This window comes from Molothrus aeneus, chromosome 6 (genome assembly GCF_037042795.1).
Source record: "Molothrus aeneus isolate 106 chromosome 6, BPBGC_Maene_1.0, whole genome shotgun sequence".
NCBI lineage: Eukaryota > Metazoa > Chordata > Aves > Passeriformes > Icteridae > Molothrus > Molothrus aeneus.
The window spans coordinates 11,550,314-11,838,671 of NC_089651.1; the positions used below are offsets into that span (position 1 = coordinate 11,550,314).

General features: G+C 40.9%; 3 protein-coding genes and 2 non-coding genes across 6 annotated transcripts; all 5 read left to right on the plus strand.

The window, feature by feature from the left end:
• The first annotated feature begins 27,877 nt into the window (after positions 1–27,877).
• DENND2B (DENN domain containing 2B) lies at positions 27,878–144,932 on the plus strand. 2 transcript variants are annotated; one of them, XR_010783881.1, is made up of 21 exons: positions 27,878–28,024; positions 56,937–57,041; positions 83,296–84,510; positions 88,666–88,802; positions 99,048–99,196; positions 102,428–102,643; positions 104,778–104,874; positions 105,788–105,832; positions 107,413–107,597; positions 108,167–108,276; positions 109,828–109,897; positions 115,917–115,994; positions 118,758–118,898; positions 122,226–122,374; positions 138,729–138,906; positions 139,948–139,989; positions 140,985–141,096; positions 142,095–142,334; positions 142,577–142,663; positions 143,066–143,507; positions 143,650–144,932. XR_010783881.1 is itself a non-coding variant. In XM_066552833.1 (20 exons), exons 2-20 carry the CDS (start codon positions 56,962–56,964, stop codon positions 143,098–143,100), a joined length of 3,366 nt encoding a protein of 1,121 aa, XP_066408930.1. In that variant the 5' UTR covers positions 27,878–28,024; positions 56,937–56,961; the 3' UTR covers positions 143,101–144,932. The 2 variants fall into 2 exon arrangements, 1 of the variants encoding a protein (XP_066408930.1); XM_066552833.1 differs by having other exon boundaries at positions 143,066–144,932.
• A 664-nt stretch (positions 144,933–145,596) lies between these two features.
• Positions 145,597–148,312, plus strand: RPL27A (ribosomal protein L27a). The gene is made up of 5 exons (XM_066552839.1): positions 145,597–145,661; positions 145,949–146,012; positions 146,425–146,500; positions 147,283–147,457; positions 148,136–148,312. Exons 1-5 carry the CDS (start codon positions 145,659–145,661, stop codon positions 148,262–148,264), a joined length of 447 nt encoding a protein of 148 aa, XP_066408936.1. The 5' UTR covers positions 145,597–145,658; the 3' UTR covers positions 148,265–148,312.
• LOC136558539 (small nucleolar RNA SNORA3/SNORA45 family) lies at positions 146,834–146,966 on the plus strand. The gene has a single exon (XR_010783909.1). It is a non-coding gene; the product is annotated as a small nucleolar RNA SNORA3/SNORA45 family (small nucleolar RNA).
• LOC136558540 (small nucleolar RNA SNORA3/SNORA45 family) lies at positions 147,779–147,910 on the plus strand. Its single transcript, XR_010783910.1, has one exon. It is a non-coding gene; the product is annotated as a small nucleolar RNA SNORA3/SNORA45 family (small nucleolar RNA).
• Positions 148,313–151,141: 2,829 nt separating the features above from the next.
• On the plus strand, positions 151,142–196,096 carry TRIM66 (tripartite motif containing 66). The gene is made up of 20 exons (XM_066552832.1): positions 151,142–151,718; positions 162,529–162,632; positions 166,320–166,467; positions 170,637–170,769; positions 171,044–171,160; positions 171,938–172,052; positions 172,833–172,979; positions 173,106–173,223; positions 174,187–175,040; positions 176,041–176,202; positions 184,717–184,989; positions 185,195–185,423; positions 188,543–188,603; positions 189,286–189,460; positions 190,299–190,591; positions 192,079–192,202; positions 193,497–193,571; positions 194,707–194,859; positions 195,504–195,722; positions 196,037–196,096. The coding sequence occupies exons 1-20, from the start codon at positions 151,499–151,501 to the stop codon at positions 196,094–196,096; spliced, it is 3,780 nt and encodes a 1,259-aa protein (XP_066408929.1). The 5' UTR covers positions 151,142–151,498.
• Positions 196,097–288,358: the final 92,262 nt, after the last annotated feature.

Genomic DNA, 288,358 nt, shown 5'->3' on the forward strand with positions numbered 1-288,358 from the left:
ACTTTTTTTTTTCTTGGAAAGGATGAGTTCTTCTTTCTCTACTTATGTCTGATTTTTAAGTCTTAGTCATAACCATTATTTCTGGTTACAGGGAAGCAGTTTTGTGTCTACTATCCCCATCCTCCCCCTCTTTATAAACCTGTGCCGTGAGGCAAAGATACTTTCTGGTACATCAGTGTGCAGCTCAGGTTTACATCTTATGTAGAGTATATTTATCATGGCTATTCAAAATATATTAATTTACCCATTTCTTTTCACAAATATTTCAAACAGTGCTTTCTGTATGTGGATTAAATTAGCCCTTTTTAAGGGATGGAAATAGAGATTTGCTTTGACACACAAGTTATCACAGCAGAAGTTTCATTTATTGCTAAACTTCATTTTGACCAGGGAATGGAGGCCAAAAGACCCGTTCTACCTTCACAATTTCTGATCTTGATTAGTAAGTCCTCAGCTCTCTATAAAGCCTTGACTAGGTTAGATTCAAATAGAACAAAAAATTCTCTGGCTTTTTATACAACCCTGCTGAGGTTTTCTAAGTCACTTATGATAATTAGAGGCTCATTTTCCATTAAAGTCAGTTGGAACCAAGTACAAAAATCCTCAGTGTGGCTTTGGCCTAATTGTTTAACAATAAAACATCCACATGCTCCTCTTAGAGGGAACTTGGGACCTTCACATTAGGAATGTGCAAGCAAAAGGCAGCAACATATTGTTTCAGTGTTTTCCTTGTATTAAAGATACTTCTATGTGTCTGTATATATCTCTGTTGAAACAGAGGAATACCTCTTTCTTAAAACAATTTGGCCCAAAAATACCTGCTTTTCTTCTGTTCCCACACTTGGAAGAACACAGGTTTGCTCTGTAATGTTGGTATTTCTGTACTTTTCTTCCTTTGATTTTTAACCACTCTGGGAATAATCACCCATGAGGAGGAACATGTTGATCTTTTTCCAAAAGAGAATAATTTATTTTTCATAACAACTAAGTACAATCTCTGTGGAAAGAAAGAAAGAAATAAATAAATCTGGGTAAAGAGTTACTACCTAGCAAATCTCTTGTCCAGTTGCTGCTTTTTTGCTCACTCATTCAGAAATCCTCTAAGTCATTCCATTACCTGGAATCTTAGTTTCCCTGTGTGTTCAATAGTAAGGCACAATTTAATAATAATAATAATAATAACTGATATCTCCCCATGTGCTCCTGAGATCTGCGCATTAAAGAAGCAAAAGCAACCAGATGTTTATATTTAGCTGTTTTTTATGACACGTACCTTTGCAGTTTGCTGCATTTCTTTTGGAACCTGGAAAGGTTGTGATGGGCTGAAATTGCCCTCTGAAGGGTGGTGGCAATTTTCCTGCAGAGTTTCAGTGAGCCTGAGCAGTGCATGTGGCTCGGGGAGCTCTGAACCTGTGAAGGCTGAAACTCGTGTTTGTTCTGCGCCGACACCTCTGGTGAGCAAAGAGAAGGTGTTGATGTTGGAAGGAGCTGCAGCCCTGCTCCCTTGCCAAGTATGGGGTGAAGCCCTGAAAGAAGGAATAGCAATGATGTGTGACCCAGCAGAGGGTATTCAAGACTGCTCCCTCCGAGTAGCTGGACCCTCTGAGGCATGTGAGGACTCACCATCTGCCAGCCAGGCACTCTTGTGAGAGGCTCAAACATCCAGGTTTTATAGGCTTGTTAAAGAAGCACTGTGCAAGTTGCTATTTTTCTGTGATGCAGCAGGATTTCTGACTTTTCTTTTTCTCCTCATATTTCCCATTGTCCAGGAACTGTAGCATCTATCAGGTTACACTTTCATTTAAACAGAATGCTACCAATATGCTTACAGTTAAACATGCTACATAAATACCTTATTTTACTGCTTTATTAAATGGGTAACAAATCTGTTTGGCAGCCACCTAATAGGAAATGGTGTATAGGTCTCTCTTGCACATTAACTGAGCTCTAAAGTTTTCAGGTTCAGGTTAAATTGGGTTTTGGATATCTCTTTCTTGGAAAAAACTTTTCAAATAACCTTATTTCTTTCTCAGTCCTCTGGATTCTGTAGGAACTCTGCTAGTTTTTTATATGTGCTGCCTGTTTGAATTGACTTGAGTCCTCTGAAGCAAACCTTGCTGCAACTTTTTCAAATTTCACTTTTGTGTAAATGGATTGCATTTGGTCAAATATTTTTAAGTTACATACATAAAATACAAAAGGGGGAAGAATAAGCAGGTAACAGGAGATTTGTTTACATCCTTAGCTGTGCTTTGGTTTTGCTGTATCTTTTTACAGATGTTTGGTACCACAGCCATAGTTTTTTTCCTGTACCCTCTCTTGTGGAGGGGATGCAGGTTGGAGAAATGAACTGTTCTCTTTTCCTCCCCCAGTATTTTTTCTGGTCTTTTTCTACATTCATGTAGACATTTCCAGAGCTTGGATCACAAGCTGGGTTAGCTGATCTTTCATGACAGTGCTTTATTTTATTTACCAGAAGTTTCTTTCGCTATTATACTAGATTTGTTGCTACTCTGGAAACTCTTCTTTCCTTGTAAACTGATGGTGGGAGATAGTTTCATCAGGAGACCAGGCTGGCTGGCAATTTCTGGCTCAGATGGAGGAAGAAGGAACATTAAAGGGACATGAAGTGCTTTCAACTTGTATGAGAGTGAATGGAGGTGATTTAGTATACTGGCTGCTTGTTTTCCTCAGAGCTCTCCTCTGTCCTAAGGGAGTCCCTCCTGCAGAGTCTCCTTGGTTTAGGCAGTTTGTGACCTACCCCTGGTCCCACAGCTGCTCCATCCTCGGGCAGTTTGGGCATGTCTTTACAGTGGGCCAAATGCCAATTGCATATTTGGGATTGAAACCCCATGTGGGTTTCTTTTTTTTTTTTTCTTTTTTTTTTTTTAAGCCAGAAAAGGGCATCATGAAAATGTGTCTGTTTTTTGTATTTTGCAAAGGATGTTGCTCACAGTAAGGGCAATGGAAGTCTAAGCCTTGAACTGCATTAACACACTGTGTTTTGCTGAGGTAACGCAAGTATTTGAGTGCATGCAAACAGCATGATACTGTGTTTCTTAGAAGAGGATTGTGAGTAATCATAAAAACTCCCAACAAGGTGAAAGTGGACTTAGGCCTTTCCAGTGGTTTTGTTTCCCATTTGGAAACCTGATCCCTTGACTGTTTTCTCTACTGTGCTTAGTGCAACAGCAAGTGAACTGTAAGCAGGGGCAAGTATCTGTTTTTCCCTAGCTGATCCTGAACAAGATCAGATTCTATATCCTCTGTAAGGCTGAGTGATGCCCAGTTTGTGCCACCTGGGACTGTAGTTGTAAAGAAATCAATGCCTTTAATACACTGGATTTCTGCTCCATTTGTTTAGAAAGCTGCTCCTGGGGGCTGGCTGCACAGTGAGGATTGTGCTCCTGGCTGGAATTTGCCATGCCCACATACAGTGCTCTTCCTTACTCTTAGACTGAATGTCAGTCTTTTCTGCAATGTTGTTTGAAAGACTAGTGAAGGAAAATAGCCTGCACCCTGCTTCTCAGGGTATTTCCTACTCCACCTAATGTAAAAGGATGAAAATATCCCAGTATGGTAGTGTGTTATCCTTGATTGGAGAAGCAGGATGACATTTTCCAGCAGCCCTGGAAGCAGAGTGGAATCTGCCTTTGAATAGGACTGTGGCTTTGGCAAAGCAAAGTGTGTGATATGAGACTGGGTTTTGTCTCTAAAGTCCTCTAAAACATTCTGACTAAACAGTTTCTCCTAGGCTAGACAGACTGGGAAAGGCTCAGTCTGTGGGCAGGAGACCTCCCCAGAGCCTGCTTGGTTCTGTGATTCAGTTCATGGTATCTGTCCCCTGACCAGAGAAGATGTGTGCCAGTGGTCCAGCAAGGAGCTGAGGGCACAATGCTCTTGGACATTGTGGTTTTCAAATGAGATCTGGATCAGGTGCTGGGCTTAACACTTGTGCCTGTCTGCCTGAGGAGTTATTGCATCTCTTGCATCTAAGCAGTTGTTCAAGGCACCCTGAGCTCACCAAAGTGTAATAATGATTGCCCTGCAACATTAAAGTGTCCTCTAAAGATAACACAAGACCAGCCTACCAACACTGTTAAACAATCACAAACAGAACAGATTAAGTTGGGCACTAAATCAAATCAGGAAAACCCTCCCTTCTACCCTTACCAACTCCTACAAAGATTTGTTGCTTTTGACTCCTCCTTGGAAGATTACCAAATTTGGAAATGTGAGCTATTTCTGACCAGTTTGGCATCAAGAATAGGGTGCTATTTAAGTACTTTTATTTTATTTTGCTTTACTGTACTTCTGCCTCCACAAACTTCCCCTCTTGCTCTAAATGGATACAGCAATATTTTGTCCTTTGTGCCCTCTATGCTTCTGTGGCTTTGCACTGTTAAATGAGTATCATGTTTTGCTCCAGAAACAGCTGTATTCTAGATGAAGCAATTTGTATGAGTGCCCAATTTTCACTATTTATTTTTCAAAGGTGTTGCAAGGTTACTAATTGTTTAATGACTTGAAATTCTTCCTTGAGAAATAGCCTATGACTTGAAGCAATGTTTAAGTCAATGAAGGCGTAAAGATGTTGCCTATATGTATTTTGAAGTCTTAAGCACATATTTGTGTTGGTAATAATACCTAGCTCTGATACAGCACTTTCAGTGCAATTCTCCAAAGTGCTTTGCAAAGCTGGAGGGAGCCATTACTAGGGCTAATTAAAAGGTTTTGATTCAATGAAACATTATTAAAATATGCTGTTTTGCTTGTGCTGAACGCTTTCTGGAATTCATTTGATGCTAGGAGATCTTCCTGAGGAGCCAGAGTGGGCTAAATACCTAACTGAAACAGAGACAAACTCTGCAACTGCTTTCTATGGGAGAATGTACATATCAGCACAATTGGCTGACTGTGCAATATCAAGTTTTTTGGTTTCATTCAAACATGAGATAAAAGCAAGGAATGACACTGTGGATATTGTAATGTCCTTGAATAATTTTAGGCAGTATCTCCATTTTGTAGGTTAAGAAATCAAAGTGGAGGAAAACAAAATTACTTGCATGACTTGAATTCCCCAATATGCCAAAGATGGAACTGGGGCTTTGAGTCTTCTGGCCACAAAGCTGCTTCTGATGCTTCACCATAGTTTAACAAGGCACTTGCTTTACCACTTTTGCATAAAACCCATTATTTCCAGAAATTAAAATTCCAAGCAAAGTGGAATGTGTAGATAAGTAGTAACAGTGAATTTCTCCTGGTCAAAGAAAAGGGAAGCTAGGTCTACCTTTAGTGTTAAGTGCTTATGCTGCAAATGAGAACAAAGCATTCAGTGTTTCACTGCTGATATATTGCAGTGTGCATGGAGCTTCTTGGAGTTTGGGAGTGGAAATGGAACTGGAATTGATTTCCTCAGAGTTATAGAAAAATAAAATGAATTCCTGCTGCTTATCAGTGTCTCCAACAACATACCTGTTATGACATCATAGAATAGATGACAAAAGAATAGTGAGATATATACCTGTGGCAAGGTGGATTTCAGCTAGAAATTTTTGAAGGTAATAGATCCAGACAAGTACTGTTGTGCTGCCTCACTCTTTGAGGTCATCCTGAAGACAATGCTTACTCTGCATCACTTTGCTGTTGGGAAGTGAAAGGAAGGTACTGCCCTCAAGTCAGAAAAGGCCGTCCTCCAGCAGAAGGGAGAGATTCAATGCCCCATTTATTGTCTTGACATTTTGTTTTATTGTTCCAGTTTGCAGAGCAGTCTCCAGAGGTTTCTAAAGTATGCATGAATAAGAGCGAGAAATGAACTCTTAGTTTCTCTTGGGAATTTTAGCTTGGAGACAGGCTTGTCTATTTAAACGCATCTCTTGCTCCTATTGGCTTTGACAAGAATCTGGGTGGCACAGTACCCTCCTACTTCATCTTCTAATTTTTCTCTATACCTACCTTTATTGTTCATGCTATGTTGTTTGTTAACAGGTTTTAGTTCTCCTCAGATTTTTTTTTCATTGAATGTCCTTTATTACCTTTATTCATATTCCAGTGTAGTCTACAACCACCAGCTCGTGATTGAAGCCAGATTTTTCAGTCTTTCTACATGCATGAACTGTGTCTGTAAGCAGTATCAAAGATCCCTTTTTGATGTAAAAAAAGCAGATATAAGAAGTGGACAAGAAGCAGAGAAATATGTTAGCTTTGATTCATTTATTGGTAGTATACTAAAAAGAGGTCAAAGATGTCACCCACAAAAAATTCTCAGAGGTTGTAGGGTGACTGGGGTATAAGTAGATTTATGCAGCATTGGTCTTGAAAAATTATGTATGGGAATCTTCATCACATATGGGAGAGAAGTTATGTTTATATCCCAGAATATAAATGAGATGCTAACTGGAACAGCTTTGTAGTGTGGAATGCCTCTCTTTCCTTCACAGCTTTACATAGTTCAGTGCTTCCCCTTCTTCATGTCCTCATGCCTAAGGAATGCAGACAAATAGCTGGAAAAGGTTTGTCTTAGTGCTGTTGGGTCTTTAAGGTTCTTGGCCAAAACGTATCCCTGACCTCCCTGGTCAGAGGAAATGTCATCAATGGCAATGGTTTCACTGAGACTTTAGCTGGAGTGTCTCAGCTGTTGCGGATGAGGCCTGAGGGTGCTGAAGGGGATAGATCAAAACCTGCTATAACTCTTGGTAAGTGTGTGTCTGGTGAAAACCTTTATGCCTCATTTCATGCAAGGAGAATGCCTGCAGACAGTACAGAGAGGCATTCCTCAGGTGTCCATGTTTTTGTAAAACTTCAGGACACTTCTCATCAAAATCCCAGTAACAGAGGGTCTGTTGGCGTCTCCAGCTGCAGAAATTCAGCTTTTAGAAGGATCTGGGCATCAATTCATAATTGGTGTGTAATTAACACTGAATTGATTGCATCACAAATTTGAAAGCAAACTGCTTCCAACAAATCCATGTGCATGGACGTGAGGCATTTTCATTTTTTTCCATAGAGGAGCAATCAGCACAGCTTTCTGCTGCACAGCTCATGCCTCCAGCAAGCTTTCTCTGAACTGGAGCTGCCTGCAGCCTTGCAGCACAAATGGATCTGAGCAGTGGGGTCTGAGAAAATGCTTATGCAAAACACTGGAAATGTTGTCAGGCTGGCATCAGGAGGAATGGTAATACCTGAGCAAGGAGAAGCAAGAGCCAAATTCTAGGATCTTGAAATCCAGCCAGCAAATTGGAATTTTGTAGGAAGCAATACTAAAATATTGTGGAATATTCTATATTTTTCTTGCAGTACAGACAGCTGTTTCTATATATCTGAATATAATCAAATACTCTCAATAGACCCTAGAATAGTTTAGGTTGGAAAAGGCCTCTAAGATCAGTGACTCCAACTGTTAACCCAGCACTGCCAAGCCCACCATTAAACTGTGTCCCTAGTGCCACATCCTTATGGCTTTTAAAATACCTCCAGGAATGGTGATTCAACCACTTCCCTGGCAAGCCTGGTCTAGTGCTTGACACCCTTTTGGTGGAGAAGTTTTTCCTTATACCCAAACTTAACCTCTCTTGGTGCAAGTTGAGGTTGTTTTCTCTCATCCTGTCTGTTCTTTCCTGGGAGAAGAAACCCACCCCCACCTTGCTACAACCTCCTTTCAGGTGGCTGTAGAGGAGTGGACCTTGTACATCTTCATTAAGAAAGGTCACATCAAAGCACTTGATCATGTGGAAAATGGAATATCCTGACTGTATATAACCTGAGCCCTCAGTAGATATTCCTGTGATGCTGGGAATCCTTTCCCATTGTCCCTCTGAGGAACATGAGTAATTGAAGAACATGCACCTTAAATGCAGATCAATGTGCAAATCACATCTGTTATTTGACAGTGCAGTGCTTTGCCCTTTCTGATAAAGAGCCATACATGGGGAGTTGACATAATCTTCCTCAAATCATTAGTAACTGATTAGTTTCAGATAAAGTTTATTTTCTTGCCATTATTGTTGTTCTTAGTCCCAGCCTTTCCTGTTTTGTGACCCTTGTGGGAAGGTTAGGTCTCGTGATGGGGCCAGGCAAATTTTGCCACATCCAGAAACCTAATGATTTAAACTTCTGGATTCAGTTCCAAATGACCTGTGTTCCCATAAGGCTTGTGCTCATTGCTGAGCATTGTTTTATGCATTTTCTTTATTATATTAAAATTTTTTATGTAGTCACTGTTATGTACAAGTACCTGCAGAACTGAATGTCTTTTGGGGAAGCTGAATTTTGGTTTTTTGAGCAAGCATGCAGTATTGAAACAGAGCAATGCAGACAATGTTAGAGCCCTAAAGTTGTCCTTAGGGAGAGAACATACAGGATCTCTCTTCTTCCTCCAGGTTTCCCTCCTGGAAACCTGGACTACCTGTGGGACTCCCAGGACATACATTGCAGCCCACTTTTGCTCTTTATTATCTCATACTGTCCTTGCACATGTTCTCAGATATGAGTGTGACTTTTGTAGGCATCTGTACCTGAATAACCACCAAAGGCTGAAGGGCAAAGCCCCCTTTTTAACTTCAGGGGAGTAAAAACCCCAAACACAATCTCTCCCTGCCAAACCCCTAGTCCTCCCTGCAAAAAAAAAAAAAATTCCAGAATATATAGGCAGTGATACTTCAAGAGCTTTTGGTTGGTTATTTAAAGACAACACTGTTTGTGGTGGGGTGTGGGTGAAATCATACAATGCAGGTAGATGATTTAGAAATTAGACAGCTGTATGTAAAATGGCATCTCTCCCAAAATGAAATAATCTGTCTCCAGAAATTCTATCTTGGTTTGCTGGTAGCATATAGCATAGGATGTCACCTATGAAGATGCCTATAGATTTGTTACTATTTTGAAAAAAAGCCCAGATTTGAAACTTGCCTGTGTAATTTCTCTGTTGATCATACACTTCATTTTTGGTTGTATTAGTTTTACACATCACTGTGCCACTTTGCAGAACCTGCAATAACTTCTAAAGTTCATACAGTGCGGCTGTTCTTGGTGTCTGTCCTTAGTGGAGATCAGCTCTCTTGATTTCTGTCTCTACCTATGAACAGGAAAGAGAGAAAAAGGTTTGTTTATTTGTTTTGTTTGAAAGGATGATATGCAAAGAGGAGGAGTGACTCTCCAAGACCAAAAATAAAACAGTACCAAAACTGGACTCCAGTTTTCTTCCAGTGCCTCCAGCCTGTGCTCCCAACAGGCAGAGAGTAAGGTGAGGCCAGAGTACTCACAAGGATTGCTGCATATCCTGAGGAAAACTCTCTGGTGCAGTTCTAGTTTTGCTGTGGGGCTGTAAGGATGCTCCCTGCCACATTGCATTTAATGCAAATGGCAGAAGCTTTTGAAATTTTGTTTCTGTGGGAATAAAAAACTTATTTTAAGGTTTTGTTTTTACCTCGGGCTAGCTAGGAAAGTCTGGATAGCTGAGAACCTTGCTGTGTGTGAATAATTGAATTTATCCATCAGCCCTTTTTGTGAGCAGGAAATAGTGTGTTTCTGTGATGCATTATTTCTGTTTGAAGAGAGATGATTGCTTGCAAAGGTGCCTTTCCTGTTCATGCATCTGATTGTATAAGCAGGGATGTTTTGAACTCTGTCTGAACCAGATCAGTATCTTACCCTGGAATTAATCACCAGGAAAACCAGTGACCCAGTTTCCCAAACCTGCTTTGATACAGGTTAGCTGCTACTTCTTCAGATTTTCCATGGGTCAAAACCAAGGTGTTGAATCCCTCTGAAAAGGTGTTCTGATATTTCTCCTTCCTCCAAAATTCCCCTTTAATGCCAGCCCCTGGCTATCATGTGTTGCTTGTCCTAATCATGCTCCAGGGTCTGTCAAGCCAGAGAGGGTGACCAGCAAAGGGGAATGGTAAATAACATGTGCCATGGGGTGCATGTCACTGTCAGGGAGCAGAGAGCAAAGGCTGAACCATGAGAAAGGATGAGCCAGGAGCTGAGGGTGACCCCTGCACAGGTAGGACAATGCTCTCACTGACCTCAGCTAAGTCCCATGGTCCCAATTGGGACAGCTTGGTGACAGTGACAGATGTTACTGATGGCCCAGTGCTCACTGTGTAGATGAAGAGGGCAGAGCTGGGACCAAGCTAAATCCATGCAGCAAGTCAGGTCCAGCAAGGACGGGGCTGGGGGTGGTCAAACCTGCAGCATGGCTGAGCCTGAGCTTATCCCAGGCTTCTGGTCCCTTGGGCAGTGGCTTTGGGGGTGCAAGTCCCAGGTCTGGCTGGACAGGGCATTTTAGGGTTGTTGGTGCACTTGGGGCCCTGACAACTGCTCTGATGTGGGCCAAGCACTGACATAATGAATGGCACATGTTATTTACTATGTAGGAATTTCTTCTGGGCTCTGTGAGACAGCTCAGTGACTAAAGTGCTACTGAGCATGAGTAAGGATCAGTAGGGCTTCCTTTCTGGAGGCCAAATGGTGAGTTATGAGTATACCCCAGGGCAAAGCAAGGAAGGGTCTAACATTTCACTTCCTGAAGAACAGACTGAGAAAGTGGTTGAATCTTGATGGGCTGGGGCTCCTGCTTGTTGATGTCCCAGGGTAAAGCTGAGGTGGGCAGTTGTGTGCTGAAGAGAGGGACATTTTTGTGTTCATTAAGAATTTGGGTGAATGTAATTTTCTCCATATTTCTAGCCTAAGACTCTCATGGCCAGTTTGTGTCTAATTTTTCTCTATGTTGGTGAGAAGAAAACGAACACGGTGAGTGCAGCAAATAAGGTCTGCCTTGAGGGCTTGTGGAAAAAGCTGGCTGGGCAGGTCACTCTCCTGGCCTTGCAGCAGTAGGGTGGTGACTCAGCACTTGCCCGAAAATACTCAGTGCGGTTCTGATGTCCTTTAAAATGAAGGAATGTGAGTCTGGCCTCAAGCTTGAGAAGCCTGTGGAAAGGCCCATGTTGACTTGAGTGGTCTCGAGAATGAGAGTGCAAGGTTTGCAGAGAGCTGGCGCCAGATGCGCCTCCCACCCACAGCTCCAGCAATGAACATGTGTGCGCAAGGTCGCTGCAATTATGAGAGAGTTCAAAGGGAGATCTGCATCCAAGGAGAAACATTCACAGGCTGATCTGTGCCTCAACAATGCACTTCCACACAGCAGCCATCCATAGCAAGGGGCCTCCCCACAGAAGGGAACATCAGACTCATCCTGTCCCCCGGACTGAGCTGTACATGTGCTCTCTGGGAGATGAAGCTACTGCATGTGAGGTTCACAAAATAAACATGCAGAAAAGTCCTGCAGCTTGCTTGCTTGCAGTTTGATCTGTAAGAAAGGTCTGTGGCAGCATATGTTTTTGCTGTCAACACAGGTATTTTTGGGGAGTGAGGCTGAAGTGTAGGCAGTATGTAATGATTCATGTGGAAACAGTAATTGCAGGAGTTGCTGTGGAGGGGGTTACAAGAAGAGCTAGTGAATGAGAAGATGATGTTCTTAACTATCATGGCCTCTTGAGATAAGCCTGATGTGCAGATGAATGTGCTGATAATGTGCACATGAATATGCTGATATTCGCTCCAGGAAAATACTGGAAAGTTTGATGGTGTGAAACCTCCTACCCTGAGTGGATCTCATCTAAGTTCTTGTTTTCCACCTCCAGAAGTGCCATTTTTTTGGGTATGAATCCCTCTGGTGAAGCAGGGAAGAGTTGACCTTCGTTAGGTAGGATGTGGTGGGTTTGTCACATCCTTGAATCCCTGTAGGGACACTAGAGCTCTGTCAAACATGGTGGCTGCATCCTGCAAGAAGCAACAATCAGCTTTCACATAGAGAGACAGAGCTATAATTGAAACATCAGATGGTTATCAAATATCTCTTGTTTGTGTCATCAGAGGTAGCATTGCTCACGTTGGGCCGGGGTGTGCTGATCTGACCCTCCAGTATTCAATTTCCAGACTCGTTTATTTCTCTCTTCATCTTTACACATCCTGTAAGGCTGCCATGTTGTGGTCCAGGTGCTGCTGTGTTTTGCTGGCAGGTGAAGCAGATCTTGTTTGCTCTGTCTACAGTTACAGTGACTAAGGAATTTTAAAGTAAGACCTAGAAGTATTGTCACCAAAGTGCTCTTACCCAATGTTATTGTGTGGAAGACAGTGGGTGGCAAATGCAAAAGAAAAAAATCAATTGTTTTTCTTCCTTACTCTTGTCAATTCTGCCAATTTTAATGTAGGATTTTTTTTCCTACCTTCTTTTAAGGCCAGAGTTCCTGGAGCTAAGTGACTATCAGAAATCTTTACCCTCTCTGGCTTTTGTAGCTACACAGGAAAGCTTTAAAACATGAGTCCCAGAGGCTTGAGATCTGTAATTCTAATGGGAGGAGTACCACTTTTATTTATTCCTAAAATTCTGAGATTTGTTTAGGTTATCTCACAGCATCTAAGTGATTTATTTCAAGGCATAAAGTACTTAAACCCAGTAAAGTGAATTTTTGTCTTATTTTCACTCTCCACTTGTTGTGTAGTGTCGGAGGGAGAGCAGGAGATGGGTCTGTGACTCAGTCCCTCTGCCAGCCAGCTGAGAGGTGTGACAGGAGAAAATTGTGTCTACCTGGAGTGGTCAGAGATTTTGTTCCCTGAAGGGAAAGGAACTGGCACTTTGCTCAGGGCTGGGGTGAAGAGAGAACTTCCATTATTATCTTTTAGACTGCGGAGTATTGGTAAGGGATGGACAAAACCACACTTTTTTCTTATTATTTACAGCACTGTTAATTCCCTCCTGATGTCACTGGAAATATTTTTAATTGCTGTAACCTCCAAGCATGACCAGAGGTCAATGAGAAGAGAATCTGGGACTCCAGAATTCCAGCTTTGTGTAAATAAACAAATATTTTGGTAAATCCCTGAGAATGGAAGCTGGGGGCCATGACACGACAAGCAAACCCATCAAAAATATGCTTCTTGTTGCTTGTTTTGTATTTGGTTTTATTAGCAGACTGAATTTTCCAAGCAGGAGGATTGCACATACTCTATGCAATTTGTCTGAAAAAGACTTTCTCTAGAAAGCTGGGAGAAAGGGAAGAGGATGAAAGGAATAACTTTTTAGAGGCGTTCTCCTACTGCTTTTTTCTTTCATTTAAAAAGAGATGCTGACTCACAAGCTAGAAGCTTTCTCCTGCATCAGGATACTACAGTCTTACGGCCATGCTCTCTGTTTTGCTCCCATTTCAGGAACTGCACTGAAGGTGAGCAGGGCTTTTTTCAACCCAGGCACTCTTCTCCTGTAACATCTGCATTTCAGAGCAGAGCTTTGCAGGAAATCAGATGTGATTGTGCATTGAAATTTTTTATCTTCCTGCCAGCCACACAGATGAGGCTAATTTGCTTCCAAAGGTTTTAATTGGGAAGAAAGCATTTTGAGGTTTGATTGGTCCTTGGCACCTTTCACTGCCTGTCCAGTTCTATCAGGCATAATGCAAACAGGTTGAAAACACCGAACCATTAAAAAAATTAATTGATCCAATCCTCCACCAACCCTTCTAGGATTTGAAGTTCCACAGAAACTCACCTGTTGATTCTGACAGCATGGCATGTGGGAGGAAGGTCTCCTTAGCATCAATGATAACCAAATTGAGTGGGGAGCAGCTAGTCACTCTGCTGTATGATTTTTGGGTGTCCTATGATTTGACTGCACTGTTGCAGCTTTAAAACTGGGCAGAGTCCCAGGCTCCTGTATATATTTAAATAGCTGTATGCTCCTGATCAGCTTGGGAGCCCAGTGCTGGTGTGGTGTCTGTGTTTTTGTGGACACATTAAGGACAGGAGCAATCATTCACCTTCAAGTGTCTGTGGATGGAGTTTCTTATCAGTTATTTCAGCTCCTGACTAGCAGGTGCAAGCAGGTACTTGTTCATCTAAAACTGTGGCTAAATGAACTGTGCCTTGAAAGCTACATACCCTGCTTAGTGAAGCAGCCTCTGTTGGGTAGATGCTGTGCTTTTGTAGGACTAGCCCAATTTACCTTGTACTACCTTAAATTTACAATCTTAAACCTATAATTGCCTAATATGTGTTTGCTTTGTTTTAAAAAGGTTTTACAGGGCATAATTTGTTTCCTTGATGATCTCAGTGTGAAGGTAGTGGTTACAACTCTATAAGGCATCAGAGGAGCATTAATCATCTGCAAATGGTAACAATCTGGTTATTCTAACCTGTATCTTTATGATAACCTACATATTAGGTAAACACGTGTTATAACCCTGCACTGAGGCATTGAGATGCTCATGTGACTTTGGGTAAGTCAGTGGTACTAGGATAAAATGAAACTTAGGGTTTGGAAGGTCTTAATCTGTCCATGCTGTCACTGGCTGACCCCTGGCTCTGAGCTTGCCTCCAGGTGACCTTTCTAACTGAGGATTGCAGAATCTTTTTCTTCTGACATCTACCAGTTTTTATTTTGAGGAAAAGAGGCAGAAAATCGGGACAGTTAAAAATAAGTTAAATAAAGCATTGTCAGGAACCAGAATGGCTTTACTTTGCCAGAGGAGAGTCATACTTCACATGTGAATGATCTTCTTTTGACCTAAACTTAAACCATGAGTTTGGGGAACTGCCATTTATAGAACTGGTTAGGCCTGTAATTCACTGTGTGAATAACAGGATGGTCTGAAAGAGAAAACAAAGATCCTTACTTCTCAACAATGAACAGAATAAAGACTATCAAATTCTCTTGGGTTTTCTTGTTGTTACTTGTGCTTTTTTGGCTTGTTTTTTTTTTCATGAAGAAGAATTGGTGGGGTTTCAGAAATACATTCAATCAGTGCAAACCATTTCCTATTGTGGCTGACAGCTGTTCTGTGTTTCAGATGACAGGCACAGCAACACTTCTTAAGAAACAATTGCTTGCAAAGAACAGATGAGTCTGAGATTATGGTTAAGGGAGAATGCACCCCCATAAATTACTGCATTATTATATATCAAGAATACTTTTGTAATCTGTCAATGAAGCAACCGTTGAGTGGGACTGTGCATCCCACACTTGAAAATGGTCCCAGCTCAGCCAAATACTTGAGCATGTGCTTGAAAACTGAGCATTAACTTCAGCAGCTTGCCTAAGGGCTGACTCAGGTTCTGTGCTGGTCTGGAAGGCTGATGGAATTCTCACAACAGCTCTCATGTGGTGCTTCTTCTGGTGAGACGGGACAGCAATATTTGTGCTTCCTGTGCTTGTGAAGTACAATGATCACACCTTCTTTTGCAAAGTTTATTAGCTGGCTGGATCACTGGGGAGGTGGGTGGGTGACATCCACTGGGGTGGTGTTGATCTGGGGTGGGTTGGGCTGTGAGCTGCTCAAAGCTCACCTGTTGTGAGATACAGAGTTTCATGACACAGGGAGCAAAGTTGACATGGAGCAAGCAACTGATGTTAATTGGTGTAGCTGCCTCCCATTAAGGAAGGAAAGCCAAATCAAAAGATTTGGTTGGTCAGATTTGAAGATGATTGCTCAGGGTTGACTAATGCTCTTGGTTTTCTGTGCCACCATCCTGACTTCTGTAGCATGTGGCTATGCCTTAGTCATGATGTCTCACCCTGAATAGGACAAGATGTGGTATTACTGTGCTGGGTATGGATATTCCCATAATGATGTTATTTTTTCCCTTCACAATAATTTTTATAGTTTCCTTTTTTTTTTTAAAGACAGCACTAATTCAGTCTCAGGACACTGATGATGAATTGATGTATCAGAAAGTTACTGTGTCAGGTAAGCAGCTGGTCAAGTGCAGTTGTAGGGTAGGGGATGGGCTGTAACCTCTTGAGCATATCCTAGCTCAGTTTTTGTACAGATTGCTGGAAGATCAAATTCACCATATTCGTTTATTCCTTCTGTATTGATTCAGATTTCTAAAGTGAAGATAGTTCAATGCAGAGATAATAACGAGAAAAAAAGTCTGACAGACATTTTGTCATTTTTGGCAAAAGTAAATACCGAGTTTGCAGAGCTGTGCAGCCCTGCCTTTGTGTTTGGAGAGTGCACATGATTTACTGCAGGAATCAGTTTGGCGCAGCATAGCTGTGCCGATTCAGCAGGACCTACCATTATCTTGTCATGTTTTTTAGCAAATTGACTTTTACAAGGCAGCAATTCAAAAACATGAAAGAGAAATGTGCTGAGCAACCCATCCCTTCTTGTCCCCCCATCCAGTGTGTGCTGGCAAATCTGCCACAGTTGTGCCCAGGGGCACGATGATGCTCGGCTCCTCACTCGCTCGCAGGCTTTGGGTGTTCCATGTACGTGAGCTGGTGTGGGTCTTGATTTTATTATTGTGTTCTCAAGCTCCCAAGTTGCCGACTTTTCAGCTAAGTGCAACAGTTCACACATGGCTCTCTGTTGTGCTTCGCTTTACACTTAATAGGATTTTAGTGGTACAGCAGGAGTAACAAAAGCACCGTTAGCAACATTTTGTAAATCTCACTGCTTTTCAGCTCTGCTCACCCACAGCTTGCAGTCTCCCATGGACAGGGAGAAATGGGCAGAAAGCAGCAAGGTTCCCGGGCTTGTCCTGACTAGCACTGCCTTTCACTGCCCCTGAAGATCGTGTTGAACTAGAGGCATTGCTGGTCTCACCCTGAAGGATATTTTTGGTGTTTTTAAAGCACCTCTCTATTCTAGTCTTAACACCGAAGTAGCTGTAGACACAGTATTTCTGCATTCTTATATGACTGGCAAAGGTGTATGGATTGTGTTTATTTTTAAGGTGTTAATTTAAAATCTGTAAAACTTTCCTACCTTCTGGGAATTTGGGATGTTCAGCTCCATCTATGCCTCAGCAAATTTAATAACATCTTTGTATATTACGATTGGGAGATGGCTATCTTGGAGACCTAATCTGTGGATGTGCCCAAGGGTGAAAAAAGAGCAAAAAAGCAAGATTGAGAGGAGGGGAGATGGGAGAAGGAGCATTCTTTGTTTGTGCAGGTTTTTTGAATGGATAATGTGTGGGATGAGTAGGGGCAGAGATGCTCCAAGAGCACTCTGAGATAACAAAACAGCTTGTTTAGCTAACCAGGATGGAAATGACAACCCATCCTTTTGTCTTGCTCTCCTGTGAACTAACTAGTGCTCAAGCAGCACTCTTCATGCTTGGGGCAGGACTGTGCACAGTTCCTTTTCTGTTCCTTTGAGTTTTGAGATGACACTGCAGAGCTAGTGGGGTTTTCCCTCCACCTCCTGAGCGTAGCAGCTTCTGTCTGGAGGCTGATGACACTGCCAGCTCCTCGTGTTTGGACAGGTCCTCTGGCACCAGTGTGTGCCTGTGTGTCACCACACTCCATGAACCTGCTCCACAAACCCTGTCTCAAGCCACAGTGCTCTTTTTCTTGAAGGCATGACTATTTCCTCAATAGAGCTTTCCTCTATAGTAAGTTCTTGTTTCCTTTCCTTTCCTCTGCAGAAAATATTTGTTACTCAAAAGGTTCTGAGGATTAGCCAGGCACACCAGAGATGCCAGTGAGGGAGACCCATTCTGAAGCAGCAGGTTTTGGATCATGTTTTGGAGCCCGTCACTTTTGTAGGTTTCCCTTCCTCTCTCAAGAAAGGTCTTAAAATCTTTTGAATGACTCACTCAATAGGAAAAAACTCTACTCTGTACTAATGGTTAATGGGTCTTTCTTGCAGATGTAAAATCCAGTGAAACATATACAGTTTCTTTAGTTTTAAGAGGAACAGATGATTTAATAAGCAGCTATAAATCTCTTGGGAATGTACAGACATAGTCCAACAGCAAACTTCTGCCAGATTTTTCACTGACTAGACTTATAGCCTATGAGTCATTGCAGTCTGCTCCACTCTCCACCTCAATTGCCTGTTGTTGTTTTGGCTTTTAGGGGTGCTCTGTGCTGCATATGGATTTTTTATCACCTTCTCCTGTTAATGGGCTTGCTCTTTCATCCAGGAGACAGCCTCCAAGCAGTTGACTCTTATTCTCTGTTTCTGCATGACAGTGCATGATGTTTCTTTTCCATTCCCTAGCTCACCGTGTGACTTTAAAATTGTATAAGGAAAATGTTTCTGAGGAATGTATTAATACAGCCTCCTAAATGGGCTTAACAGTGGAAATCCAGTTAAATTAAAAGAGATATAACCAGTTTCTTCTAAATATAGTAATGCTTTTCTTCCAGCAGTCTGTGGCCAACTTAGGGAGGTTGATAAGTCTATTGTAAGAGTATTTCCAATAGATTCAGTTATTATCAGCTCTTTAGTGATAAGGGAACAGGCAGAAAGTTGTTTCAGTTGCCTGTGTCTCATGCTGAATTGCAGGGGATGGTTGTATTTTCTAAAGTATTCAGCTGCTGTTCCAAAAGGATGTAAAATGACACACAGTGTTTTACAAACATCTACATTTGCTGGCCTGCTGGCTCTCTGTGAGTGTCTGGGATATCTGGGAAGGGGGGCTGCAAGCTCTTGTTTTATTTTACAGCTGGTTCACCAGCCCTGTGAATTATACTTGGGAGCCACTCTAGAGGAGGTGAGGAATTAAAACTACTAAGACTTGCTGCAGGTCACACCCAGGTAAACTAGAGATAAAACTAGTGATAAGACAAGACTTTGTGAGGAATATTTAACCATTGTAGAGGCTTTTACAAGACAGGTGCATTGCAGTTTGTTTTAAATGCAGCTGGATGGAGGGGATTTTAAAAATGACCCACAGCATAGGTTTTTTTTGTTTGTTTTAAATCTCACAAGGTAACTACAAAAATCTAAGAAAAATTGTGCAAAATTCTCACTTTGCCAGAATAAACAGTTGGCAGTAAAAATCAGGTTCTAATTTTTCAGTGGCTCAGGACAACATTTGCATTAGTTGCTCTCTGGGACCATGTAAATGGTGAGGGAAAATTCTTTTTTCAGGGGTAAGGATGATGAGGAAACCCTGTTCATGCTTGACCTTTTTCAGGCTGGAGTGAGTATCAAAAATGCATAGATGTGAAGCAGGTTAAGAAATTGGAAACAGCTTGGAGGCTGTTTAATGTACAGAATTGCATAATGTGACCAAAAATAGATAATGTTTGAAGTTCATAGTGGAATTACAATTTACTGCATTGTTCCAACACCTTCAGAAAGCCAAACAGGCCTCGTGTTACTAGGCAAAGAAAGCAATCCAAGGTCATATACCTGCATGGTGTCAAAAGCAAGAACAACATTTGACTCTTGTGACTCCTTGTTAGGCTTCTCCACACAGTGCAGGAGGAAGCACAGAGGTTTTCAGCACCATGCTTATGGGCAAAAACAGCCCTTTCAGCTCTTTCTGGCAAACTGAGAGTGTTGTTTTATGCTTTCAGTAAGCACAGAGCTCTCATGTTTACTGATGGGACTTTCACACATCAGGAAATCAGAAAACTGGAGACGTAACCAGCGTGTCTGTTCTTGAATGAGGAATTTTCCCCAGAGCGAGTTGTGATGTGTGCTCCTAATGATTTGCATCTTACAGTTCAGATTTTCCATGAGCTGCTTCCAGCACTGTAGGCACTAACTTGTGTTTGAGTGCACACACACACCCCCAGCTGCAAGGGTAACAGGCATAGCTCCCATGTTTAGATCTTGGCATAACTCTGACTGGGGATGTCCAGTTCCTTTGGCAGTCTGGCCCACCTGTGGGGTTTAGGTGGAGATGTCAGTGCAGCATTCAGTGCTACCCCAGGTTAGAGGTTAGCTAGAAACTGAGGCTTTTAAGAAAGGTTTTTCTTGCCCTTCTTCACTGGCAGCAAGATCTTTTGCAAACTTTCTGGTGTGTGGTCTGTGCACACTGAATGGCTGACACTGAGCCTGTGTTGTGGGATTTCACCACTTCCATAGTATGAACAGCAAGCAGCAGCAGTTCCAGGGAGGGAGTTTTGTCCCTTTCCTTAAAACAATGTGCATAGCAATGGGGAACATCATGTGACTGCATGGACCTTATCCAGTGTTTTAAAGGGAAAATATCTCTAACAGTGTCCTGGCCTATGTAAACTGTATAGTTTTCCCAGACTTGGAAGAAAAGCACTGGTACTTTCCCAAGTTCCGCCCTTTTCAGCTTGATGTGAAAAAAAAGGGTTGATTCTTGCTTTCCTTCTGTATCTGAAATGGGAAGTACATTAATGAAAATAAGAAATTATGCTTTTTCATGTCAAGAGGCAAAATCTTATCTCTGAACCATCTGTTTTGATGAGAATGAAGCAGAATATGTACTTTTTTTTTTTCCTTAAGTAATAACCTCTACTCTTAGTGGTGAAGAAAAGATACATAGGCGTGTGATTCTCCAGCAGCCTAAATGTAGATGTTGGGATAGTCCACCCCTGGATATGGGACTATTTTCAGAGATATCTCCTAGCTTTGTTTGGAAGAATGCACAGAATTGAAGGAGGAAGGATGACCTTGCTTTTAAAGCATTCATCTGGACCTTGGGTGCTGGGAGCTGAATTTCCAGCACTGGGACTGGCTTCCTCTGTGGTCTGCAATGTGTTGCTCTGGGAATGTGTGTGCCACACAATGGATGTCAGCACAAAGGGCCCTGGGGCTGACTCCAGGAGGTCTGCACTGCCCTGCACTGCAGTGGGGCACTGTGTGGTGCCAGGGCCCCCTTCCCAGAAAAGGCAGCTGCACCAGTTCAAGCCCTGCTTCGTGCTGTTGGAGCTGTGCTGCTTCCAGTTCTGGCATTAAAGTGGTTGTGGCTCATTTGGACGTCCCTGTACCACACTCCCATTGTAAACCCAGGAAGCACTGAGGTACTGAGAAACAAACACAGAGTTCATAAAATGTTTTTGAACTGTCTGCATGGTCTGGTTTTGGATTTCTTTTGTTTTGCACAAGCTCATCCTAGTCCATCCAATGTCACTGACTTTCATTCCCTCTGTGGCACTGGAAACCAGCTAGGAAAAAAGCCTCATTTTGGCTCTTTCCCATGCCCAAACTGTTTTCCAGAAAACTCCAATTTTGACTGACCCCAGCTGCCTTCCAGGTTCTAGCTCTGGCCTCGGGGCAAGCAGCAGAGCCTGGTGTTTAAACACTGTTGGTCACTCAGAGTTTCCAGAGGGCCAGTGTGCAGACTTGCACACAAAGCCATTGAGCTCGCTTTTCTGAGCAGCCACACTGGAGCAACATTTATGTGGCTTTGCAAAGCACCCTGAGGGCCTTGAATGAAAGGATCTCTGCATATTCAAAGCAATATTATGTTTATCTGCTCTATCCAAAGTAGAGAAGAAAATGCTTTATTGTCTGTGGCTTGAGATCTGCCTGCTATGATGTTTATGACAGTACAAAAGACAAACTCTTTGTCTCCCTGAGAAAACATGCACTGCCAGTGGCTTTGATTTCCATGGGGTGAAGGTGGTGGGGAGTAGTGCTGGGCCAGTGCTTGTGCTCTCCATCCTCCCCAGAGATGAGAAGTGGGGCTCACAGGCATCCCCCTATCACGTTAGCAGCAGTTCACAGGGTCTCCAGGCCAGCTTGGAAGTTCAAGTCATGACTAAAATAAAGGAAACTAACTGTGATAGCACACAGAGAAGTCATTGCCTTTTGTCCAAAGGAACATCAGGCTGACACTTTCTTCTTGGAGTCTCTTGGCTCCTAGCATTTGGAAGATAAGATCTGTCCAGTCAGAGGGGGCTGTATAAACTTCCTGTGAACTTTCATAGTTGATGATCAAAAGGAATCACAAAACATGTTGTCATTATTTATCTATTTATTTATCTATTTAGAAGTTCAAAGACTGTACAGTGCTATTGGTTGTGATTTTTTTTTCCCCTCATGTAAACAAGGTGATATCATACTGGCTGCACATCCTTAGGCCCACATTTTCCATTTTGAGTTTAACTTAAGAGCTGTTTTGCTCTGGAAAGCATCTTTGCAGGGGGAAAAATGTGAAAAATGCAACCACCACCCATATTCTGCTTCAGAAGTCATCCCTGCAATGTTTTCTGTCCTTGGGTCCCTTGCTTTGCTAATAGATTCTCTTCCCTTTGTTAGCTTCATATAGTCAGTATAACAATAGAGATGGCTGCCAACAGCATCTTTTTCTTTGTCCCACTACCTGGGACAAAGTACAGGTAGTGGGATACCTTGACAAGAATTTGAAGAGTTCCCCTCCAGCCAGAGATTTGGCTTATATGACCTGAAAAACTGTAATTCACGTGCTCTAAGAAGGATTCTGCCCCTCTGTTCCCATTAAGTCAAAGCTTTGCAGTACTTGCTCAGATTCACACAAGATTTAGTCCTCCCAAAGTGATATTCTTGTGTGTTCTGCTTCAGTACAATTCCAGGTGTGAGGGGATCTGTTTTTTGAATTGTCTTCTTGTCCCATGTGGAGCATCTTGTGTCACAGGATGTGTTCTGTGAACAGGGGCAACAGAAACTTGTCCTTTCACTTCTACTTGAAAGAAACAGTGGTGAAATGAGACAAACGGAGACCTTGCATTCATGTGGGGTCAAATCAGAAATCCTGTGGACTTTCAAGCGACTCATTGACATCTCTCCTGATATGGCTGGCTCCCAGAGGAGGCCCGCTTGTCTCATTTGCCCTTCTGCTTGGGGCATAAATCCACTCTTGATGGGGATATACAGACAGGACAAATAACCTCTCCTGGGGGGCTTCACCCCCTCCATCAGTTTTGAACCTACAGCTTCCTCTCTCTCTCTCCCTTTTGGGCATGCCTGGGATGCAGCAGAGCCATGCAAGGAAGGTGTTGACTGGAAGGAAGATGGGTTGCAGACAGGGCTGGCTCTGGAGAGTTAAGGAGCAGAAGGACTTATTTACATGAGATTCCCACCTTTTGGTTATCCCTCTGGCTTGGCTTGTGCCTTGGCCTGGTGCCATCTGACACAGTTTGCAGCGCTGGGATGTTGAGGGCTGGCTGAATTGGCTGGCTGGGCCCAGAGCCAGTTTGTATGGCTTGTTTGGCTTTGCACTGCTTTTCTAGCAGGGTGAGCTGTAATATGTGTCTCCTGTCATGAATCAGAGCATAGGTATGGATAATTCTCAAACCAGGCGTTCACATGAATTAATTCCATGCTGTTCACGTTTAAAGTTGTTTTATTAAGGAATTATTCAGCTTATTGCTCAGCAAATTTTCAGCATCATTAGTAGGTTTAGAATGAGGGTTGTGTCTCAGTATGATCAAAAAGTGTCTTAAAGCTTTAATTGCCAAATAAAAACACTTTCCACCTCTCTTTTCTAAAATATATGACATTACTAAACCTCCACTTTGGTAAAATATTGTAGCACGTATATTTAAGTGTATTTTAAAGTTCTTTTGAAGTCAATGTTTAAGTGCTTTGCTGAATCAGGGCGTAAAATAATAATTGTCACGAAGTTAAGCCACTTTATTTTTGAATGAGTGTTTGCATAGCAACTGAGCGCATGTCAGCTTCTTGTCATGACCCCCAGGTGCAGATCTCCCCTTAGTTTCAGTGAATTAGAAACTTTTTCAAATTGCTGTCTTGTACACAGTTGCAGTGTTAGGGTCAGACCCAAGTATGGCAGGCTCCCATTTGCAGAATGAGATCAAACTGAAATGGGATATAGGGCCATAAAGGGATTGGCAGCATCTCAAAGAGAGCACAGCTATCATTAGTCATTTCCTATATACATACTATATAAATACTGGGGATATACACACACAATGTTTTTTTCTTTTCTGGGTTAGTGAAACCAGTACTGTGCTGCAAACCTGATCCTTGCTAGATCATTGAGGAGGTCATGGAAAATGAATTCTCCTGTTAGAAGGGAATGGATCTGATATAAGTAATGGATATGAAATGGGGGAAGAAAACAAGTCTGTAGCTAAATGATCTTAGTTTTTCACCTCTGCATCCCCCTTGCAGCTGGGGAGCTCCTATGTTGAGTCAGCTCCTTTGCTATTGTTTGCAAGGCTACAATCTGCTTTTGTGCTGCTTACTTGGATACCACAATCCTACCAAAACATGTACTGGGGCAAAATGGAAGTTAACATGCCACTCACTGAAAGCAGTGGAAGGTTTAATCACTTTGGTAGAACGATACCTTTGGGGTCAGAGGTGTTATCTTGTGCCACTTGCTTTGTTGTTGTTTCATGTTCTTACACCATCATGTTGGAGTGTTTCCAATAAGGGCCGGTGCTGTGCGCTGTTAATTTAGAGAACTCAGTGGTGCTATGGGACTGCTTCAGAGTGTGTGGTGGCTGCTGCCCTGCCTGTCATCACTTTGCCCCACCTGGTAGTCCACAGAATTCCTTATGCAAAAGTATTGAGTGCTGGCTCTCTATAAAAAGAGCAAAGAACACAGTTTTTGTAGTGCATGTGTGCTTTACATTAAGAGCTGGCTCGGGCTTTTTCCCTTATTTCCATACCTCTGCAAGTCACTGCCTGGTGATGAGGAAGTGCTGCTCCTGAGCTCCCTGCCTCTCCCAGGGTGAGGTCAGCAGGAGCTGCAGGCACTTTAAGCAGTATTGGGTTAAAACCATACTGGAACAGCAGACTAATTAAATTTCACTTTTGCTGTTGAGTCTTAAACAAATACATGTTTGTTGAAGTCACTGGAAAGATGGTGAGTAAATGTGTGGGGATGACACAAGGAAGAGCAATAAGGTGGCTGTCTTCAATGGGAAAGGGGCAAAAGCCCTTGTGAAGGGCAGAAAGTTATTTGAGGAGGAGAAAAATCTTAAGTAACTTTGCAGGAGTGTTTTTATCAAAAAAATGCAAAGGAAAATGTTACTGAGGTTGAAGCAATGAATAATTTGAATTTATGTCTACCAGAGATTTGTGCTGCTGTTGTGGCTGGCTTAGTCTGGAGCTCACCTCTGATGTTGTGTTTTCACCTACTGAAAGCGATAAAATTTCATGAGGAGCAAGTCTGATTTTTGTTTCCTCTCCTGTTGCTGCTGATGGCTGCTTGGAAAGCATTCAGTAAAGGATCTCAGACTGGGCATCTCATGTTTCCCTTTCAGGCAGAGCCTCCAGGTGTGCCTGGTGAGGGCTCCTGCTGTGCACTCACCGTGCTCAGTGCATGTCTGCTCCTGTGCCTCACGTGGCTGCTCCATCCTGGGGCCAGGCGTGTAGGAAGGAGCGTGCTCAGCCAGTCAGAAAGGGGAAATGTATCTGAAATAAGGAACTCAGCATCAGCTGCCTGTGAGTAATGGGCTGTCTGTCTCCTGCAGGGAGCTGAGGGTACACACTCTGATGCCTTTTGATGGCAGGGTGGCTGTGATGTTGTAATTAATGCAAAACCAGCTGTTCACCATGTCCTCTGTTTATGATTTCAGAACCTAAATTGTGTTCTGATGTATTGATGTGCTCAAATGAAAGCTCAGTGAGAAAAAAGTAAGATGTGGGAATGGCTCTTGTTTCACTGGGATCAATCTGAGCTACAGATGTCCCTTTTTGGCAAGGAACTCATCGGGGTGTATTCATGGGGCTTAGAATAGAAATGTGCTTGTCTGAAGGCTTCTGTGGTAGTCACCTGCCCAAGGCTAAAGCTTGGGTCATAGTTTTACTACTGTGCCTTGTTCCTACATATTTGTGTATGCGTGATATATTTTAACAACTTTACTTGCTTTGCCTGGAATTTTAAACTGTAACAGAGTGTGTATGTAATGCACACAGCATTTTCCATGATTTATGAATGCCAGCTTGCCTGCTGCCCCAGATCCTTGCCATATATGCAGATGTGGTCACAGAATGAAGTGCCACAGAGCCTTGCCATGAACACTGGAGTGGGATGTGATGCAGATGGTTGGTACATACTCCCATGCTACCAGTAATGGGCTCTACAGAAGAGCTGAGCATGATCAGCCATTTCACTTGTGTTTTGTCACTCCCATTCCTAGGGTGTTTTTTTATTACTTCTGTGTCTTTGAACACTCCCCCTGCAATGATGCAGTGTAAAACATTACTTTCCTGTGAGGAGTTAGCAGTTTCCCTCTTTTCCCAGTCACACTGCTGAAATTGTGCCCACTGGCAGCATGTGATGAATTTACCTTAGTTGCACACCAAAGGATCTTTTCAGGACAAAACCAAGTAATAATTCCTTTATATTTGGCTCTCATGGCTCTGGCTGGGCATCACTGGTGCATTCTTAGAGGAGCTTAGTGTGAAATTGCAAACTTAGCATATGGTGCTTTCATATCTCGGAACTATTTGTTGTGATGTCATTTCAGTGTCTTCTGGACCCCTGACAGCTTAAGTAGCTGTTTTGTTATGTACATCTACCTGTGAGTGGTCTGCATGCAGTTTTTGTAGCAGTGTAAAATATGCCTCATGCATATGCTTTTGTGTGATGTTCTTGTTAGAGAGAGAGTGGAGGTTTCAGTGTGCATTCTGCTGGGATTCCCTGTCACTCACAAAATTCAGAGTTTTCCAAAGTACAGGCAATATTATGCTCTGGTGTAGTCTATATGTAAGAATGGCTATATGGAGACGGGCGTTTCCCTGAAACATCTTGGCTATCTCACACAACCAGAAGAGTAATATATTGGAACTCTTTAATTTCCTCATATAGAAACATAGTTATGCTGATCATATGTACATTTTCTTGTGTTCAACACCCAAAATAACATATAAAGGATTTCATATGCTAGTGTTGAGTTTTAAATGCAGGGGTGGAGCATCATAACAGCACAATGAAGTGGTTAATAGATACAGAAGAAGTTGATTTCCTATTTAGCTTGGCATAGGCAGCTTTGCAATCTTCTGTCCACTAGAGGGACTGCTGCTTATACTGCTCATTGCAGAACACACACTCATGAAGTCCCTTCAGTATCTTTTACAAAGTTTTAAAACTTTGAATGACTGACTCCGATTAAACCCTCTCAAGAGTAAGTCTCCAAGGTACCTCTCAAAGTGTAAAAACTTTGGGCACAGTACTCTTATTCGGAGTCCAAATATTTTTAAACTGAATTTTCTTAATAAATGTTCTTTCTTTTTTATAAAGTATTTTCTGTTCTCTTGATTTATCAGTCCAGACTTTCCTATATGACGTTGGTGGGGATTAATTTGGATTCTTTTTGTCAAGGAAAAAATGTTGTATGTCTTTATTTATGTTTGGTGTAAGTTTTGTTTTGCAACCATGGTGCCAGTGAATATGGTAAACTAATCAGTTCTTGTATTCTCAAATGTCAGTGAAATGGGTTTCTCCTTTAACTGGGAGATAGCAAGCTTTGGGTAAGCAGCAATTAAACTTATAGTCAGTATGAGAAAACTTCCAGATGTATCTCTGTGTTCTTGTTTAGCTGGGGGATTTTTTTCTGTTGGTTTGTTTGTTTGAGCTGCATGCTTCTGACCTCCCCAATTTTCTTCTTAATTACAGAAACATGAAAGAATACAGGAAGTCCTGCATGACCTTATGAATACCTGTGCTAATTAAGTCACTGTCTTGGTACTGGGAGAACAGCAAGGTAAGCAGTCAGGCCATGCCAGCAGAATTTCTTGTAATCTGCATGATTGTATTTCAACAAAGCTTCAGTGCTTTCACATATCAAATTCATAAGTAGTCAGGCAAAGACAAATAGCCTGCAGATCTGAATGTGATAGATTCACTTTTAGTTCAAAGCTTTGGTGAGTAAACATCTCTTTTTTTCCTTCTGGGAAAAAAAGTACAAGTTTTGTGGTCGTTTTCTCTTTTTTAGAAGGCAATATCTCTAATTTCCACAATCAATTCCTGCCCAAATCTCAGCTTCCTGGGCTGACTCTGGGGAGGGGCTGGAGGAGGGGTGGAATGTTTCAAAACTTAGCTGATGAAAAGGCATGCTGTTTTGTGGATGCGTCCCAGAATTGTTTAAATCTGTGTGTGTGTGTGCGCGCGCTTATGAAAGGGGGGGGGAGAGAGATCTCCATGACAACTGGCCTGGCCAGTCTGTGTTCTCTGCAATCATTGTAGCTGGAATCAGTGCTGAGAGAGGTCATATGAAGGAGTTATGGGAAGCACAGCAGGTATTAGACACTAAACGACTGGTTTTCTGATTGCCTCAGATAATAACACAGAGTTTTGTCTGGGAAATACAAATCTGAGAATGGAGTGGAAAGGGAAATGCTCCAAATTTCAGGTAACAAAAATTGCCTTTTTAATGTTATGTCCTCCCATTGTAAAGTTTGATGATTTTTAATTTTTTTTTAAATTGGTGGTGGTGTTTACTCCCAGCCGAGAGTGCTGGAGTGAGCTTGGATTCCCGAACTCTGGGGAATGATGTCATGCAGCAACAGTTGGATTCTATTAGCCAGGGAAAGAGGAAACATCCTGCGTTTTTTGTTTTTGGGGTGGGAGGGGGGGAAGGGAGTTACTTTGGCTCTTTGTTGAATCTTGTGCAAAGGCTACAAGAAGTGTTTTAAAAAGTTTGTAACAAATTAATTCCCAGAAAATACCATTTAGGACTCAGACAGCACCAAAGCTTAAACTCACTGCAATGATTACTCCTATATGCAAGAAAACTATTATGGAAATGTTACAGAAATCAGAGGACTTTTATTTCATCTTGAATGCTCCTATGTTAATCTTTAATGAGAAAATTAATTAAACCATAATTAAGCAGAGGATTTGGAGCCTCCCTGCACTTGGGATCCTTTAGTAATTGTTTGGAGAATGTGCTGCTATAGAGTTTCTTCTGGGTTGGGCCCTCTCTCAAGCGGCTGCTCATGAATAGATGATGCTGGCAGCATTGTTCTTAATAAGGTTTTCAGTCCTAGACTGTGTATTTCATAGCTTTAGATCAGCCTTTTAGGGAGAAGATAGTGAGGAAAGAGAGCAGAAAACTCATAATTTCAGCAATTTGAGAGGGACTTTCCTTCCCAGCTTTCCTTTTGCTATTAAATGCTGTATTAAATACTCAGTGCTAGGACATAATTTTAAGCATTTTAAATGAAAATTTTAAATTTTAAGCAGAAAAATACCTAATGGGTGTACAACTGTTGTATCCTAATGAAAAGACTTAAAATCTTAATATAATCCTACTTTGCCAAACATCACAAAACCACATTGTATCAGCAGCCATGATGAATATATTAGGTCACCATTGTGCTGTTTAAATTCCCCTTTGGAGATGCTCATTTCTACTTTTATGCTGCTTTGTTCCCTTCAGTGCATTTCAGGCATGATCCAATGCTTGAAGGAGTCCATGGGAGTTTTCCCGTCAACTTCAAAGGGCTTGGGATCAGCCTCTGCCTGAGAACTTCCCAGCCTCTGTGTCAGTCTTTTGACTGCAGGACCAGGCCACAGGCTCTGCCTTTTCTTTCTTGAACTTTCCAAACAGAAGGTCTTTTGTGTTTCTCCAAACAATGCCAGACGCTGCTGACTGGCTTCAGCGTGGCTGCTAATAACACATGCTGGAGATGATGGTGATGCTGATCTCCACTTTCTCCTCAAACCTTCCTAGAGGGGAAAGAATGGAAATTGGATCCTTCTATCCCACCTCCCTCCCCACAAATGGCTATTGTTTACAAGTATGTGTGTGTGTGTGTGTGTGTGTGTGTGCAAATAGTTCCTCGATGATAGGGCTGTGCTTCAGAGAGGAGTGCCAGGAAGACTTTAGGGAAAAAATGCTGTCATTGTTGTGACCTACCCCAGAGCGCTCATTCAGGAGGAGCAGGCTGTGTTGGAGCAGAACTGACAGCTGTCATCTGCAAACTGAGGGCTTATCAGCACTGCCTAACACTTTGTGTCCATCTCTTGCCTACCAGCTTGATTCCATAAATAAATACTGCTGTTAGCAAATTTCAATAGCCTGGTTTGGGAAAAAAAAAATCTCTTTGATGGTTGGGACCAGTTTAATGAGAAATCCTTGTGCTATTTTTGAATAGAAATTAAATATCTGTGGAGCTGGTGTGCTGATTTGAACTATCTCCCTCCTTAAGAAGGAACACTTGTGATTATTTCCCAGTTTTAAGGTTAATTTGAGGGAAAAATGCTATTAGTCCCTGAAATTTCTAAGACAGGCAAATCTAATGATTTTCAGTGTTGGAACTGGTGGTTTTAAGTGCTTACATTTTACAGATGATCATGCTGGCAATCCTGAGAGATCTCTGCCAGGTGTTCCAAGCTGGGTATTCCAAAGGCAGCAGTGGGTTTTTGGTGTGTATCTGTTTGCTGTGATGCAGCAGGAAGCCTGGTGAATTCTCTCCTAGAGCTTCTGGCTGAGTGGCATTTCCCTTAATGGTCTGTGCTGTAGCATTTGCAAGTTAGTTTGAAAAGTGATACAAGGCATCATTCTCTTGGTCCTTTAAGATAATTTCCATATGTTCTAGCATTCTGAATAGTTTCAAATGAAGTTTTCATATGTTATGCCTTGTATACCTTACAAGTAGGAGATAATAAAAATTATAATATATTTGTAACTACAATTGCAACAAGATTGACCCATTGTTTTTTGATCTATTGAGGGAGTGAGCAATTCAGGAATGCTGCTGCTATAGCTGGTAAGGCAGGTGGAGTCCTTGCAGGAGTCTGTGCAGGTGTAACAGCTCTGTGTTCAACACAGCACCTCTGGACTGTGCTGTGGTCCTTAGCTCAGCATTTACAGCTTTCTGTAGTTGTCACTTTATAAGTGCATTCATGTCTGTATTTCAAAGACAGTTGCTTTGTGTTGTCCTGACATAAATCTCCTCACTGGTCCCAGGTGTCCACCATTTTTCTGCCAGTGACTGAATGTCCATATTCTGTCTGGATAGTCAGTGGCTCTGAGTTTTCCAGAGACATTGGTGAGGTTCTTTGGTGGGATTAATTGCTTTCTGTCTCACTGTACTTAGAAAGAAAGTGAAGGGACACAGAAGATTTTTTTTTTTGTTCTCTGTTCTTGACTGTCTACAGAGTAATTTTTATATTCTGAGGGAAGTGTTTTAATTGCTTGTTTCATCTTGCATAGATCCTGTCCTCTAACTCCTTGTACACCCTCTATCCATAGGCTGACAGCAGATGTTTGTGTTGTCTATTGAGGTCAATCCCAAATTAACTGCTACCCTGATGTATTTGTCTTTATTACTTAGAAGTACACTGCTTTGCAAATCAGCTGAGGATAGCTAGAAGCCTAGGACTGACTTTGTACAATTCAGTATCAGTTTCTGCTCTTAGTCCTTTCTATTTTTCTTCTTAGGGAAAGTCTGTGAGACATTGGAAAAACTCTGTAGTTTTCTTAGTTTCTGCTGTTTCTGTTGAAGGTTGATCTTCAGAGCACCTGGTTGTGGACAGATGTACCATTAAATTCTTGAACACGAGACCAGTATTCTTCATCTGTAACCTTTTGCCCATTATAGGTAGAATTAATTGATTGAAAACAATGATGCTGCGTATTTGGTAGAGTTGCTCATGCTGATGCTCAAATCTTTCCTGATTTTTCTATAAGTTAATTTCAATTCCAGCAGTATGAACAATGAGTTCTCAGTTGTTTCCTCTCACATTCTGTTTTCTGGTCATGAGTGTTTCTGGTCATGAGTGACTTCCCAAGGTGACACACAAAAAGATCTGTTCTGTGCAGCTCACACTGGAGATGGGTATGGCTGCCTTTAATTACAGCAAGAGCCTCGACAGGATGGCACTGTCATTCTGCTCTGCAGTGCAGGCTCTCATTAGTGCTAATCAGTGATCTCTCTTCTGGCTGTGCATCTTTGACCCAGTTACTTTGCTGAACTTAGCACAGTTGCTAGTGTGACACAAAGCAGACTCTTGGCACAGGCCTGATCACAGAGCAGGGCAAGATCTGGCAACTTTCACACAAATCCATTATAATTAAGGCTTCCGGTCTGGGATTTAAACTGTTTCTTTCTCTTAAAAGCCTGAGAGGCTTTTAAAAGTATTTTTTCAGGCTGACTCACTGCTGGTAGAAGCAAGTCCCCAGGTGGTACTAGCTTTAGGCAGACCTGGAAGAAGCAGGTGCTGCTCTTGTTCCTTCATCAGGCTTTGCAAACCTGAGTGCTTTTTCAACAGAGCATCCCAGTTGTTCCTCAGTTTCTTGTGACAACAGAGTCCCCTAAGCAGTTACAGGAGTTTTGCACAGTTGGCTTTCCTCCAGTGCCAGCTCTTATTCTGAGTTCAAGCCTCATGTAACATTAATCTTCTCTGCCCACTTGGAGCCAAACTGCTGTAGTCAAGGGGCTGTTCAAAGGAGTCCTGTTTCCCGACCCTCTCAGAGGCAGTGGTTCCTCCTGGAACCCTTTTTGTTCATCCTGTTGCAGTTTGATGACAAGAAGATGAATTGGAGGCTAAAACTTCTGCCAATGGCAAGAGCATAGTCTGGCATCCCCTGTGCAGCTGGCCTCCAAAGGATACAAGCCATCAAATTATCTGTGCTCCTGGGCCAGCTGAGCCTGTTGGTTTATGACCATCTCTCCTGTCTTTAAAGCTTCCTTGAAAGCTTAAAAGGTGTCACTAAACATTTACCACATTTATGGGACATGCTGAGGACAGCTGGGCAATTTTGACAGTCCAGAACCTGTTCCCTACAATGCTGTTTCATGACTTCTGGGTAGAGAGCAAAAAGCAATTTGAGCTGCAGCAGTATAGGAACATTTGCAGCTGCACAACTCACATTCCTGTGTTTCAGTCTCTCACAGGCTCATGCAGACCTTCTATTATTAGTTTTAAAAGAATAGCTGACAGCTGATTAATTTGAATGGCGTATTCCAGAGAGAGCTGTTTTATGACTGTCAAGAGTAGCAAGCCAAGAAAATATTGACTGAAGTTAAAAAGAGATTTCTGATGTAGAGCACAATCTTGTTTATCCAAAAGATTTGTAGGGGACAAAACCATCTTCATAGCACCCTGCTGTCAACATGTTCAAGCCCATACTGGGGGAGGTGAGAAGCTGAACAGCTCAGCCTGTTTTGCATTCATTCCCTCACAGTTTCCTGGGAGAGTTCCCAGGGGTTTCCTGGCATGCTGTCCCAGGGCAGGGGCTGTATTGCAACTCAGCCTTTAAAAACCCACCTAAAAAATAATTTCAAGTGACTCATTCTGGTGTTGGGTTTTGGAGAAGAGTCAAGTTGGTTTCAGAGGGGAAGAGTGAAAATAAAACTACTTTGGACAATGGCTATGCTCTGTGTAATCAGCTGATGCTCTGGATTAGAGCTGCTCTCCTGTGCATCAGACTGGGTTTCACTGTTGTACTGACCCTGCTGCACTCAGGCTCAGGGCAGCAGATGGGCTTTGGGAAGGGAATGACGATCTAAGAGCAGACATTGGTTTTTCAGCGGTGTCTGGTCACCCCTTTCATTTCCTGTGGAAAGCACTGCCCTTGTGTGCCACTTGTAAGCAAGACACTGCTCACAGGCTGGACAGCTGAGGCACAGTTACAATACTCTTGCCCTGACCTTAGGCTTCAGTGGAGAAGGAGAGCCAGTCCTGTCCCTGGAAATGATCCATTTAGGCCTTCTGCCTCCTTCAGCATCAAGCCTCTGCTATAATGTTGAAATGTCACTTCCTTTCATGGGCCTGTTCCCCCTGACCTTCCTGTGGGAGACTCCAGTAGGGCAGGAGTCACAAAAGGTCAGAGTGAAGAGAGGCACTGCACAAAAAGGCAAAATCGTGCCCTAGTAATGAGATTTGTTTCATGTAAAGGCTGGATGAAGGCAGAGATTGAACTAACTGCATTTAGAAACATTGATTTTGTGCCCACACTTTTGGAGCTCTTTTCATGGTGAGGGGGCTGCCTATCCAAGCTGGTTGAGCAGAGAACCCATCAGCCAGTTGTACCCTTTTCTGCTCCAATCTCAGTGCACAGCAGAATGTGCTGTCAGATTTTACATGCTCTCCTCTCCTATGAACACATTATCCAGGTTTCTGCTGAAACACATCATGAGCTGAGGTCCCTGCTGTGATTTATTTACTATTGGCTGATGTGTATGACAGCAGAAAACAAATGCAGGCATGACTCAGTACACAACTGTCAGCCTGACTTGGTGCTGTGTACTGCAGTAGCACAGGATGCCTCCTGGGGTCAATAACCATCTGCAAGAGCTGGGCATTCAAAAAGCAGCCCAAGGTCATCAGCCTGCAGCACCTTATCAGCAGTTCCCAGTGCTTGTGACTCTGATAATGGGTGTGCTACCTGTTCTAAATGTGTGGTGAGATCCTCAGGTAGAGGAAGGCAGTGGAGTTATGCTAAAGGTGTTCATGATTTTTCTGGAAAATCTGTGTTGCTCTTGTTCTAGGTAGGGCAGGCTGATTGAAAAGTGGCCATCTACCCAGAGATTTCAGGAATTAGGGAATGGCTGCTCCAGTTAGGCTGCGAGATGTCCTGAAATCCTGAAAAAATTCCTCTTTCTCCACCTCAGTATTTCCATGCGCAAAACCAGGCTGCATTAGGTGAATTCTCTCAGCCTCTTCCTGAGCTCTATCAGGTGTGTAATGTCATTTTGGCAGCTGCATTTCTGGTGAGATCTTGGCTACAGCAGCAGTGCCCCTGGGCTAACTTGTCTTCCAACATCTGGGATCGAGAGTCCCTCAAGGTCACAGTGACAGGACAGATTCCAAAGTGAACTGCCACTGGTTCCTGAGAAGGGTGAGATTTTACCACCTGTATTGGTGCCAAATGATGTGCTGGCTTCTGGAAGCACCAAAGTGTTTACTATTAAAAAATGATTTGTCATGAGAAAAGGAGAAACCTGTTGCTTGCAGTGAGGGAACAGTCAACTTCTCCTGAGTCTGAGTGGAAAAGGGAAATGCTAGGAAATAGCTGGAGGAACAGGGCAGGAAAAAGCCAGCTGATATTGTGAAGGAGTTGAGAGAACATTGTTAAAATATAATTATTCTTCTGGCTTTTCTGTGAGGTGGGCAAAGTCAAAACCCAGGCTTCTGGTTCAGCTTATCATTTCAACACTTATCATTGCAATATTTGCTTATAATCTGATTTAATAGCAAACTTTGTAGACAGGGAATCCTGTAAAAGATTTTTTCACTATCATGGACATTTTGGTGTCCCCAAAACAAAACAGTCCAGGACACTTGTGGCAGTGGGGTGATACTGGGACCTGCTGGGCTATTTCACTGCTGAACTGGAGCAGCAGCTCTTGCCTTGGACAGATTGCCCTTGTGACAGTGGCTCATTAAAGATTGTCCCATCAGTTATGTTTCCATGACAGCCTCAGGTCTGACAAATGTGACAAAGTTGTGCTTTATCAGCAAATCCCCTGTGGGCCCTAGTCAGGAAAGCATATGGATAAGGAGAGAAAGTTATTCTTCCTGCTCTTTGTTACTGACTGACTGCTCTTTGTGTGTGAAGCAGCCAGCCATGACTGGCTACATTTCTCTGTAATTTGCAGTACCTCCTGTGTGGGGCTGAACCAGTGCTGGCTCAATACATTTTCCATTTGTTAAGAAGTTTTATTTGTTGTTTTGGGGACCAAGTAAGCTCTAAAGGTCAGATTAAAGTTCTGGAGATCAAAGCACCAGTGGAGGTGCTACAGGGAGTCTTGGGCACCATTGAATCAAACTGACTCCTTTGCAAAATAGTTACAGAAATTCAGATAGCTATGTTGGCAGGGTTGAACCTGGGAGGGTGAGCAGTTAGACTTGTTCTCTTGCAGTTACTTTAAAAAAATAGCAAGACCATGTCATTTATGTTCAGCTAATATCTCCCTTTGAAATTACTCAGTGAACACTACAAGATGCAGCAGTCTGCAACCACTTGTTATCTGTAGGTTAACTATTAATATGTTGTATGACAAATTACACTCATACATAAAAAACATGGAGAAAACAAAAAGATAAAATTATAGACATGGAGAGCTCTCTTTCTATCATGTACCTATCAATCTTGATTCCTAGAAGTATCTGTAATACCAGTATTTATCCCTCTCTATGCAGGGAAGAAAAAAGAAGGGAAATAATAGTTGTGTAATAAGATAATATGACATAACTTATAAAAAGGAGGAGGGCTTTTTGAAGTAGAACATAATTGTAGGCACACAGTTTGTGGGAATTGGGAGTGGGGCTGTGGCCGAGCCCCATCCCCAATGGGCTGCAGCTGTGAGAAGCAGGTGAGCAGTGTTGGAGGTGATGAGCCATGGAGTGCTGAGGTGTTACTGACCAATCCCCAAAGGGAACAGAGGGCTCACAGGTGCAGTGCATCAACACGAGGGGTATGAAAGGTTGGGCTAAAGAACAAGAAGGGCAGAGACTTGCAGCCTTCTGAGGTGAGATGATGTTACTCTGTGTGGGCAGACACCTGAAGCCTTCTGGTACGGTCAGGTGTTACTCTGTGTGAGTTGAAGCTTTCTGGTATTGTATAATTACACTCTGTGTATGGTGGCCCTCTCAACTGCAGCCTGTGCTGTGACACATAATTGCCCTTTCCTGAATAGAATCAGATCTGCTTAGTAGCATTCAGTTCATCTCTGAGGGGAATTGCAGACAGGATGCAGCTTTGCGAATATTGGCAGGTATTGGAGCTTTTTTTAACTGAAGTGGTAGAACCTAGGTCTCTCTATCAGATCATGAGTTGAATCCTGGTGCTACACTCAGGATGCCAAAGAAAAAGGAAGCAGGATGTCTCTCAGACAAAATTTTGTCACGTACAAATAGCAGTTTCTGGTTTCTGAGAGAGTGGTGAGACACTGGAGCAGGTTGCCCAGTGAAGATGTGGGTGCCCCATCCCTGGAAGTGTTGCAGGCCAGGTTGGATGGGACTTTGAGGAACCTGGGATAGTGGAAGCAATCCCTATCCATGGCAAGGGAGTTGGAACTAAATGATCTTTAAAGGTCCCTTCTAATCCATACAATTTGATAATTCCATAAACTTTTTGACACACCAAGCACAGTCAGTAGGAAGATGAAACACCAGGGATGCAAATGGGTTTGTTCTCAAAGGATGCTATGCACCTCAGCACAGCTGGGTATTTGGTGAGGTAACACCTTTGTTTTATATTTTAAACAAATTCAAATCTCTTTTTTGAGGAAGAAGAAAAAGACTTCTTAAGGACAGGGTGTTGCTTAATGAATGAAGTATTTCTATGCAAGATTGAAATTCTGTTGTGTTTTTTGGCATTGAAAGTAGAAAAGGCAACATTTGAGGACAGTCAATCAAAAGCAGCTGACAACCATTTTATAAGGCACGACCTGTGCATGTAGGCTCTGCTGGCAGCAGTGGTGTGCAGCATTACCAATCATGTTGTATATTCTTTTGCAAAACTACAGCAAAATGAAGCATTAGGTGACTCATGAAGTTTACTGCAAAGTTTTCTTTGTCTCCTGGTAACAGCCAGTCCCAGCAATGTACCTCTTCCATTGCACCTTTGCAGGAATGGTGTAAGAAACTGTGTGGGTGACATCACAGCAAACCCCAATTGCCACAGTGTTTGAAGAGAAACTACTCAAGTGAGACCAACATTTTGAGTTTTGTTTGTATAGTGTTCACTATGCTAAGCCTTTCTGTGTTTCTGAGGTAGTGGGTGTAATAAAAACTGGGCTAGTAAAGTTCAGGCCTGATAATCACCACTGTTAAACTGAGTAGAATATTGCCTTTTTCTAGCTGTAGCTCTTCTAGGGATACACACATTTTGATTCTCAAGAGCCATTAACTACCTTTTGGTTAAAAGGAAAGGTGAATGAGTCAATGCACATCAATTTGCTCACTGCTTTCTCCCAGTCCTGTTACAAATCTGTGGCTAAAAAATGCAATACTTACAAAATCTCTCCATCCTGTATCTCAATGGGAAGTTTGCATTTCTGTTGTTTTTCTACAACCCGCACGTTCTTTTTGGCAGTTCAGGTGGGGAAAGGGAAAACCAGAAATCTATTTGTGAAAAAGTGCTTTGTTTCTCAGCTGGTTGCACCCTAGCTTGCAGTTTTCATTCTACCTTGAAAATCTTCTTCCAGAAAAATGAGTCTGAGCCCTAGACAGTATTCCTGTAAAAGCAACTGAGTCATTGCAACTGTCAAGCAACTGCCTTAGTGACTGAGAGGAACAGATAGCTAGGAATTTGCTGTAAATCTTTGTTACACCATTCATTATTGTTTCTTTTGTGTGTAGTTATACAGGGAGAAAGCAGACAGCATTGCTCTGAAACAGGTTTTTTTTGTGTGTTTTTTTTTTGTATTAATGTAGTAGCAGGCAAAGCAAAAAATAGTGTGACTCATAAGGAGTAAGGTGGAGAACTAAGACATTTTTCTCTCTTTTTTTCTCTTTCTTCATCATCAAAGCCTTCCAACAATACACTTTTTGAAGCAGTTCATGTTTCACAGCTAAGTGTTGTTTCCCCCACTTAGACTAGCTAGGTGGATCATCTATTTGCATTTTCATAGCTGAGGCTTTATTAATAATCTTAAGCTTTCAGGTGAATAAACATGACAAATATCTCTGTGAGGGAGTTAACTTGCAATAAATCTGTGGTGTACACAAAGTAGCAGATCAGGTCTCAGCAAAGTGTGTCTGTGAATAGGTGATTATACAGATTTTTAGATTTTTATTCTTCCTCTCTCCCTAGGTAAAAAGGACTATATTCAAAGGGGATGTGCAGGATGCTGTATTCAGTTCTCTTCTTAAGCTGAAAGCTGTTATGGGTGGGAAGGAAATGGCCTGCATCTCCAATTGTGGGAAAGACATGTGGACAAATGCCCTGAAGGGCAAGAGGTGTGTAAGGCTGTCAAGAAACAAGGAAAAGAAAGGCATTAAAACTAATTGAATAATTAGGTCTCATTCAAGCAGTGATTCATAGAACTTGGTTTTGGCTGTCTTTGGACAGAAACTTTGGAAGAAGCAGTAGCCAAGAGATGATTGAAAATGCACCACAGCTCTCTTGGCATATTGCCTTCCAAAATAGATGGTGAAGCATCTCATTGGGACTGTTAGCTGCTGTGTTAAAAATGTTTCTTAGTCACAAAGAGAGCTACCCAGAGATGAGTTTGAAAAAGATATTCTACAGCAGCTCTAGTCAAAGCAGGATTCATTCTAAATTGTCATCCATGCTGTCAAATGACTGCTCAGTGTCAGTCAAAGAGAGGTGGAAGGTTTGAAGGGATCTAGACTGTTTTATTAGGTGACCAGGTAGATAAAATATGTGAATGCAATGCAAAGGACATGTGGTAGTGGCTCTGACTTATCAAATGGAAAGCTTTTTACTGGAATGAAAAAATTTGGTTAATAGTTAACAGATTAATAAATTTTACTGTATAAGAATTCTGTACCTGATGGCTGTGATAATTTCCTTTGTCTTCATTTAAAGGTTTATGTTAACTGAAGTCTAGTTTCTACTTCTCTATGTACTGTGAAAATCTGATTTGTGGTGTGGTATGAGTATATAATGATCAACCTAGAGATTTCTGGTGCAAAAAGATCTGTAAGAAAAACTAGTATTTAAAAATGACATGTTAAATCACAGATTTGATTGCTGGATCACATTCTTGGGCTGAAGGACCATGTCACCAATTTCCCTTCCCTTTTTCCAGAAGAGAAAATTGTTCTAGCCCAGAAGCTGATGGGATGTTTTTTGTAATTTTTTAAATTGCTTTTACCTGGTTGTATACTGGCAGCAGATACTGCTTTCATCTTGCTGTATTTGGAGAAGTATCAATGAAAATGTATTCAGCTCTGCTGCAATTTTTGGAGTGGTCTTTTTGCCAGAGAAATATTTTAAGATGCTGGAAAACTGTAGATAATTGCTGCAAAAAGCAATGACCCTATAGATTGAAATTGGTCATACCAGTGTTGCTGAATCCTAAATTCCTTTTAATTTGAATATCAGAGAGTAATGATTACCTAGAGAACCCTAAGGAGGCTCCTGAAACAGCTCAAAGTTTAACTGATGTAAATAAGCCTGTACCTCTGTGGTACATCTTAGCTGCAGAATATGCAAGGACTGGGAAGCACTGGCTATTTTTTGGGGGGTTTGAAGTTGTCAGGGAGCATTACTGTGATTTTACACAGGAGTAATAGAGCTGGGCTGCTGCACAGACAGTCTAGTGGTAATTTAAAGAGAGAGCCAAAGTCTGAGACCCCACTTATGCTGTTACTGAGCTAAAATTTGAGATACCACTTATGCTGTTACTAAGGAAAGGGCCTTTCTGATGCCTTTCCAGCTCAGACTGTTGAAGCTCTGTGTGCACAGCAGGTTTTCTTTTCTTTTAGCCATGTGGTACATAACTGGACTTGCTTCTTCATGTCTCTGGGTAGTTGGATTCTGCTGTATTTTCTCTTTATGGATGATCCTGGTTGAAAAGTCTGCTAATCTCCATTGGACTTGACAGAAAAAAATGTTAGGGATATGATTTTGAAACTGAAAAGTGCAGCACTGTAATAAATTGTGGCTCTCTGGTTGAACATGAGGATAAAATTCATTCCAGACCCTGTATTCAAATGGAACAGTTTATGAATGGAAGCACAGCCCCTGGATTGTATTTCAGCATTAGTCTCTGGTTTGGAATTGTGCTGTTTCCAACACAGACAAGGATATATATTTTATAAGCTTTCATTTTTTCACTCTTCAGATTGTTCTAGGACAAAATCTCTTGTACTGGAGTTGGCAGTGGATTATATGCCATAGGAAAAATACTTTAGTTTTTTGAAAATAGCTTTGTATTTGGCTGAAGGAGAACTGGCTAATACTTAAGAGATATCACATTTATATTTCTTCTGCTTTACCTTAATTTCTTACTAGCCATGTCTTCTGTTCATCATCTCTGTCCCAGCTCTGATGCCTGTCAGATGGGGACAACTCTGTCAAGTGACATCACAGCTGTGTGTGCTGTCGTGTGAACAATCAGTGTTCAATGATGCTGCAGTAAGTGTCAATTAGTACTGGTTGTATTCAGATGGGCAACATGGAATACAAGAATGGTGTAGTTATTAAAGAAACAACCAAATCAAGAAAAAAAACATGCTTAAGCAGCACCTAATAGGAAACCAGGAATCTTGGACTGAAGTCTGTGAATGTTCCAGCCCCTGCTGCAGAGAAACAGCAGCTGAGTAATAGATGCTTAAAGATGACGACCAAGCCAAAACCTCCTGTCAGTTAACATGCTGTGGTTTCACCCACTGCCTAGAATTGTTTAGTTTTAAACCTTTCAGATGGTTTATGTTACAACGTTGACAGAAACAAAAATGAGATGCAAAAAGAAAAGCTTAGGGAAAAAAGCTTGAGGTGTGATTTTACATATGTTAACTGCAAACTTAATTTTTAAAAAATGTGTTCCTTCTCACTGGGATATTTAAAGATGTTGAGCTCCTGTAACTTTGGCTGAGAAATGTTTATTGATGTCTAGCAATTTCTTCATCTCAACTGACAAGAGAGAGTGTTAATCTTGGTTTTACTGATTAATAAGGAGGTGAAAGACCTTTGTTCAAATAGGGTTTATTCAGTCTATCAAAACATTAGTTACTTTTTTTTAATAATTGGAAAGAATTAAAAGGGGGATTATAACCAGGCTTCTTATTTAAAGTAGAAAATTGTGACAGAGCTACAGCAGCTAGTTTGTAACATCAGATGAACTGAACTTTTCAGGTACCCAAGGACACATGAAAACAACTGTGTCAGCAAAAAAAGCCTCTGGAAATATTCATACCCCACCCTGGATGTGAGATCCTGTGGAACCTGCTCTAGGTGAACCTGCAGCAGAGGTTTTGAACTGGATGGTTTTCAGGGGTCCTTTCCAATTCCAGTTATTCTGTGACTTTTATAGCATGCTTGGAAATTGCAAATATAGTATGTTTTCCAGAAAAGGAAAATTCAGGTCACTGATTCTGATCATGATAAACCAGCTCGGAGGGAAAGGACATGTGGAGCCTTGGAGTTTAAAAGTAAAAGATTGTGCTGAGCAGTCTGATAACTTTGAATGCTCTATTGTAGACTCAGACAAGTGGCATGTTTATTCTTTTTGGACTTTTGCTCAGTAGGAGAACCACAGAGAGAAATTTAGAATCAGTAGAGCCACGGGAGAGTGACTTGATAAGGGTGTTAAGATAAGACTACTGCTGAGAGAAAAATATCATCTTGTACAGAGCTTATTAACGAACTACAAACTTGAGACCACTTTCATCCACTATGTCTATAAAAATGTTCATTAAAAGGAATATGCAGTTAGATTTTCTCCCTCTACACAGCTGAGTTGGTGATTTTTCAGACTGAAATAAAGGAAATGGCATGACAGTGTCATCACCTGAAGATGAAGACAGCCCAGGTGGGCTGAAGGCAAGCAAACACAAATTTTAACTGAAAACAATCTTGTCACAAGAACTGGGGACTATATGAAGTGGAGAGCAAGCCAAGATTGCTATTGGGGCAGATCCTTCAAGTCTCTTGTTTAGTATGTAGAAGAAGCACCCTTCCCTTCAACTGCTGATTATGATTTAAAATTTCTCTTGTTTTCAGTTTTAGTTCAGCTTCTTTTAATAGGCCTTACTGGTAAGAATATGTGTAGGCAACAAAGTGGGAACGGATGTTGCAAGTCTTTTACTGACTCTTTGAAAGCTGTCACACAATTGAGATAAATTAGTAGTACCAGCAGCCTGTGAACTCTTCTCAAGAATGTTCTCTTAAAACAGAGGGTAGCAATCTGGGTCAAATCCATTTGTTAAGTGATGTACTAAATATTTTTTTGTTGTTGTGGCCAAAGCGTTAGTTTAAGCAGTTATTTGTCTGCATGTTTCTATTTTTTATTTCTTAATGGAAGCATTAATGTGTATTTTTAAAATGCTTTTCTGCCCATAAACCATACCTTGAATATTTTCCAAAAGAATTCTTAATAATAGTTTTGGCTGAAATTAGTTATTGGGGGATCCATGTGCTGTTTGATAGAGGAAGCGTGGGTTTTCTTTGTTGTTTATAGTGCCCAAAAAGATCTGTAATTTTCACCCCCACAACACCCTCTAACAAAAACACCAAAATCCCGTGTTTTGCCCAGGTTCTCAGAGAGTAGTACTCAGTGAGACTCAAATTGCTTGCGTCTGAACAGGGCTGTTGGACCCCTTCAATCAAAGTCAACACTTCTTTTCCCTTTTCCAGTTCCTTACAGAGAAGAGTATTTCTAATTTACTCTTTGTTTCTCCTTAGATGGTTGAGTTTCCAGGCGACTGGGTAAGTCAGGCAATAGTAACAATAGAGGTTTTGCACTATGTAGTGCTAGATAAAATAAAATAACAATCAAAAGTGGATAAACTTCATGAGAAACAAGTAAAACTTTTGACTAAATTAGAACTGAGCAAATACTTTTTACCTTGATTTGCCTTGAACTTATCACTGAATTTTTCAGACAGTTTGCTGTCTTAAATCTTCTATATGATCTGTGGACATCAAAGCAATCTTGTCTAACAGCACAATGATTAATGGGGCTTGGCTGAAGCAGGGTAGCTTTGAGGGAAAATATTTAGCTGCCAAGTAGCTTTTACTTCTTTCAATAGAAAAAGAAAATTATTTTTTAAAATGTATTTGCTTCTCCTTAACATGGGCAAAGTACCTTGCTGAAGGTGTTTTGAAAGACTTCTGTAATACTTTTAATGATATTGTTACGGTGCTTCCTCATGTGGACTTTTGGCCCTGTTTTTTTGTCTATTTTCATTGGGCATTCTCTTGTGGAATTATTCTGAAAATGTGCTGTATTGAATGACATACACTTAAAGTCTCCCTCTTTTCTTGTAAGAAGCAAGATTCCTTTTGCAACCTGAAAGCCTCTTTGTGTGTGGCAGGAGTGAAATACCTTCTGAGAAACATGAAGCTCAGTAGATGCTCTCTTGAAGGTGCCTGTGCAGCCATCCCCTGGACTGACTGCTGAGTTTAATACTTTTGTGTTGAATGAATTGTCTGCTTAAAGCAGCACTGAAAATTAATGCTCGTTCTAGCACTTGTACAGCATCGTGAAATACACACGGTGCAGAAGAAACAACTCTTCCTTCCCCACAAATTATGCGTAGAGGAAGGCTGGATTGATTAAACTCAGTGCAGTGAAACAAAATGCTGGGTACATCACTGGGCATTGACTCACCTTTAGTTATAGATTTAAATGTTGTACTGTCATATAAGAGCATAGTCATAGTGGGCATCTGAAAGGACTCACTGTCGGCAGCCTGTTGAGTTTCAAATATGTTATTCATATGATTCTTTCCTCCCTCCAGCTGTTTCCACAAATTGGAAAGACTTTATTTCAGTTTATAAATGCCATTTCCCCATTGTTCATGCCCACAGATATTTTCCATGCCCAACTATCCATCCTCCCAAGAAAAGAAATCCTGACCCTATAAAAGAAGGCATGTGGAACGATCCTTTGAGGAGAAAGTCCAAAATGGCACAATATTGGACTTGCCATCTGCAAAGTTTCAACAGCTGGTATTCCTCTGTTGTCTATCTGTGGGTGGGGACATGGGGCACAGAGCAGAAAATGAGTGGGGCGTGGTTGCATTTCCAAAGAGCTCTCATTTTTTGTGTTGTGGCTCCAGCTTTCTCATTAAAACTGGAAGGGCCAAAACTCCCTTCTGTGAGAATTGAATGGAGTACTTGCTTGATGTTTTGCTACAGCATGAGGTGAATTGATCACACACATAGAGGCTCCAACCTCTTTGGCTTTTTGATGAAAAGTGTGGTCAAAGAGTTGAGAATATGCAGTTGTCTGAAAGAGCAGAGAAAACATAAAATTAAACTGCAGGTTGAAAAAAAGCCCTCAAACTTTAAACCACATTTTCTTTAGAGCCTCACCTAGAATACAACTACTGTAAAGAATCAGCCACAGTGAATTTCATGTTTGTCACACCTTTAGATTCCCTAGGATCAGAAAAAAGCTTCTTAACATGACTTTTGCATCTAAAACACAGGATAAAAAAACCTGTGGCACATGGATGTCCCACCATGCATTCTTCTTTAGGTTAACTGGGAGAATATTTGTCTGGGGAAAATGAGGTAGGAGTTCAGATGTTAAGTAATGGGCACACACTAGAAGAGAGAGGCAGTTTTTCCATCAGGAAGCTTCAGGAATTTATGCTCTGTAGGAACCTGTGAATCCTGGTGCATTTATAACCTACAAATTTTAACACAAATGATCAGTTAGAGCATCTTACCCCTAAATCGTCAGATGAGTAGCTAGTCACAAAAGGTATTTGAACTGGATTCATAATCTGATAAATCTTTACTTTTTGGAGTTGCAAAAGGCATTTTTTGCAGGGTGGAAAAAATGTAGCAGGATGGAATCTGCTGTCAGTCAGCTTTTGTCCACTGTGCACTGGGCACAGGTACAATTTTAGCTGCCTCTATAATACAAATCACCTTCCTGGCACCACAAAAATGTTCATAGATATTTATCTATCTTTTGGAGCACTAGGACTGAGTTTTCAATGAACTGTGGCCAAGTTCATGGTACCAACTAGAAACCACAGGAAATCTGGCAATGCAGACCTCATGCCAGACAAAACTGTTTAGTATCTGTCTTGAATGCTTTGATTTGTTCATCAATCAAACACAAGTGAAAATACATTCGCAGGAAGCTGATACTGAAGAGTTTCAGTGTAATAGTTTTTTTTAACCTTAAAAGACTTATTTCTTTTGTGATGATGGAATTTTTAGTAGGAAAGTGTTGTTTATGTACTCTGTGTGTATACTTCATTCTGCTCAATTTACTTACTGGAGAAGTTTTATCTGTGAAGTTTACTATCAGGTTGTGTGTGCAGTACCTCTATCTGTAAAATGTCTATTCATAGATTGACATTTTAAAATTCTCTGTTACCTGGTATTGGGAAGATGAGTGTGTGTGCACCTGAACTGAAGGAGGAACAGTGACAGGAGTAGGAAACAGCAGAGAAGTCTGAGCTGTAATTTGCTTTCTGCTATCACCCTCTATGAGCAGTAGCAAAGGAGTGTCTGGAACTAGAGTTAAGGTGAGATAAGCATAAACCCTATGAAAGCAGAATAGAATTTAGTGTTCCCTTTCACTAAATGAGCTGTATGTTATCAGAGAATAAGCTGAATTGGAAGGGTCCCATGAGGAGCATGGAGTCCAACTCCTGGCCCTGCACCAGGACACCACAAAAGTCACACCAGGTGCTTGAGGGCATTGGCCAAATGCTTCTTGAGCTCTGTCAGCTTGGTGCTGTGACCACTGCCCTGGGGAGCTGCTCCAGCACCCAAAGACCTCTTGAGTGAAGAACCTTTTCCAAATATCAAGCCTAAACTTCTCCTGACACAACTTCAGGCTGTTTCATAGTTGATCATAGCAAAATCTGCTTTGACATTTTTGCTGTGAGTAGACAGGTTCAATTCTGGAGGTCTGGTTGATGCAGAGTTATTGTCTACAGTAACCACACTTCAAAAGAAACAATAAAAATATTTTTGTATAGGGAGCAGATCCAAATTGGACTTCTGCTGCATTCAGCTTAAAACCATAGGAAAGAAGAAAAGAAAGATGAATTCCAGCTTTAGTGCCAGTGCCATTCTAAAGCTTGCTCAAATATGGACTCCCATGAGGTGGGGAAAGTTTGAGTCAAACACTGCTGTAGGCTCACTCATGTTCCAAGTAAGAGAGCAAGTGTGTTCAGATAATAGATTTTATACCCTGGCCTTGTTGTGTAGAAGATATTTCCGTATGGGTACTATACCAAATTTACCCTTGTGTGTGGAATGCTTTCTGCTTGGCAAAGGGCCAAAACATTCCCTGCAAGGGAGAAGGGGCTGAAATTTTATCTGATCAGAGTGTTAATCTGTGTCCCTTAGGCTTATCTTGTGGCTGTTTCTGTGTTGCAAGGGCAATGCTGCATATGCCTTTTCAATGAGATCATTGCAAAATCAAATTACTATTAAATTATTTTTTACTCACAGTTTTGAACTGAGCTAAAGTAGGAGCACCAGTGCTAAAACTTTGAGTAGGAATGCTGGTGCAACATTCCAAATGCTGTCTGGATAAAATGAATGATTTCACACAAATATTTCAAGTTAAGGTTACATGTTTCAATATTGTTAAACATAAGTGGTAGCACGTTATGGCACTGCAGCTAAACCGCAAACAAGAAATGGGACCCTATTCCTGCACACACTGGCTACTTGTTATTTCTGGACACATCCAGCTGACTGTAAGGGTGTGGGATCACATTTTCTACCTGACATGTTTCTGAGGCTGTGCTCTCCTGTGCCCTCTCTGGCATTACAGATGTTCAGACTTGGATTGCAAGCAGAGAAGTGGGATTTGGGAAGCTTGGGAGCATTCTTCACAGGCCTGTGTGATGAGGGCAGTGCTTGTCTGACAGCCCCTGTGGGTCTCTCTCTCTCTCCAATCTCAGAACAAAGCAGTTCAGGCTGTAATGCTCCTCTGTGTCAGGTTTACTCCTGCTCTGTGGGCTGTGAAGAAAGATTGTTCCCTCAGCAGAACTCTCCAGCACAGTGGGTCTATTCAGGCCTGCATCTGGGAAGATAGTTAGTGCCTTCATTTATGAAATTCCTATCATAGAAGTGTGAGTTCTTTGCAACAGCGGCTGGCCTCTTGAGAAGGCTCCAACATGTCATGTACACAGCTGCATGTAAATCATTTTCATAAAAGGAAAGAAGAGAAGCTCTTTCAAATCATCAAATACCATCTCCCAGCATGTGAAGGTTTAAAAGATATGTGATACATTCACAGTTTGTTTGTGGATTTGTTTCTGTTTGCCTCCTTCTAAACCCCTGCGGTTCCCTCCTGCCACTCTGGATGCAGCATGCATGGGAACAGAGCTAGAGTTTCTGTGGCTGCTGCTGGGTTTTCTATCTCTGCTGGGAAAGGCTGCTGCTGCAGAAATCCTCAATAGAAACTCCACTGGCAGGAACCACTGTCCAGAGTGGTTTGGTGGCTGCAATCAGCTCCAGTGGGTGGATGGGGAGGTGTTTCCCTGCCTCCTCCTACAAGGAATGTTAAAACAGGTTTAAGTGTTTCCAGTTGTTTCTTTGGCTAGTGGTTGGAGGCCTGATGAAAGGTGATTTATAACACTTTTGCTTGTGGTAGTTTGTTGAAACTTTCCTTTCATGCAGATGGCAAAGGTCAGAGCTGTGGGAGCTGAACCCTTTCCTTGGGAAAAGCGCCTCTGCTGATGGCTGTGGATACCTGTGGCTGAGCCATAGGTGGGAAGGCGCTCTTCAACTCACAATCAGCTTGTGATAGTAAGGGAAGAAATCTTATTTACATGGTTGTTATAAAGCCAGGGGATATCACTGAGGAGGACCATGATATCATGTAATTTTCGATACATCCAGTTCTTCATAATTTTATCTTATAAAAATGTCCTTTCTAGGAAGAAACAGTACCTTCTCTCTTGGATCTTACTGACATTTTTTACATTTGTGAAGGGCAGCTTTTGAAATGCCTTACGTTTCTTCTACTGGCTTTTCAGTGTGGAGTCACACTTTCCTTTTTTTTCTTTTTGGTTTTAGTGTGGAAGAGTGAAATTCCAGCAAGGCTGACTTAGTGAAAACTGAATTAGTGTTGATGGCTGGAGAGAAATGTAACTTGATCTTTTGTCTCCAGTGCTTGCATCAGGAACTGAAATAATTGTTCTAAGACTCTGGTCAAGCTGCCAGAAAATGGAGCAGTGCTTCTGCCAGATGGTCACCGCAGAAGTGCCAGACATTCCTTCCCTCTTTGAGCTTGCAAGTGTGTGTATTTGAGAAGGAAAATACACCCAGGCAGCAGGGAACTGAAATGCTTTTCTCCCTGAGATGCCTGCTGAGTGTGCAGGGCTGTGCTGTGGGCAGAACCCACAGGGATATCAGGGTGTCGTGGCTGGTGAAGGGATGCAGGCAGAAAGGCTGGGGCACAGGAGATGTCTCTGTTGAGCAGTGGCATTAGTCACTCTGTCACAGGGTTTGACAGACAATATGAGGTAAATCCACCAGAAATGGGGCTGCAGGGCCCATGATTCAGCAAGAGAAGTGAGTTCAGTGCCTGAAGGAATTGTGGCTCAGCAGTTGAGCCACCATCTCTTCACTGGAATAGATGATGTTGCCTGTCAACTGCTGAGCCCAGATGTACTGGTTCATGATTGGTACCTTTAATTGAAACCATGGTGCACTACTACAGCCCTGTCTTGTAGGAGCTGCTGGTGCCATAAATCTTGCTTTTTCCATATTAGAAAGCTGTGTTCTTTGGAGATATTGAAGTGTCTTGGACTTTTTTTCTCCCTGCCCCCTTTTTGTTGCTATAGCTACTATAATTTTCATTAACAAAGGGAATATGTAGTTTGCTGTGCTTAGTTTGTTATTGTCATTCTGCTATATTGTCATTCTGCCAATATTCTCTCAGTCATTTCTCTTCTGTTTTTCCTCCAATCTCCCTTAGAACCAATTCTATAAAGAAACTGCAGGAATCTGGGAACTGCAAGTCTCCTGCAATCACTGCAGGGGCTGTGTGTGTGGGAGGGAATGAGGCTTCCACCCATGAATCAGGGACTCAAAAACTTGAATATGGATTTGAGTTTGTGTATTGAATGAGTAGCTATGCACACCCTGAGCACTTCTCACTCTCATGAGTGCACCTGCTTTGCAGGACTGCAGCAATTTCTCTCTCTTTTTGTGAAGTCTCAAGTCAGTATTGCATATCCATTTTCCTTGAAGTATCTTCAGAAAAATTCCAAGTCTTCCACGAGGAAGATTTTAGCCATGGAATGAAAGCATCCTGGAGCATGAGGAGAGTTGGGCTGCTTTCTCTGGGGGACCCAGAGTGTGTTCCCAGCGTGGAGGGGAAGAAGGGGGCTGTATTTCTCTTCTCACCTGGGGTTTCTTATTGCCCTTTCATATTTCTAAAAAATCTCTTCACTTTCTTGTTTCCCATTTATGTTTTTCCCATAGTATCTTAGCTATCCTTCACCTCACCTTTGCTCAACCAGTCTTGAACTCTTCTGATGTTTGTCTGGACCTCGCCTCTCCTCTCTGCTTCTTCTTTTGGATACATCCTCTGTTTCAGCAGCTAAGAGGGAGGTTGGGATTCACTCATTTTTCTGGCTCCATGCTTCTCTTTGATAATCCTTTATTTAGTTGTCTGAGGTGGGAACTTAGGCAGGGCATGGACACACCTTTCAGTCAGGCTGCTCACACCTCATTGCAGTTTATCATATTGGGAGCACAGGGGACTTGGGTTTGTTTCTTTTGGCTTGGGACATATAGAGTTTGAAGGAGAGGGAGGTGGTAGCCAAGGTTCATGTTCATAGACATGAAGGGAATCTGAATAAGAAAGCCAATGTGCATGAGAGAGCTGCTCATTGCCTCAAATCAGGCCAGTTTTAAGCCTCTATCTCTGGTACAGCAGTGATATTTGGAGATTTGGATAGATTCCTGAGGTAGTAGGAAAAATAGGAGTACCTTGGAGAAAACGGGCCGTTCAGCCAAATGCCAGAATGTGGGTGGTGGGCTTTAATCTCTGGCACTGAATTTGCAGATCTTACCTCTAAACAGGTTTCCTAAGACTGGCTGAAATCCATGTCAGAGCTCCAACACAGCTCAGAGCTTCTGCATCCTGCAGATGTTGCTTTAAGTGCAAGAACATAATTTCTAAATGTAAACAGATACCTTCCTGAAAGGTTCCTGCACAAATCCCTAATACAAACAATGGACTTAGTTGCCATCCCATTTGTTGCTGCTAATGCCTGTGTCCAGGTTCACTTCTGGATGTACTTTGGATACAGGGGAATTAAGATCTTCTCTAGGGGAGTTAAAATCTTTTGTATGCCTTTCTACAGATTCCCTGGGTAACTGCCAAGAGCTAAAGAGACAGACCCAATGTTGTTCTCATAGCTTTGTACAAACCAAGACAACTTTGGCCAGTGTTTTCCACTTACATCCATGAGGTCTCCAGCCCATACATCATCCTCCCAGGGTGCTTTTATATCATCATATTGAGACAGTCCATGCAGATGAATATTTCCTTCACTGGAAGCATTAGCACTTCCAGCTTGGATATCATGGACAGGACCTGTTTCTGGGAGATAGTGACTGTTCTGAGCCAGTAACACACAGTGATCTAACCAGAAGGAGATTCATGTTATCACCACAGGTCAGCTCTTGGCCTTACTGAGGTATCCAAAGATGATTGCCCTTCCTCTCATCATGTATCATTACAACACTTTGCAAGGCCTATAACTGCTAATAATTTTACAATTCTTACTCTAGCAGGGCTCTGAGAGGGAGCCACATATGCCTGACAGGAAGGGAGGTCTGCTGAAACTCTGGGCACAGCAGCTTGCTCTGCAGGATGGCTGTGACCCATGTTTTGCCTCAGATGATGTTCTAACAAATCAAAACCTACAGCAGTTGCAAAGCCAGGATGCTTCTCAGCTGTCTGGCAGACTTTGTCAGTCAGCCTTGGTGTGAGGAGGGTTCAGTCATGGGTGTCAGCTCAACTGGGAAGTTTCTTCTAAGACTTACTAAGACTTTTGTCTTTGTTCACTCTGTGAATTGCATTGGGATGTTTTTAGAGACTGGTCACACCCTGTGGGAAATACCAAAGGACATTTTCTCATCTCTCTCTATTTTCTCATTTATTGTATCCTTTGTGACACAAGAGATATTAATGAAAAAAATCTTTGTTCCTCAAAGCTACCCAACTCTCATTCCTTAGCAAATTTATAATTTGGTTTTTGTGTCACAAGAAGCAATTCATTATTGTGCAAATGGTATTGATGTCATTATTAGAGCATTATGACTTCACTGAGGAGTAAGCAGCAGGAACAGGTGAGCTCCTGAGACTGAAATGGTTGTTTTTATGCAAAAATCCTGAGGATGAAGGGAAAGAACAAAGGAAGAATAATACCAAAGAATTGTGATATATGTTGGGCATAGTTTCTATGTAGACCCTTTCTACCCTGGTATCTCAAATCAAGATATTTAAGCTTGAAACCGTCAATGTATTTTTTTAAAACCCAACCCCTTTTTTTTTAGTTTACAGAGGGAAAGACTAATTTGTGGTTCAATAACAGACACGTTTTCTGTTCATGCCTCCTTCTCTAAATGTCTTCTTCCTTGATTTTCATGTTGTTTTCCTTCCATTTGGAAGCTGTGATTGCCCTAGGATTGCTAAGGGTAATGGAGGAGCTTAGCCCTGAGTTCTTACCTAGTTCAGATATTAGGTTTGGACTGCAGTGTATTTCAAGTGAGGTCTGTTCTCTCCACCAGGTATTGCCCATTTTCAATTAAGGAGGGGGGGAAGAATAGCTTGGGAGAAGATAAATTAAGTAATAAGAAGATCAAGTAGGGTGAGGAAGACAGATAAAGACAGGGTGAGGAATGAACAAGAATATCAGAAAAGGGAAAAACATTTTAGGTGGCAGAAAAACAGGAAAGGAGGGTGAAGGGTACATGGAGAGCTGTCTTTGCTTTAGGCAGACTGCCTGGGGGAGGTAACTTTCCCCTCCAGTAAGTGCTCTAACATGTTTCCTTGTAGTACCAATTCAGTTCAGTGGGGACTGAACTGCTCAGAGGGTGGTTTGGGCATTGCAAGGGTCAATGGCAGCCAAGTTCACCACTCCTGCTGGTTATAGTAGGAAGTTTGTGCTAGAATTAAAGTTGCCACCTAGCTGTGAAAGCATAGCAGAGAGACTGGTCACTGACTTGGCTGAAAACAGGTTGTGCATTATAGGGAGGGAAATTTTGGATGAGACTGTGGAGTTAATCCCAGTCCAGAGAGCAGGTATTCCTGATGGAGTCTGGTAACAATGCTCTCAGGAGTCTCTGCAGGCACTCTCTCAAGGCAGGAATCTTTAAACATTTTATTAGGCTTTCCAGTTCATCAGAACTGACGTGGCTCTGTAAGGACATAATTATCTGCTTTACTGGAAGGGAGTAGGCAAATTGCCACAAAGCAGGCTGTAACTCCTAAACAAAAGTTCAGCTGTACTATACCTCTTGACATGTGGGCAAGCTCCCTCAAAGCACTCAGAAAAGCAAATTAATGTGTTAAGCTAACTTATTAATGGCTAAAGTAATTCTGTTGCAGCTACTGTTAAGAGAAAAATAAGTAGACATGTCAATTATTATATTTATGAAAGCTTGTGTTTATTGTATTTTTTCAAAAACATGAGTTTGCTTTAGCTGCCTGTAGTTCTTCCCTGTTATGACTTCCTGTTATGCCTCCAGGTCTCTGCCTTGTGGAGCAGACCAAAGGAGTAGTATTTTCCAATATTTTCCAGATCCTAGATCAGTGGAATTTCAAGGGGAAGGTAATCTGCATGAAAAACTCAATCAGAACTCAAGATCTCAAGTAGATTACAAAGCATAGTGATAATGCCAGGAGAGGGCTTGGGAACCTACATTCAGAGGTTCCCTTCTCAAGTCATCAGACACCACATGTAAACTTTTCTTCTGGGTTCAATGATATTCACCTTCCACAGAAGGAGAGGAAGGCATCTGTTCTTGGAATGTGCTAACTGATGGACACTGTGTATTAGAAAGCAGGAGGTTTTCTTGAAGCTATAAAGCAATTAAAATGTTCTGTGTTGCCTTGACTTTTCAAGGGCTTGCTCCAAGCCTCACTCCTCAACCCACTCCCATTCACAGCTTTTAGTGAAAAAAACCAACTTCCACTTTTCAGTAGTGGGACTGAGAGTGGGTGCTTCCAAAGTGTTGGGATGCTTTAGGAAATTAAGAATAATTTTAAATTGCAGAGGGGAGGAGCAGAGGGTTTACCCTTCCCTTGCTAACACCTGTTAATGGAATTAGACATTCAGTGATGCTGTACTGTTCATTAGCCCACAGTGTGATGGCTTCCAGTGCCCCATTAAAATCTCCAAGGTACAGTTTAATTTAAAAAGTGTAAGTATGCCATATACAGGGGGGAAGATGGTCCATAAGGAATATTCTCTCATTGGAGCTTGCAATGATAAAGATCTCTTAGGAAACATCTACTTTGTAGCAGCCCTTTTTTAGTCAGGATGCTGAACCTTGCCTGGCACGAGCAGCAGATCCCATGTTGCCGTCACCTAATTTCTCATATTTGCCTGTCATCTTTAGTTTTTGATCCTGATAAATGGTTTGTGGAAGTTTCAGGCAAAATTGATACAATGATTCTACCATTTAGGCTCATTAAATTGCCAGTTTGAGGGCTATCCTAGTCAAATTAGTGAAACCAGTATGGAGCAAAGCACAAGTTATGGCTAAGTAAGGGTTTCAGAGGAATTCTTTACATTTACAAATAAAACAGAATTCTGCATTTTTAGACCAGGTTTGTTAGATGGTTTATGAGGCAATGCAGAATTTGTGCGACATGATTATTTTTGGATTTGTTTTTAACAGTACATCACAATACTTGAGAGATTTTGGTTTTCATTGCTTTGTGAAGAATAATTTGCAAATAGTGTAATGTGGAATGCTCTCACTCAAGCCCAAGGGATGTGATTCTGACCCTACAAAGGTTCAATAAACTTGCAGGCTGTCACACTCATTTGAAGGCTATAAAATAACTTTCTATATAACAATAACATTTACTTTAGGTTTTCTCTCCCTAGTTTAGGTTTTCTCTCTTGTTTCTTTGTCTCTGTTTTATTTTTTCCCTTTATTTTTGGGATGCAGTGGTACATGGGTGGGTGAGTTTTTTGGGGTGATAGAAGTCTTTTCTTACAGGCACCTCTGTAAATGACTGAACACTTTTCTGCCATGTTCACATTGTTTGCATTTTTTCTGCATATGCTGGGATGATACCAGCATCACCTGCTTTAAAATATTCATCCAAAATAAGCTTTAAAGGAAAATTGAAAAATAGAAAAGTCAGTTGATATCACCATATATATCATAGTCTCAGCGGCATGGGAAGGAGCACACTTATATCAGTAAATTTGACATATCTTGAGAAACTGTCTTTAGGAACTCAATTTATCTTTAGTTGAAAGCAAACCACTTTGTTCTACTTGACATTTAAGGAGGCTTTGAAATGTAACATTTAAATAATCACTCCTTTTAAATGTTGATGATGATGATTTTTATCAAGCTTTGACATACTTTTCTTTCCTTCCCCTCCTCCCCCTTTTCTGATTTTTGGGTTTCGGAAAAGTGGACTCTCAAAACCAGCAGCACAAAAGCACACTATATTTTTTTAATGTGTGAAATCAGTCTCCCATCTTTTTGAGGGTGTCTTCAGCTTATTTTTATGTTGAACAAAAAAGCAAGTCTTGGAAAATTAATGTTACACATGCATGCTAACAGCTACTGTTCTCCTTACACCGTGTTTATCTCTCTTATTTTTCTCACATTAAGTGTTAATAAGTGATTTAGATTGAACACAGTAAAAGTATTGAACTGGTGTGTGGAAAACATTAACAAAACTGCTTACTCTCTGTGGAATGTACAGTCCTAGAAAGCTTGGCCAGCATTAGCAGGCTGCCTTTTTTGTCCCAAGCAATCCCTTTTCCAGTCGGAACAGGCAGTTCTGTAACAGTCCTGTAATCTTGATAATGTAACGCTAACAATAACAATGAGACACTGGAGGAATTTAGGGAGCTTCAGTGTAGAAAAAATGTTACCAACCAGGGGGAAAAAGAATCTCTGCTTAATCTGGGAAAATTGATACAAGGCAGCAGAGAAGGACAAGTAGACCTGGAGTCTGTGGTCAGCATGATTTACTCTGCCTCTGGAGCTGCAGTCTGCAGATTTTCTGACTGTGTTTGTGGCAGAACTGCTTGGAATAAAGTGGTTTAGAGAATGTCCTTTGACTGTGATAGGTCAGTTAGTGTAGGGATTTTTGTGTGTTGTCAGCCCCCAGCTTGTTTTGCAGCATCACATTACAGCGCCTTCTCAAGCAGTCTGGACTTCCTGTGGGTTTGAGTAAACAAGAAGTTTCGTAACACTCCTTATTTTTGCATTAGCTGTGCTGTTAATGGTCGTAAAAGTTGGTAGCTCTGGTCAGACCCTGGGTGGCAGTGCTGTAAACCATGGTAGATATTTTAGTTTATAAACTGAGCAGCATCTCAGAAACCACTCAGACTGGTGCCAGCAGAGCCACAGAATCCTTCATAAATGACTCCTGTAGCATCAGGTGGAGTAAATACCGTTCCTTTTCTTTCTCAAGGGACTTTGCTGGCATTTTAGGAATCTTATCATGACATGAAAATACATTCCTCCCTCATTTTGCAAAATATTTCTCAAGGGATTACAATGACAGAAAAAATGGCCACTAAGAGCTGTGCTTTACACTGTGATATAGTCAATGAAGGGGCTAATGATATCCCAATTATATTAGAGATTCCTGCTTTTGCATCCCTTGGATGGCATCCTGGCCTTTACCCATATCATCATGTTCTCCCTTCAGTCACAGCATGACATGGCTGTTAAGACAGCAGAATGAAGGTAAAATAAATCATGGTACTGGGCTGTTTCTTTGCCAGTGAGCAGCAATGTCACAGAAGTGAGACTCATCTTTTGGGCACACAACTTTATACACAGGGCTGAAATTAAGTTCACTGCTTTTGGGATTACCAAATAGTTAAAAAAAATAACTAGGAATTGATAAAGATTCTTTATATTACCTGAGGTTTTAAAAGTGTCCTAAGACAGCTTTACTTAAAGAATCCTGAGGCCAACAGAGAAAACTGCTTGTGATATTTTCATATCACAAGCAGATTTGAAAATTATATTCAAAAATCCATCATTGAATAATTTTCACTGTTAGAAAATATTTCCATAATAGAGTTGCACTTTAAAGGTAAGAAAGCTTTTTTTTATTCCTTGGGACAGCTGTGGTGCGGTCAAACATCCAGTCACAGCTATGGTGTTTGCAAGTATCACACAGTGCTGTTGCTGGGATCTCCACATACTCTGATGGATGGAAGAACCACACCAAGCCTGTGAACTTGATATCAAGTTTGTTCATCAGACAGGCCAGCACCTGAAGCACACACCTACTTCTCATAAGTTACTTCCATTTATAGCACTGGGCTGCAATAAACTTGGCTGTGGATGTGCAATAGCAGCAGTAGAGGGTTTCGTTTTTCAGGATCATCACTACCCTGATTGCATTTTATAGAGTGAAAAGCAACCTGGAGTTGTGCCTTTACACAGAATAGTAGTTCAAGGAGTTAATTGTCATTTGGGCTTGCTGAAGCTTAATTGACTTTTCTTCTCACAGATATCCACATTTGTAGAAAGCAGAAATGACCATGACTGCCAACAAGAACAGCAGTGTCAGCAGCAGAGCTGGAGGGAGTAAAGTGCCTCAGGACACTCTGGATAGGTAAGTGGAGAACTGCAGGATTTGTAGATTTTGAGTAAGGTCTGTCTGTGTTTGGTACAAGATGTCTGTTCAAGGCTAAGCAACCTCTATTCTGACAGAAAGAGAGCTTTGCTGGGCTGAGGGAAGTTTTTTGTAGGGAGTGGAGGACCCAAGGTATGAAGAAAGGTTTCTTATTGAACAATTGCTGCTCATGGGCTGGTTATGATGGGAGCGATTGCAAGGAAGGAGCTGTGTGGAAGGTGCTGTATAGATCTCAGAAATTTTGGGCTGAATTCCTCAGCCATGTGATTGCATGCCAGCTCTCCTGCACTGCCAATGTCCAGTTGGTGTTTTGTGTTGGTTTGTGTCACTTTTCCTCTGCTGTTTCTGCCTTCACAAACCATGGTCAGACCATCTCCAGTTGCAGGTCAGGCAGCAGGTGGGAAAGGGCTGAGTGTAAGGTATAGAGCTCATCTCTGTTGCTTTGCTTATTTGTCCTTTCTGTAGCATTAAAATAATTTGCAAAGTAGATTACCTCTGTAATTCACAGTTAGGGGAAAGGCTACACTTTTAAAAATGTGCAGTCAAAGAAAGATGCAGACAACCAGCATAACATCTTAGCATAACATCCATTCTGGTTTTTTTTTTTAATTAGGTGTATTATGCTGTGGTAGAGCTCAGCAGTGGTGGGCTCCATATCCTTGTACACTTGCCAGTTTGTGTGTTTGCCATCTCCTAGTACAAAATAGTAAAAAGATAAAATAATGAGGGCTGGGGGGCTTAAGGAATTTCTAGAGAGATATTAATACATAGACATTAATAACAGTTCCCTAATGATTTCTGGAGCTCTCAAGTTGTTTATTGGCCTTCCACCAGTGCAGACAGATTGGTGCTGGGAACTTGGGTCTAGACTTGGGCAAACTTTGGACAAGTCTCTTATTTCAAAATAATTTCCATTCTGAATAGCTTAGAAAGTACTGTGGGATACTAAGTTATTGGATAGTAAATGTCAAATAAACTGTCTTTCCTTATCATCATCATCATCTGTTTCAATTAGAATTTTTCAGGAAGAGATTTTTCTAAGTACAAGTAAGAGCCTGAAGCTAAGGACAATCTTTAGGTGCACTTGCTCAAGAAGGGATGAGATGACTAGGCGGTCATGCACCATTTCTCCATCCATTATTTTGCCTTATGTAATCTTCACCTGTCTCTGAGAAACCCTGCAAGAGGATGTTATCTGAGCCAACCATGAGCATTCTTCCTTTGAGTCAGACTGAAAATCAGTGTTGGAAGTGCTGGCATCATAAAAGTTTAAAGCTTGCAAAACTTATTGTAAACATGTTCAAAGATTCTCTTAAACTGAACAGTCTCTGTCTCTATTGTGGGATATGACTGGGCATTTGGAAACCTGCAAATGCACTTTATGATCTGTGATAGCAGTTTCATCTAGTGCTGATACTGGCATAACACAGGTGTAGCAGTCTCTTGGTTGCTAAGATATATTTTCAAGAGTTATTTTCTTGTCAATCTCAGTTTTGGTGGGGTTTATTGTTTCAAGATTGTTCAGTTGATGGTCTTAGAGGTATTTCCCAACATCAATGATTCTGTGATTCTAAGATGCAAGGTGTGATTGAGGGATATGGTGACATCAGCTGGTTCAACATTTTCTGATTGCTTATAGATCAGAAGCAAAGGTCAGTAAAGTCTCTAGAAGTCCTTCTAGTTACTTTGGTTGTCATTCAGATCTCTATAGATCACAGATTTGAATTTTAATAATAAAAATCCTCAGTGGAAAGAAGGTGCCTCCACGTAAACATCCATCCAGCTGCATGGTTTGCAGGCATTAAGATTCTTGCAGTAACTAAAATTCCCTTGGTCCTCACCAGAGTGGGAATTAACTGTCATGAATCACCAGAGCCATTTTTCCACCAGAGTCATTTGAATGGCACTTCAGGAAATGAGGGAAAGACAGAGAACAGAGCAAGGACATTATTGGGGAAGATAACTGAATTTCACCTGAGAATCTGGCTGTGGGATTCATGGGTTTCTGCTGTGAGCACAGGAGGGGAAAAAGAACTCTTGGATCTGAAGAAAGTGAAGTGCTTTAAATAAAACCACTAATGCATTTTTTAAAGTTACCTGAAATTCATTCACCACTTGTTAAAAACTGAGATTTTTTTTTTTTTGTGTGTTGGGAGAGAAAACTTGACTGTGCTCTGAATGGGAAAATTGTAGAATGATGACAAGGGTAGTTGAAGGTAGAAAACATTTTCACTACAAGACAAGAGTAGATTTATTGTGACTCTTCATCCTAGAAGGGAAAGGATTGAAGGGAAAGAGGAGTATCTGAAATGATATATGGAACAGAGACGATAAATAGGGAAAAATACTCTTTCCATTTAAGAGCTAACACAAATCCAATGAAACCAGAAGACAACAGGTCAAGAATCAGTTGAAAAGAAGGCATTTTTCAGCAGCATGTTTTTAAACCATTAAACTTACTCTTATGTGATGCTTCAATCAGACAAATCCATGGAAGAAAAAATCTTCCAAAGCCTTTTAGTCACAGAAATAAAATCTCTGAGTCAACAGACTTAAGCTGGTTAAGTTGTGCTGCACATTCTTATTCTCTTCTCCAGGCACCTGTTAACTCTCATGGTCAGTGACTGAACCTTGGACCAGGAATGCTTTTTTGGTCCAAGCCAGAGGGAACATTCTGATGTTGTTTGGAACAAGAGTCAGTTACAGGAAGCAAATTGGAGAAATTGCAGAAGGCTTGTTATGCTTACAAAAGGAGACTCTGGCTTTCAGTGAGCTTCCAGAGTACAACTTTAATCCTTCCTTGTGAGTCACTGAGGTGAATGCCAAGGAATGGAAGGATAGGAAAGCACCTTGGTTGTAGCTGGAAGTGACTTCTTAGCAATTCTGGTAGGAAGCAGCTCTAGGAAATCTTCTTAATCCTTCAGCAGGGGACAAAGGAGCCCATAGCATGATTGCAGCTGGTGCACTACCATGACCTTGTTGCATCAAATGAGTTTGATTTCACCATAGTTATGAGGATCAGTGTAACTCTGAGGAAACCTTAGGAGAACAGAAGTCACAGGAAGGCATAGTGGTGTTTGTAGCTCTCTCTCCTTACAATGTGGCTTGGTTTTCCTCAGCAAATGATTTAATTTTTATCTGGAGTATTTGGGTTTTGTCAGAAACTCTATTATTAGTATTTGTCCAAAACTTGTGTTTTTTCCAGTGCAATCAAAGGTTCATGTAGAAATGGCACTACTGTCTTTGACTTAAAAATCACCTCTACACTGTACTGTATTAAAACAGGCCAATAGTTATGTCTATGAAGTCATAGTCTATGAAGTCATGCTCTAGATAGCAAAATGCAGCTTTCAAACTTGTAGGCTGTGTAGTATAACAGATACAAAAAGTAAAAAAAATCCTGAACAAAAGATTTACATATTATTATATATCATTATATCTTAAAATTGCAGCTCAGTTTGAGATGCTAGATGCAACAAGGACCAGTCCAGACCTGAAAAATATTTAGAGTTGTGTGGCTACATAACTTCTGTAAATAATTCTTAATTCTTAATTATTTATTAATAATAATTATTATTAATAATAACAATTATTAATTAATTATTAAGTAAAATTAATTAAAATTATTAATTAATTAAAAATGTCTTTGGCTAATATGCCATCTCTTAACTCTGCATCTCAAGGCATTTTATACACTTGAGCCTTCTCAAATGCTGCACATTTGTGTAGGATGTAACTGAAGAACAGGGAGGGTTCGTTTAGAGAGGACCCCATTGATTCAGTTTTTTATCTGAGTTTATTGTCTGAGGCATAAATAACATCAGATTTTGAAGATACAGACTTCTTCCAGTGTATTTGTAAATGGCAGAATTTCTCTTTGCCTGTAAAATTTTCTGTGGTGCTAGGTGTCCTTATGTATGGGTCCCAACTTGGAGAACAGAAGAGGGCTTTGGAAAGCTCAAAAACATTTTACAAAAACAATTACAGTGAACAAAAATTGTTTGCTGCAGATAAATGTTTTACTAGCATGGTGACTTTGGTAGAATATATAGAGGGACTGCTGTGATGAGCAAGAGCAAACATTCAAACAAACTTTCAAATGTAGTGTCTCTGAGTTTGATTTGGGAAGATAGCCAAGGCAGAAACCAACCCTGATTCCAGTTGTGGAAAAGGACTGTGTCTGAGAAAAACTGTTCTCAGAGGCTGTGTGTCCAAGGAAAGCTGTACCACTGGAATCACAGGTGTTTTGTCACAGTCTGGATTTTGTGCTGTGGACTGTTGTCTTTCCACCCAAGCTCCACAGGAAAGGTGGTGTCCTCACCAGAGGATGTTGGTGGAGGATGTTCTCCAGCTGAGCAATCATGATTATTGGCACAACAAACCGGGGGTGCTGATGTCAGGGGGTGCTATAGCAAGACACCAGAGATTTGTGCAAAGAAATGATTACATCTGCAATTTGCCACAAGCGCCAAGTTACAAAGTGTCTATTCAAATAAGGCTCATAAAACTTCTATCTAAATACTTTTAGTTGAATCTTTGGACCAAATACACTCTTACTTAGTTAAAACTGAAATCTGATATCATGAGTTGGATCTTCTTGCTTGGGAAGAACTGAGCTGAGTACCCACCAGCCTCTAAATATAGGCTTTGTTTTTTATCTCTCAGCAGCATGTGAGGACATTAATGTTGTCACTGAGAGTTTGTCACCCCCATTAGCCTAACCTGCTGAGATATGTTTGCACTGGCTTTGTGACTCAGAACTTTTTCCTTCTCCAGAATTTAAGTTAATAGGACAGAAATTTAATTGGTGGAGCTACCTTACCTCCAGTGAAGGCAATAGAGAAGCACCAGAAAGTCTGGACTAATGTAACTACAGACACCCCAGGAATGTTTCAGGTGGATTGTTTATAATTCTTTAAGTATCAAATGAAAGAATGACTTACATTTCTTAACCAAGTAAGCCCATGGGTTGGTTACTAGAAATATTGGTTTGGATTGGTTTCCTGTCTCCACCATGTACACAGGTCCATGCTCAGCCATTTCACATGCATGTCAAGGTCCTGTGTTTTATTACTGCATTTCTCTCAAGGCAGAAACAATCCTAGAAAAGTCTTAGAAACTAAGAAAACTTCTAGAAAAATCTTAGTTGAAGGAAGACTTTGTGCCTGTGCTTCAGCCTTAAAAACCTGAGCTGTGTGACCACTTCCAAAATCAGTCATACTCAAGCCAAGCTCATTCAGTTTTATATCAAATGTATTTATTTATTTTAAAGTGAAATTAATTCTTGGTCCACATTACTAAATCCAACTAAAATACTTTGTTTCCCTTTAAAGGATTATGTGGTTATGGGCTGGGCACAAGTCTAGAAATATTTTGCCTTAGGAATTGACACCTCCAGAATTCTTAAATAAAAGAATGTGTAGATATATCCAGTGCTGGAATTAAGCAGTGCTCTGCTGTCAGTGCTTGAGTAGGGCTGGCAGTCTTTTTGCTCTGCTGGCTTGTCCTCATAGTGCTTTATTCTCTTCCCTTTCTACAGTAAATTCTTCATTTCAAAGATAATCTCATGTCTTGAGGAAAACTCACCTGTTTAGGGAGAAGAGTCATCTTCAGAGAGGCAATGCCTGTGCAGGACTTGGCTCTCATTTAGAGACATCCCTTCATGGATGCAAATGTAGGGCCTTTTGTTTGTGTTATCAGATATGTAACAATATGCCTTTAATTCTTATTCATTCAATTATTCTGCTATTCCTAATTCAACAAAAAAAAAGAAAAAGCAAATTAACCAGTGCTCCTCAGCTCTGTGTTGGACTGTAGGGACTGCCCAAATTTGTCAGGTCATTCATGCAGATGTGATCCAGTCTGCCTGCACTGACAATGAATTATCCTGTGACTAATGCAGAAGAGCTGCGTTCACATCCAGGGTGGATGACTCCAGGGGCAGGAAGGGGAGGACAACCCTGAACAACTCCCTCACCACCAGTTACAGAGCCTTGGGAGGGAGATAACTCTGCATCCACCACAGAGGAGCCCTGGTCCTACTGTAAAAAAATATTACCAGCAAGATAAACAAAATGTAATTAATTGCATTCATGTATTTCCCATGAATAGAAATTTAAAGACTATGAGATTTATTTTTTTTACATACCCTGAGATTTCTGATTAGAGAGCATTGTGAAGACTGTAATAACTTGCAAATCAAAAGATGCATCTTCAGCTTTCTGTGTTGCTCTAAAGCAATGAGGTTTTGATCTTATTTGAAATTCTAATGCGTGCAATTTTCCCACTAATTTTTTGTGTGATTGCCATTGTCTTAGCACATTTATGGTAAAGTATTTTCTCATCTCTTACTCTTTCCTTGCTTAGCATGTGGAAGTATTGCTGTGAGTGATAGAAAGGCTGCTTGTTTCCCTTGTGGATGGCTCTATTTCAATTACAGGTGAAAGGCTCCATTTTAATTAAAGGTGAAAGGTGCTCTCTGCCTGGGCTTACACTTAGTACACAGGAACAGGGAAAGCAGCAGGTCTAGAAGTGGTTGCTGGCTCTTTACAACTTTTGACATTTGTGCATGGTTTGGAAGGTTAGTGGATGCTGTTTTGTGCATATTTGGGCATGCAAGTTTTATCTGAGGGCTCTGAGGAGGAAGGAGTGAGAGCAGCTTGAAAAAGAGAGTCAGTTATGTATGCCTAAAGCAGGAAGCCAAGGCTTTTCTGCATTTTTATTTTAAAATAAAAAATTCTGTTGCCCCATCAGTTTTGGGGTGGCCTGGACTAAAACATTTCCCAGTTTTTCCAGCCAGAGCAGCCATCAGGGACTTTGTTAGAGCAAGAGGCCAGTGGTGTGAGTTAAGCTCACGTGGTCTCAGCACGTCCCAGCCTCTCCCCACTGCCTGGGCTGGGACCTCTCCCTCTGCTGTGGGAGATCTCCTGGCAGCTGAGCAGGGCTCAAGGCAATGAGGCACTCCACACTGAACTGCTGAGATGGATTTTCCTGCCAAAAGTATTTGCCTACTGCTCAGAAGTACTAGTGAGAACATTCATGAGCTCTTTATGAATTTGTGAGAGAGAAAAAAACAAATCTCCTGTAGAAAATGTTTGTTAATTCAGAAGAGAACCAAGTTTTAATATTTTGACAATGAGCTTGAGAACAGGAAGAATAGTGATTTAATAAAATTCTAAGACTAAGCAATATGCTCAGTTATTGGAGATGTGATGAAACACAGCTTTGAAAAATTTTGTTTAAACCACTGAGATTTCGAAAACCATACAAATAAACTTCAGCCAAATAATGATGAAAACGGAATAACTGATATGAAATCTATTAGCAAATACTGTACCCTTTGCTTTACAAGCAGAAACAGCCTGAAACATGCAGCTGACAAATTTTCAGCAGCTCCATTCCCAGCAGTGCAGAGTTTCGTTTGGTTCAGAGGGGAATAAGAGCTGTTGTTTACCCTGTGAGACTGGAGGTGCATTTGGGACATGGAGCTCTGGCAGCACAGCTCTGAACTGGGCCATGGGAGGTGGGAGGGCCATCAGGAACAGAAACATTTGCAGTGGGAAGGAGTCACAGTGCCGGTTCAGATGACCCTGAGGCTGGGAAGGGTTTGAATACAGGCTTTGACTGTCCTGCTGATTTCCGATGGTCGGGGCGCAATGTTCCCCTCCCTTGCTGGGCACTGACCCCGGCCTGGCAGAGCTGAGCCTGCTGCAACCTCTGCAAGTCCCTCAGCAGGGCTGCAGAAACACTCTGATGAGCACAGTGCTCTACAGACACGAGAGGAATGGTTTGTGAGATGGGGTGACAGCTTCTAGTTAGATCACGAGATAGAATTGGAGAAGTGCACCCACTTCTGGATACATCCTTTGGGCTTCCTCAAAACAGTGGGGAATTTTGCTATTCCTTTTCTATTGCTGGCTGCTTTGTTTCACTTTAATTTTAAAAGTCCATTCAGGAAGAATGCACTTGTCAGTCAAACAAATGACTTTTTCTTAGATGGAAATTTTACTAATATCTCCCTCCCATTTGCATAGGTTCCTAGGAAAACACCCCAACAAATCCTAAAATTTTGATTTGATTTTGCTTCATAAAGCTTCAGATCAATTTGACTTTGTTATTACTTAAGAGGCTACAGGAATATTGTGAATTGCTTGTATAAGTTAATTCTCATGTCACTTGGAATTCTTTGTTTTTATATGAAGAAAATCATACCTTATCATTAAAATTACCTTTTCTATTAAGGTTTATATTTGTCAAAACCACTGGAAACTAAAAAAAAAAATTAGAAAGAGAAACTAACAAGTCTTATAAAAAGAGTTCTAGGTGAGAGGGTACACTAAAGAAGCATTTTAAATGCAACTATTGCAGTATGAAGACTACTTAGATTTCATCCTTATTTGCATCCTTAGACTGCAATCCTTATTTGTTTAATCACTATATTTTCAATAAGGTACTCATGGGTACTAAGATCTGAAATAAACTTAGATAATTTTACGGGAAATTATTACAAGAGCTTGATTTTGGAAATGTTTCTGATATCTTTCTAGTGCTTTTACTGCACTGAACTGTAGTGAATAGAAGCAATGAGGAAGACACATGTAAAACACCCACAGGAGTCCCCACCTGTGCAGTATCAGAGAATCAGCACAAGTTTTTTGTGAATTTGTTTTTTGGGTGACCATAAGAAGTGAGACTGAAGTCCTCAGGGAATAGAGCATAGTAGTCATGTGCATAACATTTTTACATTATAATGCTAATATTTCAGTTTTTCTGGAATGAAACTCTATTGCTTTCTGGGCCAGGAAGATGCTGACAATCTCACTGAAAAGACCATCAAAGATGCCAGTGATGAGCATTGCAAATGATTTTTCATGTTCTGTGAATATCTGTCCATTTAGGAGCTAAGACACTCATCTCTTTACACTTGAGCTCTTGAAAAGCCATGAGTGTGGGAGAACAATTTCCTTCTGTGCCCTGATCAGTCTGGATTTGAATCAGTGTCTTAGAAATGAAAGGGTCTGTGTTGTCTTATCAGTTTCCTACACTGTTTGGTTATCCTAAAAAGATATTTTCCACTTGTGCAGAGCACAACATTAAAAGAAGACATAGCAGAATTTTTGAAGATTGAATTTGAAAGGAAGATCTGAATGTAATAAGGTAGATAATATGTTTCTCCCCTGACTGGAAAAAAAAAACAACCAAAACCCAAAAACATTTGCCTGGGAAAACAAAGCAAGAAGTGCACAGACCTAGCACCCTCACAGGCTTCATTCTCTAAATAACATAGCCACTATTCATCAGGCAATATTGTGTGATGAAACTGGGAATTAGCTCAGTGATGAAACTGGGAATTAGTTCAGTGCTTGATTCAGTCTCCACACCGAGCATCACCTTCAGTCCTCACATTTGAGGAACAAACATTGACAGCAAATGGTCTTTACAAGCAAAAAAAGCTGTAAACATTTTTCTTCAAGCAGGAAAACAGGGCCTAATTGAAATACACAGCTGGCATCCATGTTATTAAAATATATAGCTGCAAAAATGCCCAATCTTCCTGGGAGACTTTTTTGAATTGTGACATTTGTCGCAATTCCCATCATGCACCCTGAAGTTATTTCCATTCTGGCCAGGTCCTGTGTATAGAACTGGCAGTGTGTCACAAGGCAATGTGTCACATTCCCTTGGCTCCAGGGATCCCTGGAGCTGTTGAGCAGCAGGCATCTGGTAGGATGGGCTTCAGTGCTGAAAGCACAACTAAATATAACCATTTTAACAGATATGATGTTCCCAATAACTAAATAACACTGAAAAAAATGATTTATTGAGTCAATCCATAAAATTCTATTGTAGTCAATGGGAATGTCAGTTCTTGTAAGAGCCTGACTGCTTTTTTTGAGAGCCTAAATATCCTGTTTGTTATTAACCAGAGAGGAAAATTTTGCCCGGAGTGTCCATATGTTGTTCCTGAAGCTCTTTGTTAAAGCACTATTTTCATAAAGGAAATATTTTATGATTATCATATTAATGATGAGCTTTATTGCCAATATGTGCTAGTATTTTATTGTGAGGGAGCTGTAGGAAATTGCTCAAGTATATGAGAAGTATTAATTTGTTTTCTTCTCTCTCCTTAGCTATAGAAAGAAAATGTTAGGTCTATAAAACAGGGTCACTTCAACATAGGTGATCCACAATACTGTGGCTGTAGAGCAAGTACTTTTTTGGCAAACAATTAACAGCAGCTAATAGATGGAAATGGTATTTTTCATTTTGGATTCCTAGGATAAATCCATCATGCATCACAATTTCCTAAAAACAAGCTTTTTCCAGGTAACAACATAACTATTTGGCTGTAAAAGCACAATTCATCGCAGTGGCAGCAGCACAGAAAGGCTTTGTGATTCAAATTCTGCCAGCTGGAAGCTCTGAAGGTCCTTTTAACAGCTAATGCAGGCAGGCAGATGAGCTGCTGGTACAGGGGACTTCAGTGCTGGGATGGGCAGTGTTGGTGACACTCAGGTGAGGGTTAATCCTCCTGTTGTCACAGTGTGGATGTCTCCAGCTGACTCACCCATTTTATTCTGCAGTGGCACACTCACCCTGACTCACCCTGGGAGCTGGGGCCAGAGGAGGAGCTGTCAGTGCACATAACCTAACAAATACCCAGTAATGAGACAGCAGACCTCTGCCCCCTCGATTTGTGCTGGGGTGGGAAGCCACTTTATGTCAACACAGGCAGAGGGGAGATGGCAGACAGCCTGTGGCCCTTTGTTGGCAGGGACCTGAAAGGGTTTGAATGTGGATTTTTAACCTCTCCCTTTCCTGTCAAACAGTACTGTCACCCATGTGGGCTTCAAGATAGGGGCTGAGCCTGGCAGGCTTGCTGTGTCTGTGTGTGTGTGGTTTGGTCCCTGACACAGCTTCTAGGATTTCTTTAGCATCAGGCAGCTGGATTGCCTCACTTCAGAGCTTCAGGAATGAACTGCAAACTGTTGCTTCCTGTAACTTTAAAATACAAACTCAATTTTTGTGGGCTACCAAGAGCAAACTTCTGGCTTGCCAGATTTCCCACACACCGGTGCCTTCAAAGCCAACACGTGAGACTGCAGAGAAAGGCTTTGCTCCTGTTTTGTTAAACATTAACAGCAGTTTCCTCCCCTTAAGCACACAAAGGGACAGAGGTTTGACAAACCCTCTCAGTGTGTCATTTGCTGCTTGACAAGTGAAGCAGGCAGTGCTCGGGGAGCACAGAGGCTATAGCAAAGTATGGACTGAGAATTCCTGCATCTCCATTCTGCATCTTTCCAGGAGGAAAGAGCTCCTGAGTAAGTCTGGGTGTGCTGAAGTGATGGCAGTGGTGGGCAGCTGTGTGCTTGTCAGAGGCACGAGGGGGGGAAACCAACACTGCAGAAGGGAAGAGCATGAAGTGCCATAGCACTGAATTCCTTAGTGTCCTTTCCCACAACCAATTTTGCAGGAGATGAACTGTCTACTCACAGACAGGAACTCAACAGCAACCTTCTGTTTACTGAGAGGAGCCATAGCAGTAGCTTTCATTCCCAGAGATTGCAGTTCTGGTGTAGGAGAAGTGACTTTGTAGGACTAAAACTCATTTTTAAAAACCTTCTCTTCCCATCCTCCCTCTACCTCTTTTGCTCTCAGGCAGAACCTCATGTCTCTAAGGCTAAATGCCTGTTTCTTGTCTTGAGATTCCTTTTTATCCCCTTTAATTCTTAAAGGTGATTATTAAGTTATGCAGCACTGTTCATACTCATGCTAAGCAGAACTTGCTTTTATTGTATAGAAAGTGCTGGTCCATTAGAGAGAGATCATAGTTGTTTATACTTAGGCTGAATAGGCTTTACAATGACTGTACTTTTCTAACTGCTGAGATGAAAACACAGGATTAAATGAGGTGCTGCTGGCACACTTTGTGTGTTGTCTTGGTTTTGATGCCTGGTTTCAGGTCTTGGGTTTTTGTGGCATCTTTTTTTTAATATACTTTCTGTGAAATGTGCTTTCTTGGCAATGAGACAACTTGCATTTTTTTTTTCCCCATTGAATAAAGAGCATAAGTCACAGGCTTGTGCTTTTCAGGAAAAAATCAGTATTATGGGTCCAACTCTGTGAGGTTCTGAGGGATGTAATTTAGGGTCAGAATCTGGACTTCAATTTACTGTTTCAAATATTCATTATCTGAGACCCCATGGGTTGCTGGAAGGAATTTGTTGTTTGTGTTGTAGTCTGTAGGGAGCAAATACTTTCAGAGCTGATGAGCTTATAAATGTTGCCTGTTGGTTTTTCTTGCTGAAACACAGATGCTGGTATTGCCTCACTTGCACCATAGCATTTTCATTTTCTGGATGCTTTGCCTGGTGCTACCTATGTGGCTTCCTGTAGGGACATGAAACTTAGTTTTGTCCTGGAAGTGAAAGGATGTATGACAGGAAAAATGTCTTGCTTTTAGTTGCTCTAAGTTAATGTTTACTTATCCTAAACTGAGGAAAACTTTCAGTTTTCTGTGCAGTATTTCTGTTGCAGGGCAGTGGCCACAAAATATTTTCATCCTTGGGTTACACTACATACAAATTCTTTCATAAGAAGTAAAAAGTGAAGTGAAATGTTAATATGTATTGGCCTGCTCCTTATAGAAGCCAGTGTAAAACTGAATCCACAGTTTTATAAGAAGCCAAAGTCTTGTGAGAATCAAAAGCTTATAAAGGATATATAAATCCCCCAGCTATTATTCTGATTCCAAATTTAGGCTTGAAATCCCACAGCTCTTGTAGGTGTGGTGCTGAAATCTGGTCTGGAAGGCTCATTTCAGCTGGATGAGTAATGGATGCATTTAAGTTACCCTTGATCACAGTGAACAAAGTCGTGGGGAGTGTCTTTCCCTGACCTAACTCTGCTCCTGTTGACAGTTATGGGCAGCAAAAGGCAGAGAGGAGCCAATGTCTGAATCTTTTGGAAAGTTTCCTTTAGATCATGTTTCTGAATGTTGGTGTGCACAGTGCTCCAGCACTGGCTGATTGTTCATTTGTTAATATGCAGTGAAACTGAATTAGGGCCAGATGTAGCCCTCAGTCAAGTTAAATTTGTCCTTGTCTGGACTCTTAGGTAAATAACTATGATAGCAACAAGTATTGCAAATCACGGCTTGGTTTTTTTCTTTTGCCTTTCTTCCCCTTTTTTCCTTCTTTTTTCAAATTTATTTTCAAGTTTATGTGTCTATGCCAACAGATTGGGAAATAAATAGATCAAAGAGTTTTTCAAAGTTCTGTTCAACTAAGGAAGAACCCCAACAACTTTTGGCTGGCCAATTTTTTCATATGATGCTCAGTTGTGGATATGCCCCACACATTTCCTCATTTTCCTGGCTTGTTTAGCTAAAAGTAGAGTGAAGCACACTGTAACCAGTCCGATGTAGTAGCCTGATTTACTTTTCAGTACAGATGTTATTCGAACATTTCAATGTATTTAAACAGAAACTTTATTTTTCATAAGTGTGCACTTGCACCAGATCAATGCCTTAAATCTTCCTGCACTAACTTTTGCATCAGTTTGGATCTTTAGCAACTTCTTCTTAGCAACACTTGATTTGTGCTATAGCATAAGGCAGAAAAAAAAAAAAATCAAACACTGGTTAACAGATTTTTAAAGGAAGTGAATGAAAAGAAATTCCCTCATAAATTCAAGTCAAGTATATAACTTCTTAATCAGTACAAAGCCATTGTATGGGCCAAGGCCGAGCCCATCGGCGACGATGGCAGCGCCTCCGGGATGACGTATTTAAGAAGTGAAAAAAGTTACTGTGCAGGAGGTGTTGCAGCCAAAGAGGAGAGGAGTGAGACTGTGTGAGAGGAACAGCCCTGCATGCACCAAGGTCAGTGCAGAAGGAGGGGCAGGAGGTGTTCCAGGCACTGGAGCTGAGACACCCCTGCAGCCCATGGTGAGGCAGCTGTGCCCCTGCAGCCCATGGAGGACCACGGGGATGCAGAGATCCACCTGCAGCCTGTGGAGGAGCCCATGCCAGAGCAGGTGGATGCCTGAAGGAGGCTGTGACCCCATGGGAAGCCCATGCTGGAGCAGGCTCCTGGCAGGACCCGTGGACCCGTGGAAAGAGGAGCCCACTCTGGAGAAGGGTTGCTGGCAGGACCTGTGATCTTGGGGTGGACTCACACTGGACCAGCACCCTGTGGAAGGGTGAACTGAAGGACTGCACCCTGTGGAAGGGACCCACCCAGAGCAGTTAATGAAGAGCTGCAGCCATGGGAAGGACCCACCTTGGAGAATTCTCTGGAGAACTCTCTCCCGCGGGAGACACCAAGCGCCGGAGCAAAGGAAGACTGTAACTGTCTCCCATGGGACAGACCCTGTGCCGGAGCCGGGGAGAAGTGTGACTGTCTCCAGTGGGAGCAACCCCATTCCAGAGCAGGGGAAAAATGCTCCTGTCTCCAGTGGGAGCAACCCCATTCCAGAGCAGGGGAAAAATGCTCCTGTCTCCAGTGGGAGCAACCCCATTCCAGAGCAGGGGAAAAATGCTCCTGTCTCCAGTGGGAGCAACCCCATTCCAGAGCAGGGGAAAAATGCTCCTGTCTCCAGTGGGAGCAACCCCATTCCGGAGCAGGGGAAAAATGCTCCTGTCTGCATTGGGAGCAACCCCATTCCGGAGCAGGGGAAAAATCCTCCTGTCTCCAGTGGGAGCAATTCCATTCTGGAGCAGGGGAAAAATGCTCCTGTCTGCATTGGGAGCAACCCCATTCTGGAGCAAGGGAAAAATGTTCCTGTCTGCATTGGGAGCAACCCCATTCTGGAGCAAGGGAAAAATGTTCCTGTCTGCATTGGGAGCAACCCCATTCTGGAGCAAGGGAAACATGTTCCTGTCTGCATTGGGAGCAACCCCATTCTGGAGCAAGGGAAACATGTTCCTGTCTGCATTGGGAGCAACCCCATTCTGGAGCAAGGGAAAAATGTTTCTGTCTCCAGTGGGAGCAACCCCATTCTGGAGCAAGGGAAAAATGTTTCTGTCTCCAGTGGGAGCAACCCCATTCCAGAGCAAGGGAAAAGTGTAACTGTCTCCATTGGGAGTGATCCCATGCCAGAGCAAGGGAAGATAACTGTCTCCAGTGGGAACGACCCCATTCCAGAGCAGGCGAAAGGTGGGAGTGTCTCCAGTGGGAGCGACCCCAGCCTGGAGCAAGGGAAGAGTGCAGTAAGTGTTTCCAGTGAGAGTGATCCCATTGTGGAGCAGGGGAAAAGTGTGACTGTCTCCAGTGGGAATGACCCCATTCTGGTGCAGGGGGAGAGTCTGAATGTCTCCAGTGGGAGCGACCCCCTGCCAGAACAAGGGAAGAGTGTAATAACAGTCTCCAGTGGGAGTGATCCCATTCCAGAGCAGGGGAAGAGTGGGACTGTCTCTAGTGGGATCGACCCCATTCCAGAACAAGGGAAGAGTGTAACAACTGTCTCCAGTGAGAGTGACCCCATTCCAGAGCAAGGAAAGAGTGTGAAGAGTCCCCTCCAGAAGGAAGAAGGAGCAGCAGAAGCGCTGTATGATGACCCGACCCCAGCCCCTGTTCCCAGTAGCTCTGTGCTGCTGCGGCAAAAGAGGTAGAGAAAATGGGGAGCAAAGTTGAGCTCAGGAAGAAAAGGGAGGGGTGGGGGAAAGGTGTTTTTAAGATTTGGGTATATTTCTCATGATGATACTCACATTTGATTGATAATTAACTTTTTTTCCCCCAAATGGTGTGATGGTAATTGGTAAGGGATATCTTCCTGTCCTTATCTCAACCCATGAGCTTTTTGTTACATTTTCTGTCCAGCTCCGGAAAGGGAGTGACAGAGCAGCTTTGGTGGCCACCTGGCATCCAGCCACATTTATGAACACTGGCAAGTGTACCAAGGGTCATGTTTGTCATCTTAGCTGCAATGTATTTTGCGTTCCATAAGGTCAGAGTGACTGAAGAAAATTATGATAAGAGAGGCCAGGGGTATAAACTTTGAAATCTTTCCTCCTTCAGATACAGGATGCAACTTCTGCAGATGAGACTTGTTGTATACTCAATTAATAGGTTTCCTTCTCTCTTCCTTGCTTTGCCACTTCCATGAGTCATCCTTCACTTATCAACTGCTCCCTTGACCTTCTGCTTCTCCAGGTGCCAAAAAAAACCAACTCCTGCATCTGATTTCTTTCTTTTTCTTTCTTTCATTTATATAAGAGAGAGATATTGTGTATGTGTGAGAGATATTACTACTGCTCCTGTCCAGAGTCTGTTATGAATGTTGGGCTACTTAGAAAACAAAAAAAAGTGTAACTTTTGGTAGGAAAACTGTTTTGCCTATCCTCAAAGGTTGCAATTAATGTCAGTGTATGTGTGAGTGACAGATGAGTTTAGAGGTGCAATTGTGTAACTCAATGACTGGAAAGTTCACAGAGGATGGTAATAGCATTTATTATGTTGGAAAAATAGTCCAAGTTTGAGCCCCAGGCATCTTTGGTGATTGAAGCAAGTGGAAATCCACTCTAAGGGCAAAAGAGAGAGGGCAAAGCTTATAAAATGAAGTTAAAGATGAAGAACAAGGGTACATTTCTCAGCTGTGTCATTCTTTGTACAAAAAATGTCCTTCAGGGAGGAGATAAGCTTTCCTGCCATGGAGTGTGCTGGTTTTATGACAGTACTTCAGGTTTTTGCTTACAGAGGAAGGTTGTAGCAAGTTGAACTGAGTTGTTAAATGTGTCTTGCCAACAGGATGGCACCCAGGTCAAGGATGAGTCAGACCTCAGAGGCCTGAGCACTCTTTGGGCAGAGTTTGAGATCAGAATGAGCTCTTCTTTTCCCCTGCCTCAGATGGTCCATATGACTTGTGACCTCCCTTCCCAGTGCATGAGCTCCAAGTGCACAGCAGTGAGACAGGCTGGGGCTGACAGGCTGTGTTTAGACAGGGTGATGCTGAGCTTCTTCTGCATTCACAGAGACAGTGCAGGACATTCTAGTCTAATGGTATTTTAAATTTTATTTTGTTTTGCTTTGCTTTTTATTTCCTCTGCAGTTCAGTAACTCCAGAAGCAACACAGATATTCTCAGATCGTTTCAATCCCTTTAGTATTATCCTGTGTGCCATATTGTATTTTCTCCAGATATTTCAGGCCTCGGACTTGATGGACTGTGATAGTGGTAGTTGAAATGAAGACAGAAATTAAGAATCCTGTTTCATAGCAGACAGATGGACAATGGCTTTTGGTTTTATAACCTGCTCTTCTGGGATGCTTTCTCACTGTGTTAAATAATCTAATTTGCAAAACTGGACAAAAGAAAATCTACAGAAAGATCTCACTGGACACTGGCAGCACATTGGGGACCACAGCTAAGCTGGTGGAACTGGAAGGAAAATGTGGATACTGGTAGGAAAGGCAAATAAAATATTTTATATTTATTCTGAAACAAACTCCTCAGAGTAGATGAGGTTAAGAAAGTTTGTAGAAGATGGGAGTTCTGAATTCTTATTATTTTTCTGTCCCTGTTGGATAGTTATACTTGAGTCTATTTGATGAGGTTTTGCATTACCTAGAAGCTGATTTATATGTGAAGCAGGGAAAGCAGATTTGTCTCTATTCTGGATTAGTGAGCAGCCAGGATTTAGGACTTTTTGAGTTCCTGTTCAGATCTTTTCTCTGTGGATATAGAGTATTTCAGAAAAGTATAGAGTGACCTTGTGAGGTTTTCTGACTTGTCAGGGCAGAAGAGGGATGAGCCTATTTCCCAACAACTTTCAAAACCCAAATTTCAGATTTGGAGGTTGCCAAACCCAGAATGCCCTCAGATATCTTGAAAACTGAGCGTCACAATTAATAAAAATAATTTTTAATGCTTCCCAAATTGCATTTGCGTGAGCATAGAAAACTTGGAAAGCTTTGTCAGAATTAGTTCCACGGAGTTTATTGCTTTGATATTGCGGGACAGATGAGCAAGCCTCTTGAAAAATCACCTGTGCTTTGAAAAAGCAAAGTTGAGAGCCTCTATGTGCACTGGGATTTTTAATAGTCAGCATGTTCAGACATGCTGCTAAAGAACAAGTTTCAAGGAAAGGCAGTTCTTAAATAGACAAATGAAGGTTTGTGCTTTCTGCCTGGTTTAAGAAAATAATGCCATCACTTGCTGCATTGCCACTCCCTCTCCTGCAAAACTCCCAAGATCTAAAGATATCAGGTAAGACTAAAACATACTGAGCCAATTCCAGAAGAATAACTATAGTGGAGCTGTAACAATGCAAATATCTCTTGCATAAATTATTATTCAGAACATGTTATGGGAAAAGACTAACTCCAAGGGAGGCTTTCCTTTTTCAACTTTGAATCATATTTTTGGAGCAAAAAGTGAGAGATGGTCCCATGAAACCAGTGCAGTTTACTTTGGTGGAAAAGAGAGAATGGCTTACTCTAATACTTCTGTTCTTGCTTTTTGATTTTATCACAGTCAGCTTCTGATGCCTGTGATGGAAATACACACCCCAGGCTTGTTGGTATTCTTTGCCTTGGGTAGTTATTTATGTCTGAACAGAGGAGGTGAAAAAGGCTTAAAGGGGGAATTGTTTAAAGACCACCCTGCCCTTGCCTTGTAACAGGACACAAGACAGCCATAAATCTGGCGTGGCAGGGAATCTAACCCTCTCAGTCTAGATAATTTCACAATTTCCTGTTATCTTCTTCCCCCTCACTTGGCAAACACACCTAGTGCTTGCTGATTGATGGCATTTTATTTTAGTCATTCCTCATGGTCAGATTAGTCTTGCTGTCTTGTCTTTATGGATCCAGGCTAATTCAAGAATTTAGGATCTGACTCATCAACTTTGATTTCTTTGCCCTTGTTTTGTACAGTGGTAGAGCATAGTTGCCACTTCATGTAATTTACTTTGGCAGAATGACTCTTGCATTTCCCTGATGTAAATCAGATCTTTTTGCTTCTGAGCCATAAAAGTACAGTTGATCTGCAGTCAGCTGTGATTGTGTGTACTTTTCTTCATGAACCAACTGCAAAGGCCCACAGCTCTGGGGTGAGGGGCTGTTAAACACAGGAACCCTTCACCACAGCACCCCTGCAAATCCACCCCACAATTGTTAACATTGACTCAGTACTTGGGAGCACAGACACTGGGGCTTTTAAAAACCACACACAGAGCCTGGTCTTTTTTTTTTTTTTTGCCTGTTTCACAGTCCTATCATTCTGTAGCTAGTTCTGATATGGTTTCAGTTTTTATTTCAATGGAAAGTATCAGAACTCCTTGGGGGAAAAAAATTCAGAAGTACAAACAGGAAAATAATTGGTGATTCTAGTTTTGTTCTATCTTTAAACATACTGTGATTTGTTCTCCACTTTGATTTTACTGCCTATTCTCTCCAAATGCAGGGACTTTTCCATCCCAGCACAAGTTCATGAGAGTGACCCTATTTCAAACAATCTTATAATGCAGACTCACTGCTCAGTTTAGAAAGTACAAGTTTTTTGTCTTGTTTTTGTCACAATCCCAAAGTCAGCAATAACAGGGGGATATTATCTGGAATGCAGATTTTTGGGGATTTTAGGCAGACTCCTGGTGAGAGCTCAAAGATTATAAAGGGTCTGGTGTAAGAGGGTTTGTTCTGCTGTTACGTACCTCACTTTCTTTCCCAAGAGAGAGGCAAGATATGACAAGTTGCACCACTTGTTCCAGCACCAAGCTGAATCAGCTCAAAAATCACCTTACTGGTGTGTGCCCAGCATTTGAGTGTGAAAAGTTCATCTCCTTTATTTGTCATAAACTCTTATTTAGATTTAAGATAATTAAATACAATCTGTAATTATCTACTTGAGTTATGTAGAAAATGAAAATGCTGTGTGCTGTGAGAGTGCAGAATATATTATAATAGAAGGGTTTACTGCCAAATGAGAATGGATTTAAATTCAGTAGTGCAGGAGGTCTCTTTGGCCTTAATGTTCCCATAATCCCTGGTTACAAGAAGTAACAACAAAGGTTTTAAAGTCCTTTTCTGCTCCTGGAACAGTTAAGACATTAAAAGACTCAATTTATATTCTTTGGTGCAGTACAAGGCAGCAGTCCAAGCCTAGATGACTGTTTATATTTGAAAAGAAAAAGTCAGAACTCAAAGGATCATCAATACATGGGATTCTTGTGGGCCACCTCAACTAAGCAGCAAAGCTTAGATTCTTAGATTTCAGATCACCCGTTCTGGTGATGGTTGTACATTTTACCCTCATGCTAACCCAGTTAGAGCAGCCTGACTCCCTGCATTTGTCCCCTGCTGAGTCTTTGCAGCAGTCACTGCCTCTGCCTGTCTGTGCCCTCTGGTGAGGAAAGGAAATGGCACATTGTCACAAAGAGATAATGCTGAATCCACGCTGCTCTGTGAAATGACTCATTCTGTAACTCATTTCAAAGTGCAACCCCACCATTGACTGCTGTTGTTGGACAGCTAAAAGTGCTGTCACAGTCCTTTGGAGGAAAGCATAGAGGAATTTTATTACTAATTCTTGTATAGAGAGAGAAAGAAGGAATTTTTGGAGAAGTGTTCCTCATCATTGCTTCTATCAAAAAGTCCTTATGCTTTTTTGGTCTCCTTAAATTACTCTGCCTTTTTATACCTGAAGAGGCCTGGGAGATTGCTGTGCTGCAGTGGTGTGTTCAGTTTCTGTTTGTGCAAAAGTATTGATTTGTACTGGGAGCTTTCCCAAGAATGTCTGACAAAGGCAGAAGAGTTTATGTGCTCTGTTTGTTTGCGCTGTGATTTTCTGGCAGCACTGCCCTTGGTGGGGTGTGAAACTGTACTGGTTTCAAGGAGCTGTGGTTACTGAACCTCTGCAAAGGGCTTGTTCTGTGCAGGTCACAAAAGGAAGGGGACAAAACCACCGTTTCTAATTTGAGCTATCGGTCTCTACGTGTTTTCTCTCCTCTGCCTGCCTTGTCAAATCAGGTAGAAGTTTGATATAAATGAATATCACAGTGACCCCTTACATCTGTTTTCAGCAGCAGCACACGAAAATGTGCATGGTATAGCGAATGGTTCCAACTAGCAGGTGAGCAGGGTGTGCTTCCTTCTCACTTTGCCTGGCTCTGGGAAGGATGGATTCCAGGATCTGCACTCAGAGTGGCTGGCAGTTGGTGGCTGAATATTCCTTAGCATTCTCTCTTACAAATTTCCAGAAAATGTCCAAGTTAGATCCTCATTTACCTATCAGGGCAGCTTTAGTGCATGTGTTAAACATGAGTTTTGCTGCCCCTGCAAAGAGAAATTTCTGTTGCTTTTGCTTCAGATCTCCTTAAATATTGGCTAGAGCAACAAGAAGTTTCTAGTGCTGGCCAAATCTACACATTCCTAAACTCACAGTCCTATGGTCACAGCTGATTCTGATGTTACTGCTACCCTCAAGCAGGTTAGGTTGTCCTGATGAAATGGCACAATGCCCTGAGAAGAACCAGGAATGAGAAAAAAACCCTAAATAAAATATTTAGAAAGCAATATTTTTTCTAATAAAAGTGGGGAGAATGTCCTGAGGAGTAAAGCCAGTGCTGGGATTCTTTGCACCCAGCATCAGTGTCACTGGGAAATGATGGGACCTCATCAACAGGAGCCTGGAAAACCCAGTACCTTTTTGTCATCGTGTTCCTTGTTCTTCTTTCAGTAAATTGGGCTCCCATGCATGAGCATGTTAGAGTGGGAAATTCCCTGGATCAGAGAGCTAAAATCTCTCCTACTATTCTGTACATGTCAGTTTAAGAAGAGCAGATGGGATTTACAAAACTTAAAAATTGCTGAGTGGCTTCTTCCAGCTTGCCTTTCCTCAGGACAGGATGATCTGTGGGGTCACTCCTGACACTTCAGGAAAGCTAAAACGGTGCTGCAGAGTCTGAGCTGCTTAGCTCAGAGGTCAGAGCAGGGTAGTGAGAGTTGAGAGTCCTGTAACTCTTTCAAGGCAAGTCACTTAAGCACCCTCCAGTCACTGTTAAAGCCTGAAATGCAACCTAAGATTTTTCTTACTGTGTATATAAAGTGTATATATTGGATAAAGTGTATGCTGGATCTTGGATGCAAATGCCTCAATAAATGCACATTCTGATTATCCACCCATACTCTGATTCCCAAGGCACAAACCCAGCTCCAGAGCCACCCTTCTGGCTGCCTCCCATTGTTAAAAGTTACTCATGAAGTTGTGGGAATTTTCTGCTGCTCTTTCCTGGAGTTGATGTTTGGCATTGGAAGCAGGAAGGAGCTGTGCCTCTGCTCAACTGGATCAAAAGGCCAAGCCCCCTCTAGTTTTAAATACTAATTTTGTATTGCTCACTTTCAGAGTGGTTTCCAAGAATTAAAATTTTCCTCTTCTATAAACAGACAAATGTTATCACCCCATTTTGCAGGAAGAAGATTGGTGTCTTGTCCAAAATTGAAGACTCTTTGACTTTTAGGTCAGATGGAGGGTGAGAACTCGGGCACTTTTGGCACCAAGAATGAGCTCTTCTCCATCCCCATAGATTTTCAGTACAAGTTAGCCTTGCTAAAAGGCAGGAACTCAGTTTTTTCATCTTTTGCCTTGTGATGAGTAGGTTGCAAATTATCTTAAAGGAAGTGTGTCTGTTCTCTTCTTGGTGCAGCTGAGATGCAGCTCTACTGGTATCCACATGTGGTCACTGGACCTGGTGAAAGGAGATGCCTTTACTAGAGAAAACAATAGAATATGAATATTTGAGAGTAGCCCTCTAGAATTACAGTTTTTGTAAATTACGAGTTTTTTCTATGTTTGGGTGACCAAAAGAGAAACTGAAGAGAAGAGACTGAATCAGAATGTGAAGATCAGTTGTATCTACAGTTCAAAATCCTACAGGGCATGACTGATATTATCAGTTTCCTCCTACTGTGGGTAACTGCTCATTTCTCAAGGAAAAAAATCACAATACCAAAGCTGAGCATGATCTAGAGAGCTGGAAAGCACCTCTTGGATTCTGTCTGCTCTCCTTGGTGAGCAGCAATGAGTTCCAGCAGAAAGGTGCTTCCAGGATCTGTCACCTGTTTAGAGGACATTGTGGGCTGCTTGGCAGCCTTTGAGACTGCAGTGCATGCCTGACTTGCTTGGGGTTTGGGCACTGCACTCCTAGGGCTGTGTGTTGGAAGAATGCCCCTAGGGAATCAGAGCCACTTAGAATGGTGTCTTTTGTGAAATGCTTATATCCTCAAAGAAATAATCCTTGCCCAAAATGAAGGTCTTGGTCAAGGGAACTTGTTAAGAAAGCTAAACTTGATTCCATCATCTCTATTTATAGATGGCATTTGGAAAGTCTGTGTAATGATATGCATTGTGAGGGGCTGCACCATATTGTTCTGTGTGAAGAAAACTTCAATTAAAAGCATTTTGCTTAACAGTCTTTTTGAGGAAGGTTGCAAGTTTCCTAATTATCCAACTCTGTCCAGTAATACTAGTTTTAAAGTCTGTGGAACTATTGTGCCTTCAAGAGAACATTCTTCTAGTGGAAGTAAGTTTCTTAGGGAAGAACCATTTTATTATCTACTGATCAGCTTTTAGACTTGTTTTTCTCCTTCATTCTGTTACTTTCCAGCATCCTTTAGAGAATGTATGCTGAAACCTTTGAGACAAAGCTCTGTTTCTCCTTGTTGTGGAATAAGTCCTCTAGATTCTTTCTGAATTACTCAAATTTAGAGTGTAATACAGTGTAAAACCAGAATCTATTTCTTAACTGAGGTAACCCAAGTCTTTGAGGGCAAAGTCCTGCAGAAGGCCTGGGGCTCTGCAGCCCCAGTTTAGCACAGTGGAAGTGATTGGGAGTTTTGTAACTGAATTTGGGGGTTTCAATATGAGGCCTTAATTGCAGTTACCTTACTTGGAACCTGGGGTCTAAACGAATGGCTCATGCCTCTTAAGAAGAAATGTTTTACAACTTCTTCGGGTTATGCAAACCATAATTTTCCCCTTTTCCTCGTTCCCTGATGAATCACCAAACCTTTTCCTGACAGTGGAAATAGCTGAAAAGATATTTCTTAGATTATAAGGAGATGAAGGATTTTGCCTATGGTATTTTCTGTGCAGTGTGTCAAAGGCAGAGAGAGGTGTCTGATTATCTGATTGTCAGCATGTTCTTCACCTCCGCTGTCCAATTTTACTGACCTTATCCCTGTCATTTTATATTTTATTCTTGCTATTGCCAGTACAGATCAGAGTCTAATAAGCAAGTTGTAACATGCTAAACCATTCCACAGGGCCTCTTCTGTCCCTATCCAGTAGCTGAATCCTGACAGTGGATTTAGCCAACATGCACCTACTGAGGCTGTAGTGGAGGCGGTAGTCCTTTGACATAAAATACTGGAAAATACATATCACTGGGTAATGCCTGTTTCCTTGAGAGAAAGGTCAGTGCAGCTCTGGGATGGGTCTGCATGATATGAAAGAATTAGGAGAACATGATCTCAAATCTAAGTTAAGGCAGTGTTATGAATAATATAAAAATTTGGCTTTGTGGTATCAACCTGAAGAAACTGAGATGAGACAGGCTGAAATAATGAAGGATCAGGGTGCCCCACTAAGCCTGAGGAGGCTGATTTAGCTTTAATCTTCAGGCACTTTAAGGGTATGTTGGCCAAGGTAATGCCAGGTAATCTACTACAACAGCAGCAACAGCCAGCCAAAATCACTCATCATCTGTCACCTGCTTTTGATCTTCTCAGATCTCTTAAGACACCTGTCTGCAGCTATATAGAATGGCAGGAAATTCAACTTCTAGGATGCAAAGAGCATATTCTGGCATGCATCTTTTCTTGTCCTGCTTTAGGCAGTTGTTGTAGGAGTGTTCGCCATCATCTTTGGCATGAGATCTCTTCTCCTACAGGCATGTTTATCTTTCAAAACAGTAAAGAAATAAAAGTCACCAAGCAGTGTAACTTCTGTGACAAACAGACTTGCTTGTTCTCAGGCCTCTGAAAAAAGAAATCAGTTCCCTTTTGTCATAATTTGATTATTCTATTTTTCTGACTTTTTTGGTGATATTTTTGAGCTTTGATTGTGAAGTATCTGCTGTAGGAAACTGGGATGAAATCTGATAATTTGGTTTGAGGCTGCATTTGAAAGAAAAGAAAATATTTCCTGTGTCAAAGTAAATTTTTCAGAAACCACTCCAGTGCTCTAGATTTTTTGGATTAACGCACAGAAATTGGAACTTCTGCTGTAGGTATTGGCTGGCTGTTGGGAAGAAAACAATATAGCAGCAGAGATCTTCTGAATCTCTTCTCCCTTTGCGCTAGTACAGACATTTGCTCCCCTGATTTCTTTTGGGCAAGCAGTTCTTTTATTTGGATCTTGCCTGAGTACAGGTCAGTTGATAAAAAACAGCTTGTCCACAGTCTTCACACAGTAGAAACTTAATAGCATATGCAAGACATTACTTATGGGTTCTTGCTCTTTTTCCTGTACTGTCTGAAACAGAAAGGAGTTAACATTCAAGGAGTTGTGATTACTTCTCCTATGATTTGTATGTATGGATTTTGGCAGGGTGGCAAACCCCCTTTTTTGACACAGTTTTGGCTTAATTTCCTTACTGCTGGCTCGTCACTGATGAGCCAAATGATTAATGTGTTATTTAATGTCCTTGCGTCTTTTTGTTCTTAAAAGTCCTTGCAACAATGTACAGAACCCCAGTAACAATAGCTGATTTTGCAAACCATGGCTAGAATTTGTTCCAAGGGTTTTTTCCAGGGTAACACTGAGATCTTTCTATGTAGTTTATACTCTTCAACACATAGTGTGAGCAGATTAATGTGTTTTCTCAGTGTGTAATATTCTTTTGATAAGAAATTACTTCTGTTTGATAAGGGGAATTTAATCTGTTGGCCACAGCACCAGCTCCAAGACAAACCAGGTCTACTCATCTGCACGTGGTAGATGCTTTCAGGGCAGAGGTGTGCTATGAGAATCTCAGCTGGTTTTGAGTTCAGGAAACTTGGAAAAGCAGGAGGTCAAACACAGGTGAGAAAACTTGTTTTGGATGTGCCAAGTGTCCTGCTCATGGCCAGTTAAAGGCTGCCACCTCCCACCCCTGACTGTGGCCAAATGGTCACTGGTGTCTCAATGATGCTTTGGAGGGGTCTTGCAGTATGGAGACCTGCAGCCAGAAGAAAGTTGGCAAATAACTCCAGTTGTTTCCCCAAGGCCTTGATTTTTTTATTTCTTTTTGTTTCCAGGTGCCAGTCAGCCAGTCCGCCACCCCTGCTGTCCCCTCAAAGGAGCCCTGCCTACCCCCTCAGTGACAGTGAGGACTCCTCCCGCTCTGCTGGGCTCTCCAGAGTCTCCAGCTCCAGGCTGTGCCTCAAGGACTGGAACAGCCGCACATCTACGCTGCGCAGCACCTCCACGAGCCCCTCGGACACCGACTCGCTGAGCCGTCCCCTCAAAGCCATCAGCGTGGGTGCTCTGGATAAAAGGCTGTCCGTGTTCAAGGCTGACCAGAAGGAGAGTCCAAATGAGGGCCAAGATGGGGAAGCAGTAGGGAGCCATCCGCTCACCCGGAGCACTCTGTCCTTGGGCACTGCCACCAAACTGAGGACCCTCTCCAGCAGCAGGGTGAGCGTCCGCTCGCAGACGTTGGACATCAGGCAGAAGATCACAGAATGGGAGTGCCGCCGGGAGCTGTCCCCCAGGGCCAGCGTGTGCATGGACAAGAGGGATGCTGGGGAGAGGTCAGGCAGTGAGAGCTGCCCCAGTGTGCTGACCTCTCCCTGCAGCGACAAGACATTTGATTTCAAAGGGTTCAGAAGAATGAGCCGAACATTTTCCGAGTGCTCTTACCCGGAAACGGAGGAGGAGGAACTGCTGGATAGGGATTCCTGCCATCGGTTTGAGAAGAGACTGGGCAGGAGTGAACCTCCTTCTGCCACTTTCCTTAAGAGCCATGTGAGGAAAGAGTCCTCTGCTGTGCTCAACAGAATCCAGAAGATCGAGCAGGCACTGAAGGAGCAGTCGGGCAGAGGCCTCCCTCAGTTACCAAGCAGCTGCTACAGTGTTGACAAAGGGAGGAAAAAGTCTGGGACTCTGCCTACTGTGGAGGGACTGAGTGAAACCCCCAGCGATAGCAAAGGCGGGGGTGTTATTTTGGGGAGTGAACCAGAAAGCCCTCCTGAGGCTGAGAAAAGCAGTAAAACAAAACAGGGCGTTACTGCGAGCTCAGTGGGCCCCAGAGTGCTCCTGGAAAGCGCGCCCAACAGCGCCGTGAACCCTGTCCCCAAGCCCAAACGCACCTTTGAGTACGAGGCAGACAAGTCCCACAAGAGTAAACCAAGCAATGGCCTACCTCCATCTCCCACAGCTGCTGCTCCTCCTCCCCTCCCGTCCACGCCCGCGCCCCCCGTGACCAGAAGGCAGAAGAAGGAGTCGCGCTTTCACCGAAAATCCCAGAACAGGTAAAAGCCAAGGGAAATGTGTTGTGTTTGCAGGGAATGCCTCAACAAAGGCAGGAATGATGCATCTGACTCCATGTTCTCAGCAGGCTAATTTATTACTTTATAATACTATATTATATTAAAGAATACTATACTATACTAACTAAAGAATACAGAAAGGATATTTACTGAATGCCAAAAAGCCAATAATGAAAACTCGTGACTCTTTCCAGAGTCAGCTTGGCCCTGATTGGCCAATGAGTCAAAACAACTCACACCAGAATCCAATGAAACAATCACCGGTGGATAAACAATCTCCAAACACATTCCACGTGAACAAAACAGAGGAGAAGCAAATGAGATAAGAATTTTCTTTTTTCTCTGAGGCTTCTCAGCTTCCCAGGAGAAAAATCCTGGGCGAAGGGATTTTTTTCAGAGAATGTGAATGCCACAGAAATGTACTCAGTTCTCCAAATGGATAAATAAATGGGCTATATTTTTGCTGTAGCAATATTCTAAATTCTCCCTCTAATGCAGTGCTTTTGATGTAAGGAAATCTAGGAATTGCATGCAAGACAAGTGGGTTTTTTTCTGCTGGTCTGTGCTGATGGAATGCACTGGTACAATACCTTTGAATGCCTTCAGTTTTGGAGTTCTAAAATCTGCATCCCTCGATTCCCCAAAAAGCTCTAGGTTAGGTGTGCTAAAGGTTATCTAGTTAATTCTAGCACAAATGCCCTTGTTGGCGATTTTTAATGGACCATAATTTCATTATTGTCTGGTATGGGACTGTAGCTGCTCCCTCACAGCTTTTTCTTCCTGTAAAATGTACTTGCAGAGGTTTTCTATTTCCAAAGTTCATTACTATAGTAGTTGTGTCAGTTTTATGCAACGTGGGTGATTTTATTTAATTCAGTCCTGAGGAATATTATCCTAAATTATTATCAAAAAACTGTAGAGGATTAATGCTGAGAGAACTGTTTCATCACAGAAAGTCCTCTATGTTTTCCTGAGTTAATGATGGGGAGAGTGTATGGCTACATTTCCCCAGCAATTTGTGGAGCTTGGCTTATTTTAATCACGTGATTCCTCTTGAGTTTTAGACATGGTAAACCTCATTCTGCTCATTGCTTGGAAAATTGTAGGCACAGTTGTTGCTGAGCATTCAAATTGCAGCATTTTTAACGAGTTCACCTGCCTGTGCTTGTGTATGATTGACACCCTCCCTTGATATTTAGTAATGAGGTTTGCAAGGAACTGCTAAGCAGGAGCTCAGAAGCACACTATCCCTTCAGATTCTGCTGCTTGATGTTGGCTCAATTATTACAAGTTTTTAGCACAACCTCACCTGAATTATACTGGGACAAGAAGAGAAGAGGAGCCTTCAGCTTCTGTCCTTTTCTCTCAGGAGACACCTGCTCCTGAAAGATCAAACAGCTCTGCTGAGGCAGGTTGTTTCTTCCAGAAAGGCATGGAGGGGAGTGCAAAGTCAAGCTCTGATCAGCAGTGCTTATCTTTTAGTCCTGGCAATAATCTCAGAGGAAGTAAATCTAGTTTTTAAGGAAAATTTGTGAAGTAAAGCTGCCGTCAGTTTTTTCAGCACAGCATTTGCAATATGCAGAAGACAAACAACAATTTTTAAATGTTCTGGTATACATGCTAGTCTTTATCATCAGAAAATGGGCAAGTCATCTAAGAACCACAGTATATTATCACAGTGAGTTTCTGAGATGAAGTTTTGAAGCTCCTTTCCAGAAGAGGTATAATTCTGCTTGCACCTCCTTTTCTGCAGATTGAGTCTCCTGTCAGAGCAGAGTTAGATAACAGCACAGTTCAGCCAAGGAGCTTCAGGCCTGGGTTAGGGCTAGGGAGAACAAGCCTTTTAAAAAGCATTATTTATCAATTTAAGTTATAGAATATAAATTGTAGGATTAACAGGGTTGTCATGTGTATCTGATAATTCTTGCAAATCAGTTTGACATTTTACTGGGTAGGTATCCATTTCATTTTGTAACAGCTTTACCCACTGTACTTTAATGATTTCTCTGTTAATCATGATCTAAAGAAGTTCAAGTCAACCTCCTAAAAATCTCAGGTTTGCTGGCTGACTTCAACGCTGAGTGGAAATCCTTTATAAAAATTTTAATTTTATTGTCTTTACTACTGTTCTTCCTTCAGCTACAGAAAAGACGTACGAGATTTACAAAGCACCAAAGACCATACAAGTCATTTAAGAATGACAGTATTTGGTTGATAGTAATTACTGAAATCTCAGTACCTAAGCTGTTCTTATTTTGAGAACAGACAAAACTCATTGTAGCTGTGTGTTTCAAACTGAACATACACATGGTTTGCACTCCCTGCAATGCCATGAGAATGGACTGAGGGTATTTATTTTCCAAATACTTGGGTTGAAAGCACTGCTTTTAATTTTGGTGGCTAATTCAACACTCTAGTAATAGGGAGGAAGTCTCTCATGTTTGCCTGCTAGCAGAAAGCCAGGCTGGATCTGGAGAACCTGGTGTCAAGAGTAGCTTTAACATTTCAGAGTGGTGTGAGCTGGGTGTTCCCCCACAGCTGGAAATCCTCTGGCACACACACAGTGCAGCAGAGGAGTGTCACAGGATAGACTTGGGACATGTGGACCACAGCTGAGTGTTGGTCCACAAAGCCATTCCTGTCATCCTACACAGTGTCACCACATCATAGGGGTGCCTTGAAATCTATAGGAGCTGGGTATTTAACTACTTTAGAAAGTCTCATTTCATCCACAGCTGTGCCTTTGGTGTGTCAGCATCCTTTGTACTGTGAATAGCTGTGGAGGAGCAGGTGTCTGGATCTGACTTGCACAGATTGTTTCTGCCACAATCCTGATGTGAATAACTTTGATCTGGATATTCTGAAGATTAGGGAAAGGAGAGAAGAGAGCAGGCTCTTAAGCCTGATCCCAGCTGTAAGCCTGCTCCAGCAGACACACAGGAAATTCTCTTCTCAAGTGCAGTGTTCTGTGCCACAGTCACAGTGTTACCTGTAGGGATGCTCGAGCCAATTTACAGGCCAAAGTGTCACATGAGGCTCTGTCACTGCCACATGGACATCCTGTAACATATGCTGCACTCCAGCTGGGAAAAAGAAAAACAAGGGGGGTTGATGGCAGGGTGATTTATTGTTCTAGTTGGGGCTCAGTGAGTGGAGTATGGGCACCAGAACAGTCCACACAAGCCTTGCAGTACCATGGGATTATTTATGCTCTGACCTGAGCATGTTTTTCTTACTGCTTCATCCTCAGCAGTAAATCCATCCCATGAATGCCAGCCCCTGTGCTGCTGCCACTGCAAATCACGGGCCTCCCTCCCCGAGTGTAGTTTCTGCCCCAGAGAACAAGGCCTGGGTGAGCTGGAGATCAGGAAGACCTTGGGAGAAAAGCCCAAGAACTCTCTAGAACTGCTCAGCACCTTTGGGGCAGGTGTGGGTGGGAGACAAATTGTGTGGGTTCATCTGACCCAGCTGGTCCTCACCTTCCTGCCAGGAAGGCCCAACCTTCAGCCCCTGAGCCATCAGCCAAGCTGCTCATGCACCCCAGAGAGCACCAATTTCCTCAGGGCTTTCTCCTTTGCTGCCAGTGCTTGGCATGGGGCATGCAAAGGATGTGGGTGACAGGCACATGGGTCTCCCTTTGGCATTTGTGCTCTGAGCTCTGCACAGGAACATATCCAAAGGTTCAAGACATGTGAGTGGTGTCAGACTAAGGGCTACATCTCCCAGAGCAACCAGTGCAGGAATGCTTTTCAGAGACTGTCTTTCTTTAGGACAGAGGGCCATGTGTTTCTGGGGCCTCTGGAAAGAGCAAAGTAATTTCTAATCTGAGGACTGTGCTGCTAACTTATTCTGTAAACTTAGAAAAATAGAACATATTTTCTGGGTATTTTCTTCCTGTCTGCATAATGGGGATGACAAATACTTCCAACTTGATAAAATTGTTATAGATGGCTCTACTAGAGACTGCTGTGAGCACAGGATTTAGTGTCTGCTAAAAGCTAGCCCTTAAAGCATGATCTGAGTTTTTTTTTTAAATTATGGTTCATTTTATTTGTATTTCTTAACATGCAAATAATCATCTAAATGTTTGAATAAATTTGCATTCTTGTTACTAATTATTATTGTTTTAAACTTTAGAAAATCCTTTGAGTTTGAGGATGCCTCAAGCCTGCACTCCCTGTACCCTCCCTCTCCAACTGAAAATGGAACCGAGAGCCAGCATAAATTTGGATCCAAGAGCACTTTAGAAGAAAATGCCTATGAAGACATTGTAGGTAAGAAGCTGCTGCAGAACATGGGCTCACAGCAGGATGTTGAGTGGCTGTGGGCAGGCCACAGTATTGCTGAACACATGCCCTGTGCAGGAACGTTCAGTGCTGTCAGTAGAGAGAGATTAAATGGAGGCTAAATGGGTTTGATCCCTCAGTGCAAATGTAGCTCTTGGGCTGCATGCACGAAGTCTTGATTCTTTCAGACTTCACTGGGTAGGATTGGAAACAGACTGTTTGGTCAGCTTTTTGCCAATGCTTTTCAAGAACCAAATCGTTCTTTTTATCGAGGCCTTGGCTTGAAGCCTTGAGTGGTGTAAAAATGTAAAGAACAGGACTTGAGACAGTGTTTACAGAACTATCCAATAGCAAGATTAACCTCAGAGGCCTTGTGTGGTCAGCTGAGCTTTTCAGGACTCCGGTGTGTTCTGCCCCAAAGCAGTTGTTTGCAGCACAATTCCTGGTCTCCTCCAAGTCCCAGTTCCTGCTTAAAGAGGAATTAATTTCCTTTAGCTATACACCATCGGGAATGCACAACAAAAAACACTGTTTTCATTAAGCTTCATAAAAAAAACATGTTTCTTTTGGTCTTAGAAGGAAATGTATGGCCTATGCATACATTCTTTTAACATCTAAAAAAAAAGTTGTTATAATTACCGAAAATTGGGCAGCCCTTCAGAGCACAGATTTTCCACACAAGTGATGAATATCTGCATTGTTTTTAACTCTTTCAGGGTTAGATTATTACAACAGATACAAAGGGGAATTCATTTTACTTTGGACAATGAATCTTTACATAATGAAAGCTGGAGGGCTACCAAGACAGTCTGGGACCCTAGAGCACATGTCCTCTGAAGAGACACTGACAAGTTTGGCCTATTTAGTCTGGCAAAAAGGCACTCTAATAGTGCTTACAAATGTTTAAGAGGCAAACAAAGACAATAGAACAAAAGTATTCTTGGCCATATCAGTTGATATAGCAAAGAACAGTGGCTACAAATTGGAGCCTGGGACTCTTTGTCAGGCCCAAATTCTGTCTCTGGCGTGTCAGCCTCAGTGAAAACAAGAATTTACTCTTTCCATTTACTTCCTCTATGCCATTAAAGAAAATGCTTTCAGAACTGAAGCTTTCAGCTCCTGCTCAGTGTCTGTTAGTTAAAATGAAAACTTTGTAGATACTGAATAGTCTTTTTCTGTGTAGACATCCTTACATGATCATCATCCCTTTCTATGACTGACCACCATGCTATTCACACTTGAAAATGTATTGTGTGTTAGTTACAGTGCTCTTCTTTGTTCAGGACTTGTCCATGTGGCACCAGATTTTAGGTGGTAATGATTCTTTTCCTTGTCTGGTTTGTTAAATATCAAAATAAAATGCGCAGGACTGGTAAGAAGCTTTCTTCAAATGAGAAGAAATCTTGGGTTCAGTAAAACGAAATCATAATGGGCTTTTCCAACTCATGGGTACTATAAACCAGCTCCTTCAAGACTATAATTTGGGCATTTTGGCAGGGCAGTGGGAAGAGAATGCAAAATTTCAGATCTGTGGACAAACACAGAACTTCATTGTTTTGTACTGCTTTTTAACAACCTCCTTCCAAGCACTTCATTCAATACAGCAGTGCAGGGGGAATACCAAATCAGTGTAATTCTTATAAACTGTCAGGCATGATTAAAGACAAGCCAAAGTAGTTTGATCTCCAGCTTTAAAGAAATGATCGTAGCTTTGTCTATCACATCTGCATAATTTATACCAGTGGTGCTAGACCCCAGTCTCCAAGTACCACTTTTGTGCTTATGCAAGCCAGGTGTCTGCAAGAGTGAGTTTATTTTACAGATCTACATCTGCTCCAAAGCTATAAAGGGCTCTGTCACTGTGCTTTGAGTTTTCTTTGCAAACAGTTCTCCTAGAGGTGCTGGTGGGTCTTTTTTCCTGTACCTTGTTGAATCTCCTTGCCTGCCTAAAACTTGTAGGCAGTTAAACATTGTTGCTGTAGTAATAAACTTAGTTGTGTCATGTCCCCCCCATCCCTTAGAATTAATATTTGTAATGTAAGGAAGTTTTAAAATACAAGAAAAGGAAGCTGTGAATCGTGAGCTATGCTCTAAGCAGTCTAGTGGGAGACAGAAACATAAAAAAATTGGGTTGGAAGGGACTGTGGAGTCACTTGGTTCAGTCTCTGCTCAAAGCAGTGTTAATTTCCACTTGAGATGAGGTTGCTTAGGGCTTCATCTGGTTGAGTTTTCTAAATACCATGGGAGGATGGCTTCACTGCCTCCCTGTGCAGCCTTCTCCGCTGCTTAGCCTCCGTTGTAAAGAATGTTTTCTCGATGGCACAATGAACAAATTTTCTTTCCATCCAGTGTGAATTCTCCTTGTTGCTATTTGTGACTGTTGTCCTTCATCCTTTCACCTCCAGGAAGTGCCTGGTGCTGCCTTTTCCATTTGCCTTTCTGGGCAGTGGCAGGCAGCAGCTGGGTTATCCCCCAGCCTTTCCCAGGCTAAACAGCTTCTAGGCATGCAAGTGCTAGGTCTGCAGTCATTTTTTTTTGTTTTTTTTTCCTTGAGTCATGCCCCACATGGCCTCTTCTTGTAGGGCATATGCACACTCAGGCTTTGTCTTCCTCCTGCTGCCTTTGCAGTGCTTCTTCTTTAATAAGCAGGGCAGCAATGAACTGCTGTGTGTAGTTTATCTTATTTTGAGAACTCACTTTAAAAAAAAATAGTAAGTTTTAGGTATATTGAAATTGAAAAGGACTGTGCTTTGAAAGCCAGTGGCATAATGAACCAGACACTTTGTTCAATTTTGTAATATTTCTCATACAACATTTTTTGTAATATGTAGACTTTAATAGACGAAATACCTGCATGGTAAGTTCAGGACAGGTTTTGGATTGGAACATAATGATCCATTCTGCATCAATCAAGCAGACATTTTATAAAGGGGTGCACATTCCTAATATAAATCAGAGCTGTACTCCATGTGCAAGGAACCATGTGGACTTCATTCATCTTCTGTACTAGCACTCCCAGAAATGTGGCAGTCATAGTAAACTTAACATTGTTTTGCTTCTTGTGGTTTTGAATGAGCCTTTAATCAGACCAAAATTGATGTGGCTTTCTGAATCCGGTTGGGGAAACCACGCTTGGCTTTGTGTGAATTCAAGAAACTATCATAGTATTAAGAGATGGCTGAGATTGTTGCTTCTGCTGTGTTTGTGCACAACAGTATTTCCTGTCATATGGACCATAAGGTTCCAGTTTTCCAGTCTGCTCCCCTAAGTGCAGCTGAGGTGTTGGAATATTGTTATTTAAGGTCTTGTGTCTCTGAAACATTGTTGACCTGACATCTAGGACAAAGCACTCATTACTATCATCAAAAAAAAGTTGAATAAATAATGTGAAGGTCAAGGGCATAGTATTAAGTTTGAATTGAGAAAATCTAGTAAAACTAGGTGAAAGAAATAGCACTGCATTTAGAAATTAAATGTAGTGGAAGAAACCTCTGACAAGACAAGGCTTCTTACCCTGTAACTCCCCAGAGTGCTGTACGCAGCAGAACAGGTGGAGATTTCCTCTGAGAGGACATTGCAGATGTGCAGGAAACCCATTGCTCAACTGGGCTCTGTGTGCTGCCTCTTAGACTGAGAATGTTTAACAGAACATTGCATGACTCCATGTCTGCTTTGGCAGCTGGAGCTGAAGCAGTCTAGACAGAAAGGCAATGCCTCAAAAACGTTGCAGTGGAATCTCTAAATCCAGGATGAATTTCTAAATGGGATCTTGCTGGTGGGTTCCCATTGGGAGTGTCCTACAATTCACTGTCCCAGGGGCAGCTGGCCCTCTTGAGGAGGGTTTCTTATGCACCCTTCTGCTCTCTGGGCCTGTTCAGTGTCATGTTTAGAAGACTTTGAGCCCTTTCAGTAGCTAGACACTTTTACTGACAGATATTTTTTGTACCTTAAGATAACTTAATCACTGCTTCCTGTAGGGGCATATAATATAATTGAACCTTGTTAGAGCTGACACCAAAGGTGACTGAGAAGAGAAACAGTGGAGTCATACACAATTGCTTGGCTCTTTTTCTCTGTCAGTTTGAGATAATACTGCTTCAGTTTGGGATAACCAGCTTCTTGTTTACCTCTGCATTAAAACAGGACAAGTCACTCCCTTTATCCCTGCTGGTAAGGCAACTGATCTCTCCTAAATCAATGAGTTGGTTTGATTTCTTGTGTAAATTTGACACAGTGTATGTCATGTAACAAGATGGGATGATTTAGCTGTTCTACTGAACTGTCTGCTGTGTGTGATCAGAGCTGCAGCAATGATGACTGAGGTCAAGCTGGAAAATGTTCCAGCTTGACATTGCTTTCAAATTAGAACATTTGCAAAGTTCTTCCAGTAAATGTGGGAAAAGGTTAGAAAGAGAGCAAGCTGATCTTTCGAGTAAAATCCCATCCTCACACGCCACATTATTGCCTGTCGTGCTTTTGTAGCACATTTTAGTCTGTCATATTATCATCCTGTGACAAATCAGGGAGAAACTGGAATTTCTGGGCTGCTGTGAAGCTGAAGCAAACTTGGAGAGATTGCAACTCTGCCAGCAGTGCTGTGCTAGCTGCTTTTCTGAGGACATTTTGGGATTTCAGTCAGACACCAGCAGGTCTCTGGAGCTAGAATTGATGCAAAATGATGGTACAGGCAGTGATCACAGAATAATATATTCCTGTCTTATTCTGCACCCACAGTCTGCCTGTGACAGCCTAAAGAAAATGTGAGATTTTGGAAAATGTAATAGTGTCAAGTTTAATAATAGACACTGTAGGGTAATGGCAGCCAGAGCACATTAAATCAAACAGTGTTCATATGGGCCTGTCAAAGAAAGGCCAAATACTTCAGCTGATCCTGTTGACAATCAGCCTGTTGCATTGTTGTTACATGGATTTCAGTTATTTTTAGTAATCATCTCGTGCCCTATTTAGATCTCAGTTTTTCTCTGTGGAGTCTATCTCATCACTGTACCATCCACTACAGCTTCTCGTGACAGTCTCTGTCAGCTTTACTGCCTGGCTTTCTAGTCAATGCTGCAGTTAGAAAACAGAATAAAAGACCATGAGACTGCACTCCCAAATCCTCTCTCAAATTCAGAGACTGTGCTGAAGGCAGCAGCAGGGTGACACCCCTGAAGTGCAGGCAGTTCAGGCAAGCTGCTGCTGTACTGTGCTAACAGTTGCTTATCAGACCTTTTCATGCACATGATTTTGGACTGAGTGGTAAACAGGTGACTTCTGGGGTGAAATTTCTTCTTCATTTATCAACCATGTTAATTCTTTTCCCTTGTGCTTCATTATGATTGCACTCTTAGCAGTCCCTGCAGAGACAGCAGGGAGCTGGAAGCATCTGCAGTGTTTTTTCTGCTGATTGCAAGGGCTGGAGGAGTTCAGAAAGCACAGGTTGTTGCCTACAGACTCCATGGAGCAGGGCCCAAAAGGCTGACTGCATTTTAGACTTGCCACTCTGCTTGTTGTAGAGGCTGTACTGCTTTCCTGAGCTCGTGGTACTGAGTGGATACACTGACTGACAAGCAAGTAATGGTCTGTAACTTGGTGCTGCTCAGCAAGAGCTTTTCAAAGCAGCTGTAAATGTGTGTTAGCTGTAACTTGAGATGGAAATAGCTCCTCTTTCTGCAGATTCCTGGGGTAAATTCCCCAGCTGAGATGCACTGTTGCAGCATCTCTGACATTGAAAAAGCTCATCTATGCACCAAAGAGCTAAATTTGGATGCTTTATGGGAGTGTGGAGATTTACTGATTTTCATCCATGTGATTTGAACATGCTCATAACCATCCCAATGGCCCAGTTTTCCTCCAGCACTGGTGGTGTGGATCTGTGCTGGTGTAATTTTATGACTGAAATGAATGAACAGTGTGCATGCACCTCATTCGGGAGGTGATAACTGTCCTGGCCATGCAACTCAGGCTCCTGGGCTTTCAGAGCAGCCAGGAGGAAAGGCAGCAGGCTCTCAGCTTGGGCATCACCCTGTGGATTCAGCATCTCCTCTGTGAGTGCTGGTTTCCAATTTAGGCATCCAACTTCACACAAGTTTAGGAGCCCTTTCCTTTACTCTACACTTGCTGTTCCATTCTCCTCTCTTCCTGGCAGTGCAAAAGGCTGGAGTTATAACCAGCACTCTGTGAATCACTTAATTCCTTTGATAATAGCTTCTCCCATCTAGAAAGAAATGATGCGTTTCCCTGCTTTCTGCCATTTATAGAGAAGCGTCTGCCTGCTTCGTTTTTTTTTTTCCTCTCAGCCTTACTTTTCACTCCTTTCTCAGCATGAGACAGGCTTGCTGAGTCTGCCTCTGCTTCCCATTTGCCATGTGTGAGAGGCAGAGCAGAGCTGTGTGCTGCCTCAGGACTCAGTGGGGCTGGCTTGCACCCCGTGAGGAACTGCAGCCCCTGCAGGAAACTCATCCATGCCTTAAGCTCAAGGCACTGCATTCCTCAGGACTTTTCTAAATATCCGTGGTTCATCTTTTCTCTGTTGTTGTTTTTCTTTTCTTTCCCTGATGGACCATCCATTACATTGTCTGTGAGATCTTCTGGAGATAAATGTCGTGTAGATAAATGCCCTGTGTTAACTCAGCACTTTGGTACGTAGAATTTGAGAAAATGGGAAACTTGGAAAAAATGCTTAAAGAGGGAACTGATCTGGGAGTAGGGATGGTGGTTAGAGACAGTATTTGCCTAAGACTTACTGTTTGTGATCATATGCATTCTGGGGGTATGATTCAGCTTCCTTTGAAGTCAGTGATAATCTGCTGTTGTCTTGTGTGGCTGTTGGATCAGCCTCATTAAGACAAGCCTGGCCTCTATACCACATAATGTTTCTCCTTTTGGCTTCCAGTAGAGACATCCATATGGCAGGAACAAGGACGTTTCCCTGCTCTTTCATTGTCAATATGTTTCCCTTTTGCAGCAAATCCAAGCAGTGCAGCTTGCAAACATTCTTTGCCTGAGACTTGGGACTGGAGAAGTGGTGCTGCTGAGGAGAAAGCTGTAAACCTCTGAGCCAGCCAATTATATGGAAACATTTTTCTTCTTTTTGTGCTGCACCACAGCAGGAGCAGCCACCGCCACAGGTCTCCCCAAGACCTCACTCCCACGTGGGACGTGCACCTGGTGGTGACCACCACTTCCCATGGTTTCTCCCATGGAAGGAGTCACTGTGCAGTCAGATGCAGTTAAATGCTGCTTTAAGGCACTTCAGGGTATTTTTCAGCATTTTTAGTTTACTTGACACCTTTGATTCCTTGTCACTTGTACAGAAACTAGTCTGGCCTGCCTCTTTTTTGCATATCTGGATTTTTGTGTGTCTCCCAGGGACAGCAGATACTAAGAAACAGTGGTTGAAAATTGCTGAGGACATTGTTTGTCTCTTCCAGTTCACAACTTGAATCAAATACTTAATTCAAAACTCATGTCAGCTAAACCAGGTAGTTTCTGATGGATCAGACTATTTCATTATCAGAGATTTGGTGTAGAGGGAGGTTCTTAAAAAAAAAAAAAGTGGTGAGGTGTAATTGATTTCAAGGCATTATTTCAAAATGAAAAAATAAAACAACCCAAACTCTGAAATAATTTGGTTTCTTTTAAGCAAATGGGAGAAAGAATAGACACAAGAATTCTTGAACAGCAAACCAGTCATCTGCAGAAGCTCTAACAGCTTTAGGGGAAAGGGTTAAAATCCCTTTGGTGTCTCCTCCAACCTTCACATTACACTGAAGAGTAATTTGGCCCAAGCTCTCTCTTGGTAGAGACTCTGCCTCGGAAAAAAAGCCTCTGCTCATGGTTCCTTGCTCCTCCCTCTTCTCTCATCCAAGACTTCTCTGGGCCCGTTTCTATTCTTAATATGTCAGGTCAATGTTATTTATGCTGAGTCTAACTGGGTTCAAGCAATTCTGTTTTACATTCTGTTTTGGAAAGAGAATCCCTCTAACATTTAGAAATGCTTTACATTGTAAAAAGAGTTTTTTCACTGATGGGCTTGTTTCTTCCTGGGAGTTTGGATACTCTGTAGACCAACACAGTAACATTTGTTTTCACAAGGAAGCGCATGTTTGAGCCGTGTCTCATGTAGCTAGCTGGGTATTTTGAAATCTATTTATCCATTCCAAAATGCTTGCTTGACCTATACTTGACTTGGGCTTACAAGAAATTTTATGACACTACTAGAGCCCAATCAGCTGTAAGTAACAGCATTTTGCAAATTTTATTCTTTATCATTGCTATGATTATCATTTCTAGAGCTGTAGAGTCTACAAGTAACAGAATCAGGGTGTGAGATCTATTTTTTCTTCCCACAGGAAGACTCAACCACGTCTATAGTCCTCCATAGTATTACATTTTTTTAGGAATACACATTGCTTAATATTTACCCTGTTCATTGCATTAATCAAAAGGGCTTTTTTCATGTACCCCACACACCTGAGGGTGTTCTTTCCATGTGGCATAAGCATTGGCTACAAGGATAGTGCAGCCTCTAGAATCAGATTCCCTCTGGATGAAATAATAAGCTTTGATTGCCAAGTCAAACATTCTTCAAGAGCAGCAGTGATTCAGGCTTCTAATTAGAACAAAGCTAAAACATTCACTCTTGGGCTTATGTTTGACTAGAAATCTTACTATGATGCACTACTGAAGCAAAAGTGTATTTTTATTTGTATTGTGAATATGTGAACTTGCTCAGCAAAAGTTCTTGTGGCTGTAATTGATGAACCAAGCAGTCTCACGCTTCCTTCTCAGGCTCAACAATCAAGTAGAAAGCACAAACTGCTTTTGTTTTCTTTTGTACAATAAGGAAATTTAGTCTGCCTAGAACAACATAGCTGGTAGTCACTCAGACTGTGTTAACCCAGGCCTTGCTCTCCCTGAAAACACCTATGCTCCAGCTGTCATCTCCTTCTACACTGTGAATATTCACACTGCGAATATTTTCTGTAACACTGGGAAGAATGAACCATGCTGCAGCTTTCTGTCCTCAGTTCTCAACTGAACTTCTTATATTAGATAGCTTGTCTTGCAATACATATATTGTACTAAACCCACAGGTTTTAAAGTCATCTTTAGGTATAAAACCAAAAGCAATTTGCTTTAAAAGCCTTTAACTTCCTGCTTCTTTCTTGGCAGTTCAAATCTTGAGTTTGAGTAGATCAATATTTTTTGCGATGATTTTCTGTTCAAGACGGTTGGAAAACTGGAATGACTGTGTTTGAAAAACCTGGAGTTCTAAATCAGTTGCTGATTATCAACTGTCTGAAAAAATGCATACAAAATGTTAATTTTATTGATGGCACTCATTCATCTTCATACTACTTTGTGTAGTGAGAGGTCTGCTAAGTTCAGGAGTTCTGAGAACAGAGTGGGTATTGGATCTCAGTTAAATGTGGACTATAAATTTTGGTTCTGGTTTTCAAATGGTAAAAATTCATGGGGTCTGCTTTTTAATTTTTCATTTAAGTAATATTTAATGATTAATTGGTTAAGCCTCTATATATTCCTAGCAGGATGAGTTTCCTTCTGGGAGACAGGAATTTGACATAACTTGAAATGAATAGCCACCTAATTTGAAGACAGGATATATTTTAAAGAACACTGAGGATGTAGGATGGTTGGGACAGAAATTCTCCTTTTGCCTTTTCAATCTTGTCTCTTAGCACTGCTGAGCTGGAGCGTTCATTCTTTCTTTGCCATCTCTCAGGAGAAGAGAAAAATGAAGGTTGCATCAAATAAGAATTGTCTTATTGTGTGTTGAGCACAGTTATTTATTGGTCTTCATTTCACCCCCAGTGAGTGGCTGTTAGGGATTTATAAAATCTACTGATACACTTTCAAGAAGTTAAGTGCCTTAGCTTTTATACATCAATAAATTTTCCACAGCTGCGGATGCTCAGAAGCACGTCTTGTGAAATCTTCACATTTTAGTTAAAAAAAAAAAGGACAGTAAAAAAAATAACAAAAAACCTTGTCGAGCTCATAGCCAAATTCTTCTCCAAATACTTCCAGCTGCAGCTAGAGGGATGAGTCATGCTGAAAGCTGAGGAGATTTTCTAAAAGCCTTGGTTCACATGATTTTTATTTTTTTTTTCTAATTTTACATTCCTGTCTGTTTCTTTCCTTAAAAAAAAAAAAAAAAACAAACAAAAAACCAACAACCAACCAAAAAACCCAAACCCAAACGTGCAGGCGAGTCACCCAAGGAAAACCCGTACGAGGATGTGGAGCTGAAAGGCCGTCACGGGGGGCGAAAATCCCATCAGCTGTCCGAGAACTCCCTAGATTCCCTGCACAGGATGTGGACGCCGCAGAGCAGGAAATACACGGCACCTCCGCAGGTAAAGCAGCAGCAGCAGCAGCAGCGGGCGGGCTGCGCTCGGAGCCGCCTGCCAGGGCCGCTCCCGGCACGGCTCTGGGGCCACGGGCAGCGCTCCGGCAGCGCCGCTCCGCTCCCCGGGGCTGCCCCGGCCTCGCAGCGCCCTGCACAACCCTTCCTCTGCTTGTTTTGGAGCCCAGTCTGCGCCTGAATTAGCTCCGTGTGCGGCTGCACCTCTTAGGGAATTGCCTGTGCTGCCGGGCAGGGACAGGAGGGGAGAAGGCAGCTGCTGGTTTTGTCCCTGTGTTGTTACACGAGGCCCCTGCTCGTGGGGAGTCGGTAATGTGAAAAACGCCGTTCACTTGTTTTTAAAATTTTGAAAGTTTAATAGTAATAAAATGGTTATAAAAATAGTAATACAATTAGAGTAATAATAATTTGGACAATTTGAATTAGGACAATATGAGACAATAAAGACAAAGTGTTATGGACGTCCGGGTACCTTTTTCTGGGCAGCACGAGCCCGAAAAAGGACCCCCGTTAACAGAGGATTAACCTTTAAAAACAATAACCTGTTGCATAGTCATACACTTCATATATGATGCATAAATTCCATTCAAATACAGGATTCTGTCTGGTCATCACCAACTTCTTCCTCTGAATCCTAACAGCACCTTGGAGGCGGGAAGAAGTTCGTTTCTTCTGATAAGAGGGCAATAAATTCTTTTTCTCTGGAAGATTTAGGCGTCCTGTGGCTGCTATCTCGCTGCAAGTCCTTTCTTCACAAAAAAAAGTATCCTACGTAGCATAGTTTTTATTTTAACATTTTTTATAACCTAAAACTATATTTAACACACTACTTAAGAGAATTAATGCAGCATTACTTTCTAACACAACACCTATAATATTCATTTTAATATTTGCGAAAAGCCAATCATAAAATACATGCATTTTTCACAGTAGTGTGGCATGTTTAATGTAAGAATGCTGGGTAAAAGCCCTGACTAAATACATGAATAATAATATAGTCAGAAAAATCTGAGTGTCTGCAGTTAACAAGTGTGTATAAATTGTGTTTATAGCATAAAAAGAAAGATGAGGAACTTGTCAGACTCTTCCTTTTGTGGTGAATTATCCAAAGTAAGCCTGTTTTTTTGTGAACACCATGAAATACCAGGTTGCTTTGTTGTTTATGGGATCACTATGTTCATAAGGAAAAATATAAATCTCAACACATACTTAATTTTGAGATTCAAAGCACCCTTTTAAAGGAACTTCACTGTGCACTGAATTAACAGTAAATTCGCAGTTGAACAAAAGGTCACAACAATTTACATTTTTGTCCTGTAAAGAGACCTAGAAAGAAAACTGAATGCATTTTTTTCACTTGCTTTTGTGCATGCAAGCATCACAATCCAAAAGAAGCATCACCAGGATTCTTGGTGTGCTCCTAGCACATCCCCTGTAAACCAGGAGTGACTTCAGCAAGCTGCTGGAAAAGGAACAAGTGGAGAGTAGTAATCAGGCATAGAAAGGAGAAACAGGCACTGCAGTCATGAGGATAATAGGGAAATGTCCCTCATAGTGGGACATGGTGCATAACAACTATTTCTGGCTGTCTGTGTGTTATCAGGAGTTGTGTAGCATCCAGAGGATCCCTGAGGTTGTGTCTTTAGGCTGGGAACCATATAGATCCATAGGAAGATACTGGCCAGTGTTCTCTAACAGAGGGTTACCAAAGAATTTACAGATTTAAGTGCCTTCTGTAAAGTTTTTCAGTAAATAAGAACTCTCTGGTACCCTTTGCAATAGGGCTGGCTTTGTTCTGGCAGCTTCTTTTTGAAATGCTGCTGGGAGCCCTCTGGCAGGAGTCAGTCCTGCCATAATTGCACTGTCATTGTGCTGATAGTTAAAATGAAGAGACACTAAGAGCGGGTCAGCTTTGGGCTGGGTAATTCTCCAATGACCAGAAATAGAAAAGTCTGAATTTCCTGAAGAATGGTAGCTTTGGCAATGGTTTATCACCCAGTTTTTCCATCATAGCAACAAAGCTGGGTTAGCAACATGACTTTTCAGTCATGGATGAAGATAAACGAGATGGAAGAGATCAGGAGGTCAGCAAGCTTCCAACAATCATCTCCAAAAAGAATTCCTTTCAATAAAGGATAGACTGCCACCAGGTTTCCTGGAGTGCTAACCTGGGGTATGCAGAGACCTCTGAGACACTGGTGTTGTGGTCATTTTGAATCCCTGTCTCTTTTCTTTTCCCACTGATTATTTTCAGTTTTTCAAGTCATCAGGTATGAAAGGAATGTTTTATGATGACATTGTATTTGTGATGCAACCCCTCTCCACAGAAACACCTGTGCTTAATCCCAGGTGGGATGGCACTGCAATCAGTCAGCCAATAAATGGGACATTTATTGCTGCAGGTTTATAGCTTGTAACAGCGCTGATAGAATGTCAGTAAATGCCAAATGACAGATGCTTGACACAATAATACTTTTTCATGCTGGGGAAGCTTCTTTACAGTGTTTGTGTTTGAGAGGAGAAGGAGAGACCTGGAGCTGGGCAGAGCTGCTCCTAGGACTGCTCCAAAAGACCTCCAGTTTTTTAAAGACAGATGTTACCTGGTGCTTAATCCTTCAGTGAGATTTTCCCTTTGCCCTGTAGTGATAACAATTTCGTGTTTTAAAGGGAATTTTTTGGGAATGTATGGAGAGTTGTAGCTGCACCTCTGCTTATGGTCAGGTCTTAAAACTTCTTAACACCATGAAAATAGAACAAGCTTGATTTTTCTACATTATTTTTTCTTGGCTAAAAGAGCACGAATTTGCAATTGTAGTTATTACTTTTGCACTGAATTAATATTACAATAAATTGTGTAATTACTCATTATTTTCACTCCTGCAAGTCAGAGGAATGGACCAGGCCTGTTGGGATAGTGCTCTGCTGTCAGCCAAGCCTTCAAGTTAGATTTTGGGGCTCACAGACCTGAGGGGATGTGGGTGCCTGGAAATGTAGCAGGTCACAAATGGTGTTGCTCTTTTTGAACTTTACAGTCTTGGAGGTTGACCCCTGTCCCTTCGCTGTGACCTTGACACACACCCTGCGGAGTGGTGGCTCCCTTGGTGCTGGTGTCCCTGGCATGGTGCAGCCACCCCTGTGTCACAGGTGGCAGAGTGAGACACCGGGTGCCCTAGGTTGCTGGAATGTATTAGGGGAAGAGCTCAAGCTGTCCTTGTCCCTGCAGCTGCCCTCGAAGGTCAGCAGCCACTCCCTGCGCGTGGGGAACTGGTCGGAGAGGAAGAGCCACCGCCTGCCGCGGCTGCCCAAGCGGCACAGCCACGATGACATGCTGCTGCTGGCCCAGCTGGGCATCCCCTCGTCCCCCTCCAGCCTCACCGAGGACAGCCTGAGCACCGCCAGCGAGCTGCTGTCCACGCGCCGCGCCAGGAGGATCCCAAAGGTACCCGCGGGGTGGGCGCGGCCTGTGCTCAGCAGAGGTCACCTGGCTGCGAGAGCTGGGGCATTCCTGGGCACCTGCTGAGGCTTATCTTCTCTGTGCCAGGGCTGGAATGAAGTGCTTGAGGTGGTGTTTCTTGTTTTTTAGTTCTTATCCATATCACAGTCTCACAGAGTGTGAGTTCTACAGCACTTCACTCTAACAAAGTAAAAAATGGAGCCGTATCACTCTCTCTATGAGGCTTTTTAAGGATAAACTGTCCAATTAAGAAATGACACCTAAATTATTTTTACTTTTAACCAACCTAATTGTGGCCCATAATGAGGACTTTTTTATCCAATTACACAAAACCACCCAAACGCATGAGGAGGAAGGTGAAGAAGAAGGACCAGCCTCTGCCCTAAAACCTCCATTTTGCTTTATATATATTACGATATTCTAAAACTTTAAACTCTTAAGTTTTCCACCTTGTGATATTATACACTTCTATTCAAATCACACATCCATAATCCCAGTTCTATCAATCAATTTTGGAAGCCTTCTCTATGGCCTCAGGTCAATTGCAGTGTTCTCTTGGGGATCAGTGCCTGTCAGCACAGAAAGTCTAAAATTCTCAGTAACCAGGGTTCCAACAGCCAGCCTTCACAACAGCAATCACTGAGAGCTCTTTTTGTAACCTAGAGGAACATTTAGATCAAAATCCCTTCCCTAGAAGTGATAACTTCCAAATTCTCCAAGAGGAGCAAACATCTGATGGCCATCTTTGCACAGAATTGATTTTAAGACAGTTCTGTTTTTCACACTGTTCTTTAAGCTATGTGGACCAGAGCATTGCTGTGTATATAACTTTAAGATTTTGAATGGGTGATTGCCAAGCAATTATTATTTATAACGTGCAGCAACATCTGAAGTGGTTTATTTCCCCATCATTTCTTTCCAGGAAAATAACTAATTGGCCTAATAGGTTTCCCTTTGTTTAGTCACAACTGACCCCATCCTGATAACCATGCTGCTTGATGGATTTGAAGTAAAACTTAATTTTTCACTTTTTAAGGAATTTTTCAATTCAAAATGAAATGTGAAAAAAACCCTCAGCCACAAGACAACAACCAAAAAACCAACACTACAGCAACAGAGAGGGGGAGAACTGCCAATGCTTCATTTTGGCTTGTGAACAAAGTTGATTTTTACTGTGTATTCAACTCTTTCCTGTTCTTATTAAAGAGCATATTTTATAGTTCATGGCTATAAATACTGTGAGTAGAGGGAGATTTTTATGTTTCTGTGAATTTGTTGGAAATTCTGTTTAAGGAGGAAATTAATCCTGCATCCTTAATATTTACTGTATTTTTACTTTCTTGCAATATATTGTTATACTTCACCAATGGGCATACATCTCTGGAGGAAATCATAGGGTAGTAACCCTAACAGAGTAACTTGCTACCTGATTTTGAGTAAAACATGGAAAGGTTGGCTGTTAATTTTGCCCCCATTTTTTTAAATTGAAGGGACAGATATTCTCCCTATGTGAAATTCTGATTTCATCATATGAATGTTCACAATTTTATTGCAAATCTTGTGATAATTTCTGTTTTCTTACTACTTTACCTTTCAGGATCACGTATTCCTGGAGAATATAATTTTTTTAATTGAGCTAGTGTTAGTTATTAGAGGGAAAACCTAAAAAGGTTTTGTTTCAGTCTGTGCTCTGTTACTGCCCTTCGGCTGTGTCTATAGCAAATTGCATCCTTTCTCTCAGTTTATTTCTCTCTGGAAGCTGAGGTGAAACAGCTTTTGCAAACTGTATTATAATCCTATGAAGAAATCTACTGTGGAATTAAATATACTATTCCTGACTTATAAAACATCATGAAGATTAATTGCTACATATTTGTGACTCTCCCATAGTTATAATATCCTGTTAAATATTGAATTCTTAGTAATCCCAGTCTCTTGCTGAAGGCAATAAACACAAGTCATCTCATTAATATTTCCCATCATCTCAGATATTTTTGAGGCAAACAGTTATTATCTGTATTAGCTGGTCTATCATCCATGTTTTGTTTGAATACATTAAAAAAGTCTCCTGGCAGAAAAATGTTTAGTTCTACTGATTCCTCATTTTCTTATTTTGCAGCTTGTCCAAAGAATCAATTCCATCTACAGTGCAAAAAGAGGGAAAAAACGACTGAAGAAACTTTCTATGTCCAATATTGAGACAGCGTCTCTACGAGGTATGGTGCCAGTGTTAGGGTTCAGTGAATCCATTTGGATGCTACAGGATGAATCAATTTCCTTCTTTCCTCCACATCTACCCTGGACTCCACCTAGTTTAGAACTTTTTTCTGTGAACAATGATGATTTTCTCTCTGCAAGAGGAGAAAATGGGGATGAGCTAAAAAAAAGAGAGATTCTTAGTATTGTGTATCTTGTTAATCCTGTGGTCAGCTCAACTTACCCAGCTTCTTCTTTAGTCCACATTTACTGTAAGTTTTGACCAAAATTCACAGTTTTGACCCTGGAGTTCTCACATGCTTTTTCCTGGCACTCACAGTGTGTAACTCACCCTGTGCTTCAGAATGCTTCTGGAAAGGAAAATTCAGGCCCTGTTTGTAGTAAGAATACAATAGGGCTTTAATCAAGAACCCCTCACTAACACATCTTGTCATAAGGTTACTTTTGCCTATTAACTCTAACTCAGTTTGGTGACTTCTGGTGGTTGGGAATGTTACCCAGGCAGATAAAGTTCATAAAGCTTACTTTGACTTCTCAAGTGCTGCATAACTTAAAAATTGAAACCTGAAAACGAGAAGGGAAAGGGTTAAGACCTGTTTCCAAATGTCACTTTTGCAGCTCAGCATAGATGGGGATTCAGTGCAAACAGTTGCTGTAATGGAGAATGAATTTTGCCCTTTCATCAAAATGAAGTTCTTACTCTCAAGCAATATTGAAACTGAATCCAAGGAAAACACAATCCAGCGAGTCATTCAAACTGTTTACTTCAAGATATTTTAAGCCTGAGGAGAAGTGCATGTGTGTATGGCAAGGCTCAGAGATGTGAGATAGGATTTTTCCCAGTTGCAGCGCAGTGAGCTGAGTTTGTTTGCTCTGGTTTTGCATTAACTGATGCTTCTGTGTCCTCTGCAGATGAGAACAGCGAGAGTGAGAGTGACTCAGATGACAGGTTTAAAGGTAAGGGATCAGCCTCAGTGACTTCTTGTTAGCCCCTGTCCCTGACCCTATCAATGTATGTTCTCCTGTTGCTGCACATTGTTCCTGTCCATGGCCTATATTCTCTATAGTTTCCTAACTCCATTACTGCAGAGCTCCCAAAGTCCCAACACAGGAGCATGAACGTGGAAAGCAAGGACAAAATGGGCTGTGAAGATCTAACAAGGATTTGGCAACTGTGTCACTTAATGAAGAACAGGACCTTTGATAGATTGGCTTTGTCAGCCACTTCAGAGATGCTGATCTATTCCAGACTGACTACTGGGTGCAGGCTTAGAGGGATGGGACTGAATAAAGGTGCTCCTTTCTTATTCATATGCTGCTTTCAGTGTTTACTGCTCGCTGCTGTTGGAGGCAAGGATCTGGGTCTGATCCAACATTGTGGTTCTGAGACTCTTTTATAAGTCTGCAGTCTCCAAATTGTAGAAATTCCTTTATCAGCACCTGCACAAACTCTGCCTGAGCTAGGCCACTAAATTAGTCTCTCCTTTTCCTAAGTCCTCATACAGAAAGAGGTCTATAAAAATATTGAAGACAGCAGCAATGGATTTCATTACTAAAAACCTGTTATGTTGTTAGTAGGTGAGGGGTAAAAAAGACAAGGTTGTGGAGCTGTTTTGAGATAGGAGGCAATAATCCATGTCTACCTACTGCAGATGACACCTGCTTGCTGTACATGCAGCAAAACTTTCCAGAAGCATTGTCTTAGGGGAACGGATTTGTGCCAGACAGGTGGTGGTATGACCATCCAAAACAGGCTGTATGCAGCATTGTACAGTGATGTGGGGAAAATGACTCCTTTCTCCTTTGTCTACCTGTACTAACCCAAAAGCACTTGGAGTTCTGTTTCTCTTTGTGTCAGAAAATAGAGGGATTTATTTGGCATGCCAGAACTGGTAGTGATGTAATTGACCAGTCCTCCATAGGTATCAAGCAACAAGTCACTGGATCAAGGTACATCTTTGCCTTCATGAATGACATGAATTTAAAATCATCCCCCAACTGAATTAGCACTAACAAAGCAACCCATAGCAGGCAATTGGCACATCTTTCTTTTTCTCCCTGTTCCCCTTCCCTGGAGTTTACTCCATGGCTTGCCTTACGTGGTGTGTAGCAAAAAGCTGTGCTGTGTAGGGACAGGGCACAGAACTGTGTTTCACCAGGGTAAGCCAGGCCTCAGATGTGTCACCCTGGAGGCCCCAGTGCATTTGCACAACCACAGAAGGGTTTATAATCCAGTCTTATGTGTGAAGAAAAGCCAGACCTTTGCCAGGGTAGCAGTTAGGAACTGCAAATTATTTCAGTGACTGAGTGTTGCATAACTTCAGTACTTGGAGAGAGTTTTGATTTATGGGTGCAATTAGTGAGGGAGACTACAGGTTTGATAACTAGAAGGTTTGCTTTTGAAAGGAGAACATGCTTGGAATAATACTCTGGCAAGTTGAAAGTGCTTTGTGAATGGCTGTGGCTTACACAAACACGTTACAGTCTCAGGTAATGATCTGTCTCTTTTTTTATTCCTTTTTCTTTTTAAATGGCAGCTCACACCCAGCGCCTTGTGCACATCCAGTCAATGCTGAAGAGGGCTCCAAGCTATCGAACCCTGGAGCTGGAGCTGATTGAGTGGCAGGAGCGGGAATTATTTGAGTATTTTGTGGTAGTGTCCCTGAAAAAGAAGCCCTCTAAAAACACTTACCTCCCAGAAGTGACATACCAGTTTCCCAAGGTAAAAGAAAAATTCCTGTGTACAGCTCATTTTAAGATCAGTAAGGTGAATAAATGGAAAAATGAATAGAAATCTAGTTCTTAAATAGAGCTTTCAGAATTGTTCCAAACCAATCTGTTACAAAGCAAATGGCATAGAGAAGGTAACTGAAAGCTTTCCCTGTTTTCAAATTTATCTTTTCCGGAGCTGGAGAATTTGGCCTGATGGTGGATGCTTTAAACACTGTGTTTAAATTCAGTTTCTAAATATTTCACTTTTTGGCTATATTAGGATTTGTTCCAAAACACACTGAAGTCAATGGAAAGACTTTTGCTGATCTCTGGCATTTCTCTTGTGCTCTTGCAGCAGAAAGGTATTTGAGTCAGGGCTGTGTTGTAAGTGGCCATCGTACAACAAGGGAGTTTCAGACAATTAAAAAAATGTAAAGCCTGTCCTGGAGTCGTGCCTCCCTCTGCCAAGCACAACCACAGGACAATCTGATGGCTCTCAGAGCTGCTCAGTGACCCTGCCCCTGAGCAGAGCTGGAGGGGACACCCAGGGCTGGCTGACCCTCGCTGTTCTCCCGGCAGCTGGAGAGGCCGACCAAGCAGATGCGGGAAGCGGAGGAGCGCCTCAAGGCCATCCCACAGTTCTGCTTCCCTGATGCCAAGGACTGGCTCCCTGTCTCTGAGTACAACAGGTGAGTGCTCCAGAGCTGCTCTGCACCATGGACTGGTGCTGGAGTGCCCTGGAACAGCCTCAGCCTCGTCAATGCCCAATTAAGGAAGCAGCAGTTTGAGTCTTGGCCACTTTGTGATCAAGCAGCTGTATTTAATTTTTCTTTCTTTTGAAGTTCTGTGTTCTTTTTCTTCCCTATTCTGCCTGCCTCACAGGCCTGTGTGGCTGAGGGGAAGAGGCTTGAAGGTTCCTCTGAGTCCTAAACTCAAAAGAATAAATGACAGTATTTAAAATAAATCTTAAAAAGGATGGGGCCCTGCCTACCCCCTGCCCTAGTAATTCACCTCAGAGTGCTTGCCTAACATTGCAGGTTACCCCTTCATTTGGTTCAAAATGTTGCTGTCTGAGAACTTTCTTGGAACTGTGCTCTGTCCTAGCAGAGGAGCCCTCTCTTCCTTCCATTGGAGATCAATCACTGCAGGAGAAGGGCAAGGAAAAGGAGAGCCAGGCTTGCATTTTCTTTTTCCTTCAAAGTGACCTCGAAAAATGTATAATTTTTTCCCCTGCACTGATATGTGATAACTGGTTGTTTCAAAGATGTAGAGTAACAGGATAGGCAGAAGGGATGGAATTGTGGAATGATTTGGGCTGGAAGGGACCTTTAAAGGTCATTCAGTCCAACCTTTCTGCCATGAGCAGGGACATTTTCAACTTGATCAGAGCCCTGTCGAGCTTGACCTTGACTGCTTCCAGGGACAGGACATTCACCACCCCTCTGGACAACCTGTCCCAGTGTTTTATCACCCTCATTGTAAAACATTTCTTCCTTTTATCTAGTCCGAATCTACCCAGTTTTAGTTTAGAATCACTACCCCTTGTCTTATTGCTACAGACCTATTAAAAAGTCTATTCCCATCTTTCTTAGAAGCCCCTTTTATGTATTGAAAGGCCTCAATAAGGTCTCCCCAGAGACATCTGTAATTATACAAACCCTGGTGTTTCAGCACCAGGAATTGTTTTATATAATACCATTTAAAAGTTGCAAAGCATTCAGGAATGTTTCACAGCCCAGGCATGAATTCACAGATCACCCATCCCTTTACTTGTTCTGTTGTTTTACTGTAAAACTGTTGTTTTACTGCTCTGTCACAAATGGTATTTGTCCTAGGCAGAGACATAAAATGAGTTGGATTTTGGAAACCTGTGTTGTTTCTGGATTAGAAAATGATTACTCGCAGAGAATATCTAAGGTTCTTGTTTTAAGAACAAAGCTCAGTCCAAAGACAGGATTGAACTAAAGGTAAAGGAGCATTGGAATACTGCCCTCAAAATCTGATTCTCATATTTCTTCTACAGTCACTGACACTTTGCACCCATCTCTTCTGCTAAGACAGCTGGGTTGTCCCTAACTATACTGCTGCCAGCCTTTTTCCACAGAGTATGTCCTAATGACGAAGACCTTGCAGTGGGTAGCATCTCTCACTTGATGAGTGTCCCTTGCTAAGTGATCCACCTTGTAGCCATGCTGTAGTTGTGCTATAATCTCTGCAATGGGCAATTCCCTTTCTCCTAGTGAGACCTTCTCTTTCATGCTGACTGGGGAGGACGGGAGCCGGCGCTTCGGGTACTGCAGGAGGCTCTTGGTGAGTACATCACCCTCACTTCAAAGGGCAGAATCCTCTTGAAAAGGATCTCAAAACTGCAGTCTGAACTGAAGGTGTCTCTCATGGTTTTTAAAGGAAACAGGGTTTTCTCACTCTGAAATTTGGAAATGTAAGGAGATCAAGTTGAAATAAGAATTTGTAATGGCCATTTTAATCAGATAGATCCCAAGGTTTGTAGCAAATTCCTGAGAATGTGCATCCTGAGAATGTGGAAAGTTTCTTGTGTGAGCACTTACTTCATAAATTCTTTATGTTATGTACTTTCAAGCACAATCAGAAATACTACAACACTGGAAACAAAGGCAAAGCTGGTATTTCTAAACATTTGTGAGTAGTGTTTATCTCTTAGGCAGCTGCTTACATCTCAAATGACTCTGCCAGCACTGTGTCATCAGTCTGCAGCTCAGAGCCTTGCAACAGGCTGGTGCCAGCAGTGGGAAGTCTGGTGTCTCACACAACTTTCAATCCCCATGACCAGGGGTGGTCAATAGGTGAGGTGGAGAGCCTACAAACAGCGTTGTCCCACCACCTGAAAAATCCCTGGACACTTGATAAACTTGAGAGCACAGCAGTGTGTGTATCGAGGGGGAGGAATCTGCTGAGTGTGTTAAGGGAGGTGGAGCACAATGCAAAGAGGGATTCTGGTGTCCATCCTGCACACCTGATGGGATGGCAGCAAAGCAGAAAGCAGTTGGTTGTCCCTGCACTAGCCTTGCACCTCTTGGGTAGGTTTGGAGCTGTTTGTGAGTGACTGGGTGGGGAGCCATGGCTCCTGTCATGTTCTCATGGCTGTTGCCCACACTGGGCTGGGGAGCTTATATGGATATTGGATGCTGCAGGAGTCTTTGGCTGACTCTCTGTGCCAAATGAATGTCTGCAGCAGTTTGTAAGTATGTCCCCCCTCTCTAAGAGTAACTCACACTGGCACTTCCCCCCCTTCCCTTTCTGGCATCATTTCCCACCTTTTCAGGCAGGGATCACCTGCCTTCAGTAGCTTCCAGCAGAGCTCTCCCTGTCACTGGCACAGCACCCCCTGTCCTGCGCTGCTGCTTGTGCCTGACCCTGCTCTTCCCCTGCTCTCTGTCTGTGGCAGAGCCCCTGGCATGCAGACTGCAGATGCTGTCTGGGAGGTTTTCTGTGTGTGGTTCCTCTATTTGTGAGAAGTTTCATTAAGCAAACATAACAGAAAACTTGTTTATCAGTTCTGGAGGTGGTGTTTGCCATAGGTAGCATCACAGAGAGTCACTATGTATTAAACAGTGTGTCACAGTGGGCCACAACAAGGCTGATGTGTGGGCAGGAAATGTCACTGAAGGCTTGTGCTGCAGTAAATCTAGGACTGGTCAGGGGGTAACTCAGGGATGAGCAAGGAAAGCACCTAGAATTCATCCTTGCTGCTTTAAATAAGTATAACAAGATACAGGGCAGCAGTACAAATCAATTTTTTTAATGAGTTGTCATTTAAAAGGATAATAAGATCTTATTTGGGAAAAAAATAACAAAACCTCAGAAAATGTTGGTTAGAATAAAATTATGGATTGTTTTCACTCTACCAGGTAAAGGTGGTTTGAGACTTTTATTTTTCTGAGAATGTCAGTACATTTGTAATCATGCCCAGAACTTGCCTCTGTGAAATGCCAAATGGTTGATCCTGAACCATGCTGAGACTGAAATAACCAGTGGCAATAAAAGAGATTTATACACAGGAATATTGAATCAGTTTTTCAGTGAAACATTAACATGGGGGTTTTTTACTCATTAAAGCTCAGTGAAATTCACCCTACATTAAGGACAACCTAAAAATAGAACACTGACTTTCAGCTGGTGCAAAAGATGGCTGAGTATATTAGGAAATACCAGGAACAGAATTAAATCAATAGTGCATGCTTTTATATAATGGTGTTTTGAGACAGCATTGGAGATTTTTATCCTCCACTGGATAAGGCAAAACTCAATCAAATAGCAAAAAGAAAAAGGGAAAATAAGTAGTACTTTGCTAAATCTATCTAATAATTATAAAGCCAGTTATAAAGCAGATCTGCTGCTGCCACCTTGGGTGATCACTTAATTCAGGTTGCTTAATCTGGATTCCAAACAGAGAAGCCAGAAGATTCTGTCACAGAGAAGCTGAGATGTCTCATCCCACTGGTACAGCCTCCTCAGCCAAGGAAAGGGAGGAGTGATGCCACTGCACTTCACCAGCTGTGCCCTTCACGGGGCAAATCCAGCCATGCTCTTCTGAGAGCAAAACTGGGGCTTAGAAAGAGAGGGCATTTTGGAAACTGCAGAGAAACAGCTCAGCATTTCTTCTACCTGTGGAAAAGGCAAAAGTAGCACAAATCTTTTATTTTGGTGCTGCAACCTTCTCCTGTCCTGCTGGGAGAAATGTGGAATCTGGGTATTTACCTGAAGTGCCTTTTCCATAGGGTTTGGAAGTGTAACAATTTCATGTCTTCTGCAAAGGTTGGTGCATGGTGAGACAGCCTTACTAGTGTGTGCCATTAAACCCCCCTAAAATTCTTATAAACTGGTCCACTTTAAGCCAAGCCAACTGCTGTGAGGTTAATTCCTTAGAAAATTCCTTCCTCAGGTGTCCTGGTGGGGGATGCTCTTGTAATACCCAGCAAGAGGTGTCTCACACCTTCTGGTGCATTTGGCAGCCTCGTTGGCAAAAGCTCCATGGCTGGCTGATCCTGTGAGGGTGCCTGGCTGCTCTTCTGCAGGGTCTGCTGTGCAGATTCCTGCATTTAGGGAACAATTGTGTTTTGTCAGCCTTGCTCTCCTTTGGCGTGTTGTGATATGAACAAACTGTTCCACTTTTTTTTCCTTCAGATCTCAGATTCTTCCAGACCTTTTCTGGGGTCTGTGTGCCAAAACTACCTCAAGGGATACAGTGACAATTATGTTTTGTTTGTTCTACAAATCCTGTACAGTATCCCCTTTAAATGTATTTATATTGTTTTGTTTCATTTTGGAACAGGATTAGAATGGAATGTAACCTATTGTCCCACAGCAGACAATCTGCATTTCCATAGATAGCATGAAATTTTCCAGTTACATCTTGATACCTCCAAGGCAATTCTGCAACTGCTTTTCTAGTGAGTGCATGTGTCAGCAGCAGAGATGATCTGGACACCCTTGCAGGGGCTGTTTCATCCTATGCCTCCCTTCCCTCTCTCATAAAATTTGATCCTCCAGCAGTTTTCTAGGCTAAGACAAGCCAGCCCCAGGAGTCCATGGAGGAGCAGCTGCCTGAAGGTGAAGTGTGTACCTGAAAACATGGAAAGCAGGTGTTGGGTGGGACTAGCCTGATGTCCTGCATTTGCTGGGGACAGGAGAAGGGCATTCATTACAGGGTGAAAGCAACTTTTGTGGGATGCAGACTGTTTATGGAGCTGCAAAAAGCTCATTGGAAAACCCTTTTCCTCCTTGCTCCCTCCCATCCTGCCCTTGCCCAAGCAGTTTGACAGCCGTGTGTACACTGAGTACTCTGGCACCCAAAGTTCATGTTTTATAGAACAAGAAGTCTTTAAGAAGTGCTTTTGGATTTACAACACCCACAGTTTTCTCATGGTCACAATTTGGATTGGCCCTAACAAGGAATCAAGAGCCTCCACAGAAACTGATTTTAGCCTCCCAGTGTTGGAATTGTTCTGATTCCTGGCACCACTAAGGAATATCTCTGTTTCTGGATGTACTGGATAGTGCATGTGCTTTGCAAAGGCCACTTCCCTCACAGCACAGCTCAGTGCTATGGCAGACTGGGAGGAGATCTCTGAAGTCTCCATAGAATCCAAGCACATGGACAGGGAGGTGAGATTTGAAAGAGAAAAATGGCAGGCTTAGTTTTTGGAGCAGAAGCCTCTTGTTTTTCCTGCCAAAGATTTTGGAGTGGGCTTTAGTCAGTAATATTCAGATTAAACTCACTATAAATAGGGTGTCCTGAGCCACGTGTGGACCAGCCCTGATGCAGAGCTTGGCTTCTCCACCTCAGCCAAGTTCTTGTCAGTTGATGTTCATAATTTTGGGAAACTGTCTTGTTATCATCAAAACTCGTTAGCATTTTCATTTTGTGATACTGGACTAAGGCTGAAAGTATCCTGGGCCCCACAAGAACAAATTGAAAGGAAATCAAGCCCAAAGCATCATCTGCTCCATCTCTCTTCTTTCAGGAGCAGTGCAGTGCACAAGGACAGAGTCACTCAGGTGCCTCTCAGCTGGGCTACTTCAGCATTTTTGCTTTCCTGATCTGGACCTATTCTTTGTGTGCAGGAGTGAGTCCTGGATGGATAGCATGACTCCAAGACTGTGTAGCCACTTGGCAGAGCACAGCCTGCCACCTGGGAGAGCTCCCTTTTGGGAAGAGAGGAGGTTACACTGGTCCTGATGGGCAGACCCCAGTGTCCCCTAGGGAGGAGTCCAGGCAGGAGTGGCGTGTCCCATAGGATGGTCTTGCCCAGGAAAGAAGCAAACTAAAGCACAGTGGGTGTTTTAAATCAGTCTAAAGTGAGGTGTAAACTGGTGGCTGAGAGGGGAGGTTATCTGAAGGGTTGCCAGTGCTATAAATTTGTTAAGTTCTGCCCCTCACAATGGCTCTGCTCAAGGTTTTTGCTTGCTGCTCTTACAGCTGATGTGTGTGCATCTGTGAGGCTGTGCTGTTTGCAGGAAAAGCTCTCTGAAATAACAAAAAAGGATGTCCTACACAGTGAGAGCAGGGAGGGAAGAATCCCAGCTCCCACAGGCATGTAGCTTTTAAGACATTTGAAAGCAATGATATTTCATAAAGGAGAAACTTGGAGTAAGTGCTAAGCAGTTATTGTTTCTGGTCTTATAGATGACCCAGGAATGTGATGTTTTTACTGGCACTCAGTGAGACAGCTCTTGGCTGGGAGCTGTCCAAGGCTCCTGGCATGGCTTCGGCATTCCTGCAGATTTGACACAATGATTTTAACCAAAATCCCACATGCTTGATATAATCACTCAGTGCCTTTAGAAAGGATTTTATACCTAATATGGACAAAAAAGGGCTCTGCTTTTTCAGAGATGTGACGTGTAGTGAGCAGGTTTGGATCCAGAAATAGACTCATCTGTATTCACTTAGCTTTGGAATTTTTTTTTGTGATCTTTATTATAACAGGCAGGCACCTGCTGAGTGTCCAAGTCTAGAGTGCAATATTCAGGTTTAAAAAGCACAGCTAGCCCTCAGTTTCTCTTGATTGTCATCTCTGTGGCATGTGAATTTCAAACACTCCATGGGGAAGTTGAGTACCAGTAGAGTCCAACAAGAGACAAAGTGGAATAGGCAGGGTAGCAGAGTCCAGCATGCTGAGGAAGTACCATTTGCTTCTCCAGGATAAATCTTGTATGGGATGGTTATAGAGGATGGTCTCCACAGTTTCTCTTGGGAAGGGGGTAAGAGGGATGTGTATCATTGATTCATACTTGCCACAGTTTAAGTTATGTGAGTTTCATGTTTATCAGGAGTTGGTCTGAGGAAGTTAATGTTTTACTCATGCAGCCTGCTTTGTTTAGGTTGTGAGCTCCCTTTCTGTGGGCTGAGCTCTCTTTGAGCACCATGGAGTGAGGGAGTGGGGACCTAAAGCCATCGTGGCCTCCCTTAATGTTGCAGTTCTTCTCTTGCAGCACACAGCCCCAGGGTGGCCCCACTCCTTGTGCTGCAGCAGGAGCAGGGCACAGAGATAGCAGAGGCATGAGTTACAGCCCTGGTTCCATGTGCTTTTATGGCTGCATGCTGGAATGAGGCTGGGATGCAGCTCCAACAGGCTGTGATTTCCAAAGGGGATAAGCTCTATCTGTGCCTTTCAGTTTCCTGCCTTATGGTAGAAATATGATGCTTTTCCAAGAGCAGCTGTTTGTTGGAGAAGCAAATAGTGAGAGATGTCACATGATGGCCAACTGTGGGGTCAGAGAGAGAAGTGTATTTCCTCATGGCTCCACATGAATGTGTAATTCCCATCTCCTCTTTTGCTGTTATCAGCCCAATGGAAAAGGCCCACGCCTACCTGAAGTTTACTGTGTCATCAGCCGCCTGGGGTGCTTTGACTTATTTTCTAAGGTAAGGAGATATTTTTTAATATTGCTTTTTAATTTGATTGTTTACTGGGACACATCTGCAGTGATGAACCAGGCAGGAAGAATTCCTTCCTTTGATGGGAGATAACTATTTTACAGTTGCTGTTTTGGATATTCCATCCCTATTATTTGGTTCATCAAAGAATGTCTTATTACTTCTGTGACTGAGGCAGAAATTGATTCAGAAAACATCTGGGTGTCTGTATGATCTGGCTGACCAAAGTTTTTTCCGTTGTTTTCTACAGCCGTTCTGTGCTGAGCTGTAATTCTTGGCATCCATAGTTTGGATGATGGGCCAGTACCACTTTTACTCCAACACCCTGTGGAATGATGAGGTTGAGAAAAAAGATTATTTGATATGTGAATTCTATACACTTAAAACTAGTGACAATTTTATTTTTTTCACTCTAGGAGTCTAGGATAAAGCACAGATGATCTTTTCATTGACCCAATTTTAATTGATTGCATTTTAATTTGCCAGAGATTTTCACTTCAGATACGGGAAATCTCTCAGAACTTCCACAGATTTTACCTGCTAATTTTCATAGGAATAAAATGGAAAAGAGCATGTAAATCATTGATGTTAAATAAAAGCATAGCATTTCTATTGTTCATATGATCTAATATTTATACAGAATATTATCTTTAAAGCAGGTTTTGAGTTTTTCTAGATAAAACTTTAACACAAGGTTTTTGTGAAGAACAACAGTTGGGTTGCTATATAGTTAATTGCAATTTTGCTTCTGATGTCATTCATAAAGCTCTGAAATCGAGGGTTTATGACAGTGTCTCTTAGGTGTAATATGTATCTAAACCCAGATATCTGTGAGTGAAATGGAATACTTTGTTCTGGGAGGATCACCCAGCTCACCACACTCATAGTGTGCACAGAGCTCATAAGGCTTTTTGTTTGCTATTATGTTTTTATCTAATTTTGATAGTGCTCTATTTTACAAAGGAAGATTTGGGAGAAGGAAAAAAAAAATTAAGTATCTTCCTTACAACCAAGTATCACTGCAGCTGAGGTATAAGGTCAGACAGCTGGCCCTCAATACAATGAATAGCTGTCTCTGCCTTACACTGTGAATGATGAAAGACCGTGGGATATTAAATCTTGGATATTATTTATCACAAAAGAAAAAAGATTCCTCTGGTTTAAAATGTTTCTTTTCCTATTTCCGATAACTTTCATTATCTTTGTCTTCCACAAAGCCTTTCCCGCTCACTCACTGTTGTAATACCTATTGCCGAGACAGACTTGAGAACCACAGATATTTTAACTTCCAGCCAGTTCATTTGGTCATGGTTTCAACAGCTGTTTCTGACCATTTTATCTCTTGGGATCTCTGTTCAACTTTTATTTTGTTTAAATGCTCCTTTTATTTGCATTGTGAAGGTCTTTGGAGCCAGGCATATGACACACACATGACCCCAAGTCCAGCAACAAACTCATCAAATAGCCAATCCTGTGGCTGCAGGAACACAACTGAGTGCTGGCAGTGTGCAGGAGCAGCAAGGGACCTGGGGCACAGCCCTGCTTCATTGCTGCTTCCCACTGGTTTTGTTTGCTGAGGATGGCTGTGCTGCAAATTACATCAAGAGTGAAATTCATGGCCTCGTTTATGGTTATCTGCCACTTCCAAGGACTGGAATGCAAGTTATGTGCACAGGGCCAGCTTTGCTTTAGTTAGGCCTTCATTATGTCACAAGGAGAAAGGGGAAACTATGCACCAGTGAATGCCTCTGCTGGCATTTGGTGTCACCAGCTCTCCTTACAGGTCACCAGCTTGTGCTTAAGTTTAAGTTTTAATGTTTGCTTCAGTGAAAATCATTTCCAAGAGAAACAAGAGAAAATGTCTGGCTCAGGCCCACTAACTCTTGTATGGCCTTTTGCTCTGGAGTGGTGGTTAAAGGATCACCCTTGCAGGTCAAACCACCAACTGCTTTGAACCTCGCTTTCTGTCTTCTTTAGCTTTATCATCTATATGCTCAGTCTAATGTGGGAAAACTTAGCTGTGATCTAATTTATGTTGCCCCATGTGACCAAAGAGAGAAGAACATTATAGTCTCCTCTATCTTTAAGAAGTTCCATCTGCTTATTTCAAGACTAGATTGCCTGCTGTTTCATCGAGAGAAAATGACCTTAATGCAGGCACCAGTGTGAACAGCTGGGTGTGCTTCAGGGGCAGCTGAGGGTCTCCAGCTCAGCACAGACTCTGACTTGACAGCCACTGCTGGGACCATTTCAGGAGCTCTGTCCTGCTGTCATAGTGGCAGCATTGCTTTCTGACTTCTTCCTGCCCTCTCAGTTGAAATGGAAGAGATGCCCAGCGCAGAAGAAAGTTTTTCCTTGACACAAATTTCAAGATATACCACTGAGATGTGATGCTGACCTGGGCTGTGATCATGGGATTTGTCTTCATCTTTCTCTCCTTCAGCTCATCCTGTTGTTCAGGCATAATCCCAGCAATATATACATCCCTTTAGTCATGTTGAGTCTTCTTTGAGTCTTCTTCCTCTTTTTCACACTTGTTAATTCTTCCTTGTCTCTGTGTTAATAACATTCACAAACAAGCTTCATTTTGTAACAAAAAAACATGGATTGATGGTAATGAAGAAATACATGGCAGAGGAGACATAAATTTAGACCTGCCATGTGTTTAGGCACGTGTAGGTCAAAGGATGCTTCAAAAGTCTATGTGATGCTGATATGTTCTGTCTCATTTATGTCTTACTAATGGACCAGATCCTGGATGAGGTTGAAAGGAGAAGGGGAATATCTGCTGCCCTGGTTTATCCATTTATGAGAAGTCTGATGGAATCTCCTTTTCCTGCACCTGGAAAGACAATCAAAGTCAAAACCTTCCTGCCTGGAGCTGGAAATGAGGTAAGAAGCAACTGCAAACATTAAAAGCCAAAGCCTTACCCTTTACCACTTCAGTATCAAAACAGCAAAAGAAAAGCAGGAGGAGACAAACAGATCCTGCAGGGCTGTGGGGTGGCAAACCCTCAAAATAAGCAGAGTATGAGCTGCCCCACTGTGGACATGCTAATGCTAGTTCCCATTGATGATTGTAGGCCAATTTATGCTTATGTATTTATTATTTTATGTTTATTAATAAGTTGTGTGTAAGAAAAGCAGCCATCACAAATGTCCCAGTGTGCCAGGCCTAGTGCAGCTCAGAGACTGCAGCCTTGCTGGGCTTTATCACAGTGATAACAGGCCAGTGTGAGTTTCCCATGCTGTCTGTACCTGAGCACTTCAGCAGCTGCTTGTTATTTCAAACCTTGTTACTGCTGGTCCTGGCCATGGTAGGAGTGACCAGCAGCATTTAAGTGGCTCTCCTTGGTAATAAATACCTTTAAACTGGCTCTCAAAGGAAAGTATGTCATGTAAAACTCTTTTGTGTGTGTGTGCACACATATAATAGATGCCACTTCTTTTTATTCCTGACTCAAGTAGCTAGAAGCCTAGCATTAGACAACATGTGCCTTATTGGAAATGGCAGTATTGATTAAAAGGCTTTTTCAGCTTGGGGCTGGCCAGCCATTTACCATGTCAAATTTTGTTCTCTGCATGCCCCTATTTAAGAATAGAGTAGCTCCACTCAGATGGTCAAGCATATACAGGAGATTCATTACTGAAGACAGGAATAGAATTTGTCCCAGTTATTAAAAACAGAGAGAAGGAACTCCCCTTTAGGGTTATTTCACCCTCCTTAGGGTTTTTTACAGTGCCTTTGTTATTTTTGCATTAAATTGTATTTTCTCTAAATGTAACGCCAGTGACGTCAATGGAGTGGGCCCGTAATGTATGGTATGAAATGTACAGGGCTCCTTGTATCAGTGACTAGCAAGGCATTTTAAAATCACATGCATTTTCTTCTGGAGAGGCAACATCTGAAAGAGTGATTGGCATAACAGGGAAAAGAGCTGACAATGCTTTTTCTGTGTGAATGTAACTGGGAGCCATGATCTGCAGCTTCTCTATCCTCTGCTCAACTTCTAAACTCTCCCAGAGAAAAATATTGAGATAATTCCAACAAACAAACAATTCTCTTCTGGCTGAGCTTTGCTCTCTGTTGTGCTAGTACAAACTCGTTATTTAAATGGAATGCACTGGCTTAATTAGGAACAGAATCTTATCCTTCCATTGTGGCTCCTCTTGCCTAAACAAAGATGGTGATTAATTGGGAAGCAGACAGTGTATTTCTTTGTGATGAGCAGACTGAGGCAGCAGGCTTTGCCAGGCAGCAGAAAACATCCCTGGTATTTGTAAAAGCTGCCATAACTTGCATTGCATCCTACCCTGCAGCAAGATTTTCATGTTGGCAGGTTTGCAGTAGAATCAGCCCCTCCTGATTTGGCACATGCACTTGATTTGAGCTTGCAATCCCAGTGCTAAGGAATGGAAGTGGGCACCTTTGCTGATTGTGAGAAAGAGTTAGGCAGCATTTCCAAGGAGCCATTCCTGGTACAGTCACTCCACAATTTGTTTCTTGCTGTTGTTTGGGGCAGCAGCTAAGTGATGGGTGTCTATACATCACACTGTTCCTGTATTTCAGGCTTAAAAAAACCAAATCTATTTGATTTGATACATCCTGTTCTAAGAGTGGCTTTCTTTTTACAGTTGTTGTGTTGCTGATCACAAACAATATCACAACTAAACTGATATGAACTTATTTTGTTTACAGTATCCTGTGATCTTGAGCATATTCTTAAAACAGTGTTTGTGAGGAATTCTGTAAGGGCTACTCCAGTTAAAACCTGATCCAGTCTGCTTGTGGAATGTGCTGTCAGATGCATAAAAACATAAAACTAGTCTAAAGCAATAAAGTGATGGTGATTTTTGGACATATCGAAAGAAGATGCATGCATGTTCCTGTTGACATATATTCAGAGATTTCAACGTGGCTTCAAGTTGGCCACTTCTTCCCTTTCCCTTTTCTGTTTCCTCAAATTCCTCAATGGTCAATCATTTGCTCTCTTGTACTTCATATTTTTCTCCTTCTGTTACTCTCTTCTTCACATTATTTTTCCCTCTTCTTTTTTCTGTCCTCTGTCTTCAAGTTCCACATCTGAACATGTCAATTGCAGAGTAAAAGGAAGATCTAATAAAGGAATCAAGGAAAAGGCATTTGAGAAAAGGAAGGAGAGGGCCAGAGGTCATGGATGAAGTATGAAAATTAGACTGTAAAGGGATGTCACAACTCAGCTTCTAAGACCTTGTCCTGACTCCCCAGTTAAGTATATATATGTGTATGTATCTTTATATGAAAAGAGAAAGATTTTAAACATTATCTAGTGAATTACACATTACAGAAGAGTGGAAATAAAGTAAATTGGGTTCAAAGTCTTCCTGGCCTTTTAGTTGAGTCCCAGGCTCCTATCTAGATGTTAATATGAATTGTTAGCCAAGTTCAGAACCCAATTTACCTTGACTTTATGGCTGTTTCAACCCTGTAAGCTTCCATCTCCAGTGTTTGATTGTTTATTTGCTTCATACTCTCAACTCAGCCAAGCTTTACATCCCTTACAGAATGTTTGGAAGGGGGAATTATGCTTCCCTTGGAGATGACAGCAGACAGTGCACACTGCTGTATTCTGGGAAGAATGGCATGCAAGGAAGGAATTGTGCAATACACTGTTTTTCTGTGTGTGCACACGAGGGGCTGGGTCACTGTGTGTCCCCTCGGGCACGGGGCAGTGCTGCAGTATAGTAGAAATTTTCACCCCTGACAAAGGAGAGGAATGATGAGGAGGACTCCATCTTATCAGAAGGCTAATTAATTACTTCATTGTACTATATTATTCTATATTATATTACACTACATTACATCTAAACTGAATCTGCCAAGCACTCAGCTGCACTCTACTGCACAGAATCTCGTGACTGTCAGCTGGCAGTCCCCACACACACCCCTGGATTTGGGTGGTCAGTGAACACAACGCTCACACCAAATTCCAGTTATCAATTCCCTTCAGGTAAACAATCTTCCTCAATGCATTCCACTTGTGAGCAACACAGGAGCAGTAAATGAGATAAGAATTGTTTTTTCTTCCTCTGAGGTTCGGAGAATGCGAATCTCAGAAATATTCTTGGGAAGAATTGTGCCTTGCTTTTCTCTGTGAAGAGAAACGTGGCTACCCTGCAGGGCCAGGCCGTCTGCAGGCCCCTGGCAGTGCTGACCCTGCTGTTGTTGGCTGTGTGCAGGTCATCGAGCTGCGGAGGCCCATGGACTCCCGCCTGGAGCACGTGGACTTCGAGTGCCTCTTCAGGTGCCTGAGCGTGCGGCAGATCATCCGCATCTTCGCCTCGCTCCTGCTCGAGCGCCGCGTCATCTTTGTGGCCGACAAGCTCAGGTGAGTGCTGCAGGCACCTGGCGCACACGTGCAGGACAGTGCTGGCTCTGGATGCAAAAGGCTTTAGGAAATGTACTGCATGGTTTTCAGAGGTCAGGATCTTCTCACTGGAGGATTTAAATGTCTTTTTACATCCATGGGTGTTCTGTCTTTCTCACCTGTAAAACGGCGATACAACTTCTCACCTTCTTCACAGTCAGCAAATGTTTGCACAGCAATTTGACACAGTGTAGTGCCAGCAATGTTTCTCTCAGGTTTTGGACACAGAACACTCATAATGAGTAGCAGAGGCTGTCACTGAGGTGCTTTACCTTGTGCTTATGCAGTGCAGGCAGGGAAGTGAGGTGCTGAGAGCTCCCCTGATTTGCTCTGTGCAATTCTGAGACTTTATGTTGGGGCTGTTTCAATTCCTGCCCTATAAAACCCAGCCAGTGGGAGTGTTAAACTGCTATCACAGTGCTTCCCAACTATTTAGGATATTTTTCCTGGTGCTCATGTGACCTGAAAACATTTACTTTTGGAAGCTCCATCTTGGGCTCCTTGCTAGAACCTCTGAACACACCTTTTGCTTCCCTGCCCTTTGATTGCAATCTCCCCTCTTTGTTCCTCTGAAGCATGAACTCAGCCCAAGGTGTAAGGAGTGAGAGCAACAGGTCACATCTCCACATGGCCTTTCCCAAGGAAATGGGAGCTCTGTGTAAGCTGCACCCCTGCCCCACAGCAAAGAAACATCTTATTTTTAGATGCTTCTGTAATCCATACAGAAAAGTGTGGGTAATGTAAAGAAGACATTCTTTTTGTGGCATGATACATAATAAAAAAAGGCAAATAAAAGTAAAGCCTGTGATTTATTAGACTCAGGAACATCCAGCATCTTTTAAAAGGACACCAGAGGCTGTATGGGAGGTTAAAAACACAGATGGATCTACCCAAACAAACTCTGCTAAACATTTTATCAGTCCCGACCTCCTCTGAATGACTGCCAGAAACAATAGCTGCACTTAGTGGCCGCCAGTGTATATAATAGCAAAAATACTTTGCATAGTAAAAGCTTTACAACCTTTAGGGGAGAGTTTCTTAAAGCTGCAGACCCTTCTCAGGTTATAAAGTTACTTCCTTAGCAGTCTTTTTTGTGTCTAGAACAACAGGAACATTTTATTTTCGTCCCTTCTCTTGTCAGTAACCCTTGGTTTAAATGACCATTTGGGATGCCTTAATTTCACATAAACCTGTGATGAGAATTGTGTAACTAGTCCAGGGTTTCTGCAGTACTTTAGTAGATATATGAATCACACCATGAATATTGGAGCAGGTAGCTTTAGAAATACTGTTGGTGTGTTCCTTCTGACTTTTCTTACATCATGTTTATTCACTTTATTCTGTCTGTTTCTGTTTTGCCATTCTTTCAGCACCCACAAGTCTGACTGTAATTCAGATTGACACAGGTCTGCATTCCTTCCAATGGCACAGTGATCTGAGTGGAAACTCACAGAAGTGGTACAGCGAAAGTGAGGGCTCTGCTGTGCAGCTGCCAACTGCTGCTCTGCTCTGGAGTTCCCAGTTGCTCCTCTGTAGTGTTCTGTGGATCACAGGCACAGTCCTGCAGGGATGCCTTGCTGTGGGAAAGATCCTCAGCCATGAGGGATGAGACAGACAGCAGCCATTCCCTGGAATATTTCCCTGGCACAGCTGGCCTAGCCAATGTCATATAGTGCCCTGGGCACTGTCCAGGAAAAATCAACAATTAAACCTACTTTGACAGGCTCAAGGTAGCTTGGCATGGAAAACAGTTGTGTTGCTGATAGTGAGGGCTTGTGGTAACCCAGGACTTTATCGGGCAGCCAGGGTTTTATACATTGCAGCCCTGGCTGGGAGTTCAGGCTTGTCTGTGCAATTACCTTTCTCTCGGTAGCTGCCTAGTCCCACAGTTCTTGGAGCATGGAAAAAGAATTCTGCTTACAGACAGTGTGCTGCTCACCCTTTGGCACACAGAAATAGGGCACCAGGACCAACAGGAACCAGAAATTATAAAGATCCCTTTTGGTAAACACATATCCCTACACTGTGCTCTCCTGCAGAAACTGTTCTCCAGTGAGCTGTTGTGTTTGTGTCAGAGGGGGCCATGGGATAAGGGCCATAACACAGGAGAAAAGAGAGGATTCAGATGGATCTGAGAGGCTTGGGAGGTTTTGTGCTTGCTCCTGTAAGAAGGGACAGAACCTTTCTTACAAGAAGGGCTTATGTTCATGTGCTTTATTATATCCACATGTACCCTTTATTGTATGTATATACTTGGTTTCATTTGATAAGAGGATGACAAAATCTGATGTGGTAGATAAGGTTCTGCATGCAGACTTGTGGATCCTGAGCTATCCTTCTGACCCTCTGACCTGCTCAGTGTCACATGCTGGAAACATAGCACCTCTTTCTTATCCTTTGTCTGCTCTGTCTGGGATCCCAAACACTCTGGGATGGAAACCACTTCCTGCTCTGTGTGTGCAGCAGCTCTGCTTTGTGCACTGTGGTCCCTCTCAGCACGGGGATCTAGGAGGTACTGTAAACCAGAAACTAATAATGAGTCCTTTGACAAGAGCCTGGAGAAAGTGACAGTGGATTTAAATTCAATACTTACTGAGATTTGCATGGTTTAAATAAGGATGAAGTCTATAATGAAACACTCTGGCTTTGAGCTAGTAACTGTCTTCTTGGAACCTTTGCCTTGTCTAACATGAGATTTGTTTATGGGCATCCTGGCTGAAACTGGAGTTTACCAGTAATGTGGGAAAAAAAGAGAAGCTAAATATCTCACAGGTCCACTCTGTGCCCAAAGAATGAGAGCAGGAAATTAAAATGATTTTACAAGGGTTTGATTTCTGTATGTACCCAAAAACTAGCTTAGAAATAAATGATATTGAGGTTTAGGCTTCAAACAATAAGATGCAGTGGGCTTTTGTGGCTGCCTGTTTCCAGCAATAAATGATTTCACACATTATACAAGTCTGGGAAAGTCATGCCTGGTGAAGTGAGATTCATTCAGTAAGTTGTTATTTATGGTTCTTACAGTGCCCAGAATGTGCCAAAATTTAAAGTCCTTGATCTTTGCAGGAAGAGATTGTTAACACAGAGAGTGATGCTCCCAAGTAGTGAGGAAACAACAGCAAAGTTCTGAATGACAGCACTGTGAGGTTGCCCTAGTTAGATATGTGCAGTTAGGTTTGCGTATTTTTCCCCCAATACGTTGATTATGTATTTTTTCTGCTTGAATTTGGGTGAATAAATCCCTGCAGCTATTTGCTCACCTTCAAAAATGAATGTGAATCTGCCAGCGACCCTTCAGAATTTTGCTTTCTGTGAACAGTGGAGCAGACAACAGGGAAACAAAAATAATGATAAAGAAACTTGGATTAATAATAATAATAATAATAATATCACAGCTCTTAAAAAGGAAACTTAAGGCTCCAATTCCTTAAAAATCTGCTGAAAGCACAGCTGATGTGATATGCTTCAGGCCAGCTCTAATCCCTGTCCCACTGGGACCCCCTGTTTATGTTCCCAACATTCTGTCTGTTCACCCCAACTCTGGAATAGTCCTGTGCCTGCCAGCTGCAAAGGGGGGCTGCTCCTGTGCCATCCTCTGGGGTTTGAAAGGCAGCAGATGCAAAACCAGAGGGGCCTGGGGCTCAGGAACATTGACCTTGCTGCAGGCACAAAGGTAGCAACAGAAAATAAATAGAAAGCAAACATTGGAAGAAAAACATTTCTCTGCTTGTTTTAGTTTTATGCTGGGGAAACAAATTTGTGGACATGTTTGCTGAGGAGGTGATGTATCCATGTGTGGGAGAACAGCCTCTTTGCCTTTTCCCCTGAATGTTTGCAGAGGGAAGGGAAGGCCCTGGACATAGCAATGCCCTTTTGTTATAAACCAATTTTTTGTATATAAAACCCACTCTTGCTGTAATCCACTATATTGGGAAGGACTCTGAGGATATTTTGCTTACATTTCACATATGGGTCCAGTCCAATGCCAGCCACAGTCAGTGGGAGTGTTTGGATGAAGTTTGTTTTTTTGCTATGAATCGAAATCCTCCAATATTCTCCTTTTGAAAACTTTTGGGGCTGTGAAATGCTTCTATAGACCCCCTCCTCTTGTAAAAGACAAAACAACTTCTCATTGTTGTGAATTTTGGTTTTATATGTGGTATTTCAGCTACTTCTCAGTGAAGCAGGAGCATGGGTCTCAGGGAGAAAACCCTAACCGTGCTCCTCCCCACAGTATTTGGAACTGCAGGAGGAATCTCTCTTCCAGCACAACTGAAGAAAGTCCAGGCAGATCCCAGACCTGACCAAAGGTTACAGGCTGGAGACAGAAACACTGACTAATAGAGGACAGAGCAGAAATATGTAAATAGTGGGGAAGGCATCCCACAGGCATGTCTCTGTTAACTCTGGAGCAAAGGAGGAGCAGAGTGTTCTTGTGTTCAAGGGCAAAGGCTTTCAGAACACAGCAGTGTTTCCCTCTTCTCACGCACAGACACGGCTCAGGGCTGGCTCTGCTGTGCCCAGGATGTTCAGGGAGTGGTGATGCCTCTCCTCATGTTTGAATCTGTTGTTTTGGGGCCAGGCTAGAAGCTGGCAGCAAGAGCTGAGAGGTAGCCTGGTCCCCATTTCTTGGTGCCTACCTAATAAACATCCTTTAACCTAGCAGCCAAAATCATAGCATGATCTTGTAGCTCAAGTTAAAATATGCAAATTTAAATAAGAGATAAGTGGCAATGTTTTAGTAGTAAATCATTGCTCTTCAGTCCAGTAGCAAGGTCAAGTGGAAAAGCAAGAATAGCTAATCTCTGGGGCAAATTACTGAAGTGCAAGCTCATTCTCTATTTCCTTATTGTTCTTTTTTTATTAACAAAAGTAGGATTTAATTCTTACAAACCAGTCATGGCCATGACAGGTCTGAACAGCTTCACCAACTGCCTGGGAAAGCTCCTTTCCAGTAGCTGGCATCTTGTAACACTTGTAAAGTCTGCCAGCCTGCAGCTTGAAAGGTAAAACCACTTGTATTAGCACAGAGAGGTGGGCTAATAGAGAGGTAAACACATGTGAGCTTTGGCCAGCAATAAAGACTTCCTTTACTTTCCCCATCACAAAAACCTCCAGAAAAAGAAAGGTGAGAGAAACTTGACAAAAAATACATGCCAGAAAGCAGCTTGTGAGGGAGAATTTACTGCTGTCAGTCTCTGACTAGTCTGTACCATTTCTGAGCACAGGCTACAGCATCTTGGTATTCTTTTAATTATCAACTGTGCATTAAAGATGATGTTTGGAGATGCAGACTACTGCACCTGTGGAATGTGTATAGCTCACAGATCTTCTCTCTAAACCCAGGAGAAGTATGGATGGCTGATGTTTCTTCTGGTGTATTTTTATCCAAAGAACTTGAAGTGCTATCTTAATACTGTCAGGATTATTGTGCTTGGCTGGTTTGATATGAAAATAAGCTAGAGAATTTCACTAATTTCTGCAGTGGAAGGAAGGAGCCCTTGTATAATTATCCAACGTAGACAGAATTTATTCTACAGCAAAAACATCCATTTCTCATGTATGTAGCCAGAGAGTTTCTGTTTCCTCCAGTGAGAGCCAGACCAGCCCCTGTTCAGGGGGCTAGCAGAGCTGTCTCAAAGATTCTTGAGAGAAATTTTGCACTTCACTTGCACACCCTCTTCTCAAGAGGTAATTACATTTTGTACCACTTGGATTACTTCCTCCAGCACTTAGATTGTGTGATGGCTGATAGCAACAAAGCAGCTGTACATGGACAGTAGGAAAATGTGTGTCAGGCAAAAGGGACAGACCAAGAAACAAGCTGAACATTCAAAGTCTCTGGCTTGTTTAATATTCCACAGTCCCAGAGAAAACAACCTAATAGTGACATTTTTAATGTGCAGTAAACTCCAATGGCATTTTTAATATGCCATGTCCCAAGAAGGGTACAGCTTGTATAATTTTCCTTTTCTTCCTTCCCTCCTCCCCTGCTTTCCAGTGGTATTTATTTATGTCATTCCAGGCTTTGGCCAATGCTCTGCAGTGGGAAAACATAATTTTTCCACTTTCAATTTGTGAAAAAAAAATTTCTCTCCCTTCCCCATGAAAGGAAATGGGATACAAAGAAGACCCTGCTGCTTGGTAATTCCCTTCTGGATTGCTTAGTGGCACAATGTGACAGTAAACTGCAACATCTTCCCAACTTGACTTTTTTTCTCCTTGCAAGAGGATTTAGATTCCCTCTTTTCAGCTTTTAAATGAGATAGATTAGGGGGAGATTGTTGCTGTCCTCATTGGTTACTACCTAGAAAAATACTTCACCCTGCTTTACAGCTGTCCTGCTATTAACAGTGGAGTGATGGTCTGGGAATCTGAAACCCCCAGTGTGAGCAAGGGCTGGTGGGAGCAAAGTTCCCAGTGTGGAAAGAACAAGGAATTAACTCTTCTCTGGAGCACCTGCTCTGAGAGCCCCTTTCTTCTGGATTCATGTTAACAAATTGTCCTGCAGGAAAGGGATTGCAGAACTCTGTGGATACAAAGGAGAACTTCACACTTGGAAAGGTTTGGTTTGTTTTTTCTTGCAACCACCTGACAAAGCTTGGGCAGGTAGATGATGTGTCAAAGCAATGACTTTTTCCCCCAAATCCCATTTTCTTGAAAAGGCAAGTCCTCATTCCGTAGGGCACTTTGCATGTCTCTTTCTCCAGGGGCTTTCATGTGCCTTGCTTACACATAAGTATTACAGGAGTAAAAAATAATGCCTTTGTTAATACCACAATCCCCTTTAATCAACTGTTCTCTGCGTTCTTTTAAATTGAGTACTTCAAAGCTACTCTTTGAGAGAGGGAGAGCTCTCCTAGCAGTGTTCTCTGCTCTGCAGCTCTCAGCTCCATGGGATGCAGCCTCGGTCTTTGCCTGAGCCAGGGTTGTGCTCTGCAGGTTATCTGTGGGACCCCACACTGTCGCTTGGGTATTCCCAAAAGGGATGGAGAGCTGGTTCTGAAAATGCAGCTCTTACTGAACTAAAATCTTGGAGATTTTTGCAAAATTTGGATGAAAACCAAAAAGAAAGCCTCTTGTATAGTCAGCATGAACCTGCACTTCCTCTTCCTTTTATATGTACTAATGAGCTGTTTAATTATCAAACATTGAAAATCTGAATTAGTTTATGTGACTGAAAAATCCACTGGCTTTAAGAAAAGAACCTCTGAGGGCACATCATCTTCCATGGTGTCCATCTCTGTGAAGCTGAGGGAACACGTTCAGTGTCAGTGATGGATCCATGTTGGGAGGGTAAAACAGCCCAAACCAGGAGAGGATGTTGCACACTAAAGCTGAAGGAGATGTGGCCAGACAAGAGTTTATCAATGATGATGTTGCCCACTCAGTTTTCTGTCAAGTACAAGAAGGAGGGACTAGAAAAGGAACCCAGATGATGACACAAAATGTTGGGCAAGTCTGCTCCATGAACTGTGCTCGTTGACACTGCAGTGAGGCAAACCATGGCTCCATGAATCAAAGTCAGGGAAAACAATTGCAGAAACAGGGTTGTAACCTTTAGTTCATCACAAAAAAATCTCCTCCTAGGAATCATCAATAGCACAAAGGTATTGCTGCCTGTGCTCTCCATAACTCACTTTCAGTAGTCACTGGTCCTGTCCCAAAGTTAAGCGCGTCACTGGTGCCCCACTGATAAGGAACTGCAGCCCTGCTTGTGCCAGACAGGTGAGGACACACTGGGATTCCTTTCTGAGAGGTTTACAAGCTTGGCTGTTCTCCTGCTGCCCTGTAGGAAGCACCACATAAAACCTGAAGTGTGACTTGTTACTTGTAAGAGAAGGCTTGCGTTTGGGTTTAGCTCCTTTGCATGGGCCAAAAGTGCCATTTGAGTGGTGTGAAGGTTAGACAGCTTCACTCTTGGAGCCGTAAGCATAGTTAAAGGATTTTGGAAAGGAGAATAACTGATAATTGGCCTGATGTGATGTGGAAAATATGCATTTCCTCCTCAGTCTCAGTGCCCCCCTCTCCCTGCCAGTGTTATCACTTGTTTGCATTCCATGAGATATCACAGAGGTCACTAGCAGCAAATATATCAGCATTCAAATTAGGGAAGCCACTGTGGTTGGACTCTGCCCTTCACCTTGGCACAAGCAAAGTTTGGTTCTCACTTCTGCATCAGGCTGCTGCTTGCTGGGTGGGGGGAGTGTGGATGGACCTGGCGGCTGAGGGCACAGGTGCCAGGGCAGCGCTGCTGGCTTGGCAAAGCAATCACCCACCCTAGCAAGTGTTCACTTGTTGAGCAAGGTTCTTGTTTTGTCCAGCTCCTGTGCAGAGTGAGGGATTTTCACCTGCTTCTGGACTGAGCTGTCACCTCACTGCTGGTAGTACATGTGGATATTTGTTAGGTCTGGGTGAGAGATGTTCCAGCCCATAGCAGACAGGGAGATCTGCTGTTTGTGCTTTGGGGAGCTCTTTACCCTGTGCCAGAGGTTGACTGTAGCAATAATTCTTGCACTGTGTATGATGATTCAGTTGTGAAATGTTCAGAACTGGCTGCTGAATTTGAGATGGGCCAAATGGACCTGCCTCACCATGATCCTCATATGGATTGCATGTGTTCCCATCCAGCATCACATTTACACTGGAAAATTCCTAATTTTATTCAAACACTAGGAGCACAGCCTTCCATTAGTGGGTCTCCTGTGCCATCAAGAGAAAAAGCAGCCTAAAATATGCACAGATTTGTCTGTGTTTCCTGAAAAGAAGGATATTGGGTACTGATCAGAGATACAAATTAGCTGCATACTTTAGGCCAACTACTAAAGACCTCAGGTGGTGACTCTTAGTTCACCTCTTATTAAATATTTGCTGTATAAAATAAATGCAAAATATTACTTTGGCTTTTACAGTCCAAACTCATGCAATTTTCCATGTAATATGAACCCACTATTTTGATTTTAAACATCTTATTGATTAGTGTAGAGAAATCAGATTTAGTAACAGGAAATTCAGCAACTTCAGAGCTCTCTTTTAGGTCACACATGCAACCACTCCATCCTAAACTTCTTGCAGACACCCAGATTTTTACAGATTCACTTGAAGGTCAGGTGAGGAGAAGTGTTTGGCAGCAGCAGGGGAGTCCTCCTCCCTGTGTACCCCTACACAGAGCTGGACCCTTTACAGAAGGATTCTGCCACGGGGAATTCTCAATCCAGGACGTTAAAATCTAATTATTTGACTTTAAAAATAAATTATATTCTTAAAATTAAAAAATGTATTAATAATACATTAACATGAAACTACAATATTTATTAGCTTCAAAAATTACAGTCTCTAGTTCCAAACCACCTTAGAAAGGCTTGAAGGAACCTCTGTAGTTTGCCCAGCCCCTGAAGGGCTTCTAGAAAAGTAAAAAATTATTCAAATTTCCAAAGCTTCAACATGCCTTGCGGATGAGAGGCAGCCTTTGCAGCAGCCTCTCCCACAGCAGTGAGGGAACTTGTGGTTCAGAAGGTGTTATTATGTCTTGAGGGCTGGTCTGATTAAAACAGAAATGGGATAAGAAAGGTCTTTGAGGCTTTATTTCAGCAAAGTATTTCAGCACAGTGAAAGTAAATTAAAGCTGAAGCTTCTGCTGAAATACTGTGTTGAATCAAAGCCTAAAACAGTAATTTTCCTGTCCCCTCATGCTTTAATTGGTGAGGTGAGGCATGACCTGATTGTAACTCCTGCTGCTCTGTAGTCATTGGAAAGAATTATTTTATTAGTGCCCAGATAATTTACTGGATTAGAATTAATTTGGGTCAAACAAAAATATGTTAAGCCCAAATTCTGGTGTTTGTATTGGTCATAATCTTTTTCCTCTCAGGGACAGGTAAATGTATTTGTTGTGGAAGAAACTTTTCAATTTGAGAATTATTCCTGATAAAACTGTAGGTTTGTGTCTGTCTGCTTAGCAGCAGTGGCTGAAGTGTAGAGCACTGGTTGTATTTGATTTCCATTTGATTGCCACCAGTGGGCTTTGGGCTTCTGTCACCTTCAGCTGTCCTGGTGTGTGACCTTCCCTCCTGCAGCTGCTGCCCCTCTCAGCATCTCTGGTACTGACAGAGGAGGGGCAAGTGGCATCAGACAGCCCCACCTCCTTCCATCTGTCTATAGCAACAGGGAGGAACCAGTTTCACCTTGGGACCTTGTAATTTGGCATCACATGTGTGTGATAGCTTTAGTCATGTTCATATTAAATGGTTTTCCCTGGTCCTTGCATTGTTCAGCCCAGACAGTCACTGTCTTGTCCCTTAATTTTACATCCCAGCCCCTTTGCCCTCATTTTCCTTTTTACCTGCTCATCAGGCTCATTTTGTCTCCCTCCCCTCCCAGGTCTACCTCCCTGATCTTAAATATACCTCCTTGCATTTGTTCAGCCTCTTCCCTGCCTTCCTTTCCTTTCCTTTTCTGCTCTTCCCTCTCCTCAGGTTCTCTGCAGGAGGAAGAAGAACTCTTTCTCCCAGAGGAGCCTTCATTTCTCAGTGTAGCCCAAGGCTACAGAAGGAGGTTTTGCTTAGTGCTAACAATTTATTCTGAAGAAATTAGCAGCTAAATAAGGCTCTTTTCAGTATGCACAACAAAGATTTTTTAAGATGGCTTCTAACATAGCCAAATCAGAATGAGTTTAGACATCACTAGGTAGGAGTCCTTGGCACACCGGGCACTCCCTCCTTCACAAAAAAGTGCAGCTAAGATGTTTAATACAAAAAAATAATGTATAATTTCGTTTGGTTTTGGAAACAAACTAATCTGATGTCAAACAAGGGGGAAGTGGATCAGTTGATCTCCTGACGTTTCTTCCTACCTGAATTATTTTGATTCTATATATCTTTGCTTTAAATTGGAAACCAAAATGGTTATCCAGAGGTACACACACAAGCTCAAAAAGATCACTGAAAACAAGTCAAATTTTGAATCCATATAATGTGAAATTGAGCCTTACAAATGCAAGCAATCCTACAAATAGGGAGGTATCTCACAGCCATCAGGAATGGGAGGCCTTAAGGGTTAGTTCTTGTTCAAAAAGCTGCAAAAACATGCAATTTCTTTGATTTAAGTCAAAAGACAGGAATTGAAGATTTTTTCCCCAGTTAAACATCCTAGCAGTGGTAACAGAGAAACAGCGACAATTTTGTATAGGAAAAATTTGTATTTGTCATGTTTGATAGTTTTATACTGGCTGGAAAACTGGAGATGTCCTGCACCATTACAGCAAATGAAGTCTTGGATTCTTATTTTATTCCTCTCTGCCCTTTTTGATGAGTAGTTAGTGGATTAACAAAAAATGTATCCTCACAGCACAGAACCCGGAATGAAGGACAAACCATTGATGTGGGGGCTCAGGGGGCCTCAGGAGCAGAGCACCTGGGGATCAGGGGGAGTCCTGGAGCTGAGCACCCACACTCTGGAGCAGGGAGAAAGCAGTAACATGTCCCCACTGTCAGGCAGCTTTTCCAGGGCCAGGGATCCTCAAGGGCTCACTTCAAAAGCTGACCTGCAGGAATGCTGCAGGAGCTCACTGCAGCCCACTGGAGTTTGGAGACTGTCACTTCTGACACTTAGAAGTTTTCATTTATGTCTTGTCCCTGATGCTATTACTTAGTCTTATCAAGCTGATTAATAATGCTGCTCTTATTTATTCTTATGCACCCAGAGAAACCTTTATTTTGTCAGGGCCTTTATTTTGCCTATCTGGCACAGCACAGTACTGCCCTGAATTACTGTCAGCACAGCAACAGCAATGCTGCCTGCTCTCCATCTCCACCCAAAGTCTATCAGGCTGCCATGGTTTTTACTTCCACTTGCCCTTTACTTGATGCTTTTCAAGTTTTCTACTTTGTCCTTTCCACCTCTGCGGCCTGTATGTGCTGGAGGGGAGCTGGGCTGAGCACTTGGCCTGTAGCCTCTCCCCAGATTCCTTTAGAGTCCTCTGCAAACCTCTCAGACTGTTTTATCTTGCAGAGTTGTCACAGACCTCTGTGAGAGACTGGAGTTAATCCAGGATCAGGAGAGGCATGGAAGAGTTGACAAGGGAAGTGTCAGGGATCTGTTTTTGCTACACAGTTCATCAGTGGCTCAAGGGTAGGAGCTGTCCCAGAAAAGCAGGGCCATGGCCTGTGATGAGGAAATGTCAGGGTGTGTAATACCCAAGTGAGTCAAGGGATGGGAAGGACACCTGGGAAGGACAGAGCCTCCAGACTCCAGCCTCAAGTGGAAGGAAGCTCTCCTGAGCAGACAAGGGATGTGTGTCAGGGAGGTAGCTCAAAGTGCTTGTGGGCAGCAGCATGAATGTGTCAACAGGGCAGATGAAAGACTTCAGCAAATGTGGGCAGAGCAACATCATTTAATCAGCAGGGAGAGATGAGGAACATAAAAATGTTGTGGAAAAGTAAACAATGGAAACACTTTTTTTGTGAATTTACGTTTTTGGCTGTGTTTCTCAATGTGAGGAAGCAGGGAGCCCAGACTGGGTGAGTTGGTCCCAGTCCAGGGCACGGTCCAGAGCGCTGGCACCGCACAGAGCTGGCACCAGTCTGAGGTGACACAACTGCTGGGTGGCTTGGCCCTGCATGTGAGGGGTGCCTCCCTCTTCTCCTGGCTGAGGAAGTTTGTCTGTCCCTCAGGGGAAGTGGAGGAAGGAAAGGGATATTCCTGCTTTCTCCTTCAATGCAAATGCCAAACTGACTGCGGAGGTGCATATCAATAGTGAGGTGGGATCAGGGAGCTAAACCAGCAAATGGTTGTCTGTGCTAGAGGCTTAATCCTGGATTTGGGAGATGCTCAGTGTGTGAAGCTCCCTTGGGCCTGTGAGAAGTTCCAGGTGTGGAGGGAGAAGCAGGAAGGAATGACTGTTGGCTATTGTTAGAAAGAAACGAGACTTATCAAGGGTATTTGTGGAATATTTCCTTTGGGAGTAGAAATTGTAACTGAATATACCTTTAGCACTTTGAGAAAGTTGGTGACTTGCAGTGTGCAACAAGGCACAGTCCTTGAAACAAGCACAGCCAGCACTGACATCCCAGCCAGAGCAGTGTCCATCCCCTGCAGCAGCTTGTCCTTCTCAGAGCGTGCTAATTGTGCTGTGATAAGATATGGATACAGCCTAAGCTTGGGCTTATTTGTTGGTTGGCCAACCCAGAAATTGCTACCAGACATTCTCCCTATCTAAAGGACAGAAAAGGTTCTTGTTAAGTCACAGTGATTTGCTTTTTGATGTAGACCTAAACGGTGTTCATAAGCCGTCTTCAAAATTCAGCTGAGTAACAGCTGTGTCTGAAATTCTGTGCCTCAGCTCTTAGTCTGAGCTTGCATCTCCCCAACCAGCAACACAACAAGGAAAAGATTCTGTGTGCTATCATGAGAAAATGATTTGGGAAACAAAATAGCCCAGAGGAACATAAATCAACTCCGAGTGGGAAAGAAGCAATGTCATATTTTGCCTGTAACATGATAAAGGATCTCTTAAAGAGAAATTTGTCTTTAAGAAATGTCTCAATATACTTGTTTAATCTTGTATTACTGCCTTCACAGGGAGAAGATCAAACACTGAAGGTTTTTTTTAATCCAGTGAATAAAAAGGCATAGAGAAAACCAAAATGTTGGCAAATTCCAAATAATTTTTTTACAAGATGAAAAAAACCCATGGAAATCAAGAAGTGTCAACAACAGCTAGAACATTATGCAGCATTCCTGTAAAAATGCACAGGCCAAATGGAAGAGCCCACTCTCCAAACCAGCTCTCTGGAGCTGCCCTAGAGTATTAAAAGTGAAAATATTTTGAAAATCTAATTTTGATGATTCTGTTGCTCTACTTTGTGTGCTTCACACACCTTAAAGAAAATAAACCATCTGACCTTACTGCTTAATTCTCATAAACAAGAATAGTTGGATAATGTGTGGGTTGCACATTTTGAAAGGAAAAACTGGAGCACACTTGGTTTCCCAGGGTAGGCCTTTCTTTTTTTACTTTCCTAAACATGCTTCTCATCAGTAATATCCCTTTAAAAGGTTCTGAACTGTATTTTGAAGATTTAGGCTGGGGGTTCCTTTACACCCATCACCTCTGAATTTTACCTTACAAACTGTGAAATTTCACTGAAGTGAAAGGTGTGTATTCATTCTAAATACCAATCTTTCCAGCTAGAGCAGAGACACAGGCACTTTGTACAAGCGGGAGTTTGGTGACAGCTGTAGGAGTCCTGCAGAGGAGTGTCCAGCAGGGATGGCAGCAGGACATTCTGGGGGCTGGAAGCTTGGAGGGGATGTTTCATGGGGATGAGATGTTCCAGAAGGAAAGATTTTCTGAGGCTGAATTGAAGAGCTGTGTGCAGAATGCTGAAGTGCAGAGGCCGAGGTGCTGCCAGGGCAGTGGTGTGACTGTTGTGGGGTGCTGGCCTAGGGCACCCCTACTACAGCTGGGTGCTGCCACAGGACACCCCCAGCTCCCTGGGCTCTGCCCTGCCCTGCCTCAGCCAGCTCCCAGGAAAGCTCAGGAAGAGATTCCAGTGTCCTGGGCTGGAGGCTGAAGCCTCCCCAGCGTGGGAATAGCAGGCACAAGAGGCTGCAGGGGCTGATTTACGTCACAGCACTGCGTGTAACACAACATGTTACAAAAGGGCATTTTACAGAAAGGAAACAAATACTCACTGAAGAGCAGAAGAATGTTTGTCTTCCTGCTTTTAGCTTAACATGGCTCTTTTTTTAGTTGCTCAGCTAAGATGACTGAATTTGTTGTAGGTGAAAATGCCAGGGAGTCATTGAAGTGATCTTGAGGAAGTGCTGGGAGTCTGTACCATGTTCCACAGCTCTTCCAAAACACCACCAGTGTGCTTGCTGTGGTAAATGCTTGAGACCAAAATATGAGGCAATGGCAGCACCACATTGCTTGTTATATATAAAAATACAAATTAGAGAAATGCATAATTTTACAAGAGTCTTGTGTCAGGCAACATTTGTTATAAATCCATGCTAGGATTGTCAGATCTTAAAGGAAGTGTCAATTAAAACCAAGCCAGCAGATTATTTGCAGTAAAACACAAGGATTTGCTTTTCCCCAACGTTTTCTCTCTTTGTCCCCTATTCTCATTTTTCTCACGCAGCAAACTTTGAAGGTAAATCACTGATGGGAACAAACAGGTGAAACGTTTCCTCTGGCCTTGGAACAATTCACAACTGAAGTAAAAATGCTGATGAAGGTTATTCTGGTGGAGGTCTGATGCCACCTAAAGTCTCCACCAAGTCTTGCAGTAGAAGAAATGAGCATCTCTCCCCAGCATTTTGAAGCAGTAACCGCTCTGCATTTATTATTTATAGTTCTTTATGGCTACATTAAGCACAGCAGAAGTTTGCAATGCAAGAAAATTAGTTGTCATGTTGGAACCAAATTTCTGTCATCTCAGCCTGTGAGAGGCAGGCGTTGTAGCTGTGATATGGAGCGTTTGTCTTTATTCCCTGATGTGAAAACTCACTTGGTAATGATGTTCCTTAATTTTTAACATTTGGAAACCATGTGACTGTAAAAGGGAATTGGATTCAGTGATGGAAGGACATTTGCCATGATAATATCAAGCCTTAAATTTTAGGAGCTACCAACCTGTATTTTAGAGTACTCTGCTGAGCAGGAACAATACCTTTATCACTGAAGTTGGTTAATAAGTCCTTTAAAATGTATTATAATAAAAAGATGCTATTGTCAAAAAAATACACTATCTTTGAAAAATGTGTTGCTTTTACCAGCTTTCCTTTGGAGCAGGTATTGATTGTTGGGGGCTTTTTATATCTGATTTGGTAGAGTTCTTTGTGAGGATTTTTTTCCGCAATTATATTTTACTTTTCATTTTCCTTTGTTCCTGTAGTTAGGACCCTTACTATTATGCTATTATGCTTTTTTACTACTGATATGATCATAACAGCTAAGATCTGAAGTTGCTTTTGGGTTTTAAGAATTGTTCAAAGTGGCTGCTTTTGAGTGCTTTTGGGAACATTGAATCTTGACTTCTAGATCAAACCATCTCCTATGAAACAAATGGATTCTAGTCTGAAACAAACAGGTTCTAGTTTTGTACCTTTGGTCTGAGGTGTGCTGTGAACTGCCACACTGCACAGCACAGAGAGGGTAGGGACTGGAAGGGGACCAAGGCCTGTCTGAAGACACGAGTGCCAGAGAGGCAGCACCTTGGACACTTGTATTTCAACAGTTTCTCAGTGGGTGGAAGGTGTTGTGAACCAAGACAAGCCTTTGCTGACCTGGTTGTTGCTCTCTCCCCAGCACCCTGTCGAGCTGCTCCCATGCTGTAGTGGCCCTGCTGTACCCCTTCTCCTGGCAGCACACCTTCATTCCTGTCCTGCCCTCGTCCATGATTGACATCGTGTGCTGCCCTACCCCCTTCCTGGTGGGACTGCTCTCCAGCTCTCTGCCCAAACTCAAGGACCTGCCTGTAGAGGAGGTAGGAGCTGGCACCACAATTGTTTGCCTGGAGTAAAGCTGGCCTCTCCTAGGAGAGGGCTGCCACTGGGACATAAATCCTCACGTGTTTAATTTTTAATCTGCCTCTTTGTTTCTTCTCTGCCTGGTTCTCATTGGCAACTGCCTCTTGGCAAAGCTGCAGCAGTAGCTTTATTCTTCTCTTTTATTCTGCCTCTCTTCCACACCTGGCACCTTGTCAGAGACAAGTGAATGTTTACCTGGTCACCAGTATTTAGGGTGTAAATATGCTGATTTGTTCTGGAACAAGAGGAAGCCATCTGCTATGACATCTCTTAATCCTTATGGAAGTGGTGCATGAAGCCATAGCCCACACAGGAAACAAAACCTTTAACAATTTTGACTTCTAAGACTTTGTTGTTACTATATTGGAAATTAAATGAGAGTTGCACTTCATCAGCTCTTCCAGTAAAAAACCCCACAAAAATACTCAAGGACACACTCTTTTCTCTCTTGCTCCTATTAGTTTCCTATCATTTTTCTAAGGAATTTTCTTGTGCTTGCTTCCAAGGCCCTGTGTGCCTCTGGCCCAGGTAAATCTCTGCTCCATTTCCCTCTGCTTTCCTAACATTGCTCTTCCACATCTTCCCAGCTCCATCTCTCAGCTTTGGTGCTTTTTTATCATGAGTATTTCACACCCTTGCCCTTTGGAATCCCCGCTGCCTCCACATTGTTTTCTTTAAACCCCTTGAAACAGTTTTCAACTGCATGTTAACAAAATTATTAGTTATAACTTGCATAGATTTAAGAAAAAAACCCTTTTAGCTTCTTTTAATATATTAATCTAGTATGAGATCTGTTGTATCTATGTTAAATTAGACTTGTAGCTCTAAAGAAAACCTTCATGTTGTTTCATAAAGCACACAACCTCGTTTCACAGTAGGAATTCAATTCATGTTGAGGCTTGTTCAGCAGATGATCTTTTGCTATTAAAAACCAATGAACAAATGAATGTTTTCTGTGTCTTCAGATACATTTCACAGCAGTGTTTTCTTTTCTGTAGGCTTTGATGGTTAACCTGGGATCTGATCGATTCATCAGACAGGTAAAGTACAGCTCAGAATGCTGCCATGCAGTCTAGCAAGCTGTTTACCCCTATGCTGTGATTGGGTTTCTTTGATCAGAGGGATTTGGCAGGAATTGTCTGTGCAAAGGGAAAGCGATGAGGGGAAAAAAAGTTCTCATTTTCTGTTCCACCTGCAAATAAGAACTTCTCAGTAGGCAGAAGGGATTGAGGCTGTAACTGTCAGAAGGAATCAAGAACTGTATTCACAGTGGAAAGAAAACATCCACAGATAATAACATCGCTTTAGCAAGAAAACTCACACACTGTTGGAGGTGAAAAGGACAAAAATAGCAAAGAAAATTGGCGAGTGAGAGCACAGAGGTGGAGAATAGTTTAATGTGACAGGAAAAGCAGAAACCTTGTAAACAAGGAGATGAGGGATCACCATCTCCTGACAGTCATGTGGCACTAAATAATTTCAAACCAACAGTCTGCAAGTTGCATGGGGAAACTTTTGTGTCAGATTCCTTGGCTGGTGAACAGTGGCTGCAGAGCTAAGGCTCCTGTGCTTACCTGGCTTCTGGTGAACAAGCATAAAGTAAGATGAAGAGAGCAACAGGGGCAAGACCCAGAAAACAAGACAGACTAGAAAACAGTAAAAACAACTGTCAAGGACCACAGGAGCTGCCTACAACCAACTACAGCAGCTGTGTGTACACTGAGAAGGGCTTCATGTGATGTGTATTTAGTTAAACAGAACTATTTGGACTCTTTGTCATGTGAAGAGCTGGTTCCACATTTCTGTGTTTACCTGCTCTTTGGATTATCATTCTTGACTTAAATCTTATTAAGAGTGACAAGTAATTTTTACAAGTATTTGTTAGTTGCACATAGATTCTCATTCTTTTATTTATGTAGCCATGACACTAGCAGATGAAAATACTTTTCATCTGAATTCTAAACCTGCTGAAAGCATTTGCTGGAGTTCCTGAATAGTTTATTGTGGATTAAGGATTTTTTTTTCCCTCCATCAGATGGATGATGAAGATACACTATTGCCTAGAAAATTGCAAGCTGCTCTGGAGCAGGCTCTAGAGAGAAAGAATGAACTGATAAATCAGGATTCAGATAGTGATTCAGATGATGGTAAGTTCCATTGGAAACAGGGACTTGTGTAATAGACAAATGTAGGTAGAATTGTCATTTTCCATGCAGGAGAAACAAAGATGGGACTTGAGGTCTCAAGTACCTTTGGTGGCATCAAAGGCTGTGTCTGAGCACACAGAGAGTATGAGACTGACGGCATCAACAGACAGTGATACTTCACCTGTGGTTTATTTTAATTTCATTGCAAATGACAAGGACTCCTGTGGGTCCCTCTGAACCTTTGCTCAAACACAGGTTTGCAGTTAACTTGGCCCTAACTCAATCCAGATAATTCTCCAGGCTTAGGGGTGTGTCTGAGTTTGGAGTTGCTCTTGGCACTCGGTATTTTCAGGGGAGAAGCAGGTAGCACCAGAAAAGAATTTTAGTCCAAGATGGGTTGGGCTGTCTCTGAAGGTTCATATTTCTCTTCAGCAGTGATAAAAACAGCCCAGGGTGAATTGAATGCCTGTGGTTAAATGGTATGAAACAGGCCCTTATTCAGTTTTTGGAATTTATTTCTAATCATATGTATTATATATATAAGACTGTTTAAACATCTCAGAAGCAATGAAAGCCCAAATTCTACAACAGACTATTTTTGATCAGTTTTCGGTACAGACTTATTATCCTCAGGGATAAATATTTCAATGCTGAGTCATTCAGAAGTTTTTGAAGAGAATTTGCTCAAGAGTGAAAACAGGAGGTTTAATTTTGATGAAACATCCATCAAATGTTTAATTTGCTGAGCTGTTTGCTGAGGATTTGTAATTCTCGCTGACTCTTGGTCACAGAACACCAATTCTGCAGACTGGCACCGTGGTTATGGCGCTGTCACCCTCTCCATGTGCATCCAGGTGTGCAGGGAGCCGCTGCCACTCCTGCCAGCTCTTAGCGCGGCATCAGGGAACCGGGAGATGCACAGCCTGGCCCTGCGGGGATAATGCTGACAGCTCTGGTAGCAGCTGATTTTGGTGTCTTATTGCTGCCTTATTTTGCAGAATGTAACACCCTGAATGGATTAGTGTCTGAGGTTTTTATCCGATTCTTTGTGGAGACAGTTGGCCATTATTCCCTGTTCCTAACCCAGAATGAAAAAGGAGAGCGTGCCTTCCAAAGGGAGGCTTTCCGTAAATCTGTGGCCTCCAAGAGCATCCGCCGCTTCTTGGAAGTTTTCATGGAATCCCAAATGTTCGCCGGTTTCATCCAGGACAGAGAGCTGAGGAAATGCAGGGCTAAAGGTACGGGTGGGTGTCTCCCCTGCGGTGCGGGTTGTGCTTTTCCGCTGGAGTCCCGCGGATTGCAGCAGCGCCCCTCCATCCCCCTGCGCTCACCGGGAAAGCGGAAACCATCCCTGAACTCCTGCCCGGTTAACCGGAAGGTCGCTGCGAGCGGAGGCTGCCGGGGCGGGAGCCGGGGCCCTGCGCGGGGACCGGGATCAGCCGGACACGGCTCACCCCATCCCTGTCTCCCTCTGCCGCAGGGCTCTTCGAGCAGAGGGTGGAACAGTATTTGGAAGAGCTCCCGGACACGGAACAAAGTGGAGTAAACAAGTTCCTGCGAGGCCTCGGTGAGGAAAATCTTTAGAAGTATTTCTGAAATGGATTTTCATTGTGATGCTGGGTTTTGGTTGTGGTGTTTTTTTTGTTTTTAATTTGAAAAAGCCGTACCCGAGGTGAACTGAGGTAGTAGAGTGGTTTCAGCGTGATAGGAATTACGAAAAAGAAAACAATGAAAAACATAGTTAAAGGTGTAAAACCAGATTTAATCATGGTCCTTGTTAACACTTTCATTTTCACTTGGGGATGGGGAAACCAAGCCATGATCGAGGAGTGGAACAGGAAGGGGTTGGGGCAGTCGATGTTCTGTAACTCAGCTCTGCGTGCTGATGCTGATTGCAAGTTACACCCATTTGCTGTCACTTTGGATTGACTTTGCAATCTGCTGGAGACTGACGGTGTGCTTCCTTTAGGTAACAAAATGAAGTTCCTTCACAAGAAGAACTAGCTCCTTCCTGCTGAAACACCAACCCAAAACCTATTTATGGCACCGTGCGAGAGACCTGCGGCGCTGGAGTGCGGAGCGGGAGGAGAGCGGAGCGAGCTGAGGCAGCACCAGAAGATCCATGGATGCTGTGTCAGTGTGCCTCATGATGGCTCCTCCATGTTTTTGGGCAGAGTTTGTACATAATGTGCTGTAAGCTTTTGTAACTGATTTTGTAATGAGCGAGAAAACTGTGGTAAATATTTGTATATTCCTGAGAATACCAGGTGCTTGTTTTTTTTCTTTAGTATGAGTTGAGTTATGCTTGGTGCAAAAACGAGTAGCTGATTATGTGCAGCTGACTGTCTCAGCAGAACCACTGACTCCAAGAGATGTTTGATGCCTGAACACTGCGGGGTGAATGAGCTCGGGTACGTGGGAGAGGTTTTATGCACGGGGCTGCTCTCGTGCGGCACAGGCGCTTGTCTGTCTGTCTGTCTGTTTCCTTCGAACTGATTTTAAAGGAGAAATAACAAAGTAACTTGATAATAAGGTACTTGGTTCACATTGCAGAACCTCCACTTGGTTTGAACTCTGGTCAGTAAACTCCTTATAACCCACTGTGCACTAAGATGCTAAGCCTGGGGAGATCTCAGCTCTCTGACATGCAAGCTGCAGCAAGTAGGTACAGTACAGCCTTTCCTAGTGTATGTATGTATGGATCCTAATAAACTCTGTAAATAGACCTGTTTGTTTATATTCATTGCAAACCTCTGCACTTCCTCATGTGGAGCAGGTACAAACACAGCAACTCACCTGTGATTTTTAAATGAATTTGTAATTAAAATGTAAAGTGGGTATTACAAACCTGTCTTTCGGTAGGTTTGCTGTTTTTGTTTTCACTTTGGGGTTTCTTCAGTGTTTTTCACTAGGGCTAAGACAAGACATTTTATATCCCTTTTTAAATAATTTTATCCTAACAAAAGCATCTGTTAAAACATTTTTTCATGGGTTAGCAGCGAATGATTTTATCTTTGTATCACAGATACTGCTCCTGACCTATGGAATTTTCAGTTGGCTTTGTGCTGTGCGTGGTGCTCAAGTGTCACATTCTTCCTTGATGTAGAAACAGAGCTCCTGTTAAGGTCCTATAAGTTTTCCCATAGTCTGAAGAAGAAAATATTTTAAAAAATATAAAATGCTTCAGATCTGACAGATAATGAAAATTAGCTGAAGCCTCTTACCTTCAAAGGAAACCCACCACGCTCTGGTGTTCGTCATTCTCAGCGTGACTGCTGTAGTTAGATGGGCTTTGAGGCTTGCGCAGTTCCTAACCTGACAGTGGTTCTGGTTTGCTATCAGCCTCATAGAGCAAATTTGAGGGCTGTTCACTGAAAAGGTGAAGTCATTTCCTTTTTCAGTTACCTCCCTCACACTCCAAAATCCACAAAAGCATCTTTAGTGTATGTGAAATGTCAGTGAAATACCAGGTGCTTTTGCTACAGAGGAAATGTCACCAAAACTGGTAACTTCCATTAGTTTTACTCTGTGATATGTTCCAAGTTCCAGAATGATTGCTAGATGTAATTCTTGAGCGTGGAAGGAGTAATGTCACTTGTACAGGTGGCTTCTGGCCTTTTTATAAACAACAGCTGCTAGTAACTGTAGGGGGAAATACATAATTCCTCTTCAGAAAATGATGGATAAAACTGTATCAGGACATGCTGTGGAGTTACTGCAAAGGCAAGACAAAGCCGATGTACAAGAATGTTGTGCTGTAAAACCCATCTCCTGTGCCAAAGCTGTTTTGCTCCATTTGCACTTTAAAAATTAAAGGAGAAAGCTTTTAAACATTGTGTCATCTGTCAACGTGTTCCCATTTTTGTAATGTGAATTAGAGGATACCACTGGGCAAGGTGAGATCACGGCCCAAAAAATCTATGGGTGCCTTTTTGATCCTCAGACTAGAGCTGTGTGAAGCAATCCTGTGGTATCTGGAGGTCTGTGCTTGAAGGGATCAGACGAACAGAAACCAAGGAGTGCATTATTTTCCCTACTAAATTAGTTGTTAAAACTAATGGTGTTCCTGGGCATGGAACATTGTAAATGCACCAGGAAAATTCTAAAGAAAAATAAATCCAGGCCTGTGTTTAAAATTGGCAAATTTTAATCCTGAGGCCTGTGTTTAAAATTGGTAAAGTTTTGTTTAAAATGTTAACAGCATAAAATCCATTTAAAAAACCCCTAGAAACCAAACTTAAGAAACAGTGACACTCCAGGAATTCACACTCCAGTGTGGCAAGTAATGGTGTTTAAGGACGTAGTGTTCATTTTCCCACTATTATGGATATTTAATAAAGTGACCAAATTTCCAAATATTGCTAAATTCTCTTTAAAGCTCCGCTTTCCGCGCCGGGAGCAGACGGGGAGCGGTGCGGACTGTGGGCGGGGCCCGGCCCCTCACAGCTCCGCCCGGCGCTCCCGCCTCAGCGAAGCCTCGCGAGATCTCGGTCCCGCCCCGCGCTCCTTTGCCCGCTCTCGCGAGAGCCGCGCCCTTTCTCTCCCTCGCGCACGCCGGCAAGATGGTGGGAGCTGCGGCCGGGCCGGCGGGGATGGGCTGGGATGGGATGGGATCGGGATAGGACCGGGACCCTGACCCTGCGGCCGCCGCCCCTCGCTCCCGCGGCGGGACGGGACTGCAGAGTAGCGGAGGGTGGTGGGGAGGCGCGGCTCTGAGCCCGCGGCGGGCGGGAGCAATGCGGGGAGGCCAGTCCGCCATGGCGCCCGGCTGCGCGGTTCCCGGGACGGGCGCGGGGTTCTCGTGGCGCTCTCTGCCCGCCTCGCTCACGGCCGCTCTCCCCCTTCCCCGCAGCCTTCCCGGCTCAGGAAGACGCGGAAGCTGAGAGGACACGTCAGCCACGGCCACGGCCGCGTGGGTGAGTGGAGAGGCGGCCGCGGGTGCGCTGGGGCCTGCGGCGGCGCGGCCCCGCCGGGGCTTCCCCGGCGCTGAGGGGATTCTGCTGCTGCCCTTCCCGGATCCGTAAAAATGGGGCTGTGCGTGCCGGGCACCCTAGGAATATCGAGCGGTGCTGAAGGCCGCAGCGTGCCGCGTGATCATGTCCTGCACGTTTTAGACTCCCTGGGTTTCTAACTTCAGCATTGCTCAGCCCATCAGTACTGGGTATGCGATATCTTCAACTTCCAGGGCAGTGCAGTCTCCCTTTCAACTCTATCCATGCCAGCCTTGTCATACCACAAGATAAAATAGTTAGTTTAAGTTGACATGGGGAGTATCTCTAAGTATTATGTGTAATATCAATGTAACAAGCTTAAAATGTTTTTTCTCAGGCAAACACAGGAAGCATCCTGGAGGACGTGGTAATGCTGGTGGTTTGCACCATCACAGGATTAACTTTGATAAATAGTAAGCTAACGTTTTAAATATCTACTAAACATGTATGCTCATAAAGTAGAAGCAACTGACTTTTATATGTGAATAAGCAAAGTTTTCTGCAATCTTGTGTGTTTTTTCCTTTAATGGGAAGTGTGGCATTACAGCTGCTCATGTCCCCACTTACCCTAAAATCAAAAACCTTTTCACTAGGGATTTTGGGGAGTTCACTGTAGCATTAGGTAAAGCTGGCCAAATTTGCCTGTTAGAGTGTGGTCCCTGCTTAGCAGTGCACACAGAGCAAATTCAGAATGTGGTGTTCAATCCTGTTGGCTGCACCAGGTAAAGGGGAGGGATGTTGTGACTCCCGAGACTATAGAGTCACATCTGGGCCCTGCCCGTGGTCCTGGTGTGCTGGAGTGCTCGGACAGGAACCACTAATCTCTATTCACTGGCTGTGCCCTGCCTGGCCCAGTCAGTCACCGGGTTAGTGACAGCAATGCCACAGCTTCCCAGGCAGGGTAGGCCTCCCTGGGTCCATGGAGGTGGGGCTTCCCTGGAAATAGAGCCTCAACAGGGAGGGGGATTGAGGTGTGAGCCCAAGGGAGAAGGAACACTTAAATAGAAAGTAATTGTTCCTTGGTTTGGATACTAATCATTATTGCACCTAAATTCTACACATATTAATATGAAAAAGGGGGTAATGTGACATTGTGGATACTCTGATGTTGTAAGATGCTTGTTTCAGTGTTAGAGTTCTGCTTGTTCAGGATGAGTTAAATTGTGATCTACTCTGGAATGTGTTTGTGCCACAGTCACCCTGGTTACTTTGGGAAGGTGGGCATGAGGCACTATCACTTGAAGAGGAACCAGAAGTTCTGTCCCACTGTGAACCTGGACAAGCTGTGGACGCTGGTCAGTGAGCAGACCAGGCTCAACTACGCCAAGAACGAGGCCGGCCTGGCCCCGGTCATCGACGTCGTGCGCTCGGTGAGTGCTGCTGGGGCTGAGCCCTGGCCCTGCTGCCCTCCCAGGGGAGCCTGGCTGGGCCTGTCCCGCTGGGGAGGTGCTCAGCTGCACGTAAGCTCCAGTGCTTTGTGCTCAGAGGCTCACCAGACAGATCCCTGGCCTCTGAGTAGTTACAGGAGCATATTGGGTGTTGCATTTTTCCTTGTAAGGACATTTTGTCCTGCTGGTGTGTGTTGTGAACAGGCACTGCCCTCCTTTGGGTGGTGAAGGTGAAGGATGGCTGGTTTGGAATGTTCCTGAAGGAGCAAAACCATGGTGGGACCGGTCTCACACCATGTCACCCTCGAGACTAGAGTCACATCTCCACATGTTTGGTTGTCTTGGTGTGCTATAGTTCTCGGACAGGAACACCTGATCCATATTCACTGGCTCTGATGTCCTGTGTCTCAGCCAGCCACCGAATCAGGGACACTGCTCTGCCTCTGCTGGCCGCTTAGGGCCCCTTCTCACCTCCTGTGGCTTCAGCAGCTGTTTTGTTAATTGTCTTCATGTCATGGTTGTCCTTTTAATGTAATGAATTGACTGCATAAGGTCATGGTGATCATGGTTTTGTTTTTAACCGGTGTGTGCTAACAGACCTGAATGTAAGAGCCTGCAAGCTGATTACAAACACTGAACTTCTTTTTTAAATCTTTTTAGGGCTACTACAAAGTGCTGGGCAAGGGGAAGCTGCCCAAGCAGCCTGTCATTGTGAAAGCCAAGTTCTTCAGTAGAAGAGCAGAGGAGAAGATCAAAGAAGTTGGTGGTGCCTGTGTGCTTGTGGCATAAAAGTTTTTGTTTTATTCAAATTTTTTGAATAAACAATGCATAAAATGAGCTGGTTTACAGAAGTTTGGGTTGTTCTGATTTTTCTTTCCTGACATCTTCAGACACAGTTCACACTTAATGTTACCTGCGTAATATTTGATCAGTGGTTTGGCTGCTTCTCACTTTGTTTTGAAATCGCCTGACTACGGTGTTCAGTACCTGCCATGTGCAGATATCTCATTGTTTTGTCTTTATAGGGTGGCAAAATTATGTTCTGTATTTGTGCTGCTCTTTTGTTAGTGATCCTTTCTACAGCTGTCTGAGAAGAGGACTTGATGTGATTTTGATGGGGATTCTTGAACACTAAAATGGCATCCAGGGGAAGTTTTTGGGGATGGTGCCCTGGCCTGTGGGAATGGAACAGCAGGACTGTGGACAAGGAAATGCAAAGTGACAGCAGTGTACCAGTAACTGTAAATTGACATTTGCAATCTGCCCTCCCCAGGCTGGGTATGCAATTCCTGCTGTTTCCAGCTGGGGGACAATTGGTGCCAGCTATCCTCAACCTTCCTTACAGCTGGAAAAGCAGTGGCACAGCTCTAGAACCCTCTGTGTGCAGTGCTAATGTATTGGTTTGAAATGATGACCTGAAATAATCTTGGTTGTAACATCAAAGCAGGTCTTGTGGTGTCTGCAAGACTTAGCCCTGCATGCCAAAGCAGGATTTAATGGAAACAGTAACTAATGACTAAATAACAAATAACCAAAGCCAGTGAGCTGGTTCTCAAGTGTCAGACCAAGAGCCTATAGATGCTGTCACTTATTTTATGCTTGCTGCTGAAGTTGATGCACATGACTTCAAGTATGTGTGTGACAGAATCCTTGGTAATCAACTTCTAGTGTTTGGCAGCAATTAAATTTAGAGGGCTTTTAGGGTGAGGTTGACGTGCATTCCATTTATAAAATAGTTCATCTCAGCAGTGGTCCTGCTGCTTGTGAGTAGCTATGGCATAAGTGGGCAGTTTGTTCCAGAATACAGAGGAGTTTGGGAGCTGTGTCTCACTGGCTGCTGGCACTGCTGTTTCCTAATTTGTGATGCTGATGTAGCTCCATCCCTCACTCTCTGGCTCCAGCCATCCAGCCAGTTCTTTATCCAGTGACCCCTCCAGGCCATGGGCAGCCAGTTTCTCCAGAAGAATGTGTGGGAAGTGGTGTCCAAGGCTTTCCTGCAGTCCAGGCAGACAGACAGACAGCTACAGCCTTTCCCTCACTACCAAGGGGGTCACCGTGTCAGAGATTGGGTTTCTTGGGCAGGACCTGCTTCCATGAGCCCACACTGACTGGGTCTGATGCCCTGGCTGTTGCACAAGTGCCACTTGATGGTGCTCGAGCTGATCTGCACCACGACCTTCCCCAGCACCAAGGTCAGGCCTGGGATTCCCTGGATTCTCTTTCTGGGCCTTCTTGTAGCTCGTTACAATCATCAGCCTTCTCCTCCTCCAGCTGCCTGACTACTACTGTGCATACCTGCCTCAGAACTAAATTTTAAACACATTTTTTCACTCTTACTCTTCCCCTTCCTACCAAAAAACTTCTACTCAGTTTTGCATGTTGTTCAAAAGGCCTAAATTGAAATGTACAGTAGCCTGCTTCTCATCCAGCCCCAGCTTTGGCTTGTAAGGTGACAGAGCATTTCCCAGTATCGGGCTTTGTTTGCACTGGTTCTCTGTGCATGGATGCTTTGGGCTGTGGTTTCTCTGTGTCAACATTGTGGTAATTTCAGACCTCAGCTTCCTACTGCAAGACATTACATGTTTTTGTAGGTGCAACTTTATCTTCTTAGCAACAGGAGCTGCAAGAAATGAGAGAGATGAAATGAGGTGAGAGGCTGTGCTGCTTCAGTGACATTTGCCCCTGATAGATGGTTGATAAAGATGCACTGTAAAAAGTGAGCTTGTGTAATAAGCACTGATAAAATGTTAATTAAACCACAGGTACAGCTGGCACAGCTCATCTCCAAAGGGTCCTCTGGTTTTGGAATTGGAATCTGAAGTTTTAGTGGTAGGTTTGAATTTATCTAAGTAATTTGTCAGTCAAGTTGGTGGGTATCTACCTAGTTGAATGGGTCTTGGGTATGCAATAGGATGCAGACTTTAACATAGGGTCCATTTTTCTTCTAAAATATTTTAAATATTGAAGACTTCACGATACAATGCTTTAAAAAACTACTGGTTGTTAATTTCTGAGACATTCATAATTTTTTTTTGCATTGCAGAATAAAAACCCAAACCCAGATCTGCTTACTAACCATTTCCACTGGAATCTACCAGAACACAGAATCCCTCAGGAGAAGAGATAGCCCTAAGATTAGAGCTGCTGCTCTTCTGTGCTGGAGAAATCTGGAGATTGAAGCTCATTCCTGTAGCTTCAGTTCCATCCTGCTGGTAGCAGGGCCACCATGCCAGGGCCATCAGCAGCTCCATGGGACTCTGGTGCCAGGAGGCTGGATCAGCTGGAAGAGAGGCTCCAGAGGAAATGAGGCTTTATCTGCTTTTTCTCCTCTGCTACAACTTGCAGGATTTGCCCTTTGCAGTCTGTATCCGATCAACATCTCTGACAATCTCAGAGCTGAGGATGAAACATGAACTGCAAAACTCTCAGTTGACCTTGGGGAGCTTAGGCTGGTGGGAGGAACACTAGGAAGCTATAATCTGATCTGTGGTTGTCCTAATAGCTAAAATTTGATTACTGCAAAGTGTTTTTTCTATAAAGAAGATTGTCAGAAGATGCTGTACATTTTTCAAAGCAGCTTTCTAAGATGCATTTGTGAAATGATGGACTTGTGGGTACTATCTTCTTTACATGAAAACTGTAAAATATTTGAGTGAAATTGTAAAAGCAGCCAGACAATCTCATCATTTTAATGGCACAGTTTCAGTGCTTCTAGCAGGAAGTGTACAGCGTGTGACAATTCAGCTTTGTAAGGAGATCAATAGAACAGATTAGTTCAGTTTCTACAGAAGTTGCAAATACTAGAGAGATAGTGGGATCATGGTTTGTAAACCTTAAACCACGCTCTCCTGCACAACAATCTACAAAGATATTCTCCTCTGTAAAGCAGGTATGTGATTTTCAGCTGCAAGGAACTTTTTTTTTCCACAGGGGCCACATGAATGTTTATTTGATCGTGCATCCCGTGTTGCCCTCTGGTTTGCACTTGAGAGATTGAGTGTTTTGTGAGGTGCAGGGCTTGCCATGAGCCATTTTGTGACTCTTCATGTTTTCAGGGCCACACTTCAGCCAGCAGGAATGGAGACCCTGGATCTGTTGTGGAATTGTTTGGTGTGCAAATGGGAGCTACGGAGGAGGGAGCCCAGGATGCTCCCCTGCCTCCACTCCTTCTGCAAGGAATGCCTTCCAGGTTTGATCCAAGGATACAGCTGTGTTCCCACTGAGTATGAAGTGCTCTATGAAGGTAATGTTTAAAAACCTCTGGCTTGTGCTCTTTGCTATGCAGTATTATAGAAAGAGATGCACTGAGAAGCAGTTTTTGAAGCCTGTTCTTCTGCAGCACTACTTTAAATTGATAAACTAGGAGAGTGAAAATTTGTGTGAGCAGAAAGTGGATTGGGAACAAACCACCTTTGTAATATTTTTCATCCAACAGCAGTGTCTTGAAAAGAAATAACAAAGGCAGCATTTTAACATTTTTTTCAGAATGGGCTGAATGTTTCACTTACCAAGTTGACATTATGAATATTTGATTTCCTTAGCTTAATAAATGAATAAATGCTACAAGATAGCTTCAAGAGCAAATTTTTTTTTGCAATCTTTTTGACATGCTGGACCTTTCTGTGTTGCTGGTTGTGGTGATAGTTTTGTTCTTCCTTCACCTCCTTCAGTGCCTCCTCGCCAACAACACAAAGCCACCCAGTTCTTTTGTTTCTAACAGAGGTAACAATAATTGTTATTTCATATGTGTGTTCTGGTGCACTGAAACTCTCATCTTGTTGTGAGTGTTGCTTACCTTAACCCTTGTGGCTGTAACTCACCCTAACAAGCTGAGTAAACTAGTGAGGACAAGAAGCATTTCTTGGCTGTGCCTTTTGGAATCTGGGAGTTATTTGTACAGTTCTTGGTCGTGATGTTAATAGAAGATGTGTAACTTTTTTTTTTTAAATAAAATCTCCATGGCAGAATATAGTAATTTTACTGAATGTGTCTTAATTGCTGTGGGGAATCATTCCAGACTCATTACTAATTTATAAGAAGAGCAAAGGCATGTAGATAACTTGTATTTTCACAGGCTTTGAACTTTAGTTGAGTAGGAGGCATCATTATTATTTCTTCTGGAGCAGATTTTAGAAACATGTAGGAAGAGAAGACACCTTCCCTGAGGTGAGGGTGATCAGAACTGATGAGATGACATAAACCAGACTAGTTCAGGTTTGAGAACAAATGGAATCAGTGTTCAGAGGTCACTGTTGGAAGGCTGGCACAACACAAAGGCTCAAGGAAAAGGCCCAGGAAAAGGCTGTTCATGTGTAGGTGGGTACAGAGAGAAAAAGATGTGAAGGTAGAAGAAGGAGAGAAAGAGAACAAGGCAGTCATTGCAAGTAATGTCTCCCTAAAAATTTGAATGCTTGGTCACAGTAGGCCTAAAGTCTGAGGGACCTCTCTGTAATAAAATACTGTTGAAAAAAGCACTCCATTAATTTTTATGTATCCTCATTTGACATCTCAGCCGTTTCTCTCCTCCTCCTTTCTGTTCACCAAGTGGAAAAGTGAATTTCTACCACTTGCTGATCTTGGATGAAGTGCAGCTACAGGTTCTGATGAGTTGTTAAAATATTGGATATTTTTTTAAGGTGGATCAGGAATTGTTTGTATATAGCAACATGGAATAAATACTTGTTTATTTCTGTATTCCTGAAGTTTCTCTGTTTACTTCTTCATTCTTGTGTAGATAGGGAACTTCTGTGGGAAAAAGCAAGACTAAAGAAAAGAAATAATTAACAGTGATGACCCAGTAAATGAAGTGAGACACCAGGTGCAGAGACTCAGTTAATCTATGAGCAAGGAAAGCAGCAAAACCAAAACACCTGTGTCTCTTAATTAAGCCAATGACTGAAACTGCAGCCACCACAGGTCAGGCAGGATAAATTTGTGAACTCTTCTGATGGTATGATGCTAAATGTTCCTTATCTGCACTGATTGCTGAGTTATGGGCAGTACAATTCCAGTTTCCAGTGTCATCTTTAAGTTTGATCCTATGCAGGTGCCAGTGGTAAAGGGTAAGTGCAAGTGCTAAACCATCGTAGCTGAGTAAATGTGAAATATTGCCTGTAAGAAAAATGTGTTCCTTACTCACTGTGAATTCCTCAAGCAAGATGTGAGGGTGGAAAAAATGAATGTATTTGCAAGTGAAGTTATTTTGGCATTTGTCACAAAAAGACTATTTGAATGTGCAGGTTTCTGTATGCTTTGCTACAAGTAGGGCTCTGCTAACATAAAACTCATTTCTAGTTTGTTGTTTTGTACTGAAGCTGCTGAGAAGCTGGGAGTAAGTGGTCTTGACATCTGATGGGGGTTGGTGTTGGAACTTTTATTCCTGTGTGTGTTTGGGGTGACTTCTGAATAAAAGCCCTGAGGTAGCAGCCAGAGCTCCTATGGAAAAGCTGCATAACCACCAGAATTTATCCAAACTGTGAGAACTGAGAGTTTGGGAATAATTTGAGTGCAAAAAGGAAGTTATCTTTGTGAGCTTGACTCCTACATGTGCTTTTTCTATGAAGGGAACTTTAAGCTTCTCAGTCTTTCTTTTATATATCTTATTTTTTTGGGTTTTTTTGGTTGGTTGGTTTTTTGGGATTTTTTTTTTTTGTTTTTTTGTTTTGTTTTGTTTTTTGCAGGTTAGTGTTGCTTTCCTATTTTTATTCCTTGTCTTCCTCTAGCAGGGAATCCACATCCTCCTCCTCTACAGATTTGCATGTTATGTGTTTCCATGTTTCCAGTCTGTTTACTGCATGGATAAAAGAATAATTTTCAAGAGAGGGCTTGAGTAAGACAAAGACAATGTTCTCACATCTCTTGAGAGGGAAATGTCTCAGATGTGAGCTGCCACTCAGGGTACAATGTTGGTTCTTGCTTTCTTGGGTCAACCTCTTTCTCATGAAGTTCTAAATCCATTCAAAACCAGATCTATCCATATTCCTGTGTTTATCCCTCCTCCCTGAACCGGAGGTGGATGCCAAAATAAATTACCCCACATCTGCAAACCTTCCTCTCTGTGGGATGTTCAATGATGTAAATTGATTTAGCGCTTTAAATATCGCCAACATGTTCATTCCAGAAGCAGTCAAATGAGGACCAGTGGAGGTGCATTGTTGGAAGAAGCTCATGTTTTTGCAAGATTGTCTCAGCTAAAGGGTTTTTTGGGTTTTTTTTTTCCTTAAGGAAAAGAAAAATCACAGGTAGTTGTTGCTCAATCACAGTTAGGACCCCTGAGAACAAGGCAGGTCAAAAAAGATGTACTGAAACACCTTATGGAATTCTGCTAACTGATACAAGCCCTGGAATTCTTAACATTTTGGGACGAAATTGTGTAATTAGCCTAACCTGTAAAGTAAAAGGCTGTTAGTAGTTTTTCGTCTTTTTAAATTGCTTTGTGAAGTGGTGGATTTAATTGTATGATGTTTTTGTATTGAACTTGTGTGTTGAGCTATTACTTTCTGTAATTTCATTTAAAAATGTTCTTTGCCCTTTTGTACTTCTCAAAGTTGGAGAAAAGTAATCCTGGAAAAAATGGCTGCGTAATTTCTGCCCATATTCTCTGCATAACTCAAAAGCTGTCCATTCTTGTGTTGTGTTCGCTTAATGCCAAGAAATTCGATGGGGTCGTGTATTAGAGAAAGGTGAACAGATTGGGGAAAACCAAACTTTAAAAGAGAGACAATGTGGCTTCAAGTATTGACAGATGTCCACTTGATGCATTTTATTATTTCCTGATGAAGTTAAACAGTTTTCTTCAGCTGGTATGGTAGGATATATATATATATATATATATATATATATATATATATATATATATGTAACTGTGGATCCTTAATTGTGAACACTGTTAGTGAGGCACATCCAAAAGTCAGCAAGGTGTTGATCAGAGAGATCTTCAGGGGGTTTATTTCAGGAAAATGATTGAGCTCTAGGACTGCTTTGGCTCTAGGCTTGTTTTCAGTATGAAGTTTTGGCCCGGGAAGTGTGGAGCAGTGGCTTAAGGAGACTCCAGGTGTTGACACGCAATGCCTTGGCTTGTCTTCAGCCTGTATTTAAATAATAATAAATAAGTAGACAAGAAGCCATCTACAGAGTTCTGTAAACCACGATTTAGTTCAGAGTGAGGCAGTTTAGCTGCCTTGGTAGAGCTGTGCATCTCCAGGATACCCAATAACCTTGTTTTGATGCGCTCATTGAAGGCAGGTGATGCAATGCAGTGATCTATTTATCCTGAAGTAGAGCACCCTTTTGCTTTAATTAGAGCCACTCAGAACCAAATGCATGTTTTACCTCTAAAAAGGGAAGGAGAAAGGTTGTTCTGAAGAGAAAAACTGTTCATAATGTATATATTTAGTCAACTTAAAGTGGGTTTAAAGTTAGTCAGCCCTTTGCACTGTGCTGTTTGGCTGCCAGACCCAAAAGGCAAGGGAAACTTTGAGGGGTTTAGTTATATAAATATGAAACTGTGGAGTGGGAGGTTGTCTTCAGAGCTGTTTCCTATAACCTATAATTGGGTCTCCAAGGAAATGTAAATTATGCCTGCAGCTTGAGGTGTAGTTAATGCTCTCTGAGAATAATTATTCTGATGGTTGTTGGAGGAAAAAGAGCAGAGGAATAGGTGCACATGTGGACACCAAGTACAAATGTGGTGTGTGTAGTAGCTCCACTGTTAGTTCCTTTATGCTAATCGATTCTCATGATAATAATAAGTAAATTATCTGCATTGATTTATTTCTGAGGCAGTCAGCTTGAGGGTTCTTTTTATTTAACCCTGACCAGACTGGAAGACCTTGAAACAAAACTGAGCTGTGGCTTTTCATGTGCTTGGTGTCCATGGGTGGTGGAGAGGTTACAGTTGGCACTTGAGATGATTTCTGTAAATGATCCACAGCTCTGTCACTTAGAAATTAGATTGTTGCAGTGTAGATGGAGTTGAAACTATTGAAACTGTTCAGAAATTCTAGCTCTTTCTTTATTGGTACTTTTACAAAGGGACACTCTGTCTAAATGTTGTTATTACTGGGTCCAATGCATTGTGGCAGCTTCCATTAACCAAGGGATATGGGATGTGAGAGATCCGAGCTGGGGCTTGGACGGGATGAGGCAGAACCTTCTTGTTTTCCTGAAAGCTGATTTTGGATATCCCAGGTGTGGAGTTGGAGTGTCCACACTGGGCATCTGTGTCTGACTAATGGATCCACTGCCTCTGAAATTCCATTTTTGCCCAACCCTCTGTTGAGTTGCTCTGGCTGAAGGGAGTGTGAGAGTGGAAATAAACCTGGTGACTGCTGGAAAAGGGCTGCAAACTAATTCAGCCAGGTAAGCATCTGCTGCTGAAGCTTTCCAGGGCTCAGAGGTGCCTGCACATAAACACAGCCAGAGTTACACATCTCTTTCTGGTGCTGGTGCCTTTTGTGGTGATGCTCAGATGCACAGGGCTGCTGGGGATGGGGCTGAAAGGAGCAGTGGGGCCCTGGAAGGATTCAGATTTAGGGCTGTTCCTCCACATCCCCCATGTGCTGACACTTTGCAGGAGTCTCTTCAGTACAGTGTGGTCTGCAGAGGTTCTTCAGCAGCTGATAGCTCACATACACTGAGAATATCTTATATGTAGTTTAACCTGCATATAATTGTGAAGTAGGGCTTTATTCTGTGTATCACAATGAAACAGGGCTTAAATCCAGCATTAGGATCCTTGCTAGCCTTTCTGAACTGATGGCCATCTCTTTAACAGGGAAATGGGATGTCAGAAATAACAATTTCAAGTGCTAAACAGCAGGAGGCACTGAACTTCTAAAAGATAATTTATGCAAATGTTCCCACCTCCTTCCTACCAATTTTTTTTCCACGAAAATTAGAATGTATCAACATCTCTGTCAGCTTTTTGCTGCTTCTGGAGGTTTTGAAATCAACACTGGCCTCCCTTTAGGCACCACAATTGTACCTGATCTCCTAACATGTGAACTGTTGTTGGAGTCCTGTAATTCCTTGCTGAGTTGCCTTTCAGAGCCAGAAATTGCATCATTCTCCTACGTACAAACAGTGAGTCTCCAGGGCTTCTGAGTACTCTTCCCTTCACCCACAGTGCTCTGATCATGATATATTTAAATGAGCTGTCTGCAAAGTACAGGTTCTTAAAACAGATGAGCAGTGTTGTTTGGAGGCAGTGGCAAGGTAGGAAGGCAAGAAAAATATTGAGGGTATGGTCTGCAAAAGGTACAGTGGGAGCGAATGGCACTGTGAGACCTGCTGCTGCCTGGACTGGGAAAAGCTCCTCTCTTCCCTTCTGCTCCAGTCTGAGGATTGAGGGAAGACCCAGGCAAGAAGGGAAGTAGGACACTGCTGTTCGTTTTGACTATGGGATTTTTATTTGGGGAAAAATGCAATCAAGACAAGCTTTCAGAGGCCTGAATGAATCCTAGAGTAAAGGTCAAGGAAAAGGCAAAAGGAGAAAAAACCTCTGCGCCCTGTAGTGACTCAGTGCACCTTTCTTCCCTGCTGGTTGGCCAGAATTCCTGGCCAAAGAAGAGGGAGCAGCCCCAGGGAGAGGGGTGGTGACTTCAGTGTGCACCGCAGCACTGCCTGATCCCAGGGAATTCCTGTGTGTGCATTCCCACCACCCACCTGTCCCCAAGAACAGGTGACTCTGTGGGTGGCTCTTTATCCAGAGCACAGGTAAGGGGTTTCCAGGAAAGTGTGCCTTGCTGCTGGTTTGCACTCTGAGCACAAGCACAGCAGGATGCTGCTGGTGGCTGCTTGTGAATATGTATGGAATTACTTTCTTAATTTCAGTTTAATTGCTCCACAGTTCATTTTGGATTGTATTTATTATGCCAAGGTAACTTTTGATTCTTTGGGGAATTCATATTGAAAAAGATTGGGGCATTTCCATAGAGCACAGGTTTTCATTAAGGGGAAAAGGTATCAAATAAACCCAATTAGCTGAATAAGTGTGATCTCCAAAGCCACCATGCTCAGGCAATCCCTCTTCTAGCAAGATGCAAATTTGTCTCCTGTGCTTTTATTAAAGTTTTAGCTATGAGATTCAGTATTGGGTGGTTTTGATTAGCCCACCTGTTAGTAGGAAAGGACTTCCAATACTCTATTGCTGTGGTGTCCCCATTATTTTTCCTCTTAACTACTCTTTTTAAAAATTTTAAATTTTTAAAAATTAAGTTGATGGCTCTGCCTGCCTTCTGTTCATCTCAAGGGAATTTTAGATTTGAAATCATTGTAATTTACAGTTACTTGGATATTTGAGACACGCTCTGACATTTACTCAATCTAAGCTGTACTTGGTGGTCTAAAACAAAGCTCTGACCTGTGCAAATTGCTCCATGTGTATCTCTGGAACAACACTGATTTTAGCAGCACAACTTGGATCTAAAACCTGGGAGAAAATTGTGCTGTGCATCCAAGGCATCACTTTTAGATGTCCCTTAATATTAATCACCAGTAATGTTATTTACCTTCAAATTGTTGATTGTGTTTCTCAGCACATATGTGAGGGAGGCTTTTGTGCAGAACTGAATTCCATGCATGATTTATGTTTTCTAAGCGTGAAAATTATTGAAGTTGGTTTTTTTTAATTTAAAAACACTATAAAGATTGTCTTGCTCGTTATCAAACTAAATGCATTCTAATAATGCTGTATTCTATCCTTCACTGGTTTGTAACAAATTAGCAGAATTTAAAGCTCACATGAACATGCCTGAGGCCATAAGCATTCCATGAAGTATCATTCAATTGGTTTAATTTGATTTAACATTCTGTACTAGCAGAATAGTGTTGGAACATAATGAAATAGTTAAGGGAATAAATCACATGGGACTCCATTTTCTTCATGGTGGAAAAAGGCAATTCTTTATTCACAGAACTCCTTTTTACACAGTTTTACAGACATCGTGTGTGACTCCAATTGGTCCGTAGCTTTCTTGCCAGTTTCTTTATTGGTTAGTAACAAGTTATTATCCTGTATCAATTGGTCACTCAGACCCCAGGGTGTATGTGCAGGAAAGGTGTATGTGCTGTTTGTGAGAGATAGAAAAAGGAAAACTAACAGTGTAAAACCAGTTTATACAGGTGCTGGTTGTTTTTCGCCCAGGAGTAGATTGTTGTGCTAATGAGCTGCTCACACCAGGATTGCTTTCACATGGGAACTTGCAAAGTGCTAGCTTGACTTAGAAGAAATGACAGCCTAACAGATTTTTGAGCCTTTCCCTTATAATTTTTCCACTTTACTACAACAAATAGTGACTTCAATAGTGACCTTTTTTTACCTTGTGTACTGTGTGATAGAAGCTGTCCTTGTGGGACAAAGCCTTGTGCCTTTGTTTGCCAGTCAGCAGCTGCTCCCAGAAATGATTTGTGGATGCTCACCCATAAATGAGAGAGTAACTGAGAGAGTTGTGCCTTTCTTACTTCAGGAAATCACCTGTTGGCCATTTCCCTCTTGGTCCACTTGCAGGGTATTCTGTGGCCTCATCGTGGAGGTTTTCTCTCACTGTTAGCCAGATCAAGAGCTGGCAATGCTGTTAGGGGGGAAAGAGACTGGTTCCAGTCCCCAAGGGCTCCAGGTGGCTCTGTGAAGTCAGGAGCTGATTTCTCCTGACTGCACTGAGAATTAGAGCATGTCCCACAAGACTTATTTGGGAAGCTGCTTGCAGAGTAGGTGTCTTGCTTCCTGGCTTATCAATCAGATAATGTGTCTGTCTTTTTATTTGTGCTGCTGTTCCAGCTGTGCCACTTCTACAGGGCTGGCAGGGAAGCTTGAGGAGAGTTTCAGCTCCCAGGAATTGGTGCTGCAATTCACCAGTGCTTGCAGTAAGCACCATTTACAAGGAGGAGGAGGAAGCACTGTCAGTGTAACACTGCTTGCCTGGTCTCCTCCTGCTTTTGCATGTCTCCAGAGAACAGAGCTGCTAGCAGGCACCTAAAAGGCTCCTACTCTGTCATTTGGGAAAGCATGGAGAGGTTTCAGTGCCACCAATATATGAGAATTGTGTTGTGCTAGGGTGTAACATGTAAAATGTGATTAGCTACAAAAATTGTAGGCAATTCAGATCTTTTTTCAGCTTCAGTCCTTATAGGAAGGATGCAAAGTGGAGCAACTGCTAAAAAGAGTTCTTCAGCTTTCTGCCATTGTGGGCATCTTTATCAGATAATTTTTAGCACCTTTGTAGCTCCTGCCAGCAAACACCCTTAAACAAGGCTCACTTTGCATGCCTGATGAGCAGAGCACTGGAAATTGCTTGTGCTGCCCTTTCCCCTGGGGTGACTTGTGGCTGAGTAGCACAGCCACCTGTGGGCACAGCCTGCTCCTTTTCATGTCTGCATGGCCTCTCAGGGCTGTGTGAAATGCACAGTAAAATGAACAGTTTGGGTCGACTGTGGTCTGCTGCTTGGGCCCCCAAACCACAGTGCTGCTCTAAGTGCAACCTTGGAAAATACAAAGCAATTATGCTTTTCCTTTTATATAAGATTTGGGCTAATAAAGATCCAAACCTCATGGAAGTGGTTCTTGGTAAGGGATACTCTTAAAAGATGCTCCAGATCTCAGCGTTTCCTCAAAGCCTTTGTGAATGGCAGTGAAAGTGTTCAGACATCTGAGTAGTGCTTTTGTCAGAAGCAGAAATGTAGGGATGTGTTGGGGTCTGTGTGTCCCTGTCAATGTGGAATGCTGCTGTTAAAGCTACACTAGCCCAGCTCTGAAACTGGGGACATTTCACAATTAGCATTCTGCCCCTGGGCAGGGACTGCAGGAGCCATTCCCAAGGGACAGGCAATACCAAGCACCTGGAAAACAGGAGAGGCTCTGATAATGGTGTAATGTGAAGAGTAATAGAGAGCTTAAGGTTTAATTAACTTACAGGCCACACTCCGTGTGCACAAACAATTTTGAGTCAAGGGAAAAAAAAACCACATGGAACAGTAAAATGTTGTCATTGATCTTGCTTTAAAACCTTATTTTAGGCGAGTTTAAACCATCTATTAATTGAAAATACTGTTGTTAGTTATCATAAAGAGAGGACTTGGCAAGGTGAGCATAGCATGGAAATTCTGCTTTTAAGAGAATGTAAAAAACTTGGATTAAAAGAAAAGATACACCTTGATAAGGTGAAATAGACTGGCACACCACCACCACCCTCTCTAAAGGACTGTTTGCACACCTACAGTAGCTTGCTGGAATGTGGCCAGGAAAATGCAGTGTCCTTTTACAAAAAACCCCAAACCAACAGAGCCAAATACAAGAGAGCTCCTAGGCCAAGAAGTCAGGGAATGAATATCAGAGGTGCAAAAATGCAGGTGTGCAGTCATGGGCACCTGCTTGAACTCTTGGTTCTCAGCCCAGGCAGACACTGAGATTCACCCCAGTTGTGCTCAGTTATTAATGAGGCTGGAGCCAGGTTCTGCTGCTCACTTTGCTTTGGGGGAGAGCACATTTTGCCACCTCTGGATTTACTGTAATAATTTTCCTTATGAAACTTTTTTTATCCTTTATCTTTTTTCTGACTTGTTGCTTCTGCCTGTAGCACGTTACTCCCCCATCGCTTCACCTGGATTGCATCCTGCACTGTAAAGCTGGTACTAAGGAGTTTGTGTTCTATGCTGGGGTACATCTCTGGAGGGGTAAAGCTGCTCCAGAAGCACAGAAAATCTCAGAAAGCACAAATAGATCTGTAACAAGGGGGTACAGTCTAAAGTGCAGCTCAGTTTTAATCATCTCGAAACCCAGTGAGAATTTGGACGTGCAGATATCATCAATAAACACGGAAATAAGTCAGCTGAAATATGGTGTTTTTCTAGGAGTTTTGTTGCCTTGTTTTTCTTTTCTATATATTGAACCAGGTCTAGCCACTTAGGGTTTGAAGGATGCCTTAGTTTCCTGGAACTGCCCACGTGATCCAAAAAAGCCACAATACTGAAGTGTGGTTTATATCGTTTCCTGGTTCGCATGGCTGGTGTGCATTGCTTTATTTCTGGTGGTTTCCTTTTTTCTTTTTTAAATTCAGGTATCCTTTCCTGCCCTGTGTGCAAACAGACCTGCTTTGCAAGGGATGTAGTTGAGAATTTCTTCCTCAAGGATTTTCCAGTTGGCGATTCAGCTATGGCAAAGGTAAGTGAAAGCCATGAAGCTGTGGCTTGTTGAAACACTGTCAGATGAGCAGTGAAAACAGAGAAAATCTTGTTTTAAATAAAAAAAGTTATCTTATAATTTGCTTATGCAGCACTGTAATTACCTCATTACCAGAGATGGACACACTGCCTTCATAGAAATTTTAAAACTTTAGTTGAAGAATCAGTTTTAGTCCCTGTATTTTAAACAGTCCGTTAAAAATATTGCTACTAATCTATCTGTGATACTCAACATATTGGGAAGGTACTGATTGTCTTGAATTCCTCATTGTCCTCTTAGCTCTCAACTTAAGGTAAACAATCATGGAATTGTTAGGATTAGAAGGGATCTTTGGAGGTCATCCAGTCCAACTCCTCACCAAGGCAGGGTCACAGGAGCAGTGACACAGGAACACATTCAGTTGGGTTTGAATGTCTCCAGAGAGGGAGACTCCATGAACTCTCTGGACATCCTGTCCCAGTGCTCTGACACCCTCAGGGTAAAGAAGCTGTTCCTCATGCTGAGATGGAGCTTCCTGTGTTTTAGTTATGGCCATTGCTCCTCATCCTGTCACTGGGCAGCACTGAAAAGTGTCTGGCACCATGCTCTTAGCCCTCCTTTGAGATATTTATCAGCATTAATGAGATCCCTCTCAGCCTTCTCTCAACTAACCAGGCCCAGCTCCTGCAGCCTCTCCTCAGTGGAGAGATGCTCCAGATCCCTCATCCCCTTTGTGGCCTCTGCTGGACCCTCTCCTGTATCTCCTTGTCTCTCTTGAGTTGTGGAGACCAGAACTGAGGAGAATGCTCTGGATGTGGCCTCCCTGGACAGCTCCAGAGGGACAATCCCCCTCTCTACCCACTAGGCACAGGAGCTGAGTCTTGGCTAAATGGTTACACCAGCATCACCTGTTAGGTCGTGTGAGCAGTTACAATTTTGTGATTCTCTGTTTTTATGATACAAAAGTCACATCATATTGCAGTTTCCCACTGGGGAATGGATTCCAAGGGAGGTACTGGATTACAACTTTTGCCTTGAATTGGCATTGTACATAGGTGGGTTTAACTTCAGTTAAATACCCAGTGAACAGGCAGGGCTATTCTCACAGCTTTGCAGTTGCCACTAGTTTGGGTGGAGAGGAAGAGCACAGAAAGCTGGGTATTGTTAAAGAGTAAAGAATGTGTAACCTGATCCACAGAGTGTTCTGGGGACATAAAAATAATTAAGGCAAGCAAACTGTATTGACATCTTCAGGTGTACATTGCTTGCAGGGTGCAACCTAAGTTGATCTACAACAAGAAGAGGTGTATTAACATGCACTCTCCAAAGAGAGGAAGAAAATTCAGAAGATACTGCTGAGTTTTTAAAATGCACTTATTATACTGGGAACTCTTAATTGCTGTGACTTGCATCCTTTACTTTTCAATGAGAATTTGTGTAGAAAGGAAATCAGATGAGAATATCTAATGTCTTCAAAAGCATTAGATTATTTTTTCAAGCCATCCTTAAAAAAGGATTTTCTTCTCTGTAATCCCTCAGGAGTGCTAAGAGCAGTTCAGTAATGCAGATTTCTCACTGGAGCATAGGAGTACCCTAGAGCAACTTGTGAACCTTCACAGTTTTCAGCTTCCTTTTTATTAAGTCAAAACATGTAGCTTTGCTTGCTTTCTGTGTTTAACCACCACACTCCAAATGAAAGCCACAGTTTCACCACCAGTGACACCAAAAGGTGAAGCATCAGATCATCCACCTGAGGCACATCTGAGCTGCCATCGTTGTCTTAATTTTCCTTCTGTGTTCGAGTGGGAGTCTGTCAAGGCTTGTAACAAAGTGTTTGGAAGCAGGAAGGTGTCTCAGTGTGTGAGAGAGTGGAGCATAAATGATAGGATGTGCTGCATGCCGGCAGCAGCACTTCCAGAAATACACAATTCAGAGTCTCCTGCCCAAAATCCCATTTCCACGTCATAAATAATGCAGCCCTGGGAACACTCTGCACCTTAAAAGTGATGTTAACACAGTGCAGTGTCAACATACACATTCCAGTCAGGCTGGCAGCTGAACTGCTGCGGGTAAACCTGTGCTTAGCCAGTTCTGGTGATGGCAGAGAAGGCAGAGCATTCCTCAGCTTTTTCCTGAGCTGGACCTAAGTGGTTACATTTTAGACCAGTCACTTATTTCCATATAACAATCTTTATTCCCCAAATTAAATGTTCTTGCATTTTGGTTATATAAGTTTTATTAGGCTTTTTGGTTTCAATTATGGTATGTACCTTTTGGAAAACATTGCTGATAAGCAAATGGCTAAAATAGCATATTGGCTTGTACAAACAATTCCCTCTTTAGACAATTAAACACATTTAGAACTTTGCTTTGTTGTCTTATTGTCAAGAATTGCCCAATCTGTTTGTGAATGAGTATTTAGAAACTCTTCTGTAGTGGCTTGATAAGAGACCTGGTGTGAAATGCCAGACCCATGGAAGGAAAGGATAAAATTTAAATTAATTTTATCAAAACAAAAATTTTTCTTCCTGTGCTGAAGTGAGTCAGAGCTTGACTCACTTTTGTCAGGGAATTTAGGTGGATATGGATGTTCCACTAAGTGTTAAAGCTGTGGTTTTAAACTGAGACAACCAGCTAAGAACTGCAGTAGTTCTTCCTTCAGACTTTCTATTTCCTGAGCCACCATGAGCAGAAACCCTTCCCTCACACTCACCAGAACCTGCACCAGGGGTTATGAGCTGGGCACAGGCTGCTGTGTCCCTCTCTTCACATTTCCCATCAAATTGTTGGGATGCAAATATTTCAACTCCCAGCTGAACTGAAGATCAGCTGATGCCCAGCAGAAAGGAGCCTTTAGGAAGTGGTTTTTGCCATCTAGTCCTGTTTGCTTGAGTAGCCCTGAGTAGAAGCAATATTGAGGAGATTTGTGTGTGTACATAGCTATAGTAGATATATTGTAATCTTGAGGGAAATGCTTCAGTTTAATCAAGTGCTGGCAAAGCCTTGCTTTTTATGCTTTGATAAAGGTAAATTTACATCACTGGGCTCACTCTGCCCATGAGCACCTATTTGTGGCTGTGGGGAGCCAAATACATGAATATTGGGAGTTTTGAAACAAGGTGTTTTATGCCTAAAGCAAATGATTTTTAAAAGAATTATCATTGTAGCTGTCTTGAAATTACTCTTGAGTTTATTCTGGAATACAAGGTGTTGAATTACCCCCTTCATTTCTGCTCCTCTGTTCATTTCCCCCCAGTGACATGTCCAGGCAGCATGGCCTGTACAGCAAAGGGCATTCCCTGAATTGTTGAATCAATAGAGAAAATATTAATTAAGGTTTCCGGGTCTTCTCATGTTCCTGTGCCTTGTGCTTCCAGTTCACCACGTGTGATATCAAGATATAAACTGAGCTCATTTCTGGCCAACTCTGTAGAGGACAGGAACCAAGTTTTTCATTAATAGTACGTGGGTGTCCCCATGTTGTTTTCTAGATTGTCTCACCTGTAGGATGTTTTATGTATTTTCCTGAATGTTAGACAGTTACAACCAGACTCTTAAAATAACTTGAATTGCTTTAGTCTGAGGACAAAAGCTATTAAGCTCACCAATCTGAATGATAGTCTGTAAAGGACAGCAGTTTGTACAGCTGATTTGTCGTGTGTGTGTAACTGCACTTTTTGTTCTTAGAGCTGCTCCATGTGCAAAGAGAAGAGACCTGCCCACAGTCTCTGCACAAGATGCAATAAGTGGTTGTGCAGCTCATGCACAGAGGAACACAGACATGGCCAGGAGCCTGGAGACCACTTCCTGTCCTTATCCCTGAAGGGCTGCACAGGTACTGGGGACAACACTGGAGTTTTCTTTCTTCCCGTATCAGTTACTCAGCTGCAGAGGGAGCAGTTGCAGGCTCTGTGCCACACACAGCGGGCTCTGTGTGACCCAGAAGGATATGTATGTGTCAACAAGAGATTAGGTGATTTTTCTCCAGCTTCAGGGCCATTGCCACAATCAGCATTCCATGGTATTTCGAGAAAATTTGGATATTTGTTTTTGAGAGTTAGGCACGTGCAGAAGATCCCAGTGATGGGGCAGGGTTTGGAGGGCTACAACAGCAGCAGGCCTTGCCCTTTCAGTCTTCCTGTCCCAGTTTGGGGAATTTCCTTGAGGAAACCATGACAAAGCAATTCCTGTGCATATGGACAGGGTGTGTGAGGGAGCCACAGGCAGCAGGAGGCTGTGATCACTACAGGATGCTCCTTTCAATTTGTGCTTGAACAAGCATGAATTAAGCCCACTGGCAAATATGTCTCATCTGTCTACTATGGTGATCTACAGAAAGTATTACCATCTCCTGTTATTAGTCATTGTTTTCTTTACCAATAGGTCAGAAATCTGCAGCAGAATATGCTAACCTAGACTTTCATATAAGCAATTTTTAACTAAAAATAAGAATTTGTGCTGTGTGCTTATTCCTCTTCATAAGGAAGATGAAGGGCAGAAAAAGGAATAAGTTTATGAAGTTTATGAACTGCATTACAACAAACACAAATTTGGAAAAAAAAAAGCCCACGGATAATTTTTATTTTATTTTCTTTTAGGATTTTTCTTGTAGAAGATTTGACTTGCTATAGAAGTTTTTTTAAGTATGGGTGGTCATATCAAGCAGAGTTTGAGGCACTTGAGACAAAATATGCAATTGCTAAATAGAGTGTAAGCAAAAGAAGTCCATAAGAATGGTAATAATAAAAACCCAGAAAATACATTTAAATGATTTTTGGGTCTTTTCTAGAGAATAATATAAACTGAAGTCCCCCAGTTTCTCCTCACATGTCCTGATTGGATGGACAATATGTTTTTCTTCTTGAGTTGATGACAAGATAAGGGCTGTGGTTTTGAGGCTTCAATTGTTTATAATTTCATATCACTTTAACTGAGATTATCATCTCACATTGTTGACAAATGCTGGTAAGAAATTATATGTGTGGCTTAGCTGTGGGTCTGTGTGTGCTATATAAATAAAAAGATGCAGACTCATAAAAACATGAGAGAGAATTTTAGTTTAGTACCCAATTCCCTGTGTTGAACAAAACATGAACAAGGAGCTTGGTACTTCATAGAGAGACTAGTTAATAGAGAAATTATTTGGAATGGAATTGGTGCTTTTATATTATTTTTATTATTATTAATGTACGTTTTATGACAGATATGCCTTCAGAACAGTTCAAAGAAAACAAATCCTGGGATATACCAGAACTCAGACTGTTTGTGTTTTTCCCTTCTGGAAATAAACACAGAGCATTGGCAGTCAGGAAGGATTTAATGTGTTTGGTGTAGGGTGTTCTGAAAACAGCACCTTCTTTGTAAGCTCTTGAAACTATTAAGAGTTCTTGCACTTTTAAACTGTTCTATCTTTTGCCATTTCCCTTGTAAGGGCCAGGTCTTCTGGTAGTGTTAGATTCCTTGGATCAGAAATGAAGTAAAGTAGCGAAACACCCTCACCAAACACATTAAGTCCTTCCCATTTCTAGTAATTTTAATCAACTATTACTTGAGGTTTGTTTTGAGAGGAGTCGGAGTCATTGAGAATTATGGAAGTGGAGGCAGAACTCTGTTAGCTGAGGTGGCTTTTCCAAAATTGCCATCAACTGATCAGAGGAGCAGAGATTTAAAACTTTGTTAATTATTCAAGAGATCCACCTGAGATAAGGAAAATATAGGCTGTAGAAAATGGTGAATTATCAGAATTTAGGGCAGCTGAGCTTTCCCTGCTCACCAAGGGAGGTTCTTTTTAAGAAGCTAAAATGGGTAGTTGTGGTTATGTATTTCCTTCTAGAAAAAACAAGGTTGTGCCCTTGTTTAGTACCTGATTTCTAAGTATTAAACTTATTTCAAAATAGAAAAATGTTGCTCTGAGCTGAGTAAAAAGTAGGTCAGGAATGCCATGGCTCAGTGGCAGTTCTCACTGATATGTCAATTGATTCAGGGGATTACTGGTGGCAGAGGCTGTGGGTCTGTGTTGCAATTAGATAATACTGATTTTTTTCTTAGTTTGCATTTGAAATCTGCTTGTGTCTTAAATCTGATATGGTATTAAAAATCCTCAATGAATTCTCTGGGATGATTGCAATCACCCAAAGGCTAAAGAACCCTTCAGAGAGAGAAAAAGGGGGAATCATTATATAGGATTGTAACTTCATGATATTAACTACGTTAAAGACCATATCTCATTATCAGTTTGAGTTTAATATAGAAAACTTGATATTGAATTTACAGAAAAACAGCTTGTATGCTCTGCAGATACTGAACACTTTGAAAGGCTTTTCTAGCCCATAAACTGTCAGAAAGTTATTATGGTCTTTTTTTTCCCTTTTAAGATGTAAAATCTGATCACATAGGGGATGATCTTTGACATCATCCTTGGATATATATTGGTTGTACAACCTCTCTGTGTGCTTCTCAGATGCAGGTTTTAATAAAAAGTACCTATTTGCAATGTAATCAGAAAAAAATTTGCTGTCAGGGTGAATTAAGTTTGATCCTTTCTAGTAGAAAATATTGGAGTGGGTTAAAAAAGCCCTAATCTAATTTCCTCCTTTATGAATGCTACCTATTAGCATTTGATTCAATAATGACATAAACCAATAGACTTTCTTGAAGAATAAAGCAGGGTACAGTAAATAATTCATAACAATGTAAGCTATGTAAGGGTGTTACATAAACTCTTGGCCTAATCTGTCACAAATTATTTTCTTGCACATTGTTAAGAAGGTGGAATGAAAGTCAATTGAACTGGAGGAAATAAATCAAGCTCCTCAGAAATATTTAGAGTAGATAGCAATCTAAAAACTGGGCTGTTAAACATATATTTTTTTAAAGAGTGGCATGGATTTTCTCCATATTTGCACTGTCATTGTTAGCCATGAGATTTTCTTAGCCTCTGTTGTGAATTTTACAATTTGGAAATGAAGTGGCTGAGCCAGTATAGCTTGCTGCACTCTGTGGGTCTGTGTAATTGCAATAGTTATCACTTCTGAACCCATAAAAGGCTTCATTTTGCTACAGGATGAGAGTATGGTCTCTGCCCCAGGTTGGTTTTTTAAAAAATGTGTAGATAAGAAGTTTGGTGTGAGAAAATGGAAATATTTCTTCTTATTTCATATGAGCAGATAATTATGTATAAATAATTAATGCCTTTATATAATTTAAAATTTTACCAGTATGTGTTATCTAAGAATGCTTGTTCTGTTTAATTTCTCCCATGTTGGTAAAGAGTAATGGGACAATGTCTTTGTTGGAGTACTGTGAGGAAGCAATCAAGCCTTTCCTTGGTGGGAGAGGGTTGGCTTTGCCATGGTTTAGCTTTGTCTTTTTCTGGCATCTTTTGTTGACAGTGCTCCTTCTTTCTAAAACAGTCCTACCATTCAGAAAAAAAGGCAAGAATAGATTGTACAGAAATAATCCTTCCACTTTGCATGCCCACTGTCCATTCTTACTCTTTATCACATTACTCTTTAGAAAATCCTTTTATGAACAGATTCTAAGGTCAAATATCAGTCCCAGCTGCTGAAGTTTATCAACTGCATTACAACAAACACAAATTTGGAAAACAATTGCTCATGTGACTTTTTTGAGAACAAAGGATTTCCTGGCTTCTGCTGTGACTGCAAGTTTATTTAATATATTTGCTAGTCTACATTTTACAAAAGTTTTGTTGAGTGGTTTACCAGACCAGGGCATTTAAAGTCGTGAGGCAGGTGCTCCAAATCATGATACTTTAAATTCATGAGTGTTTAGTATGATTTTCTTTGGTGGCTTGCTCCTGGTGTGCTCAGTTTGTAGGATGTATAAGGAAAAAATGCCAACAAACCCAACCTCACGTAATCAGATGGTTCCAGGTTCTATGCCTTTAAAAAATGTCATTGAAACTTTCCATGAAACTGTGAGGTTGGTTACTCTCCTCCTGAGCTCTCCTTGTGGATGACAGCCTTGCTTTGCATTCCTCAGCAGCTGAAGATGATGCAAGGGAGTTTTCCTTGTTCTGTCCAGTGCACCCTCAAGAGGCACTGAAGGTGTTTTGTGAGACCTGTGACACCCTCACCTGCCGCAGCTGCCTGCTGGCAGAGCACAAGGAGCACAGGTACCTCACTGCAGCGGGGCTCACCCGTGCCCTCCCTCTTTTCCACCCGTGCCTTCCCTCTTTTCCACCCCTGCCCTCCCTCTTTTCCACCTGTGCTTGCCACCTGAAGCTGCAGGCTGCTCTGAATTTAAAAGCCACAGCAAACTCAGCTCAGCTGTCTCACAGGTGATTTTACTCACATCTATCTCACCGCCCTGGCAGAAACCCTCCCTTCTCTCACCTGTTTGCATGAACGTGGAAAACCATGGCGTGACAGTTTCCCCTTCTCTCACAGGTTCAGGCATCTCGATGAAGCGCTGCAAAATCAGAGAATTATCCTGGAGAATGTCATAACTAAGGTGGAGGAGAAAAAAAATGGGATTCAGATTTCAGCTAAACAGATTGAAGACAGGTAATTGCTATGCTTTGCTGTTTTTTTTTTTAATGGAAGTAGGTGATCTGTAAAAATAATGTTTTTACTAAATGTAGGTTAACAGAATTAAATACAGCTTCTATTTTTTTTTCTTGGAGGGTAGAAAAGAATAAGAAGATGAAAAATATCAAATTCATGTTGAAGTGGTGCTGACAAGTCATGGCATTGTAATACACGATTCCATGCTCTTTGTAAGGCATGTGACAGCTGACTTCAGAGTTAAGATTTCTTTGTATAATCTGTTTCTGAGCTATAATTTGACAATATTACAAATAAAGATAATTTTTAAGATGCCTTATTTCTTCAAGAAACCTCAAAACAAGGTGCAATTTCAGTCAAGATGAACTCACAAAAATGAAAATAGTTAATTATTGAAACTGGATTTCAGCTATTGATTATGCATTTAGTAGCTGTTGGATCTCTTTTCTACATTAATAAAACTATTTCAAGTGTACAAATCTATTTATACAGTTTATAATCTAGTATAAACTGGAAGTTTTGGATATATTATGTATATATTTGTTGAAAAAGAGCTAAAGACTGTTTTTTGGCATGATGTTTGAGAGACTCCATCAGCATTAGCGTGTCACATCCAGAGAGGGGTGGTCAGGGTTCAGAGAAGTAGGGGAGAACTGATAGGAAATGATGATACAACTCTCACTGCTGTTCTGTCAGTAGACAGATCAGTTCTTGTAGCAAATAACTGCTGAGCAGTGAATAAATGACACATCAGGGATATGTACCTCTTACCCACAGGTTGCTTGAAGTAAAACATCTGTACAAAAAGGTGGAAAACCAAATAAAAATGGCCAAGATGGTTCTGATGAATGAAATTGATAAACGAACAAATATCCTCCTTGAACAACTGGAAGTAAGTAAGGCTAGTTGCATTTGATACCTTGGGGAATCAAACTAAATTAAATTTAATCCCAGTGCCAGTGGAAAGAAAATAGACTGTGGGAACTATTGTCCCATTCCTTATATTTTCAAATATTTTTGTTTTTTCCTGCAGACTTTGATGTGGCATCAATGGTTGACAAAGATTCAGGGCAAAGTGGCAAAGTGTTTCTTTATCATGAGTTAACCACAGTTCCTAATGCATTGAAAGAGAATATGTGTGCACCTTTTGAGTACTTAGAAAAATAAACCAGATTCTTATTTTAATGTTTAATTTGTAGGAGCTCACTAGCAGCCCAATTAATCCCCTGTTTCAAAAATTATTATTTGGTCTAATTTCTGTTACAGAACTCGTGAGTTTTGACTCTTCAGTTTGTGGATGTCCACTTCAAGCATGTGAGATTTTATTTTGAAATGTGCTGAGGAAAAAAATTGCTGATCAGAATTTCCAGATGAGAAAGTGGCCCACATGCAAATTTGATCCAAGTTCTACAGCTTTCTTGAGGGTTGTGTTATTCTGTTAAACCAGGGCCAGAATGATGCAGATTATTTGCTCCTGGGGAAGTCATTGCTCTTCCTGAATTCAGACTCATCTCCTGAGTTGGAGTTGCTTCCTTTCTGTGATGGGTGGTTTAAAGAGATTGTGAAGAGCAGTATTGCTGCAAATACTGCAAAAATGCAGTGCCAATGATTGCATGTGTTATCTGTGTCTGAAGAATGACAGCCTTTTTCTACTGATCCATGTTATTAACAGAAAATCACCAGTGAGAGGAAGCAGAGGCTGGAGCAGCAACTGCAAGGTGTTGTGGTTTTAGGCAGACAGGTAGAACATGTCCAGAACTTCATCAGCTGGGCCGTGTGTAGTAAAAAGACCATCCCATTTCTCTTCAGTAAGGAACTGGTAAGAGCAATGCTTGTTGTGCAGTAATTGTGAGAAATGCTTTAAGGATTTGATGTTGATCAAATAAAATATTTCTCATTATCTTAAAACAGTGAATAAAATCATTGTCCTTTAATGTGCCACCAGATTGTGTTTCAGATCCAGCGCTTGCTGGAGACAAACTGCAACACAGACACGGGCCCTCCTCTGAAGATCAGGTTTGCTTGGGATCCCTCCTACTGGACTAAGCAGCTCTCCAATTTGGGTAAGAAAATTATTATAGGCAAATGTCTAAGCTAGACAGAAGCAGACAATGCAGTTCCTCCCCTAAAGGGCTCCCTTTTTTGTTTTGACATCCAGTTCTGAAACTCTTGGTACGTTCTGAAGAAAAGCGAGTGTGGCTGAACTCTCCTGTTTTTCTCTCCATTTTTATCCACTCACCCAAAGACCATTGAGATGTCTGGTGCTTTCATTCTCTTAGTGGCCAAATGAGCTGAGCACTGTTGAGACACTTGCAATTGCTAGGCACAAAGATGGTTTTAAGACACTGTCTGTACAATAATTACAGTGATACCTATATAGCAGATGTCCATACTGTGACTTTGTTTCTCAGCAGCCACAGATTTCCCAATTGCAATGGGTTTTTACTGTAAATTCAGCTCAGTGGGCTGATCACTGATCTAAGAGATCAGTTCTCTTTCCATTTTAAGGTATTAAAACTTAAAAGGGGTAAAATGCTATCAAAAGTATTTTAAAAGCAGGGAGTAATCTCTTGATGGACAAGATCATTTCATAGGTCACTTCTATTTCCAGCTTTTACTAGTCTCACCTGCATAACATAATCTCTTTTATTTTTGTCACTTGCCCCCTGGAAGCTGTTTTTTGTACCTGTGCTTATGGATGAGAAGATAAGCTCATACTTCTGTAAAAAATGAAAGTATAAGCTATATCCATCAGTTAAGATAAAATAAGGTCAATGTTTCAAAGTGTTTGCTGGGTAATTCAACTGTGAATTCAACTGACATCAGCGGGAGTTTGGTGTGAATTGAAGTACTAGATAAATATTGGAAAATTTATCTTGAATGGATGTTGGTAGACTGTTTGGATAGGCTATTTGAATATCTTTTACATTTGAAATGTGCACGATGGCCATTTCCTTGAGTGCAATTTTTATTGTATGCATTTGTCAAGACCGTAGGAGGGAGTAAACGTGCTGTTTTTTTTCCAGGGGGTTTCACAATGGAAGGTGGACACCTTACTCACCCAGATGTGCTGCTCTGTGGAAATATTCAAGGGTTACAGCCCTCTCTGTACCGTGGGCACCACTCCCCAGCCCCCCAGCTGGAGAGCAGCCAGCCTCACCAGTTCCCCCCTGCGCTGCAGTGCTCTGCACCCGTGTGCTGCTCCCACTGCCTCAGCATTCCTCACCCAAGCAAAGCCCAGCCGTCTTACCAAGACATCAGCCACCACAAGAGCTTCCACCAGCCTCCTGCACTTCATCAGCAGCACTTCCCTCTGCAGTACAGCCTGCAGCCCCAGGACAGGGAGCCACGGGCTGCCCCCCAGCCCATGAAGCTCCCACAGGCTGGGCTGGAGCAGCAGCCGCGCTCAGAGCCGGAGAACGTGTCCGGGAGGGTGGCAAAGCCCTTCCCAGCCCAGCAGCTGCACCAGGGCTGTGCTGGTGTGTCCCAGGAGGCTCAGCAGGTTCCCTCGAGCCACTCACAGGCTCCTCTGCAGACATCAGCTGTGGGAGTGCAGCTGGGCCATGTCCAGAAGATCAAATCCAGCCACGTGCTGCAGCCACCCCCGCACCAGCAGCCGCTGGTGTCCCCCCCGGCAGGGCACGACGAGAGCACCCACAAGCAGGTCCTCCAGCAGAGCCTGGACATCATGCACCACCAGCTGGAGCTGGAGGAGATGAAGAAGGATCTGGAGCTTCTCCTGCAGGCCCAGGGACAGTCCAGCTTGCAGCTGAACCAAGCCAAGCCACCTCAGCACGTTCAGCAGACTATAGTTGGTCAGATCAACTACATAGTGAGGCAGCCCGCCCCAGCACAGCAGCAAGTCCAAGATGAAGCACAAGTATGTTCTCTCAAAGTTATTTCCCACTGCATTTAGTCACTGTAAGCTCAGAAGCTGGACACACCTTTGAGATGTCATGTGTTTCTCTGAGCTTTTTTTGGGTGTCTATGCATGCAGCAGAGAGGCTTCATGCCTCATGCAGATTGGGCCAAATTTTTCTGTAAAGTTTTTCTTTTTTTTTTTTTTTCTAAAGTTTTTCTGCATAACTACCCTGGATCCCAGAGATCTGAACCTCTCAATAGACAAGGTGAGCAGCAACATGGAAGAATAAAATCACCATCACTCCTCCTTTGTAAATAGGTGACAGGAGGACTGCAGTAGTTTCACTCTGCATTTCAACTCCCTTTTTTACTGGAAACATTAAGCCCTGAGTCCTTAAAAAAATTAGATTCCGAAGTATCGTTGAAGAGAGTGGAGACAATTTCTTGGTCTGAGGGTTATTTCCCATTCTCTTGCTGCTGCATCATGTCATTTAAGATTATCATCATTATCCACGCATGCTGTTGTGCTACAGTTTTTTAGCAGGGCCAATCTCTTCTCTTTTCCTCTGTTAGTGAGGAGCCTGCTTCTGAAAGAGGGACAGTCCTTGGAGGTGAGCATCTGAACCACAAGGCAGATCAGCTGCAGAATAAAGTGGCTTGGAAATTGATTTTAAATGGTGGAAAGGTGGCTCAGACTTGCCATTGTGTAAATTCTGTGGAGCTGCCACCTTGAATAGTTCTCAAAGTAGATTACCTGCAAAGGCAGACTGCAGCCTTTTGGTGTAGCTGTGCATTTCAGTAGCTTTATTTAGTTGTTGGGGTTTTTTTTTAAGTATTCATTAATGTTTAAGAGAAAAATTTCTCCATTTATCTCTCTGCTTAAATTTGCCTTGAACATCTCTGTTGTTTTAGAGTCTTTTTGGGCTTGTCATCATGCGTACGCTGTGAGTTGATGCACATTTGTTACTGTTTTTCTTTCTGAGCTGTTGAAAAGACAAATTCTCATTTGTGATTGGTAGGTCTGTGAGAGCTCCACAGAAGCTGATGCCCAGAAGCCTGTCATTCCTCTTGACAAAAGTGACAGTCCCTCCCTGTCACAATCCTTAGAAGAAGAAGCCAGTGGCAGGAGCGACTCCCCTGAGAGCACACTGCAGCAATCAACTTTCCATCCAGTGAGAAAGGTATAAAGAACTTCTTAAAAACAAATAAAATTAAAGGGAAAACATGATTTAATAATATTGAATGTTGCATTGGAGTTTGCAATCAGATGGAAAAAATAAAAATGCAGTGAAAGTCAGCCAAATGGCTTGTAAGTTTTAGAAGACAGTCATAGCCTGACCTTGTGTGTATGTCACAGTAAGGTGCCAGGATGAGCAACTCTTCTAGAGGCTGATGATGTTTAGGTCTGGCTGGCATGATTGTTAGACAAGAACTGGCAAATAAATAGATGCTCTCTTTCTTCACTGCTTAAATTCTGCCTAGCTTCTATGTCTAGGGATTTAATAATTAGGAGTCACTAACCACCGTACTAGAAGCAGTTAATTTGAAAAGAAATAAATAAAGCAGGAGTTAGAGGTGCTGATGAAATCAGGCCTGAGAAGCAATCTTCATAATAGTTGCCCCAGGAACAGCACCACTAATTACTGCTGGAGGTGGGGTGCCTGAAACTCTGTTACACTTCTCATTGTTCATGTACAAGCAAACAAATCACAATTTCTGTATATCTAGAATATTTTATTATACAATAGAGCCAGGCTTTGGTCTCCCCACCTACTGTGAGGCTCTGGCCATTGAAGAAGCAGCATGAACACAACCAGGAAAGCCAATGGTTTCAGGAGATCCTTGCTGCCCCTGGATATCACCTGTGCTTTTGAAGCAGAGAACCTGCCTTTTACTTCTCTGTACAGCTTGTTTAAAGCACTCCAAGCAACACATCATATTCTGGTTTTTCAAATCTGTTTATTACTTCAGTGCATGACTCATTTGGTGTACCATGTAGAAGACTTTCATAGGTTTTTTTTTTCCTTGGAATTTGTCTGTGGAATATTGTGGAAGTACTTGTCTTTCCTTTCTGTCCTCAAAAAGCAAGTTATTTTTCCTTCTTTTGTATGTGACTTTGTTGATGCAACATATTCATCGTGCAATACCCATCCAGAGAATTGTTGAAGATCCCTTTGGGAGTTGCAGAGATGTGGGCCTGGAAGCAGAGTGCAAATCAGATTTGAAAGCCACAAAGAAATCTGTTTTATGGACCTGTAATGGAAGGTTATTCCCAACAGCTTAAGCAAGAAACATCAGAAAGAGGAAAGAAAATGGAAGCAGATGTGCAGGAGAGAGAGACTAGTGTAGTCTGTTGGGAAAAGCAGGAGTAATAAAGGAGAAAAGGCTGATTTGTTGCTGTAGAAGCTGAGAAGGTGGCGAAAGGAGGATACTTCTAGGGAAAAGAAAAAAGCATTTTTTTTTCATGGTGCTGAGAAGTGTATCCTCTTGTGCAGAAAGCACAGGGCTGTCTGGTTTTTGAGGTGCCTGCTACCTCTTCAAGAAGGGAGAATGTTCAACAGCTACAGAACCCCACCTGTGCTTGTATTCCTCTCTTCTAATGAGCTGTTTGGATGAAGACATCTGGGTGTGTCAAGATACTGACAGCTCTGGCAAGGGCAAATTAGAGATGATGAAGGGGAAAAGCACAGCAAGTAAACTCTTGAAATATCTTCATGAATGCTCCTCAAAGATGTCTGAGTGGTTTTGCTTTACAATTGGATTAAATCTGAGTTTAAATGGGAGATTGGTTCCTGTTTAAGAACAAGGGAATATGTCTGTTCCTTCTCATCTGGTCCACCTGATTAAATGTTTTCACACTCATCTCCAGACAAAAATTTCTGCATAGGTGTTTGTCCACGTGCTCTCACATGGGCTATATTCAGAACATTTCATCTCTCTCAAGATCATCTTGGAAGACATGGAGAAAGTGAGTATGGACAAGTCTGAAATACTTGAAAAATATGGTGGAGAAAACGGCTGGATAAACCTGCTGCCTGAGAAAGAACTGTTCTGTCTTTTGGAGAAAACTTGCTGTTGGACTTCTTGGCCTTGTGTTGCATTTCTGCTGAACTCTGGCAGCCTTCAGCCAGGCACAGTATTCCTAGTGGAGTACAGAATTCCCTATCTGCTGAGATTCTTCCATTAAAGAGAAAGCAGTGTGCACCTGGATTAACTGTTTAGTGATGTGGTTGCAAAGATCTGTCCGAAAAGGTCAGAAATAAAAGCTTTCTTTAGCTCAGTGGTTTCCTTTATTTTGGAGTGGGGCAAGGCTTGATTGCTCATGTAATTATTAAACCTCTGTGCATTAGTTTTGAAATGTGTTTATGGTACAAATCTGATATTATTAACTAATAACTAGATTAATTGTCTGTATAGAGAATTATATTTATTTGTAAAGCAGTACAGAGAAGATGACCTTAATTGTTAATGATTTAAATATTTTGGGATAGTTTTCATTTGTTTTGCTCATTTTGGAACATTCATGGTGGTATTTTGTCAGTCTTTCTGTCTTCCTGTATATTCCTCTAACTAATCTTTTTCTGTGAATTAATTTTTTTATGCAGAATAAATGTTTCTATACTTAGACCATTGATTGTTTGATATAAGTTAAGTGCTGCACTTTGCATAATTCTGGGCTTGATTAGCACCTTTTTAAGAATGCCACACTAGGAATGAAAGCTTTCTGTTGATGTGGAAAATGGATATATTTTTCTCTTCATATTCCTCTGTCAGAATACTTCACTCACATAGCCAGGACCTCTGGCTTGGACTGTGGAGTTGTTCTGTCTCCATGCCTGTTAAATACCCAGCTTCTCCAGTAAGAATGCCAGCAAGGAAGAGAACGAATTTCTGAATAACTTTTGTTACCTGCACTGCATTTCCAGAGAGTTGTGCCAAACTCTAGCAAACAGATTTTACACAAACTATGGAATTGCTAATTTGCAGTGTCAAAGAATGAGTACTCAATTAGTTGTAACAGTTTTGTGGGAAGGGTTACCAACCTCCTGCAACAATATGATCTTGCTGCTTTTACATAGTATGATATCAAGTTATTAATTTGTGCACAGGACTAGAGAGGTCACCTATTCTGGGATAAAGGTAAGAATAATAAGATATTTTGGGCCTAATTGTATTTTCAGGAGTAATAACAGGAATCCAGTCTGTTTTGTTTGCATGTACCTAATTGTCATTTCTGGCTGTGATGAGCAAGAGGTCCACAGGCTGCATCTAGCATTTGAAGAAATGTCATGATGAATGTAGATCTAGAGGAAAAATTTGTAATTTGAGCCTCAGGCACCACTGCAACAGCCACTGGTGTTGATGCAGGGCCAGCTGGACATCTCTCCTCCTCAGACTCCATAAAGAGCACCCCCTTCTGTATTTGGAGCAAGACCCTTACCTCTGTTAGTTCATCTTCTGCCCGAAGTGAATCTCTGAATATGTTGTGCACTGCCTTAGTGAGTTATCACTGATCAGCTGCACCTGATCCTATAGAAATATAGTCAACAGCAGATCCTTAGGGAAGGGCATCAGAAACAGAAAAATATGAACTGGTGGTCCATTATCCCAGATTCTGAAAGCCAGCCCTTCAAGGATTTTCTGACCTGAACGCTGTACCCAGACAATTGTGGTTTAGAGCTCTTTTAAAGACCACTTGCCTGTGAATTAGAAAAAAATCACAGGCAAGGAGTCTATAAAGAGCTCTAAACCACAATTTTGAGTCCATTTTAATACTAGTGCAGAATACTCCTCAGCATTGTTCTCCAGCTGAGTTGTGCATTGCATGGGAAGTTCCTCTGTTTGTTTACCTTAAGTCTCTTGCCTGATAGTTCAGATATCTTCTAATTCTTGTGTTAGGAAAAACAGTGAATGATCACTCTGTATTCGCCCCGTTCATAATAGCTGTATTTTGTAGGTATATGTTGAATTTATTCTTGAAAGTTTGTTTTTGAAGCTTAAAAGGGACTGCTTGTCTCTCTAGAGTTGGGTGATAGCCATCCTGTACTTTGGTCCTTTGTGTTTTTGACCATTTTCCCCATACTTTGTGGTTTTGATAAATAATTTTTGAGGCAGGGTGACCAAGATTAGTAAAGAAAGTGTAAACACTTGGAAATGGTGTGTAGTGCATTATATTTGTTGTGTTCTTTTTGATTCACAAAAAGTTCCAGCTCCTTAGTTCAAGAGCTCTGTTTGTCTCAAGCACCATAAAGTACCTGAAATGGGGAAATCCTAGGGAATATTCCATGCTATCCAGGGTGCACTCTTCAGAGAACTCTGAGAGGCTTCTCTTTTATTCCAAGTATGGTAGCATTTCATGAGAGACTAATGTGGTGATAGTTCATGGTGGAACTTCTTCTTTTCTTGGAAACTTCATGAAATTTGTGTGAAGGGTGCTGGAGAACAGAGTACAGATTTTATTTGATGGTAGTATTGCACAGAGCGTGTTGTGATTACTTAATGACTGAAAGTAATAATAATTTAATATCCAACCCTAGAACTTCAAATCTGACCTTGGGACCAAAATGGATTTCTTGCTGCTGTTTTTTCCCCTTAATTACTATTAATTTTTGAGGAATTAGTGATGAAGGCAACAATAGCCTGAAGTTTGGGGTGCTACAAATTTCTCAAGTAGCAGAGTATGTTTTTTACTGTATAGAATTGAGCTGCTCACGGCACAAATGCCTTCATGCTTAATGCAATTAGGTACATTTCCCAGAATGTTAATTTTACAAAACCCTTTTCCTTTGACCTGAAAAAAGAAGATAAATAAAACATGATGCTGCTTGCTCCATGCAATCTCTTCCTCCTTCCACTTTAAGCCTGCTCCAGTTTATTCAGACAAATTGCTAAGGAAGATTTGGATTCTTTCTGTCTCGTGAAAGCGGGAAGGAAATCCTTCGGATTCTGTTCTGAAACTGGGAATGGGAAGCATGTGCAGCCCGTGCTATCAGTGCTGCTGTGTTAAGCAACTGGATTGGAGTAGTACATTTGTTTAACCTTCCAGCATAATGAGCTGCCAGGGGGATTGCTCCACTTAATAGCAGCCGTTCATTACTCTGCATCCATTTGCAGTGTGGTGTTTCTCCCATAGCAAAGAGAATTGGCGCTTCCCAGTTTTAGCTTCCTTTATCAGTGACACTTAATGTCAACAGCCCTGAGGCTTTGCCAAAACAATCCTAACAAATCCTAATCCCACTGTTTCAAGGTAAGTATTTGCTTCTCAGAATTCTTCTGTATTGGTGCTGCATGTTTACGCTGGACCTTTTTGGAATGTGACAGTGATCAAAGAAATATTTGAACTGAACCATATGTTTATTTTTTGTTCTCTGCAGGCACTTTGCATGTTCTTTTTTCTTACTTTTCACTGCCATAGCTAAGAAAATTGTGGTAGGAGGCGTTTTGGGGTGGTGATGCTGCTGCCATTATATTATAAGGATCATCAGACCAAAATTAATTATGAGACAATGAGAATTCCATTTATAGTGACACAGATGTAGTTCAATGTGCCAGACTGTACATTAAAATGTCAAAAAGTTCAAAATTAACCAACAGCTGAAGCCACTGTCTGCCCAAGAGGATAATTAGTGCTTGTTGTTGTTCAAATGTTGCAATGTAAAAGCAATAGAGCTTTTATAAAACAGATAAATCCTTTAAAGGCGTCCCATTTGCAAAATCTAGCTGAACTGTCAAGGGAAAAGAGAAATTTTTGCTAATGGCAAAAGAAATGATTATTTTAGGGAGTGAATTAATAGTCTATTAATGAGCCTTGTTCCCAGTGCATTGTTCACTTCACACTTGACAGCAGCTCCATGGATCAGGATGGAATGTGTCTGTTCTTAACTGTGAGTTTTAATATTTTGCACTGAAAGATCATAATGTTGCTTCATCATTAAAATAACCACAAAATTAACTTTTGCCCCAAGGGAAAGACAGATGGCAGTTTGATGGCCTCATTATTCTTTTTAACAAGAGTAAGGTTTTACATTGGCTTATATAATCTAAAAAGATCTCTGAAGAAACTGATGCTAGATAGAAGAGTAAAAAGGACATAGCCACACCATGCAACTAAATTTCACCTTCCTGAAAATCTTACATGTGTGTCTCCATTTTTTTTTTTCCTTCAGTAGGAGTCATCCCAGTGACTACTCCCAGTAAGTAAACTTGTGTCACTGGAGCCAGGAGAAATCCTAAATTGCCTTAGGAGGGGAGAACATTTCACCTGAGCTGCACACAGAAGGTCAGGTCTCGCTCCATGAGATGATGGCATGTGCTTGTAAATGAGTCAAGGAAGGTGTGGGTAGTGATTAGAGGAGCTGAATGGCCAGAAGGTCTCCAGTTAACTTGGGAGCAAATCTGGGTGGTGTGCCTGCCACCTGTATGCCTCAGCATGGCCATTCCCAATGGAGCACAGCTGTAGGGTACTTCCTATGGACTCAGGGATTTGTGGATACTCCATGCCTTGGAGAACCTGACTAAATAAATATTTAGCTACCTCACACGGGCTTAATTAATGCTCACAGTGGACTCTGAAGGAAGGGGAAAAGGCAAGGGCTGATTACAGTTCATCTTCAGCTCGAGCATGAATTCTGCTTTTTTGTTTTAGTCTTTTGTGAGTGGTATGGCAACAATTCACATGTTAATTCTGTCATCTGAAAAAGTCTTGTGATAAAATGAGTGATGCAATAAAAAAGTAAATGTGTACTTGGTAGGTCCCATTTGTCATTGCAATTGCAGGAACCTGTTACAAGCAAATTGGGGTGGCAAATAAACATTTGTGATCTTTGTGGACTTTAGGATGTGTGGCCTTGAAAAGCGGATTCCTTGCTGACCTATGGAGATAACTTTGGTTTGAAACCTCAGCATTCCTAGGAATGTCCTATCAGACAGACTATATGGCAAGTTTGGGCCTCCTCTGCTGCTTTTCCTTATTGGCCGTGGTCTCGTTTTCTGCTCAAATGTCAGGTGGGAAGAACATGTGTGACCAGTTCCAGCTGCTTCCAAGAAGTTGTTCCAGCTCAGACAGCTTAGGTTCAGGGGTGTCCATTGGACTCGAGAGGGGGAGAATGACCAATTCCCTGGCTGCAGGAACCCAGTGCTCCTTGGAGCGCCTTCTACATGGAGGGACTGCTTAGGGCAGGCTCACTGCAGCTCTGCGTGCCAGAATGACACCAACCTGCCCTGGTCCTGCACAAGAGCTGACCTCTTTCTGTCTCAAATGCAGGTGTATTTTGTCTCATCAGATTAAGTGGTCACTCTTCAGGCAAAGCTCTCATGGTCAATTGCAAATTGCATACATCTATTGCAAATTGGCAAAGAGGAAATTAAATTGCATCCATGGTTGGGTGGGAATTAGTGTCTGTGGACAGTGCTGTCTTGGCACAGAGTTGCTGTGCATTGCAAGCAGAGGAATTCAAGGCTGGTAGGAGGTAGGATTTACACAGACACATCTGACAGCTCAGGCTAGGCTGCAGTCTTTGCCACTGTGGGGTTAAGATGGACAAAACTATCAAAATCTCAAATGGAGTATGTGTTGAGAAAAATACTAATTAAATGTAGGAAATGGATCCTATCTCAGCTTCACTTCTGAGCCACAGGCCTCTAGTGGAGAAATAAGTACAACAATAAATTTAAACTCTAATTCAGATACAATGGACACATTTCTATCGTCTTGATTTATATTAAAATGAGTGCTACCTACTGTATTGCAGTCAAATGAGAAGGATATAGTCAGTCAAATGTAAAGGGTGAAGCGCCAGTGAACTACGATGAAATCAAGGGAAAGTTGTGTATTCAAGTGACACAGATCTGGACACTTCCAAAATTGCTTCTGTTTTCTTTGCATGGATGCTGGAAGAGTCTTGTTTTCAATAGAGTCCCCCATTCCAGGGTGTGAGGCAGCTTAGGGAGGTCACCTAGATGAGTGGGTTTGCTTTGGTTTGTGTAACAGTGTCTCTGTGGGTTTGGTAGTAACAAATCATGAGACAGTAAAAAATGTACATTGATGCTTTGGTAAATATTCCTTTCTTTGGAAACTGGACATGTTTCCTCATTAGTACATGTAGGATATTTCTGCATTTAATCTATGTTATTTAAAGGGGAAGAGCTTTAGATTTTAATGGGGCCGACTCACTAACTATCATAAAGTTTTCAGCATCATTAACAGGAAAAATAACTTCATGTACTTAAGTCAGAGTTAAATCTTATTTCTTCTGAATCTTCTTTCTGAATGATCTGATGTTCTTTTAATAAAATGTCAAAATTTCATATTTGAATCTTATTTCTTCTGGGAAAATTTAATGGAAAATAATAGAGTTTATGTCAAGGATTAATTTGGTACAATGTTCTACATAAATTTCCCAATCATTGTAGGAGTTAAAAATCAGAATCCCTTGAATTGATCTAAGGAAGACTTTTTTTGTAAGCACCAGAAGAGTAACCCAGTTGTCTCCATTTTCAGTTTTAATGGTGGAGAATCTAAAGCTTTTAGAAACAGCATAGGATTATAATAGATTCTTACAGCCCTTGTGACACAACTGTTTGATTATGTCAAGCTGAAACTGAGCATCTCATCTATTACAGAAAGAACAGTAGCATTTTGCTGCTGAAAAGCTGATTAATATATTGGATTTTTTCCTTCTTTTTGCTTTTCCCAGCGTTCAGCATCCCTAAGCTTTGTGGGCTTTCCAAACGGTGCAGAAATGGAATTATCTCCCACGAGGTTATCCAGCTCAGCCGACACAGAGGTGAAAGGCGCAGCTGCTGTGACACCTGGCCCGTCCCCAAATGCTCTCTGTGAGTGTGACACTGCAGCAGAGCCCCTGCCCAGCTACAGCCTGGCCCTGGGCAGGGCTCCCAGTGACCCCAGCCCTGGGGCTCCTGCTGCCCTCGCTCCAGGTGATGCACTTCAGGGAGGCACTAAATGCAAGGTAGGGATGGCTCAAACTCCTCTGCTCAGAGGGAATCCACTTCCCTTTACAGCACGTTATTGTTGGTGAAACAGTCAAAATACTGTTTTAATTAAAGTTTTCCTTATCTGGTATTTGGAGACTGACTACAAATTATATTCTTAACTTGAAAAGAAGGAAAACTCATAATTGAGTTTTGCATTTCTTTTTCCCCCTCTCCCTGCAGCTAGAAAATGAAGACTTCAGTGCTGTGGATTGTCTTCTAGAAAACAGCTTGGCTACTGCTGGGCAAGAGGTAGTTAATGAATTAACTCTTTCTATGCAAAAAGTGATGGAAGAACCTATTAATCTTTCAATCAAAAAGCCTCAGCATTGCACTTCTCCTTCTGAACTGCTCAGCAACACTTCTTTCCTGCCTGTGAATGCCAGAATGAGACAACCTAGAAGCAAAGAAGGTACCAGGCTTTTAATTATTTCCTTTAGGTTTTGGAGCTTTTTTCTTTCTTAGCACTGTGCATTGCAAGCGTGGTAAAGCAGTATGCCTACTAATATACTTATATGTAAATGTGCTTTTCCAGCAAGCTTCAAATGTTATCAGAGTACTTAATCCAATGGAAAAGTGTGTTTGATCTCATTTGTGGAGGAAAAACATGGAAATGATATGCTTTTAATTTGTGACATCCCTCATCTGTGAACCAGAAACGAGTGTGACTGTGTGAAGTACCTGGAGTATTAGTTCTCTTAGAAGCACTCCTGTTAATGAGACCTGCAGTTATGACTACTGAAGAGCTGGTTTGAAGAGTCCAAATTCAATTAAAAAAACCCACATTACTTCCAAAATGTAATGTGCCTTCTGCTAAGTCCTTCACATCAGTAGCATACCAAATTTTTGTTAACACGTTGCTCAGCGTGTGCCTTTGCTTGGCTCTGTCTACTGTGGAACATTCCCTTCAGCCAAGGCCTATTTCTTCAGCCCTAATGGAGAATTAGACTTTACTTAACTCTTTTTATGGGCAAATTGCCAACATCATTGTGCTACACTCTAAAGCCTCATTCCTGCAAACTCTGAAAGTCAATGGGACTATTCATGCAAGCAAGGGATTGCAGGATCAAGCTGTTATCCCATGACTTATGCCAATATTTGGCTGCATTTCTCTATAAAAGATGAATTAATATTTCTCTCTCTGTGCTGTATTTTTATTCAGAGAATTCTAATTAGTACAAAGGAGGCCTAGCCCAGTGAGCCAAGGAAATGTATTTGTCTTCTCTTCAATGTCCCATGCCAAAACGTGGCAATTATGGCACAATCATTTGTGTGAGTTGTAAGAAGCAGGGGCACCCCTAAAAAGCTGTGCCTCAGGCAGGCTGAAGGGTCTTGGGGAGGAGCAGCAATGTGGTATCTGGGGTGGGTTGTGTGACACCACACACAGGGGCACCCCCAGCATTCAGAGTCTCACTACTGTCGGTAGCGGATGCTACAAATTTGCTGGGTATAAAATGCAGGCCCTGATGTGCAAGAGGCTGGAAAGCCTTGAGTGTTGAATTCAGTGCTGCTCCCTTTTCACAAGGAAGGATCAGGAGCGGGCAGTTCTCATCCTGACAGCATTTAGGGGCATGCAGTGAGGAGTTACAGTCACCAGTGCACCATAAAACGTGAGTTCTGCTGCAAAGGCAATGCTGACTCTGCTGGTGGCTCTGGGTAGGACTTGCTGGCTTCAGCAATGCTGTGCTGCCAAGCTTCATTCCTTCTGGTAAATGTCTCCAGTGACTCATCCTTTTCTAATAGCAAACCTAAACATTTCAGCCTAATTTAAAACAAAATTATTCTTATCCTAGGCACACGGGATGTGGTAAAAATTGTACTGTGATCATTTTCCCTCTTACAGCCACTTTTCTTTCTTATGACTTGCATAAACACCCTTCCCTCCTCTTCTCTTTCCTAGACTAAACAAATCTGATGGTTTCAGCCTCTCCTCATGGGTCAGGAGTTTGATTTTTTTTCAAAACCACCTCATTCCTCTGTGCTATTTTGGGTTCTCTGCAATTAAGGAGGGCTGCCCACAGCCAAATGCAGTGCTCAGCTGAGGCTCTGGGATGCCATGCAGAATCAGAGTATCAGCTCCTTGTGTTTTACGTTCCTTACTGCTGGTGATACCCTGCAGGATGGCATTCCTCCCTTCTGCAGCAGCAGCATGTTGACTGTGTAGAGAACAGCTCACTTTAACTCTTAATTCCTTCCAAGAACATTTTCCTAGCCAGTTGTTTTTCTTTGGGATTACATTCATCTGACCCTTCATGAGCACAGTTACCTCAATTCAGTCCTACTGATTTAGGAGATTTTTTTCCTCTGATGCACTAAGGTCTATTTTTAACTGAAAACATTCTCCACAGTGCAACCCCTCTAGTTTGGTGTTTCCCACGAATTTTACAGGCAGTATTTTTTGATGGGCCCAGCTGCTGATGGAAATGTTGGTTAATGTAGGAAGCCAGCACCACTGGAACATCATCTGCTTTGACAGTGTGCAACAAGAGCTGCTCCTTCAGCTCGGTGTGCAGTCTCCTTTAGGAATTCTGTCCATGACAGGGCTACCCACCCTTCCCCTGAGCAACAATCACAAGTGAATAATGCCTTAGGTGTGATGTGAAATGCACCTTTCCTTGTTAGTCTTCATTTTATTGTTCCTTGTGGCAGGTACTGTTGACCTGAGCTAGACTTTCTTTTAAAAATCATCTTTTCCTGGCCCTCTCTTATCTCAAGATAACCACAATATTGTGTTTATTTCTTGTTTGTATTGGCTGTGTCAAACTAATTCCTAACAAAAGGTGAGATTACAAAATTTTTCAGTGGACTTGTATTTCTGAGGACATCCACTGAGGCATTTGTCTCTATCCTATCCCATCTCCCCAGAACTGTGCTATTACTTGTGTTTAATATCAGTAAAAACTACAGCCAAATGTGATACAGCTACATAAAGCTACAGCTAAATAAATAGCAGATAGTTTTGAGTTCATGTGTTTATATGTTCCAGACACTGGAGGAAAGAAAGGAATTGTAGTGTTAACTTTTGTCCTGTGGTGGCAGATGGGAGACACAATTTACTTCCTGTTTTCAAGTAACTGGAATTATTCAGAAGCTTCTTAGCATAGAGCTGGAGACCACAAAGATTTCCTGAGCCCTGGAGGTTCAGACCTCATTGGGTCTGTTTTTCTCAAGTGAAGGCTGTATGGCAAAGAGGATTACTTATGTTGTTTCATTTATATGGATGTATGTGATATGGCTGTGTACATAAATAATTCCCTGGGAAAGAAATAATTTCTACAAAATATTTCATATATGCTCCTTCTATTTAGAACAGAAGCTGTGGTTAAAAGTAAAAAGGAAAGACAAAGACTCTGCACCAGAACAGAAAATAGCATGCACATTTTCTATACATATAGATGAAATTATTCCATATTTCACTTATGATATCATATTAAACACCAGTCAGAAATACATGAATATTGAAGTACTTTCTACCCTAATCTGCCTGTGATATTATAAATATTTTATTCATTTTCTTATCTTCTGTTCCAGATTCCAATAACTGTGAAAAGGAACATTTTGAAATGGATATGAAAAGCAATCAGAATGTCAGGTAGCAGAGTCTTTTTTTTATACAAAAGCACTGGCTGTGAAATTTTATGCATGTATTTAGAAAATTTGTCATACTTAACGATGATGGAGAACTTAAAAAGATTTCTAGATTCCTTATAGGTATTAGTTCTGAAAGTTGTAAAATGCTCTCCAACTTGAAAACAGCAATGGAAAAGAAGTGGTGAATTCATGTATTTCTGTGTAATTTTCCAGAATGAATAAACACTTGCAAGCTTATCTCACTTTAACAATTAGAAAATGTTAAGCCCCAATGAAAGCTAAAAGATATAATGGGAACAGGATTAACATTACCTCAACTATTTTATAAAATTTGATTTTCAGCCACTGCTGTGATAATATGGTAAAGTTGATGATGTGCTGTGCTCCTGTTGAAACCAGCCACACTGAAAAGTATAAAGTATGACTTTAATTGTGGTAATTAAGAATATTCAGATCAGGGCAAAGCTTTAGCACAGGAGTTAGTGATACACATATGATTAATTTAAAGTGATTGCATTCACATTTCTTGAAGAATTGGTTTGTGAAAAAAAATCAAGATTTTCAGCGTTTGGCCGCCAGAGTCACAGGGGAAAAGGAGCACAAACAATGGTGCACAAAACTGAGGGCGGAGGAGAATTCTGTGGCATGTGGATGAATTTAATCACTTGTCCTTTTGGCTGCAGAGGTGCCCCAAAGGAGCAGAGGATCCCCTACGTGCGGCTGGAGCGCCTGCAGATCTCTGCCTCGGAGGTGGGCGAGCTGCCGGTGTTCAAGCTCCAGCCACAGCACAACGAGCAGGAGGGCAACTTCCTCCTGGTCATTGAGTGTGGCACACGCTCCTCAAGCATGTCTATCAAGGTGAGGGGATTTTCTTTGGGATTTACCTGCCTTCTGCCCTTTATCCCACTGGTTTGCAGGCACAGTTTCTGGAATTTTGTGCAGTAAAAAATTCTGCTGATTTGTTTGACCCTCAGGTACTTCTGTGATGGGTTGTGGTAAAGACAGTACAGCTTTGAGCTTGCTCCTGCAAAGCTCAAGTGGAGCTCCCTGCGTCTTCCATTTCTGGAACTTTGTAGTGTTTTCATGTTCTAAGGAGCAACTTGGCTCACCTTTCTGGTTACAAATACAGGATAAGTAGCTTAAAACTGGCCTGAATATGTATTTGAGTGTTATGAACTGATCCCAGAAATCACAGTGTAATAGATTTTTAAAAGCTTTGTATTTTATTGCTTCAGTGGAGTCTTGGGTGTGAACTTCTTTCCACAGAAGGAAACAGGAATTTCTGGTGGGAAAAAGACCTATACTTTTTTATGTTTGGGGTTTTTTGGGGGCATGGTGGGGGGCTTGAGCTGTTTACCATAAAATTTGCAAGTGAGATTGTAGAATATCCTATTTCTATCACCTGTGGTGTAGAATCTGCACAGCTCTCTCACAGTGCTACTCCACTGCGCTGTGTGGAGGAAATGACCTGACCAAGGTGACCTGGCTAGCCAGTGGCAAATGCCAAGGGTGGGGATCTCCTGAACCCCAGTAGAGCTCACTGCAGAGAAGCACTTGGAAGCACTTGTTGGAAAATTGTTGGTAGTTGTTCCTTCCAAGTACAGTAAGTACTTGGCTATCTGCAGATAACCAGTGATGCTTTATGCTGATGTGTGAAAATGATGATTGTGTGATCCCAGATTTTTCTTCCTTCAAGATAAATAAAGATAGTCCAGCTGAAGGACAGAAGTCCAAAGAGGAGAACTCAGAGGGTGGGAGACTTCTCATCTCCCAGGCTGCAGGACAGACACAATCCCCATCTGTTGATCAGAAGCTCAGCAATGGCATCTCCAGCATGAAAAAATCCCCAGTTACTCAGGAAGTCAGTCCAATTGAAAATGAGGATTTCTGTGCTGTGTGTCTTAATGGAGGAGAACTGTTGTGCTGTGATCACTGCCCCAAGGTCTTCCATCTCTCCTGCCATGTTCCAGCCCTGCTCAGCTTTCCAGTGTGAGTATGGATGACATTTCACTACTGTGCTGTTCCTGCTCACTGCCTGGGGGCAGAAGATATCCTCAGGGATTGGTGTTTCAGGCTTATGCAAGGGCTGCATCTCTCACTTGCCTTTTTTTGATACTTTTTTTTTGTCTTACATGCAAGGAACTAGATGAATTATGAAAAAGAACTGTTTCCTGTCACTGTGCCCTTTCTGCAGTTAACTGGCCTGTACAGCAAAGGAGGTGGCAGACCTGAACTTAAACTTTCATGTGACTCACTGGAAAAAATAAAAACCTAATTCTCATGTAGCATCTGGAGTGTAGACATCAGTTCTTGGCAGAACAGAGACTAGCACAAGGGAAGGGCAATCAGTGAGTTTTTATTCAGTTTGTTAGCAATTTTATGGAAAATGTAGGATTATCAGGGCTTTTGTGGAAATATTTCAGTCATTGCTTTCCCTAAGATACAATCTCTTGCAACTTGTCACAGATGGATTGTATGCAATGAACCAGAAATAGACACATGTCCACATACCAAACTTTAAAGTGAGACTGAATAATGTGCATTGCTGTGGTATGCAATTCTAAGTTTGTTATAAATCATTACTAAGTGGAACCAAAGTCTACTTCATTTGAACCAAGCTCAAATCATTGTCTCAGCTGAGAAAAATATGTTGTAAGGTATTAATTTGGAGATTCTGGTTTCTCCTTTCTGTTTAAAAACCAGGACTTTTCAGCTCTTGGATTTCATTCTTTTCTCTGGTAGTGGAGTTATTACCTTCTAGTTTCAAAGCACTGTGAAAACCAAGCTTTCCTGTTAGAATAAACTTTAAAGGCAAAGTTAAACCCTAATGAAGTAAATTAATTCCCTTAACTAAAGTTATAGGTTCATAATTATTGAATATATCTTCATCTGTAGCTATTCAGACCCCGATGTTGTAGAAGTTGCATCACTGCCTTCACAAAATTCTTCAAAGGTTTCTGAAAATGCATCTACTAGCATGGACACACATGCCCTTGCAGGATTATGTCTGTTTGGTTTGGAGACCTGTGTTATTATCACACCTTTTCTGATAATGTTGATTTCTTAGATAAATATGTCAATTATTGTATCAATTGATAATAAATATCTCAGTTTTCAAAAGGGTCTGGGTTTGTCTTATGAACCAGTTGCTGCCTGTTTTTCCTTAGTGTTTTTTTTCAAAGCAGAACTTGAATCTACCAGCTGCATACACTACTGGTAGATTATTTCAAACTTAATTTTGTAGTTTTCTTTTCCTCTGTGACCGGAAAAAAAGTGTGAATAGAATCTGAAATGATTATACTTCTAACTGGATTCAAATCCAATGAAAAATATCTAGTACAATGGGCTTCAGATTGCCTGCTATCATAATGCTAGTTGAGGATGAGGCTTTCCAAATGGTGATTCCTGAGATTTGCTGTTTGACAAGGGTGTGGAGAAAATTCCCCATGAGTTTTGTTTGGTTTCTTGTTTTGCAGGGGGGAATGGGTGTGCTCGCTTTGCCGTAACCCCGCGAAGCCAGAGGTGGAGTATGACTGTGAGAACACACGCTACAGCCACAGCTACAATGCACAGTATGGCCTGGGGGACTGTGACCAGAAGGTGGGAATCATTATATAGTGCACTATTTAGAGCAGGACATAGGATCTCAGCATGGGGCTTTGCTTTTTCATGAGATGGTTTTCACTTGGCTGCTACTCAAATGTTCCGCACTGCAGTAAATACAACAAAAGCATTGTTATTGTTTGGTTGTATATTATTTTGTGTATTAGCTGGTCTTCTTTCTAGGCATTGCTCTTCAATATAAAAATGTTATAGAAAGATGAAGCAGGCAGATATGGGATTCTTTTCTACTTTGAACAGGGAAGTCATACTCAGGAGCAGAGCTTCCATGAGTCAGTTTTGCCTGGTTTGTGACACTGAATCTTTTTCCTTTAAAACCTGGCACCTTCTCAGACATCTACTTGGGCCAGTGCAATGACATTTTTGTAATAAAGATATTTTTGGACACTTTAAAGTTGGATTGAAATCATCAAACAGTCTTCTTCATATATTCCATTAGTTCCCTTGAAGATATTTTGTCTCTTAACTCAGCCTAGAGGAAAGCTTATCACTTTGCATACCTATCACTAGTTTTCTCTACCAAATCTTTCATTAAATAATGGCCTTTTCCTAAAGTCTATAGTATTTGGAAGGCACAAATGCAATATAGATGTGATGTGTATATTGGTGATTACTGGACAGGGAGGAGGAGTCCGCACAACTGACTGCAGATGATGAGCTGGCCCTGTTTCTACTGGATTGGTACCACTGGGCAAATATTATTGGGATTTGGGTCTTGAATAGTGAAGTCCTATTTAGAAAATTTAGTTGATTAAAATTTCCATTGTTTGTGAGAAAATATGGCTTATAATCTTTGTGTAGTGCATTTTTTTTCACTAATAAATGAGCCAAACACTAGTGTGTTTTACAAGTTAATGATGATTAAAGGGAATAGTTTTCATGCAGTACTACCAACTTACATTGGTTGTCATGAATGGATATGAGCAGTGGGCAACATTGGCCATTTAACTCTTTCTACATTGTTGCTATCTCCCAGTTGAGAGCCGAGGAATAGATCTGGAGCACAGATCTAAAGTAAATAATGATAGTGATTAATTCCCAAGAATTTCCAGGAAAATATTTATTTTCTTGCATTTCTTTACTATCCTTATTTTCCAAGGTGTAACAATGCTATGAGGCAAAATGTGTCCCCCTGACTAGAGTGAAGTGTGCCATTTTGCATCAGAAATTAATTTGAGAATTCACTTTTTTATTAGTATGATTGATTAACTAAGGGCAATAATGAAACTCCCTTGTTTTGAATTAAAATTTATTACAATTTTGGCTTCCACAGAAGTGTGAAAAGCTGGTGCTCTCCCTGTTCTGCAGCAGTATGAGCCTCCCATTCCATGAACCTGTCAGCCCCCTGGTAAGTACTGCATGTGCAGGGATCAGAGAGAATCCAGAGAGCCTCACAAGCTTCTCCTTTGTCTTCTTGAAAGATATTCATGAGGGTTTTTTCTGAAGAGTATTGATTCCTAGGGAAGGGTTCATGTTTGCCTCTTCCAAGTGCCTTGAAGGCATCAGGCCAGAGGCAGGGAAACATTTGGCCAGTGCTCAGGCCATGTCTGAGTGCCAATTTAAGAAGCTGGTAGAATGGCAAAGGTCTATGAGGGGTTCCAGTGATTTTTTAAGAGTTGACTTGCCGTGTACATGGAGAATATTGTACAGCCATAAGAGAAGTTTTCTCTAGAAGCAACCCTGAACTCCCTCTTTTCTTGTGCTGTGCACACAGAAGTTAAATGTGACTGTGCAGGGAAGATGTAGGGATATCTGCTTCATCCATCTACTCCACATTTGCAACATTAACTGCTTGCTTTAAGGAAGGTGGAGACTTACACTATTGTAACAATAGAGCACCATGTATTAAAAGTTGAAGAGGGGGAAAAATAAACGTTTTATGTGAAGGAGTAGTTCAAATAATGATATAAAACCCATTCCACCTAATAAAGCTTGTAATGAACTTATGGAACAAATTAGTTGACAAGTAGGTTTAGACCCTGAAAGATTTAAGAACTGGGAAATCCTGGTAGCTGGTGCCCATTGAAGAAAGTTTTGTTGAACTTTTAAAAGAGTGCACAGTATCCTATTTTGAGTCACTCTTGACAGACTACTTCCCACATTATCAGCTGAAAGTATCACAGCACGTTCTTTTCGTAATTGCTTGGGGAAAATGTCAGCTAGTTATCAATGTTACATATATTATTGATCATGGTTAAATTTCGGTTATGGTTATCTGGGGAAAACTTTACAAAGTGCAAGCAGCAGAGTAGTCACTGAAGTGTGCTATTTTTAGGACCAATCTTGAAAACAAGTATGTTTTAATCAAATCAAAAAGCACCCAGGAAGATGATGTGCAAGTGTAGCCACTAAAAGATTAGAGCTCTCTACCTTGATGCAAGGACCCCTCTGCAATGAATTCTGTCCAAAATTGCATAGAAGTCACTGGAGAGGAAATGTTTTAATGAAAAATGTCACATACCTGCCTTTTATTCTTATTGCAGGCTCGGCATTATTATCAGATCATCAAAAGACCAATGGATTTGTCCACCATACGAAGGAAGCTGCAAAAAAAGGACAAGTCCCACTACTCTGCACCCGAGGAACTTGTGACTGACGTGCGTCTCATGTTTTGGAACTGTGCAAAGTTCAATTATGTATGTTTCTAAAATGCATGGGTTGGGGGGACACAAAGCAGGGGTTGGCTCTTTCAGTGGCTGTCACACTGGTGCAACTACTGCTTCCATGGAAGTCAGATGTAGGATTGGGATAAACAGAAGTATTAATCAGTTTTATTCTTTGGAAATTATGTCAGGGTTTCTTTAAATGACAGGAGTGAAGTTTGTATGAGTTATATGCATATCTGAGAACTTGAGATACATATGGATCTAAAATTAAAGAGGGACATCTTCACAGACAACTCTATGCAATGTTGCTGTGAGATTTATGGAATATGGAAATTTTGCTGTAGGAAGCCAGTCACAGCCAGCAAAATACCTAGGGAAAATAAAATGCTCAGAAATTCCTAAGCAGGGGTTAGGAATTTGACTGCTGTTCTTTCTAGTTCACTGCACATCTCTACTTCTTGGAGGTGCACAAATGTGCTCCTTAACAGCAGCATCTGGTTTTTACTTACACTGGAAATGCAGAGGGACTAATGGGCTGTAGGCAGTGTGCAGAGACTAACAGAGATGTAGCAGACAGAGCCAAGGAGAGATGTTGGGGTGGGGTAGTTATTTGGGTTTGATCCTAGATGATTTCTGTGTGTGGTAGCACTGAACAGTTATTCATTCCCTCACAGCCGGATTCCGAGGTTGCTGAGGCTGGACGATGCCTGGATGAGTTCTTTGAGGACAAACTGAGAGAGATCTATCCAGACAGGCATTTCCCTTCAATGCAGCAGGATGACTCTGATTCTGAAGACGTGGAGAGCCAGAACAGCCCAGTGCCATCCCAGGATTTCCAGTGGCCGTCGTACGGGCAGGAGTGCGTGCAGCCCAAAAGGAAACGGCGCCACGCTGTAAGATTGCAAAAGCAAAAGCACTTGGTTGCCAAGTGGCCTCCCTGCTAACTCTGTTTACAGCTACTGATGGGAAGTTTTGGCAGGGCTGTCTGAGAAAGCTGTCAAGCTTCTATCACGGATGTGTGATCAGTTCTACATGTTATGTCACGGTCCCTTGAGTGGAATAAAGTGTCAGATGTGTATAAATGCGCGAGCAGGAGCAAATGAAGCCTCTCAGGCTGCGCAGTTATCTTCCTAGCAGAAAGCTCTGTCAGGGTTTGTAAAAAGATTAAGCCGTTTAGCTATTCATTGTTTGTTTCCTTTGTACACAGGACAGCGAAAAAACTAAAAGAATGATGTTTCAGCCAGCTAACAGCCTTCCTCAGGTATGACCTCCTCAAGATATGAGATTTGAGGAATCCAGCAGCATGACTGGCAGAGTTAAGGTGTGTGGGAGGAAAGCAAAGCGCTCGGGCTGTTTATTGAAACTCTCCTATTCTGCTGACCATATGCCTTATTTCTAGATCTTGTGGATAGACAACAGATCCAAAATGTTTATGTTTAAATCTGTCAATATCCCATCTGTTAAATCATATGTATGTTTCACAGTGTTTACACTGAAGTACTAATGTCTTGGTCATAGGTAATGATAAACAATAATAAAAATAACATCCTAATAATACTTCATACTGCAGTACTGTTTCTCAATGTGGCATCTCTATTTTGTAGAGCACAGGTAACCATGTAATAATCTTGCAGCCTCAGTGTCAATGTTGGCCATGCTTTGTGACAAATACAACATGTAGCCATTAAAGCTGTAATCCTGTTGTCTTATTCAATGATTTTTCTGGGAACTTGGCTGCTCCAAAACCTGTGAGATAATGTGATTATCTGATTAGCTGTTTCTTTTCAAGCACGGTGTTTTCATTAAATCAGGAAAGAACAAGTGATAGTAATGCTAACACTGGGGCTCTGTGAGGGCTGGTTTTCAGCGCATACTGGGTGCTCTGTTTGCAAGGCATCCTTCTTCTGGAATCTAATTCATGCTTGGTAAAGCAGTGTGGGATTTTGTAGCTCTCAAAGGCAGCATTTTTATACAACCCAAGGCAGTTGTTTTTCTATAAAGTAGATATTGGAATTCAGCAAATTAACTATGGAGTGAATTACATGGTTTTAGAAGTGCCTATAAAATAATTTAATTTATTTCTGATTTTCTTTTTGCTTATTACCTGTAGCTGTGATTATCAGCAGTGCTAGAAGATGATGATAATGTAGAAGCTCAAACAGAAAGGTTAAGATTTCTTTTTTTTTTTTGCTAAATTTCACAATGTATAGGCAGAACACAACCAAGAGCAGATTTAGAGCTCGCTTGAACAAAGATTGTACGTAAAGTATGAAGGGTGGGATGGGTAGCAAGGCATCACACCTGAGCAAAGAGTGAAAGTTTGCAAGCTGCTTCCCACCCCTTCCAGCAGCAGGTGAGCCACATCTCTGCATGGCCAGTGCTTTCCTCATGTGTGTGAGGGGCATCTTCCTCCTTAGAGCTCTGCCCAGCAGAACAGTCCGGGCCGGGGCCTAGCTCTGACACAGGAGGTTGTTGCAGACCTCAAACACAATAAAGTTCATTTTAATTAGGTTCCTGTAAATAAAGATGATATTTTCAGCATAGTTTATATGGGCTATTTTGTCTAGTAACCATGTATGTTATTTTAGATAACACTTTAAAGGTTTATATATGAAATAGTAATAAGACATGAATGTTGTATTCTACAATGTGGGACTTACTGTTTGCCCTTTACCTGGTAGTGTGCTAATCTTTCCTTTTCTTTGGAGAAGTGAAAATCTGGGTATTAGAAACCGACTGGCAAACTGTGAGATGAAGGGACAGCCTTTACATTTTCTAATTGTGAATTAATATATGTTTGCTTTCTGTCAAATTCCTCAAAACAGTGAGAGTCTTGGCACAGGACAATGAGTGCAGGTTTGTCACTGAATTAATCACCCTTATCTATGCTACAGGTTTAATTTCTTCTCAGTTCCTCCACCAAAGAACTATCTTTTACTAATCTAAAAATGGTACACTTTTTTAGATTTCATCTAGGGGTCGTGGTAGAAATGTGAGAGATAGTGATGGCTTCCTCTTTTCCTGGATGAGCAGAGTCAATGAGAGTCTTCTTCTGTTTCTTAAAGTCTGTAAGGTTATTAACTGTACCATTAGTTTTGGAGAACACCTGTTTAAATAAAATTTATCCAGGGTGTATTATGCTTTTATTAAAAATAGAAGTTTCCCAGCTTGTCATTGTAAGTAGAACACCTTTTTGTGTGTGTTCTGGCAGGACTGAATGACCTGAGCACTCTAAAGGCTATCTTAGATTCTGATTAATACTCTAAGACAGGTAACAATTGAAAAAAAAAAAAACTTCATCAACCTCATGTAATGCTAGTAATCAGAACAAAAACTGAAGTCCGAAGTATGACTTAATATATTTTCAAACATGAATCCATAGGTCAGAAAATTGCCAGTACAGTGCAGGTTATGGGAACAATATAATTTTTTACATGTAATGGGTTACATGTGTAAAGGGAAAATCCTTTCTGTGCTTAAACAGTTGGAAAAGAGATTAAGTGCAGTTTCATAATAGGTCTGTCAAAGAAGAAAAGGCAGCTACAGATTTGGCTTTGATTAACCCCCAGACGATTTCCAAGACCTGCTTGTTCCAGTATGGTGACAGGAGAATGGCATCACAGTTCATACAAACAGGGGTTTAACCATACACATTAACCAATGACTGCATGTTTATATGTGTTATGTGCATTGCTGAACAATAAAACACGTGAAATGTCTTTTTGCACATCAATCTGAAATTTTTGCTCTCAGTACATCTGCTTTCAATTCACGTATGGATTGTACAATATAATTTAACCATCATCAGCTAAATTGCTCATAACTTCTGATAGCAAAACAGAGCAGTTATGAAAGCAGCTATGCTAACACAGGAGACAGCTTGCTATTTGTGCTAATATTTTCAATACCAAGTAGATATTTTGCCTTTTTGTTTTTCAGTTGCTCTAAGTTATTGAGAAACAAACATGACAAGAACAAGTAGCAAAAAATGTTTGTTGTTTATATATCTGTACACATAAAGTGCCAAGAAACATGCTACTTATTAGTGAGAGGAAAAACATTTCGTAATGTATTAATCTGGAGGAATCAGAAGAGATATTCTAAAACTGAAAAAGCCAAAAATTGGAATAATTTACCAACAAAACCCCCAAAAATCCTCTATTGGCAAGAAGTCAAGCAGACACTGCAAGTGTTTTTATATTATTATTGGTTCCTCTCTGTTTGGTTTTTGGGAAAATAAAACTATCAGCACCAACTTTCTGACCTGGGGACCTATTGGCTTGAGGGGTAAGTAATCCTTCTCTCAGGGTTACAGCTGTGCTGATCTTCAGACATAATTAGGAGATAATTTATAGTGAGAGGTAACTTTTTTATTGTATAAATAGGAAAAGGTAGAAAATCTTCTAGGCACACAATTCCTTCAAGTGTTAAATACAGGCAATTAACTCTATAATAGACAAAAAGCTAAATATCAGCTGAGTTTCTCTGATTTTATTTAGCTATCAAATGAGATAATCTGGGGGAAATAAAGATAGGCAGTAGTCATAGGCTGAGGAGAATGCACATCTTTTGAAGTTGTAGTTGTAGACCAGGAGCATGAAAAAAGAGAATTGTTTTTTTGAGAAATGCTGCCCCACTATCTGTTCCTGTCTATTAGTAAATGTATGTGCAAGTATGTTTTACTGTGTAGTTATGTGTGCTCTCACAAATGAGCACATTTCGTAAACTGGTAGCATTTAGATTAAGGGACTTTTGTAGAAGCTTCTATTAGGATATGTAAAATCAGGAAGACAGTATTTGGATGGTTTTTTTTGGTAAAAGTGTTTGCTATGGTGAATATTACTGTGGAGATGAAAAATTGCAATGTTCAAATTTGTTGTCACATATCCAGGTCCAGTTGCTCCCTTTTCATTCCAAGTGTTTTAAAAGAGGTTCTTGAAAGATAATTTTTGGATGACTTCTTCCTGTTTCTCTAGTAACAGACTCCCTGTAAATTTCAAATCAGAGCTAATGTTTGGATTGTGCCTTTAAAATTGTGAGATTTGCACATTGCAGAACTAGCTCATTGCCAAGTCTTGTGCTGACTGCCTGCACCAGAATGATGATTTCTCCTGGCTGAAGGAACAAACACAGCACCCTAAAAGGGCTTCAGATGTTGAACTCTGCTCACAGAAACTCACAGAACTGAATCTGGTTTTATACTGGGCCTAGCAAATGCCAGTGTTTGGAGATCATTAAAAAGCATCAGAATTGTGATCTTTTCAGATAATGACAGTAAAACAGATAGACTGTTGTGCCAGGCTATTTTATGCAGTTATTCCTGGACTGTATGGTAATTTATAAGTTAGTGTTCATTCTGTAAATAATCACATATTTGTTATTTACTACACTTTTAATGTTTCTTGCAACAGCATTAAACCAGGCCTAGATTTAAGTCAAGGAAATAGTTTATGCACATGTCTATACCACACTGTGTAGCCTGTGGTGCAGTGCAATACTTCTGAATTTACAGCCCACTGGGCCAAGCTAAGCAGTCCTTTCCTGTGACAGAACAGCAAATGGAAAACACCCTTAATTTCTTATACTGAAAGTATTAATAGAATAGGATGATCACTATAGAACAAGTGTTCTGTATATCACAGAAATTAAACCAGAACTTTATAGGATATTTTGTTCTATGGTATAAATTAAGGAACAATATAGAGCTTAGATAAAGTGAAAATCAATTCAAAATTAATCTTTAAATCCTACCCAAACTCTGTCCTGCATCTTACACATAATTTTGAATACCTCAGGCATCTGCAGTGCAGTCTATTATTAACATATACTGGTGGGCTTTGGTTTATGAAAAATAACATTAAAGAATTCAGCGCATTAAGCAAACACTGGACACCCCTCTGTTTCTTTTTCCTTGTGGCCTCTGAGGGCTTTAGAAACACTGGTTAACTGGCTTTCATCCATGTTTGTGATGTACTTATAAATATTTCTCACTTATAACTGTGGAAAGCAGCATGACAAGCTAACGGAATGAGCGAGCAGCAGAGACGGAAATTGAATACAGCCCTCAGAGCTGGCTGCAGGATTATCAGGGAGCAGTGTTAAATGAAAGCATTGTGAGACAGCTCAGGTTTGGGATACTGAAACCTTTCATTATGGAAGAGGGGATTTGGCTCTGACAGCATGCTGCAAATGATGCTTGAGCTTAGCACCTGCAGTCCTGGAGCAGAATCAGGAGTCACACAGAGCTTGTTTTACCTACAGGGCAGTTCTGTTCAGTGAGGGGCAATGCTCAGTCTACTGCTGCAGACTCACCAGTGCCTCACAGCTCCAGAGCAGCTGCAGTGCCCTGGGCAATGCAGGTACTGCAGCCATAACCTCTGGCTGAGCCAGGTTATCTCAGGCATGATACAAACAGCATGGATTTTCTCTAGAGAATGAACCACATAAAAGCTCCCCAGAAGTAATATCCCATATCATTCAAGAAAGCTGAAAGTCTTAATCTTTATTTTTGATATTTTAAATACCATGAGAATCTCTTAATTGGAGTGAGCCTGCTGGACAAGGAGCTCCCATCAATGACCTTTTGAGGTGACAGTCTCACTTCCTCGCTCTTGCATCATGTTCAGAGCTCTTCCCAGTGCTGTGCTGTGTTGCATCATGCCAGCCCCAGGCCGGTGCCATGGGGCTGGGAATCCCTGGGGGCAGGGAGAAACAGCCTGCTCTGGACACGTGCTGGAGAGGTGGGAACACCCTGGAGACATTCAGCCCCTCAGCTGGGAAAAGTGTTACTGCAGCACACCCTTCATCTGCTGTCTAGATGACTCATATGGTGATAGGATATTAAATGGAATGGGAATAGGCAATTTCTTCCTTTCAGTGGTCCTAATTAGGGCATACTGTAAGTGTATGAGTATATTTATAGCCACAGAACTCAACATTTTACCTTGTGAGAAACCTGCAGAATTAGCCTGATTCTGTGTTTATTGGCTTTTATTGCTTCCAAATAATGCACAGTTTACAAATAAATTTACATTGGTTGCTTCACCTCTTCCCAGATGGTAGTACTATAATACCCTTCTCATTTTGAGTCAAGTTCTTCATTATTAATTCAGCAGTTTGTAATTAAATGATTAACTAATCAAATTTTTTCCTCCTGAGTACCTGTGCAAATGCATTGAAGACTGATTGATTTAACTGGGGTCACTCAGAGATAAATTGAGCCTTAACATTGTGAAGTGTGAAAAACAAAGAGGAAGAGGCTCTCTGAGGAGGGAATATGAGGACTTGACTTTTAGCTTTGTTGATGTTTTCTTATAGTTCCAGTGGGGAGGAAAAAAACCCGATGGTTCTGGAGCTAGAGATCCAAAAATTACATGGAAATTTGTGTTATTACTTTACCTGCCAAAGCTGAGATTCGGATTTTAATGTGTGTGACAGCATTAGGTGTTTTTTCCTTTTTTTTTTTTTTTTTTTACAGTCTCATCATATGGGAAGAAAATGAGAATTCTTTTAATGGAATTGAAGGTGAGTAAGCCCCAATGGTGACGCTGGGGAGGGGTGGCACTGCAGTCTTTTTGCTGGTTTTGTCAGAGAAGTCAAGTTCTGTGTATAACTTTCCTCACCGATTTAAGCAAAGGTGTTTCTGCAGCTCTTATGAAAAGATGAAATTTTTACACAGATGTAAAGGGGTGAGAGAGGGAGATGTTTTTTATTTCTCTCTCAGTTATATTTTGCAACTGAATGGCTATTTCCTCAGGTTCCTGGGAGGGATTTAGGTGCTGCTCACTGCCAGAGGTAGTGGTACAGCCTGAATGGGTCGGTAAACTTTAAAGATGCAGCAAAGCTCAGCTTTTCCCAATATTTCCTGTACAACGACACAGCCTCTGGGAACGGGAGAGTCACTGCCCGGGGTAAAGCAGGGGGAGGTTCGGTGCCGGGCTGGCTTCAGGGCATCGGCAGTGCTGGTACCTCCAAAGTAAGGCAGCTGGCTCCCTCTGCTGCTTTCAGCACGCTCTGAGTCGTTTTAAGCAAGGAGAATTCGCCTCCTCCAAGTCCTGCGGGCTCCTGTATCATTGCACCTTCTGGTTTTAATATGGTCTCCTTCCACGGGAGGTTGCTACGGGGCTGTGTGTTCCCCCTTAGCTTAAAATCTGTGCAGACCTTTACAAAGATTAATATATGTATTCATAAGCGAGAATGAAGCTGTAATGTGGCAGCTGAGTGTAAGCATTTTAGGTAAGACCTCCATAAAACCATAATTACACTCATCTGTTTCCCTTAAGCACCCGGTAGAAAACACTTAGCACTTATATATCTCTTGATACCTCTCTCTCAATCTGGTCTTGTGGGGAAGGAGGGAAGTTAATTTCCCCCTTTATTTTCTTTCTAGAAAAAGATGGTGCTTAAATTCAAATTTGTGAGAAAAGCAAGCTGAAAGTGTTTGTCAAAGCAGGTTGATTTGTAGATGGAGAGTGTCAAAGCAATAGTTTTTCTCAAGTATCTCTAACCCTTATGCGCCAATTATGGAAAAGACAGAAAAGGCACAATTCTAATAAAACTGTGGCCATATGAATAGATATTAACAATAAAAACTCCCACATAATATTTCTTAAAAATATGAGCAGTTTCATCAAAACTTTTGTGTGCTGGGCAGATTGCTGTAAACTGAATTCTCATTGAGAAGGTGCACAAACTAGCCCTGCCCTTATTGGCTGTTCTATAATTATTTGACCAGATTATCTTCACCTGGGATAAATTAGTGAACACCTCAGTGGAAGAGGGCTGTCAGGGCTGATAAACTGACTCTGAAACGGATACATTTTATAAAGCAAAAAAAGAGAAAATAACTGATTTGCAAATTATTGGGAAGGCGAAAAAAATGGACTACAAGAAGCTGTCTGCTTGTGGGGTTTTACCACTTACTGATAACCATTTTGGGGACATTAGAGTTAGGATATTTGATACTGTGCACTGTAAAATACGGTCACTCACAAGGATTTGCCGACCTGGCTACAACCACGTTCCCTAAAGGGAAGCTCCTTGTTCCTTTTGCGAAATGTCCCCGTGTACCATAGCACTAGGAAGTCGCTGAGGACTCTCAATGACTTTTGAGCTCATTTGAAGGAGCTCGAGACCTTCCACAGCCGAACCATCCTGGGACACTCCAGCTGGAGGGGGATGAGTGTGGGGACCAGGCGGTGCTGTGGTTCCGCAGGGCGCTATGTGACCCTGCAGCTCCCCGGGGAGGCTCCTGCCAACCTGGCATTGCCCGGGCCAGGCTCCCCTCATGCCGAGCGTGTCCCGAGCCAGGCTCCCTTCATGCCGAGCGTGTCCCCTCATCCCGAGCCTGTCCCGGGCAGGCTCCCCTCATGCCGAGCGCGTCCCGGGCCAGGCTCCCCTCATGCCGAACGTGTCCCGGGCCAGGATCCCCTCACGCCGAGCGTGTCCCCTCATGCCGAGCGTGTCCCGGGCCAGGCTCCCCTCATGCCGAGCGTGTCCCCTCATCCCGAGCCTGTCCCGGGCAGGGTCCCCTCATGCCGAGCGCGTCCCGGGCCAGGATCCCCTCATGCCGAGCGTGTCCCCTCATGCCGAGCGTGTCCCGGGCCAGGCTCCCTTCATGCCGAGCGTGTCCCGGGCCAGGATCCCCTCACACCGAGCGTGTCCCCTTATGCCGAGCGTGTCCCGAGCCAGGCTCCCTTCATGCCGAGCGTGTCCCCTCATCCCGAGCCTGTCCCGGGCAGGGTCCCCTCATGCCAAGCGTGTCTCCCCATGCCGGCTGCCCCTCCTCCCCTGCCGGCCGGTCCCGCGGCACCAGCAGATGGAGCTCCAGGATGCCGATTGCTGAAGGGATGAAGGGATGACCGCGGAATCGCTGTGGAAGGCGCAGGCGACACCTCGGTGCTTTCCTGAGGTGCTGCCCTTGGCCCTATGCTGCGCCGATGAACTTGAACTGGGAGATGAATATGAGCGCTTCTCAGGATCTGAGGAGTCAGGTTGGCTTAAAAAAAACCAAAACAAAACAACAACAAAAACACCAACAAACTTTGTTAAGCATTTAATAGAGTGATAGAAAGATTTGGTTTGGGAGGGACCTTAAAGATCTCTGAGTTTCCATCCCCCTGCCAGGTGTAGGGACACCTTCCACCAGACCAGGCTGCTCATGCCCCATCCAACCTGGCCTTGAAGGATGTGGCATCCACAGCTTCTCAGGCAACCTGTGCCAGGGCATCACCACCCTCAGAGGTAAGAATTTCTTCCTGATATCCAATCTAAACCTACTCTCAGTTTAAAATCATTCCCCCTAGTCCTGCCACTACACGTTCACATGATCAGTTCTTCCCTTGTAGCTCCCTTCAGGTATGAGTAGGCCACAGTTAGAGCAACCCTGGATCTTCCTCTTCCCCAGGCTGAGCAAACCCAACTCTCTCAGCCTTTCCTCACAGGAGAGCTGCTCCATCCCTCAGATAAATTTGGTGGCCTCCTCTGGACTGGCTCCAACCGCTCCATGTCCTTGCTGTGCTGGGGAGCCAGGGCTGGGTGCAGCAGTGCAGGGGGGTCTCACCAGGGCAGAGGGGCAGAATCCCCTCCCTCACCTGCTGCCCACAGTGCTCTGGATGCTGCCCAGAATAGGGCTGGGTTTCTGGCCTGGGAGCTCACTCTGCTGCGTCATGTCTGGTCTTTCATCCACCATTTACTGCTGTGTGTCTCTGCCCAAACCATGCTTCCCGAATTTCACCTTTTGCTAGTGACACTGTGGCTCTTAATACCAAATTATCACTGTCAGGTCTATTGAAGATACTGGCACTCATTAAGCCTATTCTGCGTATTGTGCCTATTGAAGTAAAAGCTTCTGTGCATCCATATTTAGGCTTTTACTAGGATCGCACTACTGTATGATAAAATACATAATTTTCCATCTCAGGGAACCAGTTTCTTCAGGTGTTGCTGGGTCAGGGTGGCTGGTGGCACTTTATCTTCTGTGTATTTCATGCCAGACCTATCCAAAACAGAAATAACTCTCTTTAGGCCCAAAGGAGAGAAGCAGGTGTACTCACACTTCACAGGATAAATATTTAGATAAATATCAAGGATATCTAAAGCCCTATCTAAAGCTTTCCCATGGACTTTCTGTTAGTACATACTTATGCTGGATTGTGTTCAAAGCACAGCTAAGTAGCACAGAGCAGTCAGTGCTTTCTAAATTTCCCTTTCAGACAAAGAAGTTTAGATGTCACATGTCAAACATAATCTGACCTCAGGGGTTTCAACCTAGTCTTTAACAGGCATTTCTCACCCTTGAGAAAATGCCTGGCTTTTGAAACAATGCCTCCTTTCAAGAACTTTGGCTTAATATTGTGGCATGAAGGTCAAGATTGTCTTGTACTGACTGACAGAAGCACAGCAGCTTTCACAGTGGTTCCTTTCTTCATATGTGGCTTTTACTTGTGCTTAACATTTTGAACTAGAAAGTGAAGAGAATGGGCAAGTATCATTTTCTGTGTGAGGTTTTGATGTGTTTTGTCTTTTAGCCTCACTATTGTTGTCATGTTATCATAATACTGAATTCATATTCTCCTAACTGATGCCCTTTATTTGACAGGACTGTTTACTTTTGTTGGTCTTAAGTTTTTTAAGCAAGGTACACAGACAATTTTGACTTGAACCTTTCAGTGGAAGAACACAGGGACAATGCAGTGTGTCTCCTCTGTGCAGGCTACCAGAGGAACAAACAAAGAACAGACCTGTACGAGCCAGGTCAGCTCAACCCAGACAAAATGAAGGTGAATTACAGCACAGGCAGGCTGGGAGCAGACACCAGGAGGGCTGGAAAAGGTTGTATCAGAATGGTTATACTCTCAGATCTGAATAGAGCTTGTGAAAGGAGCCTGCAGATTGTACATTGAGCCCCAGAGGCTGTTAGCCAGCAGACAGCTGGGGCAAATTCCCCTGGGAACAGCCCTGCTTGGGTGAGATTACACATCCTTGTCATCACCCACCCTGCAAGAAGTCCTTCCACTCCTGCCCCGGGTGGCTGTGGGAGCTGGCTCTTGGCCTGCTTTCCTGGGCTGGGACAACATGCCAGGAATAATGCACTTGTTTGGCAGCTGTGGATTGGAACATGAATCTGCAGTGAGGGTCTTAGAGGAGCCCGTGTTGCTCTTGATTCACAAGCCACAGTGGTCAAACAAGCAATTTTTTTTGATGTAGCTGGCATGTTATGTGTGACCTCTTCTACTGGAAGTGGCCTTTTCTCAGAGGTACCTGAGTCACTCACTGTCACCTCAGGCTACACTTGCTGTGATGTATTTTTTTCTGAGACTGAAACTGAAGTAATTTAGAAAGGATGCCTGGAAGGACAAGAGAAAGATGGCTTAAGTAGTAGGGCTCTCCCCAAACTCTCAGGGATAGCAAATGCTGAGGAATTGAAGTATACTTATAACATTCCTTTTTTCTTTTTTTTTTTTTTCCAAGTTGACTTTTTGCCTGAAAGGCATTGCTTTTTATTAAATAGGCCTTTGCAAAACTCTCTTAGCATTGGTACTTGTGGTCACAAGCCAGGAACAGAATTGGAGGTGCTGTGCCCAAGTCACTGTAAAATCATAAATGGGGACTCCTCCCTAAAGCTCACTCCATGCAAGGAAAAAGTCTATACCCCTAAAGAAACAAGAGCACAAGTGGTGAAATTTTAGTAGGAATGCCATGAAATAGTATGCAAAACAGAGTAAACCCCATTTTCTCCCTAAGTCACCACAGGAGCCATTTTCACCTGTTTTCAGGTTATTTCAGGGCTGATAAACACATTCCATATATTTATGTCTGGGAATTTCATAATCTTTCTTTAGGAAAAAAAATACTGTCAACTACCCTGGCATACAAGGAATGCACAATAACATACCTGGAGAAATGGATACATCTGTTGCCTGAATCCCTAAAAGCTCAGCTCCTAAATGAGTGAATATCTGACATCTAACAGTAAATTTTGGCAAGGTGACCTATCTGTTTGAATTATAGTGGTTTCAAAGCCCTGTGTAATATGGTGATATGAAGAGTTTGGGAGAATATCTTTAAGCCTGGTTTTTTAAACTTCTTCTCTTTAGGATTAATTCTTTCTGAGGCAAATCTGGGGAGCCAGTGGTGGCTTTGGTCTGGGATGCCAAGCTCTTAAAAACACAGTGGGAGAGGCCACTGAGGTGAGCCAATTCCAGTCAGCAAGTGCTGGAGCTGAGTGCCCTGAGGTAACTGGGGGATATTGCACCACCTTCAGATTCCTGTTTCATAATGTATAATGAGCAGAATAAAAGCACTTTTTAAAAATAGAACCTTTAAATTTTTTCTTTCTTTTTTTTTTTTTTTTTTTTTAACTGGAAAAACAAATCTATTTCAATCAGGTACTTGATTGAAGTACCTGATACTTCAATAGTATTTGGCACCTATGAAAGAAATATGACATTATTTTTGGCGTGGAAAGAATATTGGAAGATTTAGAAGAGAAAATGGAGAGCTACTCCATGAAGGTAGCTTCTAATGTGCTGATCCCCAGAGGTGCTTGCCCCTTGGGCTGGGAGCTGACTGCAGGCACAAGCACTGATGTAATGTTTGCTGCCTCTCCAGTGGTGATTAACTTGGAGGAAATAAATGTAATTAGTTGAAGTACCTTATATGTCATGCTCCTAATGGATGTTATAATTTAAGAATAGTACTTAAATTTATTAGAAGCACCTCTTTAAGAGTACTGTTTTGTTGGGTTTTTTCCCTAAAATAAATTTATCTGGGTTTTAATAATTCCAGTGCCAAGGATTAAGGTCTCTGTTGCAGGCAGCCATGCAGTAGGTTCTACTGTTCCACTTATTCTGCAGAATTTTGTGACTAAACAGCGTGAACAAATACATGACACTAGGCATGGATTCACCTGCAGGATGTGTCCTGTGTGCAGGGACAGCCTTGTGCCTCCAGTCCTTGTGAACCATGGGTGGATTTCCTGGTTCTGAGTTTATTTACATGTCAAAGGTGGTTTATTGGTCATGGTGTTGGTTTTAAATGAGTTAAAAAGTAGAGAGTTGATTTATCTTACAATTATTAAATTGTAAATATCTAGATTTTTCTGGTTTACCAGCTGAAGATTTTGGTATTCTCTCCTATTTAACAGTCTCTGTTTTCATTATGAATTGAATTTGCAATAAAGTACAGGGTTTAATTTTGATAAAATTATTATTGGGTAATGTGCATTGCTAACTTTCTCTGTTTGCCCATAATAATCCAGTTTATCCAGATATTGCAGAAGAGGTCACCTAAGAGTTACTTGACTGAAGTACAGCATGTTGGCAATATGAAATGACACTTTCTTAAATCAAGACATAAGTAAGTCCTTTAACTTTACTGCTACTTTTCCCCCTCTTCCCCAATAATGCAGCTATGTCCTGATTATATGGCAGTACAAACATTCACATTCCTTGATCAAATCTTCTCCATAATTGTGCAGACCTTGATCCTATAGGGCCCTTGCATTCTTCACATAGAAGCTTCGTTTTGTTTTGTATTATTCATTTAAAGATGTTTTGCAGTCAGTTTATTTTGACATTCTGAAATCAGAAAACAGTGTCCATGTCAGGGCTAAGGCACAAAGGTTAGCTGCTGAGTCTGGCTCTCTTGCATAGCTGTTCTGGGGTTAAGATATATACTTAGTATTTCAGATATCTGATATTATTCATAATTCTTGAGAGAAAAAAAGAGTCACTTAATGAAAACCAAAAATTCTTGAATTACATACCATTACGTCATGCAAAAGACATGCAGTGAGAAGGTAGAAATGCATCTGAGTGTTTCCCAGCATTGAAAATGTGGCAGATGCATTGTTCCTCAAAAGTAATATGCTCTTCCTGAAATGCATTATTTACCAGAAACATGGGAGTTTGGGGACTTGGGTTGGTGTGGTGGTGATTTTAATTCACCATCTGCCTCCCTAGACCCTAATAGCCTTTCATTTATTTCATATTCACTAGGGCGTAGAAAATGCTCAGGGTGTTTAAAATATTATGTGGTTAAAAAAGAACCAGATAAAAGAAATTATAACTATTAACTATAGGGGGAATTACAGTGAAAAGTTTTTGAGTGCTTTCCAGGAGGATGCACAAGCTCAGACTTGCCTGATCTATTTCCACCTATGTCCTTTCACAGTCACTTTTTCTGAGCCATTTGGGAAGCTTCCTTATCTGCACATTGCTCTGTAAGGGGTAGGTGTGCCATCTGCATATTATTGTAAATTAGAGGATCTATCCATCTACTATCTTAGATGAGTATGGCTTTCCTGCAGGACTTTGTTAAATTGAGTAAATTTAATTTTCATATCCCTTCTGGAATATTGAACAAAACTAATTTTGTGACTGTAGGGTTTGAAAGCAGAAGGGGCAGTAAGTTAATATAATTAATCATTGTGTCATTGCTGCAGAATAATGGACTAATTCTCTTCCTAATTTCCAGTTACTTATCATTTGAAATCTCCCAGGGAAAACAGCACTGTGTAGAAAGAACAAGGAACAACCAATTAAACTAAGTGTTTTGTGTCATCATCCTAAGCAACTGTAACAGAACTGAGGAAACTCTGGTTTTGATTTATTAGTTGCATTTTTTAAATTTTTTATATACAATTAGATATTTGCCTGAACTGCTTCATATGGAAAAAGTAATGAATTTCCCCATATTGACATATTTTTGTGCATCAGATTTGCATTTTTAAAAAACAGTCAAGTACACAGAATAATTAGCTTGAGTTAAAATGAACAAAACAAACCATCTAAAACTCTTTGTTAAAAATGTTAGATATTTTTGTTCCAACTCTGAAAAATTAAACTCCCCTGCAATTATAAATCAACAGTGATCTGCCAGCAGGTCCTTATTTGGGCCTCTTAAACTAAATATTTATGTTTTACTTACAGGACTGTTTCAAATATTTATTTTACAGCTGATCATTTTAAACGTACCTTCTACCTGTCACTCATTTTGGCATGGGACTGTGGGATCTACTAAATCTTTGCAGGTTCAGGTTTAAACTGGCACAACCAAGATGACCAAAATCTCTGATATCCCCCCCTGGGTTTGGAATCTGGATGATTTTAGAGAGAATACCAACAAGGTGAAGGAGAACAAATAGGAATGAAGCACTGGGAAATACTGGATCAGAGATAGAGCTAAGGGAGGAGCGGGGGGAAAAAAAAGCATCCCAGAAATGACTGTGTGGAGCCCATAAAGATGCAGCAGAGTGGCAGATGAGGTGATGGAAGGGCAGAGTGGGAATGGAGAGGGAATAGGAAGTTTTGGCATGTGTGAGACAAGGCTCCATGGGATGGGCAGGACAGGATGTGAATAGAAAAGAAAGATGTTTTGGCAGCTTCTGTTGCTGTATAGAGTTCAGCATAATTTCTGGCAGCAAGCTGGAAAGCATTTAAAGGCTGAGCTTTCAACTAAAAATTCTCATTAAGTAGAGGCCCAGTAACCCTGTCTAAAAGGTTAAAGCAAAAACACCAAACAAGGCAGCATTTCCCCCACTGTTTTTTATGTAAGTACAGCTAATTGAACTGAACTTGGAGGAAATGCTAACTTGAACTTTTTTATTTTCTTTCCTTGAACAAGAACTCGGCATGAGCTGTTCGTTAGTTTGAAGTTTTAGTAATTTGGAACAACTTTAGTCACTGCTGAACCCAAATGAGAACCAAACTGAATAAGTAACATATTTAACTGTCTAAGCAGTTGTAAAAATTTAGGATCAGTTTGTAACAATTCTGTTTTCTGCATTTTTAGTTTTGATCCCACTTTTCACTTATCCTGCCCTGATTTTTTCCAAGCTCCTGCTTTGAATCAGGTGATGCTGTAGATTGTAGAAGACCTTCTGGTGGGATGAGTTGGACAGAATTCATCTTGGGGTTTAGACTGTGTGAATAGCATTGCTCAGACTCCTCTTTTTTCTTTTGATATTGCTTGATAGCTGCTTCCATCCTCACAACAAGCTTCAGGAAGGGTGCAGAGGAATGACCTGCCTGCCTGCCAGACACTAGGGAGAATATCTCTCCATGCAGCGCTGTGCTGCAAAGTCAGCTGTCCCCACTGCCTAATTGTCAGATGAGCACTGCTGCGACAAAGCCACTTGGAAAAACAGGTATTGTGTGGGTTTTCATCTAGAGCTGACATCAGATGTTTTAAGAAAAAACCTGAGAGATTCATATAGAAATTGCCAGGCAAGAGTTCATGCCAGTTATGTTAGCCAACTTAAAGGCTGCACAAGCAAGCTTTTGGAGTTTTATTTTTGCTCTCCTCTGTCTGGAGAACATGGTGTCAAGCACCCATTTTTTATTTTAAGCATAGTCTCACAGACTTGATTGTTCTTTGATCCTAGTGCTGTGCTGAAGGTAGTTCAAAGTTATAAGGAGTTATGTATGCTGTGTCTTAATGAAATGCTTGTCTGAAATTGAACTGATAGCCTGCTGTGAAAAAATCAATTTGCCATCAGCAACTGAATGTACTTGATGCTCAATTTAGTTCACCCAACTATTTCACGTTTGTTCCCTGTAGTAAAACAAAAGGGTCCTGAGAATTAATTACAGTGTTAGCATCTGCTCATGGCAGCTTTGCTGATACACTTGGTGGAATAAGATACTTAAGGCAGGAGGGAGATGGAGTGTAAAGTTTTTCCCACTGCCATTTCTTATGCAAATATCTTTTAAAGGATAGGCTCCTCTGGTGTTTCCTGTACTTTTTCTTTTGGCATTAGAGCACTCAGTTGTGTTTAAAACTAGCAAATGCTGATTGCTTCCAGATAATTTGTGTTATGTCACTTTTTCATAGTTCATATTTCCATAACTATTGCTGGCTGCTCAGTGGAGTATTGTTTATTTGAATGTTGGTAATAATATTTCTTAGTTTAAAGTAAATCCCAAACATTTTGGGGGATCAGTAGATGAATGAGAAGTTGCTGAAGTTGCAGGTTCCTGAGATTCCCAATGGTTGATCTTGTGTTGGTGTAATTCCAACCTGCTGTGCCAAGCACACTGTGGAGCAGCCTTGAATGTTGGACAAGAATACTTTTGTCTTGTGAAAAGTCTTCTTTAACAGCTTCACCTTTTTTAACGTTAAAAGTTGTCAGTGTGCTCACATGCCAGCCTAAATTGATGTTTTATTGTGCTGAACATAGAAACTGAGCTGCAACACAAGCACACAAAATATCATAACTTTGGGATTTTAGTATTTGATAATTTTGTATTTTAAGTCATATTCAAGTAAATAAATCTTGGTCACTTGGTCTAGGAGATGGACCAGGTCCCACACTTTTTGCCTGGGCTTTTTTATTTTTATTTTTTTTTTTTTGCTGAACCATCACAAGGTATAAATCATCTTTCTTGGAATGCCTGAGAAAACATGATCTCTGAAATCCAAGACATTTTCATTATTTGTAAATTGTCTGTAAGTTCTGTCATGTCAGATTTGAAATGTGTTCATCCACATCACTGTATTTTGGAGAGGATCATCTTAGATTTCTGTGAGAGGGTGCTTGAAATTTAATTTTGTCCTGTATGATTGTGATGTCTGTAATGGTGGTAGAGTTGTCCTGTTTGTATTGGAGAATGATTTCACTTAATGTAATTATAATAATCCCCCTAAATTTGGTGAAGTATAGCCAGGTTCATTTTGATTGTCTGTCCATTAGGTTGCCTTGTACCAAATGCTTTTAACTTCTTCTTAACTCATAAGAAGATTGTTGAAGCAGTGCTTGACACTAGTCAGGTGTTAATTACTGGTAATTACTACTAAAGTGAAAAGAAAAATATATAAATTAAATATTTAATAAATGAATACTCTTACAAAACTGCAGTAACATAGTGTGACATTTAATATGCACACCTGCATATCTTGTTTCTTCTACCCTCTAGAATTTTAACTGAGGGTTCAAAGAGTTTTTCTCAGCAATGGAAGAGCATTTCTGTATTTTGCAGATATGCTTTATTAGAACATCACATGGCATGAAATTTAAACTCTCTGCACGTAGAACAGTTTTTGAAAGAACATTTGCTGCTCCTCCAGAGTGAACACATCCTCTAAATAATTATTTTTGTATCTACTTAGCAAGGGCATCCTAATCAGGAAAAATGTCATATATCTTTATAAAAATAAGGTGGTTATATATTAAAAGTGCTGCTGAGAATGACTGTGATCTCTTTAGACAAGAGCAGATACTCAGGTGAATTGAGGACTAATGATTTTCCTGATTCTTGAATATAGTTCTTATCAAGGAATAAGCTTCATATTGAGGAATATGCTTCATATGTTTGGCAATATTGAGGGGACAGAAAAGAAGAAACTGTTTCTATCATTCTATAATTTTTACAGTACATGGTATTTGTTACCTTGATAATACATTTTACATCTTTACATAAGCTGTAAGACTTCCAAAGCACAAGGTGAGCAGAATCTTCTGATCTCCATTCCTTGCATGAGAAATAATTGTCAAAAAGAAGTGGTTTTCTTTTGAATACTTCAACAAAACAGAAATGGGAATTTGTATGTGCTTTCAATTTGCTAGGAAGGGAAACAATTAATTTTTTTTCCTTTTTTTTTTGGTGTGGGAAAAGTATTCCTCATAGCCTAATATTTAATACAGTTGGGAGGAAAACTGTAGGTTTTGTACACCACTTAATTTCTCTAGACATTGAAATGTCTTCACCTGGAGAAGCAGCCTATTTTGTGTCTAGCATTTTTCATTAGAGGTACTAATTAGCAACAGATAACAAATGATGCTGTTATGCATTAATACTCAGAAGTGCATGCAGGATGGATGGATCCACATTGGACCCATCACTGAAATAGGGGACACCTGCTCTCAGAGCTCTTGGCAGAAGAGCTCTGCAGAAATGATATTGAAACAGAATATATTGAGTATTTAATATAGTTTTAAATACATGTTTTCTGGATTTTTTTGAAGTAAGCATCCTTTATGTGGTTGCCTGCACTGCTTGGAATTGGACTTGATCATTTGGATTGTGCCAGGTAGAAGCTACAGTGGAAAGATGAGGGGAGTATTGTCTTTATCCTGTTTTGTATCACTAAAATATAGAATACTTTGTTACACTCCTATTTAACATAGATGAGTTTTCAAGCCAGATAATTGCCCTGATTAGTTCCTTACTACACTTGTTTATCTCTGGCAAAAAGGTCTTTCCTTCAGCTTTATAGGGTCTTCATTAATTATCTTTCCTTGATTTGTGGTAGCTACATGCATCACACTGCAACCCTCACCTTCATTTATGGTAGCAGAAGGGTTTCAGGTCCACCTTAAAATACTTCAGTGTGGGATCTCAGCACATCATTCCTGATGTCCAGAGATGCCAGGAGAACCCTTGGGGGTCTCGAAAATCCTGGAATGTTGCCAGAAGTGTCTGGTGGCTTGATTTTGATCCATCCACAGAAATAACAAGAGTTTGAGGACAAGAGAATCACTTTAGAGTAAAAGGTGTAAAAGAGACACATTTAGAAAGTGAAATATAGACTTTAAGGTTTTTGGTACAGGGGGGTTATGGAGACAAGATGGAGGGATCAGGGCGTGTCTTGTCCTTCTTCTTTCTTCTTCTTGTCCTCCATCTCCTGTGGTGATGTTGGCATTTGGGGATTGGTTTATGGTGAAGGTGCACTTGCTAACATGGGTGAAAAGCATTGGGAAATAAAGGTAAATATTGTGTACGTAGATATTAGTATAAAAAGACATGACCGCCCCGTGGGTGGTCAGAGAGTGCCTGTGACTGCTTGCAGATCAGACCTCTGTTGGGCAGACAGAAAATTTTGTAGATAAGAAATAATAAACAACCTGAAGACCGAAAAGCTGAAGAGTCCAGACTCGTCCTTTGAAACGCGTGCCACCCAAGAACCACACTACCCATGTCGGGGCAGAGACAGACAGCTGAACCCGACACTTCAGGAGCTGAACTCGTGTGTGTAGCTAAGAAAAATAAATTCAATAAGGTCCTTCTCTAAAATAACCCCCTTTCTGTTGACCATGGCAGGACATACAGGGCACATACACACATAACAGAACTCTCCTGTCTTCTGTTCTCATTTTAGTCCAGCTCATACATTTGCCAGATACCCCCTAAATTTTCCTAAAATAATCAATTATAAAATCAAGCTCAAGTTATTATTTATGAGGTTACAACACAGCTGATAATTTTTTCATGCTCCTGTATGTACCAGGAAACCAACTAAATGGACTTTTTGTTTGTGAGATGTTTTCATTTTGGTGTTTCCATGTTTGTTGGCTGCTTTGCACTGAAACAATGTTTTCCTCTGCTTCCTTACCCAAGGCAGAAGAGTCTTGATTTGAACTTGTCTAATTTCTCATGTTTTTAGCAAGTAGGTATAGAAAGGTTACAGGGTTGGATTTTTTAGATGATTTCTCTTTTCATGTATTCTCTACAAACCAGAAGTTTAGAGGGAAGGTAGGGAATTATATCAGAACAAGTCTTTAATAAGCCATCACAACAGGTACAGATATTTTATTGGAGGCTATTCCATTGCCACAGCCCAATGCCTACTAAGATAAATATTTATGTAAGAGAGTGGTTTTTACCTGTGCATCTTCACTTATATTAGTTTTTTAAAAATGGAAACCACCCAAATTCTTTGTACAGCAGTCTGTGCAAAAATTCTGCAATAGATTGTATTGTAACTGAAAAACTTTTAGGGGACTTCCAACTGAAGAAGTTTGGAAGAAGTGCATTAAATTTGATGGCAGGCAAACTTTAAGGAGGAATATAGACAGTTGTGTTGGATGGGAAAAGTAAAGTAACAGTAAGAATTAACTTTTACTCTTGACATTTCTCTTCAGTAAATAACTATCTTACAACAATGCACATGATTCACATGCCCCTGTTTGTATTCTTAAATTTTGATAGATTTCTGCACATTATGACTGTTTAAACTGCATGTTGATGGCAGTGAAAATGAATGACATTTAATTTAGTACCACTGAGTTTTCATTTTCAAGGAAAACCTTAAGTAAAATGCCCCAATGTGGTATACTCTGGAAGATCCTAGGAACAGTTTTCTGTACCCTTTTCCCCCTTTCCAATCTTTGAGAGCCAATCTTTGAGATTACAGATGTTATTTTGAGATTTTTGCATAAAGTAGATAGCTGAGCATGTGTTTATGTGCACTCAACCACGTGTGTTCCTGGGAACTATTGTATTTAATGTAAAAGAGAAATTGGTACCTTCCCAGTTCATGATAACATATATTTGATTGAGGCAGAAGAGCAAACACAAAAGAACAGCACTGAAAACATGACAGCAGGGTTAGCATAACTTTTAGGGAGAAAGGCATGTTTAGTTGTTTACCTTTTCCTTCTGCTTAATAGAATTACCTCATTTGTGACTTTACATTAAATTCTGCCTTACTGTCATGTAGAAAAATAATTTTTAATTAGTGTTACTTTTAGTGCATTTCAGAGACCCCTTGAAATCTGTAATTACTTGAAATTTTATAATTCATTTTAAGTACATAATGACATAGCTGTTTACCTATGTAATCTATGTACTGGTATGTGACTTCATGCAGCATAGAATGCTTTTTTTTTTGCAGACCTATGTTTAGCTGATGTTTGATTTAATTTTTTAATGATAAACCTTAGATAGCTTTTAAAATTGAGATTTTTGTGTGTAAGTACTCAGTGACTGAACTGTTTTGATTGGTATCAGACAGGTTTAAGGCTGGCTTTACATTTAAAGATAACTTTATACATATTATAGAGTTTTCATTATGAAAGCTTTAATACTGTGAATACCAAGTATCAGTACACAGAATACCAAGAGATTTTTCTGCAATCATATCTAAAGCACTTTCTCTTTTATATTTTTGTGGGAAAAGTGTTGAACTGGATGTCATGACTTGCAAATTGATCCCCATCTCAACGGTAAAATCAGTAAACATTTGATGCGAAAGGAAAATATATTGATGATTTCTGAATATAAATTCTAACAAGTCTTGGTACAGTGGTCTCCACTTTTCATCTGAGGTCACAGCACCTTTTGTGAAGGATAGCTTGATCCTCTCTAGGCTATTAACAAAGGAAATGTAGAATAAAGATGCCACCTTGTGGGTGAACTAAATGATGCAGTAGATGGTTCAAAATGTTTAACAAATAGATTCTATGTATTTGTGACTGGCTGCTGGAAATTGAGGTTGTGTTTTTTTTAACATTTAGATTTATTTTTGGAGTTTATGTTCGTGAATTTTTTATGAAGTATCTAAGTAACAACAGTTGGACCATTCTGGAATAGGTGTTAAATGGCTGCTAAAAATCATGCTTGTAGTCAACAGATAATTTTGTCACCAAATCCAATGCATTGTTCCTAACATATTAAAGCACAATTTTAATGCTGTCTTCCTGACCTGATTGACAAAAAAACCCAAAAAACCAAAACCAACCAAACCAAAAAAACCAACACCAAAAAAACCCCCCAAAACAACCAAACAAGACAGGGAAGATTTTGCAGATATTCCCTGTATGAAAACAAAATGGTGATACATTCTGGTTCCTGTCCTGGAATTCTCAATAAATGCCAAGATTAACACATACATGTGTTAATTTGTCATTCTTAACTGCATGCCATGGGATTTCTTGCAGCATTCAATGAAATACCAGGTGTCTACAGACCTTGGTTTTGAATCACCTTTGCCTTAGGCAGGTTTATATAGAATGCTCTGGATTTTTAGGACTTTATTGCAGTGTTTTTTGACTCATTCAGTGGTAATGGCCTCTCACAGCTGCTCTTTATGGGGAACACAACTGAGAGAAATGGTACTAATACCTCTATTCTTGTATGGATTTTTGGAGATTCATTAATTTTGGATTTTGCTTTGGGAGATACATGTTTGCGTGCATCCATGTTTCTTGCATAAGAACCTTGTAAACTCTTCAGGATCACTTCAACTTGTTTGTGGCATTGTGAATCTTTGATGTGACACTGGTGTAAGGAACATTTTCTGCTTGTTTAAGTTACTATGAGCACCATCGTGTTCCTTTGGCTTTGGATTTATTTCTTCCTGGTTTGTCTGCAGATTTTAGGAGGATTGCTAAGGTAACTGATGTAAATACCTTGGTAGGATTCTTCTTTTCCCTGAAATTTGGGTCAGATTAGGCAAAGGCAACTCCTGTCCTCTCCCTTTTTTATGGACGATTGGATTAATGCAGGTGGGGCCTCTGCTGTGCAGCCGAGCAAGTCATCACTGGCAATTAATTTCTCCACATCTGGCATCTCAGATTAATTTATAAAGGTATGGTTTTACTACTAGCCAAAAGATAGAGATTTTATTTGGTAGCTGGAATGGTAGAGGAATTCCTGACACCTGGCCACAGCTCTGAGATCTGCTTCTTGCTGGTGTGCTGCCCCCATGAGCTGCTGAGAAGGCTGTGGGAGGCTGAGGTAGAACAGTGTGAGCTCTGCTGTCTCAGAGCTCTCCTGGGGGCTGAATAGTAGTGTGGTGGCTTTTCTTGGCTGATGTTGACCACAAGAGGTCAGGTATTAAAAAAAAAATCTATTACAGCATACTGTAAAATATTCCTAGCCTGAAGATGTTTTAGGGCTGTTCTGTGTTATGCTCTGAGTTATCTGCATTGGGCACCCTTAGGGAAATAATCAATACCATCAGAATCACCCAAGAAGTCAAGCAATAAGTGCCAGATGCAAATTAATTTTTGTATATGGTTGTGCACAACTTCTAAGCATGCCAAGCTTTTAATAACCCCATTATTTCAGTGGTGTTTATGTATATTTAAACACTAGTGCAAGAAACTAGCATCATGTTTGCTGGTTCAAAATCTATTCTTGCAGCTGTCTATTTCTAATGTCCTATAAGAGTGCTTTTGATTTGAATGATTTTTCTCTTCTATAGCAGCTGAGTATTCTGAACTTAATGCTTTGTGCCCTGCTCAGAAATTATAGGGTATACAAAAACTATACCCTGAAAAAAAATTATACCCTGAAATACTTTCAAACATTTAAAACTTATTATGTCTAGCAGAGACAGATTTAAGATTACTGAGGTTTCTGGTTGAAGTACTCCAAGCAGAAATCCATACTCCATTAGGTTCTGAAATATTATGTGACCTTAATTTTCCAGGTATTTTGCCCTTCAAGTTGAAGATAGTATTTTAATACTATTTAAGTCTCCTGAAGAGCCTTGTAATATGATAGGCTTAAGTTGTGAAACATTTGAACAAAATGAAAGATAAAATAGTAATTTAGGATTTTGTATTTTTTAAAATGTGTAGCAACGTAAAGATATGCATCAAATAACACATTGAAATAGGTGATAAAATTTGCATATTTTTTGGTGCATTTTACAGTGAAATTATGTGTACATGCAATCAGCCATATTTCTTGTATGAAGGTCTTTCTTTGCATTTGACTATTTTAGGCAGAGGCATTTCCAGTGGTATGAACCTAGGGATTTGTCTTTTATGTTGTGGTGTACTTCACATAAAATTCTACCTGCAGAGCAGATGTAGGATCACATCTCAGGAGATGAAAGAGAATTTCAGAGCTAAACTTACTTTGTGAGGAAAAAAAGGAAGAATTAGCTCTAAAAAAATCTTACAGAAAAAGTTAGGGGAGAAATTTGTTTTCCTATTAGTAAATGCAATGTTTTCTTTCAGCAGTTTTAAATAAAAGGAAATGAAAATTATCAACAGCTGGTGGTATGCCCAGCTCCATGAGATGTTAGAAGTGTACCTAATAAATGACAGCAATGGCTTCTGCTATTTTATCCCCTCTAACATAATCCTTGAGTGCTCCCATGGCTATGAAATATGATAGAGGCAAAACACATCAATGCCAAATACCTGGAAAAAAGAAAGAGTATTGAACTATAAGGGCACTTATTCTGGGTGTGAAATTATATATTATTCATGTGTATATTTGTATATTTTGTAAGGGTGTATCTCAATGGTTACCCTAAATTTTGGTGGTTTGGGTTTTTTTTTCTGGTCTAAAATTCATGTTTTATTCATATACACCAAAAAAGTGTTAATGGCAGGGTTTTCTGTAACTGTGTACAACACAGGTGGTTATTATATTCTGTAACAACTCAGTGTAGGTTGTCTTACCTAAAGATTTTCATTAATTTGCCCAAAATGTTATTGACTGGACCATCCTTTTGACAGGCCTGTGTGCTGATAGCTGCCTAGCAGATTCTACAGTGTCACGACGTGGGTGTCAGCACTGAGACATTTTTCAGTCACAGCTTCAGGTTGGGCATTCTAGTTACTGAGCACAGGAAGGAATACAAAACATAACCCAGCAGGCAGCCATTAATTGCATTTTGCTTGTCTGAGCTGCTGTTTGCTTGCTCCAGGCTGCCAAACATTGAGCTTTTCCCACGGATTTCATTAGCTGTTGCCCAGTCCTGGGGGTTTGCTGCATGTTTGGGATCCTTCTCTGAGAGCTGCAAGTGCCGTGGTTGGTGGTGGCTACTGAATTGGGTCTCAGTGGCTGGTCCAGTTTTGGTGAAGTCAGAATAAATTCCTTTTGCTCACAAGACTGCCAGTTCTGGTTTTTAAGCGTCACAGGCTGCCTTGGCACTTGGTGAGTGTGAACATTCACCCTGTATTTCTGCCAAGCTAGGAGTAGGACAACTGTGAGTGCAGAAAGGCAGCCAGGAATCTCGAATCGGAGCTGTGAAAAATGATGTCCCCTTTAGTCTGTGCTTGTGGGTTTTATTTTGCCAAAACCGGCAAACTTGACCTCTGATTTGCTAAATTTTACTAACTAGCAACTGCAAGCAGTCTAAAAAAGGCAGTTTTAAATGATTCAAGATTGTATATTTGTTGACTTTTTTGTTTCATCTAGAAAGCTGTGAAGTTTTGTGTCTACTTTACTAGGAGTAATTAGCCCAGCACTCTGAAATGCACAGAGTGAAGGGAGGAACTTACGAAGATTGTGGAAAGGAAAATGCCATCAGAATATGGAAAGGTTAAAAACTTATAAAAATTCCAGTGTTGGTGGGGTTAAAGAAAGATCTTTGTCAGATTTCTAGAAGTACCAATTGTACACCATAACACATCCAGTTACTACTTAGAGTTTTCTCGAGTCATAATTTTTGTAATCCCATTAGTCCTTATTGAGAGAACAAGCTTCAATCTGATGCTGGAAGGATGAATCTGTTTTTATATCTTGCTCTTAAAAAGAACTAAATAAACTCGTGGCCTCTGTTTCTGTCATTTGCAGATTCTCTTCACAGTGTTATGTCACTTGTAATTGTAATCTTGTAATCTCTGTGGCTCTGCATGGCAAACACTCTCTGGCATTCTCAAACAAAATCCAGCTTTCCTGTTCTCCACATTCCAGTCACAGATAAAAATGTTTTATCTCATAAAGTATTGGGTAAGAATGTTTCTATCTATCATTTTACAAGAGAAGAACAAAACTAAGCTTTATCTTTGAAGAAACGACATGATCTTGTCCTTTTAATAGAAAGAAGAGATCCTTTGCCTGTGAAAATTAAATCCTCCACAGTTTGTAGTTGCTTTTAAAACTCCTCAGCCTGACAGTGAAATTGTGTAATCTGATAATAGCATGCCTCAGGCTTGTTGTGATTTTTTGGGCAGTAGTATTAGCAGATGCTGTGCTCTGTTGATTTTAGTCACTTAGGGTTTGATCCTGATCCCACTGACCTGAGTGTAATAGTAGTATGATTACTCTGTCTTCACTGGAATTACCATACAGATTTTGGGGTAACCGAAATCCGCATTTATTTAATCACACTTGTAGTTCTGCTGTGGGCTTTTCAGAAGTCACTAAAGAAAGAAAGGCACAGGTGACTTTTCTCATCTCTTTGTGACAGATTTCTTAATTCAAAGAGTGTTTGCTGCTGACCAGTTGTTAGAATTGCCATGTATCTGTCTGTGTGTTTGTACTGATGACTCAAGGTCTCAGTGCTAATGCACACACTGGGTGACTTTCCCTTGTCTTACAGCCAGTTTGAGTTGCTTTAAGATTCCTGTGCCTTGTCACTAGAATTTCTCTTTATTCATGAACCTTCTCACTGACTTTATAGGCAGTTTGATATGAATATATTTGAGTGTCTGTGGTTGGATGCAGTAATTTGACATGTTCTAGAAGTGGTAAGCGGTTGGTGTTGGTAGGTGGCCATAAATAAAAACTAGCGAAATGCAGGATCTAATCCTGCAGTCATTTTTCCCCCTCTGATGCTGTCAATGGGAGATCTGTCTTTGTAACAGGGACTAAGGCATTAGGATTGTACAGAACAGAAATTGTAACTTGTTCACAGCAGATTTTATAGCACAGATGTCTTCAGTGGCACAGACGTGAATGTTTCCTATTTAGTGAAGGCTTTTTCTTAACTTTGGAGGCTTTTCAGACTGGCAAACCAAACTCTCCACAGCAGACCCTTCAGGTTTTTTTTCTTATAATATAATAAGGGTAGTTAATTTAATGTTGAGCCTCATGTACTTTTTTCCTCCTTTATTTTACTGACCAAAGAAATTTAACAAGAATCTTGTGCCCCTTTGTTTTTTGTGGTTCTCAAAATCTCCCATTTCAGTATTTTAAAACTCCAAGTAAAAGATGCTAATGGATGAAGGTGCTAGAGATATCTCATTATTATAATCCCTGATAATAAACTGGTTCACTATATCTTTTATGCATCCTCAGGGTAATTTAGGGATAACACAGAAATGCTAAACAAAATCAAGAGGAGAAAAAAAGGGAGGAGAATGAAAGAGGTTTTTGCGCTGCTTTTTTCCTGGTACAGAGGGGGCTGTTTGGGGACACATGTGAAAGCAGGATTTTAGCTGTGTCCAGGCTTGGAGGCTGTGCACCACACAGAGAGGAAGGCCGCTGCTGTCTTCTGCCTCCTTTCCTTTGTGATTCTGATCTCAGTGGTTACAGAAGAAAGCAAATGTGTTGGTCTAGGAGAGAAGGTCTCCAGAAGTGTCTGACCTAAGCCGTGGCTTTCTCTTGGCTTGAACTGCCAAGTTCTTGTTCTGGTTTTGTCACTTAGGGCAGGGGTGGCCCAGTACTCCAGTGCTTCTGTTCCCTGCTCAGGAAAAATCTGATGCAGCTGTTGAAGGGCTGTAGTGCTGCACGGGGCAAACCTGGCTCTGGGAATCTCTAGGAAAGGGTTCATATGCTTTTTAGGAATTCCTAGCCTGCTTTCTAGGAATTCACCTCTCAGCTTTCCAGGCATTTGCACTGTGCTTTCTAGGAAATGCCAGCTTCTGCTTTCTACTTACATTTCCTCATTTCTCTGCAGGATTATTTCCCCACATTCTTTTGTGTTTTTGGTTTTTTCCCCCCTTTGTTGCATCGGGATAATTTCCCCTCAATTTACAGGAATTGCTTATGTGCCTTCTGGAAATTTGCTCTTTCATTTCCAGGAATTTATCACTGGTTTTCATGAATTCTCTGTGTCTGCTTGTTACGAATTTAACCTCCCATGTTTTGTGAATTTTCTTTGTGCTCTCTGAGGAATCTCCCCTCTAGGCAGGTATCTTCCATAGATTTTTTTTCTCTGTGCTTTGTAGGAATTTACTTTGTATACTCTAGAAAATTTTCCTTGTGCTTTCAAGGAATTGCTCTCTGCCTTCTAGAAATTTTCTCTGTGCTCACTAGATATTTTCTCCTGCAAATTCAAGAAATTTACCCTCTGCTTTCTAAGGCATTCTATATGTACTTTGTAGAAATTTTACACGTGTTTTTGAGGAATAAACCCTTTTCTTTCTAAGAATTTCTCACAGGCTTCCTTGGATCTCACCTTTCAATTTCTGGGAATTACATCCTTTTCATTTAAACTGTGGGTAAAAACATACTACTCATAAATGGCTACGTATTAATTTATTAACTAGTAGGATCAACTATTTGTTCTGATTTATATCTCTGGCCTTTTTTTTGACCCTTTACTTTATGCAATCTGCAATGAGGTCTTGGCCCTGTTTTTTCTTTTCTAGGTGCTGCTCTTTTATAAGTAAAATTGTAGGATGAGGCCTCCGTGTGCATTCACAGCTCTTGCAGTACTTGTCTTCCTGTACCAATTATTTGCCATGTAATAATATTTTAGAATGTTAATTGTGATAACTGACGTTATCTTAATTTAACAGATAAGGAAAATTGTAGCAGGAGGGTGGTGTAACTTCTCAGCTCCCAAAGGAGCTTAGAGAAGATTTAATTTCTAGCTCATTTTAGAAGAAGATATGCCAAAAGTAGAAGAGAACAATCAGTAAGAGTTGAACCCCAGCTTTCTGGTTTGCTTTGGTTTTTTAAATCAAGTTCGGGTATTGCAGATGCTAAAAATCATGGAGGAGTTGAAACAAAATAAGATCTAGAATGTTAGATTCTAATATATTGGCCACATAGCTCCCACCTTCTAACCCCAGAAAGTTCAAAGTGGGAGTTCCCAGTTCCCAATTTTTATCCCTGATGGACACCGTGTCTCTTGGCATGTCTGCCTTGACCAGCAACAGCTACATACATCAATGTGAGCCCTCAGTTTCTTAGACCCCTCACAGCTTTAACTTTGGTCAAAAGCACCTACAAATACCTGTGGGATGGGAAAAAAAATAACTTCAAATTGCTCTTTTGGTCACATTGTAAATTCACAAAGGAAAAGAAAGCAGAGTGTAAATGTAATAGGGAAATGCCTCTAGGTGCTGAAATCCATCACATAACAATTCCTTCTTTCTTTCCCTGTTTGTGTCACATGGTATTAAAAAGAGACAGGTATTAATCTGCTCCTCCTATACAACTTTAAGTTGTATAAAATGTGCTTTTATCATAGTTACCTTGAGTGGTTAAGGCAGATAATTCGCTGCTAGAGTGTTTGAGATTTTTATCTATCCATGGGGCAGTCTGCCACACCATTTGCTTATTCTTTAATTGGTTAATTAAATATGTTATAGCTTCTAGTTTCAGAGATTAATAAAAGCTTGCAAAATAATCTGTTATGTATACAGAGGTGAGGTAGGCTTTGCCTGGTATCTTGCCCTATGGTTCTGGCACCCCCAAGGGTCTGAGAAAGACCACGTGACTCTCATGAGGGGATTAAAACATCATGAATAGAAAATCTTAATCAAAAGCTAATGTAAAATCTGTATTTTTCTTTTTTCTTTTAATTTTTTTTTAATATTGGCAGTAATCTGGATTAAAAGAGCTGTAGGCCCCCCACCTCATTTATTGCTTTGTTGATTTATTTATTTTGAACTTGTAGTATTTTCTTGTGCCTAGACAAAGGGTTTACAAAGGTGTTTATGAAAGTTATTTCTCCTTTTTCTTGAATTGTCATATTGATAATATTAAAGAGAAAAACCCATATCCTTTATTGATTTATCAACACAAGACTTTACTCCAGTCAGAATTTTTTAATAGAAAAATTTTGTTCAGAAGCAAAATGCAAGATAAATTCAGGATTTTAGCCCTTTTTTAATGTTTTCAGAACATCTTCAAGAGAACAAAAAGATTTCTACATATTATTAAGCTTATCGCTTTTTTGTGTTAGTTCTCACATTTTTTTCCCTGGTACATTTCAGAGAATCAAGAACTGTAATAACTTTATCATATTACATTTAAAAATTTCTTAGATAGCAGGATAGTAAGAGTATTAATATTGTCAGAGACTTAAATATGGAAATAGGGTATTAATCACGTTTCATGTAAATTGCAAAACGTAGGCTATTGAGTGAGATTAGAAGTTATCTCATGATAAAAGCACTCTATCAGAAAAGAACATTCTCTTAAGTAGTTTTTGTCTCCATGTAAGTATTTTGTACTATTGTTTTCTAATAAGTCATCTGTCATTCAAATAGAAAAGTCCTAGATGTGGGAAATGAGGGGCTAGGATGGAACCAAAGGGCTTAAGGATGTTCATATGACATCTGAGATTATCTCTGAGGTGCATCAGAGGCAATGGAGCAGAGGAGATTTTGCAGGATGCCAGCTGAAAACCTGATCCTTGTTTTCTGTGGGAATGCAGGCTGTGTGCTCTCAGCTTAAGCCAATGTTCTCCATTTTCTTGCAGCTTGGATCCTTCTTTGAGCTCACTGATGTCTCCCTGTGTCTGGAATGCCAACACCCTCGTGGTCTCCAGAGACTGAAGCCAGAGGTGAGCAGTGTTGCTCTTGTCACTGCTCGGGGCAGGGGCTCCTCAGCGTGGGGAGCAGGTGCTTGCTGAGGGATGATCCCAAATTTCAGCACTCTGATCCCTGTCCTGAAGGAGTTGAGCCAGCTGGAGGCAGTTTCCTGTGCCTCACTTGCAATAGCCATGTGCAATGGTAGAATGAGTCTCTTTTATAAAGGTGGGCAGCTTGATGGTATTCCAAGAGTTAAAGGCTTATTAATCCCCCAACACTTCCAGGGGTTGCTTCTTCTCTGTTGTCTGCTGTGGAGGAGCTGAGATCCGGCCTTCTTGCCTGGAAATGTTTAGCTAAGCTTTCCTCCTTTGGTGCATTTTAACTCCCTCTGAGCCTTTTTGTAAGGCTTCTTTTTTGAGAAAAGTAGACTTTGAGGAATCACCTGCAAATCAGCTCTCCAGGGGAATTGCAAGAGTACCCAAAGATCCTTGCTTTTGTTATCCCTGTTTTGGCAGCACTGCTGAAGAATGTCCTCACATGATGCCAGTCAGATGCAAAAGCTCATTTTTATTGGATGCCCCAGATCAACAGCTTCTCAGGTTTATTGAAGTATTTTGAAATCCTCTGAAAATGTGTTGTATACCATTTGCTTTGAAGGAAGAATCTATTATAGTTTTGTACTGTCTGCTGGAAAAAAATGTTTGCTTTTTCCATTTCTGAATGCACCCAGCGATTCTGTAGCTAAAAAAGCTGAAGTATCATTTTTGACTCTGTGTTTTTTGTTTTTGCAGATCTGCTGTCCAAACCAGCATGCTGTGTTATGCCAATCCAGTGCCTTGTCAGCGTGGCAGACAGCTGTAGTTAGAATACAAGGCTTTTGTGTTCCACCCACCCCCTCATCTCTCAGGTTTTATTCCACTTCTTTGAGCAGTGGACACATTCTTGCCAGTCTCAGTGTTTTAATTTAATTTGGGCACAGACTATATAAAATTGAACAGATGTCTGAAAGCAGTGGAGAGAAGACCATAAAATGAAACACATGCTTAGCTCCATTTGAACCAAGCAATGCTGGATTTTTTTTTGTCCTCATTGCCACAAAAGTCACACATGACTTGGAGGTGTGTGACAAGAGGATCCAACATGGGGAGAGGAGGTAAGGCGACTGGAATTGGACCTAATTTTCTTTCCTATGTATTTTTGAGGTGTGTTTTCAAGACTGGGTGTTTCCTCATCTTTTACAGTTACCAGCACTCATTTCTCTAAAGTAAAGATTATATTTCCCAAGAAATTTAAAAACATATTTTAAAAACCCCAGTAAAATCTCTTCCACAAAAGAATATTTTTCAACTCTTTCCCCTGAAAGATAACTTGACTTTATTTTTGATGGGAATGGGCATGGAAAATGCTGGTTTCCAAGTAATTCCTGGAAACACGGGATGGTAGTTCCATCCATTAGGCAAGCCAGAAATTCCATAGCACAAAATTTCACTGCCCAGAATAATCTATTCATCAGAAGATAAGTTGAACAAATTAACCTGAAATACTGACCTTTAAAAAATGCTTTATTTTTGAAGACATTTAACAGTATTTTTTTATCTCAAGGTAAAGTAAAAAATAAGATTATCACATAATTTTTTGAAAAGTTGTCATGATTGTGACATGACAGTGATATTCATATGTAATATCATGCCTTAAGATTGAGCCAATTTTTGCAGAAGGTTTGTCTGCGTGAATGTCTCTAGTAGATATATTTTCTTACCCCTGTCTAAACTGATGAAGAAATTCATGCTCTAAAGGACTTATTATACCTACAAATAGCCTAACAAACATTAGATTAGGTTTACAGGCTTTAAAGATGTTGTGTTTTGAAAATAAAGCTTTTGTTTTAGGAGTCAGAGTTTGCACTTGATGGACAATTCTCTGGTTTTCTTCCCATCCACTTGCACCTTGATGTCTTTCAATTGTGCTACCCTCTAGATGTAGAAAAGTGTGTAAATGGTAATACCATTATAAAGGTGGTAGGTGAAAAAATTGAGACTGAAGCTGGATTTGAAGTTGATTGTCTTTAATTCCTCAGTAGTTCACTGCCATTGATGTACAGTCTATTTTCTTATCATTCCTGCAGTAGTTAATATTGATGGAGACATATTTATCCTGTATCATAATCTTCTCTTTCATGCTGAAGACTTTAAAATTGTTCAGTTGAAGACTTTAAAAGCTTTTGTTGGAGGAGTTCGTTACATGTACATCTGAAAAGAAAATTGAAAAAAGCACTGAAACTGAAATTTCAGAGTAAAATGCATCATCTTGGAAAGCAACATAAATGGTTCTCCTATCCAGGAGCACTTCTGCATATGCATTTCTTTATATTCATATACCTGGCTATAAAGTAACTACCACCCTAACTAATAATATCTGAATATGCAACCAATTATTCGCCTTTGTGACTTATGTGGAAAATGTGAGTAGTAGGAGGAGGACATGCAAAGTCTTGGGAGGAAAATGAAGATGTGTAACCATAGATGTTAGTCACTACTGCAAAAGCAGTGTCAAATTATATTGGATATTCGGCCCTAGCAATTGAAAATGTCACATCTCTCTAGATGTGTTACTGGCATCTAAACACTATCCACTTTTAGATCTCCCAGAAGTTTTATGAAAATGCTTGAGAAAGTTTCCTTAAATGACACTCTTTTCAAAGAAAATATGCCTGGGAGGCTGTGGGCTTTTTTCAGTATTATATTCAGGAACTGCCACTTCATTAAAAGCAGTTTTTAATGTGTACATTCTCAGTTACAGGCAGTTTTTGCAATTCCCAAGCCATAGGCATCATGGAAGATGACTCTTTCATGTTTTATGTTTTATTTACTAATAGCATTTACACAGTGACTACCAACTCACTTTGTCTAGTTTTTTGAGCACCTGTAGAATTTCTGGAAATCAGTAGGAAAATGCATGGAAAGCAACTGGGAAACTGGAAAGACACTGGGAAATTTTCTAGGAGGCATTTAGTAAATTCCTGAAAGTTGGGACATAATTCCTAGAAAATAGAGGGAAATTTTTCCAAAAAAAAAACCACACAGGGGAAGATGCCTGCAGAGAAAGGAGAAATTTCCTGAAAAACAAAGTGGTACAACCTAGAAAGTGGAAGGTAGAAAAAGGAGGAGATCAGTCAAAGTAAATACTTTCAACAACACACTTAAGATTTCTAGGAAGTTGGCTGTGGATTCCCCAAAAGCACACAAAGAAGTCTTATGAAACAAAGAGGGAATTCCCAAAAATCTTGTGCAAAGTTATGGGCATGGGGAAAATTGTGGAAAGTGTGGAATATGTGGAAAATTTCCCAGAAAGCTGGTGATATTCTTGAAAGCAGTGGAATGCACTCCTGCAAAGAATGAGGTTAATTCCTATGATTTGGAGTGTGGATGGGCGCTCCTAGAAAGCAGAAGGAGAATTTTCCAGAAATCATATGAGACTTTGATGGAAAACAGAGAGGAATTCCAGGCGATGACAGGTGGCAGCTCATGATACTTTTCAAAGTGAAGCAGAAAACTTGTACCAAACTCTGCAAGCTGCTGAGCCTAAGCCTTACAGCAAATATGCATGAAGACTGAAACATATTGAGTAGAAAATACTGCAAATATTTTTGTTGGAAAAATCAGATTGCTTCTCTGATAGTGAAAACATTTTTTGAACATATGATTGCAAGGTTCAGATTAGTTTATATTAATGGATAATCAATATAGTAAGTTTTTTAATAGTAATTTTTATGATTATCTGTTTTTTTGATGGAACTCATCCATTTGGAAGGAAACTAGATGGTGGCAGCCTTGGGATGATAACTGAAGTGAAACACAAGACTGTCAAGAAATAAGCCATTAAAAAACCTGCAGGAAAAGGGTAAGTATCTTGTAGATGTGTGATATTCTTTAAATTATTCCTAGCTTTCTTACTATCTGATGATTCTCCTCTTCCAATATCTGTTTGAGCACCAGGTCATATTTGATACAGAATTTATCTTTTCAGTTATGGAGATGTTTATTTTAGTTTTTCAGGTAGCTCTTTGTGTCTCATTCGTTGCCCCTGTGGAAGAAACCTAAAGCAGCATAAGTTTTGAAAACATTCAAACTCTTCTGTCAATCTGTGCAATTTAAGGCTCTTATACTTTCAAGAAAGAATAATTGAGAATATATTTGCATATTAGATTGTAAAGTAACCAAATACCTTCAAAGGATATAAGCAATTGTTTCTGAGGTATTTATTTGAGTTTTTATCAATAAAGTAAGGTAAAAATAAGGAACAAAAAAGTGTTCAATTCATAAATCAGTATGAATACCACAGTGAAAATTTTTGCCTAAAGTTTTGTGGCTGACCCGACAGATAAGATTTCAGGACTTTACAATGGCAGCAGGTATTATAAATACTGCAGTAGAATGTGTAAAACAATATTTGCTGTTAGCTGCATGTGTAGGATTTTTTTCTTGGGCTATTGAATTGTTTGGAAGTCTTATTTGATTGAAGTATTACAGTTTTAATTCCTAGTTGCTGAAAAGTTACATTTTACTTTGTTTCAGGGATTGGTAATCAGGCTTTCTTAAAGCCATTTTTAAAACATTAAATGGAAGAGGCTTTAAGCTAAATCCATACTTAGCCCTTGATTTAAAATCACTGTATTTTTGTGCATTTTAAAAATGCATATGTTTTGAAAGCTTGAGGGTTTGTTGTAGTAAACACAATGTTGATGATATTTGTGGCTGGTCAATTGTCCTTTGCCCTCTGTCCATAAAATACTAAGTGCATTGGGGTTCTAGGTCATCACTACAACTGCAGCATTGCAATTAATTATATACTGTTATTATATTAGAAGAAACTAAACTCAGAACAAAATCATTACATTCTCCCTTTTATTAATATTAGCAGACATAGCTTGTAATGGAGCTGTGTGAGGATGGAGAACTTAAAAAAATGCTTTGTGGTAAAGGGCATTTTGCAGAAAATGAGACAGGACACATCATTCAAAGCCTTGCTTCAGCAATAATGTTTCTGCACAAAAACTATAATTACATTCCTCTGTTTCTCCCATATGTTCATTGATTTTGAGTGTTCATACATTTAAAAATAGTTACTGATTGATATTTTATCTATTATTTATTTCATAGGATAAAAATAATCCAGTAAAGAAGAAGTAAAATATACTACATGAATGCATTTTTAGAACTTTATTTTTCTTACAGATGCAATATGTGCTGCCATTTTCTTTTACTTCTCTTTCTGAACCAGCTGTGGCAATAACTGTGTTATTATTTCTTAGGTTGCAACTGCTTTGCATTATAACTTTAACTTAGTTCAGTTTTTAAATGCACAGTGTATTACAGGAGGTAAAAAAGCAGAAGTGGATTGCTCCTGATACTTCCTCACAGCATATGTTACATTTAAGGTTCAGTGAACATCAGCACTTTCATCCACCACACAGAACCACTGCAATTCTGCACAGTCCACAACAGAATCAAACTAGCCAGTCAAAACTTTGTATTTTGTAGATGGTGAAGGACTTGGAATTCTTGAGGTTTTTTGCAAAGAAATGACTAAACTCTTTGTTACAATATAGTGCTTTTAGGAGCCCTTCCTTTACCTCTTTTTCCAGAGAGTTATATGGCATTATGGAATGGTGCCTTTTATAAGGCCTTGTTTCTTCTGGGCCCTCATCAAAACAGCAAAAACCCCTGGCTGGTTTGGTATGTAAAAATAAATTTCAGGTGTGAAAATATGTGCAAATTTGGTAAATGCACTCTACTTTTTTTTGTTAGATGATGCCAGATGATCTGATTTTAAAAGACCAAACCATTATGTACTTTTGCCTTTCTTACAGGATTGTGGTGAGGAATAATATTTCAAAATTTGAAATTCTTGTATGACTTCCTGGAAGAAGTGAGGAAGATGGTTTTTGTTAGGCTGCCACTAGTTTAGAATAAAATGCATGGGAACTGCTCGTAGCAACTAATCAAAAGATTTTAAATATTTCTGTCAGAATATGTTCACTGTAACTGATAGTATTTTATTTCTCTCTCTTGGCAGGTATTTTTTGCAGAGATCTAAAAGTGGAAAACATTTTTGTTAAAAGCAGTGACATCAATGAAGTAAATGAAGTGGAATTAAACATAAAGGTAAGATGAAAATTGTAACAGTTCGGCTTCAAGAACCATTTTTAATATCCAGGTATTACTGGAAGACCTGACTTTGATACCTATTAGTAGGTTTTGAAATGAGTTACTAAATGGTGTTATTATGGAAAAAAATCATTTGGAAGCTAAGAGCCACTGTTGAAAAGAGTATTTTTTTTAAACTGTAAGCACATTTCTTGGTCAATTAAAAAAAAAAAAAATCCTTAAAGTAACCATACCTTGTTCATGAAGATCTACATTTGCATAGTCCCAAGCCATTAGGTACAGGAAGCTAGCAGATGCTAGCTATTAATTACAGTGAAATGTAATTAATATTTAAATTAGGAATGTTTTCAATTTAAAGCAAATCTGTTAGTAATTCAGAAAAAAAGCCTATTTGATTGAAATACAAGTATATTATAGGATTCTTTTGATATTAATAAATATTTGCTACCTAAACACAATGTTCAATATGCTTACCTCTTTTTTTGCATTGAAGAAGATAGTCTTTGATGTTTTATGAATCATGTTTTAATTGTGCATCACTAACTTGCTATTTAGTAGTAGCTACTGTTGAAATGTAGGCATCATCTTGTACAACTGAATTGTCGGATGACGAATTTACTATCTGGGATAGAAGACTCCAGGCTGAGAAGCATTTTAGACACTGAAGTGGGCAACTCAGTAATTATAATGGATAAATCCAGACTGCAAAACTGTTTTCTGTTTCTTAGATCTGTGTATTTTTTTATAATCTCGTGGTCATTTTAAGACACATTGTGTATTTCTCTGTACCCTTCAGTTTAGGGCAGTGTGTGCCTTTCTTCCTGAAAGAAGGTAGGTAAGGCATTGATAAATTTTCTGTCTTTTCCACAGGTTTTCCATCCTTTCAATCAACTCACCTCTTCCATCAATAGAAACCACCATGGCCAGCTGTTCTTTTTTCATGGCCTTGCTTTATGTACCCATTTGGAACAGCAAACTAGCACACTCTGTCATCTCTCCTGCAAGGTGCAAGTATTTCTTCTATGTTCCATCCTGTGAATGAGGTCAGATCTTTCCTCACTTTGCTTGTTCCTCTCATTTTAGAGGAGAATAACTCCTGAGTGACTTTAATGGGAGAAGTGGAAAATACAGAACCAAGTCCCAAAGCTGGTGTGGCCAGCAGCAATAATGTGACTACAGGAAAGGAGAGGTCCATCACACAATGTGATATTAAAAACAAAAATCAGCTAAAACCAACATTTAAGTACTTTGGACTTTCAGGCTTGAGGAAGCTAATGTCATGTATCAGGCTAAGGTTCACACCCTCCTATTTTTGACTGTGAGAGTCTTCCTGGATTTTTATGATTTTCTGGTTTTGGGCAGGATATGCAGACAGAATGATGGGACAAATCCAGACGTGGCTTGTTCCTGTTGAGAGAGGTTCTTCCATATGGCCCACAAGTACATGGCACAGGTGCACACTGGCATGGGGCTGAGACGATATTTTGTTAATATGTATAGAAAGACCTTCTTTTTCCAGCCACCTCTCAGTATCAGGACATTCCTTCCTGAACTCACAGATACTGATATCTTCAAATGTATGTATTGTCTCATAGACTTTGATATGAAAAGTATAACATATAAAAGTATGCTGAAGAATTTGACTTCTTCTTGTATTACACTTGAATAAGGCTTTACAAACAGGATAAAACTCTATCTTGTTTAAAAAAATTAGCATTTTTTCACACCTTTCAAAATATCCTCTTTATGGACAGTTGATGAGTACTACCTTTTTGGTTAAGACTTCTTTTAACTCTGTATCACTCTAGTGGTAACCTCCCTCTGGTGACATAGAGCTAATTTGTGACTTCTGATGTGATGAAGAAAAATTTAAGAATCTCCAGCTAAACAATGGGAATAAATAATAACCAATATTTTTAGACCATTTCCATCCCAAAAATGTGACTACCCAAGAGTATGGGGACTTATTAATATTTGTTGGTGAAATGGAAATTGAAAAACCCCCAACACCACAAAAGCAGGTAATGATGATGTAGCCTGCCCAATTTACATGCCTTTCAGGGCTTTTCCCTTGTCTGTTTAGGCAATGAAAACTTTTCATTCCATAACAAAAAGATTTGTAACCTTTTCTGATTTATACTGCATGCTATAACATACTTCACTCCATTATTCAACATAGTATTCATTTTTTAAATTCTGTGGAGTCGTTTTCTCAACAGTTTATACCAGCAAATTTCACAGCTTGTTCATTACAAACAGAAGCAAAAAAGAAATCCTTTTTTGGGGAAGATAATTAGTTCTTCCAACATTCTGATTTATTAAATACTAGTAGCATTATATATTCTTTAAGTGAGGGGGCTGTACAGGATAGTTTCCAATTTACCAATCATGACAGAAACATAGTCTCATCACTGCAAGGGGCCATGAGTTGTTTGATTTATTTCTCTGTCCAAAGGAAGAAGCAGCTGTACCAAGGTAATTTCTGATGAATATTTGTGCAAAGTGTACTTAAAGACCTCCAGTAATGGAGACTCCATAATCTTCCCAGGCACTCTATTCTGATGCTTCATTATCCTCCTAGAAATTTTTCCTGCTGTCTGCCCTGAACCTTCAGTTTGACAATCAGCTTAAACTTACACCTGCAGGCCATGATCTAATCACTTTTTTCATTATAAAGTTTCAGTTAACTCACCTGCAGCCACGTAATTGCTCTTGCTGACTGAAGGGAGGTGGTGGAATCCTGTGCATGGAAAAAGGAAAAGGGTGCAACTGCAATCCACATTTTCAGACTATTATATCCTCCCCTATGCAGCACAGGTATCAAGAACAGGTAGGCATCCTACTGTTGCCAGCAATCTGTTATTTTACTTCTTGGTTTTTTTAAAGAGGACAGACAACTGCAAAACATGCCTTGACACAGCCTTCCACTTTGACAACAAACAAGTTATGCTTTATAAGAAGCATTTTTTATGGACCCGTGCATTGCTCTTGTGATATTTCAATGTATTAAATTATTACATTAAACACAATAATTTGGATTACAAAATAATTTCAGGGAAACAGTATCGAAATCCTTACTAAAATAGAAATGTGTGACATTTTATGTTCCTCTTGCAACCCCACAGCCTGTCAGCCTGTGCTCATGGAGATTTGCTCCTGACAGGTTCATAATATCTGTTACTCACCTCTTTGTTCTCTTCTAGGTGCTTTTTAATTCCAGTATTTTCCTGGGAGTTAATGGGATACTTCAATAATTCTTTGATGCTAGCTTTTTTACTCTTTTACAGATAAATACCATGATTGCCTTTTTCAGTTTTCAAGTATTTTATCTGCCTTCCACTAATGGTTCTCAAAGAGCTAATAGCTCTGAAAAGTCTTGTCACTTTTAAAGTACTCCAGAATGAATTTTATTGGTTATGGCTGATTTTAAAATTTCCAGCTCAAGTAGATGCTAACCTTTCTCTGCTCTGTAAAAGACAGAGGTCTTGCCCCTTTGTCATTGATATTGATTGGACTATCCACTGCTTGCACTTGACATTTTGGTTTAAATTGATGCAAGAAGACATTAAATACATTTGCCTTCTAAGCATCATCAATCAGTTGCGTTCTTGGTTGAATACAGCACCAATGTCTTTATTCACTGTCTTCCCACCACTCATACTCTTGTAGATGATTTCATTTTGAGTTACATCCCTTGCCTAGTTGCTTCTCATTTTTTCTTTCTGATTTTGCCCCTCTATGTTTATGTTTTCCTTTTGGTCTTATTTTCATTTTTTGTATCCTCCCTTGTTCTGTGTGAGGCTCATGGAAATTCAAAATTGAATCAGACTGGTTTAGTAGTAAAGAAAAGGTTGTTATTTCTGTTCTGTGATTGTTTTGCTTTTGTTGCATACATCTGAGTTATTTTATAACCTAAGACTTTGTATATGGACATGTGGGTACAGAAACAGTTTCATGACCTCCTCTTTCCTGGATTTTCTTAGTTTGATTTTTCTATTCACTTTATTTTAAGGAAATTACTAACTTCCTGAGTTGGTAATTTTATTTTGTGTAGGATATAAATGTATATAATTTTGTAAGTTTTCCTAATATATTAACAGCATGAACTACCGATAGTTTAAAAAGTTGTCAAAATGATTAAAAATGAGTCCCTACAGCAGGTTTGGCCAGTTTGACAATATTATTGGTTAGAATTTCCTTTAAAATCATATTTACCAGTTGTGGTATTATCAAATCATTAAGTTAACTATTTCAAGATCCTTGTCCTAATCATTAGATATTTGAAGCTTGGTGCCTACCTAAGACATAAAAAAAATTTGAGATCACAGTTCAACAGGCTTTTTTGATTTGATGGGAAAACACCAAGTAAAATATTCGCTGTTGATCTCCCCTTCCATTGTGTGAAGGTTCTTATATTTTGTTCCTTACTGGGACTAAGTATGTCAGCTTCTTTGATTCTGGAATTAAAACCCATAGATCTTGCTGTGAACTCAACCACATCTCCCACCATGCAGCAGATAGAATCTCACTGAGATGGTCCCAAACCAAGGTCTTACTGACATGGACTGAAATCATATAAAGTCAGTAGTGAATAGGTTCTAATTTGTGAATTTTAATCTAGGACTGAAACAGAAGGTTTGAAAATTTTTATTTGAGAGTATTTTGGCACAGATTTTGTTAATCATCTGATATGATCAAAAAAACCCAGAGACTTCATGTTTTGCAAAAACCCCGTGTTCTTACATGCTACCCTTATGTCTGGTAGAAAACCAAGTTCATGAGATGTCTTGCAGTACTTTAAGTCAGTGTGTTATGAATGCTGCTTTAATAACTTACTGTGGAGAAGAAGAGTACCAAGTTTAATCACACAGCTAATGTCACAATGTCACCACCCCCTTAACAGCTAAATGATAAAAGTGAGGACACATCAGCATGAATTGTTAAGGCCTGTACATTATTCATTTAAACATCTGCTGTTGGTTCCTCTTTACATATGGGAATAAATTATACCACATCAGCACATTCTTCATGCTTTGTGTTTAAGCATTTAAAAGTTTTTTTTTTCTATTATTAATACTATTTTTTCTGCTTGGTTGGCAGCCCATGAAGTTATCAGTGCCAGTGACTAGAGCCAACAGTGTGACATTTGGAGCACAGGTGTCATTATGTACATGCTGTAAGTAGCTTGTAAAAGTAATATAAAATGTACAGACCCATTTATAATACAAGTACTTACAATTTTGCACTGAAATAAAAAATAAGCCTGTGTGCTAAATCTTCAAAAAGAGCGAACTTTTATAATTGCTTGTATGTAAGCAATAAAAATTTCTATGCAAAATGAAGTAAAAGATAGAGTTCGGTATTAAAAACTGAGTATTTGATTTACGGACTACTAAACAGTCTGCAAATAACAGAATATTGCAGTGAAACACCATATAACCAAACTGAGAGTTTAGGCTTCTCTTTTCCATTGTTGTGTGGATCTATAAATGAAGACTGAGTAGTTGATTTACAGATTATTGGTCAAATTCTGACACGGATTGCACAAACTGTGCAATCAGGGTAAAGGCTTTTCTTGTCCACCTCTGACTGTGGTAACTCTGGAACTGAGTTGTTCCAGGGCTGCCAGGTCTCCTTGTACAGGTAAACTGTGTGTCTTGGAAGTTTATTAGTTTGCTAGTATAAGAGGAAGAAATGAAACTTTACGTTTGTAAGACTATGTGGATATTTATATTGAAGTCTTTCATAATTTAGAGCATTTGTCTTGGCTACAAAGTAATTATTCCTCTCTGAAAAATCTTAACCCACCTATACCAGCTAAAAAATATGAAAAGGTACTCCAGTAATTGAAAATGAATTCTTGTAAAGGATGTACATTACTGTGCATATGATGCAACCAAAAAGTCACGTTTTTTTCAGGGATGTTTTTCTGTCATAATGCATTTGCATGCTTCTTCTCCCCACTTTGTGTTTTACTTCTCTCAGTTGCCACCAGATAATGTTTTGATGCCAATATTTTACAACACCATGACCATGATTTCATTGGTTATTATTTCTGTTCTGTGATTTGCTTCTGTTGCATGCATTTGGGTTCTTTTACAACCTAAGACTGTACAAGGACATGTGGATACAGACACGGTTTCACCCCCTCCTCTTTTCTGGATTTTCTTAGTTTGATTTTTCTTTTCACTTTATTTTGGTACCTCAGCTTCTTTTCTGTACAATTAGCTCACTTTTCTTCTTGTGACAGTGCAATGAACTGCTCATAGCTTTATTACCTTTATTTTTATTCATTTTTTTTGTTTCTAAAATCCATGTGCACAATTTATGCTGATACATATTGAGTTTTATTGTACTTAATGATATTAATGTCTACATCATAGCACTAGGATTTGTAAAACATAGTAGAGTATATTACAAAATGTTTGGTAGAACTGGGGTGATTTGACTGGCTAATAAGAATCCAGAGCTGCGCCTGCAATCAGCACAATTCACAGCTCAGAACTTGTAAAATTCAGAGCAGTGAACTGTGTTGATTGCAGCTGGAGCTTAGAACTTCTGACCTTCTTCCTTAATTAGCAATATAAATATTTCTTAAAATTAGCATTTTGTAATCACAACAGTGTCAGAACAAAGTAGCATTAATTCACCCCTTGTTGTGTTGACTACCCAAGAATGAAAACACCGTGTATAAATTAATAGAATGCAATTCACACTCCTTTTTATTGCTTAATTTGAAAACAGTAATACAAAAGCCATAAGATCATCTTCTGATTTTAATTCTGCTTTTGCAAATTGCTTTTCTTCCCACCCTGAATAATGGCTTGTGCTCCTCTAATGGGCTTAAGGATACTGTTAGTGGCATTATTGCCACCAGTGTCACTTTGACCCTTCCTGGCTCCAGCTAATGCTTCCCTGCTAAATCCCTGGCTGCCCTGGCTCCCTTGTCCATGCAGATGGCATATTGCATCTTGGTGCCAGGGCTGTTATTGCCACCACAGGCTGTGTCTGCACCTAGATGGGGACACAAGCTCCGAGGTGACTCTAGAACTCTGTTAATGAAGAGTTTCCTCTGCACAGTGTGGTAAGGCCAGCCTGGTGGATTTTTATGTGCAATCTAAGGTGTGCTCTACACTTCCCATTTAATTTCTATCTTAACACATACTCATAGAAGCATCCATAATAGTAACCAGCAAAAAGAAAATCCATTAAAATACAAAAGTGTGCCAGCACACTGAAGGATTATAGCAGCAAGAGTCATGCTGCCTGTCATGCTCCGAGAGTGTGGCCTGTGTGCTGCTGTCTAATAGGAAAGGGTCAGAGGATTCTTTTTCCTGGGCAATCTGCACTATTGGATTTCTTCCTCATTCTTCCAGGTGTGCTCTGGCCCCCACAGTAGTTCTCAAAAACCTTTGTGCAGCTGAAGAAACCTGGGATGCCTAATAAATTACTTCCTGCATTACAGCAATAAGAAACCTATTAAGAAAGTGTGGTAATTCTTGCTCCTTTCTAAAGGCACAGAAAATTTCTTCACAGATTTTCGAGGTGCCATGTGGTATGTTTCACCTACTTAACTTGATTTCTTCAGCTGAAGTTATCTGTTGTCCGTCACTGCCTTAGTCTGGAGAGAATTTAGTCCTATCTGTGCATAGCAGAATAATGGGCATTGTCACCAGCCAATACTTAGGGTATCATGTCTTGAAATGAATGCATTCTGCCCCTTTTCTGTTCCTTAAATTGAGTTCCCTGTGGATTTAAGTCCTGAGGGAGACTGGGAAGGAGAACTGCAGGATAAAAGAAAACCTCAACTTTTGTCAAAGATATTTTGAGATTAAAAGTTTTGGGGAAAATGCACCAAAATATTAATTTTATATTTTACCTTAAAAATTAAAACCATGTGAATGGAACTACACAGTGTTTTGCTTTGATATAAAGTGACAGGCATCCTTCACCAGGATTTGACAACTACATTTTTCAGTACTGATTTCTGTGTTTTGGGAATAGAACTAAAAAAATTATTTGTTGCAAATAATTTATTTGATGAAGTTAGCTTCTTTTTTTTTTGTTTTTTGTTTGTTTTAAATGGTCACAAAAAGGAGTATTAGTTTCTCAAAAGTATTTGCTATATAATTCTTGCAAGTCACTTGTGCATGGATAGCATGATGTAAAATCTATTAGGAGTTTAATCTTTGTTAGTTTTGATTGAAAACACAGACCACATGATACGGTTTTCCATTCCATGTGATTATTAAAACACAGATCAATACTTACTTTCAAAGTATATTCTCTAATAATCATTTAAAGTTGATGTTTCTGGTTAATACTCGTGCTGGTACATAGTCACAGAAACCCAATACCAAGTGTCTGATATTGAATCTTCTTTTTTTATAGGAATACATTTGTTTTAGTTTAATACATGTTTCCTTTTTTCTTATTTAATTGTTTCCACATTGGTATGAATACAGTCAGTGCAAAGGAAGCAGATGACAAAGAGAGATTAAATTGAAGATACAGATACCACATTTATTCAAATATTTTACTCAAAATAACAGAAATTAGATACAGGACAAGAATGCAGCTTAGATATATTTTTATGAACATGGGTACTCTTAATATAGACACTTATCGTAGGTTTGCACATTTTTCTGACATGTCTTTTTTATTACGATATTTCTACTGATAAATAACGTTCAATGAGGTCAAACAAAGCAACAGTCACACTACATAGGTAAAGGAGATACATCTAAATAGCAGAACAAAGAGTGAAGAATTGAAAATTATGCTTTGTTTCTCTCAGTATTTCTGCTTTATTCTTTTTGTTCTGAAAAATATGTCTTTTGGAGCAGTAAAATTATATTCTAGACTTCTGTCATTTTTCTATGAATCAGAGTTGCTTTAATTTACTCTTACTCTATGAAGAATAACATCATTTTAAGAATTTAGAGCTGAGTTCTGAATATCAGTACAGTTGACTTTAGGGATACAAGTTCCTTCTACATATGACTAATTTGACATATAAAAAAAATCTCCTGAATAAAAGCCTACAGAAGTAAAAAGTATCTAGTAACTCTTGTAATGTATCCATGATTTGTTTGAACTGTTATTAGAAAGACATCTCACTGGGACTCCAATGCCCAAATTGAGAGTGGTCTGTTTTGTCTTGTGGCTGTTGTTTCAGTTCTTGTGACTGTCATTAACCCACTAGTCTAAAAACATTGGCCCATGAATTACTGGTGGTTCTTATCCCTGCAATGTAGTGGTTGTTAGTACAGAATTGTTGAAATGTTTGATAGAAGATATTACTTGGACATGGAATAGAAAGAAATGATAAGTACCCAGTGTGTGCAGTAAACATTATTTCTGAGATAGAAACACTGCACACAATGGCAGAAAGTTAGCCAAGGGATTTGGGTGGGTGAGTTAGGGAGTAAAATACTCTGTGTGTTCAGTTTAATATTTCCTAGCTGGTACTTCAGTTATTTCCTAGTAAACCTTTGGCTATTACTTAAAAAATCCATACAACAGCAATTACCTTTTATCTCTATGGAAACCTAGTTACAAAGATTAAATCACCTCTCAACCTCATAACCTTTTTCCTTTAAGTCTCTCTGAGAGACACGCTTTTAGAACTTGAGTCACTTTTGTAGAGTTCTCTGAAGTTTTCCCAGTCCTGCCAACTTTTTGATTTCGGAGTGATCCCATAATACACAGTTTTTGTGAAAAATAGTAGGTATTCATTCACTGACCCTAATTTTCTTGTACCTTTTACAGCAGGCTTGGAAGAAAAGCTTTTAAAATAATAAGAAGGGAGGACCTCTGCTTTGAAAAATTTGGAATGGGAAATAGTTACCAAGGCTGGTAAGTACACAATGCTCTCACAGAATAAGTGTTGAGTACATTGCAATGAATTCCACAATTACAGTAGTTGTGATATTTTTCTTAGCTTTTAAGTAGTACATGTTTTCTGAAAAGCAAAATTGATGGTAAAAATAAATTGACATAAATGATATTGTGAATGAATTTCATAGCACTGTAAGAAGAAAGGTCTCTGCTGTATTAAAGCACTCAGTTGAAAATGTGTCTTGTTAGTAGAAATGAGAGGTTTAAAGTTGTGGTTTTCATTCCTAGAAGAATGAGTTTTGAAACTACTTCTGAAAGTTGATGCTGTTCATGAAATCACAGCTAATGAATTGCTTGATAAGCAGTGGAGAGCTGAATTTTGAGGAGATGCAGTTTCTTTCCCTTGTATTGTACCCCGTACTTTTACGGTATGTAAAGTTGCTGTATTGCCTCAGTGGAATCCAGTAGGTTGGAAAATTTAAAAAAAAATGCCATCTAAACATCATAACACTTGTTTGGGGTCTGATCCAAAGCTCGCAAATCCATTAGCATGTTTTACCTGTATCCCATGGGCTTTGATAAACCTGTTAACTAAGAGAATCTTTACACTGTATTCTTTGCCCAAACCAACTTTACCTGGTTTCTCACAGGTTTTGACATAATATGGAAATATGGGTTTGGGTCAAGTTTGATTAATTCAATGATAAAACTTTTTTTTTCTTTTCTGATAAAAAAAAAAAAACTTTGAGCTACAGGGCCATTCTGAAGGCAAGTGAAATGTAGTGCTGGAAGGGAAGCTGGGAGCTTCCAGCTTGCTGGCTAGGCTGCAGATCTTGTCACTGTGAGAATACTGAACTTTCAGCTGTCTCATGGAACACTTGTGCTATTTTGTCGTTGAAATTAAAAAAGAGGGAATGGGCATAGCTGCTACTTAAAGATAACCCATGATAGCAAACCCTAATTTCTTCCTTAGCTGGATTCTGTACCATTTAGAAACAGAAATGCCTGTGAATCACTGTGAAGTATTCTGCTATGTGGGAGGATAAATAGCTATCTCTATTCAAGATGGAGCACTGGTTTTGCTTCACACCTTCCTCTACAAAAGAGCCATTCTGGACTAGCCTGCAGCTTTCTTCCTTCCTGCTAATTGAGTAGAGCTGAACAGGAAGCTTTTTTCCCAAGGTTTCATTGCATTCTTGTGTGTGGGAGAATAGCCACAACCAAATGTGTAACTCTACAATGGCCTGGAAAATGAGGCAATTTTCATCTAGCTCTGCCCTGCCATACTATGAGTACCACACTGTCTTTGCTCCATGAAAATGAAGATATGGAAAACTGCCACCCATGTGATTTCATGACTTCTCACTATGTTTATTCATGGAGCTTGAGACTAATTTTCATATGAACATCATTGCATGTAACAAGACTTTCTTATAGTTCATAGTAAACCATTCCTTCCCTCCATATTACACAACATTTCAGACACAGTAGGTTTTAATTTGCAATATTTTTCTTCTTTTACAAGGTAGGTAGTAGACTGGCTATCTTATCTACAAAATACCCCCAAATGCAACCCTGTATTGGTTGGTTTCCATTTGCACTGAAATTTATTGGTTGATTGGTTTCCATTTGTGCTTCTACAGTAAATGTGCAACAACTTTAGGCATTGGTTTCAAAGCAGAACTATATTTTAGATTTTTTCATCACGTTTGAATTGTTTCTTGTGTTGAGGTGTGGTCATCATAGGCTGGTGACAGAATTACCTCATGCCAGGGAATGCACTCTGAGGCCTACACACATCCTTGGATCAGAAACCATCAGAAATGAGCTCTGGAAATACACTGAAGCCATTGGTACCTCCAGCTGATCTACTTATAACAGTTTCAATTGCTGCCTTAAGGGAAAATTTTCTGGATGAGCCAGTGCTTCAGACAGTGATTTTAGCTTCATGCTTCAGCCTTTCCTGTAGGTGATCAGCCAGTGTTGTCTATTACTCAACCCTCTGTGCCTCGCACCAGGCACCAAAAAGGACTTTCATGGTTTAACCCCAACTGGCACCTAAACACCACACACCCAACTCACTCCTATAAAAACTTACTCCTCAGCTTCAGTAGGCAGGTGGTGAAGGAGAGTCTTTTCCTGCTCCATACTTTCTGCATTCCATCTGCACGTTCTATCCAAAGCCTCCCAGTTGCTTTACTGACATTCTGGTTTTCACATATATTACATATTGCAGCCCTAAATGTTTTTCTGTTTCTAGTGAGAACTCTAGGCTTTTAGAGGAGCATAAAAATAAGAAATGAGGACTTCAAGTGACACTTAAGTGAAAAGTCTCACTATGCCAAACTATTAAAGAAATGCTCCTGAAATTATCCTCTAAGGACCTTGGTTTCAGAGTTATGGAACACCTGTGGCTCCCTCCTTACTTCAGCAGGAGTTGCAGATACTCAGGACCATTGAAAACCAGGACACCAGTTTCTACTTCAAGCTTGTGCCTTCACAGCTTCTGTGATTTTACAATAGCCAGATGGGGAACATGAAAGTGCATTATCATGTAGAGAATTCTGTGTGTAAAAAAATTAACCCCTTGGAGCCATGTGACACATGAGCTTCTGCACAGGAGGAAAATGCATTTGGCACCACAGTCTCCCACCAGGAAATCCCTACCATCTGTACCAAAAATTTATGAAGTCACAAGTCATTCTCTATGATTAAAACTGGCATTTCAAACATAGGTGCAGCAACTTTATATTCCAGAACAATACTTTAACAATAAAAATTTTAATTTAAAAGTTGCTGTGTTCTTGGAGCTAAACAAATCACCTCAAGCTCAATTCAAGTTAGTAGATACCTCTGGAGGTTTATGTGTTGTCAGTTTGAGACCATATAGAGTTTTGGCCGGGGGCTATGCAAAGAGTTGATGATTAATTATTTACCAGAAATAGTAATTAATGCAGTCCTGTTACTAGTTTTGATTATGCTGATCTCTGTACCAGTTAAAACTTTTCCAGACACGTTTAAATTCTTACATCTGCTGAAAAGTAAGAGCCAAATAGATGACAGGATAGTAGAATATTTTTAAGTTTCTAAGAAACACAAAGACTGTATTACCACTAAATGGTATTCCTGCATTATCTGCACAGAACATTACATATACAATGAGTATAATATTCGTGAAACCTAGAGTAAATCTAATTTTGCAATAAATATCTTTATGGATACATATGCTTTAGTTTGATATTATAATTTGCAATTATTTTAAGCTACATTCAAAAAATAACCTCTATACCATTTCCTACCTATATATTGTATAGATTGTGATATATTTTAACTATAAGAATATTCTACCTCATTTTGTTCACTTCTCACCCAGAGAATTTGATATTTTCTTAGCTGTGGTTTAATGGAAGATGGTGTTTCCTTTCAGATAGTAGGGTGGTTTAGTTTTTTTTTTCTTCTCCTGTGTTGATTTTTATTTCTATCAGAAGAACTTTTTAGCATATTGATTGTGAGTTTTGATTTAAAATTCTGTATTATTGCTGTGATTTTGGTGAAATTTACAGGTATGTGAGTATGCTTGACTTAAGAGGAAAAGCAAGACCTTGAAATATAAAATTTATGTGTACACCATGTGAAATCTCTTGTTTCTTTTCATTTCAATTTTTACAAGGAAGCCAGATACCTAAAGCTCAGATCCTCTTGTGTCTGAATTGCAACTCCAGTTCAGCAAAATGCCTGTGTATCTGTTCTGCAAATTATTTAAACACATTTCCAAAAGTATGTGAAGACTTGAAAAAATTGACTCAATGAAGTATTGAGATCCCTAAGGATGCCTAACAATTCTGAGAAGAAATCTGCTTAGAGCTCTCACTTGCCCATCTTAAATTTTCTCAGCTCTCTGGATTTGGATTTTTTTGTGCACTTGCACCTCTATACCCTGGCAGTTCTGGGCAGTTTGGAGCAGAGCCAATTTATTGTTTTTAATTCCATAGTTACATTGGGCTTGTTTTTAGACTCTAAGACTTCTCTATGCATCAAGACTTTTCTCTGTCTCTCTTGACTTTCCAATAGTATCAGAGGGATTTTTATTATTTTCAGGTATCTTTTCTTCCATTTACTATCATACCTAATTTGCAGGTTTTTCTGTTTACCTCTACAGCATTTTAGTCAGTGGAATGATTAATGTATTCTCAATGTACAATTATCATAAATCAAGAATTTCCCAGTTCTGTTTCTTGCTCTTGGTGTTAGCTAATTTTTTCCCCCTGAATTGATAACTGAATTATTGTCCCCTAAGATCCCTATTTAAAATATTCCAGACTAATGCATTGAATGATTCTTGAAAATGATCACTTCAACCAGTCCTTCTCCTTGGTGTTTTAAAATTGGTGTATATGACAGTGAGATAAACAGACTATGGATGCTCATCAGGCTTCAACCTTTGTATGTTACATGTGTTCATGGAAAAAATACTTTATTGCATTCTCCAAGAGTAGGTGGTTATCTCTGCATTTTTATCTTGAATCCTGCTAAAGTTTGCTTACTAAAAATTGAATAGGAAAAAAAAAAGTTGAAATTAAAAAAAAAGAAACATAAACAACATAATCTGTCAATTAATGACCCCCAGGCCTGTTACCCACAGTTGGCACCAGGTGCTGGTGAATTAAACCCAACAGGTGTTCAAATGAGCCAACATAGATAATTAACTTAAATGGTCCCATTTTCTTAAAAACTGTCATGAAATAAACCCCCTCTTCTCTTTCATGGGGTATACAATTATCTGGCACTTTGTAAGGCCTAGCTCTTTTAAAAAGGCCTAATCTCAGCCTCTGATTTTGTGGGCGCAATTCACTGCACGCTGCACATTTAACAACATAATTGTTCATGCAAAGGAGGTACTTAAAATGTGTGTCATCAGCTATGCCCACAGTTGTCATAATTGCAGATGTAAATCAGCTTGTGCAGCAAATGAGGTTGTTTTGCCCAATCCAAACCCACCTTTCTAATGGTTGGGAGTGTTTATGCCTTGGTCATTTGCTACATAAGTGACTTTGCTCTCTGTTTCAAACAAAAGAAATGCTTTCTAAATACCAGTCCTCATGTAACAGAATACAAATAGTTTGAAATGAGAATTGTCAGTTTAATGAGATGGATGAAAGAGCCTTAGAAACTGTCTCATCTGTGTCATCTTTCCTCTGCTTGATCCACTGTGTGACCTCAAAAAAAATAACAATTTTTCCTGTGTTGCAGTTTACTAGTCTTTACTGTCTAGATAAACTACCTAGCAACTATATCTTGTTAATTAATATTAGAAAAATATATTCCTGCTGTTAGTGAAGTGCTCCAAGAGTGCCAGAAGTTAATAATATTAATGCCAAATATTATCTCTTAAAAATAAGTAACAAGACAGCTCTAGTTTTCAGAGTTGTGTATAAAATTTGCATAGAGCATGTGCTTGCCTTTCTTTCCAAACTTTCAGATGTTTAATTGCCAGCTTTACTGAATAGCCAATGTAATAAAACCAAAATTATTTTAGAACATTCAGTGTGATCTAAAAGGTCAGAAGTCTGATCAGTTTAAAAAGAATTGTTCCTTTGGAATCCATGGGTTGTTGCACTGCCCATTATGGATTAGGCTCAATAAAATGGGAGTGATTTCTAGGCACATTTATTTGCTCCATGACCTAAAGAAACATGGATAGGTACAGAAACAGGGAGAAGCAGGGACAGTGGAAAATCTCGGTCATCCTCTGACTATTTGGGTTTTCTTTTTATTTTTACAGAAAGAGCCAAAATTCCTTTCCCAAAAGCACTGAAAAGTACTCTTTCTCAGAAACAGTCCCTGAGGAAGTAGAGATGGTGATGGCTCTTTTGAGTAGGAAGTCATATCAAAATAGAAAAAAACCCTAGAAGGTAAGAAATTACTTATGGGGTGATATTATCTATGTCAGTGCTCTCTCTGACAACGATGACAGGAAATCCCGTTTAGGGAGAATATTCAAGCCTGGCTATTTCCCTCAATGTAAAACCAAGGCTGGATATTTTCTTTCATTTAGCACCCCAGTATTCAGAATTGTCCTTAAATCTTTAAGGTTGTGAGAAGACACATTCCAACATAATCCTGTTAGCATTTATCATGGCCCTGTTGTCAATGAATATCTCTGGTTCCTTGTTGAATATGCTGATGCCATCTGCCTCTGCAGCTGCCTATGGCTGCAAGATCCAGAAATGTACTGTGTAATGAGTAAATAAATATTTTTGTCTTTTCTGTTTTAAAATTCTCTCCCACTCTATTAATCAGATGGTCCTTATTTCCAAGAGTACAGGATGTGGCAGAAAAGCTCACATTCACTACTAAGTAAAATCCCAGTCATATCCCTCCTCAGTCACCTTGTCACCAAAGTGGTGACTCCAAGATTGCTTTCCTGGCTGATGACTCTAACTGCCAGTTGGATCATTCTGAACATCAGGAACACCTATTTTGGATTGCTTTTCCCTAAGAGTACCATTTTATTTCTTTTCCCTCTCTTGTTTGAACCAGTATTTTCATTGGAGGTGTCCAGTGCATTAAGAAACTTGAGTTTCTAACTGTGTATTTAGGAGTGGGATTTTCACCTTTAAAATTATCAGACAGCTTTCCTTCTTAATACTGAATATTATTTGAGTTAGCAGGAGTGTTCAGAGAATGACACTTTGGAAAGTCAAGAAATTGTCATTGTACTGAGGAAAACGTCTTCTCAGCAGTTATAAATCATTATTATGACTATCACTTAAATCACTGATTCTTATCAATTAAAGATCTGTACCAAGGAATATTCAGCTGTTTTGCTAGCTTTGTCTTGTTCTCTGAAGAGATAAATCTAATGGCAAAAAGTTGAACTTCATCCCATGGAGACCACTGATCCTGTCTTGGTTGAATTTTAACTACAAAAGAGACCAGAGATACTAAAGAATATATTTTTTGTGAGAGGTGAAGATACAAGTCTTCATCTCTTGTTTTTATAATATGAAGATACCATTTTCTAGTGTGTTTGAATGTTGTGATGAAGTAATATCTGTCATTTTGAATAAGACACCTAGTTAGTGAAGATTAAAATCAAGAAAAAGGTCGTTTACATTTGTTAAAGCAAAAAAAAAAAAGTCTTGTCTCAAAGATTGGATTTAAAATTTAAAGAGAAGAAGCTTGTCTCTGTGTACGGTAGGAGAGATTTTAACTTTTCTGTTATAATTCTTTTATTTCTTCATGATCTTAGTTTTGCATATTTTATGATATATATATTAGAGTAGAATTACGTTAGAATATTATTTTGTCATTGTTCTCTGTTATGATTCTTCGTTCATATTTGTATTCTTCCCACCTGTTTAGTGTATTTATAACGTTGTAGTCTTTATTTTTTAAAATTGCACTCCCCTAAAGGTAGATCAGTATCTCTTGTATAAAGTTCAGAGCAGAATCAGTATTTCCAAGGAAAGAAGGGATAATTTGACATGTTCTTGGTGTCTTCCACCCAGAAACTGGGAAATAAAAGCCTCCTGAAGTCTGCTGTCTCACTCACAGTCAGACAGAAATCATAGGACATCTATCGACTTTGAAGAACACAAGAGTAAACAACTATTACTTCTGCCAAAATGAGCAAACTATATAAAGATGGACAAATATATCCTGAAGTGTTTTGTCTCTTTGCTTCCCTGAACCCTTTAATCAGAAAGCTTTAGCTTTCCTTTAGCACTGAAGAAAATCTTACAGCAGTGTGAGCTCCTAACCTGTAAGAGGACAGCCACTGATTGCATTTTTGTCAGAGTACAAATTATGGAATTGTCTAAAATATATGTAATTTATTTGTTCTGCACTAATAGACACCATGCCAGGTAGGCAATTTTCTTTCACAAATCCATTTTTTTGTGTTTTACTTGCTTTTACTTTCTTTACTTTTGTTACAACATTGGGGGTGGGGGGACCTCTGTGTGATGAGGCCAGAATCTGCAATAAGGATTCCTGATAACTGCATGCTTCACACTCAGAGAATATTCTAGGAAATTGCTTATAAATTTTCTTGAGGCATTTTAACACAAGTGCTTCAGTCTATGGAATTTGTTACTGCTATTTTAGGTTGGTTTCAATTGCTTATTTTTGAGCAGAACTTATATTAAAATGCAGAAATAAGAGTTGTTCTTTAAAGCACAATAGAATTCTAGGGTTCTTGCTACTGAAATTTTGGTGTGTTGATTAAACTCCAAATAAAGCAGGTGTTAGAGTAATGGCCTTTACGAGTTAATTAATCTTCATTTTCAAAGGATGAGCTACCATTTGGCTTAGGTTTGTTGTACGTAAATGTAAATTACAACGTGATTTACTGTTCTAAAGGAAAAGACACTCTCTAAGGACAGGTCTTGCCAGTAAACTGGCATTGTGGCACATGGTGCGAGCAAATTATGCACACTTTTGGTTGAAAACATTTCCTTAAATATATGTACAATCTGTTTTATTGCTTATTCAATAAATTTTGCTAAGAATATCAGTTTGAGGAAACACCACCTATTTAAATACCTTCTAATCTCCAAAATAATATTGAAATTCTTCTTACAGTCATTACAGCTTTGATTTTATTTACTTGTGAAGTATTTCTATTACAGGGCCAAAATCTTTACTGTACATATGTGAACCCTTGGGGAGGTTTTATTTACAGTAAACTAAGAAAGAGCTTTTTGACATAATAAAATACTGAAAGGGTTATATATCCCTTTAATTCTCACTGTAGAGAATAGCTATATGTATAATCAGGCACCTTTTGGGAGGATTGATCTAGTTTCTGTTTTTCAGATCAGAACAAAGACAAGCCTGTTGAGGAGAAAAAACGTGCCTTATACAAAATGCAGTGAGTCTAAGCCACAGATTTCTATATTTTCCTGACAGAATTCAGTAAGATTTTCACTTTAAGCTGAAAGTTGTCCTTTTTTTTTCTCTTTTTGTTGTGCACCAAATCAGCAGCAAAGTCAACTTCACTTATGAGTTCTAATAGTCACATTGTTTTTATTTGATGTGCTTCAAACCCTTTTCAAAGTCCCAACTGCTTTCTGGCCCTCATGACACCAAGATGGTAGGTCAGAGTGTGGCCTGGATAACTACCTTGTCAGCTGGCAGGTGACACTGCTCATTCCTTTCATTTACTGAGAGTCACTTGGAGGGCACCTCTGGCCTCACAGTCCTAACCAATCACTGCACTTGCACAGCAGCAAACTTGGGGCACAGTGCTGCCCAGTGCTGGTATTCTGTTGTCAAGTGCACTTTTTTGGAAGAGAGATGAAATTTTCAGAATCCCAGCAGACATGCTGACATTTTGTACCACCCCTGCTCTTTCAGACCAAGGGAACTTGGAAATGCACTGCTTCACATCAAAGGGTTATGTCTTTTTTACAGCAGTAGCAGAACACAGTAAGTGTAATTTCCCTTTAGAGAGTGAGGTATTTACTTTTCATGGGTCCATTCTCCTATCCTGAAATGTTAAATCATTCCCCATCTCTGTCAATTTTAAAATATCTTGGTTTAGAGCACAGCTTTTGTGACTGGCTCCTGAACAGAATTAACTTTGATCTCACTTGATCTTGTTGTGACTTCTCATTTCCTCCACACTCCAGGATTTATTTTGTATTCTGTCCTGTTTTGGTTCAATACAATTCTGTTCCCACAACTCCTCACGTTTCTTGCCCCAGACTGGATGTACGCCCAGCATCACCCAGTGTAAGGCTTGTGTATTCCCAGTGTTTTCCTGGCACATCAGTGTGCTTTTGGTGAGGTGCCCTGGAGCTCTCTGGGGCTCACAGGAGAGCAGGCAGCAGCCTGTCAGATCCATGGCTGTGCCCTGTCTCCTGCCCAGAGGTGACTTGTGTCAGGCCAAGAAGGGAATGAGGAATTAGCACACAGGTTGAAAGTGTCTTGAAGGTGACCTTGCCAGGATGAGAGCTGCTGGGAGGTGCTAAATGCTTGAGCTTGTGCAGGAACTGCAGAAGAGTAGAACATCATCTTCCCAAATGCTTGAGAAGAAACTTTCATTCTGTCAGTGACTCCTAGCACTAAACCTCATTAAACGACATAGAGCTCTTACAGTAGAGCTCCATGTATTTTTCCTTTTTCTTCCTTATCTCCCTTTTTCCATTTATCCTCTTTTTTCCCACTCCTTTTCAATACCTTCATTTCCTCAGTTGACTTTTTTTTCATTTGTCAAAAGATTTCTTTTTCTCTTCCACAAATCCCTTTCTTGTTTCTCCTTTTGATGTGGCTTTTCTCTGTGTTTCCCTTTCAACCTTCAGAGCTTATTTTAGTCTCTTCTCTGTATTTGTTACATGGAGGAGTGCTATTGAAAAATTAAAAGTAGATTGCATGGGATTTTCTTATTTCTCTTTTTCCTCTAGAGGCTTGTTTCTCTTCCCTGCTATTTCTATGAAGTTTACCATTCCCAAATGCTTCCTTCCTTTTCTTCCAAATTATTTGACTCATCTTTTGCTCTCTTGCTCTGTCCTTCTACTTCAACTTCCCCTTCACTTATTATTGCTTGATATTTAATTTCTCAGGCAGGGTGAGTCATCGTAGAAGCATTCTGGATAAACACTCCAGTCTGTGCCTCAGCTCTGCTGACGAACACTGACTTCCCAACTGTGTCTATACTGTTTTTTTGTTCCTTTTTTTCCCCATTTCAGCCCCAGTAGCAGCAGCGAGGTTGGCAGTATTAAGTGCTACAGCCACATTATAACTACAGCCTTGTATAACCCATTAAAGATCAGGTCTGTATGACATTGTAATTTTAATAGCAGTCGCTGGCAGCCTATCTCTGCTTGTTCTCCTGTTATTACAACCACCAGTAGAGCTGTTCTACTGGGAAATTTCAAGTGTAGACAAAGCTTTAATCAACAGTAATCTGATCCTTTAAAAATGCAACACCAATTCATTTATTTCTCATTTCACATATGAAATTTTAATAGGTACAATCACCCTTAAGGATGTTTCAAATATTAACATTATGCACAATTAGAAAACAGAATCTTTTTACTGTATGAAACTATCAGCATCTTTGAACCAAGTAAGTAGTTTTCTGTGCAGACATCAAGTTTACTATCAATCAGAAGCTTATTAACAGCTGTGTTAGTCATAATTAAGTGCAAAGCAATGGCAGACTTTTTAATTAAGTCTTATTTTCCTAAGAGGAGCCTGATGGGTTTTTTTTTTGTCTTTCTCTTCCCCACCTCCATCCTTATTTACTGTGTAAAGTCAGCTTTAAAAATAACTGGGACACAAGATGGGGCCATTGACATGAGGCCAAGGCACCAGGAAATATTTCCTTTATGGAATGGCTGGGTTGTGATTATACTGACCATATTTTATTCCTCTGATTTTGTAAAATAATACTGATTTTTAAAAACTTTTCTGCAGTTTTTAATTTTGTTTTCTTTTTACTTCTGCACTTGTCAGAAGTGTATTTCCTGCATCCTCAGTCTCAACAGAAGTAGAAATTAATTTTAGCATATAAATTCACATGAGACAAAATGGAAATGTGTGACATCATATACACCAAAAAGGTTCTTTTTGCCTGACTAGACCTCTGTGTGTAGTACGGTGTAGTAAATACTCAGTTTTTATGGGGAAGAATTGGCCTCACAGGTAAGCTGAAATTTAGAAGTCTCTACAAGTGTTTGATTTTCTTAGTCCTGAGCGGTGTCCAGGGGTCTATGTGTACAAGTGAAGGAGGGAGAGAAGTGCCCTGAAAACCCTCTTAATCTGCACTTTCTGCACAGCACTATTTAAACTGGAGAACTTCTGTAACCACAAACAATGTCTGGATTGTTACTTTGCTAAGAGGGCAAGCAGTGTGTAAAGGTAAGAGGGCAAAGTAACTTCTCACTGCTCTTGACAAGTATTGTCAAGCATGAATATTTTTCTGTACAATTACAGGTATAAAATGCCTTTGCCTGAGCTCTGTTCAGTTTCCATTTTAACCTGAGTTAAAATGTCTCAAGGCAAATCCTGGCCTGGATGAGCTCACAGTTACACCAAGGACGCCTGTGAAATGCTGACAGTTTACAAGAGGTGAGGATCTGTCCTCCACAGTTTAAAGATAGGGTGGATCACCACATGAGATTAATTTCAGGGTTTACTTCTCTAACCAACCCCTGAGCTCCTGGGTTTGCTCTCGCACATTTTAGGCAACAGACTGTTTTCCTTTGGACAACAGGAAAAACGTAATGTGTTCCTGTAAAAAAGTGCTCCAATGTGCAAGGACAGAAAGACCAAGGCATTGGCCAGCAAGCTTAAAAGGAACTGGAGCCTAAAAGCCATTAAACTTCATGGTGTTGCCTAGCTAGGCTTAGCACTATGGGCTCTGAGGAGCGGGAATTGTCATTTTCAAACGGTTCTCAGAGCACTTGTTGCAACCTGAGCTGGCTTGAGCCTAAGGCACGGATGTAATGTAAGCACTGAGGTCAGTAAAATCATAATAACAGTCGTGGTGGCTTTAAAATGATCTGGTTCAATTATGGCAGTAAATCCAAGTCTAGATATAGCAGCTCTTCATTTAAGGGCACACAGGTATGTCATAATTGTCAGTAATAAAGTATGATGGAAATTAAAATGGCAACATTTTACCTCCTGCTTTGTGGAGCAAACCAGTGATTTTTTTTTTCATTTATACCTATTGTGTGGTTTCTGTGCTGTTTCCAACACAGGTTCTGGGTTTGTATATTTAGAAGTTTCAGTAATCAATACCTGGTGCGTTCTGGTTCATTACAGCCACAGGGGTTAATGAATGACTATTGTTTATACGTTTTCTGATGTTAAAGCTTAATCCATATTTGAGTCTGATGCCAGCTTTGTTTCCAGGAAGAAAGAACTGAGGTAATGGCTAGGCATATTTTAAAAGAGAATGGGGTTTTTATAATGGTTATGGATCATTTTTATACTTTGGTTATCTTGGGTACGTTGGACCTGTACGGCTCAGGATTGGCCAACTCTGATTACTTTTTTCCTCTTAATTTACTAAAAAGCAGAATAATCTAATGAATTTCTTCCACTTCTTTCCCCTGTCTCTCATCCACTTATATAAGGTTTATATTCATATAAGAAACACTAATGTCCTCTGAAGAATAAATTTTTAAAATGCCATTTTACTTCTTTTGATTGCAATTGCAATGTTAAGGTGGGAGCCTTGACATCCAAACAAGGTTCTCCAAGGTCTCTGGACAAGGCAGCTGCTTGTAACCAAACTTGCGTTGGCAGCTGTTGTGAGGAGTGCTTGGAAAGAGTTGCCAGACATGGGCATGGGCTGCCCAGGAGGGTGGTGGGGTCACCATCCCTGGAGCTGTTCAAGGAACGACTGGAGGTGGCCCTCAGTGCCATGGTCTGGTTGACCCAGTGGTGTTGGGTCAGAGGTGGAACTCTGTGATCTTGGAGGTCTTTACCAGCATAAAAGATTCCATGTTTCTGTAATGGAGACCTTGGAAATTACTTTTTAAGAACAGATAATACTCTAAGGTTCCTGAAGCTTCTGCTCATTTTCCATGTAAAATGTCTACTTCTCAAAGGGGGACGTTTGTTTTGCTGACTCCTAGATTGCCAAGAGCTCTACAGCACTTGTACCACTCTCCTATGTTTAATGAGGATTTTTTAACTGTTGGAACTTCTTGTTTTTTCTGCCCAAGTTAAATATATTAAGGAACACTATAAATGACAGTCTTTATTTCATTAACTACTGTTTTCTAGCAAAATTTGAATTAATCTTTAAAAAAATGTGATAAAGGTGAATTTATTTTTCATGTTGATACTGTGAAGTAGTGCAGCATAGGTTTTCATGATTATGCTTACAATTTCCAACAAATATAGAGAACTATTGTGCAAATATTACCATATCCACATCAGAGCCTGCAAATAAAAGATGGTGCTTAAAAAAATTACTCTGTTTCCATAAGTAGGTGGTTTGCTAATTATCTATAAAGATGCAGGAATAGGGCAGCCATAGGTGGGACTGTTGAAGACTATATTAGGGAGTTGTTGGAAGCTTCTTAGCATTAACTGGGAAATGTTTTATAATAGATGGCACATTAATACCTACCAAGTCAAAGAAAAGGAGACTGTGGGGTGAAAGAGAAGGAAGTAGAACCAGCAGCACAAGGGTGACTGTCATTCCAGGTCTCTGATAAAGAAAGGAGACTGCACCTATCTGGAATGAGGAAAGGCAGCAAGAACATCTTTGAAAGAGATAAAAGGACTCTCATCCCCCTTTCCTCCCTTTATTTATTCAGTGAACTTCAGCCCTTGCAGAAAGCACCTGGCTGACAGCTCTGTACCTTGCAGCCCTTGGTGTATTCCCAGCAGGGTGTACACTACAGACATCTACAGCAGCTGATTCCCCTTTGCTCTCCTGACAGGAAACGTGGGCTGTGCTTTTATTTCCAAGGTGTGTCCCATCATGGGCCTGTCTGCCCTCCTCTGCAGCGGGGTGGGCACAGGCTGGGGGGTGTGCAGGGCTTGGAAACCGGGCTAAAATGAGGCAGCTCATGCTGTTAGTGCTCCAGCCATCATCCCCACCCTTTGGTGGATGTTGCTACCCCTGAGGCAGTGATGTCTAATCCACTCATGAATCAATTATTGAACTGTCGCATTTTTCAGCCTGGCCTATTAAATTAAACTGACATCAGTCTCATCTCACAAAGACATTAGATAGTGATGAATTTCAGGTACTGTTAACCTGGTTTTGAATTGGCCAGCTAGAGACAGACAGATTCATTTTACATTCCAGCTGCCAGAACCACTGTCATGTCCTATCTTGCTGTTGTGGCTTTTTGATCAATGGCCTCCCTTGCTAGCTCATGAGAAGGAGCAATTTCACAAAAAGAAAGAGAGCACAAGAAACCCAAAAAGGTCAAAACCTGGATTTATTTTTTTCTGTCTTTAGCAGCACTGTGAGGAAGTGGGTGCATATGTAAACAGTGAGATTGGCTGGCTGGTTAAGAAAGATTTACTCAAAGAATCATAGAATGGATTAGGCTGGAAAGGACCTTAAAGATCACCCAGTTCTTCCTGCCATGGGTAGGGACACCTTTCACTGAACCAGGATGCTCAAAGGCCCATCCAAGCTGGCCTTGAGCCCCTCCAGGGATGGGGCATCCACAACTTCTCTGGACAACCTGTGGCAGTGCCTCACCACCCTTACAGTGACGAAAAAGCACAGTACTGCCTGCACAGATTTAAAAGGCACTATGTCGAATTAATGCAGCCCAGATTAGGGGAGTTTACTTTCATGGAAAAATGGAAAAGAAATATTCCATACTGCCAACAGCATTGCTTTCTATCTGCAGTACACCCACTGTGGACAGGCCCTGCTTGTTCTGTGTTCTACTTCATTCACTGTGTGCACCTGGTAAATAAAATGTGAAAACTTTTTTCCTGTGGCCTGGTAAAATGTGGAAGGTCCTCAGACTGCTCTGAGCTGAACCTGCCTGTGTTTGGCTTTGTCTGTGCTCATTCCCTTCTCAGATTCTGCTTTTATTGGTGACTGAATAGAACAAAAAAGGTGTTGATTCACTGCTCTGACTGTTTATCCTCTTTTCTCCTCCCAGGATTTATGGGGAATTTGTGAGTGTCTGTGTGCTTCCTTTTGACTCCTCAATGCAAGATGGAAGTGCTGGAGACCTGTTACAAGGGATAGCCAGAAGGGCAGCCTGTGGGTTTGCAGAGTGGGATGCTGACCTGTGCTGATGTCCTGTAAATCCTGTGTTTGTGAGTGCCCCTCTCTTCAAAAGTACTTGTCTTTTTCACTGTGTAAAAAAAAAAAAAAACAACAAGGAAATGCTGGCAGATATTTCCTGCCTGCTGGAGCTGGGGATTCATTACTATTAATAGAACTCTTAATTGACTATTTGAGAGCAGCTATAAAAATTGATTAGATGCATATGAGGAAATAAACATGGGTCAGTCTGTAGCAGCACAATGATATGAATTTGATGACCTATTAGGACATTTCTGTGTCTAGCAAAGGATTTTTTTAATAAACATTAAACACTTCACCCAAATTCTGCCCTCTAGCACTTCTCCCAGTCTAATGAATGTATAATGAAAGCAAATATTTGGTATAGCAGAAGAATCCCATTTTTTAAAATCTCATTCCTGTACCTTTTTAAGAGGTTAGGTTACTTGACGTGTAAAGCATCTATGAATTTTAAGTAAGGCCAGATTAGTAAGGCTCTGTAGTTGGTCTTTCATCTTAATGTGACCAAGAATGTCCTCTAGCTCACTCTATTTACTAAGAAATTAAAAAATAGCAAATTGCACATCATTGCAGGCCATATGTCCGTTCCTCTCCTGGGCTCTGCTCTACAGCAATGTTAATTGACTTGCCCAAACCCTCTTCTCCTGAGTTGTGACCACTGCTGATGAAACAATCAACAATGCTCCTGAGCAGAGCAGGGAATGAAAAAACACAGAACCACATTAAGAATAAATTCATTTCTGCAAAGGGATGATAAAAATTTAATACTGACATATAACCTAGGCTTTCAAAGGTAAAATCATGTGTAAAGCTCAACAAGATTTTTTTTAAAAAGCAGGAGTTTCAGCATGGCCTGAAAGTTGGAGACTTTTAAAAGGCACTTTACACTGAGAAAACAAAAACAGTAATATACAAATTATTGGCTGTTATTTATAGAACACATTTATTTCTGGTTTAGTAGACTTTGAATAAGGCACAAAAAATTTTTAAGAAAGCTGCAAGGGCTGTTAAATAAAGACTATATATTCTTCTATTGGGCAAATAATGTGATACATCTGGATGTAGAAGATAAATTGGATTAAACTACATTGAACAAAAGTAAAAAAAGACCATAAGCTTGTTGTGTAATAATAAGCTTGCTTTTTACATTTTCACTTGGGTCTTCAGAGAGCCTCCATTAAACCACAAGCTTTGTCTTTTAAACCAATACAAAATATTTGGCTGAGGATGCATTACTCCATCTCCAGAGCCCAGTGCTGAGGGGTGTAATGGGACACAGCTGAGTGCAGGACCCAGCTGAAGCCCATTTTCCCCACACCCTGCAGCAGGTGCAGGTAGTTACCCTGGGCTCCTTGCCCAGCCTATAGAGAGGTGTTAGTGACTGTCCAGCTTCTTTGGGCGGTTGAACCTTTGGGTTCAGACCTTCTCAGCTAGGGGCTAAGCAGGGCTGTGGAAAGGAGAGATGAAGAGCCCAGGAGATGGGCCAGAGCCTGAGAGGCTGCAACCCTGGAGCTGCCTGCACTTTCCTGCTTGGCCTCAACTCTACCCCTTCCTGCCTGCCTGCTGTCCCCAGCATCTGCAGAGTGCTCAGTCTCCTACCAGCCAGGAAAGATCAACCACAGGTAATTTTTGTGACTGTTTCTTCTAATGCCAGCCTTGAAGGTTCCTGTTTCTCAGTGTACTTCATCCAAAATGAATGCAGAATGTGGAATTTTCCAGTTTCTCTGCAGGTTTATGCAACCAGCTCTTCACTTATTGCCCATATCAAACTTTCCTTATTTTCTTTTTCTTTTTTAAATTGTGCTAGATAACATGATTAGGTCAGAATTTCCTGCACTTTCCTTCTTGCACTTTGTTTTTTGGAGAACACCTAAAATAGTAGGTCTTGTGGATGTAGATGAAATACTTCAGATACAAAAGCTGAAGAGACTCTGAAATGAAAGGGCAAATATAATGGAAACTTCATTATCATTAATACCCTGGTCACTTTCTCTAGCAGATTTGTAATTTTTTTACTCCTCAAAGCAGGCAGTACACAAAAATAGAACATGACTGTGGCGGGCTTATTCCTGGTTTCCTTTATAATGTTATTTGTTTAGTAGCTATGTATTTAGAATTTTAATTTTAATTGACCTTTTTTTTCCCCAAGCATGGTCCATCTATCTTTTTACTATGACAAGTTATTTTAAACTACTTAGTATTCAGGATATTTGCAGTTGCAATGAACAAGTTCATTTAAACACCAAATCAATCAGTATTTTCACTAGAGAGAAATTTTTAAGTACCAATTAAGAATGAAAAAGTGATCTACATTCTCTAATACAATATTAATGTGCTGAGAGGGGTGATCCCAACTGCATGAGAAAAAAACACAGCTGTGCATATGCTTAAGAAAGGGTTTTTTCCTGTCATTTAGAATAATTTAATGAATAAAAAGTGGTTCTTTTACTGCTACTAATGAATGGAAATACCATCAAATTGCAAGGCATCAACACAAGGACATTACTCTTAAACTAAAAGTGCCGTAGATTATCCCAGTGATAATGGAGGCCATGAGCACTCTGTGGGATGGATGGACTGTTCTCATGGTGCTGAGCTGGAGTTACCTTTCAGCAGTGCATAGATCACAGTTTAGAGTTATGCTAGGTGCTTAATTCTGTTACCCTCTGTTGAAATATCAACCTATCTGCTCATAATAAGACCGTTTAAAAAAAACATAATTACAGAGGCTGTAGGGAAATCACGTCCTTTAGGTTGTTCAGGGTGTGCAGGGATCTGCTGAGGGGAGTGGTGGAGTCTTGCTGATGCAGAAACTCATACCCTTGATGATGGATCAATTGGATGTGTAATGGTGGGAAGGGTACTGGCCTGGCTCTGTGTTCCAGTGGCCGTGTTCTCCTCTGGTACCCACAGTTTGGGTTTGTGTGCTTTGAAGTAAAGGGAGCAGCATGTGAAAAGGCCTTGGGGGAAGGGAACCTGAGTTTTTTACAGGAATCTGCCTTGGGTGGAGGTACCCTGTTTAGGTGGGGGTTAGATTGCATGGAAAAAGGATTTTACAGGCCTCTAACAACTGGAGGGCAGTTCAGGAGACCTAAAAAAGCAGGAACCAGTGCTTTAACCCAAGGAGGTTTTATCACCTTCACTTAGATAACTTTGTTTCAGCTCAACACCCACTTGACTCTTTAGAGTTGATCTGCCAAGAACATTGCTGAACAATAAGGTGACAACCTCACCCTATCAAAATGACATAAAATACATTTTTTTTAAGTTCTGTTTGAACTGTCTTACCATAAAAGTATTTTTAGAGCACAGCCACCTTGGGGGAACATCTGAAAATGTGAACAGAAGAAATAAAAAGAACCTGAAGTTGAATTGTTGAACCAAAGATTGCCTGGCCTCTCCAAGGATTTCATTAGCAGCTTTCCTGTGAAACAGTTTCAGGAGCCTATTTACAACAATTTTGGTTTTCTTATTCAAGTGACTCTCTTGCATTAATTTGTATAAATGCTTTTTTTTCCCTGTGATATTTCTGTAAGTATTATCTAAATATATCATTTAAAAGGACTGTTGGCTTAACTATTTTAAGATAGTGTCTTTATGAAATAGACTTTTTTTAGGACAGCAAAAGATATAGAATCTCTTTCTCATTATCTGGGGGGGGAAGTATTTATTATTCATAAACAGAAGAATTTGTGCATATAAAAGCAGAGCCATTGAAGTTGGCTCGATACACACAAATTGAAATCAATCCGTGTTGTTCTTAAAGTACTTGCTTTGCAGTTTTGGCATGAAGAGTTTGCAAGTAAAACAGTAAAGCTTCTGCTCCCTTGCTGGTTTATAAATAGTTTATGTATTAGGCATTTAGTATGCATTTTTGAATAAATCATTTCTTGTCCTGAAATTCAGGATGCTTTGATCTGTGCATGTTTTCACAAATACCTAGCACCTCTAGGATGACCCCAGTGCTAGCAGCAAACTGCATGGGAGGGCTTTTCACAGGAATATCCCAAGTTTTTGCAGTTTGGAGGGCAGTAAACTTGGCTGTGTGCCACATCACCCTTTCTCTGTGCACCCTGAGTAGGTGTTGTTGGAGATGCTACAAAACCAGGCTTGAAGTTACTGTTCACAGGATCAAAACACCTTTGTGGGATATCGCTGTGATAATCCCAGCCTAGCAAGGTAAAGCTACATCTAAAATATCCCTTCAAAAGAGAATAGGAAATGCAGTAATTGGGGAAGTGAGTGGAGTCATGTGGGAAAATATTTGTAGCAGATGACTCTTTTCCAGCACTGCGGCTGTTACATTAAAGAGCTAATGTGTAGGTTAATGCTGCCTGAGGCAGGATTAACTTCTGATGTGTAGGGATTGAAGATTGCTAATGGCCTAGCTAGCATGAAAGCCAGCTTGCCTGGGAAGGTGACTTACTGTACTTGCTTCTCTTATCTGGCTATAGCTTGGTTGGTTTACTGAGCACCTGGCACTGAGTTTTCACTGTCTGCCCAAATCCCAAGAGCACACAAGAGCTGTTGCCAAATCCAAGGCAGGGCAGAGCCATTGGAGAGGCCATTTGTGCATGAGAACATATCAAGGTGTGTGACTGACTGCTTTCCTCATCTCTTCTTGGGCTGCTCTAATGGGACAAAATAACTTGTGCTACTTCCCTGGACCAGACTTGCTGCTGCTGCTAGTGAGCAGCTGCAAGTCTGAATCCCAATGAAAATGGCAAATTTGCATGCTCTGGGAATGTGATGCTTGTGTTTAGGTGATCCACTTTGGTGTTCTGAGGTTTTTCAGCATGAGAGAAGGTGTTTCCTCCATTGATGGGAGGCGTTAGAATGATAAATGCTGTGATGGATAGAGATAATAGCAAACCGTCTTCCAGGCCTAGCCCTAACTCTTGCTTTTTTCCTCTGTTGTGGAGGGGTGGCTGGGGTCCCTCTGGTGTGCCCCAAGTATTGAATGGGTAAATTCCCATGGGAACCTCTTCCCTTGTGCCCCTTTCCAGTTTGGGGGTGAGGAAATAGGCTCACAGCATTGCTCACACACACAGCAAGGTAGATTTCATGTGGGTGGAAATTCTCTGGGGACACTTGCCATGGAGCTTTGTGTTTCTCATTGGATGCTGTCTTGGTAGGGATTTAGTCTTTTTTATGCATTTCTTCCTCAAATGTGCTTCTGAGCCCTTAATTTGCTCCCAGCTCCTTCTCTGGAAAACTACTTCAGTGTGCCCTGCTGTGCTGAGGACATTATTTCTGCAGCTTCTGGCTGCTTTCTCACCTCCAGTGTTTTGCTTCTCCTGGTTGAGAGGCAGAGCACCTTTATGGATCCTAGCTGCAGTAGGTTCTGTTGATTTGTATCTCTGTATTGGCAGTTATGCAGTCAATCCACTTTCTTATTAAACTGCATGATGTTTTAATGCTGCTATGTAACTGCCCTCTTAGGATAAAAGGGAATTAAAAAAAATTAAAAGCAAGAGATGGGGTAAAATAAATAGCTTTTGCTCTTTTTATAAAACCCATTAAATGTGGGTGGAAGTGCTCAGCAGTATTATCTTGGGTTTTTTCTTTAAATTTTTTTCTAAATAAGATGTCAACATTTGTTCCTAGGAAGAGTATTTCAGCTATATCCTTTTTTATGTGTTATCTTTTCATGAATATGCTACCACTCAGCTGTTGTAGAGGTGACAACACCCATCAGTCTGAAGGTGCCTCTGTGATTGCCATTTTAGAGATTCCTGCCTGTTGTGCAGCTTTCAGGCTGAGTGCTGAATGGAATATTTCTTAAACACATGTGTGCCCAGTGGCTGTGTGAGGAGGCAGAGGGGACGAGGGTGTTGGTGAAAAAGCCAGGAATCCCTTCAGCAGCACCAGGACATGTTCTCCTCCCAGTGAACACTGATAACTCAATGCTAATGGGTGTTATGCACAAGGGAGAGGATCCACCCCTTTGCATGCTCTGGGAAGTGCAATTCAAAGCTTTCCCAAGGCATCTTTAGATTAAATTTCTTGGAGTATGTGTCTTTAAGTTGTCTCACATGCAGAACTCCCACTGACTCAACAGGCCTTGCTGCACACAGATCAGTGGTGGGAGATTTCTCTTTTTTTGTATCTTTCCAAGTGATGTAAAAGAGACAGAGGTAAATCACTCATATTGGTATGATAGATAGGTGCTTGCCTGTGTGTGTGGTAGGGATTCACTATGAGGTGTGCACTTTTGGGTTATGTGAATGCCAAAACACTGAGAAAATAAGCCAATTAAAAAAAATGGTCAGGAATTTCCTTTCCTTCAATCCAGAAGAGCCTCCTTTTTAGGACTACCCTTGCCTGCTGACAGGAGTTGAAGGAGGGTAGATTGGTCAGAGGAACTATCAAGATTGGATGTTTAAAATGGCTAGCAAGAACATATAGATTTGCTGTGCGAAGAATGATACAAATTAAACCAAAATCCCCATAGCCACAGGTCTTGGGTGACAAAGAGGTGTGCCCATATAAAGGTGGAGTCTGTAGCAGCTGTGTCAGGGCTTCTAGCATCTTCCTCAGAGGCACCTGGTGTTGGGTGTGGTCAGTGATTGCAGGCGTTCAGCTGGGGTGCAGATGACCAGTGCTCACGTTCTGGTTTTATCCAGTAGAATTCTAAGAGCCTGGTTCCTTTTAACTCTGTGGAAGATGGACTTGTTTTATCATAGTTGTGCAGTGTTTGGCCAAATTCCCTGCATTTTGCTTGTGGAATGAAGGAGGCAGCATGTGGATTGTTCTGCTGAAACCAGAAGCATCAGACTAACACGTGATGCTGGTGCCTGCAATGCCAAACTGCTGCTTTGTGGTCTTACCTTATTTCTTTTTCCTTCTTTAAACACAAGGGGAATTTTGAAACGATATCTTTTTCTTAAACAGATTTGTGAAATCAGTGGGGGTTAATTAAAACCTAAATTTGGAATCTACAAACATCCAGAAATTATTTACACTGTTGTTAATTTCTTCTTTAATATTCATAAGTGTTTTCTGTTAATTAAGAAGAGAGGGAGAACATGAAGAAAGGCTCAGAACAAAAGCAAACTGCATACAGATTAGGGACTGGGTTCTCAAAGAACTGGACTAAATACATATTGCCAGCACTGAGTGAGGATTTATATGCAGAGAGTGTAATCTGCAGCCAAAAAAATTGGGCAGACTTGTCTCTTAAACTTACTGCATCAGAATTTGACATGATCCTCTTACCACTATGGCTGCCTCTTCCCTGCTTTCTGGCATTGGATATTCTGCAGTCCTAAAGCAGTTTCCAGGGCTGGAAGGGACCTTAAAAATCATCTTGTTCCCACCAGCCTTTCACCAGAGCAGGTTCCTTAGAGCTCCATCCAGCCTGGCCTTGAACACATCTAGGTATGGGGCATCCACAACTTCTTTGGGGAACCTGTTCAGCAGGCACAGGGGGTGCACCTTCTTCAGTGAATGTCCTTTTCTCACATGTGGAGCTATTTGCAGCCTCTTCCACCAGCTGGGACCTTCACCAGCTTTGTTCTTTCTGTTTTCTAAGTCCGCCTGTTTAGCTTCATCCCTGCAGTGTATTTACCTTCAATATTGAAACAACTTCTTATGGTAAATCTTTTATTTGAGGTATTTTGAATACTGACCTATTGGGCTGCAGTTTTTCCACTCTGTAGGATGTGGGTGAGCTTTAAATAATGTACTTTAGAATATACTTATGAATAAAAGTACTGTATTTCCCAGCAAGATTTGGGAATCTTTGTTGTGAATAATTGGACTTGATGCCTGTGTGGATTCTCAGTATAGATAAGAAATTGAAAGAATGACCTTAGTTAAAGATGTATTTCATTTAGAATATTGAATATACCTGTGTCTAATCTGGTTGACAAGTAGAAAACACAAACACCTAGGTCCCTAAAAATGCCCCTTTAAATAGGCTGTGTGATTGGCATTCCTGCTCTGATGGTTGCTGCTTTGCAGTGCTACCAAGGCAGGCCTATTTTCAGGTTTCACACTCCACCTTCCCTGCTCAACATGGTGGCAATCTTCTAAGAATGAGCTATGAGGATAATGGAAAGATGGAAGTAAGGAAAACAGCACTTTAAAAAAAAAAGAAATTAATTGTATTTTTTACTTCATATCAAAGGTAGCAAATTTTTTTGTTTGTTTGGGGTGTTTTGTTTTTTGGGTTTTTTTTTTTTTTTTTGCTTCCTAAGGGTGGAGAATCTGGAATGTTGCTGAGGGAAGATAGAGAATTAAAAGAAAATATGAGCTCCCCCGTGCTCCAGGGACACTGTTGTATGCATTGAACTCATTGTACACAATATTCTAAGCTGTGACAGGAAGTCAAAAGTTGCAGAAAAATTTATTTTGGCAAAGGTTTATGGAAAAAAATGAAGGATATAGGGAAGTCTGGAGAGTAGAAACAGACTTCAGACTCTGGCAGCTTGAGCACAAGTTAAGAGACCTGGGTTAGAGATGAGTGAGCTATATGTACAAATACATTTCTGTGATCTTTTTTGATAGGAAAAAGATCACAAATTATATCAGAAAATACAGGGTCAACTGTAGAAAGAGCACCTCAGGGGAGATGGGACTTGCAGTAATATCAGAAGACATCTGGTAATGGGGCTACAGCAGATATTTTTCCCCCTCAGGGATGACAATGGAACAGTAATTACCAGGAAAGCCAGCAACCTGCAGAGTGCAGGAGTGTCTTGTTTGTAGTTAGGGATGCTGAAGTCTGGAATATATAGGAATCAGAATTTGGTCTCTGAACAACTGAATCTACAAGGGTGACCGGTGAGAAGGCAAATGAAATGGGAGGGAGGAGAAGGAAATGATCACTGGGCTAAAGTGACTTCCTCAAAGAGCTAATACACATTAATTATATTCTTTAAAGTTTCATCACTTCATGCAACTGCATCTCCCTAACCCAAATTTTATCTAAAATTGAACCCATGAAAAGGACTAGTCCAGGTATAAATGGGTACAGTTGTATGAGTCCCCTAAATCACTAAAATAAAAGAGTGTGGCTCTGCTTTTTATCTTTTCTGTTGTTCTCCCAGCTGCTCTACAAAAACATTATGCTGGTTTAGCTGGTGATTTTTAACCCTTCATATTGGAATTGCAAAGAGCATTTGCATGGGTTGTTGATGTGAAGATGAAATGAAACTCTGCTATAAGTAATAAGCTGCAATGTAAAAGGAATAAAAAAGACATACACTGTTTGAAGTGACAGTGATTTAAGATGCTTGAAGCTCAGCTTCAGTGAGAAATCTGAAAAGAAACTGAGCTCTTGGGACAGCTCAGACACCTCTAAAGATCAGCCCTCTCTATGCTATCTCAAGGAGGTCACTTAAAAGCTAGGTTAGGCAAAAAGCTATCTCCCAGCAAGACTGTTAAAAGGAAATGGCTGGAAAATAATGTTTTGTACAGGTGTGGCACATGTCTTCCTCAATACTGATTCAGAGGCTAGAACTTACTGGTGTGTTTCTGCCCTTGCCCATACTTCTATCTCCCCTACAAAAGCAAATGTAGTTTCTGCAGGGCTCTTTTGTTGTTATCTGTGCCAATGAGCTCCAGAGCCATCTGCAGTGTCAGGGGAAAAACAAATCCAAAGGCCGAGATTTCAGTGGGAAATTGCTTATTCCCTCTTCTCCTGCAGATGCCCTCGGAGTTGCTCATCCCAGTATCAGTTGCTCTATTTCTCTTAAAAAACCCTTCAAATTGCTTGGTTTCTGCTTTGTGCTACTAGAGCCCTGTGTGACTTTGATAAGTTGTTATACTGTATTTACAAGTAAGCATCAAACGTTCTTCTCTTTGAATAAGAGGTGATCAAGTGGCAATGAAAATGTAATTGAAAACAAAATCCAACACAGCTGAATAAATTCTGTCCTTTGCATATTAATGAAGATCTGGTGGGATCAGCAGAAGGTGCAGTGGTGGTGAAGTGTTTGAGTGGGTCTGTCCAGCCCCTGTGTGAGAATCAAAGGAGATTGGAGTTAAGGCACTGCAGAACAGAGTTTAAAACCCATAGATTAAAAAAAAATCATAGATGTTTTTAAAAGAAATAAAGCAACAGATACTACTTTTCATTTTTTAGCTGTGGACAGAAATAATTTAGCACATACATTTGTCTGTCAAGAGACCACACGCTGCTCATTGGTGTGGTGGAAATCTACCAATATAACAAAGCTTTTCTGTTTCTGAGTGTTAAAACATCAAACACTGAGTAGCTTTGAAATTCATGTTTTTTAACTGAGGTCTTTCTAGAAGTAAAATTAACTGCACATCACTATTTAATGCATGAAACCACGATTTACTGTCCTGAGAACTAATTTCAGCTTGCTGCAGTTGTAAACTTGCCCTCAATTAATGCGCTACTGGGCCCAATTCAGAGATGGGTAAAGTCAGCAGGTCTTTCCAATTACTTTTATGGATATCAGATGAAGTCTTTAATTAATGCACCACTGAGTGCTCAGGCTCATTTAAAAATTTCTCATTTCTAGATAGAATGCAGATCTTTCAAAATGTCATTGTACTTTAAAGCTGTTCTGCTCTCTTGGATGAGAAGTTATTTACACTTGTGTGACTACATCTGATATATTCCCTCTTTCCTCGCACCATAATATGCCTACAGTATGTGTTTTGATATATTATGTGTATCTTTGAATACATAATATATTACCAGATGGTATGTGATTAGCAGGGTACACTAAAGTAGAAAGATGTCTTCTGCCCTGGGTACATGTACACAGTCTGGTGGTGTACATATTTAAAGTGAATATTTCAAGATGTATTTTTAGGAGAGAAAATAATCTGTTGGTATATGCAAAAGTTCTGTGTGTGCAGTAAAACAGCTACCCAGGAAAGTTTCATACCTAACATGCTACTGGAAGTATTGGAAAGCTGCCTCTGTGGCTCATGAGATCAGCCTGGTGAAATTTTGACGAAGAGGACTTAATGTTCAGATGCCACTGGCATGTTTTCAGTCCAGGGGCTTAATAGTTCAGATTTGGAATATACAATAGCTGTTCCTAATTTGTAGAGGAGCAAAGAAGTGTTTTATGATGGGCTACTGCCTACTTGGGTGGAAGCATGTGAAAGCCGTTGCTTTCTCAAAACAACTAAGAAAAATGCCAGGTTGAGCTCCAGCCTCATGGATATGTTTCAGACTCCTGAAAAACCAACAACTAAATCAGAAACACTGATACAGCCTTGCCTGAGATAATGTAATTTGTTGTTACAGTTCAGAGTGGTGCTGTGAAGACACCTGAAGTTATAGTCACCTGTACCTTGCATGGATTTTAGTCATCAGAAAATGAATGTCATTGGCCAAACTTTCAGTTCTTAGCAATAAAAATTACACAGTGAAGAGGAATTATAGACATTCCAGAAGTGCACTGTTTATGGGTCGATTCAGGTTTGGAGGTAGGCTTAGGTTGGTAACTGATAGAAAATTCATGCAAGAGCCTTACCTCACATAAATCAATAAGGCTTCCTTGATTGTAATGAGCTAATGCCAATTTATACCACCTGAAGAGCTATTGCCCAGATTTACAGTGTAAGTATAATTACTATGACATAGATTTGCTGTGGTTCACTGAGCTGGCAACCAGCAAGGTTTATAGTATTGTGTCTTTTTGTTCTCACTTAAATTGCCTTTCTAGAGGGTGGCTGGAGTTAGAACCCAGACCAGAGTTTCCCTCCCAATCTGCTGTTTTGATGGTGTTATGTATAAAGTAGAAATGCTTGTGGAGTGTGTGGGGATCATCCCTACAAGCCCTGTGTGCTGTTGGCACAGCAGGGAAGGGCCATTCCAACGTGGTGCTTGGCAAAACAGGAACCTGCTGACTCCCCAGGACCTGCATGAGACCCCATGCCTTCCAGTGGTAGCTGCTGCAATTTATGTATTATTTTGTTGAAAGACACTGCTTGTCTTTGGCCACAAGCTTTCCTGGTTTCCAAAGTATCTCAGCACATGTATCTCTGTGCGTGGCTAAAGGCTACCATTAAATTTCCATTACTCTTCCAGTTTTCTGTTCATGGTGTGTCTTCCCCAGAAGTTAATATCAGTTTTAAAAAAATCAATAAAGAATTATTAGTAGTAATTAAAGCATGGGTGGCCCATTATACTGGGTGGGCTTGATCCCTTCAAGTATAAATTCTGCCCTCAGCTGTGCAAGTGCCTCTGGAGTTACTTGATGCAACCACTGTGATCTCTGGATGTAACTGAGAGCAGGATGTGGCCCCTGGCTCCAGGAGAGATATTCTTTTAAGATATTGTCAGATGCAGTAAAACTTCTGATTTTAAGTGGTTGAAATACCACATAACTCAGAGAAAATTGTGCAGGAAGGAAAAGAGCTGGAGTGAGTCAGTGAGGAAGCGTTTTGTGCTTGGAAAAGAGAGAAACTTGTTTCCAGGTGCTCTTTATGTCACAAATAAGAGGACAATAGTTTCAATTCTAGCATCTAGCAGTCATTTCCCACAGTATAAATGCACCCTAACTTAGCATGGTTTCTGTGCTCCTGGGAGGCCATACACTTAAATAATAAGGGTGCTCCAGGTCACAGCTGAGATGCAATTAACCCTCAGATTGAAGAAATACCTTCCCACCTGCAGAAGGATTCTCATTTTGAATAGCTTTCCATTAGTTTTCCTGTGGGAATTACACAATATTGGCAGTATTTCTGGAACTAATGTGACAGTGCTCGCCAGGGAGCAGCTTAGCTATAGGTCCTTAATACTTCTGTGGTGACAGAAATTCTGTGGGCTTTCAGTCAGGCTCTGTCTTCAGGCTATTGGCAAAATTTTTTTGCCCTTCTTCAACTGAGGTGGTGCCATGTGGCAAAAGAAATGCCATGCCTGTATTTAACAAGGGCTGTGTTTGTGTACATCTGAGATGAGATTTTGGTTGTTTGTTAATTCCTTTTTATCCCTTGTGTGACCTGTAGGCCTCAATATGGTGGTGTTTAAAGCTGACCAAAAATATTCAGATGTTTGAAAATCCAAAAAAGAAATTTATTTTTATCTGAGCAATAACCTGATAGAGAAATTGAGATAGAGAAATTATAAGAATCAGAGACTCTGAATAATCAAAGTCATATAGCTCGGGTCACTATGAAAAGTTTAGGAATTTGAAAATAGTCATTTATGGTGAGAAAAATTTCATTTTTTTTTTAACTTACTGTGCAATTTTCACCCATGATTGTGTGTCTGAATTCCTCTGCCTTTCTCACAAAATTGATTGCATATCTGCTTCTCTCCTACAAGGTTTTTAGATAAACTGATATATCCAGACTGATGCTTTGCTATTCAATTACTTCAGTGTTCTTTCTTTTTCTTTTAGTTTTTCATAACTCTTACTCTACTGTAAACCCACTTCTGCAGAGGGACACACAATAAAATGGACATACAATAAAAATTAAACAAAGTGGGAAATATTATTGTAGAAGAAACTTGGCTAAGGACAGGGTATCCTTTAAGTCTTATGAAGTGTGGATGTTTGAGATGTCCAGCGTGAGATAATCCCAGGGAGAAGAGCCATGTTCACCTGGAGAGTGGGTTTGGGATGATTGATATGGTTTGCTTATAATGGTTTGGTTTATTGATACTTCTGAAAATTTTTGCATCTGAGCTGTGGAGCATCAAAAGCCACTGGCTAAAGGAAGAGACTGACTTAAGTTGGTTCTTGTGAAATATTTAGAAGACATGGTCAGTGGACTGAGTCACTGATACATGAGAACAGGACTGCAGTGACTTTGTAGTGCAGGTGCTGCACAGGTAAAAGAGCCTTTGTACAATCCAGTGTTCTGCATCTCCTGCTTTCCTGCCTCCCCTGCCTGTGGAGTCTGACCTGTCTGGCTCTCTGGGACTGTGCCTTGATAAGTGCTGCTGTCACCCACAAGGACATGATAGGCAGTGCTGCCAGTGGCTCATGTTATCTGTGAGAAGCAAAACCTGCAAGATCCTGTAGAACAAAAGGCAACAATATTGAGAGCAGTGAGATGTAGCTGCAGTGATGAGGAGAAAAGTGACAGCTGTAAAAGCATCACAGAGGCAGTCGGGCTCATCAGAGCTGTCATGTGTGTCCTTAGGAAGGGATTATTCCTAGTGACCAGTTCCCACTCTGTCAGATAATTCAAAAAGTAAAAGTACTTAGAGGCATTAAAAAAAGCGTAGGGGATACACATTTTAATCACATGAAAGTGAAAAAATGTCTTAATTTTCTTAAGGGATCATGAGGCAGGTAGAGAAAATTAGAAGTACTTATTTACTTTTGTACTGATTATTGAATGAACATCAAATTTGGGAAGTGGGGGGATTTGAACCAGATGATTTTCTAAGGTCCCTTTTGAACTAAATCATTTGCTGATTACCATTTTTGATGAAAGCAAGATGCAATGGACTCTTAAGGGATATTTTGGCCTGTAGACCCCCCCTGCCATATCACACTACTGAGTCCATGATGTTAATAAGAAAAAGAGGATTAGACATCAGTATAGATAGGAAAAAACCCACCAAAATCCAACTCCATGCTTGGGTTGGATGAGATGCCTTTTGATGAGGGCTGGATGTTGTCAGGCCAGCACAGCTTGTAAGACATTGTAAGAAGATTTCCAGAGTTTCCTCTCCCTTCCCTAGTGTAGTTGATGTGGGCCATGGACAGAGACAGCTCATCTGGCTTGTCAGGATATGCTCTGTGGAGGGTGAGTTCAGACTTCAGCTATAAGATAGGTCTCATAATTACAGCATGGGAATTTCTTTGTAAGGCAGTTTGGCATTCATGCAAAAATTATTGAGGGGAAAGAAAAAAATTAATGTATAAATTTCCCCTGGATTTAAAACTTGTATTTTGCACTGGTAGCACAACTTCTTTCTGTTGCACAGATGGAGAGAGGGTCCAATTCATCATGTATTCATTGAAGGTGATAGGCTAAGAAATGTATGAAGGAATTAAGCTGGGAAATGTTGAATTCCTTCATTGAGGAGGCTACAGCCAACCTTGTGACGTTGCTCTGTGACCCCTGGAGTAATGTTACCCCAAATGAAGCCAGTGGTTTCTTACTTTTTGCAAACTAGGCCAACAGATTCTTGAAGTGTTAACACACTGTTCATCTCTTCTTGAGTAAAAGCAGATTAAGAGAAGAGGGTTGGCTCTTTTCTACAATAAACTCACCAACCTGTCCTTGTCCAGAATTTATTTCAATAAAATGCTGTCTTCAAGAGTGGGTAATAAGAAGATTATTTTTGAAAAGTGAGAGGAAAAGAATATAAGCCTGAAACCCACTTTTGTTACTGCTGCAGTGTGAATTTGTTGCAAGGTTAATAATAGAGTTGTCACTGTCAACAAAGGAAAGAGTCTGACAACAGATGAGAATTCTAAATGGGTTTGAGTTCCTTGCATAATTGTTATTTTAATTACCATGTTCAGGAAAGGCTTCAGAGGTTCCTCAAACACTGCTCATATCCAGATGAGATTTACCAGAGCACCACTCACAAGCTTTCTTTTGAAAAGTCACTTTCTTGTTTTATCATGTTTACAAAAAACCGAAGTGAGAGTTAGCTATGAATCTTCTGTTATTTGAGTCGATGGCAGATGCTAGGAAGGCTTTGCTTTGTGATAGAGTTAAACTCTCTGGGACTGATTACAAAGAAATTCCATTAGCAATATTTAAATGCCATCCTTGAAAGGCACTCAATAATATGTGTGTTGGCGCTGATCAAGAATAGTACCTTTTAAAAATGAAAAAGTAATGTGACTGTTAGTTTAACATAAAAATGTCAAACTGTGGGCAGTCTCTTGTCAATTAAAGAATCTGGGCTATTCCTAATGGGAATAAGGATGAAGGGGCGGGGGGAGAAGGGGGTACTAAAAATTGCAGATGTGCAGAACTACTTAGAGATAATTTGTGCTGGCAAATGACACTGTCAGCCAGTTTGGAAGTAATACAGGCAGCTTGATACCTGTTCTTCCTGAGCCACCTTAGTGATTTCTTTTTCTTAATATCTTCCTTAATAGCTAGCAAATCTTTAACAGCAAGCAGGGCTATGGTAATGGTGTGCTGAGTGGAGGTGGATTTGTCCAGATTTAAAGAAGGTGCTTGCTAAAGTTCATAAAATGTATTAAAATGGCAAACCTGCTTGTTGTTGAACTGAGGGATAGACCTGTGAGAGGGGAAGGAGGATTCTTTAAACTTGGCAGGCTGGTGGAGCTGATGCTCAGGTAGGAGTCAAGGGATGAGATTGTGCATCTTTGTAACCTGTCAGCTCTTGTTAAGGGTATGTCTCCATAAATAAAACACCAGAGTCAAGTTTCAAACTTTGCCTCATCTAAAAGTAACTTCCAAGGAAACAAAAGTCTGGTAGAATTTCACTTGGAGGGAATGCCATACAGCAACTCTATATTAGTTCACATGGATCTGTTGCTCACTTTTGGAAGGTCAGTGCCTGATTTTTTTAATCTGAAATCAGTATTATTTCCATTGTAATTCACACACATATTTCCTCAACCATCTTTAATCTATTTATTTACTGTTCCCTCCTTCTTCACATGTTTCAAATCCCTCTCACTTTTTAGGGAGTTTCCAGGTATTTGCTCCAAAACTGTCCCACCTAAAATTAGGTTTGTGCAACAGCTGCTGCTGTGGTAGTATCCAGAGCTGCCTTGTGATCTAAATGCCAATTGGAATGGAGGCATTAGCATCTCAAGAGTGTGATGTGACCATGGTCATGCAGGTCTGTGGCAGGCCTTGAAGCTGAACATCCAATGTGTTGTCTGAGCCCTAAGACATTCTTCTAAAAAAAAATATTTATATCTTAATGACAATTTCTGATTTTCTGTCTAAACAACTGTCCAAACTGTAACAGATTTTCTTATTCTTCACCCTGGGATCTTTTATTTTATTCTTTCATTTTTTTCAAATTTCTTTAACTGCTACTTGCAAATTGCTTACCTTATTTTTAACCCAATCATTTAGATCTTGCTCCTTTCCTTAACCTGTTACTCTTTGTGCTTAATTTTTTTGTTTTAATGACTCTTATCCCAACTTCTTAACAGTATTTCATCCATAGATTTGATGGCTTTTCATGTCAGCTTAATATTTTGTTGTCCCTCGGGGCCACCAGACATTGGCTCACCATTTTTGACATTGCTAATTGTTATACTTCATTTTATTGCTCTGTCCTTCTATTATCCTTTCCCAATACTTTGCTCAAAGTGCTATATAAATGACTAAAATATAGTGTTATGGGCCAACTGTAAAGTAAATTAATGGACAATCTTGCTGTGAGGCCAAAACCTGGGATCCTCAAGAACTGTGCTGCAGAAGGCCAGCTGAAATTTGAGGTCTGGTTTCTCTTAGCACCACTACTATCAGAATTTCTCAATGTTAATTCCCAATATTTTTTTCTTTACATTGTTGCATATGAGCATGTTTATTCCCTAAAAATGCAGGAGGTGGCATGAATCTTGTGTCTTTAAAGGAGCTGTGGATATTCCAATGACATTGTTCCCAGTGTTTGGAGGTTGTAGAGCAGAGGTTGCAAAGTGAGGAGAGGATGGAGTATGAGCAGACACAGGGCAGAGGCAGTAGGTGGTGCACACCTCTCTGGCAGATTGGGCTTCTACCCAAGACTAAGACAATTTTCTCATTTTTGCAAAACCCATGTAATCAGTAAAGCAAGAGTTTTTCACATAGCCGAAACTTTGGACAGCTTTTAGGGGAAGCAAAATGTACCTTGTTAATTTGACATAGGAATGTGTGAGCCTTTAATTAGGGACTCTCTAATAACAGCAGCAGACTTCCCCTCATGCAAATGCTGTGGAGGAAACTTGTTCTGAGTTTGATAAGTGCCCTTTTTTTCCTTATTACGTTTTGCCTTTAAAGAGGGAATAAGTGTGTTTGTTAAGGTGGTTGTATTTACCCTTAATGCAATGCATTAAGCATTTATTTATTTTTAAGAAGTCTGCTCTAGCAGAGAGTGTGCTTGTAGGAGAGCAGAGCTATTGATTAGACAGTGTCTGAGGCACTTTACTGTCATTACAGTGGGAGCAGGTTTGATGTGGTGGACTCTGTTTCTACAAGCACTGTGCTATGTGTGCATATCTTGTCCACTGCATGTTTAATGGTTGCTGTTGGAAGTGATTTTTGCTTTTGCATGGCATTGGTATTGGTTGAATGGTGGTGCTTCCTCTTCCTTTCCATTTGTTCTGCCAATGGTAATAATTAACCAGCTCTGATTTGACTTTTGTTTAATATTGATCTCTCACGTATCGTAAATGGAGTCTCAGTATCTGCATGAAATGATGCTCCTGGAAGATCTGAAATTCATTGTAAACAGCTTTTAAACAAGAAAAAAATAATCTTTCAGCACAGACCTTCCAAAAACATTCAGGAAGAAAGGGCTGAGAAATCTGGACACGAATCCATGACTTGAGTGACTTTTGTAATTCCTTTGTCTGTGAGATTGCACACATATAAGGACCTATCTACAATTTGTGTATGTTACAGCTTTCACAGGTTGTAGTGAGAGTACTGTTCAACAGTCTCTTTGGTTTCTTTGGTTTTTATTTTATTTACGTTTTTGAGAAACTTTTTTTCCATGAGCAGTGAAGTATTTCCTGTATGTCAAACACTGATTTGCTGCTTCTTAACAAACTAAATGTTTCTGCTGTGTGGTGTGAGGGCTTTCTTTGTTTCTTTGGTTAGCTTTTTATCTTTTCCTTTGTTTTTGTTTACATTTGTTTCTGTTAGTTTGGGTTTCCTTGTTTTTGTTTGGGTTTTTGTTGTTTGTTTTCAGGTTTTTTTTTCCTAGCAATAAAATTTGAATTCTTCTCTTTGGAAACCAGGGCCTCTTGAGTTCATTTCTGGGAGACTTCCACTTCCTTTCCCTCTTTGCCCTGAGTACAGAATGAACAGCAATGGCAAAACCCGTGTTTTTCATGAGCATGAGATGAAATGAATTGGAGAGATGGGGAAATCAGAAATTACATTAATTCCTACAGTAATTTCCATGTATAGGGAGTTTATTTCTCCTTGCTTATACTGATCATCAGCATCAGAAAATGAGGCTATGTCTCTTGTCTTTAAGAGCCCTCACCGCCTTTTTGAGACAGGTCTGGGACATTTTGAACAGTATGGTGTCCTTAAATTCTTGTCAACAGTCTTAGGAATGCTAGACCTGGAGAAAGTTTGTAGACAGCAGCAGCAAAAAGGCTCTACAAAGCCTGAAAATAAGAGCTTTGGGCAACCTTCTCTAAATTAGAAAATTAAGGGGAGGCTTGAAATTTAAACTATTTTCTTTCAATCCTTTATTTGCAAGATGTGTGTGGATTTCTGTCCTGGGAAGGTACTTGTGTGACTTTATTCCCTTGGAATGCTTGGAAAGTTGGGTGCAAAAGTTCTGTGCAGTCTTTCCAGCAAGGCAAGTGCCAGTGCTTGAGCAGCTGCAACTGCTGTAGCAGAGCTGAGGTTTCCTGCAAAATCAAGGCTCATCATAGAATCAGGGTTGTTCTTCTGGAAAAGCCTTAAAGTTTCTGTTGCAGAAAGATAAACACATTTGTTTTGTTCTTCAGGGAGTGGAAAATATGTGTTTTTGAAGTCAGGAGCATTTTAAATAACAGAAAAAGTAGATTTACGCTAGACATATTAATCTGGGTGGATGTTTATTCTCAGTTCTAAGTATTTCCTGCAAATTTTTAGCCAAGGAACCTAAAAATTCTTTGGTAGCAATTTCAGAATATAATGGTGGGTGCACAGTGGTTACTGCCTAGGTTTCAAACGCTTCAGTGAAAGAAGTGTGAAAGAGGTATTGGAAAATAAAGCAATGAAAAAAACAGAGTCTGGGGAAAAGTAAACCCTTCCTTGTCATTTGAATAACCAGTGCCACATGTTGAAGCAGTGGAAGAGGATGCAACTGCCCAGTAAGCCCAAGCACAGACTCAATACTTGATTTTTTCCCTTCTGAAATTCATTCTTTAAAGAATGAATTGGACTGAATGTTACTTTAAACCAAACTGACTATTTCAGTATGTCTGGGGAATATAGTAACTGGAAGCAGATTGTAACAATTGAGAATAGCTATTCCCAATATTTGTTTTCCTGTTGTATTCTGGATCTTCATAGTACTAGAAAAGCTAGTTAATCAAGAAATGGCATGCAAGAGACTGGACAACAAAAAGTGGTCTTAGCCTTGATATATCTTTTTGATGATTACCATTGCTTATTCTTTCCTTCTTTCTCCTGCTGTGGAAATTGTATTTATTCAAAGTGTTAAGGCTCCTTCTCCTTTGTTGATCTTGAGCACCAGGGTAAGGCCAGGCACTTGTGCCAGTGCCATGGTGAAGAGGGCAGAGACAGCTGCTTCCTTCCAGTAGGTGTGGCCATTTCCTTGGAAAATGCAGGGAATTGGGAAATTCTATCTGCCAGCTTTCTAACCAGAACCCTTCACCATTTCCCAAAAGATTTTATAGTCCTGTTCCGTGATTTAGCCAACCTGCCATCAGCAGAGGGACGAGAACAAGTAGAAAAGGCTCTTCCATTTTATATAATCTTTCCTAAACTGAAATATCCTTAGGGACTTTGTCCTTGCTTCACAGGCAGGTCTGTACTTATGAGTGTTGGGGGTTTTTTGGTAGCAAACTTCTAAGTTGTGGATGTGTCTGACCAGAGGGGTGTGGTGTGTGGAAACCCAGTCCTAGGACAGTACCTCAGCTCAGATTGTTACTGTGCTTACACACATAGTTAAACTACTAAAATTGAGAGTGCTTACACATGGATTTACCCCAGTAACACCCCTTCAGCTCTCATTTGCTTGTTTGCTCTTTCTGTGCCTGGCTAGACTGGGAGTTCTCCTGCAGCTGCTGTTTCTCTCCCCACTCTTTCCCCCACAGGCTGGTGGTCATTTGCCCAGGATGGAGTTGCTGCTGAAACCTTTGAGTGGTCTCCTTTCTGCTAGTTACTCCCCCATTCCTTCACCAAATGTACCCCCAGGGCCAATATTTTTACTTTTTGGGTGGAAAACCCTGTTTTGAGGGCCTGGCAGCTGCTTCCTGGGCTGCCTGAGGGGTCTGCCCTGCTCTGGAAAGTTCTGTGGAGACACATGAGCTGTCGGTGCCTTGGGGAGGGCACCTTGGGCACACCATGTGGGTGACAGCCCTTCTGCAGCCACTCATAAGGTTACAAGCGCTGGAAACAGCCTGGTTTGGGAGGGAAAGGTATGCTCTGAGGGAGCAGGGATTTGGTTTTGAGGCCCTTGTGCCACTGTAGGAGCAGGGTGTGATGGCAGTGGGGCTGCCTGTTAGCAGGGCAGGGATGGGGTGAGGGGACAGGCTGGGCACTGAGCTGTGCCAGGATGCCAGGAGGAGAAGAGATCTGTTTGGGAACACAAATCTCTGCTCCCTGGCTATGGTATGCCTGTGAGGAGGGGTGCTTGGTTATCAGGAAAGGGGAGAAATCTCCTGAGGACAGTCCCACACCAGCGCTGCGATTGACATTCCCTCCAGCTCACTAAGTCAGGCTGATACTTTGTCACTAGATGGCCTATCCTTGCCATTTCTTAGATTTTTTCCTTACTGGTTTTTCTAAAATGTTAAGCTTCTTGCCTTTTCTTTTTCTCTTTTACTATCATGTTTTTGAACTGCTTTTTGAACATGGAATTGCTTCTCTGCCTTGGGCCTCAGGTAAATGGCAGCAAGTGCCACACTGTAGGTCAGGGAGCAGGCAAGGGAAAGGCTTTCTCCTGGCAGAATTGTATTTTATTCCATGGGGAGACAACATTTCTTTGCAAAACACTCCTCTGACTTTAAAATAATACATAATAACTATAAAATTACCAAATGTCAGGTAAACAAAAAGTTATTAAGAATGACCTTATTAGTTCTATCTGCAATTCGCAGAGCGAGGTAATTGTCAACCCTCACTGTTATTAGGTTGAAATAATAGTTTTGGGACCATCAACATTAAAATTTCATTATGATGGGACAAAAAGGCTCATGTATAATCAATAGTAAGAATCCATTATTATTGACTTGGAATGAATGAAGCATGAACACATTTGTGCAGATATGAACAGTTAGCAATCTTTTGAATAATAAAGAATTAACACTACACGGATAATGCCATTCTGGGAATTGGACTCAAACTCAAATTGGTACGTGTCTCTTTGTTATAAAGTCAGATCCACCTCCCTGGGTAACTTCCATTAGGTATTTTCTCAAAATACTCACTGTCTGGAGTTTTGTATTCCTCAGCTCTGGTTCATGAGGGAGGTGGGCATGCAGGCCAGGGTTGTGTTGGAGCATGCTCTGCTTGCTGTGTTTGGGGTTTCTTCTGGGAACAGCACTACTTTGGGACACAGCACAGCAGGCACATGTGGCTGGGAGCAGGTTGGAAGGGTGCAGTTGCTTTCTGCCATGGTGAGCCTTGCAGAGCCATTTCAAAGAGACAGTGTTGCTGCTTGCATCTCAAGCACCAGCCTGAAACAGGTGAGGGATGGTGAACGCAGAATAGAGAAGCACAGAGCCTGTGCAAAGTGCTGGGGATGTGGCCAAAGCTGTGGCTGGGATGTATGGCACTACCTTGTCTGTGTGCTGAGACAAGATGTTCCCAGCATGTTCTGTTCTGTCTCTGAGGGATATGTCACACTGGCACTATTGCTGGGCTCTTTTTTTGCACTGGTGAGGTGAACTCAAAATGCACTTCATTATGTGCTAAATCTGATGCGTTTCAATTTTTTTCAACCTGACTCTGAATTTCTGCATACTAAGTGCCTTTTAAAGGTGTTATTTAAGGGTATTGTAACCCTCTTCCATACTAACAGCTGCCTCAGCTCTGTCTTCTGGCTGTGGCTTACCTGCTCCCTCATGCTGGCTCCCAGCTGCTCTGACATCCAAGATACTCTGAATCTCCTTTGACTTTGACTGCATTTTTACAGGGAGAAAGGTTTGGGTTGCTCTAAACCTGCCTCTGCTGGTGAAGGTCACCAGCCTTCTGGTGAAGGTCACTGCCTCTGCAGTGGAGATGGTCAAATTTGGTCCACAAACTATTATTTCAACCTAATAACTTGAGGGTTAGGGGTGTCCCCCTGTGCTCCTACTTCCACATCTTTTAAATTCCTAAACATAGAGGAGATTCTGACCTACAAGGGAGATTCTGACCTTCTGCTCCAAGTATCGGATGTGCAATCTTAGAAGCACTCTCTGCAATTGCTGGTCCAGTCAGAGAGCACCTAGGAACAGTCTTCTGGAAATCTGCCTGGTTTTATTTCCTGAGGCTCCATTCTGCAGCATGCCCTATTTCTAATGGAACTGCGGAAGTCACCTGATGCCTTAAAAAGAAGTAAAGGGATCTTGTGGCTGTGACACTTGACAGGCTCAAGGAGACTTTCTGGGGGATCTGGGAAATATTTTTTTTTTAGCTATGAAATGGGAACAATTATTATTTTAGTCAGCAGAGAGGGAATTATTATTTATTACTTGTATTGCAATAGCACTAAAGGCTGGTTAGGCTAAATGCCCAGAAATATAGAAAGTTATTTAATGAATTAAGTGTATTTTTTTTTTCAAAAGCACTCATAGTACTTTGGATGGAAGTGGGAATGAGTGGTGTATGGCAGTGGCACCTGCTCTAAGCCATTAGAGTGAGTACAATCATGAAAGAACATGAGTGTTATTTCCTTTCCAATTTACTAGCAGTGCATTTCTTCTTCCCACTACTCAACTTCCAGATGCCTTTCAGGGGTAAGAAAGGAAAACAACTGTGAGACAAAGGGCAGTACAGTGAAGCAGAGGGACAAATCTGACCGAATCCTGGGAGAGAGGGAGGATAATACTGGATCATTTCCAGTGTCCCCTTCTCCAAGAAGGGGGCTAGAAGAGGGGGGAAGCCTTGGCCTTTCCAGAAAGGAAGGCCAGAGATCCAAAAGTTGTAGAACATATGGATATATATTCAATTTGACTTAATACCCTCATCCTTTTTGACATGATGGGTGTACCTCATTTATTTTGTAGTTTCTCCCTGTGAGAGCAGAGGTTATGGACAACCTCAGATGTTTTCAGTGAGAAAGATTGAGGGGAAACCTGAAGAATGGGAACACATTGACAATTTTTGTCCTGCTGATTGCATGAGCTTCCTCGTGTTCTTTTAAATTTTTTTTTGCTTGTTTTTTTGTTGACATATCATGTAAGCAGTTGATGTTTCCTTTACTTCCCTGAGGATGAAGACTAAGAAATAAACAGATGTATATAAATTTATCAAAAAAGAGGCAATTTATATTACTTTTTTTTTTTTTTGGTGTTGAGTTTAAATTTTGAAAATGTTCTCGAACTTTTTTTTTTTTAAGTGAGAGATACATGCAGGGCACATAGAAACATTAAAAAAGATTTTACAGAGCACATACCATAAATCAATGAGTAAGTTGTTCAGAACAGCACAACAATGAATATAACTGAGCATATATAAATCTAGGGAGAAGGAAACCGTTTTTTCTAATCTTGTCAAGTCTCCTGCTGATTTATAAAATAGGTGAGTAGCCAGCAAAATCATCAAAGTGTGCCCAGAAATTATACAGCGGTCTAAAAATACAATACTATTGTATTCACAACACAGAGTATTCATCACTGATATGGTTCCATAATTATAATTGTTAAACATGAGTCCTCTATACCAGATCTGATATTTTATTAGAGTGATTGATCACTACAAAATTTGTCTACAGAGAAAAATCCTATTTTTCTCCAGTGAATTGCATCAACCTATTTTCCTTTTAGTGCTAAAACTAGTTTCAAGTACTCCATTTCAAAGCTGACTTCTTAGCATAACTAAGTTTTCATTTAAGTTGAAAATTTAAAGCCCAAGTCTTTCAAAACTTTTTCATACCTAAAACTAGGAAGTACTATAGGCTATAAACTTATGGGTCTTGTCTTCTGCTTCTTTTGGATCTGCTTCCCTGCTATGCTGCTTGGATCCCTTTTGGCTTCTGTGTGTTTGTTTCCATTTGTATGTAAGTTTTTCTAATGCCATACATTTAATATCTGGGAAGAGACTTGACATACTTGAATTCCCTTCATGGGAAAAACATTTCAGTTCTGCCTTTCTTGCAATCTATTTCTGGAACTTTGAGGTGAATGATAAAGGTATAGTGCTTTCCATAATGAGTAATATTTCAAGTAAAAGCATTTACTTATGGGTCATAATTGTTTTTAAGTAGAATTTATAAGGGGAAAATGCAGTGCAATTTACAGTACTTTAAACCAACCATGAGAATGCTTCACGATCATAAACTGCATTTCCCTTTAAAGTGTTACAAATACCCAAGAGACCATGAATTTGCATACATTCATTTTAAACCCTGCGTTTTCTTTCCTTTTTTTTTTTTTTTTCCTTTTTGTGTGCATGGTGACTTTTTCCTTGCTGAATTGCTGCCTCATGTCTCCGGCCTCGTTTTTATTGCTGTAGCAAACCTGCCACAAAATAATTCCAAGTATGGGCAGGGTCTAATTTTCTGCTCCTCCTTCTTACCCATTGGAGAGCATGTAATACTGCTGAAGAGACATAAACAGAAATTTTGGTTCTGCTGAGGCATGAGCATGTGTGAACTCAATAGAAGCCCTTTTTGTGTGACCTCCCCACTAATGCAGCCCTTTGGATTAGAGAGGATTTCTTCTCCTTGGCAATAAGGTAACCTCACGGAACTGTTGGTACTGCTATTTCTACTTCTGGAGAGAAACCAGAATAATGACAGAAAGTGTAAATTGTTAATTTTAGGTGGTTTGCTTTGTACAGGGTGAGAAAAGTAACTTTACCAGTTTCATACAGCCTAGCAGCCTTCATATTCAAAACAAATAATGACCTTATGTTTCTCCCAGCCAGTGTGTTTAAACCCAGACCAAACCAATTGTCTTGTCCAGCTGACACTTTTAAGGATAATTCACATCAACTGACTCTAATCATTACAAGGAGATGGGGCAATGAAATTGATTCAGTCTTAGTCTGTGCAAAAGGTTCTAAAGGTTTTGTAGTCACTCCAGTCAAGTTGGCACATTGGATGTCTATCAAAAGAAGAGGTGTGAGCCATTGAGAAATGAATCTCATCTTTGAAACGAATCTGTTCCATTTTTTTTTGCCTTGAGTGCAAAAAGCATCTTAAAAGATTTAACTTCTGTTTCTTTGTCACTTTTATAGCTCCAAAATGCTAGACAAGTGTTCTTGAACTTTAGTAAAACTCTGTGAATGTTATTGAATTCTGAGTGGTGGAAAGAAGATTCTGATGAGAAATACTTCTGTTCCCATCAGCTTCCAGAAAGTTTTGGTCCTCATTTAAACCTGCTCCAGTCTTTGATCTAGCAGATGGACTGGAAGCCTCTTGGCATCTAATATTAACCTTTTTTTATTTTCTGCCACTGTAAAAATTTTCTGCGAAAACTATCTTACTTGGCTGCTTTCCCTTCTGCTGCTGGAGAGAGCAGGTTATTGTGAGACCTTGCCTTTAGTTAGGACCTAGATCTGGACTTCAAAAACATGTGGGATAGAGGGAGGGGAGATTTCAAAGCTGAGCTTTCCAGAACATTTTGATTGCTGAGAATATTGCTAGCCAAATCTTTTTTGTTGTTGTTTTTTATTCAGGCTTATCTTACCAAAAATGTATGTAAGTCTGTAGTGAAATCTTAGAATACTGCAGTCTCACAAATATTTCAATTTTTACATCTTTTAATTACAGTTCAGTGAAAAATGATTCTGCCTGTCACAGGTAACTATTTTCCCTGTGATGTTTGAACTTCCATTATGACACTCATTACATCATGTAATATAGAGAGTTCTTGGTAATTACATTTTGATAAATACACATTTCATGTTCATGGCATTATACAAAATAACTTGCCTTTAACTCTTCAGCTTCTGCCTTGTTTTTATTTCACTGCAGTAGGATTTTACTATTCTTGAGCAGCTTTCTTTTTATGGAATTTATGTGAAAAAAGAATACAGTTTTGTAACTTATATGTTCATATTTGTCAAATACAGATCATTCTTTGTGGTTTCATTAAAATAGTCAGGAAAAGCATAAATAGGTGCAATTGTACCAAATAATAGTTTTAGTTTATATCCAATTATAATTTTTTATAGACTTGTAATGGGGTGATTGATTACACTTGCTAATCTCAGAGGTATTTTCCAACCTAAATGATTCTATGAGCAGAACCTCGTGAGCAGAACCTTTGCATATCAATTCTATCCAAGCAAACCAGTGTGAGCGGAGTTTGTGTGTTCCAAGCAGGAGAGATTCCCACTGATTGAGACCGGTGTGATGTGGAATCAGCTGAAGCTTAACCTGGTGTTTGCCCATCTCTGGAGAAGGGCTGGGCAGCAAAATTTCTGTTCTGTATTTAATCCTTGGAGCATTAAAAGGAGTTCATTCTCCAGATGAGCACAAGGATAGATAAACCCCTGTATGAGCAGAATCCCTTAAATCCTTATGAGAGGAGAGGTGAAATAATGCAAGTTGCCTCTAGTATTCACTGTTGTTTCCCAGCATTTTCTGCTCATCCAAATCTGTTGAACTGTTCTATAACTGGCAAGGATTCACATAATGTTTCTCCCCCATTTATTTAGCAGGAAAATATTGTTATGACTTCTCAGCTTCTAGGTTTTTAAGGTTGTCCCTTTGCTTTTGCTGATTGCTTTCCACTCTCAGATCATTCACAAATGAGGCCTGATACCTCTGTGCTGACAATGCATGAGAAATTCTTGTGTTCAATACCCCGTGTTTGGTTTTGAAATCTTTGTTCCTAGAGAACCAACAGTTTCTCTCAGCTCTGTCCATTAACAGTAGACCACATTGTATCATATTTATTTAAAAGACCATGGGCATATTGTTATCCAAACTAGCAAAATTGGAATACGTTCAATCCAAAGAGATTTTCCTCTCTGCATTCAAGGCATCAAAATTTTTCTTCCATCAAAACATAACAATTGTAATGAATGATATCATAATACTGAGAGCTGCTTAAGAGCTTCCACTTTAAAACTGTAATGGGCCATGCAGACAGAAGAGAAAAAAAGGCTAAAAGCATAAATTGAAGATAATCAATGTGAATAGACCTTACCCATTGTGCAGTTTGAATAGGATAAGCACATATTATCTGGCATAATTGGTTCATGTGATTTTCTAATTGAAGAGAAGAAGTAATTAGAGCCTAATTGAAGCAAAGTAACACAATGTCTGTCAGCATTTCTCCTTCTACCACACATATTATTACCTGTCATCTTTTACTTTTGTGAGAGTGAAAAAATGAGGAAAAACACCAATATGAAGCCTTTGGAGTTCACCAAGCCAAAGCAAAAGTACAGATAAAAGACACTAAATAAAAGCAAATAGGGCTGACATTAACTGGGTGCTTTTAAACTAGGATTGTTCATTTTGCTTAATTAAGAAATGAATTGCATTTGGTAAAATTATATTAGAAATCCAGTCTTATTAAATATTATAAAAAGACTATTTAGAACTTGTTTAATTTAATTCAGGGGTCTGTACTTTCTGTTTTACATTTCTAACAGAAGAACTTTGCAGTTCTTCTGCAAAGAAGGTGCTATTGCTATAAAATGGTTGCTATTTTAAAATGGTTGCTATTGCTATAAAATGGTTGCTATTTTTGGCAAAATGGTGGAAAACATTTTTTCAGCCTTTTCTGCCTTTTTTTTTTAATGAACTACATTATTTCAAAACTGTCTAACATGAGAACACCAATTGCTTTCAGTACAGAAAACAGAATGTACTCAGAAGTTGTTTCAGAGATGCTTTGAATAAAAAGAGAGAAATTCTCAGATTTTATCTGTCTTGGGAACAAAAATATGTTTTAAATATTTTTGATTCCCAGAAGAGAGAAAAGAACCCAAATGATGAATTAGTTTTTTATCACTCTACACCCATAAATTCAGATGTAACTTGAAAACAAGTTTCTTGAGACAATATGCAGTAATCCTTATTAAAGAATGGTGATATCTTAATGGACTAAGAGGTTATATAAAGTAAAGAAGGAATAATATTTTTGGTAAAGAAGTTGTAACTAATCTCCACCATCTTGTTGCTATCATGTATTTAGTGTTGAGTCACTGCCAGTGGAGCAGTGTAGTGAAGAGATCAATCACCTTCATATTGCAAGGCCTCTCAGGTTTCCTGCTGGCCACCCTTACATGAGTTATTAACCTATAATGTTGGTAACAGATCTGAAAAGTTTTTGATGGAAGCACTGTGAGACAAACCAGCAAAGCATGATTAGAACAAAGCAGCCAGCTCACTGCCAGCAAGTACAGGAGCGCTCACTTGAGCATCTTCATAGAGTCTAGAACAACTACAAACCAGAAAGGCAGAGAGGGATTGTTAAAAGGATTTTAAAGCTTTTGTCTTTGAGGGGCTTATATTGATTAAACTGACTTGAAGTGAGTTTTACTTTTTGTCCTGGTGCTGTTTGAGTTTCAAATAATAGATTTCCCACTAGAAACGTGTTACTTGTGAAAACCATGTTCATCCTGCCTTGGTGCTGGGTAGGTTTGTACTGCCCATCAGAAAGTTAAATTTTATTGAGGACAGTGAGAGATAGTGGAGGAAAGCCTGAGTAGCGAAGCTGGGTGAAGGTATGCAGCATTATGCTTAATTTGAGAATTAGGCAG

Coding starts and splice junctions, on each gene's coding strand:
- DENND2B (XM_066552833.1), top strand. CDS start 56,962: ATGACCATGACTGCCAACAAGAACAGCAGTGTCAGCAGCAGAGCTGGA. Junction 109,898..115,916: donor GGTACTGCAGGAGGCTCTTG/GTGAGTACATCA, acceptor TGCTGTTATCAG/CCCAATGGAAAAGGCCCACG. Junction 118,899..122,225: donor TGCCTGGAGCTGGAAATGAG/GTAAGAAGCAAC, acceptor GGCTGTGTGCAG/GTCATCGAGCTGCGGAGGCC.
- RPL27A (XM_066552839.1), top strand. Junction 146,013..146,424: donor CCACGGCCACGGCCGCGTGG/GTGAGTGGAGAG, acceptor GTTTTTTCTCAG/GCAAACACAGGAAGCATCCT. Junction 147,458..148,135: donor TCATCGACGTCGTGCGCTCG/GTGAGTGCTGCT, acceptor AAATCTTTTTAG/GGCTACTACAAAGTGCTGGG.
- TRIM66 (XM_066552832.1), top strand. CDS start 151,499: ATGAGCCATTTTGTGACTCTTCATGTTTTCAGGGCCACACTTCAGCCA. Junction 171,161..171,937: donor GCTAAACAGATTGAAGACAG/GTAATTGCTATG, acceptor TCTTACCCACAG/GTTGCTTGAAGTAAAACATC. Junction 176,203..184,716: donor CTTTCCATCCAGTGAGAAAG/GTATAAAGAACT, acceptor TGCTTTTCCCAG/CGTTCAGCATCCCTAAGCTT.